This window comes from Dermacentor andersoni, chromosome 8, assembly GCF_023375885.2.
Source record: "Dermacentor andersoni chromosome 8, qqDerAnde1_hic_scaffold, whole genome shotgun sequence".
NCBI lineage: Eukaryota > Metazoa > Arthropoda > Arachnida > Ixodida > Ixodidae > Dermacentor > Dermacentor andersoni.
Window position 1 is genome coordinate 132803052 of NC_092821.1, and position 272270 is coordinate 133075321.

A 272270-nucleotide genomic window follows, 5' to 3' on the forward strand; every position below is an offset into this window, starting at 1 on the left:
TGACGTCTTTAATAGCATAAAACGAAAGGTAAGCCGAATGCTAACCTGCAAGAAGTCCTACGGTGCTTCAGGGAATACGACAGGAACCTCCGCTCAGAGAAGTGCCGATTTGGCGAAGCGGCGGTTACATGTCTAGGCCATAGGGCTCACGCGGCAGGCTCGCACCCTACAAAGAAAAGCATCGAGGCAATTAGGCTGCGCATGATCCCCGGAATGCCATATAACTGCGGTCTTTCTCGGGCATGCTGACGTTCTAAGACAAATTCTTGCCGAATCTGCACAAGCTCCTGAACCGCCTGCACCATCTTCTAGAGAAGACATCAAAATGATCTTGGGGAGGGCGCGAAGATGAGGCATTCCAGATGACTAAAGACGCCTTGTTTTGCGAAGTCCTAGCTCACTTCGACCATCCAAGAGAACCATTTCTGGAATGTGACACTTCACCTTATGGTGTGGGAGCGCCTCTCAATATTGGATAGAGGGAAAGCATCGGCCACTAGAATTTCGACCTCGGATACTTTCTGTCTCGAAAAATAACTACTAAACTTATTTTTGCAAGGTGGCAAAATAAGTTGGCAGAGTGCTTAAAGCCTGCTTCACCTCCGCCGCGGGTCGGCCCAGTATTGAACTATCTATTGCGCAAGCACAACTGACACTTTTGATGGGAGCTAGTACAGGGTTCTTTGGTTGGAAGGGTCACCATGTGTCGCCACCAGCGTTAACGATGTACGCTGATATAAAAATTTTCATAGCTGTACAGGTTCCCTGATCTGGTGAATTGTCGCGGCTTCTTGCCGTATAGTGGCTATGACGTGCACAAAGTCGTGTCTACGATTCCTGGCTGCTTTCCGGAAACACTCAAGCAATTAGGTTCACGTGCAAGTTCAAAGGACACCAAAGAGAAAAAGAAATATTTTGAGCCTCGTCAACAAATTACCATTCCAAAATGCACCCCCCCCCAAAAGAAAAAAATCATTCTGATGTTGCGAGATGAGCCAGAAAAATGGTGAACCAGAAAAATTAAGGCGCAACTGGCGCCGCCTACTCCAAGTTCCCGCACCAAGTCACCGTGACGTCACGGTTCTTGACGCTGCCTGCTGGAGCCTAATTAATATTAACGTGAAACGTGTTTAAAATTGGTCGCAGGGAGTCTCTTGCTAAAATCGCACGGCGAAAACATGTTTAATTATAGCATCATCACTCATTTATATAACACAACCGTACCACAACCGTACCACCCACGCTGCGTAGAGGAAAGAAGCCGTTACTCGATCATGCGTGTGTCGCGCGCAGAGACACATGGCGCTGTCGTCGCGCCACGCATGACGCAATCGGAGCTAAATTTAGCCTCTCGCTGGGCGTTCAGAGAAGGCAACATACGGCAGTACGTTTGTCGATCCGAGCAGCAAAGGTCGCAATGGAGGGAGCTCACTCAGCCAAAATAATCCAAGATCAAACCCTGTGCTCATCAGTAGTTACAAGATTTACAAGTGTGCAATGTTTCGCAGAAATTTCACGCTTACTGCGGGCTATGGCGTTCCCGCGTTCGACACGTAGTGTTCAGAAATGACGTGAAAAAAAAGATCGAGCAGCAAGACAAAGCGATATCTAACCCATTTGACCCCGGCAGAAGGTGTCCGTCTCCCTATAGGGAGCGCATCAGAGCCCCAAGCATCGAGGGCAGCGGGCTGGAGCGCCGCAGAGCAGTCTCTGGCGTTACCAGCAGGGAAGTCATCTTTTCCCTAGTGCCCAACCACCCACTGCAGAAATAAACGGGCCCACTAGGAATAGAGAGCATAGCACGAACGCAAATTAAACTGTAAGACCAACGCTAGCTGTAACATGAGTTAAGCATGCAAGCTTTCTAAAAATGTGGATTGTGTATATAGTAACGTCATTTATACCCTATAGCGCCCGTACATCCTATGCAGCACGCACTAGACGTTTCATGTACCCCGTGCGGTTGCGTCGCTTATACAGTCTACCCTGTTTATTTTATCGGTATGGTCTACACTTCACTGCATTGAGAGTCAGACTGAACTTGGCAAGCTGCAAGAACTTTTAGTGAGCCACAAAAGCCCAAATACAAATACAAATACAAATACAAAAAAGCAATGGCCTGTTTCCGAGACCTCTGAGCTAATGTCAACAAATTATGAATAAAATATTTTCAAATCCCTGCATCGTTTGACGTAATAGTTCTGCGGAAAACCGCAAGGTGGGGAGAAGCCGACGTACTGGGTTTTGGCGGGAAATTAGAAAAGGAGAACGCAAATTGAACTTCGACTATTTTCTCTTCAAGTTTCAGTCCATCAGATTGAAGTTAACGAGAACAGAGTTCTGAAAGTATACGTCATCTATCTAAGCTGATTCAGTGAGAAAGTTGAGTGTCCCTTTCAAGAATGGGGGGCGGTCCCCCATACCCCGCGAATCACGAGACCACGCTGACCAGCCGACACGCGCATTCTAAGGAATGCTAATTTGCACTGAAAATCCCTAGACTGCATAGGCGCACGGCGCTCTCTGAATGACAAAGGGTCCTGGCGACCGAGCGAGTCCAAAGGCCGGTCAAGTTCTCTGAATACGCGGCGTGGCATGCGACTTCGGTATGCTGAAAGGGGAGAAGAAAAAAAAAAATGGAAAAGAAACCTGCTCACTGGACGAGCGCCAAAGGCATATTGGGCCGGTCAAGGTAAGCTGGCACGGCCTCCACGGTCCTTTCGGCTGATGACACAACGTACGGGTGTGCAGATGCGGCTCGCGTGTTGCAATGTGGCCCTTCTGGACGGAGCATCGGCGGCGGACAACATCGGCACTCGAAGCGTGCAGGCCGATTGCCCCCGTGAATGCACTAATATGGCGCGTTCTCAACGACACCCATTTTATTAATTTCGTTAAATGGAGGTCCAAATCATTCAAAACCATGAAAAAGGGCCCCCGAGAAACCTACCACCAGATGCTTCTATAGAATGGGGTTTCCGAGCCGCACCCAAGCGTTGGGGACTGCAAACGTCATTACGGTTCGTCCTCCGTGCTCGCTCTTTGTCCCCCGACAGGCGGGTCTCGTAATCTAGAAGTTTCAGTACCCACGAGATAAATGCGCCGTGACGTCACGATACGCTGGCTCGCACCGTTCCTGCGATCGGTAAGGCTGCCACAACGTTATCACTCTAAGTCGTACGGCTACACGACGCGATCAAAATTTTGCTCGGTGTCACGTGGTCGCGATAACGTCGACAACGCCAGTTCCGGAATTTCGAAACAGTGTCAGATCAAAATATATATGCGTTTTATCAACATACGCATGCTTCCAGATTGCCATCGTTCCACCTGACAGCAAGCCTGTGGTTGAGCTAGTGCGACTTCGAAAATGTGTCGAGCGGTAAATTAGCTGTTTTCATCATGCGCATATCAGAACACATAGCGCAGGAACACACACACACGCAGTAGAGAACCCCCGAGAGCCTATAACCGAGCCAAAATTGTGCAAAGACCATGCAACTTTCACACCTCTTTGCAAAACCAGGACAATCCCTTGAAAAGTGGGCGAGAAGTCTTGAATTTCATTGCTGGAGAGTGGTGTAATGCTACGTGCTTGCAGGCTAGCAAGCCTCCCTACGCATGTCCACATGGGCATCACTTCCTCCCAGTTAGAAAGCATCGCCTAGCAAACTGCACATCTTACGAAGTCGACAGCATTCCTGGCCTGGCTATGCTCCGACACAACTGATACTACTTTCTTTGCCCACAGCAGCGATATTTTTGTGCCTACTGGCTTAATTTAATTGCATGAGGAGATATAGCTAACGTATGTGCCAAGAGAAAACAAGAAAAGGTACTCCAGCAGAACTTTTTGTAGGGCTAGTTGGTGCATGTTACTGAAGTACTAAAGCGCCAAACAGACGACACAAGAAGAGACACGGACGTGTCTCTTCTTCTTGTGTCGCCTGTTTGACGCTTTAGTACTTCAGTAAGAAAAGGTACATTTTAAAATATATAGCATTTGGAACTTGACGCAGGAAAACAGTGGTCAATGTGTGGCTGCTACAGAGAAAGTGAAGCAGCACAGAGGGCATCGAGCTATGACGGGGCAGGCTCTGTCTCAAATGTGAAATCTGAGGTTGTTTGCCAAAAATGTGCAGTCAAGAAACAACCCCTCAGGCCTTTTGTGGAGCACATCAAGCAGGTGTGTGTCCAAGTGGTTCTCAGTAATCCTGGCAGCAAGGACTTGATGCCAAATACAGAGGCAAAAAAGAAAATGCAGGCATTGGCAGCGAAATGTGAAGGAGTCTTTATTATACTCATGACCGTCATGATTTCAGCACCAAGTGCAAGTGTCGTTGAGGTTGCGAAGACATCAGTAAAGCGCAGCGCTTCACTCGCACGAGTAAAGGTCTATAAAAGAAAACGTAACTCGGCGACAAAAACTGCCCAATTTTTGCATGACATGCAATTGCAACAGCAATGCATATGACCACGAGCCAACATTGTGCAACAGCAGCCGAAGAGAAGCCTTGTGCCATTGCCACGTCTGTGTACAGGACACCGTCGATCCATCTAATCAAGTCTTCAGGATGCCACAGGAAATGCACCCACTGGTACCATGTCATGCAAGCTTGCAGAGCAATGATTGAGACAGTGGGGGAGTCGATTGTGTTGCAACAATAAAAATATAAATACTGTACACAATTTATACAGCGCTCTCCTCAAAAAATTGCTAGCGCACGGAACAGTGTCGGAACCAAACAGTTGCCGTATGCGGATCTGCACTGCTGCTGCCTGCTGCACTCCAGAAAGCACACCAGGGCCTTTTTTTTTTGTCTGCGGGCACAACTGTAAACTGAGTTGGGCCAACAAAACAAACACACCTCACGAATTCGCTTGCGGCCACGTCTGCAGACAGCACCATGCAAGTATACACAAATATTGACAGCATAGTGGCAAAACAGCACTCCTTCGTTTGCGCCAGGGTGCAGCTCTTTTGTGCCAGTTGCATCAAATGTTCCAACATTCTTTGGTCGGTGACTCAAGTGTTCCGTTGCAGAGGGCACTGGTATTATATCCACGACTGCAACAGCAGTGATGATTCCACCAAGATCCCCTACAAAACTGTGAATTCAAAGTTCGCAGCCAACAAGACTATGTACAGACACTATAAATGAACAAATAAAAGACAATTCGAGCCGGCACTCAACGGAAGCCAACAGGAGAGTAAAGCCTGCTTACCGCAATGCGCCGACAATTAGGTACATTCTCGGGAAGTCAGTACAATCCTAAATTAAAAAAAAAAAATTAATAAAATACTCATAAAAACTCGCTATGGAGCTCTTCATCAAGACGTATACATAGCCATCTCAAGTTGGTCAACAGGACATAAAACAAAGACAAACAAGCCTAATTAAAAGAAATGTCCCAGTGCTTAGATCACACAATGCAATTAAACTGTACTGAGCACTAAAACATCGTCTTTCCATTCTAATTTGAGGGTGGTCCTTACATGAATTCAGCCATTTTACGGCAGTGCTGTCAAATATTTACAGTTGCTCGTCTTCTTCCATAATGCAGCCAACCACGGTCACAGACGCGACACAGTGTCGATACTCCCCACAAACGAGGTGGCCTGCCTAAACACAATCGGAAGACTTGTGTCAAAGGGCAAGCGCGTGGCGCTTTCTCCGAGGACTTGATTTCGGTGAGGCAAGCAACGCGCTGGCAAGTTGTCTTCTGCCCATGTGTGCTGCGTGTCGAACCCACGGTCTCTCCAACTTGACAAACTACCTGCGTGTCTCGTCAGGTTCTTTTTCCTGGTAGTAGACGACACTGCGATCTGTGTGGAGGTGTACAAGAACATTACCAGTGCATCAACCATGTGACACAGCACTTATAGCAATCTGTCACATAACTCATGTTTGTGCTTACATGGCAGAATAAAATGCACACGAGGTTACCACTCAAACGTCAAACAAGATCACTGGAACCACAGCTTTCATAACGATATCATGAGAAACCAACAAACAAGGACACCAAGGAAAACAGGTGAAATTACTTGTACTTACTAAATAAATTAAAGAAATGATAATTTAATCGCAATGAAAGTGGATGAAAAAATACCTCGCAGTAGGGGGGAACGATCCCACATCTTCGCATTATGTGTGTGATGCGAAGATGTGGGATCGTTCCCCACCTGCGGCAAGTTGTTTTTTCATCCACTTTCATTGCCATTAACTTATCATTTATTTAATTCATTGAGTAAGTACAAGTAATTTCCCCTATGTTTTCCTTGGCGTCCTTGTTTTTGGCTTCTCATGATATGATTAATAAAAATCAGGCCCCTCATTTAACCTCCTCAGCTTCCATAATGGTGTTTTCAGGAAACATTATCATGCAATGAGGCTGTAATGCCTCGCTCTGGCAGATCAAGGTGGCACCTAGATCAACCAGCACAAAAAGGTGATGAAAATGGAAGATGCGTGACTCATGGTGCACGCACAAGCATGACAAAGACTACCGATTGAATTTTGTTAGTTAGTAGGGCTAGTTGTCCTCCTTGTGCCCCCCTGCCACATAATAAAGCAGTCAAGCACCGACAGCCAAAGTGCATAGCACACGAGCCTTGGGCATGCTCAATGATGTTCATGTGATGTCACACAACCTAGATAGCCTACAACCTCTAGTAAGTGTGCAGTTATGGTAAAAGGTAATGAAAACTAAATAGAAATATTTAATCAGATTAGGCCAAACAAGTATTACAGTAAACTGACATTAATTTCACTCCTCTTCATTCTACCCCACCGATGGTCCCGGCGACTGTCCATGTATTTCAATGGACCTAAACTTTCGTTACAATCCTAAAATTGGCCTTTCCCGGACGTTGACCAGGATGACCCCTATTGTGACCCTAATAGCGAATCCTTCAGCATGTCTTGGCAGAGCTTGGGAGACAGTGAATACGTTGAATGTGCGTCATCTTTCATCGATTATCCCTATTTTTGGCCTGCCCCAAGACCATTTAGTAATAATCGCAGTGCACAATGTCTGATTATGGTATTTGCCCCATTCTAACACCCCCTTTTTTTTTGCTTTCCAAGTAAACTGGGCGGAAAATTGCCTGTGTGTTTCAATCGAGCGCAACACAGCTGTATAACGGTGAACCTGACTTTAGGAAATTGTCCACCATTGGACTCTTGCCCATATTTCTTGTTAAAAAGACAGGTTAAAGTTAGGGTTTATATTTTGTTTAGGATATTTAATAACATTTCTGTTAGTTTTCTACTTTGGACACACAGAAAGCGAGAGCACATTTTATTTGGGGGCGTGCTATTAATGGGAAAATACTGCCAATGCCAATAAGTGATGGTTTTGGTATTATTTCGTTCAGGCAGATAATTTGATAAGTTTCATTGGCCCCTTGATAGTCAAATCAATGGAAGTTGACTGTATTTCAAAACTCTATTTTTATTAGTTTCATGGTATTAGGTTAATTATTAGAAGAAAAAATTAAAATCAAGCTCCTACTTTGTGAATCTTGTGCCCAAACCAAAGTGTCAGTAGGTCAGTGTTACATCACTGATTTATTTATATGTTTATTCATATTTGTGTCATAGTGACTAAGTGTCAAGCACTTGGACGTGGCTGAGTTTGGTCTTTGGCTCTTTCAGACTCAAACATAATCCATTTTAACTAATCAAAGATTTTCTCAACCTAAGCAGAAGGCATCAACTTCACCACTTCTTGCTGAGTTGGTTTGCAAATTTTAAGGTGGCTCTTCTTTTTTGAATCTTTTCTAGCTTACCCAGCCTCTCCACAAAGTAGGAGTATTGGCATTGCAGAAGGCTAACTTACCAGTATGCAGATCAATTAATTGACAGCGCTTAAATAATGGCTGAAAAAAGGGTGCATCGGACGGGAACAGGCTGCTGAGATTTTGACAAATTGTCCTTGCTGCCTTCCACACAAGTTTTGGCGATACTGCATCTCCCTCCGATACGACGTGCTAGTTCGAGCAACATCAAGTACCGTGGTATGTGCGATTTACTTGAAATTGCAACGATACATACTTGCGCAATGCACTTCATAGAACCTATGGCAATATATGCTGGAGGTCTTTCTTTTTCTTGCACAGGACATTTACCAATCTATAAGTCGGCAAGCTCCTCCTACCCAGCGCAACTCTGTTTAATCCTCTTAAGACACTGGCGCACTCTTGTCTGTACTGTGCGTACTGGCTTTAACTGTGTGGAACTTATTGTCCACAATTAGTTGTGCATATTCCGTGGGCTGGCCTGTCCATGTCTAGGCGCCGCTAAGCCATTTTTTCTCCAGTGGCTTTTGTTGCTGTGCACAGACGCAATTGGGGAATGCTATACTGTAAGCACCGACGCCACCATCAACATTGAATTTAAGGAAGTGCTCACAATTTCCATCACAGGCTGCCGTGGCTTGTTGAGACTGCTCCAACTGGGTGCACGTGCGCTTCCACACTGCAAGAAACAGAGGCAACAGTGTCTTAGGATTACAAGCTTTGCGAAAACAAGCCAAGCACTTTTTGCGACCTAGCAAACAAGCGCCACTGGACACCAAATTCCCGAGAGGTGGAGCATTCACCTTGTATTTGTGCGTGCATAACAATAACACATGGGCAGGAGTATGTGCCGTATCTGCACGTATACGACACAACTGTGAATATAATGTAGGGACAGGCGGAATGAGGTCTGAAAAGAAGTTTTTATCAAAAGAAATTATAACAAGGTTTTAGTGCAACCTGGCAACATATTGTGTAGCGATTAGTTCCAGCTATCTGCAGCACATCTTGACATCTATTGAAGCAGTTAACCAAACGCTATAAGATTGCCCATTTCACTCCTGCATCATTGCAGTAAGGAAACCAGATTTACTGCCTTTATATGTCTGTCTGCAGGTTGCTAGCCTAGTTTGACGAAATTATTCAGCGACAAAATAAATGGTACCAAAATATACTTATTGCAACAAATATACGTCATCCAGAACACAATTCCCTTAATAAAGCAAACCTATCTAACCGTTGTATGCCTGCTTTTATAACCATTAGGCCACAATTGCACGCATACTTCTATCGTTTCAACGCCAACTACCTCTTCGAGATGATCGTGTTGAGAAGCGGTTGGGTTGTGTGGTGGTTGTGTGGTGTTTTATGGCACATAGGCAACTAAGGCCATTATGCGCCAAGCTCGAGGTATAGGAAAATTTTCCGTATAGTTTTATAAAAATGTAAATAGTCGTCGGTGGTGTTGTGTGCTGAAATAGTTAGAGTTACCTCATGATGGAGTAAGAAAAAGATTGTAACAATGGGTACTGATAAAAACTTTTAAAGGGGGTCGGGTAACCTCAGCGGCCATCCTTGCCAGGGCAAGGATCTCGAGGCTCCTAACCAATCAAATAAAGTCCTCAGCCCTTTTCTCAGAAATGAGAAGTGGCTGAGGTGTATGAGGTGAAGTACTGCGGGATGATTTACATATTTTTAAGAATACCAGCTTCTGTTAAAAATCTAAAAACGCTAGACATATCTACAATTGCATTATCACTCAAGAGCAGTGCGGGGTGAAAAGGGATGCATTGGTTATAAAACGGGGAAAAGCACTTTTTCCGTAGCTTTTCTAGTTTACAGCATGAAATTAAAATGTGATTGACTGTAAGTTCATCTCCGCAAGTGCAAATTGGTTTGTCTTCTTTCTTCAGCAGAAAGTTGTGTGTAATGTGTGTGTGACCTATACGGAGACGGCAGATAATGACTTCCTTGAAACGCTTCTGGTGCACGCATGACTTCCATTCACCTAGAACTGGTTTTATTAATTGTAGCTTGTTATTTAGTTCGTTGTTCCAAGTGGACTGCCATTTTTCTCTTGCATTACTATGTAGTAAGTTCATGCAATCTCTATAGGGCATATTTACATTCTTAATTTGCTTGCCATAAGCTTGAGCAGCGCACAAATCCGCTCTTTCATTGCCTTTTATGCCGACATGACTTGGTACCCAGCAGAGCCTGATGTTTTGGCCTTGAGCTGTGGCTGCTGTAATGCTGTGTATGAGGTCTCCAAGCAGAGGAGCCGTTGCAGCGGGCAGTACATTTAAAATACATAAGACGTGAAGATCCAGAAGGCAATATAAGAGTTGTCACATTGCGTAGCACGGTTGTGCAAGGACACATGTGCATGCGCGCATGCCATTTTCTTTTACACCAAAGATGCAGGAATGACACAAGTTTAGAGCCTTTCATTAACCACTTCACAAAAGCTCTGCTTCACAGATGCCAAATGTGCATTGGATCTGCATAATATTTTTCAAAGCGAAGCTTTCATATCGAGCTCACCAAAGCTTTGCTGACCGTGGTGGTAAAGAGAAGTTTAGCAGACTTAACATAGATACAAAAATAACAAAGGTCAGCAGTTTGAAACAATGACGTGAGAAGAATCTTCAAAACTAACAAACACAAAAACAAACACTACAAAAGGCCCATGTTGCCCAGAAACAAAAACAAAAGTTTGAAGGCCAGTCTAGAAAGAGAAGGCCCACAGGCACAAACAAAAGTTTCAAGAACACACAAGGAAGCTGGTTACAGACGCAAAAAATGGTATACACTACAGTGGCATCACTAATATTTCAGCATGGGCAATGACACATGATTGTTCCTAATTATAACAAAGCATGTCGAACACACTGCCGATGTATTTGGCAATATTTGCGAGTTTAACACGCCTACGAATGAAATGCACGGCAAATTTCTATGTGTATAAAGTGGAAAACTAAGGCAAAGATTACTTAAAGCTCCTAACTAAAGCCTGTTTTTTTTCAATGATGGCTGGCTTCCTTAAGTCAGCTTCGCCGCAATACAGCCATGTTATGCGGTAAAGCGTACAAGAGCAGCAAAGGCTTTCATTGGTTCATATTCGTAATCGGTTCGTATTCGATTGCACAACACAGGCAATATCTGGCTCACTTTCCCTGGAAAACAAAAGGAGCCCATTAGAGTTGGGTAACTATAGTAACCGGACATTGTGAGCTACCATTATTCCTTGAAAAGCTTCCTAGGGCAAACCAAAAATAGGTGTTTCTGGCGGGAGAGGGCCTGTGTTCAATGAATCCCATTCCCCCAAGCTTCGCCAGATAGATGCTTTCACTAAAGGGGTTGTTATTGGGGTCACCATATCGGTCAGAAGTGTGCATGTAGACTGGTCAAGTCCGAATTATTTGGCGAATGCTAATTTTAGGACAAAAATAACAAACGTTTGGGCACGTGGGTGCTGTCCCATGCAGGAATGAACTAACTGAAAAATCGAGTTAATTTGTAGTCAAATTAATGGAAGTCTACTGAATTCAGTTAAATGCGCACGGAACCGCAATAGCAAAGGGTACGTGGTCCTTTGTGGCCATCCACGCAAAGCTGCAGAACCATGCTTTCTACAGATTACAAATGCCGTCCCGCGCACAGGTTAAACTGACAGCAGCATATGTAAATGGAGTTTGACATTTCGGGCGATCAGCCGCAGCAAGTACTGTGAATGCTTACCAAGTTTCTAGGTGGGTGCACAGCTAGGAAAGGTAGAAGCTCGCATGTGGATATAAAGCCTAAAAGCTCCAAACTAATTGCAGAGCACTGCGTAAACTGTAAAGGTTGCATGTTCAATATCTGGTTCAGTTTGGAACGCGCAGTGCTGGTCAGCAGCCAAGGAAAGGTTTCTCCGTCACTTAGGCTATCCTCACGCACTCTCATTGGGCTGCTGCCGTCACCTTCTTGATTCGTTCATCTGTTCGTTCCACGTCTCCTCCCCCACACATTTGTCGCTTTCCCTTGGCGGCGCACCTCGTTGAGAAGCGAGCTTGCTACAGCGCTTGGCTGTGGGATTCTCCCGCAGAAGCCACATTATAACTGGTATTTGTCTATGTGGCTGCACTATAAGTGTGGTGCGTATTATGTGGAGTTCTATGGGAGGGTAAACGGGAGTCAGAAAAGCTGATTTTGCACTATAAGACGTTATGTTATAAGCAGTCTAAGCTGTAGCCGCAATACATAGGATACTAGTGCAGTTTTGCTAAACTGAAAGAAAGCCCCACATGCAGTTTCAACTGATGCAAAAGCCATCTGGTTGGACGAATGACTGGCACCACATAAAACAATACAGAAGATATACTAGATTTAATAATGAATGAGTGCTCTGGAAGAGATGCCCAAAAGCTTGCAACCAAAATTTGTTCACATATGCAACGACATGTCACCTGATGGCAGAAAGGTAGTGCCCAAATCTTGCCCTTCGTCCGTTCACTGACATCGCTACCTTCTTTGTCACTGCCTTGCTCCCACAGTGCACTGTCCTCACTTCTTCACAGCACATTTAAGATGTTGCGCTTTCAGAATGCTCACATTTTCAGCCTCAGCCGTAAGGTCACCTAATGCCACCGCAATCCAGTTCGCTACCCCACCGGAGGAGACATGGTGAAGTAGCCAGACGTCTGAGCTTGCTCAGAACGGTGCTTCGAATGTTCGCGAATTCCTCGCCTTCATCTGTACACCTCATCTGTGTCCAAACAGTAATTCATAGCTTTTCTCACGGCTATTACAGTGAAATCTCGTGACAACAACCATCACATTAACGAACCTTTCAGATTAACCAACTTTTCAGAAATCCCCTGCTGACTTAAGGTTTCAGAGTAAAAATATTTCAGTACTACGAACTTCAGAACACCGAACTTTTCAGAATAACGATTGTTATTCTTTTCTGTGTCATGTTAACAACCTCAGTGCTACGAGCTAATATTCCAAAATTTGGGTATTCTCTTCGGCTGCCGTGTATCCTTCACGGCTACCGAAACAGTAGGCTAGCAGACGACAAGGTGCAGAAAGTGGACATTGTGCCGCACGAGTCCAAACCCGAGAGGAGAGTTAAAAAAAAGAAAAAAAAAAGAGGAGGAGAAGAAGAAGAAAGAATGCGGGAGAGAACTTTTTAAAAATCTATTCCGAAGGCGCATGCTCCGCCCAGGCAAGTGTCAACTAGCAACAGAGGCACGACTCTCTCCTTTTGCCCTTATTTCTGCACACACCTCTTTCTCTCTCGCTTCTTTCTGCGGCTGTATCAGCTACACACGTGGAGAAATGTAACCTCCGTACTCGTGAGGATGCACACCACATGGTCGCACTTTGTACTTTCCGGACGGTGTCGTTTACACTCGCTTGCTCTTTGGAATAGTTCAGGTGTCCACCTCGAGTGAGACAATTGCGGTGTCCACAGCAAGGAATGTGAAAAACAAACAAACAAGAAACATTGCACTTTGGAGGCGACATGGAGCTTCCTTTTTGTCAGTAGTTTTATAGGCGTCTGCATTGCACATATCACTTATTGTATGGTGCTTCGGTAGTGCGTGACGACGGAATCTATGGAAAATAGCAACAGCTCAGGCTGAGAGCCAACAGCGCTTTCATGGATAGCTCAAATGGTGACAACTTATGAATTGATGGGTGGATGGGCGGAACGGTTAATTTGGGGCTTTCACTAGACTTTTCAAAGCAGAGAACAATTTTTGGCGGTCCCACATGATGCACTATATCGAGATTTTGACTGTAATGCTATTAGCATTCTGTGGGAACTTGCCCCTGTTTGCGGTATGTCTGATTGTATCTATGTATCTACCTAGCTATATCTATGTCCGCACCTAACCTTTTGACCGGCAAGTTGGGTCAATGAGTAGCGCACAGACAAATGTGTAGTGTCATGCTGCTGTGCTGTGGGAACCAGGTCCAAAACCAGCCGCTGAACAGCTTATGTCACCGGGTATACACGGCTCATCAATAACTGTTTTTGATGCCAACTTGGGTCACTGGGTGTGTGCGGCATTTTATAATGATCATTAAGAGGAAGCTTTAGCTCGGATGATCCCATCTAAATACATGTAAAAGGAGAATTCATTTTTATCCGCAACCACTGCACCAGATTTGACGAGGCTTGTTGCATTTAAAAGAAAAACTCAAAATCTAGTGACTGTTGGTTTCCCATTTTTGATTTAGATTGTCAATGTTTTATTAAAAATTGGCAAAAATCGAAAATTTTCAGAAAATGAAGCTATTGAGATTACAACTCTCTAACTCAGCAAGGAAAAATGATATAACAATTCTGTGAATTGCATCTGATAGTAAATCTAAAGCGGACAAAATTAATATGTTGCACATGAATATATAAGAATTTAGTAATATGGAAATACATCTTTTGCACAACCCTTGTAAACGACGAATTCACGTAAGATATAAATTGATATACCGAATATGTCCGCTTTAAAAAATCTAATGGATGCCATTTACAGAACCGCGATATTTCTTGTTGATGCAGAGCTATTATGTTGTAAACATCGTGCTTCTATTGTTTTCGAACTTCTGAATTTTTGAAAATTAGTTTACCAAAATTCAGGCCCTAAATTGAAATTCCGCTTCCAACAGTCACTAGAATTTAGCTTTCTCTCTCAAATGCAACAAACTTCATTAAAATTGGTCCAGGGGTTATCTCAGAGAAGCGTTTTTGCGTTTTACATGTATTTGAATCGGCCGTGTCGGAGCTGGGCCCGAGCTAAAGCTTCCTCTTAATATAAACTGCATCTTCAAAGCTATTTGATGGTGACAAGCTTTTGCCACTGTTTTGGCAAATGCTGTCAAACAAAACATTGAATCTGAAAGGCAGTACATGCCATGGGGTACAAACGAGCAGGGTGCTCTCAGGTTTTGATCGCTGTCCATATGCATGGCTCGTGCAAGCTGCAACCATTCATTCTTGGCACCAGCAGATTGCCACTCTGCTTCAAGAATGCAAAAGGCCTCCCGATTCGATACACATTCCACAAGAAAGTGTGGATGACAGATCTTTTCAACCAGTGGTGTTGGGCATGGGATGCCCAACTGGAGAGGCTCTGCCACTGGGTTTGTCTTCTTGTAGACAAGGGCTTACTGCAAGCGGCATTTTAGGATTATGCGAGTAGTCAAAATGAATCCGACCCCAACCTCCACTTGAACGGATCTTTAGATCACAGTTTGAATCCAACAAAACCACAGAACTCCACATTCACATTTTGTCCGAAGACCATGGCAGCAGCAGAATAACCTCCGCATGCTTTGTGGGCCCACGCAGAGGACATTTCATTCGAAATAGCACGGTTGCCCGTGTCTGGGAACACGCATGTCCTGCAAGCTAAAAGTGACTTTAGAAACTAACAGCGTATGTGTGGTGCCATCAGTCAGTGATGCAGTGACTGGAGGGGAAGAGCTGAGAATGAAGGGACATGTAGCAGGCTGCAAGGCGCTGACCCCGCAAGAGACGCGCATACCATCCGACCCACTTATAACGATGCCGGTTTTAACAACATATTGGTTATAACAATGAGAAGGTACTGTGCCGTGAACTTTTGTATGTTTTGCATGGTGAAATAACCTGCATACTACAATGTCCCAATGTCGCATTATCACTTATAGTGATGAAGACTGACCGCTCAGTGTCCGAGCTGAAAGGTAGTGAAATGCAAAATCCTTAAAAAGAAAAAAAGAAAACGAGAAATTCGAGCCGCTGCACGATAGCCCGCTGCTCGAACAGCCGTTGTGCGCTCATTTTCCAGCCTTCTCCGTGCACCTCTCTCCCGTTGCACTTCCGCCCCTACGAACACGAATGGGCTGGGCCCATATCTCTACGCTGTGCCACTCTCCGAAACACGAATGAACCGCGCCAACTGCGCTGCTCACAACATCTTGCTCGCTGTCTCCTCATTCAGCGTAGTTCTGCAAACTGTGTAATCGCCAGTGTTTGTCTTTGTTGGTTACGTTGAAATCGTTCCTGGCCACATGGTTTCTCAGCCTCTTTTGACTCGCCGCCGAAACGGAAGATGACTGACCTGTCCAGTAATAAGGGTCAATGCACGACGTTGCCGGTGAAAAGAAAGCGCACAGCTATAGATTTAGAAACTAAGTGCTTCTAACTGACGAGGTGATCGTCGCAAATGTATTTGCATCGCATAGCAACGCCGATGACAGCAGCGATGATGCGGTAGGGCAGTCTGCCTCAACGTTGTCTTCACAGGAGGCCCGGCCAATGATTTAGTCCTTCCGGGCTTCGTTTTCGCGAGGAACCTTCTGCTGCACAACGTGGAGCACCTGGATACATTGGAGAAGGATGTTGGGAAGGCTGACGGACATAGGGTTTTCTTGTGCAATGCAGTGCGACGTACGTGGCGATCTCACCTCAGCTTCTTCTGTATTTCTCAAGCAGACAGGCTGCTGCGGCAACCTCCTTGCATTTTTTAAAAGGCCCTTTTTGGGGCCACCAAAACACTGCCTCGGCGGTGCTCGCATATCACTTGCCACTCGTGACTCCTCTTTGCAGTTATAGCAGTGCCATTATTTAACACCGACAGCCGCAGCTTGTCACACTTAATCGGAGTGCCCAGGAAGCAGTTAAATAGTGAACACAATCAGCAGCCACATGGAGGAAGGTGGTGGGGAGGGACACTGGCCTCCCCGCCATTATAGTTTTCTCACAACAGCTCTGCCAACCACCTATTTAGATTTTTTCCATGCAACCCGGTTATAACAATGAAATTTTCGTGGCACTTGAATACTGTTATGAGTGGGTTCGACTGTACTCTTTAGGGTGGTCGAGACTGGTTCCAACAGGAAGTCGGTTTCGAAATGCAACAGTCCGTCTGGCTGGTTGCCCACGTTTGAAGACCAGCTGTTGAAGTGGCATATTGTTGGTATTGTAACGGACAGGCGGCCGGGCATGTTCACACACAATTCACAGTAAACTGCACTGATGGCATATTCATGCAGGCTAGTTTTCTACCTTTCTTTTGAATAAAAATGTACAACAAGCCCTTCCGATGCTAGCGAGTCACACAGCAGTCTCGCATCCGGGTGACGTGGGATTTTAGGGTTAGCAGTGCGATCAGTATATCAAAAACCATTCTGTCGTACGAGCAACTTGCAACGTTCGTGAGAAAAAGATCAGTTAACTTTCGTGCATTCAACCTGGCCTTGAAGAAAAGAATGGTAAAGTTTTCGCTTTTCATGATGTCTGGAAACTGTCCGAGACATGCGGAGATCTCAGATAAGCTTCAGATATGCATATTTTAATTTCACATTATTGATATATAAAATTATCATATTTGTGCAAAGTGTACTTAGTTACGCTTTTCAGCAATTCCTGAAACAAGGAATTGCTAGTGAATTCACACAGACACTTTTCATAATCAAGTTTCATAATCCTCTTGGAGTGTTAAAAAAGTGTTGTGTTGAGTAGCAGTGTTACTCCATAGTTCAAAGGGCGAGTCAAATGGAGCAAAATTTTAGAACATCATACCTGCCAACATGGGGACTCTGAAACTTTTACTGTTCTGGTCCACAGCAACGTCAAAAATATCTCTGAACAGCTGCCAGTATAGTCAATAGATGTCTCGGTGCTCGCACTGTGACTGCAGATGGCGTTGTGTGCATTGTTAATCAAGGAATGCATACTAATACCCGTTATTGTTTCATACATACATGGGGCAAGCAAAGTAAGCAAAAGAAAGGCTCGAATTGCCACAACAGTGCCAAAAACAGCTCTGAAGGGCTACAAGTACAGTTACTAGACGTCCTGGCCCTCTTACTGTGATCAGAGAAGGCACCTGCATGCGTGCATAAATAAGGAACACATACTATTTCCCGTGGCAATGGCTTCTTTCTACTCTCAATATGCTTAACCACACACCACAGCTGTAGCGTGGCGAAGCTGACTTAAAAGACCCAGCCATTATGCAACAGACATTAGACCTTTGCACACATGCACTCCTCAATGGATGTCTCGATCTGAAGCGAGCTGTATTAGGCCTACACTAACTACCCACAAATGGCTTGGATTAAAATGTGCCGTCGGCTAGCAACTTAGCGTGGAATGGCGATTACGATGCAGCCTTTTAATTTCCTTTTCTTTTTTAAGTTCCTTCTTAATTTTTTTTCTTACTGTGTGTGTTTGTGGTCAGGTTGGGGCAGTTTTTCGGGAGATTAACAACTTTCCTCATACAATCGGGATGGTTGGTCAGAATTTGGGAATCTCCCCAACAAAGTTGCAGGAGAGTTGGTAGGTATGGAATATATGGCGTTACTATTTGCCTTCTGTATCCTGTTAGGATGCCTTCTGCATCATGTCTTCATCAAAAAGAAAAACAGGATGCTCACTGGTTTGCAGGTAGCCGACGACTTGCTCGTGGTTCTGCGAGGCAACGTCGGGTGCGTCGCCCCTGACACCGCTCTGCGACCGCCGCCCGTTGGCTTGGCTGTAGGGCGGCCGTGAGGCACTGCAGCGAGATGGAGCGAAAAAGAACACTGACACAAGTGGCCAAACAAAAACGAGACATCGATAGAGTTATCCAAGTCCTAACACTTCCGTGTAGCTGGCCTCAGGGGTGGCTTACAAATGCAACTCAACATTGTACCCAAACAAGCGCAGTCAGTGATAAAAGCAGCATTGGCGCAACAAGCTTCAGCAAGTGGAGGAGGCAGTGGTTCACATTACTTCTCCGGGACTCGTGCTAAACTGTGTTGTGTTAAAAATATGCACTATGGCACAACTTCAGTTTTGCAGCAGTGAGGACAATGAACGTGGTGGACTTCTGCTTCATCCCTGGAATAATAAACTTCTGCTTAGTGTTTAGAATAAATGACAAGAAATTGGACCTTCTCATGTACAATGCTAGTATTTCATCTGCCATAGGACTAGCCTTGTCAACAATCACACGTGCTCCTGTGTTCTTACTCGAGCTAAAACTAAAACTGGGGGCGTTCCTGCATGAGCACAAAGGTCGTTACAATTCAGCTATCTGTATGTGGCAAGAAAGATGCATTTAACGGCGCTTATGGTGCACAAACATTATTATCTGAAGTGCTTGCTCACTGGTGCACTATGAGATATCACACTGCAAGGTGTGTCTGAGCCATACATTCACAGCCCCGAGCAACAGACAACTAGTCCGTGCGCAATGCAGCTACAGTGCGTCACTGTGCTTGCTCATCTGACTGGCCCACACAAATGCTAGCTTTTAGAATTTTGCATAGCTCAGAGTGATAGCACGTTAGTTACGACTTGCTGTGGTGGCTCAGTAGATGTGATGGTCGGCTTCTGAGCCAACATTGCAGGTCCAATTCCTGACCTCCGTGGCTAGCTTCTGATGGCAGCAGAATGCAAAAATGCTTGTGCACATTGCTTTGAGTGCATGCGGAAGAAACTCAGGGGGTCAAAATTCATATACAGCTGTTCGCTCTCGGAGCCCCTGCGTTGCTTCGGGAAGTCAAAACCCACCAACCAAATGCCAGGGATGACCTATGCACTATAAGTACGTAAATTATGAAGAGATGTCTTAAGTCTTCTGATATGCTGTACCTACTAACATATGCTCTCACGTTCTGAAGAATACATAAGCTTCTGTGAACTTTCCTTCATCCCATTACGAACAAGGCTTCCGTATGGAAGCCAAAACGTCTTTTAGATGTAATCCTTTTTTAGTACTTCTTTTGGTCAGTGTCCGTCATTTTATTGCTTCATGTTTCATCCCGACCAGACGGGCTTCCGTTGAACCCTTGACTTCATTTCAACATACGCTCTCGTAAACAACCAACCATACTTCCTTTCACACCCCAGCAGGAAATGCTGTGACAGCTACTCACGGAGTGTAATCACAGCAACGGTCACAGTTTGCGGAACTACAATAACTAATTACAACTACAACTTTTGGACAGATGGTTACGTCACGCTGAACTGCAGGCACACGTCTGTGCCTCCAGCATCTGACATACTATGTTTTGGTAGCCAACACAAGTGATGCAGTGTGGCCACTGGTAGCAGGAATGTGCCATTCTACCCATCTGGTGGTAAATAGGTACTTACGTGTGAGGCTTTCCATGTAGTATTTCCGTCTAATTACTGCATCATATTTTGCTACACAAAAGTATGAGACATAATTTTACATTAAATTACTTGGTGCATACCTACAGTTTTCTTCCACATGTGACATACTATTATTTAGCAGTGAGAAAAGTCTTGCTAGCCTACATGTGACAGACCAGGTAATAAAATATGTAAAAATATATAGTGAACTTCTGCAATAGGATATGTATAATTGGTAAAAAGCTGTAATCAACCAGAACAGGGATTATGTCCCCAACCAATCACATTAGGGGATACTTTCAGTTCTGTGTAATGCCTCATTGGCTATTCTTGCTTCTGAGTTAGCCACTCAGTGTTTGTCGAATGTGATTGACTAAAAATACGGCACTGCACCTCATTGTGGTGTTTACTCCTGCCGCTTAGTGACCCAGTGTATGAATCAAGCTGGCCCTACTCCAGTGCGCATCTTTTAGCATTGCGCTCAGTTTAGCTGCATAAAAGCATTTGAATAAACTTACACGGCGCTTCCATGCAAAAGGAGTCATGTAGCAGCGACTCTTACCGTCGCTCTTCACATGGAATGACAGCTAGTGATTTCTGCAGATATCGGAGCAGCTAATTAGAAAAGTAGACACCAAAAACACAGTAGGGCACTCGGCATAACCACACGTCAAACATAACAGTACGTGCTACACCATCTCTTAGCATGGTATCATCAGATACCGTCACAAAGACATACGTCACTGGGCGTAACCAGACGTAACCAACCGCCGATACTAAAGCACCGTTCTGATCTCTCGTCGTCACACAAGGCAGGAAACACCTCTGACCTCATTTCGCAGCGCAAAATACTTCGCGGTCCAAGGCCGGTACTACACAGTTGATCGTACTTCGAGCAGTTACGGAGCTGTAAACAGCGCGAATCACGTTCTAGCAGAACGGGTTTTCCCTCCGAGGAGTCGACCTACTTTTTGGACTTGCAGGGCGAACCATTCAGCGTAAATTTACGGTTGCAAGACAAATAATTGATACGCAAATTCACTGATACGAAATAATAATCTTCAACACTCCAGCATGGAGCGGGAACATGCAAAACATCTTCCGACTGCTTTGGCGAAGATAGCGAAACCATGCAGACGGCAGCAAATCTCCGTACGGTAAACGCATAAGCGAGAGATCGGCTATCACAAAGGGGCTCGCGTTTGGTTACAGCTCGGGATTTTGCGTCATCCGGCGCACGCTGAGCGAGCGTACGTCAACAAAAGCGACACCGACAAGCCGGAGGCGTGACAAGCGATCGGCGACTTTTAGGCCTGACCCCGTGAACCGCGCGAGACGGCGTGCGATGTGTCACGTCGACCGATGAACGCACGCACGCGCGCTGGGTAGAGCCAACGACCGAGGAAAACCCCTCCAATTCTACACATAAAGAGATCGGCCCCTCGCACACTCCGCACCAAGCAAACGCGAGAACTCACCTCATCTCCGCAGGCCGCTGAAAGTTCGTCCGCTGCTGTTGCTGCTGCGGGTCTTGTTGGTTTCCCGCCTTGTACGAAGAGACGCCTGCAAAAGGCGGCAACGCAAACGTGGCGTCGTGAGAGTCGCAATACACGGCCAAGCCCCGAGATGAAACACCGTCGCCTGCTGTTCATTCAACGCCCGTATACCTCCCCAGCAGAACACGGGTGGCGAGATCGCAGCTCACTTTATTTTTTCCTTTCTATTTTTTTGTTTCCCCCCCTTAGCCAGCGCGAAATTCCTCGCACCGAGCACGTTCGCAAACTTGCTCGCCAACGAGGAGGCGAGAAAGACCACATCGTCCGCGTTCCCGAGTTAAAACACCTCACGATCTCGCCTGCTGCAAGGCGGGGAAGAGGACTTACCCGAAGCGCGGCCCCTCAGCAGAGCGACATTGTTCGCGGGAACACCTTTCGAAACGGCGAACATGCTAAAAATGAATAACTTCTTCGCTTGCGCTTCTTGCTCACGGCGATCGACGGACGACGTCCCGATGACTGTTCGTCATTCTTCAACAGAACTATGCGATCGTTGATGAATTCGCCGGGCAACCAGTAGTCTATCGGTAAATAAGCCCTACGGTGGCGTATCGCCCATTCAGCAGACCACTGCCACGGTTTTCTCTTTCTCCTGTCAAAGAAGCACAACAGTTGCAACAGCGGCAGCGTCGGCGGGCATTTCTAAAAGCCACCGCCGATGGGTCGCATTGGCGCTGCGATCGACCAAGTGGCGGCCTACCACCGCCAACAGTGTACAGACACAGAACACGCAGTTTGTACAAAAACACACGTAAAATAGCAATACAAATTTTGTAAAGAAAACGTATCTTAAGAGCAACGCGGAAAGTGGTTACGAACTAAAATTTTGGGAAGCCCAAAATTTTGTCGCTTGACGACGAAGTCGAAACACGGTCGAGACAAGACAGGCACAGTTAACATGGCGGCGCCCAGCAGATCCAAGGAAAGTTACGACGAGGACTTTGATTATCACGGCGACAGGAGAAAAAAACCGTGCCGAGCTTGCTCAGACTTCAAGGCTTGGGCGAAGAGCAAGGGTGGCTCCACTTCCAAAGAAGCGGTAGGTTCTTGCGCGCTATTTGCATACACACCGTGGTATGCAGTCCATGCATCATTTTGCTTAAGGTGATGTAACAATCGATCATTGAGCGTGAAACCATATGACCAAGCTTTAACGCTGAATCCGAATGACCGTTGTCGGCTGCTCAGCCTAGCCTTTGCTTGTACACACGTATGTGTAATACAACTTTTCCAGGAGAACTGCACCATGGTTGCGGAGCGGTCGCTGACACATGCTCCGTGTCGTCTGCTACTAAAATAGTGTTTGAAAGTTGCGAGCACTATGACCAGTGATACGATCATTTCTTCTGGTTACCCCGTGGACGTCTGCCGCTACTTGTAGCTTGAGTAAGCTTGTGCGAAAGACCACGTCTGGGGAGCTTCGGCGGCTTATCGGAGAGTTCGAGATAGACGCGAGTTACAACACCTGTTTCCGAGATAACGAACGAGGTCGCTTACAACGTGCTGTCTGAAAAACCGGACTTACTGCACCGAGGTTGAGCGGGTTGAATGGGCAGATTTTTGACGGGTGTGTGCAAGATGCATGGTTGTATTGATGTGAAATACGTTTTTGTTAAGCATGAGAAGAAAGCGACCAAATAAATCACGATCAATCAATCGGAATGCGGCCGCCGTGGCTGGGATCCAAACCAAGGTCGCGGGATTTATTTCAAATACATTGCGTGCATTGCAATGCATTTTAAATAAATCCTTCGGTGCGTCTTATCAGAGAGAGATAGATACAAACGTATTTATGGAATTCTTACCGTTTACGGCGCGAGCTCTTGTCTGGAGACATTCAACATTGTATTCGTGTACATCTGATACACTCTTATTTTTGCTCCTCTATCTACGCGCTTTCACTGTGGTAATCATGCGTTATCAATTGGTGTAACCGCCCCCGCCCCCCACCCACTTCAGTGTTTATTTACAAGTTGCGATGTCTGTTGAATATTTTTGTTTGTATGATCAGCCGCTAATATTGTATAACATGTCGTGTTTCAATCTGCTATTGTTATTTTATATATTGCGTAACTCCCCTCTACAATGCCTCGGTGCTTGAGCGTATGCCTAATAAATAAATAAATAAATAAATAAACAAATAAATAAATCCGTGGTCGTAGGTTAGTTGGCTTTATAGTATAGGTGGTGGCGTAGTGAAATTTTCGAATTGGATTAGATTTATTTTTCAAGCAAGTCGCTGAACTACTGCTCGACAGCTAATTACGGAGCAGTTCCGCTACATCATCTCGGAATCTTTTTCGAAAAATGTTCGTCGGCATGACCTGTCAGAAGTTCACCATAGTCGTACCAGGCTCATTAGGCGGTGAATTCCACAATGACGCTTCAAACGGCTCAAACAACAAGCGCCCGCACTGGTACTTCGGCGGCGGCCGCTGGCAGAAAAAAAAAAAAAAGAGGGAGAAAAGCGTGCCAGCCATCGAGGCCTCCCACGTGAGCGCAACTACAAATGAAATCGACGAGGGTAGCGATGTGGGCTTGTTGGTCGGTCATCATCGAAAGGTATCTAATGGAAAATGATAAAAAGTTGGCGAGTTGGTACGGTAACATGATCTTGGATTGTAGCGCGAAGGGTATACGGGCCATCCTTCGGGAGTGTCCTGTTGAAGGTTTCATGCTTCCAAAAACTGCTTGAATATCCGGAGGACATCTGCCGGTTCTACTGTACCATGCCACAGTTCTGGCTTTGAAAACTGTTATTGCAATCAAAGAAGCAACATGAGCTTCACTAGAAAGGTTAAAGCGTTCACATTGAAAAGAGCCCTGTGTACAAGGAATGTAATGCAAAAGGATAGAAAGTTGGGCGAGTTGGTACGGTAACATGATCTTGGATTGTAACGCTTGGACTGTGTCCGTGTCCCTTCGCGCTGCAATCCAAGATCACGAAAGGTATCTGGATAGCGCAACAAAACAAGGACACAAGATGCAGGATTCGTCTTCGTTTCTTCCTGCGTCCTTGTTTTGTTGCGCTATACACAGATACCTCTCGATGGCAACTACGAAATGCCGAGCTCCCGTTCTTGATCGATCCGACCCGATCGCAGGGCCCGACGCAAGCGGGAGGTCTGACGGTGCCCGACCGCGAGTGTCCACCCGACCGGTCCGAACTGGGCCGGTGCACGTGGTCACTCCTCCACTCGGTGGCGGCCTACTATCCCAGCAGGCCCAGCGCGGAGCAGCAGCGAGACGCGGACCAGTTCTTCCGGCTGTTCTCCAGGCTCTACCCGTGCAAGGACTGCGCCGAGGACTTCCGCGCAGAGTGAGTCCTTTCGTGTAGGCTATGAGGACAGTGGTGCAATGACGGAAGGGGGAAGGGCTTGTAAAACCTTCCACCCATTTAGAGGTCACCCGATCTAGAGATACCGTATGATAGTATACGCTGAGCTGCAGAGTAGCTCTAAACCGACACTGCGCGATACACACACACACACACACCCTTTTCTGGGAGTTGCCTTTTCGGGGTGAGCACGCGAAAGAGCGTAAATATTAATATATTTACGTTAAGGTAGGGGGACAAATGAGCACTGACCGTGATATTTTCGAACGTTCTTTTTTTGTTTTTGCAATAAGTGAAGGTCCTAGATCTCAGAAAAAAAAATCGCAAGCCTCAGAGCACCGAGAAAGTGCTATAGCTTTTGTACAGCCATGGTTTCGTTTTCCAGGAAGTCACTGTGTCATAACATTCCAACGTTTTGGAACTTGCTGCGGCTCGCTCGATGTAGCAGCATGGCAGACGAGACCGACCGAATCGAGTGTCAAAAAAAAAAAAAAAATAATCACACGCTATTCTGCTTGCACGTGACCACCTTCTGCGCCTTGACACACTAGAAACGAAACCGAAACTGCCTATCGAAGTGAAGGGTCGAAAAATGTGTCTTCTCAGTCAGCGTTTTAAAGGGACACCAAAGAGAAAAATCATTGTTCTGTATTATTAAATTGAGCTCCCACAATGCCCAAACCACCGCGAGGAGACGCTTGGTAAGCCACAAAAGACGCGAAAACGAAAAACAGGTCGCGACGCCTCCTTGGAAATTTTGCGTCAGCTCGCGGTGAGGTCGTGAATACTTTCATCTTCATTTTCTCATCTAATAATGAATGCATTATTTTGAAATTACAGCGCTTTATCAGTCTAAACTGATTTAAGGATGTGAATGAATGACTGAACTTTATTCCCCTTTTGAGAGAGGGGAGGAACCGGGGGAAAGGGGGAGAGAGAGGGAGGTCTAAGTACTCCAGTCCCAGGAGGCGTCCGTCAGGCTAGAAGTCCGTCTACCAGTCGTAGTAGGCCTCCACTACCTCCTCAGCCCACCTCAGGACTTGGTCCTGTAGGGCGGGATCGGAGTTGCGCAGGGCAGTCTCCCATAAGGATGTGAAACGTCGCTCAGCTATTTTAGAAAGAAAAATAATAATATGCTATTCCCACGCACTGTGGGAATCGGTGTAAGGGAAGCTTTCTGTTCTGTGTGCAACGTGGGAGAAGTGTTAAGCATTCAATTGAATTACGGCGATGTACGTGCCAAAACCACAATCGGATTACGAAGCACGCCTTAAGTGGCGGTCTCCGGATTAATTTTAACCCAGTGTTCTTTAAAGTGAACCTAAATCTAAGTGCATTAACGTTTTTTTTTTTTTATTATTTCACTCCCGTCGAAATGTGCATGCCACAAATATACCGCGGCGGGTCCCGAAGTGTTGATTTGACGGATGACCGCTTGCGTAGTGTCGCCTAGACCCTGCGCAAGTTGTCCGCGCTACAAATTTGCGTGGTATTTATTTTTTTCAGAAATAGCAGAAACCTACCGTACCGTACGTTGAACTTTAATTTACCCCCTTCTTCTTCGTGATTTGGGATAGGGAAAGTACGCTCAATTCTGCAGCCCATGTGGGAGCACGGCGCAGCGTAAATTTTATCCCCTTTGCCCCGCAAACGCTGCCTTTCCTTCCCAAGTCACGTCCTAATCCCTCTCCCCCATCCCCTTGTATTGGGAGCGGAGGGTGGCAAGGCTGTTGTTACTCGCTCGTTTCGCGACTGCGTCGGTTCTACCCATTCTGTGCCTCCTCTCCCACATTCTATCTCGCTTCCCTCTGGACTTGCGCACATTTGTAGAAAAGTAAGCGCCTCGATGCCTTTGCTGCGGGTCACGGATGATTACAGCTGTCGAGAGGCTAATGTGGCGACGCGCAGGGAGCTCCAGAGGCCATTGTGCACTTTCGACGCGGTGCAAAGGTCCGAGCGAGATCCTGGACGCGTTTCGACGGGGCCGAAACGCTAAGACACCCGTGCACCTCCCCCTTGGGGTGCACGCTAAAATGAACTCCGGGTGGTCCGAAAATTCATCCGGACTCCCCCACTACGGCATGACTCATAATCACGTCGTGCTTTTGGTGCGTAAAACCCCAGAATTAATTTAGACCCACGCACGGGAAGCATAACTGCGTAATTACGAGAGTCAGTGTACCGCGCAGTAAAGCAATCGCCTTTTGTTAATTTCCACCGCCATATTTATGTACATGACTATTGTTATCTCTGAGCCCTAAGGCCTCAGGAAGCGTGAATGTGCCCGCATCGACACCGGGATGGATACCATCACATTTTAGTATGAGGTGTTCTATTGTTTCTACAGGTTTACCACACACAGTAAATGTGTCTTCTTCGTTAAATTTCTTTTTATAGGTCCGCGGACGACAGAAAAAAGCTGTCGCCCACTCCCTCTAGAGTGTCTCCCCTCTCCCCCTACCAGGAAGGAATGGCGAACACAAAAGCATTCCGAGAAGATGCTCGAAACATGTCCTGTCCTCACAGGGAGTGGCCTTCCCGAGAAGGGCTATTGTTGTACGCCCAAGTGCCTTTGGCCACCTCTAACACCCTCGCACATCAGAGGGTGAAAAGTACTTTGTAGGTGAAAAATACCTTCCACGAACTATGTGCAAGCAACACGTTTGCAAACTACACGTGCACGTGGCGTCAAACTTCCTGCATCAGGAGTTAAGCTTACCTTTCGAGCGACGTGTAAATGAAAAAAAAAAAAAAACAAGAAAACATGAAATTAGAAAGAAGAATGAGGAAATGGAGAAAAACATCAACGAATTGGAAGACACTAAATAAAAATAAAATACGGTAGTGAAGATTGAAATATTGCGAGATACATGCGACTCTGCCGTCCTTAAAAAATAAAAAAAGTTTACGCGCGCTTTGTAGCTATCAAAACGCATTCGGTAAGCAGTTTTGGCACGTAGGTGATATTAAAACTGTCGCAGTCCAAGTTTCCTCCCATTCGGAAGCAAAAAGAAGACACGTTGACTTTTGCGATTGGTGGCGTGGTAATTCGTGAACAGACTTTCGCATCGTGGTTTTATTACGGGGCGCGTACCAGCTGCCTCTGTGTCGCCGAGCGCTTCCGCACTGCCGGCAACGTTTTCAGACCACGTGGTAAAGACCGAACACGTGCACGCGTAATGTTGCATGGTTGAAGTGGCAAGTCTGGTCGCTTCACGTGAAACGAATCGCTTCTACATCTCAGAGCTAAGCAAGTGGTGATTCGTATGACGAGACCTCGGAAAAAAAAAAGTAACAGGGAAGCCTTCAGAAGTGACTTCAACAGGGTGACGTCTCACAGCGCAAATGAAAAACAGAAAAAAAAAGAAAGAAGCTTAACAACCTTATGGCAAAGGGGCGTTTACGGACAGGGCATCATTAATTAGGTATTACTAATTGGGTTATGGAAATTCATCGTGAGTTTTTTTTTGTTCTTAGTTAACCTAGGTAGGACATCAGGCAGTGTAATAGCAAGAGCTTGGTGGCACAACCCACTGCTCCGTTCCAAAAGGGACGCTCATAACATCCATTCATCCATTATTAAACATCGTATAACCGCCGATATTTCGCTTACGTTTCCCTCTCGGAGCTGACTGAAAAAAGGTGGTTACGCTAACGCCGAAAGACCCAGAACGATGGCGTCGAGCAGTTTTTACCGCACTAGCCAAATGTCTGTGGCCCAACGTAGAAGACCTCCAGCCTAGCTTACTGCAGGTCACGTGAACCCCCGAGTGCGCATTCTGATTCGGATGATCTCGAACGACTCTTTCGATCGTCACAACGCGTAGACTTCAAGCGCGAAATCGCGCCCGCGTCGCGTCCAGCTCAGGCGCGAACAGGCGCAACTTTTGCATTTTGCCATAAACTCAAGGCCCGAAGAAGGCAAACAGCGACGATGGGTTGGACAATGTTCTTTTTTTTTTTCGAATACTGGAATAGCTAATAATTACGGTATCAACTGGCCCGCTCTCAAGTCGTGTTTAACTACGCTTTAGTGAGCGACACAGTGTACTGTCCCGCTCCTGAAACCTTATTTGAGATTGCAAGCACAACGCGACACGACAGAAACGCACGGGCAGAGAAGGCGACGACGCAAGCGCTGACCGCGTCCGCGCCACAGGATCGAACTCAGAACGAGAGAGGCAGCAAACGAAGCAATGAACTCACCTCTGCGGCGGGGATAAGGTCGTCGCTGTCCGTACATCGCAGGTCAAGGGCTCGCAGCGGGCGAAGAGACGGCGTGTTTACGGTCCGGCTTCGAGACTCGGCGTATCCCGCAGACGGAGATGGGCTAAAAACTGCGAAATACTTGCGAGCTGCAGTATGAGCTGAGGACAGGCGGGGTCCTTAATAGCGAAGCGGCCACTGTATTCTCCCGGAGAGAGGGGGACAATCGTCACGTGACGCGCCTACAAGCACAAGACCCTTTGCTCAACCTCCCAGCCATTCTCAGCTCACCCTTGCTCCTTCGCCACCTGTAGTCCTTCCCAGCCCCGTGATTATTTACCCTTTGTATAGAAAGTGACGAGGCCGACCGGCTGAGTCACGGTCTCCTCCTTGCCACAACTGTGGATGGAAGAGACGACTACCTTTGTATCTTAGAGGCTAGGAACAGGCTCAAAATTTGACAGGGATGAAGGTGCACACAGGACAACAGCTTCGAGGGCATCGCGAGCCCAAGGGAAAATTAGCGTTTAAAGAAAAAAAAAAAAAAAAGACAGCCAGAAACATGCAGATCTCAGGCACTGCGGGAATCGATGTAAGCGAAGCTTCCTGCGCTGTTTGCTTCGATTGACGACATTAGCGGTGATGTTGACGGCGAATGTTCAATTCCTTCAACGTTGAGTCCAAAACGAGAGTCGTGAATTGCTGTTAAACACTACCTTGCGCGCACCACTGCTCTTTGTCTGCGTAGTACACACATACAGGGCGACGTGCTTGCTTGATGCGTTGTTGTGCGCCATATTTCATAACCTCTGAGAGGGTTGAGCTTATTCATTGCCTCGCATGGCACATCGCATCTAGGCAGAAGTATTAAACTATAATTGAATTATGGGCGGTGCGTGGCAAAACCACAATCAGATTATGAGGCGCGCCGTATAGTGGCGGACTGAAGACTAATTCTGACATCGTGGTGTTCTCTAACGTGTCCCTAAATCTTAGTGCGCGGGCGTTCTCGTTTTTTTTTTTTTTCGCCCTCGTTGAAATGTGGCTGCCGCGGTCAGAATCAAATCTGCGACCTCTAGCAATGCCATAGCCGCAATGCTACCGCGGCGGGCACAGAAGTGTTGATTTGACCGCTTCCGTAGTGTCGCCTGGGCCCTGCGGTGCGCTTTAATTAATGCGGCTCTGCTTCTGCATGCCCCGCGTAATTTATCCGCTTGACATATTTGCGTGGTGTTTATTTTTCACAAATAGCAGGAACTTACTATACCGGACCTTCAACTTAGCTTTTAGAGTTGCCTTCTCACCTCCCCCCCCCCCCCCGTATGGGAACTGCCCCTTCTCTTCCCTCCTCTCTACAGTTCTACCTACGTCCCCTGTCGCCTGTTTGTAGAAAGGGAAGCACTGCAGTTTCTGCAATGCTTTTGAGAGGGGTCACGGATAATTACAGCTGTCAAGGGGATAATGGGGCGAACCCCAGGGAGCTCCAGATGGCATTCGACGCGGTGGGGACCAAACGAGTTTCTCGCTTCGTCGTGCCTCCCTGCCTCGCTCCTGACATGTATACACACGCTGACCCCCCCCCCCCCCCCCCCAAGCAGTATTCCAAACAGAAGCACCAATGGGCTACCTTCAATTACTTGAATGGTCAGGCGGCTCAGCCATCAGAGCTTCCGTGTGAGTTCTGCGAAACACCGAGGCGGGCACTGCTACGAAGACATGCTTTTGCGACGGTCGTTCGAAACGTGACGGTCGTTGTAAATTGCGATTTCAGGGTAATGGAAGACATCGAGGCCCATTTTGGACCACCGACGCTTGAGAAAGGACGTCAAGTTTACCACTACAACCATATATATCGTGTCAAAGAAGTAAACAGCACGGACATCGCAGCGAAGTGCTTAAATACATTATGGAGTTTTAGGTGCCAGAACCACGATCTGATTATGAGGCACGCTGTAGTGAGGTACTCCGTAATAATTTGGACCACCTGGGGTCCTTTAACGCGGGCCTAAATCTAAGTACACGGGTGTTTCGCATTTCACCCCCATCGAAATTGGGCCGCCGTGGCAGGGATTTGATCCCGCAACCTCTTTCTTAGCAGCCCCATAGCCACCAAGCAACCACCGCAGGTTGCGAAGTGTTTCTCACAACAAAGCAAGCATGCTTACGACGTCGAACTCAAAGTTAACAAATCACTATTTTATGCCACTTAAGTGAACAAATACGGCCGTGGATGTTTCTCAACTATAATTTGTATCTTCATTATTTGGACCGTGTCTTGCACTTCACAATTGTGGTTTTGGCGAATTTGCAGGTGGGTGCTTCCGTCTCCGTTGACAAAGTGCCTCGAGCATATTCTGGTATTGTCGTTCGGGCTCCACTGGGAGAGGTCATCACCGCTGAAACATAATAGAGAGCAAGCAGCTGAGACTAAATAGCGCGAAGACTGAACAAATGTGCGCTAGCATGCGCGAGAAGAATGCTAATTTTCGAATACTCGACGTGTGCTGCGGTGCACTCCGACATTAGTTCGGTTGCAACAGAACTGCTTGTTGGCCTAGTTGGTGTTTGCTAAAAGACGTTTTTTTGCCGCGATTGAACACTCACAAACGAAATACACATAAAGACAACACGGGCGCCACTTCCAACTGATAAATCGCTCTATGAATCGGAAACTACACTGTTTGACCGCTGGGTTACGTAGATTTGTGAACAGCCAGCGCATGCGTGTATGTATATATATTCTTGGGTCACAGCCCAAAATAAATCAGTTGGAAGTGCCGCCCGTGTTGTTTTTATGTGTCTTTCTTTTGTGAGTGTTCAATTGCGGCAAAAAACATATCTATTAGTTCGGTTGTGCTAAGCTCGAGAAAACATCGCCATGGATAAGCCCGGTTCCAGCAGTCGCGTCTTGATCTTGGTGCAGACACGAGCTACACGTTGGCTTATTAATGCACTACAAAAAGCACACTGCGTACAAAGATCCAGCAAGGAGCACTTGCTGAAGCTAGATTTGACACGTAGCAACCACCGCGCATTTGTTTTGGAGCGAGACGAGCTAAGCAACTACCTAAGCCAATTTACAACAGCGGGAGTCAGTTCACGCGTTTTTATGCAGTTGTCGCTTTGTTGTGCGTTTTTGCCGATGCCGCTGTTGTTTTTTTTTCTCCTGTTTGCATTTGCGTCTTAGTTCGTTTAGAAGAAATTCGCAAGAGCGACACAAACCGCGACGATCCACTTCAGCCGCCGGGCTGCTTCCGATGGTTTTGAGGGGAAGCGGTACAATTTCATGCCGACATCCCCTGCGCGGTTGTGACAATCCTTGAAGTAGCAGTGTCTGCGCTTGTTCTTTTTGTTCACGCTTCTCACGGAAGAGCTGCAGAGAGACCGCGGTGAATCCACCGGAAAATTGGAAAAGCAGGCTTTCAGGCGGGCCTGAGCGCACCGTGGAAAATGGTTAAATGGCGGTGAGGGCCTGCTCGCAAGTGCTCACCGCTGCTGATAGGTGGCGCTACATCTGCAGGCATAGATGGATGGATGGATGATTGAGGCTCAACCCTTTGAATCGGGCGGCGGCGGCGCGCGCCACCTAGCCTTTAATGGTTCTATATGCATGCATACCTATGTATTTACTCCTTTACTTTTGCGTTGATATTATCCACCAATCAGAGAGTCTCCGTTTATTTATTTCTACCTGTTCAAAGTCTATTCTACTTTCACTGTCTTTAAAACCCAAAGCTTTGAATAGTTCCCCGTTAGATTCAACTGCAGGGTGAAGATGTTTACAAGCAAGTATCAGGTGTTCAGCCGTTTCCTCCTCCTCTCCACACGCCTCGCACACCAAATCTATCTCCTGGTATCTGGCTCGGTACGTTTTAGTCCGCAGTACACCTGTCCTGGCTTCAAACAACAATGAGCTTCCCTTAGAGTTATCGTAAATATTTTCTTTGGCTATTTCTTGCTTAAACGTCCTGTATGTCTCCAATGCCGATTTGGTTTGCATCTCTGTACTCCACATACCCCTCTCTGTCTCCTTAACCTTTTTCTTGACAGATGATTCCTTACTTGTCCCCCCGCTACTGCCCAAGTATTTGCTTGTCAATTTTCTAGTTCGCTTCCTCCACCTCGTGTCAACATTCCTCGTGTATAAGTAACTGAAAACCTTCCTAGCCCACCGAATTTCCCCCATTTTTCTCAATCGCTCCTCAAATGCTATCTTGCTACTAGCCTCTCTGCCCTCGAAAGAAGACCATCCCAGATCCCCCTGCACTCCAAGATTTGGTGTCTTGCCATGTGCTCCCAGAGCGAACCTACCCACACCACGTTGCCTAATTTCCAACTGTTGCCGGGTCTTTGCTCTAATACATAGAACTGCGTTGGCAAAAGTCAGGCCTGGTACCATTACCCCCTTCCATATCCCTCGTACTACCTCGTACCTATTGTAGTTCCACAGTGCCCTACTCTTCATAATCGCTGCACTTCTGTTACCTTTAGTCGTTAGATATTTTTCGTACTCTGTCAGATACTCAATGCCATTATTTATCCACACCCCAAGGTACTTGTATTTATCGACTATCTCCAGCGTGGCCTCCTGTATCTTATGCTCGCCGCAAATGTTATCATTAAATATCATGACTGCTGATTTTTCTTTGCTAAACTTCAAGCCGAATCTGTCTCCTTCTGTACCACATATGTCCATTAATTCCTGCAGATCTTCTGCATTGTCAGCCATTAATACAATATCATCCGCGTACATAGCATCCACGTCCTGGTAATGACTGTTCAATCAATTTTCCTTGTTTGAAAAATGATAGGTTGAAGCCGAGTCCGCTTTGTTGTATTTTGGCTTCTAAACCTTGTAGGTACAGCATAACCATCAGAGGTGACAATGGGCACCCCTGCCTAAGTCCCCGCCGAATCATTACAGGCTCCGAAACCTGCTTTTCCCATTGTATAATCACCCGGTTACCTTTATAGATATCTTTTAAGAAATTGGTTACTCCATCTTGCACTCCTAAAGTTTCCAGAATGCCCCACAAGCCCTCTTGAAGTACACTGTCATAGGCAATCTTCATTGCAAGGTGCCCTCTGCAGCCTTTCCCACGCCTTTTAAGAGGAAGCTTTAGCTCGGGTGTGCCTATCTAAATACACGTAAAAGGAGAATTCGTTTTTCTCAGCAACCACTGCACCAAATTTGCTGAGGTTTATTGCATTTAAAAGAAAAGCTTAAAATCTAGTGACTGTTGGTTTGGAATTTTCGATTTAGGTCCTCAATGTTTTACTAAAAATTGGCAAAAATTTAAAATTCTGAAAGAACGAAATTATAATGTTTACAACTCTGTAACTCAGCAACGAAAAATGATAATACAATTCTGTGAGTTGCATCTGGTAATACATCTAAAGCGGACAAAATTTATGTGTTACACATGAATCTAAAAAAAAGTTAAGTAATATGGAGATACAGCTTTTGCAGAACCCTTGTAAACAACGTAGCAAATTCACGTAAAATATAAAATGACGTACCAAATTTATCCGCTTTGAATGATCTAATGCATGCTGTTTACAGATCCGCAAAATCTGGTCGATGCAGAGCTATGAATTTGTAAACTTCGTGCTTCTACTTATTTCAAACTTTCAAATTTTTGAAAATCTGTTTAACAAGATTCAGGACCTAAATCTATATTCCGCTTCCAACAGTCACTAGAATTTAACTTTGTCTCTCAAATGCAACAAATTTAATTAAAATCGTTGTCCTGAACTATAAACGCTGCGCGGTTCACCCCGAACACGGTCGTTCCGGTCGCCCCGTTGTTTGCAGTACGTGCCTTGTTTCGTGTTGCGGGCAGAGAGGACAGAATTATGTATGCTTTCTGCTGCATTAAAACCGTGCAGCCTTGCTGCGTGCTGGAAGCTGCCACTGTCAAAAGTACTGTCAATTTTCGCCGCTACATGCACTGTATAAATATTTCTGTTTTTAAGCTTATGGCCACAAACATTAATTTAAATGGGAGCGATACACGAACGTAACTTTTGACAGTGTGCTTTAATTTAGATGCGAGAAAGCAATTTGAGGTTTGCGGCGTCGTCTGCTGTTGTACGGTCGCGACGATCAAGCCCCAAGTCACGGGAGCGCACTATGAACTCGTAAGCTCAATCTCCTGATTGGATAATGCAAGCTGCAGGTTCTGGAAACGCCACGTGGTCAAATTTACGAGTCATGCCGCTGTAGCGACCATTCATTCTTGTCCCAGAAGCGACGATGCGGTTTAATCCGCCGTCGTCTGCTTCTTGTGGATTCCAGACGATGCACCCGTGGACGAAAACTGCTTGGATGAACGCTGCAGCCTTGAAATCGGTCTTTGGTTTGGCTTGTCACGCCGGATAGCTTCTAGAATGCTGCGTCGTTTTACGAGCGTATGCGAATCGCGCTCCGGCATAAAGTATCGACTATTATGTCGGGCAGGTCTTTGCCATATATATTGCGGATATATGAGATTAGAAAAACTCGCCAATAACAATAACAGCGCGAGAATCGTTATGACTTTTCTCACTGTCTATAGGTGCCTTCATGTGCATGCTGTGGTACATGATTTCCACTACGCTGGTATAGCTTGCTGTAGTTACGTTTTTTATTTCGATGTTTCTATGCTGCCGCCGTTATCGCATTACCAATGCCGAGACACTCGCACTAAGGCCGCCTCGGTGGCTATGACTGTCTGCTGCATGAGCAAACAGGTTATGGGTGCGATCCCCCTCATCGGTGGCTGCAATCCGTTGGGACCGGAATGCAAAAACATTCTGTTTACCAGGGCTTGGGTGCACATCGAAGAACCCCAGAGGAGTGAAAGCTCACTCGTACAGGCTACGGCATCTGCATGTCATATAACCCCTATGCAGCTTCGGAACATTAAAACCCGTGAATTAAAGCGAATCGAATGGTGCCGAGACATAGGTGGAAGCGTGGGCTCTGATGTTGCACCGGCACACCTTTAAAGGCTCACCGGTGCGACCTTGGAGACCAGTTGGTGATTCGCTTACGCGTACATGCTTGGAAGACATTCGCCAATGCATGCGTCGTTTATTTTTAAGCAGTTGACCATTTGCAAAGTCAGAGCGCCACCTAGCGCGAAAACAGGAAGCTTGTGCCTCGCCGCTTGGTTGGAAAACATCCGGGCTCCAGCCTTGCTTTTGGTACGGCGGCATCGAGTGGCGACGTTGTGTTTGCAGCATAGAGTTTCTTACTATAACACCTAGAGGGTAATCTGGCGCCACCGTCTATGGGAGTTTCTTAAGGGGGCACCGTGCCGTCATGGGAATGACGGGATATGTGTCTGCGAGGCTCGTGTTGGCTGGTGTTGTAAGAGGCTTCGTCTAAAACGTGGATATGGCTACGCAAATAACGCGTTCTCAAAGTAAAATCTTCATAAAATGTTTTCATTCACGCATATTACATCTTTACTCACCCACGATGCATGACCAAGCGAAGAAAAGCAAGAACAGACGACCAACTGTTTCAAAGCGAGCGCGAACTTTGTCGTCTGTCCTCCAACTTTAGCGGCCCGCTGATACTTTTTACGTAACATCTAGTCGTACACACAATAACAAGTTGTCATAGTTGAAGAAAACATGTTTTCACGTAATAATAAAGCTAAAACAGCTTTTCACGTGCTCTTCTAGTAGAAAATGAATCATTGTGACAGACGGAACGGTACTTGCCAAGCGCGTCTTCAAGGTGTCCTGTCTGTACGAGAACGATGCCAATCCGAATCCACAATATACCGGCATTCCCATGCATACCACAGCGCAGCAGCGCCAGATTTCCCTCTAGGTAATGTAGTGAGAAACTCTATGGTTTGCAGAGATTATTTCACGTTTTGTGAAAGCGTCGACGTTCTTCGGCAGTTGCATATGAACTGCCTTAAATATGATTGAAGAGGGCTTCACTTCCTTGCCGTTTTTGCAAATGGGATGGACAGCTGACTTCTCAGAGGGCCGGATAACGAACGAGAATGCGTGGGGTTATCTTCGTGCCAACATTTCGTCCGTTTGTCAGGCACACCACGAATGGGCTTTGAAAGAATAAGGTTAGGTTAAGAACAGAAAACTTTACGCAAACACCGCGGACCCTGCACTTGGCCTCGTACGAGCTACGTACTCGCCATCCATGAAGTCGGGCATCTACGCTGTTACGGCATGGTTCACGAAAGCCATTGGCGACATCGCCAGAGCGCACTGTGAATGTGTGGCCGGGTCAGCACTTTATGCCTGTCGCATTCCCCGAACTCTTAGTTGTTGCACGGAACAGTAGATGCATACACGTGCTAGCTTGCAAATTTGGTATTCATCTCGTGCTTTTTCGCCAAACTGATGTGTTGCATGCTTGTAGTGTACCAAACCGCATCCCAAATTTCACATGCGCTGTATGTACGCGCTAAGTTATTCAGGGTGTTTTTGCGAGCGCTGAGGCCTCAAAGCATACGCCAAGCTATTTTATTATACGTTATATTAGCTTAAGTATGGGCAGCGCGTGCGTTGACAGGCCACTGCCCATCCGCTCACTCGCGAATACTCGTATGAAGGCAGATAGTTTGGCGAATTGGTTCGACGGAAGAGAGCGCAACTTAACTGGCACGTACGGAAGAAAAGAAGACGAGCGCAGACTCACAAATGACACGAGGTACATAGACTGGCTGCGTCTGGCACGTACGGAAGAAAAGAAGACGAGCGCAGACTCACAAATGACACGAGGTACATAGACTGGCTGCGTCTGGCACGTACGGAAGAAAAGAAGACGAGCGCAGACTCACAAATGACACGAGGTACATGGACTGGCCGCGTCTGGTAGTGCCGTTTTTCGCATTGCACTCAATCGTACTCGCATATATGCTCAGATTGACTCAGTGACGCGCGCGAAGAAAAACTGCATTCTTTGCATTTTGCAGCCTCAGCGAGACCTGCCAGCACGTCGCTGGCCTTCTGCTCAGCGTTGCTGAACTGGCGGGAGATGGCGATGGAATGGAAGTCGCCTGCCCGGACCACAGATCCTAAAATGCACTGTTAGCTGACGCGGCGCGCCGTCCAGTTTCAATCGCTTCAGCGCCCTGCCGTCCACAAACGACTTCTCTCCGCATTAACCTTCGCGGGTGGAAATCTGAAGAAATCAGTACTACTAATAATAATAGCTCCATAATAATAGCTCGTGCAGCCGAAAGCGACGCAGTTGGCCGGCATGTCACGCACGAGTTGCGCAGTTTGCTTTCCAACCAAGCAGACGGCGCTCACGAAGCGCCGACTCGGCCGGTTTTGGCGCATGCGCAGTCGTACTCCTGCAAGTGGTCAATTAGTTTAGGGTGCATGTGCAGGTTGATCTTGTGGAATGGAAGTCAGTCAGTGCTCAGCTGCGGGAAAAAAAAAAAATGGAACAACCTGATTACTTAAATCAGGAATATACTCCGTATAAAGTTCGGATTTTCAAACGTATGCTTTCAAATGCAACAAACCTCGTCAAATTAGGTGCGGTGAACAATGAGCAAAACGATTTCTCTATTCTCGTGCGTTTAGATCGGAACTCCTCGCGTGAAGCTCCTGTTAGGGAGTTGTTCTTGTTGTTTTTTTTGCAAAGCGCGCGTTTCGACAAGCGTATATGAAAGACTTTATGGGTAAATATTTAGTCTGGCGCTTCGCTCCACCTGTACCTTAACAGGAGCTATACGCGAGGAGTTCCTACCTAAACGAGAACAGAGAAACAATTTTGCTCATTGTTAACCGCACCTAAATTGACGAGGTTTGTTGCATTTGAAAGCAAACGTTTATATATCCGAGCTTTATGCGGAGCATATTTGTGATTTAAGTCAGCAGTTTTCTTTAATGGTTGAAAATCGCAAGAAAAAGAATAGCTCTAGAATAGGTTTCCAACTCGGTAAGGCAAGAATCAAGACCAATATCACAATCCAGTAAACTGTAATTATTGAGATATATAATGCCTACAAAAAGTATTATACACCGCTCTGAAATATAGCGAATAATTTTTGAGTGGCAGATGCTTCAATACCTTCGTAACCGTTTTAACGATTTCACGTAACTTGTAAACTGTCACATTCGCATCCAAACTTCGCCGATAGATGAGTTCCGTGCTTGTTATGTACACTGTGCGTCAATATGAAAGTTAAACACCACGTTTGCGTTCAATAACGGCGGTAATTTTCCTCGTCCTTATGATGAAATTATAAAATGTCCACGAGACAGGCTCTTCATCATAATAACTACGTGACATACGGAAGAAAGCGAAGCTGGAAACTTGCATGCGTGTTTACAGGGACCATTATTTGAACAGAGATCACATATTCCCTTTCATAGTGGTGCACAACGCATACAGCGCGACGCATGCATCGTGTTGACGTACACATCGTGTTGACGTCCTGAAGTCGATCAACATCCCTAGAAACGCGCCACTAATGGTCGACCTTAATTCGAAACCAGTTCAACCGTGAACGTAGTCTCGTTGAAAGCATCTCGAAGTGTGCGCTTAGCGTAATATGCACTGCAAAGCCTTCGCTGATTGCGAAGCGCTCGTATGCTGTGCGTAGCTCTCCGTGGGTAGTTATACGGGCCCAACGTCAACGGTACCCGTATGAGGGCTTTTGCCAACACACCCTGCCCGCATCTTGTGTCGGTTAAGCCAGGACGAAGTGCATGAGCTTGAGATGCCGTGAGCTAATCAGAACGGCGTATATAACAGCGGTCAGAGCAAATGATTGCGCAGCATCTCCGCAAGTGGCGGCACATATCGTCTGTCACGTCGCCTGCTTCAAGAAGAGGGCACAGATGACGTTTGTTGCTGCGAATAGTGAACAGACGCCATCTGTTTCTGAAAAGAGTGAAGTAGCGGCGTTTGTTGCTGCGAATAGTGAACAGACGCCATTTGTTTTCTGAAAAGAGTGAAGAGGCGGCGTTTGTTGCTGCGAATAGTGAACAGACGCCATCTGTTTCTGAAAAGAGTGAAGAGGCGGCGTTTGTTGCTGCGAATAGTGAACAGACGCCATCTGTTTCTGAGACGAGCGAATAGACGAGGTCTATTTTCTGAGAATAGGGAACAGCCGACACACTGCACAATTGTGCAGCGAGGTCAACGTACTGTTCGGAGTAAAAAATAAATAAATCACGCAGCTCAGCAGAGGTTAACTTGTTGAGTTTGTGCACTTCAGAGTGGCCGTCACTCGAGCGTAAAATACGTGTGCGTGGCGTTCATTTTGTGTTAGTAATTACCCACCGGATAAGCTGCTCCGCAGTATATATATATATATATATATATATATATATATATATATATATATATATATATATATATATATATATATATATATATATATATATATATATATATATAACCCGCCGCGGTTGCTCAGTGGCTATGGTGTTAGGCTGCTGAGCACGAGGTCGCGGGATCGAATCCCGGCCACGGCGGCCGCATTCCGATGGGGGCGAAATGCGAAAGCACCCGTGTGCTTAGATTTAGGTGCACGTTAAAGAACCCCAGGTGGTCGAAATTTCCGGAGTCCTCCACTACGGCGTGCCTCATAATCAGAAAGTGGTTTTGGCACGTAAAACCCCATAATATATATATATATATATATATATATATATATATATATATATATATATATATATATATATATATATATATATATATATATATATAGTTGAAGAAACGAAGGGGCACACTTACGAAAAAATGGCATGTGTAATGGTTTGAATTTTCGGTCGTGGCACGGCCTTCGTCAGAATAAAAACTGGTTTTAAAAGTTGTTTTTTTATTCTGACGCCACGGCCGAAACGTCAAACCATTAAACACACTATTTTTCGCAAGTGTGCTCCTTCGTTTCTTATATATATATATATATATATATATATATATATATATATATATATATATATATATATGTATATATATATATATATATATATATATATATATATATATATATATATATATATATATATATTATGTGTGTGTGTGTGTGAACTCGTAATGGCGCCCCAAGGAACATGTGATCCTGCAAACGGGTACACCGCCTCGCTGCAGGGTATTGAAAAGGAGGCCATTTTGTAGGCGTCCGTGGCAGATATCGCGCAAACCGCTACATTCAAAGAAAATTCGCGACATGCGCCTCGAACGTCTGAACCATCTGCCGCTGATAGCGTTCGTGGCATCTCACATGTTTATTTTATTCGTCGGTTCTGTTCGCACACTCTGCCACGAAGACCGTTCCAAAGCTTCAGCCCCCGGCCCGAACTTTTCTTCACCAGGCTTCAGCCGCCAGGCATCACATCGATTAAATCTCCCGGTTTCCCCTCTTCCAACTCCCGAGCCTTGCATTTCCGTCTGGACGAACACCTTGCTTCCTTCCAGCTTAGGGATGCCTCAAGTGGTCGTCTGGATGTTCGGGGCGTCGGTGGCAAGTGAGGATGCGTGCAAAGGCGCCGAGCGCTCTTGGGGATAAAGCTTCTCGGACTGAAGCACGATCTTGCATGCGAAGGCAGCAGCTCTGTATATATAGCTTTGGTTTGGGCGCTTTCTGCTCGCTCTCCGGCCTGGTTGTGTTGGCGGCTCGCGTCAGGAGATTGCAGCGTTCGGGCCAGAGCGAACGGGGGCTTTCACTCGTTGAACCATTAGCAGATTGGCTCGGTTCGTCGTTTGCTCGGTGTTGGTATAGGGCAAGTAGGGTCAGTCGACAGCGCATCTCGTACGGGTAAGTGGAAAGGTGTCCATCGGTTTTGGAGCGACTTTCCGGAAAGTTCACCTTAGGGGGGGGGGGGGGGGGGGTAGAACTCCCGGCACGCTGGCGCATCTTACTCGCCCCGGCGGTTCCGTGGACACAGCGTTCTACAAATATACTTAAGCAGTGATCACGCAGTTCTTCGGTAGCTCCGCCGTTCGTTAGAAAAGAATGAAACAAACAAAATGAATCAACATGAATACTTGTAAGCACGCAATCCCACAAACAGACAGACAAACAAGCAAACACTAATATACACATTTTATTTATTTATTTATTTATTTATTTATTTATTTATTTATTTGATTCCCCGCCAAGCCCATCCTTCCGTCCGGCGAGAAACAGGGAAAGGTCGCACAGTTGACGGTGGGTTCAAAATGGCCACACGAAGGAGGCGACCGGTGGACGCGTTGGGGCCTGTTCCATGGCCGAGCAGTTCGTACCTGATAAATCGTATACCCGGATAAACCGAATATTAAATCCTGAAGTCGTGCGCTCAAATACACAGCGAAACTATTCGTATTCGAAATTTCCAATTCTCGCGAACCACCGCCCAAGCGGAGGGATGATTTCTCCTGGAACGGGGGCTCCGCGATATGGTGCCGTGCCTGCGGTGAAGACAGTCTCCTGGCTCGACCTGTCTGATGCGCTCGGCGCTCGGGCAATCGTAGCTATGCACGTCCACACGTGTGCCTCTGCCTGCGCACAAGTGATAGTACATGCACTGGCGTACATTTAAAGACGTGGACAGAGGGACAAGTACGGTACGTACAAATACTGAAAATAGATAGGTAGATAGAGAGGTAAACAGATGGAAAGACGGATATATGCGGCTGACTAGCTGATTAGATCGATATATATGGATTGAGAGATATATATCTGCAGGCAGACATAGAAACAGACATATAGATATTTGGATAGACGTGTAGATATATAAAGAGATGTGAAAAGAGATACATATATGATAAACTGATTGATAAGCATAGAGACACACGGATAGATGTGTAGATAGCTAGATAGAGACGCAGACAGCCGTACAGACGGATAGGTATAAGCACAGAGACAGTCAGATAGATATATGCCACACTTCGATGTGGGTGAAATGCAAAAACGCCCGTGTCCCGTGCAGTGGGGGCGCGTTAAAGATCCGCTGGTGGTCAAGATTAATTCGGAGTCCCCCGCTACGGTGTGCCTCATAATCAGATCGTGGTCCTGGCTCGTAAAACCCCATAGTTCAATTCAGATAGATGGAGACAGATAGGTGAATAAATAGACACTACATGGATAAATAGATGGATTGATGTTACGAAGGTAACGTAGGCCGTTTTGGCCGTAACAGTGGCAGACAGCGCTACCATTCCTTTCATCAAGAAAAATTTACACACTTTTTGTCTTTTTTTCGTCCGGCACGGCAGTTGAAATGTATTTCTGGTGTTCTTTGGATAAGTTCGAAGGTAATCGTTCGCATGACTGTCTGATTTTTTTTTTTTTTTGTGACTGGTACGTGACGTAGTTGTAGAAGGCAGCGTGTTTTTTAAATATGCATCGCGCTATACGCATCGTCCTAGATTGCGGGCAATTTGCTTTTCTTTTTTCTTTACACACTGCTTGTAACAGTTCCCTGCGCTTCTTCTCTGCTCTTCGTTTTCTATTTTAGATGCACCAATATGAAAGGGAACACGTAATCAGTATTTAATCAACGACGATCGACTGCCACTTGTTTGACTTCAGTCTTCACTCACTACTAATACGTAGGTCTGCTCTTGAAAAACGCGCACCTCTGTACGTTCATCTTTCCTGTGTATAAAGGAAAAAGAAGAGAACGAAAGGAAAACGAGCAAAATTTGTAGTCTTGCGTCGCAGATCAGATGTTCTACTTTACATTTGTCCTGAGTGTACATTCATCTGCTGTTTGACTTCAGTCTTCACTCACTAATAATAAGTAGCTCTGCTCTTGACATTTCTCCTGACTGCACATTGATCTGCTGTTTGACTTCAGTCTTCGCTCACTACTACTAAGTAGCTCTGCTCTTGAAAAACGCGCACCTCTGTACGATCATCTTCCCTGTGCAAGAGAGAGAGAGAGAGAGAGAAAAAGAAACGAGCAAAATTTGTAGTCTTGCGTCGCAGATCAGGCGTTCTACTTTGCATTTGTCCTGACCGTATACATTCATCTGCGCGCCGCTTTTTTTGCGCGCTGCAGGCTCGCCTCCAGCCCTCCCCGTGTGTCGAGCCGCGCGGAGCTGGCGCAGTGGCTGTGCGAGCAGCACAACGCAGTCAACCGGAAATTGGGCAAGCCCGAGTTCGACTGTTCGCGCGTCGACGAGAGATGGCGCCGCGGTTGGGACGACGGCTCCTGCTCCTGATTGGTCGACGGCGGCGGCTTCGGCGACGACGAACTCCAGCCCTCCCCCCTCTGCATTCCCGCTCGTCGCTCGCGAGGTGTCGACGAACTATATGCCGTCGACGCCTGTTGTAGATAATGAAGGACCCTTCGGCACTGCAGAGTGCAGTGACGTCACTCGCGTAGAATAAAGCTGATACAGCGCTAGTCACCATACGGAGATTGATTAAGAGAAACCTTGCTAGAAGTGTCTGGCCCGTGCTGTCATTGTGTTGCTCGACCGGCATTAGTAATTAACGGTGGTATAATAAGGAGTGTCTCTGTAGTTAGAGTTTCTACAAGGAGACTTGTTTTCGTGAGGGCATTGTTTGACTGCAACGGCTAGTTTAGGTTAGACAAGTCACCTTGTGTCGAAAGATTGTCCCCAGCGACATTGCTTGTCATACACCATTTTTTAAAGTTGGAAGTTTATTTCAGGCAACTAGAAGAAATATACATACAGGGGACCGGCGAAAAGGCAAAAAAGCCTCACAGGACGCCTGCCACCCCCGAAAACCTAAATTCGCCACCAAAGCGGCACAATGCTCGATTTCACAAAAGCTATACAACAGCGCAAAAAAAAAAAACAATAGCCATAAGATCACAAGAAGTAGGCGTGTACAGTAACGCTTTTGTACATAAATGTACGTAAATAAGAATTGGTACATTTAGGTCACAAAAAGCGTACAATTGAAATAAAAAGAAGCATGATAAAATTAATGCAGGAAAATGAATGCAAAAGAATGATTTTCACCACCTCCAAATGACACAAAGTGTAAAAATTCAGCGACGATTACGATACTCCCTAATGCGAAATTTGAGTGCAGCTGTGTACGTGTTTTCATTTCGCAATATATTGGCTAGCGAGGAAAATCTGTCTCGTGCGGCACGTTGCAAACGGAACGAAGTGTGGCGTTACTCTCTCGCTAATCGGGACGCGTGGGCACGATTCACAGCAGCCGCCGCAGACAAACCTCCGCTCATGCAGCGCTTTGTTTCCATACAGACGGCGCGCGCTACTCTGGCGCCATCTCGTAGCCATCGTCGCCGCAACGCCATCGTGCGCGGCACTACGCTTTTTTTCTCACACTTTCGCCATACCTTCCTCCTCCGCTTTCCTCCTCGCGTTCTCTTCGCTGTCGTCGCTTTTTTTTCCTCCCCCGTTGCGCTCCGCGTTTCCTATAATCTTTCTATGTGCTCGTTCGCTCGGTTACGAGGACGCCAAGGGTCGACGTCGATGTTCGCCGCAGGTATTTGCTGCGGCGAACATCGACGGTATTTGCTGCGGAAAAGTATTTGCTGTTTGTCTTTCTATAGCTGCGCTATAGAAAGACAAACAGCAAATACTTTTTTTTGTTACTTAGAGCCTCCATATCCCTGCAAGCCTCTACCTTGTTTGGATAACCAGCATTGGGTGCACTTAGAAGTTTGCAAAGCCCGGCGTTGGTGATAGTGACAAGTTTTCTCCGTACTGATACTTTAATTTGCAATGTTTTGGCGGAGTACTGAGAAATGACAGCTGGTGCAAGCCAATGAAAAGTGTGGTCGTGCTACCACACGCTATAGATCAACTACTTTGTGACGCATTTTGAAAGAAGTTGTTCATAGGGTGCAGTTATATATTTAACCTGAGTGCCACCGCTCGACAGATTGCAACGCTCCCCTGGAGAGTAAACTGTTTGCTTTGTGAAAACGAACTTGACCGCTGTGAGGGATGCTGTTAAATCTTAGCAAGGTTTCGCGACACAGTAACACTAAGCATTAGGTCAGTTTTCAAACGTGCTGGCAACATCGTGATAAATACTGGTTCTGAACAGTAATAGGTAGATTTGATCTAAGAGAACGTGGTCCTGCAAATGGACGACAAGACCTAACTGCGAGAAGTAATAACAGGAATCACTCTGACATTCGTAGCTAAGCCTATATGACTTATCCAAATATGAGTTTAATTATGCCACAAACAAACCGATTGCGGTTCAGCAATTTGGGCGAATCGAATGCGCGTTCACACCTCCGAGGAACTTCCACAAAGACTGGGACGAGAGAGAGAGAGAAGACAGGAAAGGCAGGGAGGTTAACCAGACGCACGTCCGGTTTGCTGCCTTGCACTGGGGGAAGGAGGTACGGGGATGAAGAGAGAGAGAGCATAGTTTCGCGCACAGTTGCAGGTTCGCACCGAGTCTACACACGGTTTCCAAGACCTATCGACTTGAGGTATTCCAACAGCGCTATCATGGCTTTCTGTGCCATCGATACGTAGGCCAGGGTCCAAGGATCTTCATTAACGAAAATGGACTAGAGTCCAGCTGGTTCAGCGCTTTCCGGAGAGCTTCACCCTCGACGTCGTATTGGGGACAGATACATAGTATGTGTTCAATCGTTTCTGTGGTTCCTCAGGAGTCGCGCATGGGCGAATCCTCCATTCCAATGCAGAACGAGTAGGCCATCGTAAATGCCACCACGAGCTAGAGGGCGCGGTATAGTGAGTAGGCTAGGTGAACACATCGTTTTCTTTGAATCCATCGCTACGTGACGTCACTTCTTCGAGCGCCAGGGGCCTTTTGTTATGCGCGAGAAGACGTAAGTGCGCTGGCAGGCCGACCCATGCGCGGGAGTTCGACGACAGGCTCGAGGACCCTGTGCAGTGAATCGGCACATTCGGCCCGGATCCTTCAGAGCTCATCAGAGTGGGAGAGCAGAGCAAGAGCGCGCACCGTTAATCATAGACAAGCGCCGCACGTTCCCAGTTTATTTCTCCTTCATTTTCGTATTAATTGGATAGTTATTTTCTTTTTTTCTCTCGTTCTTTCTGTGTTTTCTTTTCTTTTTCTTTTTGACCGCGAGAACGTGGCTCTTCCTCCCCCTTACGCGTGACCCCTGTCCGCGGCGTCGAGCGCAGCAGGCACTTGCAAGCAGGTCTTATTTCGGTGAGACATAATTAAGCCGGCGCCAGTAATTAAGGAGCGACGGCGAAGTCGGTGCGCGGCCGCCCACGCGAACGCGCGAGGGTGGCGTCCATACGTGCCGCGGTTCGGGTGCAGCGAACCGGACGGCACCGAGGCCGGCTATGGCGGCGTGCGTGGCGAGAGGAGGAGGACGAGGCGGCGGAGGGGGAGGGGCTCTTGGCGCGTTCCCTTCTCTCTCTCTCTCTGTGTGTGAAATACGCATTGTCTTCGTGTATAGCCAGCGCTGCTCTTTGTCTTTTTTTTCGCATACTGTCTAGCTCCTTCTTTCCTTCTATTTGTATATATGCAGTCGAACGCCTTTGTAACAATATAGTCGGGGCCTCCAAGATCATTCCTTGTAAAGGTAACTTCGTTGTAACTGTCGCGCGCCGCACAGCTTACAATAGAACCGGAACAGGATTATTCCTTCGTTATACAAGTTATTTCATTACAGACGAGTTCATTGTAGTAGAGGCGCTCGATGTATCGTCTGTTCGTATCTATCTATCTATCTATCTATCTATCTATCTATCTATCTATCTATCTATCTATCTATCTATCTATCTATCTATCTATCTATCTATCTATCTATCTATCTATCTATCTATCTATCTATCTATCTATCTATCTATGACTCATTTGCGCACATGCCAGATCTTTCGCCACCTGCCCTCCTCAAATTTCTAAGCCATAAATCATTAACATAGTAACGCGTATAGTGCGGCGCGTGTTGCATCGTACTCCCGTATCAACGCGAAAGCGTTAAGAGGAAGCTTTAGCTCGGGCCCAACTCCGACGCGGCCTATTCAAATACATGTAAAAACGCAAAACGTTTTTATGAGATAACCCCTGGACCGATTTTGATGAAATTTGTTGCATTTGAAAGAGAAAGTTAAATTCTAGTGACTGTTGGAAGCGGAATTTCGATTTAAGGCTTGAATTTTTTTAAAACGATTTTCAAATATTTGACCGTTTGAAAAGAATAGAAGCACGAAGTTTACAAATTCATAGCTCTGCATCAAGAACTGATATCGCGGTTCTGTAAACGGCATCCATTAGATCATTCAAAGCGGACAAATTCAATATGTCATTTTACATCTTACGTGAATTTGTTACGTTGGTTACAATGGTTTTGCAAAAGTTGTATTTCTCAATGATTAAATTTTTTTATATTCATGTGTAACATATCAATTTTGTCCGCTTTAGATGTACTATTAGATGCAATTCACAGAATTGTATTATCATTTTTATTGGTTGAGTTACAGAGTTGTAAACTTCATAGTTTCGTTTTTTGAAAATTTTCAATTTTTGGCAATTTTTAATAAAAAATTTACGACCTAACTCAAAAATTCGAAACCAACAGTCACTAGATTTTAAGTTTTTCTTTTAAATGCAGCAAACCCCGTCAAATTTGGTGCAGTGGTTGCCGAGAAAAACGAATTCTCCTTTTACATGTATTTAGATAGGAGCACCCGAGCTAAAGCTTCCTCTCACAGAAAACCCGGCGTCGGACGTCGCTTCGACGAAACAAATTTCGAGCCCAATACCGAACCACGCATACGCAACCCCTCTTCTACCACCGAAGTTGCTCATACCTTGTCTTTTATTCTTGACAAAATTATTCCTCGGAATTTTGAGAACGGCAGCCCACAAAGAAATCTAATGAAAGAAAAACGCCGACAGCACATATCTTTTGTGTTAGCTATTTTCAGACTAAAATATTAAAAGTGCGAAACAATAACAGGAGATGGACCCACGCAAGAGGTCGCGTTTCTACCAGAAAGCTTGTCTTCGTGCATAGCGTTCGCCGCCAGCATTTCCCGGTAAACGCTACGGTTAGATAAGCCGCAGTTACCGGGAAGCATGAAAAGCAGTCAGGGGTCTTTGAATGCTATCGCGCTCCACTCTGAAAGGCGAAGCTTAGGCGTCCTCCAAATTTTTAAAAGGAAGCTTTAGCTCGGGGCCAAATCCGATTTTCCTATTCAAATGCGCATAAAAACGCGGAACTGCTCTCAATAAACAACCACCGAGCCGATTTCAATGAAATTGGCTGCCTTTGAAAGAGTCTGGTGCACGCAAGGTAACGTTTAACATTGAGTCACCACACTCGTGTTAGAATAAACGTTGAAGAAATTAAACATGCGCGCCGCCAACATCACCGCTAATTATCGTCAATGAACGCGAACAGCAGTGAAAGCTTCGCTTACATCGATTCCCATTGCGCGTGGGATCCGCATAATTTTAATGCGAAAGCTTTACTGCCGCGAACTTGCGATTTCGCTGTGGCCATGACGGAGGCACATGATGTCACACCGCGTTCCTCGCCGTTGCGCTCGCCTCCGCTCGCTTCGCCAGCTGCGTCGCATGCCTGATAACATGTCGGAGGATTGAAAAGGAGAGCCCGCGTGCGCCGCAACCACAGTTGAGGCGGCAGTATGGACGGCGACAATTCTGATAAGCAGGAGGAGGCCTGGAATCGACATCGGAACAAGATGAAAAGGAAACGAATCGCCCAGGAAACAGACGAACAGCGCGCCGAACGACTGGCTAAACACCGCAACATAGCTAGACAACCAGACTAACTTGGAGTTGCAGTCAAGATTAACCGAGGCTAGCCATCCTTAGCTTTCGCTATATATGTATATCCTGGCATAGCTGAGCTGAGGCACTGCCAATTTTTTTCAATGGGCGCGTTTTACAATATTGTTTTATCGTTTTTTATTGTGAGTTACAGAGTTGTTAGCTTACACGAGTTTTTTTTTAATTTCACCATATTCAATAATAATTTTAAAGAAAGGTGATGGCCTAAATGAAAAATGTGCATCCTGACCGGACGATTCCCAGAACGATATCTTCATCGCATGTATTTAAATAGGGGCCCCTGAGTTGAAGCTGCCGCCTAAAGATACGTAAACGGCAGGAACCAATCAGCTTACACTGATGAAGTATTCGCTAAAAACTAAATTTCTTTCAAATTCGCTGCGATAGGCTGACTAATGAAAGAGACAATAAAGGTCAGAGTTCAATCTTTTGAATTTCGCGCCGAAATTCCAGCACCGGTACGTCAGTGTGACGTCTCGGACAAATTGGAATTTATCTTTCCCTATTTGGGCCGTTGGTGGCTGGGTTTAAATTCTAGGAGCTTGCCAAGTTCAATCTTTCACCCTTTAGAATACAATGTATAGACTACCTTTACCGATGAAAGCTTGACAAGCCCCTAGCAGAGGCCGCCCAAATCTATGATTTCGCAGCGGCCCGGTACCGGAGCTTCAAGGAGGCATCGCCATCTGTGTTTCGTTTTTTTATGCTGTTTCTGACTTACCAAGCTTCCTCTCGCAAATAGACGAGCCTTTTTTTTGATATTGCAGAAAGATAGTTCATTATCCAACCTCGAATTATTTTTTCCCCACAGTTTTCCTTTACCTATCCCGAAATACCCTTAATTAATATGAAAGAAAACTGCCTTCAAGTCATTTGTTCAACAGGATAAATGATAACCGCCCAAGGGTTGTGAACTGTGCTATTTGGTTTACGTTCTTTAAGGCGAAAAAGGACAACGCATTGTCCTGTCAGTTTCAGCCGTCCAGTCGTGCACGCTGTTTCGCGTTAATGAAGGATAACTCTCCGCGTCGCAACCCACTCGCTCCCCAACGCATACCCATTGGCCGCGCATTTTTGACGGTCTACCGTCTTGTTCGAGAGAGAGAGAGAGAGAGAGCGCAGGAAAGGCAGGGAGGTTAACCAGACGCACGTCCGGTTTACTACCCTGCTCGGGGGAAGGGGTATGGAGATGAAGAGAGAGAGGAGATAGAGAGAGCACAGTATCGCGCACATTTGAAGGTTCGCACGGAGTCTACACACGGTTGCCAAGGCCTGTCGACTTGAGCCATTTCAACGGCGCTTTCGTGGCTTTCTGTGCCATCAGCGTGAAGCCTTCCAGACAGCATTTAACTAGCTGGACTCTGCACTATCTTCGGTACTGAAGATCCTTAGACCATCTTGTTCGGGAGTGTTTTCGTAGGTGTAAGCTCTGAGATGGAGTTTGAAAGCCTCCTTTTCAAATTTTTCGATGAATTTACTGCGGCCTCTCGGCAGCTCCTCCGTAGTAAGTGTGACCAAAAGGAACCAGCGCATATAATGCTCCGTTAAGGATTGCTACAAACGCGAAGGCGATGTCGGTATCAAATTGTATATACCGCTTCCCTTCAAGGCCGTGGGAAGCAACCTGCGGTGGTTGAAGTGGATCGTCGCATGCAGTTTGGCGCGTCAAGTAAGTGTTGCTCTCGCCAATTTCAAACGTCTAAAAAAAATAAGGAACTAGAACGCAGCATCCACAAAAACGCACAATAAAACGAAAACTGCACAAAAACGCGTGAACTGATTCCCACTGTTGTAAATTGGCTTAGATAGTTGTTTATCTCGTCTCGCTCCAAAACAAACGCGCAGTGGTTTTGGAGCTTCGTAATCTAGCTTCGTAAGCGCTCCTTGCTGGAGCTCTGCACGCACTGTGCTTTTTGTTGTGCACTGATAAGCCAACGAGCAGTTTGTTTCTGTGCCAAGATCAAGACGCGACTGCTGGAAGCGGGCTCATTGATGTCGATGTTTTCTCGTGCTTAGAACAACAAGAACTAAGGTTGGAGTGCATCGCAGCACACGTGGAGTGTTTTCAAATTAGCATTTCTCTCGCGCATGCTAGCGCACATTTGTTCAGTCTTCGCGTTGTTTAGTCTCAGCTGATTTCTCACTATTGTGTTTCACCGGTGATGACCTCTCACATTGGAGCCCGAACGACAATACCAGAACATGCTCGAGGCACTTTGTCAACCGAGAAAAAAAGCACCATCGAGACTCATCCGGGTTACCTGCCAACTCGCCAAACCTCTACAGTTGTGAGGTGCAAGGCACGCTCCAAGCAATGGAGCTACAAAGGACAGCTGAAGAACGTTTACGGCCGTATTTGGGCACCTAAGTGGAATAAAATAATGATTTGTAAAGTTACTTTGAGTTCAACGTCGTAAGCACACTTTGTTGACCGCCGTGGCTGCTTAATGGGGTTGGGTTGCACGAGGTCGCGGGATCAAATCCCTGCTACGGCGGCCGCATTTCGATCGGTGCGAAATGCGAAACCACCCTTGTACTTAGATTCAGGTGCACGTTAAAGAACCCCAGGTGGTCCAAATTATTCCGGAGTCCCCTACTACGGCGTGCCTCATAATCAGATCGTGGTTTTGGCACGTAAAACCCCATAATTTAATTAATTTAATTCAGGCACTTCGCTGCGATGTTCGTGCTGTTTAGTTTTTTGACACGCTATACATGGTTGTAGTCGTAAAGCAAAAGTCATTTCTCAAGCGCCCGTGGTTTAAAATTTGCCTCGATGTTTTCGATTGGCTTAAAACCACAATTTAGAGCGACCGGCATGTGTAAAACGAGCGCCGCAAGAGCATGCCTTCGTTGAAGCGGCCACCTCAGTGTTTCGCGGAACTGACACGGTGGCGCTGACGGCTGATCCGATCGCTGCGCCGCCTGACCATTGAAGGTAGTCTATATTATGTCATAAATGCAACAGTTCGCAATAATAACGCATGTGCGCAAAGAAACCTGACGTTCGGGGTCCCCTGTGGGTGCGAGAATATGTTTACCTGGGCCAATAACTCACAGGCGATCTTGATCACGAGCAAGAAAATTTACAGAAAAAAAAGTTCGCACGCGCATACGGCAGGAATTGCCAAATAGTGACCGGTAGCTCACCGCTATTCTCGAAAAGTGTGCAATGAGTGCATTATACCGGTACTAATACATGGGGCACAAACTAGGAGATAATTAACAAAGAAGCTTGGAACAAGTCGAGGGCCGCGCAAAGAGCGATAGAACAAAAAACAAATGTTAGGCGTAACCTTGACAGACAGTGACACAGCGGTGTGGAGTAGCAAGCAAACGTGGGTAGCCGATATTATAATTGACATTCAGAGGAAAGAATTCTGGCAGAACGCATCTTACGTTAATACCATTAGCACTGAAGCCACGTAGCGGCACACCGTACTGCCCCCGCCGAAAAGCGTCATGTATGAGGCGTGTACTGCAGCCTAACTCCTCTCTCTCGCGCTGCCTCTGGACACGCTGCGCCATCTAGCGGTGGCGTTGCGAAGCCCCTGCGTGGCCTCCGAGATCCGTGGCGCGCCGGGGCGTAAAGAAACGCTAGAAAACGCGTGTATGAGGCGTGTACTACACGCTGGTTCCTTCCTCCCCCTTGATGATGATGATTTATTGGCATTTCCTTTGAAACAAGGCGGTGACACACAGAGACCGGGCCTCTTTGAGTTAATCAGATATGCTATACACGCTTTTTATTTTAGCAGTTTTTGTATACATCTGCGTAACTTTTTTTTATTCTCGACACGCTGGGCCATCTAGCGGTACCACCGTGAAGTTTGTGCGTGACCTCAGAGATGCGTCGCGCACCGGTGCGTGCAACGCTAGGAAGCGCGACATATGCAGGGCGTTTCACGTAACTTGAGCCAAACTTTAAAAATGTGCAATATGCCACGTAGCTGGAACCAACCGAGGTGATGTCGCTTGCCATCGCTTGGAGATACTGAGATTATTTTTTTGTGTACCGCCTAATTGCATAATTAGCCTTTATTAATTAATCAACTTCTCAATTATTCTGATTGGATTAAATGTGTAAACGAGGACGAGAAAATTGTAGGACTAGAGAAACTCCCGATACAGCTTTCTGTTGCTCAATACGTGCTACATAAAAGTGTCTTTCCGAGCCTGAAAGCGGCTCGCGAATACACGCAAAGCGCCTCGAGCGGCCAGTCGCGCGGCAATTTTGCGTGTATTCGCGACCTTCTACGTGGTAATCGCACACCTCATCTTTACGTTTTTTTTTAATCATGCAGTCGAATGTAGAGATAAAAAGGAAATAACGAAAAATAAAAGAAGGGAGGATCGGCTTTCGTTTCTAGCACACGAGTGCTCGAATTCAATGGGTGAGATGCGAATGTATTGATGAAAAAAAAAGAGTTAAAGTAACAAAGTACGGTTCATGAAATCGCATATTCGCGTTTCCTCCCTCAAGATAATTACGCCACACCGTTCGTGACTTCATCAAAGTGAAAGCTTTCGAGGTTAATACAGGGGCAAGGAAAAATATCTATTTAATGGTGCACCAGCCGAACGATGTGCGCCGTGCTTCGGTATCGAACTTAAAAAAAAAAAAACGTTTTATGTTTTTTTTAAGTATATCTTTTCTTTCTCTCGGCCCCTTCTCGCCACTCAAGTGCCACCCTGTACCCTTTTACACCCTGGATAAGAACGTGCCTTCTTTTTTTTGTGTGCGAGTGGGCCGGCGCATATTGTAATGGAAAATAGAGGGCGCTACCGTCGCACCCACGTCACGCTCTGTGCGCACGGCCCGACGAAATGTCCGGGCGCCCGTCCACGCATCGCGCGGAAATCGAAGAAACGATGTAGATATAGAAGGCGGTGTCTGGCCGGCATTAATGTCGGCGTTCGATATATAGAGAAAGATTTAAACGAGCTTCGGCGAGAAAGAAACGAATAAAGAAGAAGAAACGCAAAAGCTGTTATTCATTCTGTACTCAAGAGACAGCGCAAGAGATTGGGAGAAGTGGAGTTAAAAAACAAAGCGGGAGAGTTCGAATAAAGTGCGAAGACAGCGAGTGTGGTACAGCTTTTCTTTCTTTCTTTTCTTCAAAACCGAGAAACAACGGGCTTGAGAAGACGTTATATATATATATATATATATATATATATATATATATATATATATATATATATATATATATATATATATATATATATATATATATATATATATATATATATATATATATATATATATATATATATATATATATTTCGCTTTTTCGTCCTTCAACCCGAAGCGAACAAGGCACAGTGAACGTACTGCCCATATCTTTCTTTCATTAAAATTTTATACTTTAAAGGAAAATTTATACTGCTCTGTGTGCTATCCGACGGGCTCTTGCACGGACGCTCTTGAAAGGTAAATTAAGAATGGGAGTGAGCTCAGGCGCAAATTAGGGGAGAATTCAAAATAAAGTTAATACAATGCGATATATATATATAGGAATAGAGGTAAGACGGTGGGTCGTGTCTCGAGCGGGTCATTAATTTGGCGCAGCTTTATTTTACGTCGGCTAGCCAGTACTTGTCTTGACTTTTTTTTTTCTTTTTTTTATCTTGTCTGTTGACGGTTTTCTCCTCCAAAATATCGAAGACGAACACCGCAGCCGGTTAAGGAAGCCCGTCCCCTGTTCCGACCGCGCACTTGAAGATTCGATAAACGAGGTAGGACTCTGGTGAACGAAGCAGTGGAGATAGCACGAATAAATAAATCGAAGAAGAAAAATAAAGAAAGAAAGAGAGAAAAAAAGAAAGGGAGTTCGAGCAAGCCTTTCTGTAGCCTCCTGACTACAGCTCTACGCGGGGTGCCTTTAATAGAGGCGACCATCCGAACGGTAAACAGGAATGCGGACACTCGAGCAAGCAGGTGAAGCTGGCTTGTCGGCGTGCCTGTATGGAGTTGCCGACGTCTTTCGTCCATGTATTGCCATGTTGTAACTTTCTCGTTTATGCTACCGTCGTGAAACGCTTTTCAACCGCACGCACCAACGCGTGCGTTTGTTCAGAGCTTGTTTTGCTTTGTTCAACAAATTGAAAACGGAAGGCAAGGAAGGAAAAGAAAAAAAGATATCCATCAGTTCGCCAAACACTGGTTCCACTTGGCATTAGATTAGGGCCTCCGCAACTACTTCACCAGCCTTCTTGTACCTTTTCTTTCCGAAAGCATTTTCTTTTTTCGAAAATTTTCCGTGTGTTTAGTCTACTGCCAAGCAAACATTTTTCGGGTAATTGAATTTTATCCGAACGACACATTCAGCGGCAGCACGGTTCTTGCGTGGCTCGGTGCAAGGGAATATTATAGCAGAATATTGCTCCACGAACAGGATGGTGCTGTAGGAAGCCCGCACGGTTTCGCGCTGTGGACAAATCGGGGAACTAGTTTAGCATAGCGGTAACTGCGGTCACGGTTAACTATGTCGTTCCTGTTACAATGAGGATCGCGTTGAAACAGAGTATATATACCTTGCGTTTCTGTCGTCTGCTTACGTTCGTGTCGTCTGAGTTCATTTTGCCGTCGTCTGCTTCGCGTCGCTCCTTCAATTTATTCCTCGTGTCATCTGCATTTTAGAGCTTGTCGTCTGCTGCATAGCGGGTTCTGCAAGCGTACAGCCCAAAATGTAGAGATGGGAATACCAAAAAAATTACCAACATTCTTTTAGAACGCAGTTACCAATCTTTGTGACCTCAGATTACCAGCACTCATTCCGACAAATCACAGCACTTCATTGCATTATCACTGGAACAGTTGCTGCGGCTCACCGAAGTGCATGATCTTTTTGACCCAGATGTACAAGGAAACACAAACATTTTCTTAATAGGCAATATATTTTTTACTAATTGAGTTTTTATCCGGAGGGTAACGGTAGGCGCAAATTTTCTTGCGTTGCTGTGGCATCCCTGTTAACGTTCTACACGAACAGTATTGTGCTGAAGGAAGCGCGGCATGGTTTTGGCCGGATTAATTAGGGAGGGGTTTACCGAAACAGTGCGCCACAGCGGATGTGCTTAAATATTTGCTCGCCTCATGTTGAGGATGACGTTAAATAATCTATATAAGTTCGTATCGTCGGCTTCAGGTCGTGTCGTCGTCTGGACTGTGCCGTGTCGTCAGCTGCATCGAGTGTAGTCTGGTACATTTCATGCCGTCTGTGGGTGTGTTCCAATTATATAGCGAGCATTGGAGACAGCCTACGATGACAGCTAAGAAGGCAGCTTAGAGCACGAGTAATAAACTGATCTGGAAATAGTATCTGCGACCTGACACAACCACGCCTCTACCAAGTCAAGAATAAAATAATATAAAGAAAAGAAATGAAATAAGTAAACTTATGAAAAGCATATATCATCGCTGCATTTTAACGATTTTCGTGCGCGAACCTATAAAAAACGCAACATATCTTACAATAAGCCCAGAAGAAAGCGCGACTACGTTATCTTTTGTGTCGACGCTCTTCCCGTCGAGTTTCCGAGCATGCTGCTAAGCCGCCATCTTGTTTTTACAGCAAAGTAGCCTGCAATATAGTTTCTGACTTCGATGCTGTCTTTGCGTAGCTGTCTTTATGTTTTTTTGCAGACTTTTAAAGAATTTCAGCGATACTTAAGATGGCCGCTGTACGCTTCTATAGCTGTCTATTTAGCGATCTAAGACGAGGTTCGAATCACTGCCTATAATGTGTACTGTCTCCTGCAAACGTGTGTGTGTGTGTGTGTGTGTGTGTGTGTGTGTGTGTGTGTGTGTGTGTGTGTGTGTGTGTGTGTGTGTGTGTGCGCGTGCGTGCGCGTGTGTGTGTAACGCACGTGCACACACACTACCGCAGCAGTAGCCTATAGTGGCTATGACGTCGCACTGCTGAGCATCCAGGTCGATGGTTGAATCCCGCGGCCGTGACGGCTGCATTCCGGCGGGGGTGGAATGCAAAAACGCTAGTGTAGCGTACCTGCGGTGCGAGTTAAAAGATCCCAAGGTAGTCCAAGTTAATCCGCGGCCACCCAGCATACGGCGTGCCTCATAATCAGATCGCAGTTTCGGCATGCAAGAACCTCAGAATTTAATTGAATTGTATAACGTACGCACCCGCGCGCAGGAAGAGACGAGACACAATTTCACCCCATCGTAGTCTGACGAAGAAAGGTGACGGCAACAGTTTCGGAAACTCGTCGATCGGTCACTGGAATCCTTCAATGCGGACAGAAACGTAATAAAAGGCGAAAATGCACTTAATACTCGGTATTTTTCTCGCTGCTTTTCATGTCCATGCCATTTCAAGCCTATGCAAATGGGTTGTATTGTTTCGCGTTTTGTTACAAAATGTTGCGTTACTCGACGTTGTGTAATATTCGTCGATTTATTTGAACTATTTGTGCACCACTGACCGTCATCCTGCTGTTTTGCCAACTGTAACAGGGTCGGGACCTCGTCAAGCTGCTCAAGCTTTTAGTCACGTACTCCTCCTTTCCAAAGGAAATAAAGTTGATTGATTGATTGAGTGATTGATTAATTAATTTTGTCTTGGACCACGTTTCATGCTGTAACAAAATGTTGAGCCGAGGATGGAGGCAGAGGGCGTCTTGTATAGGTCGCAATGGTCTGCATTTATAAACCATGCATAGGTAACGCCCACGAGACATATATACATAGGGAGCTCTGCCTCGGCCGTTCGTTTCTCTTATATAGGCTTGCGACCTATATTTCAGTGCCTTCACTTTCTTTCGGGAGCCGTGTGATGCGGTGATGAGGGTGCGCTAATAAATAAAAAGGGTTAGCCATTTATTTGTCTGCTCAGAAAGCGACCGCCAACGAAAGTGCCAACTGCTCAGAAAGTGCCAACGCCGTCACGAGCGACTGGGAGCTGAAGCGGGCACCATGACTGAGGCTGCGTTCGATTGTTTCATCGCTGCCGCAAATACCGCATGGCAGCACTGACAGCCATTCCGTTGCGGCAAGCAAATGCATTCGTAAGAGATACTCCGCGAAGGCGCACATCTGTTGCAGGGAGGGAATTTAGGTAGCGCGTGCTGTTTCATCGCGTGTTCTTCGTCGAGGACAGAATCATTGGGGAGTTTTAAAGATAGCGCGCACGCTATTTGTGCACCCAAATTTTGTGCACCCAAAGCGCCTTATACCCGTTTTGCTTCCTTTTCTATACTTCTTTCTTTGCATTTTTTTTTTTGTAAACGTGGTGGTTTGCGTCTCCAAACTTCGGTGTGCAAAAAATATAAAACTCCCTAAAAAACCCCACATCTGCAGCGGCAGTACAAGTGGACAGAGCTTACGCCTCCGAAAGGCTGTATACAATACAGTTGGCGTTCGCCCTAGAACGCGGCCCAGAACCACACTACTGCACGCGCGCCTACGAGTGAACTTAATGTAAGTACTTTATTTTATTCGCAAAGGGAGGATCAGGGGTCACTGATTGGAGAACAGAACGCACGGGTTCGGTAAAAAGTTGTGCTTGAGAAGACACGGCGGCGTCCGCCGTCTGAGGTCGCTGCGGTCGCAGTAAATCGGAGCCCCCAGGAAGATCCGAAGTCTGGCGATTTCTCATTTTGCTCGATGTCCCTCCAAATTACGGGAAGCCTGACGCAACATGCTATAGAATCAACGTTAATCGAAGGCAGGAACTTTCATTGAAGCGCGTAAATTACACGCCACGAAACGGCTTGGACAGGTGCGTGTACTTGTATTTCATGCCCACGTGCGTCTTCTACGCTATTCTGAACCGAACTCACAGAGACTATAAGAGGGGCGGCACTCCGGAATAACGCGGTGTTGTTCGTGACAGCCGGAGAAAGTCCGCGAGCATTCCAAGCGCACAAGGTTCAAAGGCGCCGTAAAAGGTAATCGCCATTATAGAAACCGCACGCCCGTTTTTGAATAACAAAAGCCGGAACTACATAAAAGGTTTGGGTCGGTCGGTCGCTGGGACCGGACTAACGGGAGGGGGGGCTTCACCTCGGCAGCGAGATTTGCTCTGCGGTACGTGTGAACTTTGCGGCCGGTTTCGGACAGCGCGTTCCATTAATCGGGCGAGCAGGCAAATGCATTTTGCGTCCGACTTCGCCATCGCGGCGATGGTTTGTTGCGGGCGCTTTGTTACAACCCCAGTGTTTCCCACGCGGTCCTTGTGCGTGTCGTAAGCGCCAGCCACCTGCTAGGAGCGGCTGTTCATTACCGCGCACGTCGGTCCGCTATCGCACTGTGTTGGTGCTCCACGGCGGGGACTTGTTCCGTCCTGTGCTTAACAGTCGTGCTCAGCGTGCGGAATCGTGCGTTGTTTCGCAAGCCGCGTTGTCGTATTCGCGCTGTAGGTTGCGCGCGCGTGACGTCGTGCTGAGGCTGTCACTTGCGCGCTTTAGAAAATAGTGCCCAGCTATTAAAGAGACAATGATCAGGAACGCTGAACATTGTTTGATAGATAGATAGATAGATAGATAGATAGATAGATAGATAGATAGATAGATAGATAGATAGATAGATAGATAGATAGATAGATAGATAGATAGATGAGCGACTTATTGAGTGACTGATGGATTGGTTGTTTTATTTATTTTGTTGGGAATGTTTGCAACGAATGCAGTGTGTGGCCAGCCTTTCCACAACGTTGAGCTGTGTATATGAATGAACGATGTTGATAGGTGAATTGAATCGTTCAGCTGCTATCTAACAACATACGAGATGCTGTTTTTTGAACTGGTGAAGTGTCGCTTGAAAACTACACTTGCGTTTGTTTGACGGAGAGAACTTGGATTACCATCGGGGCAAATTAAGGTCGAAATTCCTCGTTTTCAAGTTTCACTCTGAAACTGCACCGTCGGTCTGTAGGTATATGACATCACAAACTTATATATATATATATATATATATATATATATATATATATATATATATATATATATATATATATATATATATATATATATATATATATATTGTTTTCATTTAGGGCGTTTTAGCAATAGGAAACGACATTGAAACTTACTAGTTCACGTATTTCGTCCCTTTCTATAGTCCAGCGTGCAAGCCTTTATTGACGAGCGGTTAATTAGTTTCGAGCAGATGCTGTAAAAATGCATGACGTCACAGCATGGCCTCAAACAAGGTGGCACAGGAACTCGTTGTTCTTGCGTCCATTTTGGATTACCGAGAGCCTGACCTCGCATCGTAAGAGTGACCTAGTTACTGCAGGAACTAATTAACCTCATCTTCGTCTTCACTATCCCCCCAAAGGTGCTAATACTAAAAGTTTTACGGGAAAGTTGCTGGAAAGGGGCCTAACGCTATTGTCTACGTGAGCCACCTGAGTGGGAGTTCCGGCAACTTGGGAAAGTGTCATTAAGTTGGGCCTGAATTGCTTGCACCTTAATGAATTTCATTTCGAACGGTCTTAACTTCTTCGTACCAACACACACGACTAGACTAGTTGGCGATCCCCGGCAGCATGCTTGCGGTAGGGTAGATAATGTGCACCATTAACGTAAACAAAGGAAAGTTAAGTTATCATGCGAGATCATTCAGATCAACACGTGAAGAAGAACTCATCATGGTTCCGAAACAACGGACGAATATAATAGAAAAAAGATGGAATAGGTTGTTTACTTCGTAACGCCATAGCTTCTATACTACGGTGCGATTTTAGTGAGACAGCGCGCAACAATTCTTGTCGCAAGCGCCTCACCTGCTCCGTCCCACTTACCTTTTTTCCGGACTCGACAGAAATTGCGGGAGTGTGCTCGAAAGGCCGTGCAATGCTGTCGACAACATTTTCCTTCGTGACCTATCACCACCGCCTTATTCGCACTCGCCGTGAACAAACAGGGCACTGCTAAGACTCGTTGTTAGGGGCCTCTTGGTGGCAGAGAATCACGCGCGAATTTATCGCGAAACAGACGACGAAGAACAGAGAGAAGCAGACGACTGCCGCGTGTACGCACGTTTTTCGTCTGGCTTCTGTCGTCTGTTCGTTAAGAGTTCGTGTAAGAGCAATCGTCTCGACTTTGTTCTAGGCGAAACATTGCTCACCGTTGTAGCGTGAAGCAGACAAACTAGAGGAAAAAAGAGGACGACGCCGGTAAGATTAAAGATTTGCGTCTGAGTGTGTCTCTCGTTTCGTGCCGTCATCTGCTGAGCAACTAGTGCGAACAGCATGGCGAACAGTGTTTTATAACCACTTCTGTTTGTCGCTCTCCTTGCAGTTGTGCAGTTGGAGCATATTCGCGCTGCTGCACCGAATTAAGTCTGGAGGACAAAGTCTAGTCGCCGTGTTTTACTTTGCAGCTACGTTGCGCGAGAACCGGCCCGAGCGTTCCACAAAGCTTCACTCGCGTGAAGCTCTGGCCCCGCTTTTTTTTCTCTCTCGTCGTATGTGGCACTTGCGCAAGCGTTTTTGCAGCCAGCTTATTAGGGTGGAATCGCGAAAAAGCTCTTTTGTGGGGAACAGTTTGTTTCTTCAGCGACTAAGCGCTCCTCGCAAACGGCCTTTGGGAGTACAGTGCTCTGAGCGAGCGAGCGAGTGAGTGAGTGAGTGAGTGAGTGAGTGAGTGAGTGAGTGAATGAGTGAGTGAGTGAGTGAGTGAGTGAGTGAGTGAGTGAGTGAGTGAGTGAGTGAGTGAGTGAGTGAGTGAGTGAGTGAGTGAGTGAGTGAGTGAGTGAGTGAGCGAGCGAGTGAGTGAGTGAATGTGGGCAAATCAGTGACTGAGTAAACGAGCAAGCCAAAACGATGAACGTATGACTTCGTCAATAGCAGTCCGAGGATGGGAACATTACGAGTGACAAGTGCGCCGTAACAAAGCGATGAGGGGCCATGTGCGAGTGGGTGAATGAGTGGCAGACCGCCTAATTTGTCACTAATTGTACTCGTCAAATTAACGAAGGCAGATGCGACAATGAATGGACGGATGGGCACGGAAGTGACCGATTGCGTTACTTTACGATTTCGTATGGAGTCCTTCATTTGGAAGTTAAATGCACTATTCACTACGTTACAGATCGGCTGAGCTAGGGAACGAGTAGATGGTCTCACTAGTGGAAAAAGGTGAACGGATGAATTTGTACGGCAAGTGAGGGAGTGCACTTCTAGTGATCCCGAGTGAGCGAGCGGACCTGTGCACGTGCGCCTGTTTGAGTCACTCTCGAATAAAACCAATGGCGGGGATGAATATGTGTGAGTGGTGGGTGTGGGTGACTGTGCGCGCTGTTAGGTGACCGATTGTGCAGGTATGAAGGAGTGACTTAGTAACTATCAAGTGAGCGTTATTTAGCGAACAAATAGGTGAAAATGGGACTCGGTGAGGCTTGGGTGAGAGAACCAACAAGCGCTTGAGTAGCGTGTCGACCCGCCTTTCAGCAGACGACGGTACAGTTGCATGCACGCTTGAAGAAAGAAAAAAAGAAAAAGAAAAGAAAGAACAGAACGAGAAGGTCTTCACATCAAACGGTGCACCGTATGTTGTAAGAAACCTCAGGAGTGATAAAAAAAAGTGGGATGGAAGAGGCACTGAGACTACGCGAGCGCTGCGAGTTTCAAATATTGATATACGCTGTACGGTCGCACAGGAGACACAGGAGGCACAGGGTCGCATGGGCATTTTTCCCGAACTGTTTGTCACAATGAAATTTTAAGTGTCAAGTTGCGTCACCGAAGCGGCAAGGTGATGCCGTTTCTCAGCAAGGAGCCCCTTGCGAGTGGTTAGGGTTGCACGAAGGTTCTACGACGCAACCATGTTTCGAAACGTTCCACAACCCTGTCAGTCGCAAATGCTTTCTAAGCGGCTTATTTCGTATGCTCACACCGTTTTGGGAGCTCCGCCAGAAAAGATACGGCCCGGCGCTTGTCGTAAACCCGAAGCATCTTGAATAAAAAATTAACGAGACCGTCTACCAAGTTTGAACGTGCAGGAAAGCCGGCGACGACGCCTTCATTTATTACGGTGCCGAGTTTTGGGGTTCTATCCTGGAGCTTCAATTTACGAAAAAATCCCGCGAAAAAAAGAAACAAAAAATGTATCGATAGCGGTGAGAGACGCATGATGTGCTTTCCGCACGAATTGTAACTTGAACGAAAAAAAAAAAACGAAGTTGAAGGCCGATTTAGCGGTAAATGCGCGAGGAATGCGACCGCAATACGTCGCACCCTTATGAGGTCCCGGATAAATGACGTAAATTGCGTTTACCACTTCGAGAATTGTTGTTTGGGAGCTCACTAGACACACGGTCCAGCCGGTTCGAGGAGCGAAGTGCGACTGACGGCGGTTCGGAGCAGACCATCGTCATGACGTGTGTCTTTATATATATATATATATATATATATATATATATATATATATATATATACTCAAGGTAATATTCAAGGTTATGCACATGATGACGGCAGACGATGCTGAAGAGGATCTATGTAAAAGTGCCACTCCAGTTACTCAATTTATGCTTATGGTAAAGAACATTACAGCTTATGCTTGTAATAACGACTACCAAGGTTTTGCCTAAGATGACTTCAAGATTACATTCAGGAATACCTCAAGCAAGATAACGGCTATGCCGAAGGTGGTCAGGGTTATTATTATGATTAGGGTAGTCAGATTATGCTCAAGGTGAGGTCAACACGGGGCTCAAGAGCATGCGAGCGAAGATTATGCGCCAGATTACATCATTCAAATCTACGCTGAAGAGTCCGCCAATCAAGTTGATGCTCGAGATGACGTCGAGACACGGTGATGTGCAAGGTATAGAGTTTCATAAAACATTTACTAGATATAATTGTGGCGCTAGTGTCCACGGGAGTTACAAGCAGGGCAGTTCAGCGAACATGAGAATGATGGGTGGTACACGGATTCACCTAAGCTTCGCCCTTCTGGCTTTAAATGGCTTCGTTATTTTGCAACATGCTCGTTTTAAGAAAGTACTGCGTTATGAGTAATTACGTCGACATTATTAAAATTGTCCGACGGCAGGATTCGAACACAGCGCCTCTAGCGCAGAAGCCCGATATTGATCATCCTACCTTGGCGGTGATATTGTTATCATTACGCCATGGACGCATGAACAGGCGGAACCGCTGCAATTAGCAGCAATTACGCGTGCATGGTGAGTCTTATTACTCTCTGCGTTAAAGAAACCATAAATTACGTAAAAATGTTTGTCAGTTTGGGACCAGATAAAGCGTAATGAACGGAAGACCCAAGAACGTATCAAGCCCCAAGCGCGAAGATCAGACAAATCGATCTTCGCGCTTGGGGCTTCAGACGTTCTTGGGTCTGTCGTTTCTTACGCTTTATCTTACGTTTATCTTACGTTTATCTTACGCTTTACGTTCCATGGTGGCTGAACGATCGCAGCGTCAGAGTTCCCTCTAGTAATTGTAGGAAACTCTATGGTTCAAGGATACTTCAGTCAAGATCATACGCCGGATGACGTCGGTCAAGTTGATGCTCAAGGCGACGTCAGCCAAGATGGTGCACAAGGCGACGTCAAGAAGACGCTTAGCATCACTTCAGTCAAACTGAAGCTTAACGTGCCGTCGGTAGCGATGACGCCAAGTCAAGATGACGTAGGCGATGCCCACGCAGCCGCAAACCCGTATCCCCGTATCCCCCCGTATTTCCCCGTATCCACAAACGGCCTCCCACACGGACCTGTGCTTGACTCCACGGAATAGAACACATCACTGCCTCCTTAATATCGCTCCAAGCAGATTCCTATACGACGAACAGTTGCTTGGAATGCCTTGCTTCGCTTCACAGCATTAGAAAAGACGCCGAGGGCACCACGTTACCCGATGCTCGCTCAAATTCTCGCCGAGTGTCGTGACACGACTTCGTGATTCGCGTGCAAGTCTCGGAGGCCACGGTCATGAAAGCACACTGACAGCATCAGCCTAGCGGTGGCGCTGCTGTCCACTCTTCCTGCGATTGGAAGAGGCGAACGGAAGATCGGTGGAAGTAGGGAAACGACAAAAGACGGAGACGTACAAAAGCAAAGTTCGCAATAAGGGGTCAGAAAGTTTGGTTGTGGGAGTTCATAGTGTTTTTTTTTTCTTTTTTAACCTAGGTAGGACATTAGGCAGTATAATAGCAAAAGCTTGGTGGCGCAACCCACCGCCCCGTTCCAAGGGGGACGCTCATAAAATCCATCCAGCCATCCTTCCTGTCGAGCGGTGGAAGACAGCAGGGACGGTATTTTGTAGCGATGCCTTTTCCCATTCTATGCTTTTTCCGGCTTTTCGCGCTTGGCCAGTGGTCAGAGCGATGGTCTGCCCACATTACCAACGGGATCAGGCGGCCGGCCCTGTGTGGTGGATGATAAGAATAGCATAGAATAAAACATAAGGCATCGCTACAAAATAGCGGCCCAGGGGAAGAGAAATGCAGCCATAATGAAGCACAGAGCGCTATCGGGATACAATAGGTATGAGGTGCTCCGGGGTAGGTGGAAAGGTGTAATTTATCCAGGACTTACTTTTGGAAATGCGGTTGTTTGCTTAAAATCAGGGGTACAATCAGGACTCGATGGCAACCAAAGGTCAGTGGGACGCCTCGGATTGGGCGCTCACGGGAAGACTACAAATGAAGCTGTGCAGGGTGATGTGGGATGGACTAGTTTTGAAGTGAGAGGAGCTCACATAAATATTAGTTATGAAGAACGACTGGGCAATCTGGAAGAAAGCAGCAAATGGGGCTGAGAGAGTGTTGAGGTATTTGTACAGGAAAAACATTGATTCAAAGCGGAGAAAAATAACTAGGACGCTTACCAGTAAGTATGCAGCCTGTAGGGTGAGCAATACAGCAACAAAGAACGTCAAGCGGAAAGTCATAGAGGCTGAAATAATCTCACGGGAAGCGGCAATGGAAAAGAAATCTGCCACGAGTAACTACTTAAGGAAATCAGGAAAGAAACAATTTATGATAACTCAAAGGGAAGCTCATTACTTTTCGAAGCGAGATCGGGATGCCTTAGAACACGTACCTGTAAAGCGAGATATAAGAAGGAAGAAGAAGCGTGTGCTAGCTGCGGTAAAGCTAGGGAAACGATGAAGCATGTTTTATTAGAACGTGAAGATATCTGCCCAGTGGTCGATTTAGGCACCACTGGCCTCCTTGAAGCCCTTGGATTCAGCGAGAGCAGGGGGAAAGTAAACATGTCCGCAATAGAGATTAATAAGAGGCTATTGGAATACTGGTGGAAGAAAAGTAGGGAAACGACAAAAAACTGAGACGTACAAAAACAAATTTCACAATAGGGGGGGGGGGGGGGGTCAGAAAATTTAGCTATGGGAATTCATCATGTCTTTTTCTTTCTTTTTCTTTCTTTTCTTTTTTCATCTAGGTAGTACCTAGGTAGGAGCTTGGTGGCGCAACGCACCGCCCCGTTTCAAAGGGGACGCTCATAACATCCATCCATCCATCCATCCATCCATCCATCCATCCATCCATCCATCCATCCATCCATCCATCCATCCATCCGTCCGTCCATCCGTCCATCCGTCCGTCCGTCCGTCCGTCCGTCCGTCCATCCATCCATCCATCCATCCATCCATCCATCCATCCATCCATCCATCCATCCATCCATCCATCCATCCATCATCCATCCATCCAGCCATCCATCCATCCTTGCCAAGGCATATTCGATTTGCCCGCCCTATGTAAACGGCCGAGCCACATTTAATAATAATAATAATAATAATAATAATAATAATAATAATAATAATAATAATAATAATAATAATAATAATAATAATAATAATAATAATAATCACCACCTTGCGCTTTGATGGAATGATTATTAGAATGATTATTAGTGGTGGAACGTTCTACAGCACGAGGTATTAGTTTCACCTTTTCATCGCAGGTTTTCTTATTTATCTAGTTCAGAGGTCGCACATTGGCGCCTCGGTTTACTGTCCCCACAAAAGAGAATATGCATGCATAGCAGAAAAATGAAGGAAATGACCACGTCGGGAATCGGAATTTCGAAAGAAATAAAAACTCAATACACTTTGCTACCCTAGTCCGTATGTTTTTACATTTTAGATTTCTTTCTTGCTTTTTGAAAATAAAGGTACAAATCCCACGTCACGAACTTGCTCCGTTTTTTAAGTCAACCGGCCTCGTACGACACTCTCGGCTGAAAGGCCGTGCGTGTTTATTAATAACGTCTTTTCGGCTCTGCGATTCTTTGTATTTTGCAAGCTTCCCCCGCTTTCCATGAGCCCCGATTGGCTGCTTTTCGTATGTCACCCGTGATTATACCACTCCAGCGGTTCCGTGCCAGTAAGTTTGCAGACAAGATTATAAGTTATAACTGACAGGCGGCCGGGCAAGTACGGCGCTTCTGCAATGTGTAGTCAGCTATGGCGCCATAGGAACGACAGGCTGCTATGCGAAGGACTAGGTAAACCTCTACCTAATTATTGCTGCCCTAAATCAGGAACGTGTGCTGAGCAAACGAAAATGAAGGACTCAAATAACGTTTCAAGAGATAATATCGATTCTTTCTATTATTTCTTTTTTCTCGCAGCGGATAGACTACGGTGTAGTACGTAGTCTGTCGTCTGTTTGTTCAGGGGTGTTCGTGGAGTTTCCTTTAATTACGGAATACGCCAACAAATCTGCTTATTTCCTTTCCAAAAATGAAGGACAGGATAGCGGGTGCCTTCGAGGTTGGTTTTGGTTAGAGTTATTGAAACAAACCAGCAGGAAAACTGCTTCCGCGCCCTACGCATGCCAATTCTACCGCATGTTTTTGCGAACACCGAGTAGTTCATAAATATATATATATATATATATATATATATATATATATATATATATATATATATATATATATAGATATATTATGGCAACGGCATAATTTCTACTGCGTCCGTTCGACACGAATTTATGTGACATGACGATTGCTGAATTCTCCGCGCGTACTGCTGAAAGGGCAGAACCTTGGTGAGGACTCGTCGGTGGGGTTCAAATTTCTTTGAATGTGAACTGAACGGGCGTAAGTTAGATAGATAAATAGACATACATACATACATACATACATACATACATACATACATACATACATACATACATATAGATAGATAGATAGATAGATAGATAGATAGATAGATAGATAGATAGATAGATAGATAGATAGATAGATAGATAGATAGATAGATAGATAGATAGATAGATAGATAGATAGATATGCACAGACTGTGACGTGAACTGTGACTAAGTGCTACACATTCAATCGTGGCTTTACCTACGTGTATCTGACGGAGAAGAAATGCCAAATTGTGATCGACCAGGGTCGATCATAAAAATGCTATTACAACGTCGCAGTTTCTACGTAGCGTTAGCCAATAGGAGGAATGCACTGGGGCAATGTGGGCCCATCCCGAAGACGGTGCGGCTTATTGCATTGTCTCAAAGCACTAGCTGTTCCGAGGAAGGAATAGGAACTAGTACGTTACGGACGCGCCGAACGTTTCAAAGAGCTGGTCGGCTTCTTGGCCTTTGGCTTGAGTCGGCTTTGGCCGAGTCGATCTGGGCTTAATGGTTACAGCATTTGGCTGCTGTGCTCGAAGTCACAGGTTCGGTGTCACTGTGCTTCGCGCAATTACAGAGGTCCGAAATGAGAACAAGGAGTCTACCCGTCTACCTATACCTATCCGTGCACCGCGAAGTCCCTGCAATGAGGCAAATAATGCTTTGCATTAATAAAATTATATGAGCTGTATTCTCCTTGCTTAATTGTCGTTGGGGGCAAACGTGCTACATTTTGCGGAATTTCGAAGTCGGCTCGCGCTCGCTGCTCAAGCCATGCTCAATGCCGAGACTGGCCGCACTTTCGACATCATCATCATCATCATCATCATCATCATCATCATCATCATCATCATCAGCCTGGCTACGCCCACTGCAGGGCAAAGGTTTCTCCCATGCATCTACAACTACCCCGGTCACGTGCTAATTGTGGCCACGTTGTCCCTGCAAACTTCTTAATCTCATCCGCCCACCTAACTTTCTTCAGCCCCCTGCTACGCTTCCCTTCTCTTGGAATCCAGTCCGTAACCCTTAATGACCATCGGTTATCTTCCCTCCTCATTACATGCCTTGCCCATGCTCATTTATTTTTATTGATTTCAACTAAGACGTCATTAACTCGCGTTTGTTCCTCACCCAATCTGCTCTCTTCTTATCCATTAACGTTACAACCATCGTTCTTCTTTCCATACCTCGTTGCGTCGTCTTCAATTTAAGTAGAATCCTTTTGGTAAGCCTCCAGGTTTCTGCCCCGTAGGTGAGTACTGGTTTCGACATATCTTTCCGCAGATTTGTGGCGAAATTTGTTGGCAAAATGCACTTGCTGTCCGACCAAGACTCCCGTATTGCAGGGCGATACCACGAAGTACGCCAGCGAGTTTCGTGGTACATTTTGGGGACGAGCCCCCTTTCGAAACTTACGGCAGTCCCAGGGTTCCTGCTAAGCAGACCGGACGTGCGTCTGGTTAACCTCCCTGCCTTTCCTGCCTTCTATTTCTCTCTCTCTCTCTGCGAAGTAGACGGGACCTTATTGCTGCGTCCTGCTCCAAAGATATTAGCTACGAATTAACAATTAAATGTTCTCAATTAGCCGACTGAACATTGCGATCAATTGTATAACGTCCGCCTCTTTATGTAATGCAGCTGATGTGCCTGAATTGCGCTGTGACAAGGATTTTTCATCGTCGTATGAAAAAAAGAAAGAAAGAACGAAAGAAAGGAAGGACGAAATAAATAAAGAAAGATAGAAAGAAGAAAGCAAAGAAATAAAAGAACACTTAGTATATGTAGGTCGTTCTGGTGCATCTTTGGCTCTCATTCTTAGATCGCTCAACCGCTAAGTTTGTCTTCACAAACCACTAAACAATAACACTTAACACTAAGTTCCGTCTGCACTAAACAGAAAATATATCTTAGTTATTATTTTTTATTTTGTCTTTCAGAACTGCTTCAGCACGACAACATACTTGTTTAACTATAGCACAACGCAAAACACGACGGAAGGAAGAAGCAAACGACAACATAAAGCGGTCTGTCTGTCGTCTGTTCTGTGCATCGTCTGCTACGTGTGTCGTCTGTTTATTCCTCCCTGAACTAGCCAACACAAAGTGAACTACACGTCGCCATCAGCTGGTAGCCTCAGTAGAAAGTCTTTCTCTTCTTCTTTTAATCTTTCCGTCCCCTTTTCCCTTTCCCCAGTGTAGGGTAGCCAACCGGGCTCAGTCCTGGTTAACCTCCCTACCTTTCCTTTATCATTTGCTCTTTCTCTCTCTCTCTCTCTCTCAAACGCAAAACTCAACCAAAATATTTTGCCGATCGCCAGACCCCTGTGCTCTTCCGAGTACTTGTTTTCGCAGTAATCTTTCAGCGCCAAGTTATTACTATTTATAGGAACGCTCCGAAGCGAAACGTGAAACTAGATCACACGGTACGGGCTTCATCGCTTGGACAGATTTTGGGGAACAGATTAACCTGTTTATAACTCTCGGCCGTCTTCTGACATACGACCCCCTAGGGCACCGACAAACCCGTCAGCCCTTCTTATTTGCAAGATTATCTTCATCACAAGATTTTCTTTTAAAAATGATTTCCGTATCGGGCCTTCTTCCTGACCGTCGTATTTCTGGGCTACTCCGCTGATTTCTACGCTTGCTGCATGCCATTAGCTCGTCAATGGAATCCCGAACGGCTTCAACGAAGAAAGTATATAAGCAGCTTCAAAAGAGTCGCATGTGTGTTATTCCTTCAATTTTCCCGCTAACCGTACGAATTGATCGTGTTCTTGCAGCCATGATTTTTGTATCAACTCCTTTGCGATTTACTCAATCAGGGCTCCAGGTTGCTGTTATGGTAAGCGTTCCCTCACTCACGAACAAAAAGAATAACAAATTAAGTAGGTTTAGGAGAGAAGCCATAAGCTAAAACGCAGGCGCAGGACTTGCGCAACAAATTCAGGCGCTGAGCCTCGCTCCCTCAAGGGCTGCAGAAGACAGTGCCAGCCTTTCCCTTTTCACCAAGGACCACTTCTCTCTAACAAGTCCTGGTCTCTTTATGTCTAGCGGACTTTTAACCATGCCGGTGGTGGCGTCAACATTCCTGTGGCGCGAATTGTGTGCAGTGCTGGTGGAAGCTACGCGATCTGTGCCGACGTGGTCAGAGGCACCCGCAAGATGAAGTCGCGCCGTGTTTTATCACAGCCTATGCGCCGCGTTACAAGAAGTGATTGAGGATCTAGAACCGGCAGAGGCAGTGAGCAAGGCTTGAAAAATCGATAACTGCAAGGAACTAGCAATCGGAAACAGTCAGGAGCGGAAGCGAGATTTTTCTTATATTACCGTGGCATTTGTTACGCTTGAATTATAACCGCGTTGCGCAAGATGCACAAGCAAAGACAAAAGAGGGCCGGAGAGAGCGCAGATTGCCAACTCTATTTCTAACTTTCATTTTCTTGTTTTCATTGTATTATTGTTTTGTACTTTTTTATTTTTTTGTATTAGTACGATGTATAAGCTGTGACCAACGCCTCCCCCCCCCCCCCCCCCAGATGTAATGCCCTCGTAGTGAGGGCCTTTGGGGGGACCTTGAATAAATAAATAAATAAATAAATAAATAAATAAATAAATAAATAAATAAATAAATAAATAAATAAAGGAATAAATAAATAAATAAATAAATAAATAAATCCTTTATTAGGCAACCTAGTCAGATGCGCCAACCGGATGCGCAAAACCTAGACAATCAAATCGCCGCCACCAACACGAATTGTGCACGCTATCTCAGTGGCGAAAAAAAAAAATGATATGACAGGGAAAGCCTCATCTTCAAGGCCATTTTAAAAGCAGATCAACAGCAAAAGTGAAAAAAAAAGCAGATACACAGTAAAGAAGAAAGACTAATAAAAATAATTAGGAAAAAGCATATGAGAAGTTAACAATAGCTGACGCCAATAAGAACAGAAAAGCAGTTGATGAAAACAACATTACCAAAGGATTGCAAGAAACCTTAAAACTGTGTTGGGCTGCTAAGCACGTGGTCGCGGGATCGAATCCCCGCCACGGCGGCCATATTTCGAAGGTGGCGAAATGCGAAAACACCCGCGTACTTGGATTTAGGTGCACCTTAAAAAACCCCAGGTGGTCCATATTTCTGGAGGGCGCTATCACGGCGTGCCTCATAATCAGATCGTGGTTTTGGCACGTAAAACCCCATAATATATTGAACATTAAATCCCATACATGGCCATCGAGAAAAGCAACTTCCCTGTCTGAGCGTAAAATCGAAGGCTTGCTTACGCACTTGTCCAAATGTTGCTTGATGAATTGCATTATGCAGTGTTCAGTCACCTATGTGCGATGTGTTTTCGTGCGCATATTTTACCAAGTATTTCTTCAAGTAAAAAAAAATAAAATAAAAATAAAGGCAGTCGGCGCCTTTTCAGGCATCACCATCTCTTTAACATCTTGGATTTAGAAGAATAATTACGATTGGTTTTAGAGAAGTATCGAATATGTATGTAAAGTAGGGGATACAAATTTCAAAAAGGAAGGTACCGAGAAAGTAAATGAACTTTATGAGATGACAAGGCGTTCAGCCGCAAACTGATTGGGGACCTGCCGAAGGGACCGATTAATAGAAAAACGAAATAACTTTAAGCCTCATGGTGGCGTACTCCTCCAAATCTGTAATTCCATTTATTGAGCGCCTAAGTAGGAAAAATGAAGGCCCCAAATAGCCAGTCTTTCTTTATTATTATTATTACGTGGGAAAGAAGACGCAGGTGGCGTCTTGCATGACGTGAGTAATTTCACCGAAACTTCGCAGAATTCAATCTTCTTTATGCGGAAGAAGTTAAACAGAATTTCCACAAGACTGAGTGTTTCTTCACTTTAGAACGCAATGCGATGTTTTCCTCTTTAATAAACGATTACGTAGCAAAGTTCTTTTAATAAAAAATCCAGGTGCCGTCGGAATTCATGACGTCACACTGAGCAGGTGCGCGAATCTTAATGCGACGTGACCTCCAGCCATCCACGCTTTTGTGTCTTTTCTGGTTTATACGAAGGGTGAGGCGTACCGACCTGTTTTGGCATTCGAAAAGTGTAATCCAACGATCCGGCTCAGCTAAGAATTTTTATTGCGATAGCAATTAAATGGACACTCCAGGCGCATTTCTGCCATCGCTATCGCCGTCAGGTTCCGTATAAAAAGATTATGGGGCTTTACGTGCCAAAACCAGGATCTGATTATGAGGCACGGCGTAGTGGGGGGCTCCGGGAATTTGCACCACCTGGGGTTCTTTAACGTGCACCTGAATCTAAGTACACGGGTGTTTTCGCATTCCGTCCCCATCGAAATGCGGCCGCCGTTGCCGGGATTCGATCCTGCGACCTCGTGCCCAATAAGAGGTTCCGCATGAAGTCCCAGGGCGATAAAATCGTCGCCGCGCTCCGTGTGCTGCACGTGCGAGTGAAAGCTTACGAGGGTGAGCCGGCGAACGCGGCTCAATCTCGCGAACACAAGGGAGGAAAGCGGGGAGTAAGCGCGCCGTCTTCCGTCGCGCGCAAGGCTCCGGGGGGAGGGTATGGAGGGGGGGAGGTCTACTCCGGGGGGCCCGGGAAGTCCGCTGTATCTTGAAAGCCATCTACGACGGGGACAGAGTGCGCTGTGTTTTCGCGGCTTAATTCGCGTTAATGCGAGAGGCAGCACGAAGGCTAATTCGCTCGCTGCTGCTGCCGCGCTTCCTCACTTCAGTGTTTTGACAGCGAGTTTCCGCGGTCATCGAGTGAGATGGGTTCACGTTTGCTTGTGCGCGGGTGACACATGCTCGTTAGGTTAGTTAGTATGCCTATGTTTACAAGTTTATATGGCTGATAAAGCTACCCTTGCTTTGTATAGCTATATAGCTTACTTCGTATGCCCGCTAATTTGTTATCGCAATCGATGTTTTGCCTTTTAGGCAAAACTGCGACTTTCTTTAAAACCCGTTTGAGAATGTGCTCCCAAGTCTCAAAGACCTTGAGTAGGTTGCGAGGAAATTCAGATTGCTGGTTGTGTCCACGGTCTCTAAATTTCTCCTCTGATGGTCCCATGTATACGCAAGAATGTGATTATATAAACGGCGATCGGTGTCTCGCGACCATGACCGGCAATTTGTAGTGATGCCTCTTTCGATGCTATTCCTTTTTTGCGGTTGTTGAGTTTCTCCAGTGGTAAGAGCGATGCTCCGCCCACGTTATCAATGGAAATGATAAGAGGATAATAAGAGTGAATGGAAGATGAACGGATAAACTAAGGATGATAAGAATGGTATAGAATACAAAGGTGAAAAAAATTGTTCTTATAACAGCCGAAAATGGCGGTGCCCATGAATTGAAAATAAGATAGTCTCTTGAATGTAAGCATTTTTAAGGACTTTTATTTTATTAGAAGATATTAAATTAAGCATATTGTCTATTGTGAAAAACCTTAAGAGGTCTACTTGCTTCCTTTTTTTATATGTTTGCAAGCTTCCAACTGCGTTTCTTGCGGAAAGTCACATATGCGTTATTCAAGTAAGAAATTACGGCCATAAGCCCACGCGCTGCTCATAGAAAATCAGTAGACTTCAAAGATAAAGTTTTAGATTTCCTACAGATGGGCTAAATTTAATTTTGTGAAGCATCCTCTAAAGGTCGTTACAGGAATTGTGACATGTGTTTTTATGGACTTTAGGCGTCTTCAGAATATCTTTTGTTTAGCTGTGATTGAATCTGACGCGTGCATTCTCCAAGAAATGGCACTGTCCCTCCGTCTTCGTGACGTCACTTTCTGGATTATGTTCGTATTAGTTTCCTACAGAACGTCTACACGTTATTACAGTGTATTATTTGCAGGCGCAAGTTGGAATCCGCTAGCGCGAGGTAGGGGTAACTGGGGATCGCTGGGACAGGTCTCGGTCCTGCAGTGGACCCAAAAGCAGGCTGGTGATGATTATAATAATTGAAAGAAAAAGTCATTATACAAATGCTGATGTGGTTAAATCGATTTTCTGTTGGATTCAGTGGGCCTTTTCTTGTATATATGCAATTAAATTGCGTGCGTAACTCGCGAAAAATATGGCTGCGTCTTAGTGACGTCACTTTGTGTATCTCAGTCGCATTTAGTCTGAATGTTTGTACCCCAGTGGTTGTGCGACTCGACGTGATCAGGCTCATCGCGCTTTACTTACTTTTCTAGAATTAACTAACTTAGGTTCACGTTTGTAGCGTCGATACTATTTCTTCCATTTACCATTCTGTAGTTGCGTGACCTTCAGTGGCCTGCCCAGCCGCGTGTGATCTGTACTGTGCGTTCTACTTTATTTTTTTAGATTCGACCTGTTGCTCTTCCTTTCCTCTTTCCTCCCCTCCTTCCTATCTTCCATTTATGTGTTGCTGTCACCTCCTTTCTGAAGAGTAGGCAGGCGTTGTGCCCCTTCCGGTGGCAGTTGCCAGCCTGTTCCTCGCTTTCCGTTTCCTGTTAAATGTATATATGTTTTCAAAACAAATAATAATAATTCCGGGGTTTCATGCACCAAAACCACGATTTGATTGCGAGGCAGCTCGTAGTGTGTGTGTGTGTGTGTAGGGGGTGGCGAGGGGTCCTCCGGATTGATTTTGACCACCAGGGGATCTTTAACGTGCTTACCAATGCACGGAACACGGGCGTTTCTGCCTTTAGCCCCCATCGAAATGCGGCGGCCACCGCGCGGCCTGGATTCGATCCCGCGACCTCGTTCTCGGCAGCGCAACACCACAGCTGCCAAGCCACCGCGGCGGGTACATTTCGAGTCTCTGTGTAGGTCATATAAACGGATGTTTGAGGGGTATACCGTACAAATGTCGTTGTAGAAATTCCAATGTGCTTCTGTTGGCTTTGAGTTTTAGCCTATAACCACATGGCACTTGGAGAACGTACAGCCGTGAGCGTACGTACGCTCCATTCGACCAAGATAATTCATTAGTACTATTCCGGGTTACACGGCTGAGCTAGAAGAATTTGAATCTTTTGGCGTGATACCGCGGTGTTTAGGCCTTTTGATCTCGACTGTACATAAATGGGTAAGTTGAGTAGGGGAAAAATGCATAAGGGGAGGCAAAGTGCAAAAAAAAAAAAGCACCAGGACAAGAGAAGGCAACGAAGACACAGCGTCCTCACTTGTCCTCGTGTTCCTTTTTCTTTTTTGCACTTTGCCTCAAGTTATGCAGTACCAACTAGCCCACCAGTCTGTTCTCGGGAAAAAAAGCAGCTTCAATACACTTTCCGTCAATACGATTTCCATTGAAATTTCATCGCGCTTCATTCGCGAGTTTCGCAAACAATGGGAGCCTCGCCGCGACTCCGTAGCGTGTGGCGTGGCATTTAGCGAGAACGGGACGCGCAACCTCCTTTCCCTCTTCCTTCTCCACGTCGTTGCGGTCGTCCTCGTTATTCGTCGTTTATTTAGTTCCGTCGCCTCCAGGGGCCCGCGTCGTCGTCGGCCAGACGGGAAACACACGGCGTGAGGCCTAATCGCAGATCAGGCGGAGAACGTTCGACGATTCAATTTGGACCGGGCCTCCTCTTTCCCTGTCGGGCCGCGAACGCAATTTGCCTCCGCTGTATGGTGGCCTCCAAATCGCCACTGCCCTTCCTTTCTTCCCCCTGTCGGCGGGAGAAGCCAATCACTGCCGAATTACCGTTCGCTCGCGTAACTACACTGCGCGCGGACCACGACGAATCCACCGCCCGCAGCGCCCCCACCACTGAAGCCTCGTCGGCAGCTTGTCGCGTTCCCCTCCCCACGTGCGCGGGCTTTGAGAGGTGCTCCCCTAATGTTTTACCTACCAGCTTCCAAAGAACAGTTCAGAACGGAAGACAAAAAATATTAAGGAGATAAGAAGTTATGAAAAAAAAAACTAAATGAACTTAACTAAGAAAAACAAAGAGACAGAGAAAAGAAAAAAAAAAGTAGCTTAGGAGGAAGATTAAAGTAAAGATTGTCCAAAGGGAAGGTAATGCGCCGAATGACAGAGAGGAAGCCGTCCCGAGCAGACGGGGCTGCTGTCGAAACTTGCCCCCAGGTGGCGCCACAAGCGTGGCGCTTTAACCAATCGCGGCCCCTTGCGATTTTGATTCTCGCCGTCGACAGCTCGCCTTCTGCTGGCGACGTCCTCTGGGCAAATTTGGCCGCATAATTGGGCCAATGATTGCCTCACTTAGCACCGAGCGTATAAACACAGGAAATGAAAAAAACACCTTAAAGAGAGAAGTTTTCGACGTGAAGAAAGAAAAAAAAAGGGACAATCACGATGTACCTCCTGTTTCGGAACAAATGGTAGCCGAACAGACGTAGAAAGAAAACGCCGGAAGGCCGAAAAATATTGGTAGATATGTGAAATATCAATCTGGAAGGAATTGATAAAAGATAGCACCCTGTAGGGCATAGCTGACACGAGAGGAAAATGTGGACAAGACTTGTCGAGCGCTGGTTCGGACCCGCTTATTTTGTCGTTCCCTGCAGGCTCGAGAAGAGAGGAAGGACCGTGTGATTGCATGCATAGGAGAAAGATCGGTACCTCCAAATCAGGGGATTGTGGTAGTTAACTACATATCAGAGTGCGTCAGCGAACACGACGACGACGACGACTACTACTACTACTACTACTACTACTACTACTACTACTACTACTACTACTACTACTACTACTACTACTACTACTATAACCGCTAAGGCAACATCAATGACTCGGACAACAACCCCAATGACGATCACTCGATGGCGCGTATTTGTCTTCACATGACTGCCGATAGGCGTCTGCGGCGGTCGAATCGGGATATGCATAAACATGCTAACACGCGGTTAATTTTTTATTCAAATATTCACTTGTAAGACGGTGTTAGCTCCTGTGAATAGCGCCGGCTACTTATTTTCTCATAAAGTGAACGCGCAAAAATGCGCAGATCCCACGCACTGTGAGAATCGACGTAGGCGAATCTTTCTGTGCTGTCTGCGTTCATTGGCGGTATTTGGCGTTGATGTCGACGGCATATGGCGATGGTGATATGATGTTGAATGTTACCTTGCCTGCGCCAATTGTATGTTCCCGTAGTACACGAAACACAGAGAGACGCGTCATCCGTTCCTTTACTTTTGAAACATTGCCCAAATGAGCAATGCTTTCTGGCGACGCGCGTTCCTTCTCCCGTGTCATGTTAGGCGAACGAGCGAAGAGGGGCAATTTTAGTCACCTGTTTCCTAACTGCGTCAGTACGGGATCCGGTTGTACCCATTCCCTATATCTATCTATCTATCTATCTATCTATCTATCTATCTATCTATCTATCTATCTATCTATCTATCTATCTATCTATCTATCTATCTATCTATCTATCTATCTATCTATCTATCTATCTATCTATCTATCTATCTATCTATCTATCTATCTAATCTGTCTGTCTGTCTGGCTCTCTTTCTCTCTCTCTCTACTCCTTCTCGGACATCATCCCTACCCCCTTCCTGGACTGTCGTAGCTGTTGCGTGAGCCCGGAGGCAAGCACGGCACCTCCTGCAATGCTTTTGAGGAGGGTCACGCCTAATTACGGTGTCCAGAAGGCATAGTTCTGTCCCCCAGGGCGAGTCAGAGGGCATTGTGGGCCCGCTATGCCGAGACGTCGTTGACGTTGTCTATCTCCTATCCCGCACTCCTGCCGCGACCTGAAAAGTCCCCCACCACAACACGACGCGGCGTGCAAGGCAGCAGCAGCAGCAGCAGCAGTGGAAAAGTCGAAGGAAGAGGCAAAGAAAGCGTCGCTTTAAAAAAAAATAGATGCATAGATACAATTCATACGCCTGAGCTTACGTACCACAACGGCGCACAAAGCTTGCTGGTTGCACTCAAAGCCCAGCAGAGCAAGATAAAGACTATAGGCATAAATTCATCCCCTAACGGCAATGAAGCGATTGTATAAGGTGGGCTACTCCCCAAGAATATTAGTACTGCAGAGAAGCCAGCTTTGCCAAACGCTTCGGACTTGTTGGGTTGGGTCGTCGTCGTGCAACGGTCGCGTCGTTGTCGAGTTTTCGACGAATTCATTGTGGCTGTTGTCGGGTGTGCGGTTGCAGTTTCGTGTGACGCTTAGTGCTTTTACTTGAACGTCTTCTTTTTAATTAAGCGCTGTCAGGAGTCATTGTGGTTCGCGGCTCGCGGTGGTCATTGTTTGGACGACGATGGCGGGGGTCTGTCTGAGCGTGGACGCGCTGGTCCTACCTTTGACAGCAAGCGCCCCACAGACTTTAACAACAACAACAACAACGACGACGACAACAACAACAACAACAACAACAACAACAACAACAACAACAACAACAACAACAACAACAACAACAACAACAACAACAACAACAACAACAACAACAACAACAGTCATAGTTTCTCATAGAAAAGGAATTAGATTAGATCTGGAGAAGGAATCAGACATAGATTAGATGCAGAAAAGGAATTAGACATAGATTAGATCTGGAAAATGAATTAGACATAGATTAGATCTGGAAAAGGAATTAGACGTAGATTAGATCTGGAAAACGAATTAGACATAAATTAGATCCAGAAAAGGAATTAAACATAGATTAGATCTGGAAAAGGAATTCGGCATAGATTAGATCTAGAAAAGCAAGTAGACATGGGTTTGTCTAATACGTTCCCGTAGGTCCAGACGTTCTTGTAAAAAGAGACGGGGGAGAGGGCTCTATAACGAATCCTGGGGGCGTTTACCCGACGGCATACCTAGCATGCCACTCCGGAAAGGTATGATGAAGAATGAAATGATAGGCAGAGTGCCCCGTCACACACGCGCACACACACACACACACACACACACACACACACACACACACACACACACACGCACGCACACACACACGCACACACACGCACACACACGCCGAAAACACTCAACAAAATAAAGCGTTATTTATCGCATTTTATTTTCCTAACTTTCCAAGAAATAGTATTTTCCGAACGCATGGCGTGCAATAAGTTCTTGCGTCTGCGCGTAAATATTGTGCACTGTGGCGTTTATTGCGGAAATGACCAATATGCAAAGACCCAAAGCCACTTGAAATCACAAGGACGAAGTTTAGGCAAACTGCCGCTCAACAAGCCCAACAGATTCTCGTGCTGGTCGAACTACTTCACTCGCAGCCCCCCGTAGACACTCGAGCCAGAGTTTCCCGCAGTGATTTCTTTTTTTCTTTTGTCGGAAACTGTATGCTCGCTGTAACATTGTGTGGTAGCATCGTGGCCCTCTCTATGTGGGCAGTTTATTCCCGCAAACAATGGCATCCAACGTTTCAGCCTTGTGCCGTTGGGACACAGAAAAAAAAAATAAGAAGGGAAAGAGGAATGGAATAACGGCTATCCGGCGGTAATCCATCCAAAGGCAAGTCGCCGCCAAGTACGCCGGCGGCATGGCGCCGCGAACTTGCGGATCCGCCTCCCCCTCCCCCCAACACCTCGCCCCTGTCTCTGCTTGTCGCGCGACGCAGGGTCGATTACGATTCCGGTCGCGCTCGTCGCGGCTCCGTCACACATCTCGCCGTGCCACCGGCGCCGCGGTCGGATCAGGGCCGATGCGAGCCAATTGGCACGGATTGTGTCTGCGTACACCTGTGTGGTGCACGTGGAGAGAGAGAAGGAGAGAGAGAAAGAAAATCCCGGCGCCGCTTTCTCTTTCCTGCTCGCCATGTGCCGCAGAGACACTCGTCGAAACGTGTATCGACTCCCGCTGCGTTCTTCGCGTTTCTTGTGTTTCTTCCTTCGAGTGTGTGTCCTTCGGCGTCGCGAAAGCGACGCACTCGTGCAGAAAACATACGCTCAACCTGCGCGCTGGCTTAAGTGAACGTGAGGTGGTGGTGGTGGAGGGGGGGGGGGGGGATTTATGAGCTTTATAGTCGGAACGTGAGGTGCGGTACATGCACTCCCACGGGATGAAGTCCTTGCGGAGTGTGAGCGAGGCGCCCTTCTCCATTGTGTTTGCGATGGAGGGAGCAGATAAAATGAAAATGAGGGCAGAGAACGTTTGGCTGCCGCTGCTGTAACCGTCGCCTTATGCTCGGCGATTACTCGTCCGACTTGAAGTGGGTAAACACAAACCATTGCTTCCGGGAGCGAGATAAGGAAACTTTCGTGAAGTAAAGAATAGGCAAAAGCGACCGAAGAGTAATAATCATAACAGAAGGAAAATGCGAAGAAGGCTTATATACGATCAAGAATTCAGAAGTATCAGCAGGAGCAGAATCCGCTGACCATAATGAGGTTGACGAAGCAATGTTGATAATAAGGGAGCAGACGACGACAACAAATAGTGTGATAAGAGATGATGATGATGAAAATTGTGATGATGAAGCAGATGACGACAATGAAGAGTATGCTGATGATAATAAAGAAGCAGATGATGGCGGTGGCGATGAGTACAATGAGAATCACGATAAAAGAACAGGTGACGACGAAGCTAATGACGATGGCTATAAATGAGCGGTTGACGATGACGACAAGAAGAAGAATGCCATGATGATGTTGATAAAGAAGCAACATTTAAGTAACAGCAAAAGAAGAAGCAAAGGAAACGCTTTTTTAAGAGAGGTAGGCGAATGAAATAAATTAACTGTTATTTGTTCAATATTTCAAGGTAGACATCTGGGATGGCCTTCTCAGGCTGGGCTAACATCACCAGCTTTCAGTTAAATCCTTTATCTCTTACCTTTCTTCTTTTCGATTAAACGTTGCCGTCCCTGTTCACATGACACATGGAAAACGCAGAAGGACCTTGGTTTCAGCAAACGTTGAACCAATCTCAGTGAAGGTTTGGTTGCGTTTAAAGAAGAAGAAAAAAAAAACGAAAAAAGAAATCAACAATCGTGTGTTGTAGTGATTCGTTGGAGAAGAGTATTGACTTAGTTCCTCGTACGCTTCACGAAAACAAGCGTGAACCACAACGTTTCAAGACTAAAAGAAGAAAAGAAAGGTTCACGTTTAGGATTGTGTAATACTGCTAGAAAAACAGGTGTCGCAATTCTTACGCACTGCGTCTAAGCAGCACTTGAGCGGACAGAGTGGGCACGTTTGTTTACAACTTGCGTGTGTCGCGAAGCTAAAGCTTTTCAAAAGTGAAACTTCTAGTATGCCAGCACATATCAATGCAAAGCGTGCTTTAAATGACGGTATGTCAGGCGCACTTCACAGATTAGCAACTCCCTTTTCTTGTTTGTTTTTTGTTGAGTGTGTGTGCGGAGTCCTTATTTCGCGTATATAGACATTGCGGTCCTTTGTAAGCTACGGCGTCCTCGCTCGATTGACCCTCCAACCTTGGAGCTTCGTCGCGGCCACCCTGGCGTTGTGCTATCTCGGTTTCTACCTGTTACCAACCTCGCAGCGAGTTCGGCGGCCCTCTTTCTCGAGGAGGAGGAGGATTAAAAGGAACGAAGGAAAGGTAGGGAGGTCAACCCTCTCTTGCTCGAGCTCTTCAAAGACGTCGGGGGGTTGCGACATGGCGGGCCAAGGAATGTATGGTAGGTAGCGGCCCGACCTGCCTGTGAAACGTTTTGATCGTTGTGTGAAGCGGAGCGCACTGTACGTGGACTGTTTGTGCGTGAACGCCAGTGAAGGCAAAAGGTGGACGACCCATCTCCTGTCCATGTCTTCTGTAGTGTACTTAGGGGGGCCATGTGGAACACGTCCATTACGTAATCTCAAACGGAGATGAAATTTTGCCGTAATTTCATGTGGGACACTCTCGGTAGGCCCAGAGGATGCATGGCATATGATGCGGTCCTGTTCGCGCGCGTGCTAACTTATTACAGGCTCCTCAGCATCGCTTTAAAGGTACCCTTCCAGCGCTCTGCTAGTCCGGTATACCTGTGGAGCCCTGGGCCGTCCAGCAGGTCCTCGGGGCGCTCGAAAGGCAGGGACCCAGCGAGCCGGCAACGGCGAGCGGAGACCTGCGCCGTGCGACGGCGACTTCGTGGATGACGTAGGCCCTCGTGGGTGCGCGCGAGCGCCCAACTGCAGGTACAAATAGAGTTGGCTCCAATCCAATCCAATCCGGCGCGGAGAACCTCGCATTTATCCCCAAACGTTGCCACCGCCGCGAGGAGGCATTTTCCGAAAACCAGAGTGGCAGAGTGGGAGAACGTAAAATAAACATCGCATCAGATGCCGAGCCAGCGAAAAGCTACCCGTACATATCGCGTACCTGTGGCGCTTCGTCATGAAGTGGAATGCCAGGTTAAAAGTGTGAAATATTTTGGGTCAGGTCGCTAAATATGTGTATAAGGTATGCAAACCGGACACAGCTACGCTCGAACACATGCAATGGGAATGTAACGCCCAACACAAAAACGTGTTGCGTTGGGCCGCCGCTCTGCGCGGCTCCGACCTCGGCGACCAATTCTGGGCCATCCAGCAGGCCCGCGATAGCAGGCGCTGAGACAAGATCTCGACGTCCCGCCGAGGAAGACCTGAGCCCGTGTCGCCAAAAACCTGCCGGACAATTCAATAAACTTATTAGCAAACAACCAATGTCGCGGGATCGGGATCTCATTCGCCAGACCCAGAACGAGTTCACGCCATTGAACAGCTTAAATCCCCAGTTACAAAGAAGGAACTGCTTAGGAATACATCGGTGTATTAAGACAAAGTAGCATACATCGGCTAGCGGCGGCCGATTATAGTCTCTCTCTCTCTCTCTCTCTTCACACTCTTTTAGAAACCCTTGCAAATTTGGCGCAGCCGAAAAATGCCAGAACTCTTTAAATTCAATCTCTGGCTCTTAAAGTAGAATGTAGTCGCTCGTTACCGATAAAAACATTAACTACGTCCGAGCTGGATTTTGTCAAAAAACTACGATGACATGGCTAGCACATGCGGCAACTTCGAGGCGACGTCGCGAGCCATTTTAGCCTCTTTTCTGCCTCACCAGGCCGCATTTCGAGCTAAGAAAGGCGTTGTCTTTGGCATTGCAGAAATATAATTTATTACTACAATTCTTATTAGTACAACTCCCAAACAAAGCAACACTTTGGCAACGAGAGACGCCGTGTGGAGAGTTTTTGTGGCGTTGCGCTGCTAAGCTCGACGTCTCGGGTTCGACCCCTGCCGTGTTTAAAAAGGGGGCGAAATGCAAAAAACCCTCGCGTACTTACATTTAGGTACACTTTAATTGAAGACATCCCCCCAGCCCCCTCATTCCAGGTGGTCTCAAAATAAAACCGGAGTCCACCACCATATTGCCACGTTGTAGTGACAGTGAAGAACCACTGTGGCACAACGCAAGTCAGGAAACTAGCTTGTTCACTGGGTGAAGCTGTGCCTACCTGACCGGCTCTTCTAAACCCACAAAAGCATGCCGCCAACGGCATGCTTTTGACATAACCGGCATAACCCTGAGTGCTCCCTAACCTCTCGCTTCCTCAACACCCACCGTGCCCCTCTTTTCCTTTTCTTGTTTTCCCCCTCTTGGTGTCCCCCCTTTTTTCCCTTTTCCCTCTCCTTTGCTTTATTTTCTTTTCTCCACACTTTCTCACTCTCCCGCTCTTGTCCCCCCCGTCTTGGGAACCACGCTCACAGACGTCAGGCGACAGCGCTAATTACCTCTGAAGTCTCACCCTCTACAACCAGCCGCCACCGACAATAGCAAGTGACGTCACTGTACTAACCCGTTAAAACTAACATGCCGAGGATTACGAGGCCGCCTTTTGACGAAGATAGGTCCTCCTATCAAAATGTTGGCCAGCCTTTCTGAGGCATTTTATCCCTGTTCATAACCTTTATACCACAGTATAGCGAGACAAGTAACATTCTGCAATGTGATAGCGACTTGTCGACAGTCAAAAAAAATCTTATCTACGGATCAGACGCGGCGGCTATTTATACACGACTCAGTCAACCTTCCAGCGCAATTTCTACGATGTACACCACTATTCTCGTAGGCGTGCACAATCTGATTACACAAAGCTCGGCGACACGACAGATAGGACCAGCGATGACGTCAGAGAAACTTCCGTTACGAAAAGGCGCGCCTCGCGCTGTGCGACCACTGTGAACATTTGTCAGCCGATAGGCGGGCAAATCTAGGTGGTCAAAGACAGGTGGAGCTATCTCCGTCACAGATAGGTCCACCCATCGAAACGTAGGCCAGTCTTTCTGAGGCACTTCATCCCCGTTCGTGTAACTTAAATACCACAGAATGTTGCTTCATCTGTCGGCCCCAGTCTTGATATTGTATACGCAACTTGAAACATAGCGAACACATTACATGTACTTTTGACGAATGTCAATTGAGTATCAACACGCGGGTCGTAACACTCGACCGAATATTTGTGATATTCTGCCTGAAGGAACTCATGATGATGATGATGATGAATTCCTTTAACGAGTAACTTTCTGTGTGTGCCGCTATGATAAAGGCATACGCAATTGCTTATATAATAATGACATATTCCCTATGGGAAAGGAATTTCTATCACATTTACTGAAACACCGTGTATAGGACACTTAAAGCGTTGCAACACAGGCGTGCGCGTTTGATCAAAGTAAATATACCACCGGTAAGGGGGCCGCGACACTCGACAGCGAAGCGACGAAATCCCAAGAAAAAAATAAAATAAAAAAACAGCGCACGTCGATCGGGCGAAGCAAAGGGGACGTTTGATGTGTTCCACAACCGAATTCCGTCTGGCTCTCATCAATTTTGCAGTTCGCGAACGCGGTGCCCTATAGACGAACGACGATGGGGCCCCTTCGCTCGCGCTGACAATATTAATGGACGTCAGCTTCGATTCGACGATTTCGATTCTGCTGCGAATTAGGGGCCGACGAATAAGCGCGCGATTCGTTCGCGCAGGACCTCCAAGAGACCGCGAAATTCGTGCCCGTGAATCGGCGCACGCGGGTGATCGCTCAAACGTTGTTCTATCGGAGAGGAACGTGGTGGAAATTGCGATCGATTTATTTTTCTCCCGCATTAAACATTACTTCGTGCGCCATCGCTCATCGTATGAATTGCGACGGAGAATTTCTTTGGCGCGGACCCGCGGCGTGAGCCTAGTCACTGTGGCTTTGCGCTGGTGACGAGCTCGAGGTTGCGGGTTCGAACCAGGCTGCGGCGTCCGCATTCTGATGGGGATCCAAATGCAAAAAGTTGCTCGAGTATACTCCCGCACTGGATGCGACTGAGGAACCCCTAGGGGACAAAAATTAATCCCGGGCTTCCCACCACACGGCGTGCCTCACAGTTAATTCTATCGCGGTTCTGGCACGCATAAAACTCCGGAAATGATAACAAAATTTTTTCGACGCGCAATGACTAAGTTCTTGCGCGACGACACATTTCATTAATCTTTTTTTTTTTAGAAGTTTGTTTCCAGTTCTGAAAACTACCGTCCCTGCCATCTGCAACTTATTTCGCGGTGAAATCCAGGCACTTTGACTATAGATTACTTCAAGGGACACCATAGGAAAATACTAAGCCCAGCTGATTCGACAGCTGATCTGTCTAGAAGTTTATACCACCATTTTCTGGGCTCCAGCCTCTCGGTGCACTCTGACGTCACACCACGCGTCACGTGACAGAGAGGTAACATACTCCGCAACAGGTGGCGCCACTCTTATTTTCCATTTCCATTCCCTTTTTTGCTTATGTAAAAAAAAAAAGCTATGTTCTCGTTACGAGTGACCGATTCGTTATTACAGGAGCTTAGTTTCAACCTAGCTCGACTTAATATTTTCATTCAGCTTCACCTTATGACGGGAATTACGCGTACAACAAATCGCAATGGCCAGTAATGTATGTATGTATGTATGTATGTATGTATGTATGTATGTATGTATGTATGTATGTATGTATGTATGTATGTATGTATGCATGTATGTATGTATGTATGTATGTATGTATGTATGTATGTATGTATGTATGTATGTATGTATGTATGTATGTATGTATGTATGTACTTACGTACGTACGTACGACGTTTCAGCGCTGTTTTAACCTCCGATTCTAATGAGAAAGCCCGCAAATCTCTTCGACGATGTATTACTTCTTCAGCAAGGAAGTTGATCCCCTTTTTACCGTCACACCTGAGCGAAGACGTTAACGCAGGCGACGTTCTTTTTCCTTTATAATTTAACTCGTTCGTACTTCAGCGAAAGCGGGGGTCGGCCCAGCGAACTCTAAACGAAAGACCCAGTTCACATTCAAAGGAGGCAGCGATCGCAATTAGCATTCACCTGAGCGCATCGAAGCGGTCACCAAGGAAAGCTCCCTCAGATCTGGCACGGGCTTTCGGCGGAGAGGAGATAGGGAGGGCTTTGCGAAATTCCCTTCTTAACATGAACCTTCCTCGTCAGTACGAGCGAGGACATTGTGTAAAGGAACCTTTAATTCGAGTTAATTCATTCGCGTGTTGCTCGAGCCGTACAACCTGTTGCTTTTCTTGAAACTCTCTTGGTATTGTACGGGAGATTCTGTGGTGAGAACGCTTGAGACGACACGCCAGTGGCGCTGCTTCCACTTCCATACGCAGTTGTAGCATGCAAGTGCGATCAAAGCGCTCGCGTGTTTCATTTAACAGTGGACGATACTGTATACGTTTAGACGGAGGAAGCGATAGCAGGAGGTAATTTATTACTTATTACTGCTACTCACAAGGTTCCAGGGACTTCCGGCAGAAGGCAGGAGTCACACTAAAATAGAAAATAAAGAAAAGCCCGACAGTGTCGGCGGCGTACACTACTTTACTTTTAGGTCGGAGGTCAATGTTATAAGGCTACTTACGCAGCACCATCGCCGTACCGAGCTCAAAGAAACTGTAGAGCTAAGTTTCAGAAATCTCGAAGCCACTGATATGTAGGTTTTTGTTTGGGATCTAACATCTGCCTTCATCAGCGGGATAAAATCACTATTTCTAAAATAATTGGCTAACCGTTAGTCAGGTAACTCAGCTATTGTTGAAGCGAATTTTCTCACCGAAGACAAAAGAAAATGTTTATTTCGTTCTTCTGAATGGAAAAAGGCAGGTATGAATGAAGGAAAAAAATACCAACGCAGTTATCTTCTGGCTGCAGATCAGATGCTCTTTCTCACTAACTGCCAACAATATCGAGATGTCGTAGGCAGCGCATGGCGCTTCGAACTTCTTATTTCACAATCATAACGGTGCAGATTGCGTCCTCGTAATATTTGAAGACAACTTTTGTGCCATCAAAGGTCGGTGATATACTCCTTAGGCAGCACACTCCGAAAGTTCCGCTCAGAGGCCTACCCTCAGGTTGAGGCCACTGATGGACCCTTGAGAAATATAGGGGAAAGCCACGTTTGATTATCTGCGACACCAGATCGACAGTTTATGTAACTGTGGTTACTAACGCTGATATTTCTGAGATTAGTGTTGCCGTTTGCATTTCTCCATGTCGGAGGTTTGCTGTAAAGGGTTAGGATTCCTACAGGAATAATTGCGCCAGAAAAGGTTAAGAAGTCGAGAGGCCCTTCCTCAAAGCACCCTCTCAAGGACCAGCAACACAGGTGGCTATCGTTCTCAACCGTGCCGAGGGTATAATACGCATAGGTATGTGCAAAACGAGTAGTCTTCCGTTGTGTGGCAGTCTAAACTGAAATAACCATTTCAGAGCAAAGGTCCAGACCTACGAAAACCCCAAAACAAACAAACAAACAAACAAACAAACAAACAAACGAACAGAAGTACGGTCAGAAACCTACGTCTCGTAATACGCCGAGTACAACCGAGTTTTAACCTAATAATCGCGACAGGATGCACCAGACGAGGCCGACGCTCCCCTTGACTGGCGTGTCACTTTGTGGTTACTAGTTATACTGAGTTGCACTAAGAGCACTATCATACCAACCAACGAACACTTAGCTAGCCCAGTTTCTCGCTACACTCGCGATCAGAAACGCGGCTTCGCCTCGTTCCCGATCACGCCGCACCGCGGTGGCGGTCAACATCGCGGCACCTTCTATCGGCCAAAGGGGGGGTCGCCTTCTCCTCAATACTCGAGAAGCGATCGCTCGCCCTTTTCACCGCGCGCGCGCCGCGAGCCTATGTCTTTCTTTCTTTCTTCAGCGAGCCCTTTTCATTTTATTTCACCTCTCACCCACCGTCCTTCGCTCTCTCTCCGCGAGCTAGCGCGCGCGCGCACGCACGCGTACGCAGCGCCTGTAGCGGCCGAACTGGCAGCATCGGCGCGCACACAACATCCCGGCGCAGCGGCCGATACGCCGGGCGAAGTTCGCGCCGCCGGTAACGCGGCAGCAGCAGCAGCAGCTGAGAGAGAGACTCGCCTCCGGGAACACCGTCCAGAGACCCCTACTCCACCGGGTCCCGCGTAGGGCCGGCACGTCGGACTGCCGTCGCGTCTTCAGGGGCCATCGCCGGTCGCCCGTCGACGGAGTCTGCGAGCGACGACGGGTCGCCGAGACCGCCAGCTGTCGCGGTGAGAGAAGACAAGCAGCAGAAGAAGCGCAAGAGGTTTCCTTCGAGTCTCGCGACGCCGGTGATCGGCGCCATGTTGGCCGGGCGGCTGGGCGGATCGATGGCCGGAGACCGGCCGTCGCGTTCGTCGCCGCAGCAGCGGCAGCCCGGGCCGTGCCGGAGCGTGCGACGACGCCGGGCGTGGTTTGCCGTCCCGCGCCGCTGACCGAAGGTGGGGGTGGGGGGCCCTCTCGGTTCGTCGCGATAGCGCAAGGGCTCGCGCCGAAGAGGATGAACGAAACGGCGCTGTGTCGCGCGGCGGCCAACGGCTCGGCCAGTCCGCGGGCCCTGTCCTCGCTCGTGCCGGTCAACTGCAGCGCGCCGGCCACGGTGGCCGAGGAGCCGTTCTTCACCAGCCACCCGGAGTTCGTGGTCGAGTTCTCCAAGCTCCTCTACGGCCTCGTCTGCCTCGTCGGGCTGTGCGGCAACTCGCTGGTCATCTATGTGGTGCTGCGCTTCTCCAAGATGCAGACGGTGACCAACATGTACATCTTCAACCTCGCGCTGGCCGACGAGATGTTCCTGGTCGGGCTGCCCTTCTTCATCGCCACCATGGTGTTCAAGTACTGGCCGTTCGGCGCCGCCATGTGCAAGGTGTACATGACCACCACGTCCATCAACCAGTTCACCTCGAGCCTGCTGCTGACCGTGATGTCGGCGGACCGCTACGTGGCCGTGTGCCACCCGATCTCGTCGCCGCGCTACCGGACGCCGTTCATCGCCAAGTTCGTCTGCCTGACGGCGTGGACAGTGTCCGCGCTGCTCATGGTGCCCGTGTACATGTACGCGAGCGTGGTGGACGCCGGCACCGTCAAGTCCTGCACCATCGTGTGGCCCGAGTCGGGCATGATGAACGGTCAGGCGGCGTTCACGCTCTACTCGTTCACGCTGGGCTTCGCCATCCCGCTGCTGCTGATCCTGTTGTTCTACGTGCTCGTGATCCTGCGCCTGAGTCGCGTCGGGCCGCGGTCGCGGCACCGCGCGAAGCACCGCAAGGTCACCTACCTCGTGCTCACCGTCATCACCGTGTACGTCATCTGCTGGCTGCCGTACTGGGCCGGACAGCTGTACATCAGCTGCCTGGGCGCCGCGCAGGCCACCGCGTTCACGGTCACCGTGTTCCTGCTCAGCCAGCTCCTGTCGTACGCCAACTCGGCCGTCAATCCCATCCTGTACGCCTTCCTCAGCGACAACTTCAAGAAGTCCTTCGCCAAGGCGTTCTCCTGCGCCGCGGTCGCGGCGGCACACGGTTCCGGTCGCGGCCGGGAACAGCCGCAGGAGGACAGTATGTTCCCGCGCTCCTCGGCGGCTCCCGGAGGTGGAGGCACCGGAAACACCCAGACGGGGGCCAGCAAAGTAAGTGCTCCTCTTTCTTTGGTGTCCACTTGGCTCGGGTTTGTGAACTACCCGGGACGTACGTGTCGTTAAGGGACCACGACGGAACCAGGCGGCGTCGCCAGCACACTCACCACAAGATTGACGGACGCGCTATCACCTTATCTTTCCGTATGACTACATGTAGTTATTCCGTTCGTCATAGGAATTAAACGGGCGGTGGAGAATGAGGTCGGGCGCAAAGGCAGACGATTGCCCCCTTCTAATCTTTGGGCTGGCTCCTCCTGCGAGCACGCTGGCTGGGCAGTGAAGGCAGCCGCAAACGACAACTTCAGTACTGTTTAGTAGGACGCTGTAAGGTCTAAGGGTTGGTACTATTCACTCGGAATCGAAATGTACGCGAAATGTGATACAGAATCAAGACGGGACACGTGTACATGCAAGGAGGACGGATAACCTTTAGCGTCCTTTTCCTTTCCGTGTAATTGTAGACAGTAACCTCACTGTCACCCCCTCCCCCCTCTCCGCCCGTTTGATTTCCGTCTGGTTTCTAATCTCTCTTATGTCCCTGGGGTCAGAGCAAGTTGGACTAAGTAATGAAACCGGCAGAGCAAAACACCCCATCGTGGCCGATATGAATCGACTAACTCGGCTCGTTGAACCCGGATAACCTTTAATATTTCATAAATGTCTATGAAACATGACGTTCTAAACATTACACACTTCCTCTAGATATCCAGATTTGTTCAAACAATATTACAGATACGTACCGTGGATATGAATCCCATTCAGATGGTGTTGCTGTAACTTTGCGGAGACATCGCAGTTGGACAGATGGGACCTCTAGTAGATGCTCACTTGAGGCATGCCGATCGAGGTCCGTAGAACATGTAGTGTATATTTGCGGTCGACCCCAGCGAGCTTGCGCGACTGCGTGGTATGTCAGGACCTTTTTCGTAGTGTTTATTATAATAAATGTTACGTTCGCAACAAATCGCTCTGTGGCAGATGCAGCAGATACACCGGGCAGTGTGCTCATTCTTCTAGATCTTCCGCTTGGCACAAGTGACGTAATGAATTAATAACGAAAGGTTTAAAAGCAAATTGTGTCGGGAAATCCCAGAAGTGGGTGTACGCGTACGAGCTGCAGTTACGATGAGTTGAATATCATAAATTGAAAGGCTGAGGCAACATATTTCTGTCATACGGAAACTGGAAAAAATAAAGGCTCTCAGAGGACAACTATTAGTGTGTTAACCAAAAAAAAAAAGAAAAGGTCTCTATGTTAAGTTGTTACAACATAAATTAGAGTTCATATGTCAAAATCTGTAGGCCGCTTTTTCTTCAGTCAAAGCAACCTACTCTGGACGTCTTGAGTTTTTCTCGCAAGAACGTACGCTCCGGTGGCGTCTAGCAGATTTGGGTCTTTGACTTCGACATAACATAGACCCAATTCGTACGTTCCAGAGACATGTGTGGTCTTCTGGGAAACAATGTAGCGCTCTTGCCGAAGTCGCCAGTTGGGGTCGTCTTTAACGGTAGTGCGCGCACGACGATACCTCGGAGATTGCAGTCCTTGATTCTGACACCAACAGCATACCCGTCCCGGGCCACAGGACTTGCTCAAAGTTTGACTTTAACGACTTCATTGCATTCCGGTTTGTACGTCGTCGTCACCTTCCGAGAGCCGACTGTCCATACGTCATTGCAATATTGTCTACTTTTACACGCCGTTCTCGTCGTGGGGAACACGGCGGCCTGCCAGATTGAGTGCGTTCTATCTCTCGTCTCGGTGATTTTCGACGAGGCGTGGAGTCAATCTTCGCTGGGCCGTCCCGTTCTCACGTATACTGAGCACGTATGTAATGAACCATAAGCACGAGACGGCGCCTGTGTGTGCGGGGGGGGGGGGGGGGGGGGTTGCCAACCATCGTGAATTTAGCGGGATGGTCCCGACTTTTGGGTGAGTGTCCCGTGTTCCGACTTGAACCCGTCGGAACGGCCGAATTCCCGCACTTTTGCGTTTTTTGTACTGAATAACAAGAAATACAGCAGATATTTCTATTATAATGCCAGGCAGCTCGTTTGCACATTCTTGTTTCTTTTTTTGCGTGTGCACTGTTGTATTACCACAAACGTAAAGGCGGTTTCACTTTTGTCTTTGCTCTAGTTCTGTTGTAGGCCCTAACCATTCGCAGCATCTCTATTCGCGTCGGCAGCCGTGTTAGTCAGGCGACTATGCTGCACCTCTGGTGTTGTAAATCGCGACACGGTGTAACTAGAAAAATTTGCTTAACTTTGTTTGACGGTACAGATTGGCGGCTGACACTGACAAGATCGGTCGTCACCATCCGCCTATGGTGACCTATGATGACCCATGGATAGAGTAAACAGTCCAAAGTCAACACCAGAGTTTTTAGGTTTATTTCGCGAGAAAACCGGGGGTCGGTCGCCGCGATGACTCCCCCCCCCCCCCAGCCTTCTTTAGGCTTGTGTCTTTATTCGAAAACATTGAATAGCCTGTCGAATAGATACTGCTGTTAGGTTCGGCTTGCGATTTGGAAATTTTGGATAGCTTATCGAAATGTTTTAACTGATTCACACTGACGAGCAGATATGATTTACAAGCAAATTACACGCAAGTAGGCTTTCCGTTCGTCCGCGTCCTGTATATTCACGGAGCTCGTCTACAGCCAGCCAGTGCCGTTAGAGTCAAATATATGCGAAAGGTTCGCTCGGTATAACGACACTGTTACAAGAATTTTCGCGAACTGTTTCATCCTCTGCAACCGCTATTCGATTCTCCATCATTTCATTGTCATCATTAATAGGTTCGTGTACGTTCCCAATTCGAATACTGTAATTTTCAAAGTTTCATGCATTTTGAAGGTACTTACTGTTTCACTGAGATTGATACATCTCTTAATTCTACAGTTTAATATGCCGCTGTGGCTTGACTTTACGTCTTTACTGTACATTTAAAGCTGATTGAGGCGTACACCAAAGCGCAAACTCACCTTGCCCATTATTGACTGATCCTTATCGAAATGCCACGTATGCTCGATATCCATAATCCTATATGATAACATGGGATCCTGCAGAAAAAGCGTATGTTCCCCAATAAACCGATGTGATGATATTGGGGTATCGTACGAACATATGGGTCTTTTCTAATGAAGATTTATTTATTTATTTATTTATTTATTGAGTGAGTGAGTGAGTGAGTGAGTGAGTGAGTGAGTGAGTGAGTGAGTGAGTGAGTGAGTGAGTGAGTGAGTGAGTGAGTGCAACGTCTCAGAATAACAGAGTGCTATTATAAACGATTAATTCAAACCGGCAAGGGCTCTTTAACTAACGTCCACTTGAAACCGAAAGCGGGACCATAGTTTAATAAAGCCGAAGTGGATCAAATTATTGTTAAGTCCCTCCAATGCGCCCTCACTCATAAACCCCGCGTTCTTTTGAGACAATAAACACATACCTATTGAAATATCTTACACGCCTTATAGCTGACGATCCTGTTTGATCATATGGGACTACGCTGGAGGTGGAGGGGGAGGGGTGACATAGGTGTCTTTTATCAGTAAATCAGTCAGTCAATTTCATTTTATGGCGTCACTGCTTTGCGCAAACTGGAATTCTTTTCTATCTCTTCTTATTTTTAACCTTCTGACAAACAGTGACGCTTTTTGTCGCCAGCGGTCGGTAGCGGATGCCGCATTTTCCGCCCGCATCCCATTCAACCACAGAGTTCACTGTCCGTTTGACTGGCGTTTCTGTGCCGAGACTGCGCGCGAATTTCGCATCCCGCGACGGCAAGCGCGAACGACGGCTTGTGTGAACGCGCTCGCAAGGAAGCGTTACTGACGTCACGTCTCGTTGGCTTCGATTTTTTCGCGGAACCGCGCGAACAGTTGTGGAACGCTTGCGCGCAGATCTGTAGGGGAGATGCTACTTTATTTTGACCCCCTTTTTGCTGTGCCTGGCACTCGCGCGAAGAAAACTTCGTTTCTTGACTCGACACAAAGTCGCATAAAAAAAAAAGGGGGGGGGGGGGGGTCGTTACTTGACGCAAGGGGTTGTAACACGACGCGACTGGTCGTAAAGTCGTCTTGTTTCACTTGTCCCAAGAACGCGTGGACATCTCCGTTTTAAGAGAGGAGTAAAGAACGACTTTTTTTGACATCGTGTAGTCGCGTTCTCTCTTGCCCCTGGTTTTTTTCTCTCTTGGAGCGCGTCCTCGACGAAGCTTTTTATCGAAAAGTTGCATTTCGCTGGACTTCGTTTATAAACAATGGCGCGCAGGAGTGCAGTCATATCGGGGCCCTGTATATGAAAAGCCAGGAGGACGCGTTTCGAATCGTCTCCGTTTGTAACGCGAACGACAGTATAAGGAATGGCATCTCTGACGCCATGTTGTTTTTCTCTTTTATATAATAAATGCGTGTGTGGGAGAGGATCGACATAATCAGTGATGTCCACTACTTCTTATTTCTTAGGCAAACAGTACGTAGGAAATATAGGCCGACTAAAACAAGCACACAAACAAATGTCTTCATCATAAACTGTTCCTTAAAAAAACACCAGGGGGAAATATGGCGCTAGTGTGCCCGTGAGCTGCACGTATCGCGGTTCAGGCCGGCATGGGAAGGATGAGTAGGACATGGATTCGTCTAAACTTCGTCCTTCTTGCTTGAAACGGATTGCTGATATCGCAAACTGACAATTTCGAACCAGATTTTGCGCTATAAATGCAACAGTTCGATATGATTATTCGCGTACGCAGAAACTTATTGCCTTCGTGCGTTTATAAAAGTAAAATTGGTAGGAAACTTAGGCGAATGTAGCGTAATAAACAAAACCACTATATAACTCGAAGCCAGAAGCAAGAAGGTGAGACAAATGGCTATAATATAAATACCATTCCCATGGTAGGTGAATGATCGCCGCACCTGGTTTTTGCTTTTAGAAACTTAAGAAGGAATTTCCATGGTCGTCATCACCGTCCATGTTTCAATGCGCCTTATAAAGAAGCATAATAAAGGTTTGTCCTACCGAACTGCAAGTCTTGAATACATTGTCCTCGAGGACAGTTTCGAATTTCGTAGCTATACCGAGACAAGTTTCTTGCCAACATCTTAACAGAGTTCAAAAAGTACGTGGTTCTATGAAAATTCGCACAAGTACAAAAATGGTTCTCGCCAACATTTGACGCGATCCCTGACCTATGTGGCCAGAAACTTAGTACCATACACATTTCGGTTTGTACAGTGCATTACGCGTTCTTCAGTCGGTTCCAAAGAAAAATATTAATTTTGTGCATTGGTGTAGAGGGCACTGCTTTGTTGGGATTCGTCGCATAAGAAATTTATTTGAACCCTTACACTTGTCTATGTACATTGCACTTACTTCAACAATCTTGATTCCGTCATTCACCTTTAAATCATCAAGACCAGCATGCCCAGGCTTGGCTGATACCTCTAGCTCATGTCAAAGTGACGCTCTCTGCTTCAGCATTCTTTTTGAGGCTTTTGTCCCTCCCGATAATATCAATGACTTTGGTACCTTGGGATTATTTATGAGGTAATACCAGGCGCTTTCGCCAGAAGTCAAGCCGGCCCGGCTTCGTCTATATGGGAAGTCGTTCGGATATGTTAAGCAGATGCGCATCCAGATATTTAGTGTTCACGCGATAGCGTGTCTATATGTACGCCCGACGGGGGTGAACGCGTTTCTTACCCTCCAACTTTTCGCAACAGGTGGCGCACACAACGCAAGCAAGGTGTTCCCCGTCGTCTGCTACAATTCTGTGTCGTGACCGGTGGCCATTCGTGTGCCTCGTCGGAATAGAAAGCAATACGTGCTACTCTAACGCCGAGAACACAGAGACGCGCGATGAACACGATTATTTGCTTAGCGTTACGAGCGCGAATACACGATATTGAAGCACGCAATCGTTGCGCGCGAAACGAAAGCAGAAGCGACGCCCGCCGTATGCTAAGTGAGAGAGCAGACGACACGCTGGACGACACCCGAGAACAGACGACGAGCAGACGACAAACTGGAGCAGACAACGAGTATGGGCCGAGGCAAACAAACGACGCCGTCACTTCTCGCGAATAATGTCATCGTGTGCACTATGCACGTGTCGCTGTACAGAAGCGCTATTTCCGAGAAACTTTCGCCCACGTAGATGAGCTCGTCGCGAAGAACTCGCAGAAAGAACAAAAAGAAACTAATCAAGCCACGACGGCTAGGAACCCGGAGTTATACCCGGGCAGAAGTGACATGATGAAATTACCGCGGTACGCGGTTTCGCCGATCAGCCGTTGGTGTCACGTCACGGGGGCGGCTCCAGTTCGTGCCAACTCGATGCAGTGGAGCGAAGGCTGTGTTATTCAAAAACAGCTCTGCAAAGGTTTACGAGACACGCAAGAGGAACACTAACGCGAAAGGCAAAGCGCTTCTAAGAACTCGTTTATTTCACGAAGAAACACGCTGGAAGTGGATGCATGCGCAAGAAGCGCCCACGCTCAGTCCAGAAAAAGAAAAAGCGTATAATGGGCGCGAAGCAATGAATTATAGATAAGCTCAAACGCCTACATAACATATAAGGGCTGCAATTTTAAACACTGCACACGGCGCACTTAATAACAGCCGACTTAAGTACAGTAATCTGCTGTTATGTGGTCATCAAGACGTAGACACGAACTGGCATAACCGGACGCATTCCCTCAGTATAATAAGAAACAGGCGGTCGTGTACTACACGAAAGCGGGCGCACTGCCATGACCATAAAGCAGAATAATGCAACGTGAACGATGAGACATTAGTAACGACAATATGGGGCATGAAATATAAATCACGCGTATGACTTTGTAGCCGAACACTTCGCTTCGACTTGGCGAACCAGAAAGTCCTTGCCCCTATTTTTTTTTTCAGCCAAATTATGGCTGTGAATGCGAAATGAACATATCCAATCCTTGCGATGGACCTTTCTTGGATTGGCCGAGCCTTATCTGCCGGTAGCTCCGCGGCACGGCGCTGCTGTCAGTTGTTGAAGATGGCGGCTGTGCTTCACACGTCCACGGCGTACGAGCAACGAAGTGTGATTCGTTTTCTATGAAGCAAAGGACGAACGCCCATCGAAATACACAGGGAAATACAGCCCATGTAGGGGGGAAAGTGTCTCGCTTTGAGAAGCGTGAGGTAGTAGTGTTGTGAGTTCGCAAAAGACCGTAAAGACTTGCTTATCAATGAGCGGTCCGGAAGGTCGCCTGCGTCGCTGACTACCACAGGAGTATCTCAAATTTAGTGCTGCGGTGGGATGAATGTCTGAACCGGTGTGGTTGGCAAAAGTAGTGTAAGGTGCGTAGAATAGTAAGTATATTTGTAATTACCTGTGTGTACCTTATTTTGGCTAATAAGAAATAGGGGCAAATACTTTCTCATTCGCCCTCGTACTTTTCGGCGCCGACTACGCTGCTTTCCAATAATAAGATTCCAACTAGACCCAACGCTAGGCTTAAGAGGAAGCTTTAGCTCGGGTGCTCCTATCTAAATACACGTAAAAGGAGAATTCATTTTTCTCGGCAACCACTGCACCAAATTTGACAAGGTTTCTTGTATTTAAAAGAAAAACTTAAAATTTAGTGGCTGTTGGTTTCAAATTTTTGACTTGTCAATCATTTATGAAAAACTGGCAAAAATTGAAAATTTTCATAAAGCGAAACTACCAAGATTATAACTCTGTAACTCAACAACGTAAAATGATAATACAATTCAGTTAATTGCATCTAATAGTACATATAAAGCGGACAAAATTGATATGTTACACATGAATATAAAAAAAATTTTAATGATAGGGAAATACACCTTTTGCAAGACCCTTGTAACCAACGTAACAAATTCACATAATATGTAAAATGACATATTGAATTTGTCCGCTTTGAATGAATTAATGGATGCCGTTTGCAGAACCGCGACATCAGTTGTTGATGCAGAGCTATGAATTTGTAAACTTCGTGCTTTTATTTTTTTTAACTGTCAAATATTTGAATATAGTTTTAAGAAAATTCACGCCCTTAATCGAAATTCCGCTTCTAACAGTCACTAGAATTTGACTTTCTCTTTCAAATGCAGCAAATTTCATTAAAATCGGTCCAGGGGTTATCTCATAAAAACGCTTTTGTGTTTTACATGTATTTGAATAGGCTGCGTCGGAGTTGGGTCCGAGCTAAAGCTTCCTGTTAATCAACAAAGGGTATATTGTTTTCTTAGGGAACGAGCGCGAATGTACTATATATTCGAGCACGCAAACGGTGTGCGAGAAGCGAAAGGAGACACTATGCTGGTCATATGCTAAGCGAGCGAGCAGACGACAGGTTTGACGATACACCCGAACAGACGACGACCAGACAACAAGCTGGAGTAGGCAACGAGTAGGTTGAGGCGAACAGACGACACTGTCACCTCGGGCGAATGATGTCAGCCAATTAGAAACGAGAGCCGGCCGCGTGTAAGCCGCGTGTAATAAGAGGGCTCGCGCATTGTACGATACTAATAATTCCATGGCGCTTTGATTCAGTCGGCGTCTCGCATTGGGCGATCAGAGGCGGCGGGCAATGGAGGAGCCCTGCGTATGGTTCTCTGTTCTGATTGACTAACGCGACCCGTAGCTGCCACTTCACTGCACGAAATTAGTGGGGTGAAGTTGACGAAACGGTCAGACGAGGACATGATCGCCGCCCCTTCCTGACACGTTCGTCTCGTGAACGGTTCGACCATTCGCTATGACAACGTGTCCGTGAGCGTTGCGAGCACGTATTTTTGTCGTTAGGCTAGTTTGGGTGGATGTGCAAAAGTGTGACGGGCCAATCGGAAAACGGCTGCGAAAAGCTCTCTGCATTGGACTTGTTAAATTTGTTGTTGCTGTCGCGGAAACCATCTCGTGCGCCCGAATGGACCCTCTCGTTTAACAACGTGCACGCTGACGAAAAAAATAAGTAATAAAAAAAGGCGAGTGTATCGAGAAATGGAATGACAGATGATAGCTGTAAAATTAAGCTACTGAACAGAAATAATGGGGAGAAGGAAAAGGCGGTCAGGTTAACGAGGTTGATGATATTCGGCTTTGGGACTGAAGAAATGGACTTGGACGAAAACTTGTCATACGTCGGATGTGTAGACGAGGCGATTTGTGGTCCGTCTGATGGTAATGTAGAATATACGCAGAGGAAAAAAAAGAACAGTTTTGGAGGCTACATGTACGTCCTGCTTTCTTTTATTGCCAGGGCCAGAAAGGTGAAAGCATTAAGGCAGCGAATGCGAAAAGTGCTCGATCGGCGCTCCCTCGTTACGCTTCAATACTACGATTTGGGAGCCACGGCTCGCCATAAAGTGTCTTTTGTGCTGAATCACGCGTCTCTGACTGTTGTTCACCGCCTCTGCAATCAGAAGGGAGCAGACACCAAGCACTTTCGCAGCACCGATGTTGTGCTCAATCAGGGGCTAGAGATCGCAGCCATACGCGGCGCGAATATATAGCTTGTTATCTGCTGCAAGGCAAACTGAGTGGCGCACGCAGAAGCATCACGCTGCTGAATCTGGCAGCAGAAATATTTTGCGAGAAGTGCGACAAGACGTTGTGCAATGACTGACAGTATCCCGGGGAAAGATATATAGGTATACGGCAGAATGTCAGATGTGTTAACGAGACGTTGTGGATATACCTCGGCTCTGTACAGAAAAAAAAAAAGAAAGGTTGGAACTGTAACGATCTCTGTACTAGTGGCTGCATATTTTCTGACAACGTAACTTCAACCGCCGCCTGGTTTTAGCGCAACGTTCGCGGCGCGTACGCTAGTTCAAATGGCGGCAGCCAAGACGAGCTTCATAGGCTCTTCACCCTGACCGGGTTGCGGGAGGCCGTGCTGATTAGTTCGGACCATCGTGACCAGCTCGGGCCCTCGTGGCCAGCAGCAACTGGTGCGGCGGGCCCGGGAGACAGCAAGAGACGCAGGAGTTCTGGACTGAGGGCGTATCCCCGCACAAGCAGAAATGCAGCTGCTTCTCTCTTTCCTTTTTAAATAAATATTTACGTCACCGCTCGCAAACCATGGTTTGCGAGTGGTGAGGTTAGCTCTAGTGATGTGAGGTTAGCTCTAGTAGTAGCACATAAATACCCAAGAGAAAGTGGATGGGGAAACGGCGCCGCGGTAGATCAGTCGGTTAGAGCACCGCACGCGTAATGCGAAGACGCAGGATCGTTCCCCACCTGCGGCAAGTTGTTTTTTCATCCCCTTTCATTGTCATTAATATATAATTTGTTTAATTCAGTTCGTAAGTAGAAGTAATTATAAGTAACTTCCCCTATGTTGTCCTTGGTGACTTTGTTTGTTGGCTTCTCATTATATATATAATCGGTAAGCATTCACGTATCTGAAGGAAGGCACGCGCACATGGACACAGGTAGAACAAAAATGACAACACAAACGCCGTTTGATGAAAGGGAGAAAAAGAATTATCGTCCATCCGATTGTAGCACGAAGCTATATAACTCACACGGGTTTCTCAGAGAGAAAGTTTCGCAGTTCACGAAGAAATTCGTCCTTGTCCGGTAGATTCGAACCCGTGACCAATGCCTCACCGGAGTGGTTGCTCTTTGTATACCATCTGAGCTAACCAGGAGGCGTAGCAGATCGCACCGCGGGGGCGAATTAATCGGCAACCCGAAGCACTGGCATACGGAATATGGCAACTCAGTCCTGCGAAAGCCCGCAAGGTGGAGGTAAGCTCATGAAAGGAAAAAGAAAAAAGTCACGCACCCGGCACAAACACAGTTTCTATGTTGTTTGTGGCGTTCCATTTGTCTTTTTTCTTTCTTACTATAGAGTCGGCGTTTGCGATGACTGTATTTGGCGCGACGTAGCGGCCTCCCTGCCAGTAGCGAGACAGTTTCGTACACGAACAAGAAGAGAGATAAAATCCCAAAGCGCGTGCCGCATCTAAGCATCGTCCAGTACAGCGTACGGTGGCGCTAGACGAGGGCGGGAAATGGAGGTGACGGGGAATTGGGGAGAGGGGAAGAGGTCGCGCGAGAGAGTGGCTTGCGTATGCACTGGAAGCGTCGAGAAAGCGGGCAACGGTGCTGGTGGGCTTAATTTAGTGTGACACTGTCGGCCGGCCTTTCGCTGCCCCGTTCGTGCAGGTACATAAAGTGTGCCGGACACTGTTCGTAGCTGCAGCTTAGAGTGGGTGTAAACGGCGAAAAGCGCTGAGCGCGGCGGCATAGTACGTGACGCAGTCGCGCCCGTCGCGTTCATTAACGCCACGCGAAAGGACGCTGGTGACGTAGAAGCACGTTTTGCTGTTGTGCGCAATAGGCGGCGAACGCGTGAATTTAAGAGGGAGTGATAGATAGAAAGACAGATTCTTTGTTTTTGTGACCCGTAATGGCGTCGGTGGAGCTCGGAGCCCAGTTTAAATCTTTCCCCTGTTTACACCTATGAGCAGGCATGTCGATGGGCTGTTTGGCGCACGACGATAACTAACGATATGTCAGCGCGAAGCAGACGACCATAAAGGAGTAGACGGAAGTCCTTGTCCTGTTTATTCCCTTGTGGTCGTCTGCTTCGCTGAGAATTATAGTTATTTACCGTCCGTTACACTTCTTTTGAGAGACCAATGTGTACATGAGAACGGCTGAGTTTGATTGCCGTCTTTATAGGTCGTGGCTCGTCAAAGGGCTACCTTGATGTACTATCGCTAGGGGTGGCACAGTCGTGAAGTAAGTAAGACGTAGTCAGCCATACGAAATTATGCGGGGGCAGAGAGAGAGAGAGAGAGAGAGAGAGGGGGGGTGTACGGGAGCAAAATCTGCTTGGCGAAAAACGTCATAAGTAGTGTCTAATGCCAAGCATCCGTGAAGTCCCAGGTTTCGTCACGCAGCCGACTTGATAATGGCACGTGGGTGTTACATTGCACTGACATGCAAGCATGCAGCCAGGCGGGCAGGCAGGTAGTTAGTTACCACAACTTAAGATAAAATGTTTATAGCGCAGAAAAGAGAGGCGAGGACAGAGGCGGCGACACACGCAAGCTCTAACTTTCAACAAATGTTTATTGGGACAGAACGCCGGGAAAAAGCATGCATGGTTTCACATGCATGCTTGCTCACCAACTGCTTAACGAACTGTCTGAAGTCGAACCGAAGAAACTTCACCCCTTCTTTCGAGAAACCCGCAGATGGTTCGCTGACGCATCATGTATCCCGACTGTCAATCATTTCGGCGTGGATAACCTCTCTTACTAGCCTGACTGCATTCTTAGATGTTGCATAAGCTTTTCGAAACTGGTTTACGTCCGCATGTGCTGCTCCGAGTAGTTTATTTGGCACAGCAGAGCTTGTTGGCCAAGCAATTAAGCGCAGATCGGTGGTCGTTGGATCGAACGACGGCGATTGCGTCTGGCCGCTTTTATGCATGGGTCATAAAAATTTCCACACGTACTCGTGACCAAGGACGCATGTTATGGACATGGATGGAATTCCCCTATATATGTTCTCAATTTCGCCATCTTGTGAGTTCCGATTGGTTCACAGGGCCGCCACGGCCTCTCTGATTGGCTCGAACCGCGAGCGTGGAGGAATTCGATAGTGTTCGGGACAAAGCGCTCCGGGTAAATTCCAGAACATACGAGAAACATCTACGAGCGCGCCTGCAAAACGATTGACGGGGCCCCGTCACTCTGATAAGAACGACGACAATAAAAAATCGTGCGTTATCAGCTGATATCGCGAATGCGTCCTCGCGCCACAGCATAAACGCGATTACGAAACCACACCGCAGTGTTGGTAACTGTATTATGGAGATAATAATTATATTTTGACTATAGCTTTGATTTGGCTGCTGCGGTGAAGAGTCATTGATCGGAACGTAAAACGCAAGCCAATGAAATTGTGGCAGAAACCCATCTCGCGATTAATGTCGAAGTTAATGCGATTACCATTAAGGCAATATATAGCGACACAACCTACTGTCATTGCAGACACACGAAGTGACGATCTCGCTGCCAACCACTGTACCAAGTGATGCCACGGTGCAGTATACCTTGTTGTCATCACTGCACTGCAGTTGAATCTCCGTAGAAAAGCTTGCTGTTCCTATGGTATCCTGTATGCAACTTCGCTGCAATGGCTATCCGTCAAGCGGGGGTGCTCGACGCGGCACGGTCTGTTGCTGTGAAAGGGGCGCTCTAGCTCTAATATATCATTCAAGGCTGCATATATCTTGGCACACCCGTTCTTGGGTACCGGCCGAGAATGGGAACGTACCAACGTCACATAAACAGTGACCTAAGTTGTCTGTTCGGGTTTGTGTTGTCTGTTTCTATACTTGGCCAAATAGCAGCCAATAGCAAGTTATCTTTTCGGGCGCTTACCCAGTGCCCGATGTCGTCTGTTCGGCAAGATATCAGCCAGCATACGTGTGTACCTAGTAGATCCAAGCTAGCAGACCGCTAGAGTCATTGGGTGAAAGAGGTGCACATACATATCGCAAACTTACCGAGGTTTGCGACATGAACTATCGTCGCACCGAAAGTCGGTGAAGGCTTTGTTGACCTTGTTGCGTGGCAGTGGCCTATTAGAAAGACTATAATGATCCTATTCCGCCCTTTTTCATTTTCTTTTCACGCTTTTATTTTTGTCACGCTCTGCTTTCCATCTTTAATTGCACTTTCCCTTCCCCTAGTGCAGGGTAGCAAACCGGAGGTTTTAACTTTGGTTAACCTCCCTGCCTTTCTCTCATTTGCATTTCTCTCTCTCTCTACCGACGTTCCCGAGGAACGCTAATCGTATCAAAAGATGAAAAAATTCTCGATTTCTTAAAAGCCGTATCAGGTCTCGCTGTTGCGCCTTTCCGAGCAAAGTAGCCTTGATTCACCCAGAAACACACTAAATAAGCCGTTCAGCATCTCTTAAGAATAGCGACAAATGGAGGCTAGAAATTCAATTTAGCCTATGCCTTTCTCGATGAACGTCACCGCGGAAATTAACCGTGGCTAATAATGTCACTAAAAAAGTCGCTGAAAAGTCGCTATGGCTCCAAAAGAAGGCCCGATTGTCGCTAAAGTGACTAGAACCTCGCTGAATTTAGCGACATTCTCACTAAGTTGCCAACCTTGCCGCACGTCGAAAGCTATTGATCGGGACTGTGAACTCGGGTGCCAATATGACTATAACTTGCGATATCAGAGCATTTCTTACTAAACTACCAAGATGGAACTATGGCGCTGCGATCGCTGAGCCACCGTGGGAATGGTAATTAGTGCATAGACTTGTCTGACCCACTGGCTACTGGATTCAGATGTCCTGGTCTCTTTATCCTACATAAGAAACACCGACGCTTTATCTGCATTTATTGGCTCGAATTTAGAAGCAGCCCTAAACGCACAAGACGATAAAGCTTGGAACATTTAAACCCACAGGGACTGACAAACCATAGTCCATGCTGGCAAAGAACAAGGCATTCTGACGAAGCAGAAGGCACCCAATAAAGGAGAAGGCGTCCTGACGAAGCAGAAGGCACCCTCATGAAGCACGTCCTGACAAAGCGAAAGTGATTAAAACTTAAACATTTAGAGCCAGAAGGACGAAGCTTAGGCGGATTTGCTCACTGATCGTTATTACCATGTTTGAGTAACCGCCGTGTTTGCAGATCGGATAAACACTACATAGCTTCATAGGTACCTCCAGTAATTCGCGCACAAAACTCCGTGCGTCGTGGCATCTTCTGCCATCTTTCTACAGTGCCTTGTTGAGGTCGTTGTGAAATTCATCTGTTTGAGCTGGTTTGGTCACACCGGGAAACGGGGCCTCATCGCTGCCGCTTCCATGAATCGAGAACGTATCCGCGCACAGTCGAAGCGAGTCGCGAAGTGGATACATACCATTTGCGAGAGGCTCCGGTGTCATCCGATAAAGTGAAACCGGATAGTGTCACACTTGCCGGCCCACAAGGCCAAGGCGTCATGCCGACCGCGGTGACACATTACGCGAATTATCCCACTCACACACAGTTACATATAAAAAAATAATAATAACTAATAAGTAGGACCAATGCTACAACAAGTCCATGTAAATGCAGGTCCCTACTGGTTTGACGACAGGCCCATGTTATTAAGGACTCATTCCCAGAAATCAAGGCTGTCCTTTGAAGGCCTATAGAAAGGCCCGATTTCCGTCAGTTAAAACTATATGAAGCCAATGAAAGCATTTAGGAAATAGTTTTTTGTTTATACTAGAAATGCAGAAATGATAAGGTCAAGAGAAATGGAAGTATAGGTGAAAAAACAACTTGTCGCCCGTGGGATCCGAACCCATAACCTCAGAATTAAACACGTGCGATGCTCTACTGCTGAATTACGGCCACGGCTGTTCCCGCGTCCACAAACTTGAGCATTTACGTGAGCGTACAAGATCTATAACCCGGGTCGTGTTAGCCAGTGCCACTTATGGCCATGACCACGCTGTTGACATCCATACTTTTGCGTTCAATATGTGGATGCATTGCTCGGACGAGAATTGGGCGAATAAAGAAAAAAGAAAACAGCAACGAGTAGATGCGAGAGAAATGCCTGAGCATTACGTCGCACCTCTTCGAAGTCCCGGGTCCACGATTTCTATATCGCGTTCGCGACGTTGCAAAGTTGTTCAGGATCTCGGTCGACACACTTTATATATATATATATATATATATATATATATATATATATAGGGGAAATTATAGGGGCAACATAGGGGAAATTACTCATACTTACTAAACGAATTAAAGAGATGATAAATTAATGGCAATGAAAGTGGACGAAAAGACAACTTACCGCGGGTTGGGAACGATCCCGCCACTCTCATCCACTTTCATTACCATTAATTTATCATTTCTTTAAATCATTTTGTAAGTACGAGTACTTCCTCCTATGTTGTCCTTAGTGTCTTTGTTTGTTGGCTTCTTATGATATGAGTTAAAAAAATCGGGCTCCTCGGTTCCCCTCCCCAATATATATATCCCCACACAAGATACACACACTATTTTCCATTTTGACGCTCCTAATGCTAACGCTTGTTGAAAATCGAATGACCTTATTCAGCCCTATCGCCTGTTATCGCGTTCGGTGTCGTCAAGCGCATCACTCCTTTCATAACGAAAATCTTTCTTGGAAGTTTTTCGGCCATTCGTCGCTGACATTCACAATTGTCGTCAATGGTTGACGCACAATCCCCCCACCTCCCCGCTTCAGGCGAATAGTAAATTCCGCATTCTTCTAGAGCCCGACGAAACCCTATCTCACGGTCATTAGTACAGAGGAACAGAGCCCCCATCTATATACCGTGAATAAGCTTCATACCGTGCATTCGTGTGCTGCGCATAAGCTCAATTACTCGTCGACTGATCTATGGGATTACCGCGCCGCAAATCACCGGATGGTGGGAGTTAGGCCGGAAAGGGGAGTCGGTGCCTCGCCGGGATGGGATCGGAAGGCAAGTCGAGCCAAGTCTAGCCAGAAGGCTCGCGTCCGACTTCGACCGACGCCGCACTGCGATATGTAGTGCGCGTCAGAGAGTCCTCTCTAATTAGCGTCTAATCTCATCACCTGCTTAACCACGCGCAACTGCCGCTTCGAAGTATACGGCCGTCTTTGTGCATGGGAGTTTTAGTCCGGTCGATGCGATCGTCGTGCCTTTGGTAGGGAGAAAAAAGTCGGGAGTGCTTGTTACGTGTGTAGACTGTAAGAGTTTCGCACGATAAACGATTTGAGGGCACCGCAGTTGGCTGCTGATCCAAATTAGACTGCAGCGATGGAATGTTGGCGAGGCTTTGGTCAGGTACTGGACATTAAGCAGCGTCATTTTTCTCTTTTCACATTCTTCTTGTCGGATTCTTTGCCCACTCTAAAGCACTGCGGCACAAACCGCTCGGTGTTTATATTTTTCTTTCTCTTTCTTTAGGGAATCGTAAGTGATCCTTAAAAAGTTTTGCGAAATATGAACGGTTGTCACGCTTTTTATATCAGCGTGCCTATATGGCTTTGCTGGGGTGCTTCCCGTGAAGTTAGGGGGTTTACAACCTATTATCTATAAACCAAAATGCGTAAGTCTCTCCATCCGAATGGTCTATAAGTTGTCAGCTCTTGTTACCTTCGAGTTACCCGCGTCGCTGACAGAAGCCACGGCAGGCAGTGAACCTCAACTGTAGGCGATGGGGAACAACACTTTGGACAGTTGACGCGTGGTCTTCAATCGTTGTTCTGCTGCCCGTGATGGAATATCTCTTTAGCCCGAAGTCTCCGAAGATGAGCTTCAAGTCCCCTACCTACCTGAGTGAGAATCGACATAATTTTGATCTTTTTTGTAAAGTGCATTACGGTTCAGCGTCCGTACTCACCAAATGCGCCTAAGCTAGAATCGTTCGTAAGATCAAATACCAGCGAAACGTCATGCTGGTCGTATTAAGGAAGGCGGACGCCCAGCGGTAAGGAGCACTTACAAGCGAGAAGGTTTACAAACTCGTGGTAAGATTTGGTTTGTCTCGAAATTATCACCGCAAAACGAACGGCTGCCTAAACTAACTTTTTTCTTCACGGCGTTCGGAAATTATCACGCTTCAAATTAAAATCGTATAAAGGTTTCGCGGTTCCTTTCCAGTTTACCCAGCGGAATATACGCGAACGGAATAGACGGGCTTTTGTGCGTCACTCTTCAAAGGCAAAACGAAACAATTACTAAACTTGTCGCACTTAAAACAACATCGAAAACAAAAGAGGGTTAACGCCGCGCACCGGCCTGTACGCGCGGCGCCCCCGGCTTTTTTCGACCAGCCTTCAACAGGTGGGTGGGCGCCGATGCGCGAAGACCTTTCCGCAGCGCCCGCCGGGGCAGCAGGTGTCACCGTTGGCAACGCTATAGATCCGTCGTGGTCGCCCACCCTTCTCCTCCTCGCCGCATCCCTGCCCGAGCCCACCCAAACCCTTCCCGCCTCCCCACCGCAGCACACCTCTCTCCCGCCCTCGCATTTCTCAGTAGCGACCGGTAACTGGCGGCCGCCCGAGACAGCTGACCAAAGCCGTTCACCGGCGAACGCCGCGTGTCACCGCGCGCGCCTGTTGTATCTGATTGCTGCAGCTTGGCCGGCCGGTGGGTGTGGGTGGGGAGGGGGGGCGGTGTAGCCTCTCGTACGTGCTGCTGTCGTCGGCGAGGAAAAGCGCACGCTTCTTCACGTTCGTACGACCGGAAAAGGAATCGATCGAACCTTTCGCGAATGCCGCTGCCTGCCTTGGCTTCGCGTGCGAGCCGTTTGTAGCTACGGGGAGCATCTGCTTGTTGCCATATATATATATATATATATATATATATATATATATATATATATATATATATATATATATATATATATATATATACATATATATATATATATATATATATATATATATATATATATATATATATATATATATATATATATATCCTTTTTCGGTGTTCTGGGTGGTCACATTCGACGTGGTCTGTTGGTGTCTCGTCAGTGTAGTGCGTGAGCTGCCCTGCTGCGTCGCCGCTGTCTCCGCTTTTGTCCCACCGTATCACGTCCCTTTGTATAGCCTCTTCTTTCCGGCAACGTCGTCTGCTCCGTTGCTCTTTTCGTCTGCCGCTAGCTTCCTGTTTAGTTGACTTCTGGTTGTCTTCTGCTCCCTTTCATTTTACAGGTGTTAATAAAAACGTTATCAGAGAGAGAAAAAAAAAAGGATGAAGAAAAGAAAAACGTATTTCTTCACAAACTTCACTAATCTTTTTTTTTTTTTTTTGCTTTGCGCCGTGTGCGCGCTTGTCTGTGCTTTGCACGCTTTGTCGCTTGTCCTCTGTTTGTAGCTTTTCTCTCGTCTGGGCCGTTGCTTTCTCCTGCTGCGCCTTCATGTTGAAGCTTTGTTCTGCTTCCTTTTCTTTCCTGATATTTATAAAAACCTCTATATTTTTCTGAACTTTCCTTCTGCGTCATATGCGTGCGCCTATATATGCAATACACACTTTCTCGCTGGTGTTTGGAGCTCTTTAAAGCGCCGTCTAACGAGTTTCAGTTTCATCCTTGCTGGCTTCCTTTTTGATTGCTTGCGTGTGTCTTCAGCATTCACTCTATTACGGGTGTTCTTAAAGAAGTCTTTTCTTTAGCATAGTTCAGTTTTCATTTATCCGGCTTTTATATTTCGTAAAATTCGGGCGTCTTAATTTCGTCTGTTTTGTCGCTGCGCTCGGCCCCTCGCTGTTTGTCCCATCGTCTTCTCTGCTACTGCTCCTTTCCGCACTACCTTCCCGTTTAGTTGACTTCTTTTTGTGTTGTACTTACTTTCTTTCAGTACGTATTTACAATAAAGGCTTTTTATTTTTTCGGTTCATTTTAACTTGCCTCTTCAGCCTTGTGCGTGTATCAGCACTTGTATCCGTTATTCTCCCTGCCGTGTACCTCCGTATATTCCTTCCTCTGTTCTCTTTCCGCTAAGTATTTGTGCCCTTTTGTGCACTTTCCGTTTTTCTCCTTTTGTGTCCAATTTTATGCATCCACGCAAAATAGAAATAAAGAATTTACTCCAATCCAAGCGTCTGCTTTTCCTTCTTGCGCGAGATCGCAAGTTAAGGTAAGTTGCTTAGATTCGAAGCGGATGAAGCAGCATCATAGCGTGTAACAAAAGCTGTATTTAAAGAGATAAGTTCAGTATAAAACATTTTGATGTAATTTAAACTTGCATGTAAGTTATGGTTGGCGAGATGAGGTATTGGTCGCGCTATCTGCGCCTAATTGCAGGCCCCGACTCTCGCAGTCACGTGATGCGGGGTTTTTTGCGCCCCTGCTTGAGCTTATAACAGCTACCTTATAGGCAGCACATGACAAACTGTCACTGAATTCCATCGAGCTTTTCTTTAGTCAAGCCGCATTAAAAAAGGTATTTACATTTAGAGCCCATTTGGTTATTACGACGGCGTAGTGGAGGGCTCCGAATTAATTTCGAACACACGTTTTTTTTTTTTTTTGTTGTTGTAAGCGCACCCACTTGACGGTGACCCGCGTGCTTTCGTACTCTGCCTCCATTGGAATGCGGTCACTGCGTCCACACTCGAACCCGCGGCCTCGTACTGAGCAGCGCAAAGCAGTAGGAACTGACCTATATACAGCCCATTAATTGTTTCCCCATATTAACGGCGCACAAACGATGTGAAAAAAAAATACATGCGACAAGATGGCGTGCATCTTCTACTTCCATTTGTCGGAAGCAAATGGACGCTGGAGTGACTTTAACTGCCCACATTAGATATGAACTCAAGAGGTGGTTTTCCCGTTCTCTTGCACTTGTTCAGCTGAACTCCATTACCGCCTGGCATGTGGTCCGTGTCCCTTACCATAAGGAGGCAATGCTCTTATGACTGGCACGCTTCCTTGTCGTCTGCTTGTTGTCTGCCTACCGTCTGTTCTTTCCGTGGTCCGTTTATTTGTGTGTTCCATGTTTCTTTCTTGTTTCCTTTCTTTTCAACGCACTTCGGGCCTGCATCTGCCGTTTATTTTTTATTTTTCTTCTGTGTACCCGTCTTCTGTGCATATAGGTTCCCGTCTCTCTTTGTAGTCCAACTGCTGCGTCTGCGCCTTTACATGCAGCCAGTCTCCGATTCTTGTTTTTCTTCACCTCTGGCCTTCCGTACCGTTTCTGAATCGTTTATGTTAAGCGCGCCAACTCTGCCAAATCGGTGCTCCTGGGTGTGTGTGTATATGCTCGCGTGTTTATTACGAATTCATCACTGGTATGCTGAAAATGAACAGTTACCGTCTGCTTCGGTGCTTCCAGTGGTGTTGAAAAATAAATAACTACGATGCTGGACTGCAAGTAGGTCCACTTTGAAAAGAGAGGCCGTGTTGTGAAAACTGTAACATGTACAACTTGGGGAATGGTCTGAAAATAGAATGAAGACCAGTCTGCGAGGCTCGTTTGGTGCGCTTCAATTACACATTTACTTGAGTTCAATTTTGCACCCATTGCCAATTTATTCGCCCTCGTTCAGTTTTCACACTAAACCTGCACTCGTTTCCACCGCAATTAAGCTGCTTCAATGTAGCACTCTAGGCTAGGTTAGGTTAGGTTAGGATAGACAAGGTTTTGCTATCGATGCTATCACGTTCGTCTTTTCCTAAATTTGCCTTGTTGCCGTCGCTTCAAAAGCGACTGTAGCGGCTCCTATTTGTAATAAATTGACTCGCCATCCCGGTCCGACGAAAGTGTAGTAAACCGTAATAAACTGCCGTAAATAGTAAATTCATACGTAAACTTTGTCCACTTTAAGTGCTTTAACGAATGCAGTTTACAGAACTGCGACACTTGTTTTCGGGTCAGAGTTGCAGATTTGTTAACTTCCTGCTTCTATTTTTCTTTCTTTTCAAGCTTACTAACATTCGGCAAGTTGCGTAAAACGATCCAGACCCTAAGCCAACATACCGCTTCCTACGGTCGCAGAACGCTGCCTACGGTCAGCGAATTCAAAGGGACAGACAACCGCTCAGAACATGAATCGAGATAACTCCGCTGATGGAAAGATTGCCTATCGTATAGTGGCTAAAACGAGCCATGTTTTTTTCATTAAACCTAGATTTACATTTTTAATACTTCACCAAAAGTTGCGAAAAATGACCTTTGACGTCCCACGCGGCAAAAGCACGAAGGTGCATAAGAGGCCTACCACGTGACCTTGTTTTAGTGTACGCGGCTCCTGTCTTTTTATCAGTATTGAAATGCAGTAACCTTTCTTCTGTTTCTTCAATTTTGCCTAAGTTACAGTGTGCAGATCGTCCTTCATTTATAATGATAAGAAAAGTGGCGCTGCCTTCGCCTTCGTTATCGCTGACTTGGCTTGGCTCGTCTATGGACAGAGTAACGACGACGGGGGCCAACGAGCCACGACGTAGTCGTGTACCTGGGGGAAAAACGCCGTACAAATATAAGAAAGGTCTGTACAGCGCCAATTTATTATAGCAGGTTCTTATATTCAAAAGTAGTTGAAATGGTCAAACTGCAAGTGGTTAACCACAGTTAGATTCACTCCTGTGAAAGCAGAGCGTTCAGTCGCTTTTGAATGTCCACGCGCTTTTAAAAGCAACCACTGCAGCTGTAAACACTAAAACTAGGTCCCTAAATATTGGTTGTCAGTCGCTTTAACTTTCTGTCTCAAGTGCAACAAAGTTCATTAATGTCGGCCACGGGCTCATCTCATAAAAGCATTTCCGCGTTTTACGTGTATTTGATCAGGCGGCATCGAAGTTGGGCCCGAGCTACATCATCCTATTGATAGGTGGTGTCCAAATCCATGCCTCAGCGATAGGTCGTTATAAGTAACAGGAGCCAATCTCGAAGGCCATGCTTTTGCTGACTGCATCTGCCGGAAGCGATCGCAGAGGCAGAAACACGTCATAGGGGCCGCATTTTAAACACCACCTATCGGTTAGGATTGGTATGAATTTCAAAACCGCATTTTCAGCACTCGGCGGGGTAACAAAGTTGATAATTATACTGAAAACACTGAACGCCATACTTCCCTTCGTGGACTCGGCGTACAAACGTCTGCGTGACGTCACATATTTCAACGCATATTCCTTCGAATTTTACTCGTTTCTCCCCGTTTGAGTGGCGATCGATTTGGTGGAAGATGTCTTCGTTTGAGCGCATGCGCTCGCCGGCTGGCCTTATTTGTACGTAAATTTATAATTTCGCTCTTCTCATTAAAAATTGTCAGCGGTCGGTCAGTGCCTGCCCTAAGCGCCTCCTTTTATTTTGCTTAAGTATCTTTCGCGCTGTAAGCCAAGTTAAGCCTAACCGATTCGGCCAGACGTCCACCTTGCTAATGTAAAACGCAGAAGTGAAACGCGCCGTCGCGTTAAATAGAAACGTCGTTGGGTAACGACTCTTCGCTGCTTGAGTGCGTAATTTTCCAAAGGAATGCTTGGTATTGCCGTAATTTTGTTTCCTTTCTTTCTTTCTTTCCTACAGACATCCACCTGTTACTGCCCTTTCTAACATTTACTGTAGCTGTCGCTTCAAGCTCGACTTTTGCCAGCGCGTTTGAACTTTCGTTTCCCTTACCTTGCACATGCCGCTGTTTTCTGGCGTTAGGCCTACTCCAGTTCTTGTTTTGTTATCTTTCTCTCTCTTCTTTTTTTGTCTCGCTCACGGTGCCGTAGTGTGCGATTGCTGCTCGAACCCCATTACAATTCAGAGAGCGATTACACCAGCGCCCCTTCGCTGCTTTCTTTACGCTTTTCTAATTCCTCTTTCGAGAAAACTTCCACGGGCTCGAAAGCATCACATACTTGTGCTCGACACCTGAGCCGTTCGCGAAGCGCAAGCACTTTAATGCCCGATGGGATCTTACGTAACCGTCCAGCAGCTAGCGTTAGACGGAGCTATCCAGCGAAGTGAAATAAAATAACAATGAACAGAGCCGCTGTAATCGTTTCTCGGAAACGCGATGGGGGAGCCGAGCGGCCGAAAGAAATGGCTTCCGTTCCGTACCTGTCGAAAATAAAAAAGTACCTAGCAGTTCTGTTGAACTTTTTGAGACCATTGTATGCGAAAAAAAGAGTAAGGAAATAAATATAGAAAGGAAAAGGGACGGCGAAGTATAAATGAGAATTGAGATTCGGAACTCGGGCTGCCGTCTCGAAACACTTATATATTTGCGGCTTGTTGCGTTTGGCGAAAGTGGCGAGAGAATAAAAGCGACCTACAGCGAAACGTTAGCCGTTCGGAAACAATTTAATCGACGCAAGTCAGTTCCATCTGTCACTCGAGATGTCCGGCGGACGAAAAGTAAACAGACCGATCTGAGTTCAGCGCTGGCTGCGTTTCGGCTGACGGAAGTGGGCTTTTCAGTGCGTCTTTGCTCTCCAGTGCGCGTGTGTGGGGATAATGGCCGGACACGTACTGCTGGGGTTTTTTCATTTTTTTTTTCTTCGATGTCAGCCTTGAAGCTCCGGTTCTTTCCGATCTCCGTTTTCTGTAGTCACAGCAGAACCTGGGTCTCCAGCGATGATTGGAAATCGCGACCACACGCAACCGCTCACTTACAAAGTCCCGAGACGCGGGTCACTTGAAACCATACGCGTGCGAAGGCCATATGCGACCGGTTATTGGCAACCAGTCATGTGCGAACGGTTATGCGCACATAGTGATCTGTAAAGCTCGAACGTAACCGGTCGCGTACAACCAGCCGCGTTCGGCAGGTCATGCGCAACAAGGCGCTTGCGACTGGTCATGTGTGCAACCTGCCACACGCGACCACTCACCTGCCCGCAGCAATCTAAACACTCAATCGTAAATGGTTAATTATAGTCAGTACCGTAGAAACAAGTTATGTGCAGCTGGTCATGGGCAACGATACTTCGGGGACTAGTTGCGTACACGGTAATCCGCAACCGGTCAAGTGTAACTGACGTGCAACCAGTCGCGCGAAATCAGCCACGCCGCCATGTGCAACAAAACGTGCGCGACCGGTCATGCGCTACCGGTTACAGGAAAATAGCGACATGTAACCGGTCACGTGCAACCGGTCACGTGGAGGATTTTCTCAGCGACTGGAATTGGGCAATCGTGCTGCACCTGTTTAATGGAGAGGCATATTTCTGCCAACTTCCTGCCAAAAAATCCGCAACGGAACTTGCGACATAGCTGGCAAACCTCCTAAACATTGTGTTCCTTTACACACCTCTACAAGTGTGTGTTTTACCAGTTCTTTAGGTCGAATCGAATGCGATCGAATAGTGCGAGAATTAAGCGAATAGAACATCGAATACTTTTCGAATAGTGTTCGAATGGTTGGACAGCTGTTTTCACCATAATTACGAAACTATATTCACATCCCAATATATTCAAAATGTTAGCGAGGTTCAGTCACAACATTGCACGTTCTTAAGTGTTAATAATTAAAAGCACAGGTGGAACCATTGGAAGGAAACGAGAAGTTTATGCGATTACTCAGGACTTATTGACGAGTGCGAATTATCTTGGTTTAGCCGGAAAAGTCTGGGTGCCTGAGCTACGTAGCGTGCTGCACTAGAAAACTTCCCATGTTTTATGCCTGCTGTTGCGACTCGAGGTGGCGTTAGGGCAACGAAACCACCAAACCCATCGACGAATTCGTCCAGTTGTTGGAATGAAGAAAAAAGGAGTTTATTTGGCATTAGTTACACGGCGTCATTTACGGAAGCCCACTCCAAGCACGAGCATGTTAAACGTCTGAGTTAGCATCAGGACGGTCGGCCCAACTGTACGAAAAGCCTTCGCTTTTATTCCCATTGTCTTCCCTAGGCGACTCGACTCGGGACTAGGGAAAAACAACTTGCCGCAGGTGGGGAACGATCCGACAACCTTTGCACAATATTCGCGTTGTACGAAGGTTGTGGGACCGTTCCCCCCTGCGGCAAGTTGTTGTTTCATCCACTTTCATTTCCATTAACTTATCGTTTCTTTATTTGCCTTATTAAGCGCAAGTACTTTACCCTACGTTGTGTGTGTGTATTTTTGTGGTATTGTGCAATCGCGGTAGTAGTGACATTCAACAAGACTGAGATTGGCGTACCCGAGTAATTTGGGCTATGGCTGACTGAGTGACTAGACATATAATGAAACGATCTAACAGGCTCGCCGACTGACCTACCGACTGAGTGATTCACTGACTGACTATGCAACTAATCAACGGAACTTACTGGCTGACCGATTAACGAAGTAACCAACTAATGAACGTACCAGCCGACCAATCAACCAACGAACAAGGGAATCAACGATCGAGTCGACAAATACGACAGGAAGAAAACAACGTCCACCCCCGACACAACCCGCGTGGCGAAGCCACCGATTAACACGAAAAGCAGGGAGCACATAAAGTGTGTAAAGGCGCGCAGCATCGCCAGCGCCGAAGAACCTGGGCACCGCGCCGCCTCCTTGCACAGGGGCGTTTTCTCGCACTACCCACGTGCCTCGCAGTGAAGAGCAACGATGGGGGGAAAATATACGTTTCCCCCGAGCAGTTTTCTCCGTGTCTTTGCCGCGGCGATAAAAGCGGGGGCGTCACACGTGGCCCCCGCCGTTTATACCGCGTGCGCGAAGGAGTACCATAGAGACACTCGATAACGCCGAGTGTTCCCGCGGAGAGCCCGCGCTATTGCGGCGCGCAAAAGGGGCCCACGCACTCTCTCGCTCTCTCTCGGTTAGCGTTCCTTGGCGGTGTCCTGCGCGTCAGCTGACAAATGACTCGTTCTTGCGTCGGCGCAAAATCTACCGCTAGGCGGCGGCACCGTCGAGCGCTCCCGGAATGTGCGCGGCCGGTTCGCGCGCGTGCGTTTTTATGTGTGTGGGTGGGTGTGTTTTTGTCGGCAAGTTCGCGCGTTTGTGTGGGTAGGTGCCTGCGTGCTTTGTGGGTAAGTGTGCGCATGTGTGTTTACGGCACTGCGTGGGTCGGTGTGAGTTTTTACGCGTGTTTTGTGAGTTAGTGCGCGTTTGTGCTTTTGTTGGACTGTGTTGGTACAAGCGTGGATGGGTGCGAGTTCCTATGCGTGATTTGTGGGTGAATGCGCGTTTGCGTGTTTTGGGACGTTCTGTGGGTGCCTGTGTGTGTGTGTGCGTCTGTGGGGTTACAAGTGTGGGGTTGCAAGTGTGTGCGTTTGTTTTTGCGCGTAAGAATGCGTCTATGTGTTTATGGAATTTCCGTGGGTACCTGTGGACGTGTGTTTATATGTGTGTTTGTGTGAGCATGTATCGGGCAGCGAGAGTTTTATGTTTCCATGTTCTTGATTTTGTTTGTGTGTTTGAGCTGCATGCGCCTGTAGTAAATTACGTTCTTTTTTTTTTCGAATATACACCGGGGTTATGGGAGGCGGGATGATGGGGCTTCGGAATAATTGCGACCACCTGGCGTTCCTATCAGGCTGCACCTAACTCAGAAGAGGGACACGATGGCTCTCACTTATGTGACCGTTGCAATAGGGAGTCGAACCGATGACCTCGCACTCAGCAGCTTAACTAGTTATAGACTGCCACAGCGGCAGGTCAGGAGGAGAACATTACTTGGTAGAGGGAAAAGTGGTCTGTTCGGGGGCAAAATGCTATATAGGTCGTCTGCCTGCCACTCGAGCCAGGCGACGTAAAAAACAAAAAGAAATACAATTTCGGCTTACCTTATCGTTGCTAAGAAGCAAATCGATCCGGCCTCCAAAAAATGCGGATGAATTTTCGAGAAAGCGATCTACAAGTCTAGCTAACTTGGAATTACTGCCCTTCTCTTTACCGTGTCTTTTAGGGAATCGAAATCGTAATGTCTCGAAAGACAATTGAAAGAAGGAAAAGGAAAAAAAAACACACATTGCTCTATGAAGAAGAAAAAACGGTTAAGTTGGCGTGAATGCAGATAAATAAAAAGGAGGCCCTGACGGGCGCTTCAAGGGAAGGATGGTTTCGCTCCGAACCGAGGGATGAAGCGAAAGCGTTAGGGCGCTGATTTGCAGCGAGAGCCGACTTTCGGTGGCACAATCTCGTTTCTACAGCGCTTGCTTTTTTCGCAATGGTTCGTCCGCGTTAGGTTTAGAATTCCCGATTCTAGTATTTCGCCGTTCACGGCGGCGAGTTGACTTTTAAGAACATCTTTTTTTTCCTCATATTTACTTGTTCTTTCTTTCTTTCTTTCTTTTTTTGAAGTCAAAGCCGTTGTGGAAATTCTTTCGACAACTGTCTTTCGGCGCTTTTTTTTTTTTTGAGCACGCTATCCTTGGCGATCCCCTACCAACATAACCGGTTACGAGGACGGTGCTCAATAGCAATTGAACCCTCTCTCTCTCTGTGCCTAACGAGCTGACATGATTTCTCCGCTGCTTTGAGCGCACAACTGAATTGTAGCCAGCGTCATGAGTGCGCTTTGCGGCATGTAGAGTCGTGCGCTTGAGCGCCAGGTCGCGGGTGCGGTTCCTGGTCGCAGCGGCGTTGCTTGGACGGCATTGAATGCGGTAATGCTCGCGTATCGTATTCTAGGTGGACGCCTAAAGAACCGCGAGTGCTCAAAATTATTCTAAGCTGCCTCCCCCTAAGCCCGCCACTACGGTGTCTCTACTAGTCTGTACGTTGCTTCAAGAAGTTAAATAAAAAATAAATAAATAAATAAATAAATAAATAAATAAATAAATAAATAAATAAATCAAACAATTTCAATTTGCCCGCACTTTCAATTAAGACAGAAAGGCGTAGGACTGGTGCCTTTCCTCGTCTTCGCTCGATTTGTGCGCCTATTTAAAGCTGGCAGCATAACCAAACTAGCCAATCAACACGTTCTCCTTAGATAAATAAATCGGTAGATCGATGAACCAATCAAACGGTCAATCAATGAAACCATTATAATTCATGCGACGCTGGATATTAGCTAAGCTTCAGCTTGAGACTACGTGTTTGTTCTATGCATTGAAGCACGCATTCGCAAAAAAAAAAAAAAATCATACGCTAGGACTATTCGTAAAAAACACACGTTATGTAATTAATCGCGATGTTGGAGACTATCATTAGGGAAGGCGGCTGGCCGATAACAAACAGCCGTTACAGGGGAAAAGTTTTGTGAATCCGACTTCAGGGTTAGTATTCACGAAGCTTTTCCCTCGTGAGCTCTCTTCGCCGTATATATTGTCTGCCTTCGCTAATATATCCAGCACCAAGATTTTTTTCTGACGAACATTTCTAGCGTATGAGGTTATTGTAAACACGGGCCCAGACACACACTCCCCCTCCCCTTTTCCTCTTTCTCACGACCACGGATTCACCAAACACACTTCATTCTTCTTTTTCCTTTTTTTTTCGTTTAAGCTGGAATGTCCAGTCACCAGCTTCTTATGCATCTATATGCGCCGTTTTTCTTTATTTTCATGCATTGCTGCGGCCACTCTCGTCTTTATCCCCCCTCTTCTTCATGACGTGTCTTTTTTTTTTTTTTTTGTTCTTTCGATGTTTTGTGACACACGTGGACACGTCGGTGTGGCATGTCCGCTCACTCGCTTTCCAAAAGTTCCGTGCCTTCGTTATCGCGTCGACCGTTACACGCGCAGCTATAATTATGCCCCTCGACCGGCAATTAACTTCTGCATCAGAGCAGACGATAAGCGTTGCCATGGCGTTAACTTCCGGCCGCATTCTTATTATAATTTCTTTTATAAAGTGTCTGATTCGCGGATTCGGCGCTCCACAGAGTGGCGGTAATCTTAGGGCGCCCCATTTCGGGTTTCTTATTTCTGCAACTCGGGGGGCGCTTAAGCTTCGCGCGATATGAAGAAATAAAGACAGAAGTCGAGGCAAGACAATCCACGAATGAAAGCGTCAAAGGCTTTTCGCAGGGAGCTACATGGGAGCTGGCGGAAGGTCGTTATGAAAAGATGCAAAGGGAAGATGAGGAAAAGAGAAACAGCGTTGAAAAGATGAACCTTCGGACACCGTTATGGCCGAAGCGTAATACCGCAAGAGAAGTGAAAAAAAAAAAATGTTTGCGAGTAATTTTTGCAACTTGGGAAATTATCCACGAAAAATGATAAGCGGCGAGAGGGCGCGTGCGAGCGCATATAGCTTGTTAATGGAAGCGGCTCTTCGTGGATCGTGCTCGACGAATCCGTTGGACATGGAAATTTAAGCTCGCGAAGCATAAAGCGCTGCCGACGGGCGCCGGCGATAGCTCGATGAAGCATCATCAAGAAATTCAGATACTCGTTCATGATTGCCCCGCAAAAAGAAAAAAAAAAGATGTAAGAAGAAAGAATGTTCGCTGCATTGTTATAACGTCGATAAAATAAATAGATTTTGCGTTTGCACGTGTCTCCATCTTCTGTCGTCTGCTTTGTCGTCTGATCTGAGTATCCTCATCTCCGCATGTCGTCTGCTCTGTCATCTGCTCTATCGTCTGTTAGTAGCTCATTTACAGCAGCATCAGTGAGGCAAGTGGACTACCTTCCTGAAGCGTTCAGTATGTGGTGCAGTAAGTCCCCGTGTTTTCCGTACTGCTCTCACGGAAATGATACGGAACGAACGCAGAAGTGTACCCATATCGATTCCGTATATAACGATATATCGAAACGCACTCATTGAACAGATGCGGAAACATTTCACGGCCCTAGTTAGTACGGTCGCTGATTTTGCTGCAGAACGATAGGCGAAACGAAAGAGTAAGATGGCGCAAGAAAAAAGCAGCGAGTCTGACGATGCCTTACTCAAACCAATCGATTACATTACTTAACATGAGTCCGCGAGAAGGAGACGAGCACACAAATCACCGCTCTTGAGCGAACACTTAGCTATTAGTCTCTCTTTCTCTCTCTCAAAGGACACTTGCTACGATGTCGTGTAAAATAAGCATCAATCGCAAATCTCTCTCTCTCTCTCTATATATGTATGTATATATATATATATATATATATATATATATATATATATATATATATAGAGAGAGAGAGAGAGAGAGAGAGAGAGTACCCGCCGTGGTTGCTCAGTGGCTATGGTGTTGGGCTGCTGAGCTCGCGAAGGATCGCGAGCTCAGCTCAGGTCGCGGGATCGAATCCCGGCCACGGCGGCCGCATTTCGATGGGGGCGAAATGCGAAAACACCCGTGTACTTAGATTTAGGTGCACGTTAAAGAACCCCAGGTGGTCGAAATTTCCGGAGTCCTCCACTCCGGCGTGCCTCATAATCAGAAAGTGGTTTTGGCACGTAGAACCCCATAATTAATTCATTAATTAAATTAATATATATATATATATATATATATATATATATATATATATATATATATATATATATATATATATATATATATATATATATATATTAATTTAATTATATATATAATTATATATATATATATATATATATATATATATATATATATATATATATATATATATATATATATATATATATATATATATTAATTTAATTAATGAATTAATTATGGGGTTCTACGTGCCAAAACCACTTTCTGATTATGAGGCACGCCGGAGTGGAGGACTCCGGAAATTTCGACCACCTGGGGTTCTTTAACGTGCACCTAAATCTAAGTACACGGGTGTTTTCGCATTTCGCCCCCATCGAAATGCGGCCGCCGTGGCCGGGATTCGATCCCACGACCTGAGCTGAGCTCGCGATCCTTCGCGAGCTCAGCAGCCCAACACCATAGCCACTGAGCAACCACGGCGGGTACTCTCTCTCTCTCTCTCTCTCTCTCTCTATATATATATATATATATATATATATATATATATATATATATATATAGAGAGAGAGAGAGAGAGAGAGAGAGAGAGAGAGAGAGAGATTTGCGATTGATGCTTATTTTACCCGACATCGTAGCAAGTGTCCTTTCACGTCCGTGCTGCATTTCTCATTGATGCAAGCGCGTCGAAGGCATGTGCTCGTCATTGTATGCGTGTATGTGTGTATTTTCTCATTGTCTCCCGTCATTTCCGTCTATTCGTTCGACAATGAAATATTGTGGAAAAGCCGGACACAAATGTTGCCAACTTTGATAATGTCATCTATTTCTAACAACGTTTTTAATATAGTGAATGCAAAAACACAGTAACTGAGGATTCCTTATCCCACTTCAAAAGTTATCTTCAGTGACCAAAATGCTATCCTGGCCGATATTGTGCGTTTTTAACTTTTTCGTCACAATTTGATCGTATTAAAGATAATTGGAATGACGGTGCTTATTATTTTGTTTTTGATCGCACGCGTTAGCAGTAACTTGCTCTATGCTGATTGTGATTCCCCGGTTTTCTTTTTGTGCATTCTTCATTGTACCACGCTGCTGAAAGTTTGCATCAGATCGCAGTGCTTAAACGAATAAATAAATAAATAAATAAATAAATAAATAAATAAATAACTGTTTAGTCGTGATTTAGCGGTAAATGCCAAATAAATGCATTCGCATCACGTCGCACCTCTTTGAGGTCCCGGATCCACGATTTAAGCACCGCGTTCACCAAATTGCAAAGTGTTGTTCCGGAGCTCACCCGACACACGTTCTGCCTCTCCGACCTTCGACTGACGAAGTGCAACTTACGGTGCTCGTACGAATATAGATTCTAAGCTTTCCCATCCTCTCTCTATTTCTACCACGTGACCGGCTTCCCACATTTCCCACGCATACACTTTTTTCCCCCACTTGCACACTCCTGATGCTAATGCTTTCAAAAAAATGAAAAAGGAAAATACTTCAAGGACTGTCTCCTTGAGAACTCGCTTGAATTTTGTGGAAGTGACAGGAGCCTACAGCAAGGCCTTTCTGGGAAGTTACAGATCCGCTTGCCGACTCGACTCGCGGCCGAGGAGGGGGGGGGGGGGGGGGGGGGGCTCATGAATATCAGTACCCTCGCAAGGCCTCTCTTCTTTCCCGTGTTGCCGTTCGGAGGTCCATCCTCGACGAGGCGACGGATAAAAAGAAAAGAAGAATCCTCGAAACGCAAAGCCCAGGCGGCAGTCTTTAAGCAGCTTCTATGGGGTCCGGAACCAGAGGGGCGATATACGCTTCGGATGCCCCGGTATAGTCGCGGGCCCCGGGCCAAGCACAACACCGGCTCCCGTAGAGTTCGAGTGACTCGGCCACCCTAGACGAACGCGCTCGCGGGCTTGGGCGCGGAGGTTAGAATATACGCGACCTTCGGAGAAGAGCTCGCGCTGCGGTGTGTCGGGTGCTTTGACCGCCGTGACAGCAAGGACCTCTACAGCTACCGCAGTTTACAAACTTCGCTTTCCTTTCGCGAACCGTCCCAGAGATTTTGCTCACCGTGGCTGCTGTCTGCTGCCGCTGGCATTGCTGTCTCACCGAAGAGCCCATACAACACGGCAAAACGCGTGCTTATAACGAATCGACTTATGAAGCCACATTTCTACTTCCCTTTACAGATGTGCCGGTGATGGATTCCATTTTTCGATACGGAATTACGCAATGAAACGACAAACGGTAACTGTGTACCATCACTGCAACAAACGTACGCCGTGAATCTCGTATAATGCCTTTATTAAAGCGATTTTTTTCCCTACGTTTTTCTCCGTGTTGTTTAGGACGTCTGCTTGGTCGGTTCCTCGCCGGACCGGTCCAGGAGGTGGTTGTAAGACGCGGTCGCTTGGGTCACGTGGGTCGCGCGGCAATTTTCCTCCGCATCTCGCCTTCTTGCTGGGTAGTCACGTGATCGTTACGCCGCAAAGCGCAGCTCGGAGCACGAACGGTTACGTATGAGTTACCGCGATGCCAGATGACACAAAACTTCTGCGACGGGAGGAGTGGACGCGAACAGGGTTGCTTGCACGTGCGTGGACATAGGACGAAATTAGTACGCATTACGTCTATCTTTGCATGGCATATAAGTGAATCGTTTCCAGCAGAGAAGTTCGCTCAACGTCGATTCCAAAAAAAAAAAAAAAAATGAAAGAAAGCTCGATAGGTCTGCCGTAATTCTTCTCAATTTTTAGTCCGGCACGAAGCTGACTACCCACTCCCCTTCTTGTCCAACGCAAATACGCTGTGTGCCTGACTCCAATGAACATCTGAACAATGGATTTAGTTGGATAATTAACGTTGAAGAACGAAAAGACGACGATATATTTTAGAGAGCAAACGCGGGGGTTTAATGCTCTATAGATGAGATTCAGAGAAAATAGAAGCGAAGTTGGAGCAGCTCATGCAACGTGTAGAGCCTATCACGGGCGGTGTATTAGATTTATGGAATGTACGCCAAGGGAATTGAGAAACGCAGTGTAGTACGGCGGAAGGATATCGTGCTGAAATGAGATTAGGAAATTCGCCGGAATGTGAGGGAGTTAGCTGTCGCAAGACGAAGGTAGTTGAATAAGCGACAGGAGAGGCCTTCGTTCTGCAGTCGACATGATGCAGGATCATAACGATGATCCAAAAACGTGACCGATGTACATTCACACCGCTTAGCGTACCTTCTTCTTATGGGAAGTCGTTGAGGCGTTGGTTATTCCGACTGCTTCGTCTATACATAATCGTGTATGGGAATGCAGATGAACATGTATCTATACATCCTCATTAGGTGTCTAAGAAAAAGCGCTGAACTTTCTTTCAAAGGAAATGGAGGTTTATTTTTCAGCGCGTTGATGCGCGCCTGAGACGACGCAGGCGGTTCATGAAATGTCAGGATCAGAGATCCATTTCCCACGAACATTCACTTCATAATCCAACACAAACTATCAAATCTCTTTTCTGTGTGTCTCGCCGGATCTCGTTCACGACGCGGCTCCCCATATTCGCCCAAATTCCGTACCAATATTCGTTTGTTCCTTTTCGAGAACAAATGCATAAACATCCGCTGGAGGGCGTCGCAAACTGCAGTCGGTGCGCGAAGCGCTTGCTTTGTGTGAGACCATGAGCTTCCCTGCTGTTAGGTTAGGTTAGGTTAGGTTTGTGTGAGCTTCCCTGCCGTTCTCTTAAAAAAAGTAATGTTTCGTAGACACTCGTTGCAGCTATAAGCAGGCGAAGCAGTCCCAATTATTCCGCCATGATTTATACTACGCAGCTTTTTGATAGGCTGCACTACTGCCAGCCAACCAAATGGACGCTCGCACCATGTATGCGTCGTCTGCTCTTTCGAGAAATGTCAGCAGACGATAGTACAAAATTCATTGAGGAGGAGCGAAGTGCTTCGTGTAATTCCCCATATAGAAAGAACAGACAGACAGACAGACAGACAGACAGACAGACAGACAGACAGACAGACAGACAGACAGACAGACAGACAGAGACAGACAGAGACAGACAGACAGACAGACAGACAGACAGACAGACAGACAGACAGACAGACAGACAGACAGACAGACAGACAGACGGACGGACGGACGGACGGACGGACGGACGGACATGAAAAAAACACTTTGCATGGCTCGCGGGTAACTGCAAAAGACCTCACTGTTTGCACATATGCAAGAAAGAAGTGCTGACAGAGCTGCAAGTACTGCCTTGCTGCTGAATTTACTGACGTTGCTGGATAGACATTTCTTAGTTTCAGCACAGCTACACAGCATTAGTGCGACAAATTTATGCGTGGGTGTTAAAGGCAGATAAGAAAGAAACAAAGGAGTTGTTTAAGCTCTCAACTCCAAGGCAGCCGCGCGGCGGAGCCGAAATCCTAGTTCGCTTCGTATAGCTTCGCTGGAGCGTGATGAAGCAAGCAGTCGCATCCCGAGAACGCGCTAAGCGGAAAAGCTTGTTCATATAGCGCGAATGCCAGCACCGTTGCCCACTCAAGTCCTCTGCAGCGAATTAGCGTCGTGACAGGAGTGCAGAAATTGCCTTCATATCTGCTTACTTTCTTGCACGCCACGTGCGCTGCTTATCGTTTAAGGTAAAAACTCGCACTGGTTCTCGCTCGGGAAGTCTCGAGGCAACGAAACCCCTTAAGCTCATTACCCCAAGTTTCTTCTCTTCGTTTATTGAGACTTCGCAACATCTAAAAGGAGGGATTTGCACTTTACGTTCGAAGGAAAAGTTTCTTCTGGCTCATGCGCGCGAATTGTCGTTTGAGAAATGCGAGAGCATAAGAGAATGAGGCTCCCGCTGGCGTTGCGAACTCGCGCGCGCCTGTGCATATAGCTCCGCACGCTAACTCATTTAACGCCGCCTCTCAGCAAACGTCAATGCCATTCGAGCAGTGGGGGTTTCCAACGGAACTCGGGCTTCGGTTGAGTCGCCGCGACGTTTTATATTGACATCCGCGCACGAGCCCTAAGTGCGCGGCGCGTGTGGACGGATTATTTAATTTGCGAACGTTCGCCGACAGATACGTTTCCCGGTGCCGGACAGTGGAATGCGCATGGAGCGTTGTCGGTCGTCTGCACTTTTCATGCGTTTCGTCTGTTCTTCGCAGAGCACGCCCTTGTCGTCTGCATATAACGCGGCGGTCGCCTGCTCGCCGCGTAGCCGGTCCCGCCGTCTGCTATATAACGCGGTACATTAACCGCAGGCGGTGGCCGCGGCTTGCGCTTCTGTGGCCACCTCGCTGTGTATTTTCTCCGCGCGCGTTTTTTATTTTTTGTTCTTTGTTGCACCAGGCAGCCCAGCTAGGACTGACCTTTCATTTTATAGCGAGGCCCTGTGCGGCCGCCACCGTGTTTGCTCGGCGGGATCGTGTTTCGTGCCAGGAGAATTCGAGATGACCACGCGCAAGCAGTAATAATAAAGAAAGGAAAATAATATGCAGCGAAGGTAAATAAAAGGGTGCGAAGGGCTATGTAGGCAGCGGCGATGATATCTTGCGGTTCCTGCCGTCGTCTGCTGTCGCTTCGCGAGGGCGCCATGTTGGGCAGAAAAGCAGTCGGTCGAAGCCTCGTGCTGTCGTCTGCCGGCGTGGTCAGCCGGGCGACGCGACTAAGCAGACGATTATATTTGCTTTCCCAGTTGCGTGTACTTTTTTTTTGTTCTCCTTGTCGTTGCGATTTCCTACAACATCTGCGGCTTGCTTGCGCTCGCCGCAATGGAAATGGAGCGTTCACGCTCGACCGCTGGCTAAGAACATCAAAGAAAACAAGCGCACGAGCTGCAAGCTGTTTTCTCCTGTTTCTCCATTCCTAACTTCATTCTTTCCTTGTTTATTTGCTTTTCTTGCGCTAGTCCTCGTTCGAGTTTGCCCATGCTTTGCTGGGCCGTCGCTCGTCTTGAGCTTATGTGCGCGCTGTTTGGCAGATCTGGAGGGAAAGGATTATGTAAATACATATGTAAATCTCGGCGAATGGAGAGCTGCAGGGATCCAGACGTTTCTTCGGGTCCGTTCGCGGCTTTGGCTCGGGCTTTGGCACGGATCGGAAGCGGATCCTTGCCGGGGATCTCGATGGATTAGGCCTGACTGCAAATCTCCCTAGACGCGACGTCGACGCCATCTGACTGTTTTGTTTCTGCAGGTCTCCTTGCGGCTTTGCTAGAAGGGAACATTCGATGTGCCGCGCTTCTGGCCGAAGCGGATTGAGCGTGTGCTACAAGTAGGTCCGTTTTTAGAGCTAGGAAGCAGGATAAGCACGTCGGATGGCTGTTGGTTCAAGACTGCACGGCGAGGCACTTATTCTAGCTTTAAAAGCTCGCTTTACGTTGAACAGGGCTGTCTATGTTGAAATCCTAGAATGCCACCGAACGCAGGAATCCTTTAATTATGCAATCACTGCACTTTCTCATGCCTCTGAGGCTTCATATAAAAACTTGCCTTTTATTGTCTGCCGGAGCGTTCAGCAAGATGTGATCAACAGTTCGAAAATGTTTAAATCGCCAGAATTCGCTCTTAGAACCCTTAAACTGCGTAATTAGATAGAAGATTAAAGTGACGAACACATTCTAGAACGATGAGACTGGCAAGAAACTGGGCGTCTTGTATCTAAATTTACTGCGATGCAGACTTATTGTCATTTTCAGCAGTGACTTTACCCACCACGACGAAAGTCATCTGGAGCCATGTCATCTTATGCAAAGTCTTTAGTTTATCAATGCCACGTTTGCACGAAGCGCATTGACGACGCGATACATTTCTTAACGAAACGACATTTAGCGCGTTTTTTCGTCCGTTTGTTTGCTTTAACCGTGCTCAGCAGTTCTAATTGCTAGAATTCTGGGTGCTTGAAAGCTGTATAACTTTTTTTCTTCTGGTTTTTGAAGTATATGCGAAACACTGAAGGCTTCAGCCATGACTGTGTCCCCACCAGTAGCTGTAATTTAATACTTCTTCCTTAAGCACAAGATACCTGATCACATTTGTTGCATTAATATCCTAGTGAGAGCACTCACTGCACATGTGCGCTGGTACAAAAGTTTATGTTCATCCCTAGCAAGAGTATGTGAGTCAGAGTGCTGGAATGTATAAGCTGACATTCACGAGAGATTCTTAGGGAAGAAGTCCACTTAGCCCAAGATTCTTTTCCGTTCTTATACTGGCCTGTAGTTGGCACTTCATGACAACGTTTTCGAGCAAGCGAGGCTTGGGGGGTCCTCCTCTCGGGCTCGTCTTCCTTTTATCTCTGAGTTTGTTTCGCCGCATAACGAGTCTTTCTGCGGAGAAGCCTGCTTGCCGTGTTTATTGAGTGGCTTTTTTGTAGGGCGTCCTCGGTGAGTTGTAGGCGCCATTCACGCTTCGATTATTCATTTCGGTGTGTTGGATAGCACCTTCTGTATTCCAGAGCTTCACACACACACCTTTATTTGCTTTAGTTGTCGGCGTGCACTGCTCCCTCGGTCAGATCGGCCAGAAAGCCCTCGGACTTCGCAGCCTTCGTCACAGCTCCCAGGTTGTTTTGATCATAACTGCGATACATTGCTCTGGTGCCGTGTTTCAGAAGGTGGAAAACATTGGAGCTGTACGACTATCCACATTTCTGAACATAAATATGAAGTAGTTGGCGTGCCGGATCGAAGCGCGATCGATAGCGAAAAGAAACCAATTGGCTTGATAGGATTCGAATACACGTATGGTAAACTTGGTTCAGGCAGAACAGCTAGACATCTGCGACTGGACATCTGCGAAAGCGGCTTCTTTTCTGCAGTGGGCATAATTATTTTTATCATGATTAAGATGATGATGCCGTGCTGAATGTCGATGCCGAAAGAATGACATATGCATTGTTATTACTTCTCTCACAGGGACGGTTTTTTTTATCGTGGCGATTCGGCAGTGGTGTGACACAAACCGTTTGAATTTCTGTCCGTGAGATATGCCTACTTGAACACGATGTATCGTAAATCGACATATATTTTATTAGACTGCTACGAGTTGCGCAGCAAAGTTATATGCCAACTGCCAAAAAAAAAAAAAAAAATCTCACATCGACTCAGTTTGTTAAAGAACGGACTGTAATAGCCGCTACAGTAGTTGCGACAAGGCCGCTAGAAAACACGCACATCTTCAATTAAGCAAACAGATGTTTACCATAGAAGTGTTCACTCACAGAAATATTTCGTACACGTTATTTCGCACTGAGCTGTTTTTTTTTTAGTGTAAATAATTTTTAAGTGACGCAGCATTTCGATGCAATTAGCTTTTAAAGCTCTCAGCGACTATTAACCTGTTTGAAGTTTTGTAGTTAAACACTTGCTTTGCCAGCCTAAACGCACGCGGATTTTGCCAGCTTTTCATCAAACAACCAAACATGGCGCCCTTTGCTTGCAAGTCGTCTGGAGAACTCTCACGACGGTGCATTGTACGGAGGGGGTGTACTACACTTTCGACGTCTACGTGATGTTTCTCTTGGTTCCTTCTGCCCATTAGGAGGACGGTGTCAGACAGTCCACACAGCGTTTCCAACCACTTTGCTGATGTGGTACTAACTACTTAGCGGGCGTTCTTTGCGTGTTTAGGTCATTTTTAGCTTACCTCTCCTTCCTAACGCCAGCCTGTGGTGTCCGCTTGTCGCCTCTCGAGAGAAAGAAAGAAAGAATGAAAGAAAATGACGCCGGCTCTTGATTACACCAGCCCCAAACCGGTGCCTAGTGGTTGCGGTGAATATTTCAGCAGCAAGGACAACAATAAGGAAAGCAGAAAGGAAGAAAAATATTAAACCATTATTGCTCGTCGCCGCAAAGTGTTCCACCATCGTCCCTGTTAATGACAGCGGTGCGCCAAGCCATCAGCAGAAGGGTGCTCGTTGTTTCGTCTGGTACAATGTCCATCTGGAGGGCTCTTGCCCTGCAGTCGACTTTGCTTTTCGGCGTCGTCTGTTCGCGGGCAGACGTCCAGACGAAACTGTCGTCTGCTTTCGGGCTCTTACGAAAATATACATAGGCGCACTTCAAGCACACCGATTACGAAAATCTCCACTAGGAAACCCGGTCATCTCCGGTCACCGAGCGTCGGGCTTTATAAAAATCGCGCGCCCTCTATTATCAAGATAAATAGCGGCATTTCGTGGCACGGATGTCCCAATTTTAGCAAAAAGCTTCTACACGCGCTACAGAGGGAAATATCTAACCTTCACAGGAGATACCATCATGTCGGTTCAACGTACGCAAATCTTTTAGGGCGAAAGCCTTTCTAGGCTCATGGTGCCGTTTGTGTCGGCAGACCTGACCGCTGGAGTGTCCGCCGAAGCGTCATCACCCCATATGAAGACAGATTAAAGAATGAAAAATGATTGATAGTGACAGGTAGTGAACGATTGTGTTATAATACAGATTGGTAGAAGTTAATAATGACTACTAATGGTTTGTAATGACCACTAATGATTCCAAAATGACCAATATGTCTAACGACGAATTGTAACGACTACAACTGATTATAAGTGACTAAAAATGCTCAGTAATGACCAGTAATGGCTAATTATCACTGAAATGACTTGTAATGACTACTGATGACTATGATATAATGACTTGCAATGACTACGAAGTGACCAATGTGTCTAACGACAACTTGTAACGACTACAATTGATTAGAAATGACAAAAATGCTTAGTAATGACCAATAATGACTGAAATAACTTGTAATGACTACTAATGACTATGATATGACCAACATGTCTAACGACGGCTTGTAATGATCACAATTGATTACAAATGACTAAATATGCGAAAAGGCATTTGATTCAGTAGAGATACCAGCAGTCTAAGAGGCATTACGTAATGAAGGAGTACAGAACGCTTACGTAAATACCTTGGAAAATATCTACACAGGTTCTACAGCTACCTTAACTCCACACAAGAAAAGCAGAAAGATACCTATAAAGAAAGGGGTCGGACACGGCGACATAGAAGATAATTCATAGAAGAATAAAAAATGAGTTGGATCGCATACGGCAGACATCATCAGCTCCTGACTGGAAGCTTACCATTATCACTGAAAACGAAAGTGTACAATCAGTGCACTTTACCAGTGCTGACATATGGGGCAGATACTTTGAGATTGACAAAGAAGCTTAAGAACAAGTTAAGGACCGCGCAAAGAGTGATGGAACGAAGATTGCTAGGCATAACGTTAAGAGACAGAAAGAGAGCGGTTTCGATCAGACAGCAAACGGGTCTAGACGATATTCTAGTTGGCATTAAGAGAAAAAATGGCACTGTTCAGGTCAAGTAATATGCACCGGTTAGATAACCATTCGACCATTAGGGTTACAGAATGGGTACCAAGACAAGCGAAACGCAATCGAGGACGGCAGAAGACTAGATGGGGCGATGAAATGAGGAAATTCGCGGGCGCTAGTTGGAATGGGTTGGCGCAGGACAGGGGTAATTGCAGATCGCAGGGAGATGCCTTAGTCCTGCAGTGGACATTAAACAGACTGCTGCTGCTGCTGATGATGATGACGATGATGATAACTAAAATGCTTAGTGGTGAGCAGTAATGACTAAAAGAAAGAACAGAAAGAGAAGAGGCAAAGAGAAAGAGGCTAATGATAAGAGTAGGAAGAGTAGGCTTTCGCCGTTCACCTCTTAAGAGGAAGCTTTAGCTCAGGTGCTCCTATCTAAATACATGTAAAAGGAGAATTCGATTTTTCTCGGCAACCAAGGCGCCAAATTTGACGAGGTTTGTTGCATTTAAAAGAAGAAACTTTAAACCTAGTGACTGTTGTTTTCGCATTTCTGATTTAGGTTGTCAGTTTTTTATTAAAAATGAGCAAAAATCCACAATTTTTAAAAAACGGAACTATCAAGTTTATAACTCTGTAACTCAACAACGAAAAACGATAATACGATACTGTGAAATGCATCAAATAGTACATCTAAAGCGGACAAAATTAATATGTTACACATGAATCTCAAAAAATTTAGTAATATAGAAATACAGCTTTTGAAGGACTCTGGTAAACAACGCAACAAATTCACGAAGATGTAAAATAACATATTGAATTTGTACGCTTCGAATGGTCTAATGGATGCCGTTTACAGATCCACGATGTCTGTTTTTGATGCAGAGCTATGAATTTGTAAACTTCGTCCTTCTATCTTTTTCAAACGGTCGAATATTTGAAAATCATTATAACAAAATTCAGGCCTTAAATCGAAATTCTGATTGCAACAGTCACTAGAATTTAACTTTTTATCTCAAATGCAACAAATTTAATTAAAATCGGTCCAGCGGTTATCACAGAAAAAACGTTTTTGAGTTTTACATGTATTTGAATAGGCCGCGTCGGTGTTGGGCCCGAGCTAAAGCTTCCTCTTAAGAGAGATCTTAAGAGACCCTGTAATCTTTTTACACTTCGCACAGCGAAATTAGCCGGCGGCTTAGAGTTCCGTACATACTTACTTGTAGGCACAGTGCATATCGTTAAACTAGCATGAGAATGATCAAAAGCAACAGGACAGGTTTCGGATTGGCAATTTCTTGATTCGCGGGATGAGCTATGGTTTCGGTTCTTCGGCGTTGCAATTCTTAGCTGCTTCCTCTCAGTGTAACTTTTCATTGTGTCGTAATGTGGCAGTTAAGCGCTGTTGCCACGAAGTTTTGTTCAACCTAAGGTTTTAGGTAGTGCAGTTATGGAGCGCCCCCGTGCAATATCTTAGGTTTGCAATACGAGCAAGTGCGTAATATAAGGTTAAAGAAGCGCTGCGATTACCGCTCGCTGCGAATGATGCAGATCTCGCAACGTTGAGAACCAGCGGGGTGCCTCGGCATGGTCCTTTGAGATCGTATGGCGCCCGCGGTGCGCTAAGATCTCGGAGGCCATGGTCTGGGGATTTTCGTCATATCTGCTAACCATCAGATTGTCGCGTCTGTTTCTTAGCTGTCATTTAAAGGCTTTACCAGCCTTGCAGCTTTGCCAGGATTGGTTTAACAGCCTACACTACTCATTTACAACCAATTCAGGCTAAGTGAAATTTTGCGTCTGTTGGCCTATTGTCAAACGTTGGTATCGATATATCGCTTTGATTTGGCTGCTTAATGAAGACTCAAGTTTACTTTAATGCTGTAAAATTTCCGCAGAATTCTAGCTATCCCAAATTGCTCAAACCTTAGCTTATTTTGAGGAACGCCGGCATTCAATGACACAACATAAACGAACGCGAATTAATCCGACAAGAAACGCGCAACTGATTTCTCAGAAGATGCGCCACCATTTCAGATGGATGTGGGTACAATCTTCATAAATTATGTGACAGTCGTACGACTCCAGTTGAGCACTGGCCTCTAACATCATTGTCGTACAGCGCTGCGTTCCACACGTCACCATTTGGGAGATCCCGGCGGTCTATGTGGCTATTCCCGTATGACGCAAGAAATCCTAGGACACAAATTGAACCACCCTCAGAACGCCAGTTCTTGCAAGCGAGGAGTTGGTATATGACGGGGTTTCGCAACACTGAGTTTCCTTCTTAAAGACAATCAGGGATAGCGTGAACACTCCCCCTTCGCCACTCCTCCCCCTCCTTACACAAACGCACTTTTGGAGTGAACCAGAATGTGCAACAAGGTGGAACTCGACTGCTGTAAATGTGCAGATGAGGCGCGTGAATCGCCCAATTGGTCACCTACAACGACTTCTAGACGGCTCTTTGTTCTGAATTGAGACCCTTTTCTATTTTTCGCTGTCGTCTGCTCGCGAAGCCACTTTCGCGGGTAAAAAATCCAGACGAAAACAGTCGTCTGTTCGCGGCGTTTCAGGCACCGACAGAGCATTTACTGCGTCGCTTTCTAGCGGGAATATAACGTCATTCGCAGCATGAATACTGTGACAACCGTCCACGCGTTTCTTCATTATCGCGTTCACAAAATATTTTTCTTCTTAATTATCTGTCTAGCGCCTAGTCATGAACTGCTCTTTGAATCTATGAGCGTGCAGTTCTCAGGGGAAAGTACGTACTCGCTCTTCAGTTCACAGTGAGCGTGGGGGCATCGATATTGCGGAACTCTTCCACAAAACCATCCGTCGAGGTGTTTGTTAATCCCGCAGCGGCATTAATTATTCATGTCCGACTTCGTCGAAGCTTCGGTGATTTCCTCTGTCGTCTGCATCGGCGAGAGAGAGCCGTGTGCAAAGTATTTACATAGCAGCGGCTTCAGTGGTGACATGGAAAACAGGAAAAAAAGTTCTGGCTCATCGTATCGGCGCGGTGGGACGCGATAGCTTTATGCCTCCGACTAAAGATTGCGCACGGCTCCACTACGCTACGAGCACGTCATGGATAGGTGGATGCATGTGACAGCGAGTATTTCGTCTGCTTTATTGCGTTGACACTAGAGCTTGGAAGCTGCGATTGCTTAAAGGCGTCGCTTCAACTAGGGAGCAGGAGCTCCGCTATTTGAGGCGTCGAACTGGCTGTCAGAGCACAAAAACTCGCAGGAGCAAATATTCGAAACTGGATGAGGCAAGCGTAGGCTGCAGAAAGAATCCGGAGACGACTCAGTACACTGTAATAGAATGCCCAGGTCAGCCGACGTGGTAAGCAAGATAAGTTTAGACTATCAGTGGAAAATAAAATACTCGGAGAAGATTTAGCCGGGGGCGTTACAGGCTTAGGTAACTTTAGTGTAGAGATAGAGCTTTTAGCGTACTGGAAAAAAATGAGGCAGAGACAGGCAAGACGCAAGACTACAGTAGGCTTAGCAAAACTGATTAGCTAAAGCATGCTAAGTGAGTATTTCTCACCGCTCCTTTTCTAAAGCGATGTCATTAGAAAACATTATCATCATAAAGGAAAGGGTGAGGTTGAGAAACTGAACAACACGCTTTAACTTAAGCTTCCCATGTTCGAATACGAGTGAAACGCATGAATCATCTCCTTTAGCTGTTACTTAACAGATATGGATGAAGTTAGTTTATTTAAACAAAAGGGGGGAGCTGAGTGCAAGCGAGTGTTTTCGGAAGAGAAAAGAGAGAGAGAAGGCAAGGAGAGGAAAGACAGGGAGATCAACCTGGCGAGCGTCCGGTTTGCTACCCTAAGCTGGCGATCAGGGAGAGGGGGAATAGAAAGACGAAAGCGGGAGTGAGTGAACACAGTATACGTGCGCGAGGGAGAAGGTTGTACAGCAGAATCATAAATGGTCTCTCGGGCCGGTGCACTTCAAGATATTTAAGGACAAAGGAGCCCAGTCTGCTCACGAAGGCACCCAGACGCTTCCAATATTTTTGGTGAGCACGGACGCTGCTGCCCGCAAAAAGACACAAGTTTTCAAGAGTTCTAAGCTGGACCCCTAGATATAGGAGATGATGATGATGATAATGACGAAGACGACGCTGATGATGATGATTATTATTATTATTATTATTATTGTTATTATTATTATTATTATTATTATTATTATTATTATTATTATTATTATTATTATTATTATTTATTGGCGTTCTATTGAATGAAACGGCGTGGTAACAGATATTCACCTAGCTTGTGTGAGCTAATCAGGTATGCCATACATGCTTTTCAGCATAGCATTTTGTCTATCCCTCCTCAATAATTTGTTTCTATTCCTTAAAACTTCTATATCTAACGTGTACCGCTACCAATGTCTGTAACAGATCCGGTCGTATCAATCTCTTCCTCGCTTTTCTCTCCCACCGATACTGTAAAAATATCTTGCTTATCTCGACTGCTGACTGGTTGACGCTTCCGCCCACTTTAAGTCCCCGCGCTTCTGGAAGCTGTACGTTACTTACGCGTCTCGCTGCGTGAAATAGCTTCGCATTCCTTAAGGATTCCATCGCATTCCATGAGGTGCTGAGATGTCTAAGGATTCCTGATGCAGCAGACACATGATTCATCCTGTTATGAACGTTTGCTCGGGTATGTTGTTGTCCTGGGGCAACCAGCTCTAGCCTCGAATAGCAAGGCACCACCCTCTGTGTTACCGTACAGATCTCCCCTTCTAATTTATTTCTTGCCCCGATTTCTCATGCCTCGATGTCGACACCGCCGTACGGTATCGAGGCACCCTGCCTCGCTAGGGCTTCAACTGCCATCTAGGCTTTCCCACTGCGAAGCAACGTTGAAGTACCGCCTATGGCTGGGAGGGGCGTTTACTTCTATCATAATGGCATGGCTGATAGCCCGACATGCGAATTCTATAGATACGACTAAACCATTCAGCACATGTCTTGTATATGTTTTCAGAAGCCTTTGAGTTAGGTTCTGGATTCCGTCTACAAAAATGACCGAACATCAGAAAGCAGACAGAGAGAGAGAGAGAGGGAAACACACATGCGTAAAGTTTAAACCTCCACCACTCTGCGAGAAAGGAAAATCCTTTTTTACAAAAATCATCGTGCCCACAGTACACTAAGGCTTCCTACACTACTCCGAAGTATTCCACTAACCCCGTAAAGTAGCACATTACGTTGTTCAAGTTCAGATCCCTTAAATGAAGCGCATTGCAAAAGTTCCACTATCTGAATGTTTCGCAGTGTTTACATATTTGCAAGAGAGAGATGCAAATGAGAGAAAAGCAGGGAGGTTAACCAGAGCAAAAACCTCCGGTTTGCTACCCTGCACTAGGGGAAGGAAAAGGGGGAAATAAAGACGGAAAGAAGAGCGTGACAAAACTAAAAGCGTGAAAAAGAAATACGAAAAGGGACAGAATCGGGTCATTATAGTCTTTCTAATAGGCCACTGTCACGTAAAAAGGTCAACAAAGCCTTGACCGACTTTACATATTTGTAGATATGTGTAAAGCTATAGAACAAAACAAGGTTTGATAACGCGAATATACATCATTAGTGCGCATACACGCACACCGCAGCCTTTCGCGCCAAATGCTGCCTATCGCTTCGTTTAATATAATGATGATGATAACTTCGGCAGCACTGCCTCACACTAAAATGTGGTGCTATTATATTTTTAAAGCATAAAGAATTAAAAAAAATATTCCGGAGAACTTGGAGCACTGCATCGAAACGATGCTTCTAACGGTCGGTATGGGTTCGAATTTATGACTTACATGCAGCCACATCTCGTTAAAATTGTTTCAGCGGCTGCTCATAATGGGATCACTTCTGCATTTGCATTTGAATAGGAATCGTAGTTTTCCCATAGCGAACGCTTTCTGTAATGACGCGGGAAACTAAGTGTGGGGCCCTATAATGTAAAACTATTTCAACCTGCTTTTATTCCAATCTCCTGACGTCAGTCAAACATACGTAACTGCTGATGTAAGCATCGGGCGGTGACCCGCAGCGTTGTTTGAACAGCCCAATCAAACGCTCTAAAAGAATCAAAGAACAGAGAGGGTTTCGGTGGGGACGAGCTAGCGCAGCGAACGCGAATAAACAGACGAGGAGGGTGGTGTTGGGCCTAGTCGCCAGTTGGCTTGCGGTGGCTGGCCGAAAATAGCAGCGGATTTCAACGAAAATTTAAAAATGCTACTAGAAGGCATCCTCAGCAAAAAAAATAAATAAAAATAAATAAAGAACAGTTGGCAGTGTGATTATGTATGCGTGCCGAAAGGGTCTGAAAACAACTGTCAAATCGCAATGTCGCATCTAATTAAATCTAATTATCGCAAATCCATTTCTTTCCGGCAGCTCCGAGTAGCCCGTTCCAGATCTATTCGCGAGCAGCCGACTTCTATTCCTTTTGTAACAGGGCAGTCTGCGACTATTCCTTTCCTCGTCCCCCTCCAAAAAAAGAAAGAAAAGAAAAGAAAAACTAGTTTTGTTCGACATATTCATGCATCTTCAATGCCATCACGTCACTTTGGCATCGTGAGTTTGCATGGTTTTGTGACGTCGCGTGACTGATAGGCGAAGTGGGCGCTCGCCCAAAACTCTTGAGCAATAGCGGAGAGCTAATGGCGAAAAAGGCGCAGAATCGGAATGACATATTTTTTTACTTTGTTTGGTCTAATCATGCACGCCATGCATGCCAGATTGGAAATTTTCGCGGTTTTTGTGACGTCGCGTAACAGACCGGTGAAGTGGGGGTGACCCGAAAAAATTTGACCAATCGCGGAGGGTTGATCGCAAGGACGAAATAAAATAGTTTGGAATAGCTGTGAATAGAGTTTGGAATACCAAACGTCATATATGTCTTATGAGTGTGGTTATAAACGCAGTCATGCATTGTTTCGAGAAGCACTTAACGTCGCGCAACGGGTATTACTTAAACGCAGCGTACATATTGCGCCCAAAACAGATTAACATTATTCACTGGTAACGACAATAGATACGTGCATGTTGCACCTCACCACACATTCAGAATGGGTGCTCTGAATCTTTTGTACTTTCTTGCTGGTTGTCGTCGAAAAGCCTTCGTCACATTGTTTCACGTTAGCTTGGCACGTATTTTGTCATCTTCCCTATAACGGTCTTCTCCTGTACTCTCATTTGATGCCGTTCGCATAGACTCATGTTACATTTAAGAAAGGGAAAAAAAGGACGGAGGGGGAAGTGGAAATCGGACTTTTGAAAACCTTTGGTTTTACGTTACCCGCTATTTTTCCAGCTCAAGCAGCTCTTCCGCGAATGCAAAACAGGCATGTTCGTGTTCTGTCCTTAGTTTGTCACATCTCCCACGCAGCCTGTGGCTTGCGCTGCGCGCCCGTTGGATAGCAGACGACGCGTTTGAAATTCCGGCCAAGTACACGGAGTAGACGGCATTTTAGAGCACGCGATGCCTTCATTTTCGCGACCAGAATCCTTTAACTTCACTTTTTTTTTTATGTAGAATTTGACACAGACGAATCAGCGGCAACGCGACCACTTCAGCAAAGGACTGCCGCACGTGTCGTCTGCTAAAGCGATTGCTTTGCAGATTCGAGCCGCGGATGCTATTGGTTCGTCTGCATCGAATTTGTGAAAGCAGAAAAAAAGAGAGCAGACGACGATTCTGGCTAAGTTCGTAAGATTTCTCGCGCATTCGCGGGTCGGGAAAAAGAGGAACGGAAAAAAGCTACGCATGCAATTCCGTGCTTGAAAGTCTTATACGTCTGTACAGCATCCCCTGACATTTCGCGAACAAACAAAATGGGAGAGCATAAAATGCTCAGGAAAAGTAGGTCGCTCTCAGTTTCGGCTCAAAAAGAAGAAAGAAAAAAGTCCCGAAAGAGCCACTATTGGCTGAAGAAGGACAAGGATGATCCAATAAGAAAGAAGCGCGGGTAAGATGGGAGACGAACGCGGCTTGGTAAGTGACATGCAAAAGTAAAGAAGCAGAAGAAGAAACACGAACCATGGTGGTGCTTGAGAAAAGAAAGCGAAATACACGCTTCATCAGGCAGCATCCAAGCAGGGAAGGCCGCTTTGGTTGCAGACAAGAACTAAATCGGATCAAACATCGGATCACTCCGCAGGCTCCAGGGTTATTTCATGTTCTATACTTTCTTCTGCACTGCCTTCTGTAGGATTTATTACTTTTCTTTTTTGTTCTCAATTTCCACATAGTTCTAGTAGGTATATGCGTGCGATTTAGCTCAAACACCGCCCTTTCAGTTCACTGCCAGATCCCCCACCCCCTCTTCTTCCCCGTTTCTTTCTCCGAATGGAGCATTTTAACGGAAAAGAAGAGAGATAAGAAGAACATGAATAAAACAGAATTTTAAGTGAAAACAGGAGCTATGGATTTTCGCTATTCGCTGGCCTTCCCTGTCACCGATCGATATCGTTCACGTTTGTGCCGATACGTCGTCCGCTGCTGCTTCTTCCTCGTCTTCTGCTTTCACGATATCGGGTCGTCTGCGCCTTCGGCGAACGTTTCGTCTGTTCCACGCCTCTTAGTCCGTTTCATGCTCCGTCGTCTGCTCTGCGCCTTCTGCTGGCCGCCGCCTATGCTTGTCCATTCGTCTGCAATCGCGTTCCGCCTCGGTTACAAGCTCGCTTCCTCGTTCCTGGTGAAAGCGTTTGAAAGAGAGTATAAGAACGAGAAGGAGAATGAAGGTTCTTAAGATCCCCTGCGGACGAGGAAAAAAAATTTCTTCAAGTAAAACGGAGTGGCCTGCACAAAAGTGGCCTGGAATTGCCCTACCACGAATTTGTTCCTTCAAAAATTTATCATTATTTTTCCTTCGTAACGGAGCCCGCTTGAACTGTGCGGTCTCGCTCTAGTGTTTTGAGCCGGAAAACACGCGTATTTTGCGCGCATGGCCTGGAGGTATCTCGAAGAAGAAAGCTCGGGTATCTATAGAGCAAGTGAAAAAACTATAAAACATGAAGAGGAAAAAAGTTACCCTTGTATGGGCGAAATCCATTTTGACCAGCTGGGTGATGGAGATTGTTGCTCGCACGAGAAAGCACTACTTGTCCACAAGCACTATGGTATTCGTCTGGGCGCGCAAGAAAAAGAAGAAGACACACACAAACCACACGCGGTACTGAATTCGTCTCTCTGTGATAGTGAATTCATCTATTCTTGAAAAAAAAGCAAGTAAGGACAAGGAAGAAATCCTTGCGTGAATAGATATGGCCTCCACAAGCCTTCGTGTGTGCGCCCGTGCTGGTATAGTGTATACCTTATGTATCGCGTTTATTTAACCTCGTAGCATTGAGGGCAGTGTCAGCAGAATTCCACATGTACATGAAAAATGTGTCCAGGAACAAACATATCCGAAACGCCTGATATTGTTTGTACAAGAAGACGCCCAAGCAGACAAGAAATGCCACCTTACAACCAAACCTGGCTAACCCTCACAAAAATGATAAGAGAAAACAAAAAACAAAAATAAAAGAAGATGAGAGACTCTCGTCACGAAGCGACAGGCAACAGAGATGAAAGTGGCAGTCGGCAGACGGCACCGCATGCCAGAAAAGTGAGCCCTCTTTCTGGAATGTTCTTCCAGCGCATCGCCTGTACTACGCACGCTGTAAGTGTAAAAAAGAACGTTCTGTAAGAGAACAGACGAGCAGGCACGCTCAGAACGAGTGGCCGTCTGTTTACGCAGACAGCACGCGGGTTGCAGACGACGTTAGTGGGAAGCAGACGACGTGCACCATACCGTGGGTTTCGCGTTAGAAATGAGCGCGTGCTAGTACTGGTCGGCGTTAGCGTACGGGCTTGCGAGAGCAATGCAATAACCGGGAAAGGCCGCAGGGCGCGCCGTCAGGCCCAGGCGGAACGTTAGGAATGCGTAACGCAATATATACGTTGAGCTTGTTAGCCATTCTAGACGGTTTTAACCCACTTTCAAGTTACCATTCTGGATACTTTTAAACCTCGACCACATTGCCAAATTCAACTACCCTGGTGTTTTGAGCCAGTGAAAACCGCCCTGTGCCAATCGCCCGTCCTGTGAGCCAGGACACAAACACGCGGTCAGCCCAGTGTCGACGCTAAAGAATAAAAGTTCGAAGTATATGGCTGTTCGACTGATTGGAGGATTATATGTTGATTATACCTCTCTATTCTGTACCTTCATGTTTTTTTTTTTTTTCATCTTCAATATTCAGTCATTTCGTATCTTATATCGTATTCCACGCGCAAGTACGTCGACCTTGTCTTCTTAGCATCCACACTTGATGTTCCATTTCTTTTTTGACCAAATGTCCAAATCAATCGATCATAAAGAAAGTACAGTCTATGGTGCAATATGGCTGATTTTCGAGGACGTACCGTTAATTCTACCGACTCTACGACCAATTCTCGCTTGTTGCCTCTTGCCTTTTTAGGTGCTGCTTGAACGCCCACCGACCAATGGATATAATGCGCTGTAACCGTCGATTTTACGCGCTTATATATGCTTGTCAAAGCCGCTTTTCCTTTTTCTTTTTTCACTACGAATCAAAGCGAAATTTTCGTGAGCATCCTGCTGCCTTCTCAGATATTTCTATTTTAAAAGATTTTTACTTCGTCTGGAAAATATTTAGAGCTAAATGTGTGCTCCAACAACCCGTGAGGCGTTCTTTTGTTCATTTCTGGTGAAATTACATTTTTAGCCGCTTTAATACTTAAAACACTTCAAACTCTCTTAGTGTGTTGTATATAAAACTGCGGTGCCCTCACATAAATATCTCAAAATATATATAATAGTTTTGCGTATATGAGTTAAACAATTGTTCACGTTCCCAAATACTTTTTTCGTACGGAAGCAACCTCTGTCTTTGAACACTAAATTAAATGAAGCTGACGTGGTGAAAAAAAAAAGAAAAAGTAATAAACAGGATCTTTCATTTTTTCATCTTTGAAGAGAGGAGGGTGAAAGGGAGGAGGTAATAGACGTCGTAGTAAACAAACAGGAACGAGGGAAGGAGAGCGAAAACGTCGTGTGCGGTGGCCGCTGTTTAACATGCGGATTTTCTTTAGTTCACCGTTTTTGTTAAGCCTATAACGAAAAAAAATAAGAAAAAACCCCCCAAGTCCAGCTTGCTGTCGGCGTCGTCATGAACCCTTTGCTTTCACCTATAGCAGAGAAGAGCCGTGGTGCTACACCACAGGACAAGTATGAAAGCGTGTAGCTATGCTGTCGAGCGACCAGCTTCACTTTGCCATGCCTTCGGCAAGATGGCGCATGGCGCTTTGCTGCTAGTCGATAGGTGGTGCTTGACGTTCTGAATATCCCCCCTAAGCGATGTTTACGGAACTGTGACAAATTATTTTTTAATGCTGAGTTACAGAGTTGTAAACGTAATCCTTTATTGAACACAAGGTCCTCGCAGCCGACTACGCACGGGTTTTTGCGTATCTGGGATTCGGGTACTTTGTAACGGCTTCCAGGAATAAAACGGCTTTTTCGGCTTCTGGAGCGCCGTAGAGGGTCGCAGACAGTATAGAGAATGTAGATCAGGACGAGTCGAGAAGCGAGAAATAGTCACAGAGTAGGTATGAAGTGACCGGTAGGGACGTAATTAGCGTCAATACAATAAATAAACTTCATTGCACTACACTCCTGTAAAGGGTGCACCGCCGTAGATAGAGGCACAGTGAGGCAAAGCCGCCGGACGGCACACTTTTGGGAAATTGAGCCATTTCCCGCGGTCGAAGCATCGCTCGCACGAAGCAATGGTGTCTGAAAGGCGGCTTCACCGGTAGCCACATGAAGCGTGAATGCTTTGACGAGTAGGGAAAATTAGCGACGTGAGCTTAATTTGTGTAATTGCACGGGATCGCCACACATGGGCTGTTGGTCAAAAAAAAAAAAAAGACAGGACCAGCCGAGTTCCGACGCTAGGGCGACAGGGCCGGCATTATTGTGCGCTAAACACGACATGAATGAGATACGAAATGGGTGAATAGTGAAGATGAAAGAGAGACGGAAAGAGCCAGAATGGAGAGATATGATGAGATCCCAGCTTGGGCACGTAAAATCCCATAATTTACTTATTTGTAACTGTTATTTCATTGTTGACGGAATCCATCCACCGGCTACACGTATCACAGCCGCGACTACGATTACCACCGCAGTTATCGTCATCATCACAATAAATAATTCCCACGCCAACACTATCATATCGTCATTAACACCGCACGAACTGACCCCTGGAGCGACTGATGTCATGTAGCTCAGTTTAGCGACAGATATAATTTTAAAAAAGCTGGCAGGCGGTAAGAAACTCGCTCGCATACAGACCAGACCTTTACGTTACGTATCACGTGTAATCGATTATTGTAATGAATGATACTCTTGTAGTTTTGTAGCTGATCAATTGCATTTTTGTTTACTCGGTAAAGCTCACTGTAATGCGTAGTGAGATCATTCACACCCTTGTTAACCTTTAACTGCGTAAATCGTTGTACCGTGCGTTCAGACAGCAAGACCTGGGCGCTCAGCGTTTCTTTGCTCGTCTTAACCAGATGTAGGCCGACGATTTGAACTCGCCCTTCTATGCATGACTTGCCAGCGATGGCCACGTAAAACGTTAGGGCCAGGAAATCGCATACGAATGAATTTGGCATCTTTTCATTGGCCTTACTGCAGGAGCACCTTGTACGAGCCCACGGCAACAATAAAGCGTTGCGTTTCATAGAGGATTCATACGCGAGCATTAGGGTAACCAGTACTTTCTGTACAGGGTGTTTGTACGTTACTATCAATCTATCAAATCTTTATTTCCAACGACAGTTTTGTGTCTCTGAGGCGAAAAGCGGTAACAAACCGTTTGTGAGTGCCTTAGGGACTGTGTGTACACGGGAATGGTTTCTAAGTCGAGATTTGCAAAAACGAACAGAATTATAATAGTGGAATTATTATATATAATAGCGCGAAAAAAAGAAGTGAGTAGTACATATACAACAAATGCAATCAATGCACACACGCATTCTAGAGTGTTAAGTAGTCCAGTCAAAAAGCTTTAAAGCAAAACGTCTGCACTTGACGCAAATAACAACGATCTCTACGCTTAATATTAATAAACATTCTAATCGTGATATCCCATCATATAAAATGATTAAGCAGGAGTAAGAAAGAAATTCACGCATTTTTCACTCATACACTGCCTTTCTACCTAGAAAGCACAACCAGCGAGTTCCTTAGCGTCGATCTTGGTTTCTTCACAAGAAAACGGGGGAAGGTTGCCGACGAGAACTTTGAAAAGCAAGCTTCGAAACAACGTGCGAAGAGCTCCACAGGACACATTGAAAGAGCCAGGTCACCTTGTTCTATTTACTGTATTTCTGCAATGTTATCACTGGTTGGAAGGAAAATAACGTAAAAATAGTCTATTTCATTTCAGCAATTGCTCAACTAATTTCGTGGGGCAGTAATTAGTCACTTTAATGAATTACTTTCTTTACTGGTGTAATTGTAATCGTAGTCCGCAACTGTAGTTTCTGCAACGTGCAAAACTGTGACACAAATTCAAAAGTGTTGTACTTGGATCTTTCGGAACGAGAACAGGAGTCCTGCGTGTTTTTATCATAGTGAAATCGACAACGCCGGTCAGAACAGATAAAAAATACTGAGAAAAGCGGTCCCTCCTCATAAGGCCGGTATACTTAAGTATACCTATGACTTTCGATTCGCACCCTTGTCGTAGCGGGTTTTTTAGTGTTGGCGCATGCCTTTGTACCTCTCGTTTATGATTATTCTGTATTCAGTTTCGCAGCTTTTCTTTACATTCGACGACGAAACGCAATTCCATACCCGGGTTTTCCATTGGCACGAGCGCATCCTTTGGCTAGCGCTGTGCCCGCAACATTATTCGGCCAGAAGATTTATTTTAAGAAAAGGAAGCGACTCCAACCTTGTTATTGGGAACGGTCTCCCCCCCCCCCCCCCAACAACAAAACCTCGCCCCCCAAAGACCTCCCATCTCTTTTCTATTTCAAGATTTATTGCATTCTCGTGTAATGTGCGTCTCAACGCAGTTTTTCTCTCGTCTCGAATGCCGGGCAACTGGAAAAAATCGCGACATCGCCGCTCGCAACTGTACGCGATGCTACTGAATGTATGGACTTGCGCAACAAAACGGAAGCAAGAGAGAATGCTCAAACATTATTACTTTCTACAAAACATGCGGAAACTAGACTGCGGCAATCCGCGAGTTCCATTTCGAACGTCCATATCGGGCCCGGCTAAAAGCTTCGCACTGCCGTACTCCCCCCCCCCCCCCCCCCCCCCCACACACACACACAGCAGGTGTACTCAGGCCGTGGTCTCACGCAAGTGCGAGCAAGAACGTAGTTCCTGTACTGCTCATGAAAAGACACTGCGCAGCGCAAAACAGACAGAGGCGATGTATACTGTCGGTGACAACATAATAATTCAGTAGGAGTTCCGCCCCTAGAATCGCACCGCATCTGATACTGTGTGCCTCCTCCGCGTTCCAAAACATGGTGCCCCGAGAGACGCTTACATTGAGAGATGTTCGCCTCCGCGATGACGTCACGGAGTTCAGCGAACGTAATTAGTCGGAGTATCTGTGCGAAGTCTTCGAGTTTGACAGCAATGTATTTCCCATTGCATTTTAGTTCGTAGGCGTCTATACATGCCTAAGTGCGTGCGGATGGTCGCGATCTCACGCGAGTGCGCGCAAGAAAGTAGTCCATTTGCTCTCGATGACCACCTAAGAACCTAGTACAGGTATCCGCCCACAGAATCGCACTGCATCTCAACCCCATTCCATCACGCTACAAAAAGTAGTCCTTGAGAGACGCTGATATTGAACGAAGTTCGTTTTCACAATGACGTCAAGAAAATGAGCGAACGTAATTGGTTGGAGCATCTACACAAATTTTCTTTCTTGCACAGCGGGTTACTCGCCACAGCATTTCACCGACTATAAGGCGAAAGGCGTGCTGACGCCTTCGTCTAAGCGAGAGCGCGCAAGAAAAAGTAGTCCCCATACTCTCGGTGACAGTAGAATCTCCGCCCGCGATACTGCACTACATCTGATCCTCTGTGTCTCGGCGCTCCAAAATAGAATTGTCAAGAGCCGCCGACATCGAGAAAGATTCGCCACCTCTTTGACAGCGACCCTACAGGACAAAGCCTGGTAATATACCTACAATAGACAGCCAGAATTCTGAGTAATAAGACAAATTGTAATATCTTTCTCCAAATTTTGGTATTTTCTAAATGCGTGTCGTACTGTTCAAGTTCTGAGGTTGGCAGCTACTTAAAATGTGTCGACTCACTTGACAGCTAATCTATTTTGTCTATCAGCAGACTGCTAAGTTCAACAGTTTTAGGAAGCAATCGAAATTGGATGCGTATACTGCGCAGGACCACAGTAATTCGATATGCGTTCGCTCCCCTGATTGAATAGCGCGTTTCATTAATATTTAGTAAAGCGTACTGCTTCTTTTTGAGGAAACGCGTGGACGTTACTATATTCATAGGCGAGTTCGCGAATAAGTGTTGCCCGTTACCGACATGTCCGAGATGACTCAATCTAGGACCCAGACCGGGCGCCCAAAATAAACACTTAATAGCCTATGCGACTCTACTTTGCTTCACATTTTCTTTTTCTTGTTGGCACAACCTTGTCCGTTTGACTAAGACCTTGCAATCTGTTTATTTTGCACTGCAGGCGCTTCGACGCTCTTTCGAGTTCTTTTTGCGTTGCCTCAAGGAAACTGTTGCTGTCTGTTGCTTTCCTCAAATCTGTGGTGCATACCCACTGTGGGGAATTGGCCAAGAATTCATGGCGGACGCAGAGCACATATACGCTTTGTACTATATACTATATAGGAGCTGGAGAGATGAGGCAATTTCGCGGCGGACTAACATTCATCTTCGTCCAGACGTTGACAGCACGACGCGCCTCCGTACCTTATCACCGCGTCTATATCGCCACAAACGACGCAAACAGAAGCTAGCAGAGCAGCATCGCGCAATCTCGTTTCCTTATAAAAAGAAAAGGGGAGAAAGAGAGAGAGAGAGAGACTCGGCAGGACATTGCCCTGTTTATTCGTCTGGTAGCTATCCTTTTGTGTGCCTTCTGTGGTGGCGTCGTCGTCTTTCTGTTTACGTGCTTTGCTATGCCGTGATCGTCTGGTACTTTTTCTATACGCTCCTGCTTCGTTTTGTCTTCTGTCCGTAACGCTGCTTTTTTTCCCGCCATGAGTGCCACGTGTAACCAATTCGTTTTGCGAACGCTGCGCTGCTGCGGCCTTGTGTCTGTATTGACATTTTTTTGTATGCGGTGATCGTCTGCTGCATTGAGTACGCACTCTATTTTGTTCCTGCATATATGTCGTGCCTTCCCGGACCTTGACACCATGCCTCCATTTCGCTATTTGATGTTTTTGCAGTGTTGCCGGCGTTATGATTTTAGCAAAGAGAATAATGGCTACAAAATGGAATTATATTACGTTTCTGCCCCGCGATATATGATAAGCAAAGTATACCCTATGAGTCACTGTAACAGACACAGTTTCTCAATGTGAGAGGCCTTGTAATATTTTTTTTCTGTCGCAATACGTCTGCAGATTCATAAAAGCTTCGATGTTGGCTACCTTGCGCCTTATTATTACTTTTTTACGCTATATCCTTCTTACTTTTTCGCATAGTTTCGATAGTGTGTGGTAAATGTTCTTGTTTTTTTCACATGAATCACAGCACCCATAGGTTTCTGTGAGGTATAGATAACACATGATCGTCTGCTTATAACGCAGAGCCCAACACAAGTCGTCTGCTCCGAACTTCCGCGGAAACCCCATAAGTGACATCTATAAAAAGGTTTGGGTGGCTAGTACATTGAATGCCACAAGCATTTGTGGGGTCTCTCTCTCTCTCTCTCTCTCTCACACACACACACACACACGCACACACACGCACACGCGCACGCGCACGCACACACACACACACACACACACACACACACACACACACACACACACACACACGCACACACACACACACAAAAGAAAGTCATGTTCCTGAGATGTCGTATATGCGCGGCCTCAAGACGTTGACGTTGGCATTCACTTACAGTCATTTTGGGTACGCGCTGGTGCTTGAGGGGGTACACCAGGGAGTATATGTATAGGAAAGACTATAGATGGGCCGACGACGGCCAATAGCGCAATATGCGTAAAACCCCGAGGCCCCGGGCCAGCAGTCACGGCTCACCCATCGCAGCCGTCGTATAGCGCCGAACATTGCGGTCTCATCCCGGTCATAGGGACCAAAATGCAAAGAGCGCAACAAGAAAACCAGGCAAAAAGAGGTTCGGGAATCGACCCGGGATTGGTTGGGAAAGTGCTCCGGGTCAACTTCGCGGGGACTCCAAATCCCACCAGCGCTCGTGGGTCATCAAACTTTCATAGAAGCCTCGCCGGCGCCAACACGCGTGGCCGAGAGAGGCGAGGCTTAACCGTTTCGATGATGGCGCCCGACGACGGCGGCGAGCAGACGACGCCCCGTGACCGGCCGCCACCTGCAGCGGTGCCGCTATATAGCAGACGACACACTGTGGAGGCGGGCCGTTTATTATCGGTCGATGCCGCGTTTGGTCTCCGGTTATACCCGTGTCACGCCCACTCGATGCTTGACCCGTTATTTACAGTCGGGAAGCCGCGGATTTTGCTTCGCAAACCTAGGCGAAGATGGGCAAGAATGCCGCTTTGAGCTTTCGAAGAACCTGTTTGCTGAGCCCTATAAATCATCACGGATCAAAGAGGGCGCTTGTTGCTATGCGCATTTGGAGTGACCGTAATTTCTATTACGCCATACGATAAACAGTAAGGCACACGTGCAATTTATGAAATAAACGAAGTGAAAGCGTTTAGAATTACATGACTGCTGTATTGAAACAAATATTGCAAACTACTTTTAGTATTGTCAAGTGGCGTCAATTCGCCGCGAACGACAGGAATTAAACATTCCAAGCTAGGAGTGTTTGAAGGCCTCGAAAGAAAGAATGCCAAAGGTAAGCCAAGTAATTCCTCATCTGCCCAGTGCATAGTAGCTAGTGGGCGGGTGACACTGGTGCTGATGCGGCCGGAGCGATAAAGTCGGTGATAAAGCTCTCGTCGATAAATGCCAAGGGCACATATCAAGCGGCCAAGGGTGCGCGCAGGGCCTGAACAGTCGGGCCTTCTATTTGGCGTCTGGGTTGGACCTTCATGTTATGTCCGCTGGTTAGACCTCTTGAGGACTCTGGACTCGGAACAAAAAACAAACAAACAAACGCATAAATAAACAAAGCATTGCTCGAATGCTTCAAGGAACAGCGCTTGAGCTTTTGCTCATTCGCGGATGGATAACAGGAGCATTTTTCTCTCGCATAATCTTGCTTCACCGAACACGAACCGCTTGGGCTGACGTGGTGCGTCCCGTATTCACCCGCTGTCTACATCCCTTATCACGGCTCGGATGCGGAAACTTACTTGACGAACGTTCATCATAATACGGTTTGTTTCTATAAGTAGCTGCGCGATTTCTTTCCATTTTGAGATCGTAAGTTATTGCAGACGACTCTTGACTGAATACCGGATTAGCCACCAGACCTACATAACTTGCCGGCGAAGCAGAAGTGTTGACGAGACACAGCCGACAGCTACTAGGCCTAACCAGCATATCTCGCTGACAACCAGGAAAAAAAAAAGGGGGGGGGGAGTCAAGGTAGAAGGAGGATTAAAAGGGAGAACACTTCTCTATCTCCGCGACTCCGTGGCTCGGGTAAAAACGTTGATCTCGTAACAGCATCAGCTCAGCTCAGCGCCAGTAAAGCCAATATGCAGTACCTATATCCGATGTATGCCGGAAATGTAACAAGTACTCGATGCTTGCTTGTCACGCTTGCGCTTTGACGGAGTGGCTTTGCGTTCTCGTCTGTTTACTTTGTTTGTTTGCTATTCCAAAGAAGTTCCTCCCGTCACAAGGAAGGCGACGTCAGGATTATGCAGCCTGAGGGGACGCTCCACGCACGAAGGCGATTTACATCGACGAAGAGAGAGAGAGAGAGAGAGAAAGAAAGAAAGAAAAAAAACACAAGAAAACAAAAACAGCGAACCGAGCTTTGCCAGAGCCTCCCATGCAATATGCATCGCTTTTCTTGAGTCGTCGCCTTTTCCTGATGCTTACGCTCCACGGTTCTCTAGAAGAGTACAATACTAGGGTAGCTACGAGGTGCGCAGCGCGCGCAAGAAAGTAGTGCCAATGTTTGCAGCGCGTTAACGCTAGTCGAGAAAGTAGTGTTTCGTTGCTTTACTGTGTCCTGGGAGACGTTTCTGTCTTTTAAAGCTTGGTTGATAAGTATATTAGCCTCCCGCCGTCTGGTTAGTCGAGCCGTCTGCCTCTTCTTGACAACGGACGATGAGGTCACATGGCAAGTATCATCTGTTGTTTAGTACAGCGAGCAAATGGAAAAGCAATAACATGCATGCAGCATCCGATCAAAATATGTGTGGTCAAGTTTCTTGTGAAAAAAAAGAAAAGCAGGGAATATGAAAAGAAAGTGTATGATCAATAAGAAATAAATAAATTTTATTTGTTTCGTCCATTCGCGACTGCCTCAGCACAATCCCGCACCTTTCACTTAACGGCCGCCGTATGGCGATGTCGTCTGCCTAACGTTTTCAGCTGCTGGCGACACGGGGATATAGAATCGTTTGCTGTCAACGACAGGGCAGACGACTCAGATGTCATGTGGGGAGAGACGCAGGAAGTAGCCACACTCTTTTCTGATTGGTTGGTGCTGGCTCCGCAACTTAAAAAAGCGCTTCACGACTTCGGCAGAAGCTCGGCTAGGGCACTTGCCGTGTGCAATTGCTGAGCGTCGAAAAATTTCTCTCCAGCGAGAATCGAAGATGCACGGTGCGTTGGCGAGGCTGCAGCGCGCAGCGCAAGGACCTAAAAGTGAGAGCTTATAACTTATAGCCGGGGACCGCGTGCGACGGTCGGGGCTCTTTAATGATGAACGGAGGCAACGGACTGTCGCTTACAGGGAAAGGTGAGAATTGCCAGGGCAGCCATTTGTTGGACGCTATCGCCGGCCTTGGCATTCGGTATAGCAGCCGGACCCGTAAATATTAATTTCTTCCTGTCTAGCTATCGCACCAGGCGCCGAATAAAGGAAATAAAGAAACCTACATTAGGCCAGTGACGGTAGTTTCTTCCCTTTCTTTCTTTCTTTCTTTCTACCTTCGTTTGGTGGAGCGTAGCGACGCCGCTTGAAAATCACGTCGACTGGGGAGAGTTGGTTGTTTAGACGGATTAGACGAATGAATGATAGAGAAGTGGTTCGGTGTGAAAAGGAAAGGTCGGCGCCATCTTCTGCAGCCCTTGATGGAGCAAGGCTCAGCGCCAGTGTGAACGAAGGCCTCGCCGGGCGCATGCGTAGCTTGAAAGCCCTCTCCGAGGATGTCAGCGCCACCTGCCGGTGGCGTCGACGGATGCTAATGTATCGAACGCACCTCTCTGTGTGCGTTAGGCTTTGATACTTCGGCGCACAGTGCTGCGCCCGATGCCGGGGGCTGGAGGCAAATGAGGTGCGAGAAGAAAATGAGATGAGCCTGTCGACGCGTTGCTGTTGTCTCTGCATAATGAGATCGCGTTAGGCCTAACCTATTCCGCCATCGAAGCGCTCTCTAGCGGAAGTCGTCGGTAGCCTCTCTCGCGCTCCTTAGCCCCGATTCATTTATTTGCTCCGCTGTTGTTCGGGCTATCGCCTCCTCACAGAGTGGCAGGCAAAGCGTTTCGTGCTGAAATTCCTCTAGAGGGAATTATGACGCTGCGGTCGTTCGCCTATATACTATATGGGAGTAATGGGTAATACATCCACTTGTGTAATATTCGCGCGTTTGCGACTTAGGACGTTCTTGTGGCGTTATTTTTTACGCTCAAACTGCTCTTATTGACCTAAACGTCCAAGAAATAATTTTTTTTTCCTAAACACATGAAAGCGCCCTATTTGATAACCATAACAGACCAGCGGTTACATCTTTCGCACTACATAACAGGCTCAAGCTGCCAGTTATGTAGTGCCAGTTATGTACCCCATGCACGGAAAACGGAGAAATTGCGTTTCGCGGCTTCTAGTGCACTGAAATTCATTAGATTTGCTGCATGAAAAAGTAAAAGTTGAGGTATAGCGACTACAATAAGTAGATTTTATCAAGGCGTCAATGTTTCTCAGAAAACGACAATTATAAACCGCAAGAAAACAACAAAACACTCATGTCTCAACTCATCCGCAAAAAAGGCGACATCAGAGTTCTCTAGACTGCATCTACTGAGACATCTAAAGTTTACGAAATTGACCTCTTATGCACCGCGCTCTCGAGTATATACCATTAAATTTCGAGTGGAACTTTTGTTAAACCCTCGTAAACATAGTAAGAATTTTACAAACTCATATATTAGCCTTGTGCGCTCTAGATCTAAGAAATGTAATGTGCGAAACTGCGATACGTATTTGTGATACAGAGTTGCGATTTGTAAAGTTGAGTGCTTCAATTTCTTTTCGGCTCTCCATTTTTCAGCAATTTTCTGGAAATACATTGGGGTACTAAATCCAAATCCTACTTTCTGCAGTCGGTATAATGTAGCCTTCTGTCTTAACTGCAACACATTTCATTCAGTTTAGTAGAGTAGTTATTTAATGAGAACATTTCTGCGTTCTACAAGTATTTGGATAGGGAAATCGGAATGGGCCCTGTTACGCTTCTCCTTGTGCAGCAATGAATAAAACAGATTCCAAACGCTTCAGACACGGCGTGCCTAATCATGACGTTCGTCAACATGAAAAGACTTGTCCATCGGGTATGTGCGACGGGATTATGCGCGTAATGTGCAAATCCTACTCCCCTCTGTCCTTTGTCCAGCCCCTCTACGCCAAGGAGTGGTTTCCTTCTCATACCCCTCTGTGTGGACTGACCCGACGTGTCCTGACAAGGCTCACTACCAGGGGGCAGCATAGAATGAGGTTGCCCGGATTGTGGAGGGTATAAGAAAGCCAGCGAGCCGCTACGTGTGGTTGCATCTTTTCTGCCATTGCGTGTAGGCGCACGCACGCTTAACGTCTTGGCGTTTTTTTTTTTTTTTGCCTTGGAGTGTACCGCTCACACGTAATGACGTATTAAAGCTCTGTTATTTGCTCTTACATCACCTAGTCTTTCCTGCCGAACCCTCTCCGACAGTCAACCTGGTTCCAGCTCAAAGCAGACGCTGTTGAAGGTGACAGAACTCCGTCCCCTAACAGCCCCGAAGTATATCTTCTCAATTTCAGCCTAGAATGTTAATTGTCCACCCACGTTCGGTCACTAATCTATGCTGACATCATTGCCTATTTGTTAATGTTACACGTCTAGCATATTTTTCTTCGGAACGTTGGTTGCGCAGTCGCTGCACATTATAATTTACCACTGTCTTCTTGTCTCTTCCTCTAATGACGCAATCAGTGGTTTGAAGAGCTGGTTTAGCATCACACTTGCAATACCGTCCATGTGCAAGCCGGCTTCCCGTATTATGTCCTATACCTCTAGAAATTACAAAGCTTCTCGCACCTTACTGCGTACTTATACACTGTGACTTGCTCAGGAACGAATAGGCACACTCTAATTAAAGCAAAGATAGGCTTGAACGATGCCTCTGAAGTACGTATTTCGTTCTTGCGAACAGACACGGATGCCCTTCTTCGTTGCGTCACGATAAAACCTACGTTTGAGCACCTTGATCCTACTAGATGAACACAACAGACAGTTGCATAAACTTCCATATACCCCCCTCCCCTCACACGTTTAAAGGGAAACAAAGAAGTATGGATAGCGCACCGGAAAAGGAAAGACAGGAAGACGCTTCTGTACCTCATTTTATTGCGATAGCAATTACATGGACACTCCGGCTGAATTTTCGCCGTCGCCGTGATGTTCCGTATAGAGCTCAAGTGCAATTAGTCTCCTATCGTGCACGCTGTATGCCGTGGGTGCGAGGGAAAGCGTGCGAGGTTGAGCCGACAAAGATGCTGACTTGATGTCTTCCCAGGCGCCCAATTTTTTAGGTCAACGGGGTCAAGCATGCGCTAGCGTTAGGTAGGTTGGGGGGGGGGGGGAGAGCGTGTTTGCCAAGGTTGAAGACTAGGCGTGTCTGTATAGCATATTAGAGGTTGTATTGCGCAACATTTTGAGGAGCCGCACAGAATAGAAACACACGCCACAGAGCCCTCTGTGGTGTGCGTTCCTCTTCTGTGTGTCTCGTCAAAATGTTGCGCAATCCAACCTCTAAGATAGCGCGCTAACGTGATGAACCGAGTGTTAAGATGGGGTGGGGGGGGGGGGGGGCAGGTGAGCGTGCGTCTGCTCTACCCCGGCCGTTGCTGCGCATGGCTGTCCTCGCGACTGAGCGCATGCGCGGCCCACGCACCGCATCTTGGAGGTTATCTTCGGCGGGTGGAAACGTTAGTGCGAGCCGAGATGGCTGGTAGTTTTATGTATGCTGTGTTCTTTTTTTTCGCACGTCCAGTGTTCGAGATTGCGTAAGTTTTTGAGACGGGGTGAAGCGAGAGGCAGCACGAAGGCGTTCTCTCCCCGCATCCAGCGCCCCTGAACATCTCGGGGAGTGTTTCACCACGAATACTCGTTGAGGACAGCTCATGTTTGCTAGTGCGCGCGTGACACCGTGGTTGTTAATTCAATTAGTAAGCGAATGTTTACTGTAATTTGTAAAGTCGATAAAACTACGACCATTACTTCACATTACTTTGTGAAGTTTAATAATACCTTGCTATCGCTATCAGCGCTTCGCCTTTGAGACGAAACAGCGACTTTTTCCTTCTTCTTTTCTTGTCTATTTTGTTCACGCTATCCAACAAAAATCCGTCTTTCCTACTCTTTATAAACCTTAACTGATGTGTTTTCTCTTTTGAACTTTGCGTTTTTCTTTAGTACAACACGCTCCCACAGTCTCGGAGTTGAAAGCCAAGACTGACTGTGAATTCGCTCAGACAGACATCCCTGCGTTTCTGTGAATAAATTTTTCTCTCTCTCTCCCGACTCTGCGAATTCAAATGCAGCGCCTAATGCACCTATCCGCTTTATAGGCATGCTTCAGCACCGGAGATTGAACCGGCATTTCTGTTTTTCTTTTGGTACTGTATCTGAATTGAGGTGGGTGAATGAATGGTTGGATGGATGGATAGATGCTATGAGCTTCCCTTTTGAAAGGGGATGGTGGGTTGCGCCACCAAGCTCTTCGGCTACGCGCAAGGGCGCCATCTGGTAGTGGTTTTCCTTCCTTCCCGATTTTTTTCTTCTCTCTCTCTCTCTCTTGCACCTGAAAGGATCGCTAATGATGTGACGTACACGGAAGTATGCTGAAAAAGACCACGTCAGCTATTGTAGGTGGCGATGCGTACGCCTTCGCCTTTAGCCTCATCTAATGGTCTTCCGGGCGCAGAGACTGTGGGACCGGCACAGAGGAGCAGAATGTCCCTAGACGATAATCCTCTTTTCCACTGGCGTTGACGGAGAGCCACAAATGAAGTGGATTAAGGGAATAGGGAAAAAAAGGCGGAACGGAAAGAAGCACACCACAGAAAAAGAGTTTCCAGAAGTTCGGTCGTCTGCTTCAGGGAGGTGCGACGATCTTACGGGGAGTGAATTAAGAAAGAAGTACAAGAAGGGAAACATAATCTCGAGAAGTCTCGTCTTCCACTCAAGAGTGGTGACAGTCTTACGCAGGGTTTGGAATCTGCTGCGGCGGTCTCTCGCAGAGATTGCACTGGTAGACTCGAGGGTTAAGGTGGACGTCGTTGTGAGGGGGGAGGGGAAGGCTGATGCGACGGAGAAGAGGTTGCCCAGAGAACCGTAATTGGGTGCGCTTGCCCCGTGATTCTGCAAGAGCTCGCGGCGCAGGAGGCGGGGGTTCTAAATTAACCTCACCTGTAACGAGCTCTGCCCGTTCTGCGGGCGAAACACAAATGAGATTAAGGACAGGCGGGGTTTTCTTTCTCGACCTCTAGCGGTGAAGCCCTCGCTCGGTCGTCTCGAAGGTGCTTACGCGTATCAACGGATTTGGGACCGTGGCTCTGCGAGCTCCGAGGAGCTACGCCCCTACGCTGCCCAGTGTCGGCAGTGACCTCAAGTAGTTGCACGGGGAAGCTTGTGCCCCCGGAAGTGAGGCTGACCTCAAGTAGGTGCATGGGGAAGCTTGTGGCCCCGGAAGTGAGGCTTACTAAGCTGAAGGGAGCAAAGGCGAAGTTTACCTTCCATCCATCTATACATCCATCAATCTCTCTCTCTCTCTCTAACCTGTATATTGGACAACACAAGGTGCGGTGGCTTTATTTCTTCAGCGTAAACCGAATTTAGGGGTATTACGTGCCAAAACCACGGCTTGATTATGAAGCACGTCGTAGTGGGGACTCTTGTACGATTGTTTACAGCGAAAGCTGTACATGACAAACCTTCCGTATTTTTTTCGGCGTCCGGCAACAAAACGGGTTTATCGGTTTCTATCAAACACATACACAATGTTTTTTATTGTTTGTTTTGTGTGTGATCACGTACGGGTGCAGTGCGGCGGCGCAGATGTCAAAATGCGGAACAGATTAGAACGCTCGCCGTGAAAAATAGCGTCAGGGATATCGCACTATATAAGCACGAGAGGTAACGGCGCTGCCTTATCGATGGGCCGGACGCGTATGGCTCGTACACCTGAAGAACAACATGCGTACGAGGAGCGCCGGAGAGAACAGCAAGAAGAATGTAAACGGCGCCGGCACAACACGACCACCGACGAAGAACGTACCCGCGATGGTGAACGAACGAATGACGACCATTCCACTCTGTGAAGATGGAATGGCAGCGAAAGCACTTTGCTTTTCGTTTGAGAGCTTTGACTGTTGTCAGCTTTTGCTGTCGTTTCATCTTCAAAGAGGGTAATGGTTGCCATTCTTTTTTTTTTACTATCTGGAGTTCTTTAACGCGCACTCAATACACCGTACGCAGCGTTTTTGCGGCAATTCCTTAAAAAAATGCTTAAGGACTTTCCAGAAACACCCGGCATGTTGTATGTACATGTCGCCAAACTCCACTCCGTAACGCCCTATAGACTTGAAGGTATTTTAATTATGTGATTAAGTAATTGATTAATTAATATTTAATTATATAATCTTTCGTGTCCTTTCAACCTCGTTCCACAAAGTTCTCGTACTTGCTGAGGAAGTGTATATGATCGCTATGTTTGGGCACGAGTGAAATGTAAAGCAAATTGCCCCTCTCCTTTTTGTGAAATGGCGAAGGCGCTCCATAAAGGAAATTTCTAAAGGAATTTCCAACACATCATGTTGTTTTGTGAGGGTAACTTAAGAAACCTCTCGCTGCAAGGTACGCATAGCAACGTTTTCTTGTTTTATTTTTCCTTTAACGGAACGTTACTGGGCTTATTTGGTGGCCATGGCACTTACATATGTAAATATTTAATCAAGAAAATAGAAAGAGTGCAAAATTTAGCTTTGCGGTTTATATACCCCTCATACTCGCGTTTTTATAGCGTGTCCGTTCTTCGCGACAGGGCGAAATTGAGAAAACTAGCTCATCGCAGAATTGTATCTCGCATCAAATTTTTATATCAGCTGTACCATGGTCACTACAAAATACCGCGTGAATGTTATTTACCTGAGCCCCCCATGCGGTCTGCTCGTACAAACCAAACCAAAACAATTAAGCAACCATTTAGTAATCTTAACATCCATCAATATTCTCTTTTCCCCATGCAATTTCACTGTGGAATAAATTACCCGAAGAAGTAGTTCACACTAATACAACAGAATCGTTCGTTCAGCTTTCAAATAACCTTTTCTTTGACCTCAAAATTGCCGCAATGAAAGCAGTTGCTTTTGCGTTACGCTTTTCCATTGTTATTTTGTTTATGTATTACACTATTGTATGTTCATGTTTATTTCTGTTACGTATAGTGTTGCAAGGATGTATGTACATGTTCTTGTTGTGTTCTTAATTGCTAATTGACAGTTGTAATTTACGTTGCTGTATGTACCCACTCCTGCTTGGGCCCAAATAGGGCCTGCAGTATTTGTAAATAAATAAAAATAACTGCTGAGCGCCAACAGCAAAGTGGAACATAGTCGCTCACTGCAATGATAGTTCTGCCTGCACCAGCTCCATCTTAGCCCCGAAGTACTACGCATGTGCAAGCGAGGTTTCATCACTTCGAAGTGTAAATGCGAAATCCTAAAGTTGCCTCCGGGAGACGCGCCGGCTTAAAGAGATGACGTCATCTGAGGGCACGGTTGACGTCAGAGAGACACTTATACCATGGAGCTTCGCGTCTGACGCTTCCGCGGTTTCCCTCACTTAACTCCCCTTCCCCAATTCTCGCAAATACGCGTAATAGAGCCGTCATTTAAACGTAATATTCGCTCTCTCTCCTGGCGCCGCCACAGGTTGTCGCTAACTGCTTGCTGCTCACGTGAGCCTTCATCTCCGATATTCGGTGTTATGCGCCCCGTACCGGCCGATATAGAAACGCTCTCTCGTAACCTTTGGGTTTCGCTCGCCATATTTACGACGAAATTTGGGAATCGGGAACGAATGCTCCCACGTGACCCGCGAATTGGGTCATGCGAGTACGTGTACGGAAGCACCCATTTCGGTTTTGAAGTAGCTCGGACGCCGACAACTCAAGTTGTGAGCGCAGTAATCGGTTGTTTATTTAACGTAGAAAGGAAGGAAGTGAAAGACATTCCTGGCTGCCCGCGCTGTAACTGTTTGGCAGTAGCTGCTCACACGTGAACATCGATCAGTATAGAGGCGGAGGGGGAGTGAAGGACAGGCAGAGAGGAAATTCGAAAAAAGAACAGATAGATAACAGGTAGGAAAAAGGCCATGTACATACAGATAAGATATAGGCATATTGCGTCTAAGTATTCAGTCGGCAGAACAGGCCACACGGGGAAATCAGCGAGTCCACATATCGGCCTCTAATGAACGGAACTGCTCACTTCGTGCGTGACATTTTGCCCACATAGGAACGCAAATAAAGTATCGAACGTCCGGTCCACTTAGGCTATACTTGTGACGAGCCTTGCGACTGAAGCGGGCAAAGTGTACACATACCAAAGGAGCAGAGTGCAAGTTTGCCTCAAACCTAAGTATATCTTCGTCTACGCGCTTGCGGAGCACGTTATGCCGATGGCTTTCGAAATGTCCACATTTATGACTCCGAACGAAAGTGGACGAATCCACTCTAATTCTAGTTATATAGATAATGATGACGACGACGATGATGATTATGGTGATGATATCTGTGTTTTACTGGTGCAAGGGCCAGGCACGGCCACATAGCGCCAGGTTATATTGCCTACAGCCGCTCGGCAAATAGCCTGAAACAGGAGGAACGACGCCGCGCAGGGTCATTTCGTGCTGAATAAAGTCGACCTGGCCTCGTTCGAAGCAGAGTATAACGCATGTCGCGTAGCACTGAGACAATTTAAACTCTGCGCTCGAACACCGTATAGCTTTTATCATTCTCGAGCCGTGTCTGTTTCTTTCAGGAGCTTGCTAACGTTAGCTGGGACGCCCAGTATAGAGTAAAGCCTAATGGCATATCTAACAGTGAATGTACAAAATGCAATAGTTATGTATGTATGTATATATGTATTTATGTATGTATGTATGTATGTATGTATGTATGTATGTATGTATGTATGTATGTATGTATGTATGTATGTATGTATGTATGTATGTATGTATGTATGTATGTATGTATGTATGTATGTATGTATGTATGGCTGGTTTCACATCATGATAAGAACACCAATTTCACAGAGATGTGTGTGATCACTTTATCTAGATACCAGCACATCCTTTTTCTTTCTCTAACCCCACTCCTCAGCCTCCCCCCCCCCCCCCCATTCTGTCGCCACTGGGTGCTTTTCCGCGGAGATATTCGTTTATTTGCTTCGTCCTTTCCAGTTGCACGCACACTCGCTTCGGCGGCGCGACATTCCGGCGATCACCGAGCCGGACCTTTACGGAACAGCACCTTCTCAGAAGCGTACGACGCCTGGACGACGTCGTTACGCAGTCTCCCACACGCTCACGCTCCACGCGGCCGCGCCGTACATGACGTCTGCCGTCATCATCGGAACGTGCGCAGCGACGGCGAGCTCGTTAACGACGGACGCAAGAGCGGTCGCGGCAAAAAGGGTCCGAGACCGAATGCGCCCCTAAGAAGAGGAGAGGCCTCCTTGGCGGCCGTTACGATGATTGCGACAACGATAACGGGGCGAACGCGCGGCGGCGGCGGAGAAGCGGTGCCGTCGTCATCGAGCGAACGGCCGGCAATCGAGGGGAGATCCAGCGCGCGAGGGCCAGTAAGCATCCGACCGTTTCGATCAGCCGACAGGAGAGCGCGCGCGGTAATCGCTCTTTTCGGCGCAATTGGTCCGCGGCCTTCTCCCTTTTTCTCCGTCGCTGGTCCTCCCTTCCCATTCACCCTTTCCCCATTTCCCGACATCGCCGAGGCCTTCCGGCCCTTCTCTTCCCTAACGCCGTCCCGGGCAAACTCTTTCTCGCCATTTCCCGCATTCCCTTTCTTTCCCCGGTGTTGTCTACACCTTGTTCCCTAACCGCAAGTCCCTTCCTCCCGGTTTTCTCTATCGAAGCTCGCATCGATGCTGTCTTCTGTGCCTTATCCTCCATTATATTCCCAACCACGCCCTGCATGCGGACTTTTTCCCCTTTTCACAGCGTCCGTCTCTTCACCGCTCAGGCCTCTCCTCGTTTCCTCAACAGCACGTCCCCACCTCCTTGCGTCTCTGAAGCTTGCCTCATCGTCGTGTGCGCCTTCTCTTGTGCCACATTCCTTTGTTCCCCTGCGTGGAGCATGAATCGACGACATCACAACCGCAATCTATGACCGCCTTACCTAGGATTGCGAAGAAGAAAAAAAAACTTCGACATCACGGTGTGTTTACCTCCTTTACCGGCGCTGTTAAATTTGTCAAGAGACAGCAATTTACCATCTCTGACCTCTTGTGCATACTTCCCGTTATGTCCTAGCCCCTCTCTCTTTTTTTTTGATGGCCGATTTCATTCCACGCGCTTGTCCCATTTCTCCTCAACTCGGCGCATCTTCCCTTAAGCTATCTCGGAGCTCCTCGGCCCCTGGACGTGAATCTTCGCTTGTTTCCTATGTACACGTGAAACCTGTTTCCTCATCGGTTCGCACATTCCCACCATACGTGTCGTCTCTATCCCGATCTAAAGGCGTGGTTTTCCCCCGCATGTTTTCCCATATTTCCTGACATCATCCCTACTTCCGTCTGCTCTTCCCGTCTCGAAAGCATGTGTTGTCGTCTGCTTCTCGTATTTTCCGGCATCTTACAGTCATACAGGTCGAGTTCAAAACTTTGTTGTCTTATTTACAAAATGCTGTAGACCTTTCACTATCATTCAAACAAAATAAGCACGATAGCGTGAAAGTGAAAACAAAGAAGAGAAAAACACAATGCAGCAACATGGCTAACGGGATTGTTGGATACATTCATCATTCGTACCTCTCAGCGCGAAGAAAAATAAACAAAAATATAGGTTGATTTCCCATGGTGGAAATAAAGGACAAGCGCTGTGCCTGAGCACAAAACAATATCTTCAGTCAATAAAACAGACAATAATACAAGGTTGCGGAACTCCGCCGCCATTATAAATTTAAGGTAAAGTGCCACCTAGCAGGATGCCACCACTCAGCGAACAGGCATTGTGGGCGCTTGCCTGAACCACTCTTTCCTTCTTTCTTTCTTTAGCAGGTGCCGGAGGTTACGCGTAGGTGGCTCGTGCACAGTGACGTCATGCTTTTTTTTTAAACACGAAATACCATCAATCCTGAAGTAATAAGTTCTGTGGAAACCCGCAAGGTGGAAAGAGGTAATTAATGAAGCGAAAATGAGACATCCACCCAATCGTAGCAATTGCTACAAAGGACACCCATACGGGTTCCTCGGAAGAAAAGCCTCGCGGTTGAAGAAAAATTCGTCCTGGTCCGGGACTCGAACCCAGGACCACCGCCTTTCCGGGGCAGCCGCTCTACCGTCTGAGCTAACCAGGCGGCTAGCAGAAGGCAGGGCGAAGTCGAATTTGTCAACAACTCGAAGCAAAGGCAACAGTTTGACGTAATACTTCTGCGGAAACCCGCAAGGTAGAGAGAATTAATTATTTATGGGAAAATGAGACATCCACCCATTCGTAGCAATTGCTACAAAGGAAACCCATATGGGTTCCTCGAAAGAAAAGACTCGCAGTTGAAGAATAATTCGTCCTGGTCCGGTCTGGTATTGTGCCACCGAATAGACAACTAGGGCCACTGATTATGGGCAATCTGCCAGAATATACAACTTGGGCCACTGAGCACGTGTCGTTAAGCAATCATTCCGAATATACAAGTTGACGAATCGACAATTGCATCACTGATTATGTACCATCGAATAAACAACTGGGTCCACTGATAATGTGCCAATGGGCAATCTGCCACAATACACAACTAGGGCCACTGATTATGGGCAATCTGCCAGAATATACAACTTGGGCCACTGAGCATGTGTCATTAAGCAATCATTCCGAATATACAAGTTGACGAATCGACAATTGCATCACTGATTATGTACCATCGAATAAACAACTGGGTCCACTGATAATGTGCCAATGGGCAATCTGCCACAATAGACAACTTGGGGCACTGATTATGGGCAATCTGCCAGAATATACAACTTGGGCCACTGAGCATGTGTCATTAAGCAATTATTCCGAATATACAAGTTGACGAATCGACAATTGCATCACTGATTATGTACCATCGAATAAACAACTGGGTCCACTGATAATGTGCCAATGGGCAATCTGCCACAATACACAACTTGGGGCACTGATTATGGGCAATCTGCCAGAATATACAACTTGGGGCACTGAGCATGTGTCATTAAGCAATTATTCCGAATATACAAGTTGACGAATCGACAACTGCATCACTGATTATGTACCATCGAATAAACAACTGGGTCCACTGATAATGTGCCAATGGGCAATCTGCCACAATACACAACTTCGGGCACTGAGCATGTGTCATTAAGCAATCATTCCCAATATACAAATTGACGAATCGACGACTTGCGTCACTAATTATATGCCACTGGCTAATCTGCCAGAATATACAACTTGAGCTTCGGAGTATGCGTCATTGGGCAACCTTCCCGAATATACAAGTTACCGAACAGACAACTTGGGCCATCGATTATGTGCCACTAAATAGACAACTTAGGCCAGTGATTATGTGCCGATGGGCAATCTGGCAGAATATACAACTTGTGCCACTGAGTATGTGTCATTAGGAAATCTTCCCGAATATACCAGTTGCCGAATAGACAACTTGGACCATTGATTATGTGCCACTGGCTAATCTGCCAGTATATACAACTTGGGTCACTGAGTATGTACCATCGAATAGACAACTGGGTCCACTGATTATGTGCCACTGGGCTATTTACCAGAATATACAACTTGGGTCACCGAGTATGTGTCACTAGGCAATCTCTCCGAATACACAAGTTGCCGAATAGACAACGAGTCACTGATTACGCGCCACAGGGTAATCTGCCCGCATATACAAGTTTCCGGTTTATGCAACTTGGGTCACTGAGTGTGTGCCACTGGGTAATCCGCCTGAATATCCAACTTTGGCCACTGGCTATGTGCAACAGGCCTTGTGCCATTTGCATAGTTCCGTGCTTCTAGCTTGCGACGCACTATGTTTCGGTCGCGAGCGCGATTGTTGCGCCATGGCCTCTGGTCGCAGAAGCGTGTCACTGCGCTCCTTCGGTGGTACGTACCTTTATATCTCCGGCGCTTCCCACGTACAAGTTGTGTCATATTTTCCTACAGGAGAGTATGAGACTCAATCTTCGATTGAACTGCTTCACGCATACATTTAAATTTTTTCTTTCCTATGTGACGCACTACTTTTTGGTCGCGGATGGGAGCAGTGAGAAACGTATGCCCTTCGCAGCGTATGAACGAAACGTTAGACTTTCACCGCATTACCCCGCGCAAAGGACATACTGAGGACTTAACAGGGTTACAGCTCTCCAGGAACTGCCACCGCTGCTGCCGCCGCCGCTCGAGTTCACGGAGACGCCTATTGGAGGGGACAGCTGATCCGCGGACGCGTAATTGGTGCGCTAGAGATGAGATGCTTCCCCTCCCCCTCCCTTCCCCTTCCACCTCCCCCTTCCAAGCCTGAAGCTCCGTCCGGCCAAAGGCTTGGCTCACGTCCGTCAGGTCCGACATAGGGAGAGCGCGGAAAGGAAAATGGATGCGGCCCTGTTCCAGAGCTCCTCCCCACCACCGCCCCTCTGCCACCCTCCTGCATGTCTTAGCAGGAGCCTGGAGCGACCTATTTGATGAGCTACGCGAGCTGTGCTTTTCGAGAAAGAGCCTGTAAACCCGCCCTCGCGGGGGAAGGTCGCGCGTTGACTCAAGAGAAAGAAAGAAAGAAAGAAAGAAAGAAAGAAAGAAAGAAAGATTACTCTTATGGATTATGTTACCGCGACGTCATCGTCTCTGTAGGTGTACTTTTTCCTGGTTTCGTGTTGACCCGTCTTTCGCTGCGCTGCATAGGCGTCCGCAGGTGCCTCGAAAGAATACATATATGCACGTTCGCGATGGGGCGCTAGTGACGATGCCAGAAAGAACCGCGTTGCTGCCTTTCGCGATGTCGTCGCCACGGGCCTATCGGGTATGTACATATATGTATAGAAGATTCGATTCCCGTCGGCAAAACGACATGGGATGTTGGCAGCCCTGCGGTGCGTGCTCTGATTTCAACACTGAGGGCAGAAACAGCCAGAGAGGGATAGAAAGATAGATAGAAATATAGATAGATACACAGACGGAGGGACGGACGGACACAGAGACAGACAGACAGACAGACAGACAGACAGACAGACAGACAGACAGACAGACAGACAGACAGACAGACAGACAGACAGACAGACATAGATAGATAGATAGATAGATAGATAGATAGATAGATAGATAGATAGATAGATAGATAGATAGATAGATAGATAGATAGATAGATAGATAGATAGATAGATAGATAGATAGATAGATAGATAGATAGATAGATAGATAGATAGATAGATAGATAGATAGATAGATAGATAGATAGATAGATAGATAGATAGATAGATAGATAGATAGATAGATAGATAGATAGATAGATAGATAGATAGATAGATAGATAGATAGATAGATAGATAGATAGATAGATAGATAGATAGATAGATAGATAGATAGATAGATAGATAGATAGATAGATAGATAGATAGATAGATAGATAGATAGATAGATAGATAGATAGATAGATAGATAGATAGATAGATAGATAGATAGATAGATAGATAGATAGATATAGATAGACGGTAACTCTATTATTCAGCAATTCCATCATTGTATGTCTAGACGCTACCTCCTTCGAACGGCGCTGAATTTCTCCACTATATTTTATCGCCTTTGCGCCATATTCTGTAGATGTCTTGGTGATTTACGGTGAACGGTACTGATTCTTTCACAAAGAAGATACGGCGTCGGAATGTGAAATATTCACGCGTTTTATTTTGCCCGCCTTGATTCCTCCTTTTTTGTTGTAGTAGCATTGACCACATTTATACTGCCTTGGATACGTGATATAGAGACGCACTCTGACATTTTATCCCTTTTTGGAGAATGTCATTTCTTTTCTTCCCGCATTTGTTAAGTCGTCCTTTAGCACAAATATTGACATAGCCACACAAGGTCAGAACGAAAGTCGGTCAACGACGCCGCCCTAAAATAGCCGCAATATTTTTTCGCGACGCCGTAGGATTTGGCCGCATCTGATTATGGTCCAATGTATATTGATGAAAGAGTACAAGATCGTGCACGCTGCTTTGCGACTTGCGCAAATACTGAATCACTTGGCGCTTCGGACAGAAGCTTTCTCCAGCCAGAGTACGCTATAAATGCCATGATATTTGCGTCGTCACCCTGACGTCGAAGACACCAGAGTTAGTTTTACGGTACCTTTCCTTCCGCTGATATGCCGTCATTTTTTTCGTGCTGTGCGTTCCAGTTATACGAGACTGAACCCATCAGTATCCCTTCAAAGCTGAAGGAAGCCCCCTATCATTGAGAAGCCGGTCACCATGGATCGCAATCACACCAGCGACGATGCAAATGGGATCGGAATACTATCTTTAAGATGGTGAGCAAAACGAGAACAAGGTGAAATCAGGAGCCAACATTTCGACAAGTGGACTTGTCTTCTTCAAGGCTTCAAGAAGACAAGTCCACTTGTCAAAATTTTGGCGCCTGCTTTCACCTTGATCTCGTTTTGCTCATCGTCTTGAATTTAGATCTCCCGCCTTCCCCGTGTTTTCCCTGGATATCTTTAAGATGATGGCTCTAGAGTTATCTAAAGAGTGGTGGTTGAGGGAAGTGGAAAATCCTTGTGCCCTTCTCGGCTGATTTGCATGGAAGGGGACTTCGAGCAGGACAGCATCCTCTTGGGGGCTACAGCTCGAACCATCATGCCCTGCTCCAGTCCCGCAATCATCATCATCATCATCATCATCATCATCATTATTATTATTATTATTATTATTATCCTCATCGTCATCATCATTCCACTTCTCTCATTTTCTTCCCCGTCTTTCTTTGCCCCCCGACGTGTAGCAGAACAGGTTTGGGCCAGATTTTCGGTATTTTTTTTTTTATTGAACTGTTCTCAGGTGTCACTTTTAGATGGATGGGAACATTTCCAATTCTTGATCGAAACCTCTTTTGAAGGCGAGTCAGCGCGAAAAGCCATCTCACGGAAGCGTCTGGCGCTACGTGAGTTCGATTTATCGGATGCGGATGCGATTTTCGTTCGATGTAACCGTATACTTTGCTACGTGATACTCTCGCCGGAGTTTTACAACGTTCAGAAGCAGGTGCTGCCCAAATTCACGGCCCGGCGTCGGCTCTCTCAGCACAAGAAGCATATCTCGAAGGTGTTGCTTTGAATGGCAGCAGGAGGCGAGGACATTCGCAAAGTTGGAAACACGACTTGACCGCCATGTTTTAACATCGCTTATTGTTCGACACATGGGTCACAATATTATTACAGTTTCGCCATAACGGCGAAGTAAATGAATGCAATAGCAACATGTTAGAATATTATGCGGAGTGTAAGACTCGTAGCTGTAGTGGCAGAGGGGACGGAGGGAAAGAGATAAGTAGAAGGCAGGGAGGTTAACCAGAATAACGTCCGGTTGGCTACCCTACACCGGGGGAATGGGAAAGGGGGAAACCAAAGATAACAGGGAGAGAGAGGAGGGAAGGAAAGAAGGAAATTGCGGTGAGTTCGCTGACGTGTGTGGCCTTACATAAATTGCATTAATAGTCACAGATGGTCGCATAAGCCCGTCGTCCTTAAGAAGCACAAAAGCGCCTTCACCGCTTTACGGGCCGACGGGCGATGGGGGCGGTGTTCCAGAAGCACCTGCACAGAAAGCGGCCGATTGTCCAGTTTTGGAAAGCTTTGGCAAGTATGAATTGAAGTAAACGTAGGCTAAGTAAAAACGAGCTGTTGTGCGAGGGGTCTTCAGCTTGAATCCTGCCATCGGACAATTTCATTTATGTTTATTAATTAAAGCTCAAGTCTTTCTCAGCCACCTTACCACCACTTTTCTGTATCGAGTATGTTTCAAACCTCTTTCCTGTGCCGATCGCGAGGGTAGTGCACAGCCGCGCCAGTAAAAGTACACCATTTCCACGTTTTAGCTCTGTTACTATTCCGCACTTTTAATATATGTCTGAGAAGGATTTTAAGATTTAAGATTTGGTATGAGAAACTTTAGCGGTAGAGTGGTGTGGCAATATAACCCCCATATACCGCATGTCATATAGCATGACATGGCATGTAGCGCACATATACCTAAATACACGCGGAACATCACGGCGACGACGACGGCAAAAATTCGCTTGGGATGTCCATATAATTGCTATCGCAATAAAGGACAGAAGTTTTCGGGGGAAATAGACTAAGTGGTGAACGGTGAGCAAGCTTCAGGCTGAAGCCAAGGTTTTAACAAGGGCCACCGGTCTTGTGTTCTCCAGCTCTTATGAACGCAGAGATCGGCCGTCGCGTATGCAGCGCCTCGGGCAGCCCTGGACAGTCCGGAACGGCAAATCGAAGAGGCGTAACGTTTCAACAAGCGGACTTCTCTTCGCCAGCTATCACGGCCTCCGAGATCCGGCGTCACACGGTTACAACACGCGGCGCCTGATCTCAGAGGACATTTTTGCTGGTAAAAATAAGTCCTTTTCTTGAAACGTTGGCTCCAGCCTAATTCGATTTTAACGAGTTCGATCTAATGGTGTTTGACTGTACTTCCAGCTGGCTCATTTGGAAATGCTCCTTATTTATTCTGCAACCCGCTGCAGTCGTTTGACTTCGGGACCCTCGCCTGCATACTACTGACAACCAGCTATGTATCTTGAAAGAACAATGAACTGAAACTGAAACCCCAGTGCCATGAAGTCATAGGAGTGGGGTGGGTTTACGATCCTAAATGCAATCATGATAACTTTAACCGAGTTCACTCGGAAATACTTCGGCAAAGTTCGGCTATATGGTCTACTTTACGTGGGCTGAAGAGCATCAAAATGGGACGAATAACATTGGCTCCAACATAGTTTAAACAAAAGTGAGAACGTTACCCTGCTTCGCGCAGGGTAGCAAGCGGTACACACGTCAAGTCCTTCCCGCTTCGCTGTATTTCACCCTTTCTCTCTTTCCCGAAACAAAGGGCCTCACAACTGCGCCGAATCTGCATGTGTGACTAGGCGTTCTTGTCTCCAGCGCCGAGAAATATGTAACCCGGCGGCCACAAAGCATCCATCAAGAGCGCTGACGTATTGATTTTCCTAAAACAGAGCGCTCGACTTTCCCTCGACGCTGCGTACGCCTGCACCTCGTGCGTTCTTATGGTTACCCCCCCCCCCCCCCCTCTCCTTCTCCCGAAACTTCCGTTCGCCGCGTCATGCGATGGAAGTGCCCTGTTCCGCGGTCGCAGACCGCAGAGGCGCGCTATCCGGTTTTAACAGCAGCCTCCCGACTGACGCGACGCCCACGGCCTTCTTAATTATATTCCAAACCCCGCTCTCTCTGAAAGCGGGCTCCGGTTTCATTTCCCAACGCGGAGGTGGCGTCCTGCGTGCATGTTTTCTGTGTTTTTGGCTCCTTGTTCACCGGGACCACCACGCGATATCCTCAACCGCCAGCGCTCTGGTTACAGTGTCCTTTCGGAAGCGTAGTAGTGAAGGGGCCTTTAGTGCTTGCGTGCAGTAACGCTGTGTAGTTAAGCCTTCTTCAACCGGGGGCCTTTTCCTGTGTCATTAAAAGTTCCGCCGCGCTTGCTGCCTCCGTAATTTGGCTTCCATCCGCACACATTAAAAAAGGAATCTTGCAGCGGCGGGGCCAAATCCGATTTCGCTGTAGTCTGGAATCTGAAACGTGATTCCCTTATGGTATGAAATGCTATTGTGATCGGTCAACGCGTACCTGAACCAATTTACATGAACTATGTTGCATTTAATCTCGATCTGATTGCCCCCACGAATGAAAAAAAAAAAACACTTGCCGAGCAACTAAAGGTACTTGTATCCATGGTTGGCACGTCAAAAAATAAGGCGTGCACGAATATTATGAATTTCGGAAACAAGTCGGGATAGCCTTTGCTCAGTCGATTTGTATTCGATACGAGAATTCAACCGTTCGAAGTTTTCGGTTATTCGTTCACTTCTAATGTTATAAGGGACAACAGCAGAGTCGACAGGGAGAAACACTGATGCAAGTGCAGGCTCTTACGAATGATTCTGCTTTCACGAGAAGCACATTTGTCGCGCAGATGAAGCAATTCCGGAAAGACCGCACTGGATGAGATGACTTGTGCCCGATAATCTTAAGCCGTTAAGTAAGTATATACAATGTAAAATATGCAAATGCCACGTCGCTGAACATAACCAAGGTAATGTTGTTTGCCGTCGCTTGGAGATGTTGAAGTTATTCTTTGCATGCCGCCTAAATACATAATTAGTATCGACGAATTAATCATCTTCTCAGTTATCACAATTAGATTAAAAGTGTCAATGAGAAAATTGCAGAGCAACATGAAAAACTCCCGATACAGCTTCCTGTTGCTTAATACGTGCTACGTAATATTGTTTATCCGAGCACGAAAGAATCAGGCGAATGCACGCAATACTGCTGCGCGACTGGCCGCTCGAGCCACTTTGCGTGTATTCGCGATCACGGTTATCACGATCTATTAACAAAACTGTCGTCTAGCTGTAACAACCAACGCACCGTTCTATACGGTAAATTCGCATGCACGAAAGTGAGCCCAGTATTTCGCAATGGTGTCAGTTTAACGCCACTGCGCACCAACTTCAGAAACTGTACTCCGTTTTATATAAAGTGTGCAACGCTGTAGAGGCTAACAAGGTTTCTTCAGTAGCTGCTTGCGCAACAAGAAAAAGGATTTTCTTTCTGAACGAGCAATTATGTGACACTCTGCTCAGTCGTAAATCAAGGAAGGTTTAGTCCTTAAAAATGAAAAAAAAAAGCTTGTTATACAGCTGTTAACATTTTTTTTCTTTTCCGGGTTTTTCACAGCAGACTGGCGCGTCTCGCGCGAGCATGTCTGCCCAGGAGACTGATCACAAAACGCGCGGAATGAAACATTTTCATCGCCGAACTTCTTGCGTAGCTTTCAAAGCGTTGCACGCGAAGTATGAACTAGAGTGTACTCCTACTCAGTCCAAGATGGCGGAGCCTATCAGCCTATTAGGGTATCGATGTTGAAGCTCACTATCTGCGCAGACAGGGGCGATGCCACCGCTAGCGTTATTAAAGAGCTCTGTCCGTGACATCCAAGAACTATGTTCGCCACTCGACGGTTCTGTGAGGCGTGACGAAAGTTCGGGGCAGAAGTCGGCGTCCGACAGGCTGGAAACTTTGCTGGTGTGTCGTCTGCTTTTCAGTGGGCTCTGTCTGCTTTCCTGTTGGCTACATCTGCTTTTTCTGTGAGCCCCGTTGCTTTTCCGTAAGATCCGTCTGCTTGTCTACTGGATACGTCTGCTTTTTTCCTTCTTTTTCTTTCTTTGGCTCCGTCTGCTTTCCGGCGAGATCCATCTGCTTTTCTGCTGGCTACATCTCCTTTTCTGTTAACCACGCCTACTGTTTTCTAGGCTCCGCTTGGCTTTGCTTCGCTTTGAAAACAAGAAAAAAGAAAAGAAGGAGACAAAAACCGCTTCTCCTGGCGCCCTCTTGATTGACCCCGAGTTGGGGCAGTGTAGACGTGACGTTTCCAAGGCGCCTGAGGTCGGGAGTCTCGGAGTTGGCGACACGACAGCAGTGACTCCTTCGGGACGGATGATCCTTCTCCCGGACATCGTCACGTCAATGCTTGAAAGGAGAGCTGACGCGACGGGCTTCCTTTAGCATGAGGCGCCGAAGTCCTCCGAGTTCGATTGAGGTCGTTGTACCAGCGCTTCTGCGAGGCGTAAAATGGAAGGTTGTTGGTAACTAGGAGTGCGCAAATATTCGAAACTTTAAGTACTTGATTAATTCGATAGCTTAATTGTGCTGCGACGTAAAGAACGTACAGCCGTTTTAATCTGGAGGGGGGATTTAGGATAGGAATCAAAGAGTTCTGTTACGGATCAAGATTTTTTATTCGATACAGAAACAAAATATTATTATACGTTTCTGCACATTTATACGGTATTCTTCGCAGTGGATATAGGTTTCATTAATTTGCCCCCAAATCTGCCTAAGTACCCTGCCCAGAACACTAATGCGCCAAATGTATGACGCCTTCCTAGTTTCTCGTGGTTTTGCGTCACAATTGTAAGGATATATCATTCGCTTTACTGTCGCCTTGTCATGTTGCTTTTGCTATTGTAACTTCCACCTGCAAGGCAGCGCCTGGATCCTCGCATGTGAACCTCTAGTGACCTTTTCTGACCTGTGCTTCACATATGAGACCAAAGTACCGTCTCTTTAGGAATAAAGAATCTGCAACTCTGTCCGCCCCTTACTTCCCTTACTTAACTTCCCTGTTAACTGTTAACTTCCCTTACTTTTTCGTGTCCTCACAATCTCCATCTCTCTATTTGTCCACATTAAGGCGTCGAAGTTTCCGGAACGCTAGCGAAAATCAACCAGAACTCGAAATGGCCCGCAGAAAACGTTCGATTTTTGTTTCTTCCGCTGATCCCGTACTGCGCTGCCCTACTTTCGGTTTACGCCTGCAGCGCAGACTCTATCCCCAGCTGTTCTCGCGTAGGCGCTATTTCTCGAGAACGGCCGCGGAAGCCGAACGGGCACCGGCAGACTTTCCAGAGAGCGTCGTCTGCTCGTGCCGCTACTCCATCTTCCCCGTCGTCTGCTCCCTCCTCAGTACGTCTGCTGCCTCCTTACAGCAGCACCTTCCGGAGGCGCCCCCCCCCCCCCTTCCCTTTCACCCCTAGCGGTCGAGAGAGGCACTTACCCGATGAGGCCGAGCTCGGCGATTCGCGATCGCTACATCTTAATCAGCGTCAAGTGGCTGGCCGCCCCCCTGTCCGCCCCCTCCGCACAGCGTCGTCCCCTAGCGCACAGAAGCAATGGTGTCCGCTAGGACAAGTAGCAGCAGCAAGAGTTATGTTCTGCTGCTCCACAACTCGCACGTGCCTCGCTCCTTCTCCTTTCTCTACACACCGCTAGGCGTCGCCTCAACCCTTAGCCTCGATCCCTGAATGGAGCCGGTGTGTTGCGAAAGGCAAACAGCGAGAAGGAGATATATGTTTTCCTCCCTCTACACTGCTGCGTTGCAGGCGAAGCTGCTGATTGGCGATGTTGGAACGAGTTGCAGAGGCTTGTTAGGCATCAGGGTGATTCCATGTTCTCTCGTGCGCCGACACGGCCGCTGCGGAAAAAGTAGCAGACCACCTTGCTTGGCTCGTGAACTTTGCCGCATTCGCACACAGCTATGGCCACGCAGTTGTGCTTTCTGGTTGGTCGAGTATCTTCCCGTTCCTGAATAACATCCGAAAGCACGCGGCATGGTGCACCTCGATCTGCTATACTCAGTGCGAAAATGTCGATCGAAACAGGCCGCTGAATGAGTCTGTTGCGTTTCAAACGCTGCGTGCAGAACCGGTCGTATAAAGCAGCCCGATGAATCTATCTTCGTAAGTTGAGGCGGTGAAAGGTCACAGATTCCTGAGTAATGCTTCATTTTAGTGACAACGTATCCAAACTCGAGACGCACAAATGATTTTTTAGGCTTCTCCAAGTAACTGCTGGTGTGCTTACAAACCTGATTTCTTTTCTTTTCTTGGCCTTCCCGCTGCAGTAATAAAAAAATATTATCACAGTTTCGCCATAACGGCGAAGCAATGAATGCAATAGCAACATGTTAGAATATTATGCGGAGTGTAAGACTCGTAGCTGTAGTGGCAGTATGAATTGAAGTAAAGGTAAACTAACTAAAAACGAGGAATTGTGCTAGGGGTCCACTTTTTGAATCCTGCCATCGGACAGTTTCATGTATATTTATTAATTAAAGCCAACGTCTCTTTTAGAGATTTTAACACCACTTTTCCGAATCGGGTATGTTTCAAACCTCTTTCCCGGCCTGCTTTTGGCACGTAAACTTCATAACTTAATATTTTTTTTCTTTCCTGGGCCGATCCCAGATGTAGTACACAGCTGCGCCAATAAAAGGACATAATTTCAAGGTTATAGCTCTGTTATTTCGCATTTTTAATAGATAAGTCTGCGAAGATTTAAGATGAAAGGCACTCGCTGTCGGTATTTTGTTTCATGACATTTGTTGGTGAGCTGCTATTCTCAAAATTCTGAGGAATAATTTTGTCATCATTGTAAGACCTAGCGCGAGCAACTATAGAGATAGAATGGTGTGTCAATATAATCCGCAGGTAGCACGTGCAATATCGCATGGCGTGACATATAGCATACATATGCCCAAATATAAACGGAACCCGATGGCGACGACAAAAATTCGCTTGGAGTTTCCATATATTTGCTATCGCAATAAAAAAAGAACGCTAGTAAGGCGCTTCCGGAAAATATGAATTAATTTGGAACGTTTTGATGCGAAATCATCAAATCACCCATTGAGCGAAAAAGCCGACATCTGTCGTCTGTAGCTGCGAAATGGCGCCTAAATTCTCATTGGCTTCGACGCCACGTCATGTGCGCGCCTCGACGGAGCAGTGCGGGCGAAACCGGGCGAAGCACCTGATTGGTCGTTAGCGTGCCGCGTGTCTAAGGGCAGAGGGCATCGCCGCGACGCCGCGTCACCCTCGCTCTCGCAAGTCGGCGCGCGGTCCGTGTCTCTCTCACCCCCACTGAGCTCAGCTGCTGCGCACGCCTGCCGGTCCTGGTGGCCGCTGCTGCTTCCTCGGTCTCTAGTCGCACAGGACGTCGATGGCATGAGGCGTTGGCAACCGCAGGCTGCTGCTGCTGCTTGCTGGCTCGGGCAGCACGTACGGCTATGGTGCATTACTCGAAGCGCCAAACTCGAAGCACCGCTTAGCGGCCTTTCAAATGGACATTAATGCTTTCGCATGGGTCACAACTCATAAGAAGTGCTTAAGTCTCCTCGGATTTTTTACATCGAAGCTGTTAGCTTCTCGTTGGTCGGCATATTACAGCGCAGCTCTTACGCACCCGCTGCTGCGGCGAGCGTCGGCGTAACCGAGCGAACGAGCACAGTGAAGGGTGAAAGAGCGAACGCGGAGCGCAGTCGCGGATGAATAACGCGAGAAGGAAAGCGGAGGAGGAGGGTATGGCGAAAGCGTGAGAAGAAAAGCGTAGTGCGGCGACGATGGCTGCGAGATGGCGCCAGAGTAGCGCGCGACGTCTGGGAGGCCTGTCTGCGGCGGCTGCTGGGAATCGCGCCCACGCGTCACCTCCGTCACACTGTTTCTCGTGATCTCCAGATTAGCGAAGCAGTCGCGCCATACTTCGCTCCGTTCGCAACGTGCCGCACGAGGCAGATTGTCCGCACCAGCCAATACATTGCGAAATGGAAACACGTATAGAGCTGCGCTCAAATTTCGCATTAGGGAGTGTCGTAATCGTCGGTGAATTTTTTCGTGCCCGGATCCGTGGAAAAAAATGTGGGCCGATCCCGGAGGTATAGCAATATCGGGCTGACGCGCGGCGCAGGTGAAGCAGGCTTCAAGCACTCAGCAATGTGAAGTGAACAGTGCATAAATTCTTTGGAATCACGCATACAACATACAGAACAGCATTCATTGAGAGCCGAAGGAAAGCCGCAGTTTGGTCAGAAAGACGAAGCACCGATGGCGATAGCGAATTAGTATAGACAGCTATACGAAGTAAACGTATTAGTTTCATCAGTCGTGTAAACTTGCAAACATTCGCTTACTAACTAAATTAACAAGCACGGTGTCATGCGCGCACAGGTAAACATGAACACATCTCGCTCGATCACAGCGGAAACTCGCTGTCAAAACGCTGCAGTGAGGAAACGCGGCAGCAGCAGCGGGCGAATTGACCTTCGCTCTGTTTCTCACTGCAACGGGAACGGGAAGCACAGCGCATAGAAAGCTACCGGCACTCCGGGTATTTTGTACACATCGCAGATCGCTTTCAAGTTGAAGCCCGCGCGGTCGCGCCTTTTGTTCACGTCGCAGATTGTTTGCAGGATACGGCGGCCGCGTGGCAGCGCCGTAAGACGCAGCCACGAGCTACCCTCCTTTCCCCCCCCTCGTGTCTAGCGCGCGACGAAAGACGGCGCGCTTTCGCCCCACCTTCCTCTCTCGCGCGCGCGAGTTTGAGTCGCGATCGTGGGATGCCCCTCGCAAGCTTTCACTCGCACATACAGCGTACGGCGCGCGGCGACGATGTTATCGTGTTTGCATGTTATAAGGAACATGACGGCGACGGCAGAAATGCACTTGGAGTGTCCATATAATTGCTATCGCAATAAAACAAGCACAATACAAGCATCCGGACCACACGTTTGATGACTAGCCCACGAGAAATTCGTAAGTGCGTTCTATGCCGCTTCTCGATGCAGGCGTACGTGGCGTAATAGTTTCAATATCGGGCTTCTGTACTAGAGGTGCAGTGTTCGAAACTGCCGTCGAACACGTTTAATTATGTTTATTTATTGCACAGTGCTTTGTTGAAAATGACGAGTTTAGAAAGCCACGAAGCCGTTTGAAGCCAGGAGGACGAAGTTCGGGCAAGTACATGTACTTGCCATAATTCCGAGGTTGGCTGACCCGCCCCGGTTGCAGCTCCCATGGGCAATCCCGTTGCAACACTGCTATACGTAGGCCACGCAGGGCTAGGGCTCCCGAGGAACCAAAGCGATCACTGCCGTTACTCTAAAGTAATAAAACATTTCATACACCCATCAGCAGGTGTAGTGGTACTGCAACAGCTTCGCCGGAAATGCACTTTCGCAAGGCTGGGTTGGCGAGTAAATTTGTTGTTGTTTTCTTCGTACAGCTTTTGCGGTATTATACGGAAGTAATCCGGCAGCGCTGTCATTTCCTCGAGGAAGCAGCGGAAAATGTGTGGAATTACAGAACTACATACGGAAGCGTCTCTGGGGAGCCGCTTCCTTCTGCTCCTCTGGGGAATAAAAGACTCGACAACGTCTGTTTCGTGAAGTATGTGTATAATTAGTAATAATTGAGGCCAAAGCGCTGGATTCACACGGACAAGACAGACGACAGGACGCGCGCTATTAGCTATCAACTAACCAGCAGCCTAGGAGCCATCACTCTTTCTTTTGTTTTTGTTGTTGTTGCATAAAACTGAAATAAGCGAGGAACGCATGGATGAAATAAGAGCAGCGTTTCAATAGCTTAAGATCTAGGCCTATTTAAACATGTGGCAGGCAGTAATCCTCTCATTAGGCAACGGATACAGAAGTTTGAACGGAATTTGTTGCGACTGAAAGAGAATGTAAAATCCAAGTGTTTGTTCTGAGTAATCATTCTTTATCTTCTGGAAGTCTTTTTTCCCAACCGTTCTGAAATTTCAAAGTATATCGGAGTTTACATCTCTGTAACTCCGCACCAAAAGTAGACATAAAAATTCTGCAAACTGCGTCTGTTAGAGTATTTAAACCAAGCACGCGTAACGTATATGACTGTGTGACGTATTCCAGAACGCTAGTATGTTTACTTTAGTTCTTTGAAAGTGTTACTCGCGACCTATTTGTGCACTTCAGAGCAATTAGCGGAGGACAGTGTACGACCCTCCTTCTCGTTACCTCGTTCTCTCTCCTCAATGGTGGTTGCGATTCACAGTGTCAGCAAATAGTGTCAGTTGACGGAACGAAATGTACGGAGTACTCACATGAATCCATGAACTATGCATTGCTGCCCTATTTACGCTTCTTTAGCGCCTATAGAGTCAGACATAAAGGACCTCGATGACTTTAAACTTTCACACCATGCTAGCTAAACACCAAAATGGCGACAGCCATGACGTCAGCATGAATTAACGCCGGCAGCACAAGACTGACGTACTTCGCAGACGCCATATTGTCGTCCTACTCGTAGCGTTCGCAACGCTGGCGGAAGATACTTAGAGATAAGAATGTGATACCAGGCATCTTTCTCGCTGTGCTTTGCTGAACAGCAAACGGCAGCTGATATTACATAATCTAATTCGATGAGGCGTTTATTTGCGGTGGTGAAAGGTAGTCAAACCTGAGGGGACAGCGATAATGCGCATCTTTTCATGACGCCGGCTGCAGGACAAAATGGCAACCGCATCATTACGTAATCTAACTTAAGCTAATCTAATCAGACGTCTGCTTTACTTAAGAGACAAGTTTCGTCTGCTGTGTCGCACACTTTCACTTCCTCGCGATATCTGCAAAGTGTCTGCGAAAGATAGACGCCAGGCTACGACACCATTGCTAACAAACGTGCCGTAGGCGACGATTACGTACTCTCAAGCAACATGAAAAGGCCTATGAAGTTGCAGCGACGCTTCAGGCTGTGGGGTGATTCGAAAGGTGTCAAAACAGAGAAAAACGAAGAAGAAAGAAAAAAAAAGAAACGTCCTACGGTAACGGGGCGTTTTCTTCGACCGAGTAATCGAGTCATCGTCAATCTCGAAGTACCGCATTCAATTGCAACAATAAGAGTGTAACGGCTCGTTGCGCTTCCGATTACGCCATCCATGGATCTGTCCTTAAGCGAATCGAGCCCCTGCGACTGAAACTGCCAGTCCGGAACATGCTGCACCGAACTTCGAGCGCCTATCGCGTTTGTACCCCCCACCCCCACCTCTCTGTTTTGCCTGAAGCTAAGTTCCTCGCATCGATTACGACGTTGATTTTTGCCTTGTTGCGTGCAGTAGCCGCCAACCACCACAGCCTCTATGTGCTCTTGCTAGGAATTGTTTTCACCTGATAGTCATGTGGCCCCTTTGTGCGTATGTTTGTGTGTGTGTGTCTACCACAACGGGTCCGTCGTGTTCAGAGTGGAGGAAATGAAACAGCACTACAAAAGCGCCCGTGTCGAACGTCGATATCTCACCGAGAAAATCAAGTTTAGACAACGCAATGTCATTTGGAGCGTGAGTAAAATTATGGTTGGAAGCAAGTCACTGCTTGCTATCGCTAGGTTAATTAAGGGCCGCTCGCTTAAGCCGTTCATTCGTCTATTGTCTCTGGTGCTGCCACTAGAGAGGTTTCAGGTAATTTATGGTAATGGCACCCGATAAGGAATTACCATCAGTTTAGTTAGGCTCGCTTGCGATAGCGCACTAGGGTGCTTTGTCACGACGGAGCGAGATATTAATCAAGGCTGTTATAGGGCCAAAACAACACATCAATAACTGTTCGCGATGAATGAACCAGATTAGGTAGCACTTGTTGCTGATCTACATGCTGTTGGTATTGGAAGAAATGCCAGAAAAGAGGAAACGCGTCAGACCAGACTTGCCCTGCTGTACACTCTTATATGCAGTCTTTTTGGTGGAAGGTAACTCTTCACAAGAAATAATTATACATCTTTGAGAGCCAATATCGGTCTGTTGGGGCACAACCGTGGCCATATAAAAGACAAACGCCCTAATGTTGAAGTGAAAAATTTATTCGTGCGATATGGCAGCGAATCGAGCTTTTTCGACGACCAATTGCCCCATTAAGGTAATGATTGTTGTACTTGCGCCGCTGAGGTCGAGTCGCTGTCCTAATTTGCGCATGTCAATTCGCTTGGCTTATGCCCACCCGCTGGTTTTTGTCCTGGACAAGATACGATTAAAGATTCCACCCGCGTCATGGCTCGCGTTTCCGAGTGTGATTGGGTTTGCCTTTACAGCGTTAAGGATGTCCTTTAGGAAGTACGAACTATTGGCAGGGTTACAAGACTCGGCTATTAATGACAAATTGAGCTACTTCTCCTCAGAGGTGGCATCGAAAGCTTTGTTTTGGCTATGCGGCTATTTCAGGGCTACATTTTTTTTACGAAACCTTCTAGAGCATCTTTAGTGGTTTATTCAGCGGCTATACCGGGCTTAAAGAAATCGCGGCTTTATGCTTTCTGCGAATATCCGTGGAAGACACTAAGTTGTAGACTTCTTTTTTTTTTTTCTTGCGGAGTATAGAATAATATACCTGGAATCACGTGACAAAACGAAAAGAACGCAAAATTCTGGCTCCTTTTTGGCTACGTAAAACTTTCGCTTGGGGCTATCGTTGGGCTACCACGGATGTCAGGTTTGGCGATCTGTGGTTGGAGAAACCCAGTGACCTGGATCGTGCGTAGGCGCAGCGCGTGTTCCTACAGCTCGACCGCGCTGCACGCAATTTCGCGGGCAATCACTCTGGCTTGCTCGCCGCGCTCCCATCGAGTACCGTCCGTTGATCACCGCATCGATCTTGCGTGTTGCGTGCAGCCGTGCCACTTTGGCTACCGGTGCCTACGTGCCACTTAAACCGCACGCTGCGTTGCACACGGCTGGTTAGAGATTGCCCGAGTTATATACTGTATATCGCTCCGGCGCGGCGCCATTGATCGATCGCGGCGAGCTCTGGCGGAGGCTCTTCGAACGACGGGAATGCAGCAACTCACGATGCCGCCGTCACCGCCGTTGTGTGCATTGTGCCTGTTGAGGGAGAGGGGGACGGAACGATGAGGGAAAGGAGGAGAGCGGACGCAGCGCGCACGGCAATTAGGGGACGCGGCGACGGGAAGTCGGGTGCGAACTTATTAGGCGGATCGGGGTTCAAGTCACGCGAGGAGTTAGTTTGGCGGCGCCGCGTCTTGCCGACCCGCTCGGCGTCACGTTCTTGAAAGGGATCCTCCGAAACATTTCGCGAACGTGGTGAATTAGCCGACTCGCAGAACTGGGCTAGCCGGTTGCCTGCGGGTGACGTATCAGAAGGACAGTGCATTAAGCCGCGGGTGCATACGACTCGAGGTAAATAGAGTGCAACCCTTTGAAATGGCGGATGCAAATGTACGGCGAGGTCGTTAGACGGCTCGCGCTGTTTTCCTGTCCCACGTCGTTCGCTTGTCTGTAAGGCATCGCTTGTGTAGTTAAACTCCACTTGAGGCATAAAACATTTTATGTGATTTTATGTGCCCCCTACGGCCGTGGGCGGACGTTACCGAGAGGAGCGTTTTAAGCAGGACAACAAATAGTGGCGTTTCCACGAGACATCAAGATGTGTAACGACAATTTTTATTTTTGTGTTTGCAATTGGACTCGGCCGCCCAGTATCGTAGAAAAGCCGAGTGTGCTTGCGCATGCTTGTGTAGTGACGTAATAAAAAACACAAATGAACACCAGAACTATTATTTATTTATTTTATTTATTTATTTATTTATTTGTGGATGAATGAAGGAGTTGACTAAATACTGTTAACGACTGACTTGTAGGAGGAGGAGGAGGAGGAGGAGGAGGAGGGCAGGTATGTTAAACACCAGAAATGCGTCTGGTTGGCTATACCCTACTTTGGGGTACTTTGAGGCTGCAGAATCGATGATGGAGACAACAATGGTGGGAAAGTTGGTCTAGCTCTGGCTTGCATTGAAATGCGCGACGGTATTCAAATGCTGTTTCTTTCACCAGGTTGGTGCCCCAACTTTCAGGCCATCGTCGGTTTCGGATGAAATACACGATCGACTGAAGGAAAGTGGCTATCTGGGCGTTTCCTTGCTGCAGAATATTCTGTGCGAGGCGCATATACGAGATGTACGGTGTCCAATAGAAGTATAATACGGAGGGAGGGGGAGGGGGGGCCGTTTGAGTGCACGTTGCGAGGCTGAAATGCTGAAGGGAGGCATTAACTTTGAAGTAAAGCCAACCAGCTGTTATTGCAGATGCCACATGTAAATATATAGCTTTCCGTATACTCGTGCCTACTGGACGTGCAGATATGCTGACACTCGGGTTGGACATTCGTGTGTGACAAATATACGGTGTCCCAGCTAACGTCGGCCAATCTGTTCAAGGAAATAAATATAATAAATGCACGGTGGACGACACCACTGTGAAACCTGCGGCCTTCGGTCGTCGGGCCTCCAACGACCAAAAATTGTAGGTTTTATAATCGTATCTTGCAATGTTTGCTTATCTATTACTGCGATAGCAATTACACGGACACTCGAGGTGCATTTCCGCCGTCGCCGTGATGTTTTGTTTTTGTTGAACAGCTCGACGAATACTAGCCGGGACACACGGTACAGAGCTGTCTGGCCATGCGTAGATTATGTCAGGCAATGATTGAGTTGGGTGACCTTTCGTTTCTTCGATCCTTTTTCCTTCTTCCCTTCGTTACTTTTTTTACACTTTTTAGTAGAAGTCTGTCACCATTTCTTGCGCTGCGGCCGTGCCTTCATCTGTATGATCTTATTTACAGTCGTTGACGAAAGCATGAGCGTCACGGAGGGCAAACGGCTCCCATTGGCTAGGGTCTCTCATGCGTCACAAAAAGGCAAATCAAGATGGCTGCACGAGAAGGCAGATCGAGCGAACGCAAGGACTTGCACGTTTCTTTAACCGGCAGTGAGCGTTTCAGGCGTTTTTGTGCTTTCTTCAGAGTTCCCAATTATAGTTTTTAGTGATTTTCAACCTTAGCAATTTCCAGGTTTCCTTTAAGTATAATAGTTCAAGCCCCCAGCTAACGTTCACCAAGCATTTATACCGAAGCCGAAACGAATGCCATCATTCCATCGAATCATAAGTTTAAACTTTCATTTTATAATCGTGAGATTGCCGTTGTTGTGGTCCTGAATGCACGTGGCGATACCGAAAGTCAGGAATTGGTTAAGAATCAGGGCCCGGTATTCGCGAAAAGTTCTCACGCTAGAATTTGTGCGCAAACGAAAATATTTCAGGCAATCCAGATGCCGGGCATATTGTTATCGAAGGTGGCCAGCCACTGGCAAGCATAGCATCTCACGATCGAAACGCTTTGCGAATTAGGCCCCAGGTGATTAAAAGAAGCGGCTAAAGACTACAATCACCAGCTTTCGTTTGAGAGGGACCTTCTGCCTCACTTTTTTCTTTATTGATATTATATTATATTATTACATTATATTAATGATATAAGGAGATGTTGACGCACAATTTAAGGCGCCGGCTACTCCTTAGCTCTTCAATGGGTCTAGCCTACAACATAACAGGTTCAAGATTACATAACAAATAATCCTTTTCATACAAGCACCAGGACTTGTCAAGCAACGTTTCCACAGTAACAGTATGACGTAATAAATACATGGTACATATAATATACAAGTTAAGTGACTCCACACTTCTGTAGAAGAATGTCTCAACGATACAAATGATACTATGGCCTAATAATACAGTCTCTAGTTAGCGGGTGGTACATACACCGTGTAAATGCATTATCACATATAGTCACAACAGAACAGTCAACATAACATAATCCCAAAAACACATACATTTATACAGCGACACTGAAATGAAGTGAACAACACAAACGTTAATAACGGCCAACAATGCCTCTGTCTTCAAGAAAAGTCTTTAGTTCCTCTAAAGCGCTATTCTGCAAGGCCGCGGTGCCTCACCTTCCGTTGTTTACTCCATCCGTCTTACGGAAAGCAGAAATCGTGCCACCCGGCGCCAACGGCACACCGCGTAAAAAAAACACGAATCCACAGCGAAGCTCTCCCGACCGCATTACGCGCGCGCGTAGAAGCCGCAAACGCAGCAGCTTGCCCCTATCGCGCTCGCTCGAACTTTCCGGCACCGTATAGCATTCTGAATTATTTAACCGCGTTCGCTCGCTTCCGACTCGCTTGTTAGGGCCCACGTTCACCGCGGTAAGCGACGAGCTCTTTGCGGCGAGAGATGGAAACCAAGGGGAGTGTTTTCGCGAACCCGGAGGGGGAAAACGGGGTGGGGGCGGGGTGGGGTCGGCGAAGGCATTCGGTCGATAAATATTATATATATACACACACACATACAAGTAGAGAGACCGCGCGGCCTCTTCCGTCTCGGTGGCACGGCGCAAACAACACTCCTCCGATGATTGTACAGTGCTGGCGGCCCGCTCTTGTCGCGTCCGTCTGGACCACGCAACACCGCGCGGCGCCATCTGGCGGGTGTCCGAGCGGCAACTTCGAAACCTGCGTTTGCTTTCTTTTTTTTTTCTGCTCGACCGACGACGTGTGGTTATCGTCGTGGCTGGCATCGCCGCAGCCGCCGCCGCCAGCTGGCGTTCCAGTCTGCTCACTAGCCTGGTAACAAAACAACAACACCTACCCTTTCGCCCTTTCTCCACTCCCTTCCACAAGTTTACCATTCGGATATGAAGGCCCTTGTTTCTAGCGGTGAACAACATTGAAGCAGCAGCCGGCCTTAATCGACTACCGAACCGCCCCTGGCATGATATATTCGAGGAATGGTTCATCTTGTATATAGGCATCTGTGTAATAAGGATGTGTGCGTGCGCGCGTGTGTGTGTGCGTGCGTGCGGCATTATCGGAGCCAAGCAGCACAGAGATTGGGGCGTTTTGTAGCCGGCCGACAACGCGAGCAATATCGAAGACGATTACGAAAGAAAGACAGATAGGCCTCGAAAGAGTTCTTATAACACACCCATGCTATTTTACGCCTATATATTGGCAGTTCGTACCCTTTCCTCTACTTTTTACTTCAGCGTTCACGTCAGTATGTCGACGAAAATGGAAGCAACTATTGACTGCTTTTCAGCGTGACGGCAGAACGCCTTCGTGGGTGCATCAACCAAAAAACACATAGAAAGTCGTAAGTTTTGCATGGACAATGCACTATCGCAACCCAAATTTGAGCGAAGCAGAGTACGAGATAAAAAGGACGCGACCGTAGAGTTTGCTACAAAAACCACTAGGGCAAAACCTAGCGCTAGTGTCTATGGGAGTTACAAGCATGGCCGTTTGCCAGCACTGAATTGATTGGTTGTTGCTGTTGTTGTTATTCTTGTCACCTACAACTTATGGCACGGATGGATATTGTGTGACATTGATTTGCCTAAACTCGTCTTTTTTTGCTTTAGATGGCTTCGTGGCTTCGCAATTGAATCATTTGCAACCAATGTCGCGATTTAAAAGCGAAAATTCATAATAATTACACATGCGTGCCGATACTAGTTGCTTTGTTGTGTTAGGATAACTATGAGTGCTTGTAAATTTAGAAAGATAATGAGAAACGCCACAAACACTTTTCAAGCCACGAGTACGAACGCTAGACTAATCCGTGTACTAGCCCAACATTTTCATAGTAATTGAATGACGGGCTAATGAGGAGGAACTTCAACTGGTCTTTAGTTCTCATAATCGGGGTTTTAAGGCAGACTCAGACGCAATTTTTCGAGGCCCTCGAGGCAGCAGACTCAAATGAATTGTTCCAGAAAAGAAGACAATTTTTGTAACAAAACTGTGTTTATTGTTGTGTCAAAACCATTCCAAAACCATTCTTATCAAAACAAACTGATGTGTCGTTTGCGTGTGCAATCTTTTTCAACATGTTTGATGATAGTCTGCGCAGTGACGATGTCTTTTGGGCGCCCCCCTGATTAGTGATTGCTGGTTATGTGTTATTCTCTGGTAAATCCCAGTTAAGTTCGGAGATTGTACCTTGCTTTTGTCCAGTTTAAACTAGCGCTCGAAAATTATTTTCCTTAACTACTGCAATCTAGTGGGTCATGTTACCTAGCTTGATTAGCGCAGCTCAAAACAAAACAAGGAATGACAGACGCCTGTCCTCATCTGCTCGTCTTTTCTTTTTTTCTTCTTGTTTTGCTAAGCTGACTAGGAGATTAACTTTGTAGTCTGCTCAAAACGGGCAGCCCAGCGTATTTCGCACCATCTGCTAGACTGAAACGAGTCCTCGAGCACTGTCGCGATTCGTGGCACTATTTTCTTGCGCGCACTCTCGTGGTTGGCATAGCAAGATCTCCCGTGTAGATTTCACAACACTGCACGCTTTTGAGCCCTGACGCGGTCGCGGAATCTGGCTTCAAGCTAAAGAGGGCAAGGGTGTGCGTGTGTGTCTGCGCGTACTCGCCACGTGTGTGCTTAGGAGTAGGGATAGAACCGATCAATAACTGATGACAAAAGGATGGCTCCTCCGCTTCGCGGGCCGGTAAAATGCCGCTGTTACAAGCCGCGCTCTCGTCCCACAAAGAGACAAATAAAGAAGTCGGCCAGACTTTGAGCCGCTTATACTTCCATGGTTGTCTTTAGTTGTGTCTTTCTCTCTCGTCTGCATTTTTATTTCTGTTTTTGTCTCGCTGCAGTCTAGATCTTAACCTAAGGGCCAAGATGTCTTCTGGAGACGCTGTTTCTCGCTTTTGCTTTTTTTTCTTTCGCCGTCGGTCGTCTGGGAGGCTCGGTTTGCCATGAATTATAGAGAGACGCGAAAACCTCGCGGGTTTCGCTACTTACCGCAAGCTTAACTGAGGGAAATGGAGGGACTGCAATGTCTTCGAGACTCGATGAGTTGCGCGGCTTAGTACGAGCTTCCGACGAGAATACGCGAAGAATAAACAACAAGAACATAAAGAAACAGCGGGACGCTCCGTTGAAAGGAAAGTTGTTGCGCGCGGCTTAGCTATAAGGCAGCGTGAAAGGTGGTGGCGGAAGACTTTGCGCATTTACGTCGTCTGTTAGGGAACAGGCACTTAGCCAAGCCACTGTCCGGCAACAAGTCTGCTGATCTACGCCGATCTCAATGGTATAGCCACGTGGCGAAGAAAACTTGGAACGCATTAGTGGAGAGCGCAGGCAACACGGCGCTGGGCTTTTGGAACCAGGAACTAGGCGACAGAACTCAACTACCAATAAGGAGGACGTCTGCACGCCAACGATTGCCGTCTGCACGCTATACGGTCCTTGTCGTCTGCTAGCGCTCGACCTTTTTGTTTATTGCCTTCGGGGCCTGGTTTGCCTCTCAGCCGGAGGTACGTGACAAGAGCGTTCTGCGAAACGGGTTTTATTATTTTGCGCGTTTATATTGTGGTAAGCTGCGGGGGCAGACTAATCGGAAACGAAAGGGCAGGAAACATTAGTACCCCAAGGCACTTTGTGCATTTATCCAGAAGGCCACCTCCAATTTCTCATCGCCCTTTTGTTATCTATTTGTGCATTAAGACACCATTACCCGACACTTCTGTGCGTCACTGGACGAAACCGGAATAAACAACTTTTGCTCCGACAGGTCGCCCTTTCATAGTCACGGGAGTGGAAAATTGTTTTCGCAGACCCGCTGGCAGCAAACGATTTTCGCACCTCAGTTTCTGGCACCACGGGCCAGATTACCGCTCGAGACTTCTCGTGCATGAACTATCTTCGGTTTTCTCGCATTCCCCGTGGGCATCTTTTTACAGTTGCCCAAATAAAAAGAATATAGAAAGAGGGAGACGGCGCTGTTGGACTTCAACTTGCATAGAAATGCCGGAAAGCAAGAGTTCAGGATTGACATCTGGCTGGGACAGCTGGGACATCCTGAAGAGGCGACCTCCCACCATGTCTGTGTCTTCAGAAGAAACCTTACTTCGGGAACCTTTAACAGGAAACTAGGGAACAGAGAAACTGTTCCTCTCGACATGCACTGAACCTATCGTGATGAAATGTGTTGAATTCGAAATAGAACGTTAAAATCTGCTGACTGTTACGAACAGTGTTTCTTTTTTATTTAGGCCATCAATTCTTTTTACAATAAATGCAGAAAATTGAGATATTCAACAAAACGAAGTATCACGTTCGAAAATACATGACTTATATGCAAAAACAATATCGCAATTCCTCAAACCGAATTAATTCAGGAGATTTTGATCAAGTATGTTGTGTGTAAAAAGGTAACGTTCTTGAGCAAAAATTAGTAAAACTTTTGCTTAGGCCAGATATTCCTAAACCAACCTCACTTTTCTAAATAAACGCTTGGTTGAGATTTTATGAGCCAAATTGTCACGTATCATATACGGCGCATTTTGCAATGACGGGCATATTTTGTGATCATGCAAAAGGGTGCTATAATTGCCGAAAATATCAGAACCGTTGAAAACTTGACCCACTGCTTTAAGAAACGGGGTGTATTTCTCACAGCTCCAGCTAGTACAAGTTTCACTAAAATTTGATGATGTCATCATTGATTGACAAATTGGGAGCTTTAGTATCCAGCGGGATGACGGAAACGGAGAGTAAGTCTTGTTGCTATTCTTCCTAGAGTGATTCGTTGCTACTGTCGCTATTAGCGCTTGGAACGTGGATATCTTCATCGGAAACACTGCCAGCATTTTCTTTTTCTTATGTATTCTACCCGAATAATAGTGAAAACAAAATATGTAGCCCGAACAAACATATTATGCCGCCAAGCTTGCTCTTTCTCGAGAAAACAAATATGTGCGCTCCTCCGCAGAACAGTCCATACTGACCTGCTGTACCATATATGCTGCAGCAATTAATCTTTGCCTCACAGAGCCAGCCGAACGTATTTCTTGATCGAAACATCACAAGAGGCTAATAACTGGTAAATAAACATGCTGATACATTTTTCCGCGCTGATTTCAAGTGTAAAAATTATGAAAATAACCTCTGAATTTACGAACTTTCTACACGTTGTGCGACGTGCTGCCTTTGAACATTTCTTTTACAGGAAAAATAACTCAAGAATTAGTTCTGTTGCTACTGTGGCTACGTATTTCATTGCTAGAGGGGTCATAGATACCGGGTGACTATGTGGGATTTTCCTTCTTCGTGATTACGTTATGCTAGAAGTCGTTCTATGCGCGTGATACTCTAAATTTTATTTTAGAAGGTTGTAGAAAGAACGTGGCGCACCAAGTTCACTACTACGCAACTGCGCAATGAAATCGAATATTGCAGTGCTTTGACCTGCATAACTGAGGGCGGCCAAAGTGGATAAAGTCCAACCACTAGGCTCTGAAATATGTATACGATTAACTCGGCAATATGAATTTTGTAAAGCAAGATAACGACTTCACCGAATACCTTTACGTATTGTGTTTCGACGTTTTAGGCGGTCGAATATATACAGTTTGCAAATAGCGATCACCTGTTTATGGCGTGGAGTCGCGAAGTTGTACACGTGGTACTTCAATTTTTTCGAGACCTGTACCCATTTTCGGCAGTTCCTTGCAAAATTCAAGCCTCGTCGAAATCAGTTTAGTCGTTGCGTAACGACATGGCTGCGGCGTTTTAGAAGAGCGTGAATAGTGAAACGGCGTTCTCATCCAGCTAAAACCTCTTTCTTAAGCTTCTTTTATAAGTCTGTAATAATAAACCGGGTCTTTTGTAACGGTGCATTTCATTCGGCATTCCTCTTGTCATATATAGTGCAAGTCGAGCTCCGCATTTTGTAACGATCCATTTCATTTTACATTCCTCTTACCCTTTGTCTTGCCTGTCTTAATGGCAGACGAGGATTCGTACTTCGTAGCGAACCATTTTATTTTGACTTCATTTGATCACTTGTTTTGCAGCTCACCATTACCGACCATGCAGAACCCGTATTTTGTAATGATCCTCTTAGATTTCCATTCTTCTTATTCTCTTACTTCTTCTTTTATATTATTATTATTATTATTATTATTATTATTATTATTATTATTATTATTATTATTATTTCTGCTACATTTGATAGTAAGTGATCATGCAAGGTCCGTACTCTGTAATGGTATATTTCATTTTCCATTCATGTTTTATCATACTTATCGCAACTCATGAGTGACCAAAGCTGGTATTTAGTAAAGATCTACTTTGTTCTCCATTCCTAGGAGCCTGATCCCGGTGATTGAGGTGGCACAACATTGCCGGAATCGGGGACGAATGGCTATGTAACGGGGACGATCGATTGGGTTTTGCGGAACAATGGCGACTAAGGCCAAAAGGTACCAGAAGCAGCGATGAGGTGGTCTTCTCTATAAGGTACCGATAATACAAAAAAGAAGTAAAAGCAATTCGTGTGTAAGGGCACGCAATACATGTAATTGATATATAAAGTGATAGGGAAATATACAGCAAGACATAAGACATAATAATAAAACTGGTATATAAAGGTTCTATATAACCAAGAAGGACGAAATGAACGAAATGGATCGTTACAATAAATGCACGGCGCCTGAACGAACTATATATATAAGTAACGCGGGCACGTGCATTGTCCGGAGTGTGACGTCATATGAACGGGTCAGTTCCGGCGTTTTCTCATTGCGAAGCAATTGCGAGCACGCCCGAGTTTCTTCACGTGTGACGTCACACGACGTCGTTGTCCACTACGCAGCCATCTACGTAGCGCCTGAGCGCTTCCCGACAAAGCCTCGGCCACTTCCATCACGCGTTCAACTGTGTCATAAATTCGGATTTCGAAACCCGCTAATTTATGAGAGTCGGGAAGACGTACGTCCTCTCCACTTTCGTCGTATATGCTATATTTCGGCAATCTCGCAAGACGTATTATGGCATCGGAGGCTTAGAAACAGGGCATGCGGCGGTCGGAGAGACAGACGAGATTTCTGGCTCTCCGTTGACGTTGGAAATATAACGGAAGGCGTTATTTTTTTTAATATGCGACCAGACGACACATTTTATCACCCGGAATGTTGCGAAATTGCCCGTCGATCCAATAAAAGAAATTGCGATAAATCTGGCGGAGACTTCATCTAAGAAATCAGAGAGAGAAAGAGAGAGAGAGAGAGAGAAGGGGGGGGGGGGGGGCAGACGACGAAGTAGACGACGCGACTTTATGGACTGCTGTAAACCCGTCTGCTCAAGCTGGCTTCCTTTATTCTTTTCTTGCTGCGCTTTACATAGTGAACGGTTAACTATGCCAACACTAACTTACGTGCCCTTGTATCCTCGCAAATCAGAACTTCCCTAAAAAGCGCGTTCGGTCGACACATTGTCCCACACTCAGATGAACCAATCGACGACTTGACGCCTGCAGTTACCATCGAAAGTATTTCTCAAGCACTTTGAGTTTATTTGTTTTTGATAATAGGTTGAATATAAGGAAAACGAAGGTACGAATGTTCCGTTTTCTGAATATCGTGCGATAATCCTAGCGCGGATGCGTCAGCATGACGTGATAGATTTCAAAGCGTTTTTTTTTTTCTTTAAGCGCCCATCGTGGGGGCTCTACAAAAACATCATTAAACATGCTATGCTCAGTTCTTGGATCTCTTAGAGTACAATATACAGCCAATTATTAAAGATAAAAATTTAGCTATAGGTCTGAGATAAGGCCGTCGAAATCCATGACGTCACGCCAGGCTGGCGCGTTAACTTCAATGCGGTGTCGCCGCCTGTCTGACCGTCTTGCGTGTTTTCCAGCTTGCTAAGCCTATTCTGACGGCAACGTTACCTTTCCTTGGTATTGTGGAGAGGTATTTCACTGATGCAGTTCAAACAATCGTTCTTCTTAGTCTCTCTTTAAGCTATGTTACGAAAGTAAGCTAATATACTCGGCTGTTCTGCTCAAATGTTTAACACGATTTCTAAAATTTGCCAAGTGATCAAACAGCAAATTCAGACCCGTATCTGCGCAGTATACAAGCCGATATTGCGCTAATGCGAGCACCAGCGATAACGATGTCTGAAGCGGGCGAAACTTATTTATTTATTTATTTATTTATTTATTTACAATTTTCTCACGAGCTCCAAATAGGAGTATTATGTAAGGGGGGGACAGTAAATAATACATGTAGAAAAACGTGAGAAGGAAGAACAATAAAATGAAGAAGAACCATAAATATATACATCACCCAGAAATGTGGCACTAATATGTGAGTAACACTTTTGCGGTGCATGTGCAAATGTAATAATTTTACGTTTATAAGCTGTTAATTATTGCATCTAATTTTTCCGCTTCAAACTCTGCATTAAGTACAGATTGTAGATTTTCCATATCTGTTCTTGTACGATAAAATTTACTTAAGTTACAGTAAGTCAGGCAGGCTGGCCGACACTGCAATCGGTAGCCCTATCAAAACGTTGTGAAGTTGCTTTCGGGCACGTTATTCGTAGTCAATTCCATTATCACCAGAGTTTGTGCCTCCGTCTGACAACTCTCACCTTGACATGAGAGCCTGCGAAATTTGCCGACGTTCGAAAACTTCTGTGAAAAAAAAAAAGGAGATTCCCGAACGAGAACCCTGAATATAGAACATTTCGGCGTGAATTAAGTTTTATTTGTTAAATGCAACGCTTGTCATTCGCACTGCTTCAGCGGTTGCCTGAGTACAGTGTTAGAGGTGTTTTGTACGTATCTGAAAAAAAAACAAGAAAAAGAAAGATCAATGTTGAGGCAGAGCCCCGTTCGATAATAAAAGCGCGAGATTCGCGGGTAAAAAGCCTGTGATTAAGTTCGGGTTGATGCGGTATACGAGTGAGCATACGCAGGCAGCCGCCCGCTTGGAATGGCATCGCTTTTAGCGATACGTTTACCTAGCGCACGCTGGAGTAACGTTGGCGATAAGAGCCTTCGTAGATCCGTGTTCGGCGAAGTACCTCTCGGGGGGGGGGGGGGGGGGGGGGGGGGGGGCAACTGCATGAACGGTGAGTATCGTTTATCGCTAATTCAAGTCAGCTGGTGGAGCCGGGATTGCCTGCATCTTAATGCGCTCGCATTCGTTGCTAGACGCACTCGAACGGGGAAATTTTTTTTCAATGTCGAAAGGGAAGTATATTCCTTGGAATCAATATCGTGAGTGTTCATCGCTAATTCACGTCACTTGGTGGCGTCTTTACAGTATTTTTTTTATTTGAATGTGATAGTATTTTTGCCTGATGTATTCGAGTGGCGAAATGTTTGACTCGAATCCGCGCAGTCCATGAATGTGGACTTCGAATAGCGCATCTAAAGCAGAATGTGCTGTTCCTGTTCTGAAATTACGAGGAAGACATGGGAGAGGGAAGTCAGGGCTCAATATATAAATAAATGTATAAATAAGATATATATATATATATATATATATATTTTTTTTTTTTCTTTGTCAACATAGCAAAAGATTAGCTTATTGCTTTCTTTACACTCTATGCGTCCGTTATTCGGATTACCCTATTCGCCGGAGTGTTTATGCGATATGTTTATGCGATATTTAATGCGATAGCATTAATAAATGCTTTGCTAGCTAGATATATCCGAATAGCGAAATTTTCATTCAATCTGCAATTTAGCGATTCGTTATTCATTTTTATTTCTTCATTTCGTACAAAGGAAATGAAGGGAACAAGGACAAAAAAAGTCCTTCCGTACACGACAGCGTAAAGGGTCTATGCACTTTGGCAAATCCTGACAGGCTGTAAACAGGGTGTCCTAGCTAACGTTGTCAAAGCTGGATAAAAAAGAAAGAAAAAAAGAAGAAAGGCGAATACAATATACGGTCATTGTAACAACGGTGTTCGGTCATGAGTTCTCTTCCACCGCAACCAGGGTAATTTTTGTGTACCAATTACGTGGCCAATTGCGGCAGACGAAGTAAACAAGTTCTTCATTTCTTTTTATTTACAGTATGCTTTATATTGGGAAAGTCCCTATTATAGCGTTCTCAAACGCCTAGTTTAGTTATTTCCAGTGCCACGTGTCCTGCGTAAATATTTTCTTCTAACTTTATACTTTTCGGCTATCTTTATACTTGTATCAGTATATTGTACCGTTACGTACACTTGCAATGGCTACGGTTCTATCAATTTCTTCCTTGCTTTTTTTTTTCGTCGATATTTTAAACGTCCCTCGCTTGTCTCGACTGCTGACCACTTAATCATTCCATATTCTTGGAACCCGAACGCTTCGGCAAGGTATACACTGTAACTTCAGGTATCGCTGAGTGAATACCTTGGCGTTCCATTAAGATGTGCCGAATTGTTTCCATCTTTCTCTCTCTCTTTCTCTCCAGCCTTTTTTTTCTGTTCTTTCTTTACGTATGTTTACTGTCCTCAGAAGGCCAGTTCGGGTCTCAAATAGCAAGGCACTGCCGTTTGCGTTATCGTATAGATTCTTTTTTTTTTTTAGATTTTTCGTCCCGATTTCTTTCGTGTCCTTTTTGGCAAGTCTCTGCATGGTATTTCTTCGTTTCCGTCGTTCGCATCCAATTTACCGTCTCTGTTTCTGTCGCCTTATTTTTTACATGACTCTTGGTGGATTGGTTATGACCCCGCTTCTGGAACGTGGATTCCATTACGAAGTGCCGAGTCGTTCCCGGTTTCTTTGCAGCGCATACATTCCTCCTCATGCGTCGAATATTTGCTCCTGCATGCTTTGTCCTCGGGCCGCCAGCGCCGGCCTCAAAGAGCCAGGCACGGCCATTCGCGATATCATACACATTTCCGCCTCCTGATTTCTTTCTTGCCGTTTTCCCAAATTTCCATGAACCTTTTCTATTTACTTCTTATTTTTTTTTTTTTAAATCTCCGCGGTCCTAACTAAACACTGATCCAGACGCTCCATCTGGTGCATCGCAAAAGTCAAAGAGCTAACCACGTGTCGTCATTCCGTCAAAACTTAGAGGAATATCAACGCAACGGGGAAATAAAAGGCGAATTCTACGTGGGTTATTGATGGATCGATTGACGTACTTATTTATTGCGATGTTTTACTGCCCATGCAGCGCAGGGACTAATGGAAACACTACAGCGAAGGACTCTGGAATAAATTTGGTCAGCTGGGGTTTTCTGTTGAATTGGGCTACATGTCTATATCGGAATACTTTGTAACAGCGCGAAAAGATGGTACGAGATAATACAACCGCATAACACAAACGCACACAAGTCCGCGTATATCTATATTTAAGTTTTATTTGCCCCATCTGCATATATATATATATATATATATATATATATATATATATATATATATATATATATATATATATATATATATATATATATACGAGCTTGTGTGTGTGTGTGTGTGTGTGTCGGAGCAACACCTGCCAGCGCGCACAAGCCATGGCTACAAGCTTCAAGTATCATAGGTTTCTTCTAGGCATCAATTGCATCTGTCCGTCTCTTGACGCAGTGATTATGTCTGTTTATGCATAATCTGCCTATATTCACCCGTCCGTCCGTCCGTCCGTCCGTCCGTCCGTCCGTCCGTCCGTCCGTCCGTCTGTCTGTCTGTCTGTCTGTCTGTCTGTCTGTCTGTCTGTCTGTCTGTCCGTCCGTCCGTCCGTCCGTCTCAACATGTGCGCTCAGCGCATCGACCAGAGAGCAACGTATCCGAACCACAGAGTTTCGCACAATGGTTTGCAGGAAACCGTGCGATCGGAACGACGTTCTTCGTGCCATCAACGCCTGCGCGAGTGAATGATCGTCCGAGGAAGGGTCGTCGGCGTTTTATAGGCGGCGCTGCCTATGAGCGCGCGAACGCGGTCGTCGACACAACCGTGCGCAAATGGCCCACGAGATGCGGCAGCCGAGTACGGCCGGGGGAGGAGAAGGAAGAGGATGAGGGGGGCAAGCGCAAGGGTTGAGTGCTCGGAAAATAACGCGTCTCGCCGCCGTCGTGTCGTCCTCCGGCGCGCAGCGGTTGGCATTTGGCTCGGGGTAAACGTTTTCTCCTCCTCAGCCCCCTCGCTGCTGCTGCACCAAAAAAACAAACATCTGTCGAGTGCAGTCCTGAGATGTTACCCCCACCGCAGCCGAGGAAGTTGCGTGCACTGGGGCGGGCCCGTTACTCGTTCCCGAGAGCGCGGAGAACGGACAGTCGTGGCAAGAGCTACAACGAATCCGAGCTGCCGTTCTTAAACAATATTCCCACAAACATTACTCATTGGTAGATTTTCGTACTAAGTTAGTACAATAAAGTATTAATCTCTTACCAAATATTAGTGGAGGGAAGTGCGACGATAGTGTCTACGAGTGGTGCGAGTATGGATTGCAAACCGATTTCGGCCCTTAAAAGTCTTTAAGGCCGCCCCCCTTTACGCCCGTAAAGGGTGTAAGGATGTGGGTTATAGACCGAAAGCACCCCTTAAGAGTGCAAATTGTTTAATAATGATGGGGGCTGTGCAATCGTGGGTATTGTGGGTACGGTGGACAGTATGTGCATACGTAGATTTGCCTAAACTTCGTAGCTGCTGGCTTCGAACGGCTTTGCGACTTTCCACATTGGTAGTTTTCCACGAGTTTTCGCGTTGTAAATGCAACGATTCGCAGTGATCATGAACGCGAGCGAATACGTTGTCGCCGTGCCGCGTTTAAAAAGCCACGATTTCTACGAGAGCTCGTTACCGTTTCGAAGGCTGCTCCATACTTTAATCTGCAGCCCCATCTGCCACGAATTACGGCCGCCACGTCTTCCTTTCTTTCCTTTTTGGTAGACCTTCTGTAGTTATATATCTTCACGGAAACCTCGGTGCAGATTAGACGGGAACAGAGCTAACTTTTCGATAGCCTCGTAGCGTTAGTATTGAAAAAAAAAAAAAAATCGTTAACCCGGCGCATTCATTTATATTTCTTTTTTCAAATTCGTGCGATACGTACGGTATACGTTTTTAGGGGTAGGTGAGTAGCGCAACGGTGGGACACATTTTAAATAAATTCGAATTTCTTGCGCTAGGCCAAAACTGCGGCATTTCGATAATGTCCCTTTTTTTTTTGGAAATGAACGCATAATCCTGCTAAAATTCAGAAACCACGTTTGCAACCACGGTAACTACGTAACAAGAACGCTTATCACAAATCTGAACGCTGTAAGTATTAGTGTGCTCAAAGCGTATGTATTGCGAGCATTTATTTTATGTACGTCATCTTCCTCATCTGTACATAACCATCGCCATCGCTTCGCATGTTCATTGTCGGCGCGCCACCGCGTGCTTTTGGAATAAAAGCGCCGAGGTAGACCTCTGCTTCTGCATATATATATATATATATATATATATATATATATATATATATATATATATATATATATATATATATATATATATATATATATGCGCCACGTAAGTTGTGTTGAAATAAAAGAAATGCAAGTGCCACGTAGCTGGACAGAACCAAGGTTATGTTGTTTTCCGTCGCTTGGAGCAAGCCAGACAGTTTTCTTTTTATTTCGCTTAATTACATAATTAGTTTTTATTCATTAATCAACCACTAAAATATTATATCCAGAGCAAAAGTGTCAATGAGACAGTTGCAGGACACCCTGAAAGATTCTCGATTCGGCTTTCTGCAGCTCAATACGCGCTACTCAAAAGTTCTCTGTATTTTTTTCCACGCCTGAAAGAAAACTCGAAAAACACAGTCGCGCGGTACTTTTTCCTGTTCCTTCCAGGTGTTGTGTCGTACTCTAGGCTTTCATCCTTCGATATCAAAGTGCAGTCTCAAGAAGAATGCTGAGACAACACCCGAACTTTGCTGCCGAGGTGAGATGGGGCGTAGCAAAAGTCTACAAAACATGCATACAGACATCTATTTTCAAACTTTTTCTGCTGGTTCTCGGACCTGCCGATGTTGCGACGTGTTTGTGATACCGTCTTCGATAACCCTTTCACCTTCTGTGGTGCTCTATATACGTTCTTTGACCAATAGGATTTAGTTGGTAGTCAGCGCTTGTGTTTGCACACTCTTTCCGCTAACCATACACCTGTATTCCCGCACTTCCGTGTTTTGCACAGCATTCACGTCAGGAACTTGGTCAACTCGCCGCGGCATCGCTATCCTAATTCAGTACATTAGCGCCAATTCTTTCTTAAATTTACGTCAAGGTAGCGTTTGCAGCACCTAACTCTAACACACTCCCTCGTGCCTGTCGACCAGAACGGCGTAAAAGGCGGCACACACACACACACACATACATATTATATATATATATATATATATATATATATACATAGCAGACGACGCTTTGAGCTTTATAACTCTGTGCCTGAAATTCCGCAGAAAGTGCCGTCTGCTAGCGGCGTCTGAAGAGCAGACCGTTTCAGTTTTAAATAGCAGAAGACACGGCAGCGTCGTCTGCTGCGAAAGTGAACCGTAAACAGTGAAGTCCCCCTTCCAGATTGAATCACACCGGCGCTTCCTTTGAGAGCACTGCACCATTTTGTCGAGAAAGAGCACGTATGTATGCATATATATACTACGTATAATGTAGATGGCGGGCGCACGGGGCGGAGACGACGGATACGTTTCCTTTGCACACTCTGGCTCACGACGCGTTGCACAGAACAAGTGGTCTATACAAACGAAATGTTTGGGCTACGGATGCCGGTTCGCCTGTCTGTCGTTAAGAATATCGGTTCGTTTATTCACATAGGAGCTCGCTGCAGCAGCACGAGCCACCAGACGTGTTGCAATGACCACAACCCATCGAGCCGCGTTTCCAGTCGCTGATCGTAAATCATTCGGCGCGGTGCACCAACGCTATAGCAAATTCCAATAGATAGCTTGCAGCGCCGCACAACCTACGAAGTGTGCTGACACGATTTATACCGCTCGGAAAGGAATGGTGCCTCGTTCCCGCGGTGCGGTGCTTTTAAAGCGCACATAAATTACCCGAGCAAGCAGTTTTCTCCCTGCCCAAGAGCCAGACGCACCACTTTGTTTTTTATAGTGGTCTTCAGAACTGACCAACTATAATAACCTAACGCCGCGCGATCATGGTTCAAAGCAAGGTGAGTTTGTTACACGTTGTTTCTACAAATAATAGATGCGTGTGGCATTTCACGCTCGTATCATAGAAGCAGCTCACTTGAGATCATTGTCTGCTTGCTCCAACGCTGCTCTTATATGTTGACAGTGGAAGCATCCCGTTTTCTGTAGAGATCGTCGTCTGCTAACGTGAACGTTACACGCTAAGTGAGTTCTAGCACTTCTGGAAGATACAAGCAGTGCGCCTCACGGCGTCGTCTGTTGGCGCGATGCCCAGCAGAAGACGGTGTCAGCGCTACCATGCGCGCTCTGCAAGAAAAAAAAAAAAGAAGAAGAAACTGTGCGCGTCTTCCACTCCATCTTCGTTCTTCATTATTGGTCTACACGGGCACCGGCTCGCACAATACCGCACGTAACTACAAGGCAACGCAGAGTATCTGCGCACAGACGGACACACAAACACAGACGCACCGGTGCCACACGTTGGCGAAAGGCTGCCTAACGCTCGCTCGCAGAATGAGCTTTCTTCGTTGCGCGAGGTATTTTCAGAGCGGTTCTCGTATGTACGTGCGTATGTATACATTTGCCTCGGGAAAGTATATTGCCGACTCAACGCCGTACGGCGTCTTCGCGCGTAGGTTGGGAATTCAGAGGCTCGCAGGCGCCGACGTAATCGATGGCGCGTCGACGGCTCGAGAAACAGATGTGACGTACCCGCGCGCATGCGCTAACGCGCGCCCATCTGTTGACGCGCCTACCGGTATGCGCCCGAGCGTGCGCATACGTTTGTGTTCGTGCGCGTGCGTTTGTATGAGTGGCGTGTGTTTGTGCTCGAGCCCCGTGCTGATGCGTGCGTGGGAATGCGTATCAATCCCTCCTTGTGTAACCGTGCTGGCTTTTGCGTATTGTAATGCACGCTTGCATAATGCGCCTGTAGGCGCGTTCGTTTTCCCAGACCAAATTCGGAAGGTCCTCAAACATTTGTGTGATCCCTTCGTAAAGTGCTCCAAAGTGCGCAAATAACTAATGCAAACGACAAGTTCAGATGTTCGATGTCGCAGTGATTGCTCATGGCTGTCGGTCTGCGCTTAAACATTCCTGCAAATGAAATCTTTATGCTTGCGCACGCATGCATAAAGATAGAGCCTATAGATTGGGGCAGGTAAAACTGTCGTAAGCTGCTTACCTTTGCCGACAGTATTTCGTTTCTTCATTCATATATAATTTCCCTGACGTATACTACATACATACATAGTACGTTGTACGTATTATGTATGTTATATGCAAGCATGCGGAAGTATTGCTAAATAATGCACGGCTTCGTCCAGAAGTCCTTGTACACGCAGGCGGCGTGTGACAGAATCCTCGCTTGCACAACTCACGGATTAAAACATCAAATCTGATGGAATAAATGCTGTGTAGAGTCCAATAAGCTATTTGAATCGCAGTCGAGCAGCACCGCCATCTAGGTGAAACGTTGCTGACATAGACAGATAGAGAAAAATGTCGACATTCAAAATAGTGCAACTCCGGCGGCCGGAATTTTCACAGCGTTTGATTGTCATACGTCGCAGTTTACTTGACTAGGATATATGCTTTTGGTGCAGAATTGTGGAGTTCCAAAAGTAACGACTCATTTTTCTGAATTTACCAATTTTACCTCATTTCTTTGTAAAAAGTTTGAGGTCATAAATGGTGCTTCCAGCAGTCGGTAGAATTTTGCTTTCTATTTTGTATGGAAGGAACTTGATTCAGTCGGTTCAATTGTTTCCGAATAGAATCATTTTTCGTTTCAAGTGGGAACAGAGTAATTAACGTTGGCCTTGAGCAAGGAATCCTTGTCTGTTACATTAACATATTGGACGCCAACGAGAAGTGGAATGCAAACTATGGCAATACAGACTTAGACTGATGAGCTTATGAAAGGGGAATGTTTAGGATATCTTAGGCAGACGCGAGCCAAAGGTGACCTCTGGCACCGTTTGTCCTGCAAGTAGAATTAAGGCTGCTGATCACGAGTATTCGCAGTGCTCGTATCCGACGCAAATTCGCAGACGACACTCCGCAATAAACGCTGAAGACGACGCTGTGCAAATAACTTTGCAGACGACACAGCGCAAGGGTCATGCAGACGACATTTTGCGTCTCCGCCAATCGGTACGCTCCTTTCCAGACGGCTGCGCCTATATTTACCTGTACCGTTGCGCCGGGAGTCCATCTCCTCCCTGGAACTGTGCGTCACACCAGTTTTGCGCGTACATCCCTCACCGCGGCGCCACTGTTGAGCTTCGTGCGCCTCTGGGATCAGTGACAGTGATCGAATTACGGAACGTGGATTCCAGGCAAGCAACCGACGCTACTCCGTCGCAGCGCTGTCAGGAAGGCGCCTCAAGCTCAGTTTTCTGCGTGAGACAAGAAAAAAAAAAACATTCCAAGGCTTCGTTTATTCACCGCTGAAATAAGGCGGCAGGTTAACCCTTTCTTTTTCTTTTTTATTAAAGAAAGAAACAGTTCAGAACGCGAACGGGAGACGATAGTTCAGCGAGGCATTGGCTCGTTTGTTGCCCGTTAGCAAATTGCGAGCTCTTGGCGATGTGCAAAGGTGACTTTCTTTTTATTCTGGTAGACAATATTTCCAATAAATGACACGTCTACTGTAAAACTTAGCAAAACTTTTCTCACTTCTTCGAGTCATTAGTCACCAAACAAATAAAAAAAAAACAAGTTCTTAATAACTCCTTTGTTGCTCATTCACAAATAACAAATATCATGTGTATCAAGAGAATTTAGCTAGGTTACAATATGAGATCAAAGTTACAAAGTTGATTAAGTATTCTAGAGAAGAGCGTTTTCGAATAGAGAAATTTATAATCGAGTCTAATACGAATATTTGAAGCAAGACATGCCGCTCGTTAGTGAACTTATTTACGATAGGAAATGAAACTTTACGAAAGCGCAAGAACAATAATAATAATAAGTGTTATATATTTATAGAAGGTGGTCAAATTAAGACATTTTGAAATCGAATATGAATGTTCGAAAAATACCGGCTTTAATAATGTGTTCAAATACTTCAAATTCTAGGAAACGAAGCACTGTGAGCGAAGGCGGCAAATGATTACTTCCTATTTCACAACTTTCAACACTACTGGTAGTTCATTTAACAGGGCAGCTTGCGAGTGATTGTAAGCTTCAAGTGAGCTCGTAATTGTAAGCTTGTAAACTTGTAACTTCGTAAGTGAGCGAGGACTTAGAAGTAATCACATTTACTAGTTGCCTATAAAGTTCATTCTACAATGTAGTCTAATGTAGCCGAAGCTATTTGAAGAAATCGAATATGCAGTGCTCGAAGCGATAACTTCGACGCGAAACAGAAATATTCAATTTAGATTCAAAATTTTCAACATTCTTTTAATTCCTGCTTTATTTCCCCTTTCAAAATTTTCTCCATAGCGAATAAAACACAGTGCCAGCTTTCCAGACGGTAAAAAGACGTGAAAGCGTTTGAAACGACAGCATTCGCTGTCGTCCGCGACATCATACGGTGTAGACTTGGTGAACGGTCAGTACTTGTTGCGCGAATTGCGTTTGTTGTGATATGCAATACGCTTACTGGAACTTTTTTATTAACAATTGGTGAAATTCTTTCTTGAGGACTAGCCGACATCCCTCACGATGCGAAGCTCTCCTGCACACATACATTGTAATAAAAAGAATCCTTCATAGGTGCATGCCAATCTAACAACTCGTACATCAAAGACAGCGAAGCTACATAATACTGACCCAGCGCACTTATATCTGCCAAGTACACGCACACATAGAAACTACATAAACAGGCGCCCGTGTATTCTATGTGTGCGTGTACGTGTGAGATGTAAGAGCGCTGCTTCAGTATCATGCCTCACCAACTAGCCCATCGGTACCTTTTAAGCAAGCTGCACAAGTTCTCACGTTCCGGCCTGTCTGGTGGCTCACGGCCTTGCTCGTTCAATCGCAACTGCTGCAATTACGGATTAGTAGCTAGGATCATGAAAACAGTGGACTAGTGTATTCCAACATCCTCCGCGTTGGAAACGACAGAATAATGGAGGTTACGTGTCGAAGAGCAAAGCAACTGCAGCTTCGGCAAAAGTCACTTCTGTTCTCCCATTTCAAACAAAAATTATGGAGTAAAGGTTCGAGGAATTTACCGACCATTACGACCTACCTAATGCGAAATTTAAGCGGAGCCGTACAAGTGTTTTCCTTTCGCCGTATATTGGCTGGCGCGGACAATCGGTCTCGCGCGGCACGTTGCAAACGGAGCGAAGTGTGGCGCGACTGCCTTGTTAATCGGGAGATCGCGAGAGGCAGCGCGTGGGTGACGCGTGGGCGCGATTCACAGCAACCGCCGCAAACAGACTTCCGCTCATGCAGCGCTTTGTTTTCATATATGGTATCGGTGGCGCCATCGGTGAACAGATGACGCGCGCTACTCTGGCGCCATCTCGTAGCCATCGTAGCCGCAAAGCCCATCTTGCGCGGCACTACGCATTTATTCTCATGCTTTCGCCATACCCTCCTGCTCCGCTTTCCTCCTCGCGCTCTCTTCGCTGCCACCGGCTTTCATCAGCGCTCGGCGTTTGCTCTTTCATCCTTCGCTGTGCTCGTTCGCTCGGTTAAGACGACGCCGAGGGACGACGCCGACGTTCGCCGCGGGAACGGGCGCCTAGGAGGTGCGCTCTAAAAAAAAGCGCGCATATAAATTGCTGCCTATTCAAATTAGATATACGCAAGGTAACGTTTATTTTATAATCATTGATCATTACGTTTCAAGACAAATTCGGCGCTCCGACACACGCCACGCTGCATTTACATTTCATATCGACCACGCCGTCGCACGCCATCCTTGACAGCCGTGCGAAAACCATTGCAGAGTTCCCCTTAACAACACAGCATTAAAGAAAAAGGGCGTGAGCAGCTTATTCGAAGTAGCATGCACAACTAGGGTCCGCGGTCGCATTTGGTCATCTGTCCCCAGGATCGGTGGCCAGTGCCATCAACTTTGTTTGCTTTAAGCGCCTGCACATCCTTCCCGAGACGCGCAGTTGGACCAGGATCAGCGCATAGGGACAGGGAGCCGGAGCGAAAACCCCTCGAAAGCTGCTTACAGGGCGACTAAAACCCGCCACGCCCGGCCAGCTTACTAGCTCGATCCCGCGTTGCCTATACAACACCATCAGCAAAGCGCAGGAAAGCTTGTTCTGCACTCTTCTTAAAGCTGGCGGTGAGGCTGTACTTGTATACATCAAATGGACTGGTGGAACACTCAACGGAGTTTTATAGCTATGTTGTAGACTAACTTGCGTCTGCACTTCAATGTACTGCAACTGTTCGCAGCCAGGCTGCGGCCTACGACAGGCGAGACACGCGAAGCCAGATCCATTCGTGCTTCCGCTGAGGATTGCACGCAGTCTTTCGGCATCCGTCCGTCCGTCCGTCCGTCCGTCCGTCCGTCCGTCCGTATCTATCTATCTATCTATCTATCTATCTATCTATCTATCTATCTATCTATCTATCTATCTATCTATCTGTCTGTCTGTCTGTCTGTCTGTCTGTCTGTCTGTCTGTCTGTCTGTCTGTCTGTCTGTCTGTCTGTCTGTCTGTCTGTCTGTCTGTCTGTCTGTCCGTCTGTCCGTCTGTCCGTCCGTCCGTCCGTCCGTCCGTCCGTTATTACAGCGAAGCTGTTAAGGGTTTGTCCGTGTGTAGAAAAAAATCCCGGAGATAGTATAGTGCCGGGCCGACCCGCGGCGGAGGTGACACAAGCGTTAAGCTCCCCCCTTACGTGGGCCGATACCGAAGATAGTGCAATGCCGGGCCGACCTGCGGTTGGGCTGCACTTCGCCATTAAGGGGACCACATACGCAGCTTCGCTAGTCATCCTTCTTCACAGAGTGGAAGGGCGCTCAATTTTCTATCTGTTCATTCATTCATTCATTCATTCATTCATTCATTCATTCATCCTACCATTGCGCCAAAACTACCTGCAGTTTATTTTTTTCTTGCGTTGCAGATGGTTGCAATGACAGACCATCTAAGTGTGTCGTTAAGGTTTTTTTTTTTCGCTAACAGATTACTTTTCGTGCATCAGACATTCAGCTTTTAGGAAGGACGGGCGATTCAGTTACGCAGTTCCAAAGTGAGGCCTATACTCAACTGTTCGATACGAAAGTACGGCTTTGTCTGATGCAAAAAAACTGCAATTTCGACAAAAGACACTTTTGCGCTCCCATTTCTAAGCAGACGACGCTGCGGAACCATGCCGCGTGAGGTGATCACAGTCTTCAGTCTGCAATGTCGAAGACAAAAGAGGTTACCGTCTGGTACATCCACCAAATGAAAACCCACACTGTTTTCTGCCTCGCCACTGCTGTGCGTACCTCAGAACGCACCGTGATCCATACAATGCCTTGCGCACTGTTTTATTGAAGTGTTTCGCTATAGATCTGCGAGCTTCAAGAGAGAGAGAGAGAGGGAGAGAGAGAAGAAAACCGAAGATTCGAGGGATAGCAATGGCGACTTCAAAAAGGAAAAACGAAGAGCGCGAGGAGGAAGGAGTGGGAGGGGGCAAGCGAGTGGCGTGGCTTAACGTCTTACGCGTTTTCTCTCCCAAGGCATTCCTTCGGTTTCTCTGCTTCCTACTTTGTTTTCGTCGTCTTTACGCTGCAGGCGTCACCGGCGTTACATCGAGCGATCGAGAAATTGATCCCAGCCCCGGTTCTTTGATTCGGGGCCGAGGCACGTTCAAAGCGATTCCCCGGGCGCAGTTGCGAAGATAAATAGAATACGAGACGATAGGGGCGGGAAGCACTGCCGACGGAGCGCGTCACTGCGTGAGTGTGTATACGTGTGCTTGCGTGCGAGCGAGCGGAGCCTTTCCTTAGTCAATAGCCAGCACGAATCAGGCATCTTCAATCTGTACACACTCGCCCCCCCCCCCCCCCCCCACTCCCCACGCCCCTCCCCCTTCATTCCTTCACTCCCCACCTTCTATGTCTCTGTCTTTCATCTAGGGGCATCGCCGAAGCGCACACGCGGGCCTTCAAAAGCGCCTTGAAAGCGCACCAAGTTTTACAGTGGGCAACGGTGTGGGCGGAGATTCAATATGGCGCCATGAAAAGAAAAAAAACAGACGCGCGTCGTCTGCTCGGCGGCGCGGGAAAAATAACGGAAGGGCCGTAATGAAAGATGCGACGGGCGAAGCGCCGCTAGCGGCTGAGGGCGCCGAACCGTCCGCCGTGTTGCCTATGTGTACGCGTATATACCGTACCATAGTTTTCGTTCAACGAACGGCGTCTTTTGCAGACGTACGTGTTTAGTTTTGTCTCGATATGTCTTCCTTCCGTTCAACGTGCGCTCCTAGGCTTATTTCCCCCCCCCCTTTTTTTTTATCAGAGGAAAAGCCCTTCATCTTCGCGAAAAGGTCATGGCGGTCATTAAGTTTCATCTGCTCTGCCCCGAAACGCCGCAGAGATGAGAGGTCATCGTCGTCTGCTAGTAATGTACGTCGACGTCTGCTCCGCATTGTTTTTCTCTTTTGTGCTTTTTGAATTACGATGCTCTGCGGTAAACTTTCGGTGGAACGTACGGGCGGCGTGTGGCAATTCAAATGGAGTTCTTTCTATTTTAGTTCATAATTTTTGAGGGGATGATGTGGAGGGAGGCGGTCTTGCTGACAAACGTTCTGCCGCCATTACTGAAGAGCGAGCTTCGCCAAGACCCCGCAGCTAATTTTCTTGCCCAAACAAGCGAAAAGGCTACGCAGAGCGGTTCTCATTATAGCAAAACTGCTGTGCCCGCATGGGCGATTTTTTTTTTTTTTTCGTTCGGGAGGAAAGCGTAGTGCTCTAGTGAGCGACGAATGTTACCAATTTGCATTTAAAATATTGTCTAAACTAATTGCCTAATATTTCAGGAATGCAAGCTCTTCCACTGCATTGCTCGAAGCTTCCTATGTACACGACTGAAACCAGTATGAAAATTTTGGAAGCTGTATAGTTAAAAAATTTGACAAGCAAAATAACATTATTGGGCGTCGAGTTTGGAATGTCGGTTGGGAGTATTTCGCAAATATTTTTCTATTTACGAAAATAATTGTTTTGCGAGATCTCAGTTTCTTTTTTTTTTCTTGTGCTTCAAATGATTTAACCGTTTCCGGCTTTCATATTTCCTTCCGCTGTTCACCGTAACAATAAAACAAATAAGAATGTATGCGCTGACTGTAACATCGCTGTTGGCAATGAACGTATACATTATACAGAGATTTGTCTTATCAGTGCTGATCAAACTATGTCGCAATAATCATCTGAACCTGCTCCTTGTTAGTTTGCAACCGTCCATCTGTCGTGCACAAAAGATTTGTTGCTTCACTGGCATTGCGTTCAAGTCCATCTTTGTCTTTTCCAACCCGTAGGATGTCGTTTTTTTTTTTAACTTTGTTACAGTGATACAACGTATGCCATCAGGTTCTCTCGTGCATTCTAGATGTGCTCCCTGCCATAGCTATATGAATTGAGCTTTCATCATAACATCTACACGCATCGCTTCCGTGTTACGCGGGGTAGGAGCCGGCGCCCCACCCAATTAAGGCTATGAAATCTACATACACTAGTGTTAGTAAAAGAAAGAAAGAAAACGACTTTATTTCTAATGCAACGGAGTCCGTGCGTGTCGGTCTTTCGGAAGATCTAACGAGAACATTCCAGCGTTCCACGTTCATTTGCATACGAGAATAGCCCCTTAAGCCCCCCACTCCCCCCCCCCCCCGCCCCGCCACCCCGAAAAAGAAAGCCGTTTCTTGGCATTAACCAGAATGATAATAGCGAACGAAGCAGCCGAAGAAGCACTACAGATTTAAGGAGCGCGTTCGAAATCGTGTCGTTGCTCGAGGCGACGTCGTAAACGACCCGCTTGTTTCGCAGGCGATTTTAACAGCGAGCAAATTAACGGGCCATAAGGGCCGATGGCGCCGCCTACCGAATTTCATCGGTTACAAGCGTCATGCGCAGGTGCTTTTAAAGCGAAGCCTTCGGTAGGCGAATCCTCCCGGAATTTGATGACCGTGGCTGCTGCTGCTGCTCTCTCAGCTCGTACACGTACAGGGGAGCGTTCGTAATAACACATCCGCTTATACGTATGTAGCCCTATCTCTACTACCTCACAGATGTGCCGGTGGTAACCTCGGTTATACGCGAAGTGTTCTTCAGTGATACAAGAAGCGGTGCCTTAATATCCACAACGCAACGAAATGTATATGCATTCTTGTAAAACAAAATATCATGAGCCATTCCACTTAGCGAAGGTGAATGACCAGCGAAGCTATTTAGAACACGACGCAGAGGTGACACAGAATTTTGAACAAAGGTACGAAATCATTTACCGTGACTTTTTATATACATCCTCGTGGACGACGTGACCGCCTGCAAGGGAGAACGAAGGGAAAAGAAAGCCGACACGCAAGCGCTTGGAACGCCGACAAAGAAAGGACGGTGCCAACGTAGACATGGGCGACGGGGGTCAAAGTGTAGTATCTGTTCGTATAAGCTTAAAAGCTGATACGGGTTCTATTCGGACGCGAGATGTTACACTTAGGTTTGCAAGTTGGCGGAGTGCTTGAAGTCTGCTTCACCTCCGCCGCGGGTCTGCCCACTATTGCACTATATGCGTGATCGGCCCACGCTTTTTGCACGCGCAGCACAATATTGCACGGAACCCTAGCCATGAGCAGCTTCGCTGTAAAAAAGTCGCAGTCGTTACTACCCAGTTGTCACACTATTTACTACCTCGGCATAACTACAGTTTGAAAGGGCAGAGTTACTAACCTTACTGGCTAAACGAGGTAGGCGCTATTACTAATGGGTCTTAGCTACCAATTTCAAGCGTGGTTAACGCCACCGGACACAAAGTTTCGAGCCTATAAAGCATATATCGGAGCCACCCTGGAATACGCCAGATTGGGCAGCTCAGACCCATTAGTAAGTGACTACCTTGTCTAGTCAAAATCCGAGGACACATAAGCACGTCTTATGAGTTGTGAACGCGAAAACATTAACGTCCGATGGAACGGCGCCGAGCGGTCCACCGAGTTTTGCGCTGAGAGTTCTATACCGTAGCGGTACGTGCTAACGGAGCCAGCAAGCAGCAGCAGCAGCAGCATGCGGCGCCAAAGCCGCATGCCACCGTCACGGCGATGGCCTTTCCCCTCACGCAACATCTGGCGTGCTAGTGCCACAGTAGGTGTTCCTTCTCGTCCACTCCGCCTGCTCCGTCGAGGCGCAGCTTGTGACGTGGCGTCGCAGCCAACGGCAGCGCGAGTTTAGGTGCCGTTTCTCTGCTACAGATGACAGACGCCGGCTTTTCCGCTCAATGTGGCCATTTCACGCTCTCGATCTGTGACCTGGTTTTGTCGCGGAAATTCTGTCCACCAAGCGCAGAGACCACCTGTACAAGAAGATCATAGCTAGCATGCGGTTTTCATTTTTTTTTTTTTCAGTTCCTGTTCGTTTAACTTTGAAAACCCCGTAAATATGTGCCTGTGTTTCTCTTTGTTCTTCAGCTTTTTTTAATTATTATTGTTTCTTTTATGGTCCGGAGGACTTTCATGGCCCAAGGATCCGGTGAAATATAGTCAAACAATTTTGTCGCCAGCACTGACAAGCTTTTAAATAGTTTCCCACTTTTTATCTCCGGTTCAACAAGACTTTCTCGAGACTTCTTTAAATAGAGCCATCAGCCGCAGCCTCCTGTGTTAGGTCGCTTTTCATTCAGAAACAAAATTTGCTTTCTTTTTTTCTTTTGACGGCGTTCTCCACTTACCTGATTAGACTAGCTCGCCACATGTATTCGCGTAATGACCGCTTGTTGTTCCTCAAAACGTGCTGAAGAAGAAGGGGTTAAAGTCCTTCCAGACTCGCGTATTTTCCGGAGTGGAACGGGAACCTGCAGAATCGCCAAAGTAATTTGGCGCAGAAGCTCACTAACTCAACCCTCCTTTAAGCTTTCGTTCGTTGTGGCCACTTTCTCCGCCGTCGCTTCGTTTCTCTTCTTTCTTCTTGTATTTGTTCGTTTTCTCGCATTTCTGTTTTCATCATTTTAGCCGTCTCTTTCTTCTTCTTCGCATTCTTGTATTTCTACTTGCTTTTGTATTCTTCTATTCATGATAACCATCTTCTCCTCCTTCTACTTCTTTTTCTGGATTCTGCTTCAATTCATCATCGTCCTCTTCCTCATATTCGTCTCTGTTTCTTTCTTGTGTTCTTTGTCGTCGTTTCCATCTGCTCCCTCTCTGTCGTTATTGGCATTAAAAATGTGTCGTAACCCAGTCCAACCCACACGTCGCTGGGGAGAGGGCCTACTGTGGACAATGCCGAACTCCGCCATGTTGTCGAATTCGACGCCTTATCATCTCTGATTGGCTCGAGGGACGGCTACGCCTTCCCTATTGGCTCGAAACACCAACATGGCGGGTTTCAACAACATACCGGCATGTGACAACGCTCAGAACAGCGACCCGAGCAGTGGGATCTGCGACAGCCTCTACAGGGGGTGCGTGTTAAAATCGGTGAAGCCTGTTATCATCGAGAGCATTGCACGTTTCGTTTCTCACAGTGAAAATCGGTACCATGTACTTGTTACAACCCTACTCCCTTGCTACATTTTACTTAAGCTGATTTATCTTTAATTTAGTACAAAATGTAATTCTCAACAGCGTTATATCATGTTCTCATTTCACTTGTTTTCTTGCATTAGTACATGTTAATAATTCTACATCTGTGCTGCATTTGTTTTACCCTAATATGTATTGCCCTTTTTAATTAGAACAGGAGGCCCCCTACAGCCTTGAGCTTTGGGACCTCCTTCTGTATATTTTGTTGCTGTGTGTGTGTGTTTTTTTTGTTTTTTTTTTAGTGAATGAGTAAAATTTTCTTCTTCTGTTAAAATCGAGAGCGCTTTATAATGGAGCAAATACGGTATTTGATAACTATTGCTGAATGGGCAAAATGGCGCATCATATTCTGGTTTTGCTTTAGCGCAACTCAGTTTGAGTATGAAGGAACAGGGACAGGTGCCAGGATGAGCGCTAACTTAAAACTCAGAGTTGGAGTTAGCGCTATCCTGTCACCTGTCCCCGTTCCTTCATACTCAAACTGAGATGCGCTAGAGCAAAACAAGAATGAGGATGAACAGAACAGGATAGCGCTAACTTCAGACTCAGAGTTGGAAGTTAGCGCTATCCTGTCACCTGTCCCTGTTCCTTAATACTCAAATTGAGATGCGCTAAAGCTAGACAAGAATGTATTAGACGAACAGAACGAAATAGCATTTTCTACACCGGCGTGTACAATATCTCGTGTTCCCTGAACGATAGCGCGTAGAGTTAAATGAGCTTTCGCGACATTGTTTACGTGGTATTACGGGACTGAGTACTTCGCGGCTAAGGTTCACCGATCCTTGGCATTCTAAACGGCGGAACGATTGACGGCACACACTTTCCAGGCCAACAGCTCCTGTACCAACAGCGCAACCATAACAACCACCACCAGCGCGACCACGTAACTTTCGTATTACGCCTAGACAGTGTACGCACTGTACCGTTCACACCGATTCGCTATGTGGCCAGTCTCGAAGGTGCTATTTCTCATTCCACATGATTACAACTCCGCTTCGCTCGCTCAATCATTCATCCATCCACGCATTCTTCGGTCTCCTGCGCGCATTCGAATAGGAGTGTACGCGAGCGCGTGTACGGGCTGATCCATTGTTAATGCAAATGCGGCGCGGAGAGCCGCCGGAACCCAGCGCGATGCCGGATGCCAAAGCCTTTCACCTGCGAGTCGCAGAAGCTTGCTTCGCTGTAGGGCAGGCCAGCTGCAGTGTGCAGCAACTCTTCGGAGCAAAGCGCGCTCGCTTTGCGTCGAAGCCAGCTTTGGGCATTCGCTGTGTTTGTTTCTTGCGTCGACTGCTTTGTCTCTCTGCAATTAAGAGGCGGACTCCCGTGCAAACCTGTAATAATAGGAAGCTTTAGCTCGGGTGCTCATATCTAAATACATGTAAACAGAGAATTCATTTTTCTCGGCAACCACTGCACCAAATTTGACGAGGTTTCTTGCATATAAAATAAGAACTTAAAATCTAGTGACTGTTGGTTTCGAATCTTTTATTTGTGTCGTCAATTTTTTATTAAAATTGGCAAAAATCGAAAATTTTCAAGAAACGGAACTAATAATTTTACAACTCTGTAAGTGAGCAACGAAAAATGATAACACAATTCTGTGAATTGCATATAATAGTACATCTAAAGCGGACAAAATTGATATGTTACGCACGAATCTAAAAAAATTTAGTAATATGGAAATACAGCTTTTGCGGAACCCTTGTAAACAACGTAACAAATTCACGTAAGATATAAAATGACTTATCGAATTTGTCCGCTTTCAATGATCTAATGGATGCCGTTTACAGAACCGCGATATCTGTTTTTAATTGAGAGCTATGAATTTATAAACTTCGTCCGTCTATATTTTTCTAACTTACGAATTTTTGAATATCTTTTTAACAAAATTCAGGACCTAAATCGAAATTCCGCTTCCAACAGTCACTAGGATTTAACTTTCTCTCTCAAATGCATGACATTTCATTAAAATTGGCCCAGGAGTTATCTCAGAAAAGCGTTTTTGCGTTTTACATGTATTTGAATAGGCCGCGTCGGAGTTGGGCCCGAGCTAAAGCTTCCTCTTAAGGAGGCCTCGCAATCCGGAAACTATCACCAGACAGCATAAACTAGACAGCATCAAGAGAAAGCTTGCATCGTTTATATGGAAACGGCATTCGCCTTCATCCGTTCGAAAACGATGTACACCCTCCCACTTCTTTAACAATAACGCGCGAGCATCGACGGTAAGGCGTGTCCGCGGCCTTGTAGTGGCCAGGGACGGCGGGATTGGCAACTTTACGTGAGGTCGTGCAATGCGAACTCTAATTCGAATGTGTATACTGCTGCACTGTTCGCTTCAGGAGTGCCCCTCACCGCTGCAAGGCCATTGAGATGTCGTGTGGTCGGCGCTCGCGCGTTATTGTTAAAAAAGTGGGAGGGTGTACACCTTGGTGTACGCGACTTGTTTTTGCCAGTTCTGTGTAATAACTGAGAGAAAAAGAAGCGCTGACGTTTGACTTGGGCCGAGTTGAACTCTCTGCTTGCTCGTAGTTCCGAAGTAAATTCACTTTAATATTTTTCTGTGTTACTACGCGTGTACACTTTATTAAACCCATCACCATGTCAGAAGGGACGTTCGACGGGCTACGTTCCGTCAGCAGTGTTGAAGGAGTGCTGTTTTTGTTTTAATTCTTCTTATTGCCTCCAGCCAATGATTAACTTGCGTGTGGGCTTTGGGCAGGTGATTCAATTCTTATGGGGAACAAACGCGACATGAATGAGCGCACACTAAAGTGAGATGTAATCTCCGCATAAATATTAGGACTTGTAAATAAAGTAACAAGAAAGCAACATACCGCCGTGACTTTCTTTCGATAGTCTCCAGCATCTTGGAATAATATTTTATGACTGACACATTTTTTATAGTGATCCTGTGCTTCCGGTTGTCGAATAATTCGCCCTCGCTATGCGACCTGTTAGCCCCTCCGTAAGCTCAGATGATGGAGCGACCAGCCTGGAAAGGCCATGGCCCGGGATCCGATCTCCGGACCCGTAGTGGTGGTCCTTCGTAGCTTCGTTCTACAAGTCGGGAACGACGATTTTTTTTTCTCCTTTCATGAGCCTTGCTTCACCTTGCTCCGCAGAATGGATTTCCCGGTTATCAACAATTTATCATAATTCATGACTCAGGGCTATAGAAATGTGAAGCATCGTGACAGGCGTCTGGGGCTTGGCTAACGTTCTCCGTCTCTCTCATTAAAATCTCCGTCTCTCATTGTACTGTTCAACGGATGAAGCGCCTGACGCGCTACCTAGGAAAATAGAATGTTCGGGAAGTGGGACAGAGATGGATTCTCCTAATGAGAGCTGGATATATTAGTGTAGCGAAATGCCTGGCGCGCTACTCCAGATGACTAGGGTAAAATATTACATGTGGTTCATAAACTTTCGTGGGAATACGTAGCTAGGGATCAGGGAACGAAAGAGATGGGCCAATTCCGATTCCTCAGTTGAAGTACATGCGACAAACGGAACTGTTCTCATTAAAAACACTCTGTAGCTCGGAATCAGTTGAATAAACACATGGGAGTAGAGAAATCGTTTTTCCCATTGATCCGATTTTAATGAGACTCGTTGCACGTAAAGGATAAACCTGAAACATATGTCCAACGATGGCCGATGGCTCGAGTGTAAGAACCACGCGTCACCCCAACATGAATTAATTTACGTAGTTCATAGGTTATCCACAGATATCAATAACTCCGCCTTATAGACACCCTTTTGGCAATAGAACGAGTGCTGTAGCCAAAGGCACCATTAGGCCCTTATTCCCTGATCTACGGTGGTTCGCAGACTGCAAAATACGCTGCATTTGGGGAGTACTTGAAGACGAGGCTAGAAAAAATTGAACGATACAAGCCCCACAAGCTGGCTTTATAAACTCTATAGTATTAATCGGAGAACGTCAAAACGTTAGCTCCAACAATTTCATGGAAGTCCTTCAGTTCCTTCAAGCGAAAAGTTCTTCAAATATCATGAAAATTTCTGACGTCATTTGGTTATAACAGAACAACGTGTAGGAATAGAAATAGTACATACTTAAGAAAAATCTCACATAAGCTAACTACGTGTAGTGCTACATATATCGAAGAAAAATTAATCAGAAACGTTACCACTTCGCCCAACGACCAAACAAGCAATATACGCGGTAAATATCTCAAAGACAGAATGCCACATAGTTCTACACCTAGCATGAATGATAATGCGTCTACGATTTCTCCTACACAGGCTCGCATGAAAGACAAAAGAAAGCAAAAGATGTTATACTTTGTCTGCTTGTTTGTTAACTAACAACTTGCCCACACATTTTCTTCTGTTTCTAATGCTCTTTTCAGTTTACGGTACGTTGTCTTGGTAAACCAAGTAAGAGCACGCTAAACGCATTACAAACAACCTGACTACAGGTCCACCTTCCCATATAAAAAGATAGCATAGAGCGATAAATCGAACATTTTCCGACAGAAAAAGCTAAGATACGGCTGCAGAAGAAGATACCGTGTGTGTACACTGTACCAATATAAACGTGCAGCAGTCAACTCCTGTGGCCAGACTACACTGAAGCAGCGTGCTCTGCCGATTGCCGTGTATTCTTTGTGTGTCTTCGCCGTGTCCGTGTCAGTGCGCTGCTTCACCAGGAAGGCGTGACGATTAATCACCAACTAGCCCAACTTTCCACGTTAGTGCCCTGGCTTGTTGCGCGGTCCTTAAGGCGGCTTCTCCTATGCGCTTCCGTGCAGTGCGGCGACGACGACGGCAGCAGCCGGCGCTCGTCCGAGGGCGGCGGCGGAGGAGGGCGCCGGAGGCGGCGTCGCAGGCGGCGCCTCCTGTCGGCCGGACCATGCTGCAGCGAGAGGCCCACGAGCACGACGACGGCGGGCGCCGCGGCGATGCTGCTCAACGAGCCGTCGACTAACAACACGGTGGCCGGCGCGAGGAACGCCAACGGCGCCGGCCAGGGGGCGTCCGGAGCAGGGAGCATCCTGCTGGAACAGGTGCGAAGCTGTGCCACCTGCCTAGGGCTTTGAACTGAGAAAGACGATCGGGGTGGATAGGTAGACGTGAGACAGACAGACAGACAGACAGACAGACAGACAGACACAGACAGACAGATAGATAGATAGATAGATAGATAGATAGATAGATAGATAGATAGATAGATAGATAGATAGATAGATAGATAGATAGATAGATAGATAAGAGACGACCACACAGCCAGATAGATAGATAGATAGATAGATAGATAGATAGATAGATAGATAGATAGATAGATAGATAGATAGATAGATAGATAGATAGATAGATAGATAGATATGATCTATCTGTTTATTCTGTTTGTCTCATGAGCACCTAAACATCCATCTGTCTCACTCATTTTAATATCCATCTTTCTCTCTCCATCTGTCAATCGATGTGTGTCTCTATCTGTCTCATGCATGTGTTTTATTGCGATAGCAATCATAGGAACCCCAGGCGCATTTCTGCCGTGGCTATCGCATCGCCGTGATGTCCCGTATAAAGACCAAGGGCAGAACATGCGTGCGTGTTGAAGGGCAGTGAAAGCGTGCGAGGATGAGCTGACGATAGTCTGGCTCAATCACACGCGCGCAAGGGAGGAAAGCGGGAAGGAAGCGCGCCGTCTTCCGTCACGCGCAAGGCACACAGGGAGGAGAGGGAGCATTGTACCATCTTAACACGTCGTTTAAAGCAATATTAAGTTTCGAAACAAGGTTGCTGACAGAAATGCCAGAGTCAAAGATAGTTGTTTAATCTGCATAGAGTTTAGTTAAGAGAAAGCAGAGAATTAGGTAGGTCGTTAACATATATTGAAAACAAGAGTGGGCTAATTATGGATCCCTGTGGTACGCCAATGTTTGCGATCATCAGTTAGAAAGACCAACATTAATTCTTACTATTTGTGTTCTACTTTTGAAAATTTTGTATTAAAGTTAAAGCAGGACCTGTTATTCCGACAGATTCAAGTTTGAAGGATATAACGCGGTGGCTGATTTTATCGAAGGCTTTAGTCAAATGCCCGAATACTGATCCAGCACACATGCCGTTATCGATTGCCATCTTTAAATGTTGAGTTAGGGCGATGAGACCAAGTTCGGTTGAATAGCCCTTGCGGAAGGCGAATTGGAATGGTGAAATAATACTAAATTTAGATTGGTAATTATTTAGGCGCTTTTCTGCCACACGTTCAATAACTTTGCTGAGAAAGGGTAGAATGATTATCGGTCTTTAATCAGTAATCAAGGCACAGTCACCATTTTTAAATACTGGATTAATTCTACCTTGTTTTATTTCTTGTGGGAAAGTTCCAGTTTTAAACATTACGTTAATAATAATTGCGAGAACGTTTGAGATTACGTGTGCTATTAGCTTGATCTGATTTCAATGCATATTACCAAGACCCGCTTAATTTTTGTATAATATCTTCTATTTCCTGTGGTTTGGTTGGAATATCAGACGGACTTGCCGTTGTGTTTGAAGAGGCTGTAGTGAAGCCCGAACCTACGGCGAGGCCTTAATGGATGACGGCGCTGGGGACAGGATGTTGGTCTTGTGGACAAAGCACTCGACTCCGTCAGCATAAGCGTATTGCGGCTAAAAGCGTCCTCGCGCTTTCTCGTCTATATTGTCGACGTAACCTTCGGCAGCGCACATGCGTGACTTAGCTCCTTGCAACGTTGCTGAATGTGTTCACTCGAGTGCGGTTTGTGCGTACCTGCTCGATAGTTGCACAAGATGGTTGCATGGGAACCGTTGTGGCGTCTACCTAGCTGGCGCCTCGGTTCCTTTAATTTTTCGGGTGATATCGTCTTGCGAGATGCTGAGTCACCCCGGCCTTTGCTAATCTGTACCGAAACACTTTTGCTTCCAGGGTGAACAAGGAGCCGAGCACCTGCTACTGGGTCCGCTGGTCGACGTGCCCCACTAAGACGAGATCCCGACCCCATCCGTCCCCTTTCACTTGAAAGTCACGAATCGGCGCACCATCACGTGACTCGTGGCTGAGAAACGCGCCCACTCCTTCAAGAAGAGCGACACCTCAACTCCTACAACTCGACGTTGGCGTCACACACAAAACAAAAAACCAATCCTCGCCTCCAAGCTGCCGCGAGGCGACCATGTCGTGTCGACCCGAAACGATGGACCCTCGCCTCCTCTCTCGACCCGACACGCTGCTCAAACACAGACGGAGAGCTCAACGCGACCACGACAGCGACCAAGCAAAACTGAAACACGCCTGCGCAGTACACGGAGACCGCACTTGCGCGAAGAAATGGCGAACAACTGTCGCTTTGGAACTTTCTTTTTTGTGTGTGTGTTTGTACAGAACGGCGCCTTGGCTTCTTGAGTCGACACGCCGGTTAGGCCTATAGCTGTGTAGCGCCGCGGCAGACGACGGCGTTGAAGCGGCGTCCGAAAACCACGTGATCTGTGAAGTGACGACCCCACTCAGCGACCGGAGTGTCTTCGACGCGCCAAATTGGGCTCAGGGTTTCGTGAATCGTAAGACAGTGCTGCGTTGTTTTTTTTTCGTTTTTTTTTATCAGCATGCAACGCAGCGTGGTCCCCTTCCGAACAGTGGGTGCCGTGTCCCCGTGTACCTCAGGACGGGTCACGAGCAGACTACGGTGGACGGCCCACGGTGTACAAGCAAGAGGCAATCGCCTTCAACGCAGCTACACCCTTTTCTTTCTCGGATGTGTCTATATATGGCTCGAAGGCTAGTGTCTTTCAGCTTTGAGGCCGTGGTTAAGACGACGGGGCTGCGACCCACCGTCGCGCCCTGCAAGCTCACGAGCATCGCGCGTGCTACTGTAGACAGACCTGAGCGATATAGGCTTTCTTTACTTGTCTTGGAGAGCAGCGATGCGTATACCTGAGACAAAACTGCGCCAATCCACTTCTTCGACGACTTCCGCCGCGACGATCGCAATCTCGTAGCTTTCTTTTTCTTTCTGTTTCGCGATTCGCGAGGAAAGCAACGTTGGTCCACAGTATTACTTACACATGCCTCGGGCTTTCCTCTCTAGCAGAATGCCGCGTCGTTGTAGCGTTTGCCGCTTTTCTCTTTTTTTTTTTTACGCCTGTTCACTTTCCACGACGACAAAACTTGCAGATTCTCTGTACATAGTTGACACCGTTTTTACTCGCACTACGCGTTGTTCTTTTGTACATAACCCTGTACTGGCTTTCTCTCTTTTCTTTCTTTTTCTTTTTTTGGTCTCGTAACTCTCCTTCGCGGTACGAGCGCTGTCCTTACCTGAACCACGGCCTTTTTTTTTTTTTTTTATCCAGCGGCCGTGACTGGACGATCGCGCGTGATGTCTGTTCTACGCGGAAACGGAAGGTCCTTCAGAGTTCTCCGCCACCCCACCACCCCACCACCCCACCACCCCACGACGCGATATACAGCCGTTTGTCCGTGGCGTTCCGTTTCGTATTTTTCTCTTTTTTCTTTCCGGTGAGATGTGCGTCACAGTGCATGTGTTTGTGTGTCCCGAAATGTGTTGTCGACTCCTGAGAAATCTCTTAATCACGGTCTCAAAGTCTCGCCGACAAGTCGTGAGGACGACGCTGGCAGTCGTACGTATACGCTGAAGGAACTGAGGCGTCGTCACAGCAGTCGGGTCGCCATTGTTGCGGCCATTTTGGTGCCACTTGCTTTTCTCTTTCTCTCTCTCTATCTATCTATATCTCTCGCTCTCGCTTTTGAACCAAAGACCAATCTGCGCGGTTCACGCGTTGGTACGCCGTAGAAGGCGCTTCGTAACAAAAAACACGTGATAGTGGGTGTGGCTATTCCTTCTAGAATTGTGATCGTGTGTGAACAGTTTTCGCCATTGGGGCACCTGAGAGTTGTTATCGCTCTTTTTTTTTTTTGCTTCTCCTTCTTCTTTGTATGTGTGTGTGTGTGTGAGTCCTTTTCAGTCTCTGCACCAAGCCACTGCGACAGGTTGATTCGTCGTATTCGTGCGGAAAGTGTCGCAACCGCATTGTTCCGCTTATTTCGTTGCTCGGAGTTTCTCTCTCTCTCTCTCTTCTTTTTTTTTACGTCTGATTGCGAGTGTGACTGCCCGTTACGTGCCCGTTAAATGTGCGACCGTGTCCTCTCGTTGAAAACGTGTGTGTCGCCTGTAGAACGACATGCACGTTGGGGATTGGCCCCTCGGCACATTTGCGCCCAAGAGCGGGGCAGGCGTTCGAGTGTGTTGACGTTGCCCGTGTTTTTTTTTTTTTTTACTTTCCTTGTTGTCAGTCGAACGGGTACGTACGCAAACACACACACAGACACACACGTACAAACACACACACACACACACACACACACACACATACACATATGTATATCACGGTTTCAAAGCCTCGTCGACAAATCGGGAGGACGACGCTGGAAGTCGCACGGGCCAACGGCTTAAAAAGAACTGAGGCGTTGTCACAGCAGCCAGGTCGCCATTGTCGCGGCCATCTTACACTCAACACTGAACGTTTCATGTTCTACCTCCCATTCAGTGATGTGGGAAGAAAAGAAACAGCTGTTTTTCCTTCCCCCTACTTCTTCTTCTAGCGCTGCTACTGTACCACAATTGTCTTCGGCGATTCTAGCGAACGCCAGAACGCCCCGTCAAGACGCCGTGAATGAGCTAGCCGAGCGAGCGTGTCTGTGTGTGTGTGCGGCACGCGCGGTGCGTCCCCGGCGTCACGTGGTGCGTCCCTAGTGTCACGTGGTGCGTCCCTAGTGTCACGTGGTGCGTCCCTAGTGTCACGTGGTGCTTCGAGAGAGAGCGTGTCTCGCGCGTCTTGTTCCTCGCGTACCGTGCGCCCTTGCAAGAAAAAAAGAAAGTGGCATCTTTTACTTTTAAAAAAAGAGTAGATTAAATGAAACAGAAACTCAACAGAAAGACAACTGATTTTCTTTTATGCTAACTTCTGTCAGGGCGTGCAAGTGTCACCGTATTTCTCCCATACCTAATGGTTTCGATGCTAGCAATTGTATTATTTCATCAGTACTCTGGCACAATTACTGTACCCGCTGGCACACACTGATAGTCGCAGGAGCTGCGGTTTTAGAAATGAAGGTGTTGCACCTCTACAGTGGAGAAGACAGGTGCAATTCGTTGTCAGGCTGTAGAACGGAGAGTCGTTTCACGTTTCGCAGGCCGCGCTTGAGCTAAAGCTCGTGTCAACGACAATGAATTTACACAGTCCGTAGACTTTTCCATCGACTTCGAGGAAGGTTTACTTCACCATCTTATAACACTCGTTCTTTTGGTGACACAAAATATTCAGGGTGTCGCGAAAGTCATTAGCAAGCTCATCTTATATTGCGCCGCTGTGAATACGAAGCGACAGAGCATCACGTCGTCGGCACCCGACGAGTCGATGACACTGATTATTATTATTATTATTATTATTATTATTATTATTATTATTATTATTATTATTATTATTATTATTATTTTGTGCAGTAGTCGTTATGCCGAGGACACTCGTTCGGCGTTGATGCCGATGGCGACCAGACCACGGAAAGAACGTAAAACGGAGATCGTCGCAAAGTTTGAGTGCAATCACAGTCCCGTGCGCGACTTGTGTTTCGTTGTAAGTCCATTACAAAATGGAGCCCGAACCTGGTCAATCAACATGTCCGCGACACAAAGTTAGCATTTTCTTTAACGCCACTATCATCGTACCAACAAACAGGTTACGCGTATTGTGATAGTGCGAAGGAGGCCACAGATCTTGTAGACATGCCCGTCGAGTTAGAGACCACAGTTAATATAGCACTTTCTTCACGCTGAGCTCTCTCACGGTGTCATAGTCTACGACACGCTGCGAGACTTATAACTGTTACTCAGGGCACGAGCTACGATTAGCGTTAAACGTGCCCCAGGAGTGTGCGAGTCTCTTTGCGCGAGCCGTAAGAAATTGACGGACAGGGTATAATCACGTATACCGTGGCATCCGAGATTATGGACGCCCTGTCCTGTCCGATCTCGGATGCCGTGCTTGTTTACACTGAAGGCGAGCGAGCCTCGCCTTATGCATATTATACCTGCATACTTTACAATCGCACTTTTATCCCTACGTAGGCGCTCGTCCATGGTGCTTGGCTAAACAGGGTTTCGCGCCTCCTGTAGGTATCGCTCTTTCAGACAAAGTCTGCACCTCGTTAAAACAGTCACGCCTTGCGACGTACAACTCGTTATAACGCATGATACCCAAGAGCGTCTTCATCATCATTCTACCGATAGCTTGATTACGGCGCGCTACACACTGAACAGGTGCTTTAACTTTACTATTAGCTTTCCTCACATATATGTAATGGTGTTCCGCTAAATCTTATCGTATCGGATAACCTCATTTGCATGGCAGTAATTCGGGCGTGTTGCACGTGATAACTCGATAACATTAACACACGCTCGTGTCTCCCTTTGGGGACCCCTCGCCGTTGATTTACGAAGCACAAACTGAGGTGATGAAGCTATCACCTATTCAAACTGAGGTGATAAAGAGATTATATTGTAGAGCGAGTCTACAAGTGTTAAGCCAATTCGCAGTCAGTTCGACGAGGCTCGAAAAGCGAAATTTACGTGTTAAACGGTATGGGTCCGCACGTCTAGTCCAGCAGGTGAAGTCGACTTGGAGTCTAGCTGACAAGACCCGTAAAGCAAAAGAAAAACTCCAGCTAAACGGGTCGAATTCACACAGGCAGTCCAATATGTCAGCTCTGTCCTGCAAATGCTCGAAAAAAAAAAAACTCAACTCGCAAACGTTGCAATCCACAGAGGGAGTCGAAGAGGTTAAATCCGAGTCGAAGCCGACTCGGAGTCAAGTCGCATCGAAGTCAATGCGACATGGCCAGGCTTCAGTTCAAGCCGATAACAGCGCATCTCGACAAAAATCTCCCAGAGTTCGGCAACGCACGGCGTGTCCCACAGCAGTTATTTTGCCAATCACCAGAAAGTAGTTCCGAGTTCCTACGGAATTACTGCCTCGTACGTTCCACAAGACTGCGAGCTACTGTTGTGTAGATGTATGGACTCTCGCTTAAGACAAGCCCCTCCTCCTCAAGGTGCTATAAATGTGTCATCCGATGCCGGCTCTCTCTCGAAGCACCACGTCCTGCTTATCTCTATTTTTTTTCTGTGTTGTGCCTGATAGTGCGGTGCATTAACTACACCGCAACGTCGTGTCCTGGTCATGACTGCGCAAGGCGACTGTACCGAATCGCACATCAAGGAACTTTCAGAAAAACAACAACAACAACAGATGAGTCATGAGGTGCCAAAGGCGTGTACATTTAATCGAGGTATTAATAGGAAGCGTTAGCTCGGGGCCCTACTCCCATTTTTTCTCGATTCGCTTGCACGTGAAACGCAGGAATGCTCTCGACAGACAGCTAACGAACCGATTTCAATGAAATTTACTTCATTTAGGAGCTAAAGCTGAATTATCAGGACGATCTATAGCAAGTGGAACTTTGATTTAGAGACGGATATAAAGCGTGTGGATAATTTGTGAAAACGACTTGCCCAAAACTCGCGCAAACGAAGTTACGGTTCCAAGTTACGACTCGTATATGTGGACGAAAAACATTTGTCGGCTTCTGACGTAACAGTGAATGTGGTTTACGGAACTGGGATACTTGTTTTCGTAGCGGAGTGCTGGAAATAGATATTAGAAGCCGGAATGTCTTCCTTTTCTATGTTCAAAATTTGTTTCAGTATTATTCTAAATACGACGTCTACTTTCATAGGTTACTATTACGAATTTTTCTTTTTTTTTTTCATTTTAGTACAATAAATTTCACTCGAATCTCTTCAGCGGTTCCCTAATCAATATTTCTGCTTTTGCCATGTCCTTTAACGGTCAAATGGGACTTGGGGTTGAGCTAAATAAGAGACTAGGTTTATGACGCGTATGTTTATCTCTTGACTATTATTGAAGTAATAAATATGACAAATTATATGTTACAATAGTTATCAACCTCGAGGCCAAGTGACCATGTTGATTTCATGGCCGCTTATTGATGCCACAAAACAAAAACTGCGGCATTTTGCCCAAATTTTCACCAATAGGGTGTCGATATGTCGCACACAAATACACAGAAGTTATATCCAGGCCATACTATATACCTCATTCCGAAAGAAATATTTCGATTGATTGTCTGTAAGTGCACTCGTGTTGCTTCGGACAAAATAATCGTCCAATAACGCATGTGAAAAATCTCATAATGCACCATTCGAATGAATTTTACGCTGATTTTCAAAAAAATAAACTAGGAACAACATCGCGAGCATCTCGAAACGCTGCAGCAGAAGAAGAAGCTGAACTGCTCACGAATCACTGTTCGCTGTTTAATGCGCCTCCCTCACTCCCTGTCCCCCCTTGAACAACTGGCTACTTAAACGACAAAGTTTATCCCAACAGGCCAGGTTTAAGATCAGTTCCCGTGTTGGTCAGAATCCCTCGGCGATCAACCGAAACTGACCATACCTAAAATTGCGTTCTATAAGGTTTGCAGTTACTGCCATCAATTTATACTCGCATAAATTTAAAAATCTTATTCTCGCTCGCTTAACTGCGGAAACGCTTGCTCATGTGGGGAAGAAAATGGAGGGTCCCGTCCCGAATACGCGCACTTCAAGAAAAAAGGGAGTCCTGAGAACTCCTTTCGTGGGTTCATCTGTACGTCTCACATTTAACACTATTTCCAAAACTTTGCACACTTCGCTGTTGAGCACAGTCATTCCACTGATGCGAGTTCATCGTGTTTGGCTCAGACCGAGTAAAGAGACTCCCTAAGAGAGTTTAGAACTACGGAAAAAAGAGTTAACGTTACACACTAAGAAGGAGTCACACTCACTTCATTTCTACTATCTTCCACTAAGCATGAAAATAAGCGGGATAATAGCAATGGGAGAATAACATACCCGCCTTCTGTTCCTGTATCAGCGTGATCTTCACATGAGTATCTTACGCCGAAGTCCAGTGGCCACGAACTTAGCGCGTACCAAGTCATCTTGTCGTATTTACCAACATAAAAAAAGGTGTTGTTTTTCTTTCTTTCTTTTTTTTTCTTATATAGGCGGCATCCTCATGACTCGTCTGACTACGATGGCTTAGCTCCCAGAATATTTTTGCCGCGTAGTATGCCCGGAAAGTGTGTCGTGACAACAGTGAGAGAAGTGTCGATGTCACATGTGTGTGTTTTTTGTATGAACAGAGCTAAGAAATCGGCTTGGCTCGACTTTCAGCCATCCGGTGTGCGTGACCGAAGCGCTTCGTCTGTTGCTGTTACGCGCACGAAGGTGGGACAAATAGCCATTGCGCACTTCCTCCGAGATCATCGACGGGCTCTCTGGAGATCTCGGAGCCTACGTTTTTGAGAGAAGTAATATAACGGAAATTAGCAAACGGGAGGGGGAAAGAATAAAATGGAAAGGTACCAACGGCCCGACAGTAGCGTAAAGCTGTAAAGGAAACATTGCAGAGAAGAGATTGCAGTTGAAGCTCAATTATTCCTGCTCCTGTAATGGAACCCATCACCATTGCCTTACCGAGGTACTCGCCGTGCTAACCAACCTAACCCCGATGCTAGCGGACAACCGTGCAAACATGAGTTAATCGACAGCACTTTCTTTGTGCTTCGGCAACCCGCATTAGTTTTATTTGCAGCTTCTTGTGTTGTTTTCTTTTTTTTCCTTTTTTCCTCCTTCGTGACCACCGTTGGTGCACCTTTACTCCGCTTCAGACATGAGGTGCAAGGCTGTGGACGCTGTGCAAGAAGTTCGGTAGCAAAAATGTATCACTCCGCGCGTTCTCTCAGTGCTTCGCTTTGAGCCAGGGAGGTATTCTGCTGACGCGAGCATGCATGTGAGGTTGCCGTGACGGGCTGCAAATAAAAAAGCCCAGAAGGAAAACGAGGAAAAGCCAATTGATCTGAAACAACACTATAGCAGCCGTAAACCACAGTTTGTTTGTAATGTTTAAAACTTTCTTTTTTCATTCGATAACGAGCCTATGCACGAACAGTTTAGCACAGCTGCGTTCAAAAAGCGTCGAACTATTTTTAAGTGCGAACGCGGGCACTGCAAAAAAGCCTCCCTAGCCTCCACAACTTCGCAACTGATGTCTGAAACGGAGTAATATAGCTTTCTTTATTTCGCAACAACCGTTACAGTGTATGCGTACAACATTTAGCGTCCCTGAATATCAAAGACACTCTAACCAAGGAGGCTTTAAAGTCAAACCTGAGAGAGACACGTTCAAAAGTCAGTGAGATCCCTTGATGAGCAATGAGTATTCCCAGGTACAGCGCTTAGATAAATATGAGGTTTAAATTATACACAGCGTGTGGAACACATTTCTACAATTTAATTTTCGCGCCTGGAAGAGCTACCGATGTGCAGCTAATAATTGCTGGTCAGGTTAGGTGAAAATATCCGCAGGCTATTCTTCGATACGTACAAGTATACCAAGCATGCATTCATTCTTCAGAGCTGTCCAAGCAAATAGCTAAATTTTGACACGGAACTAATAGCTGTTCCACTGTGACTGATGTTATCCGGCGTCTAGCTTACGTAGCAGTCGGGTGCTTTTGCTTCTGTTTGTGTTGATTATCGGCGAGGGTCGTTTCCAAAAAAAAAAAACATATTATTGACAAACGAAAGGAGAGGCGTTGATGAATTATCGTCTGGATTGCACTTTCTTGTGCGTAATAGTAGCAGACGACGCAGTATGAGAAGGAAAGACTGTGAAATGTGTATCACCTGTCATTTATGTCACAAAGCAGAGCGAAAAGAGTTTGTGCCGTGCAAGTCGCAGCACCTGCACTCGTTGGTCAATTGTCAGCGTATATATAGATGGGAATGTTGTCGCGGGAGTTGGAAATGTTGCAGTGTGATGTGTTTTTTTTTTTTTTTTACGGACATCGTTTCGTTGTAACCACCGTCTGATAACTACGTTGTTCGCGAAACATTTTCGGCTCAAACTCACGCTTCTGCATTTGCAGACGGCGAAAGATTGGATTGCTGTTTGTCGTAAAATCCTCAGTGGGAGGGAGCCAGTAAGTGCGGTTTACGAAAGCTAAAACGCTTCCATTTGGATAAAGCAACTCCGAATATAGCCTGCGAGATTCAGGCAGTGCGTAACGGCGTACGCGGTCTCGAAGGCCATGTCCGGCAAATATGGGAGGAAACATTCTCAAATGGGATGAACACTCACAAACCACTTCGCCGGCCCTTTAAAGTGATTTTGGGATAACCCGGATCCATCGCCGTTAAGCAGTGACCGTTGAACCTTAGAACCAAGCGGAGTTGTGACGAAGAAAGTTACACAAACGAAAAGTCTATAGTTCGTGTTCGGACTGACCAGTTTTGTCATCGTGTATGAATTCCAAATGTTGCTCGCGGTTATGTTTGTGTGGTGAACATTTAGCGTAGCTTTTGTTTTGATCTGAGCGCTGTTGAGCCATGGTCTGAACGACAAAAAGAGAGATGTTTATCAAAATTGTTCAGATCAGTGGTTCACAAATAGCTCAACATAATTTTCGCGCGCTCTGGTGGGCGTAGTTGCGTAAGTGCGTGCAGAGAAGAAAAAAAATATATCTCGCCATACAAGCGTTTCACCCTCGAATCAGCGTACAAAATAGTAGCTGGTTGTGTCGAAGATCTCACCAGGGCTCTTTAATTATGCCTCTGCTTAACCAGGTGCCGCGGTTAAAAACTGCAGTAAACACTGGCCCAACAATCAGGAGCTAACGAAGTTTAGCGTTCCTTGTTGGCTGTAAAACGAAAAAAGCGCTTTCTTCATTTTGCACTACTTCTATGCGTGACTTTTTTTTTTTCAATGGAGTAACATTGCTGAAAAGAGTACTTTTCAAACCGGAGTTTCGCAATCGGTGTTATCAAAGAGCTCTGGATCTGACGGGCTGATGTTCGCGACCCAATCCTTCGACACGAGCCAAGCCAAGGCGACAGGCAAGCCAAGGAGGACCACGTTGCAGACGACAATTCGCAACGGCCGTCTGCTCAAAGCCTGGAAACTGTCGACTCAGCTAAGACACTTCGTGCTTTCTCTCTCTGGAGTTCTCGAGCCGCGCTCAAACTGCAGACTTGCGCGCACATGTCTGGCGGTGAAGTGGCTTCTGCGCACATCCTGCGACGCCCTCGAAGTCGTTAACTGAGTCGGCAGTTTCGAAGCTTCCGGAAACGGCCTTTCAGGGCCCGCCATTGGTGCTGCCTCATTTTTTTGTGGGGGTTGTGTGTACGTGCGTGCGTGCGTGCTTGCATGTGTGTGTGCGCGCGCGTGTTAGTGCGTGCGTGCATGTGTCTGTGTTTGAAACGGGAAAGGGCTCCATGTGTGGGTGGGCTTCCCCGTTGCATTTAATTATTCTATTTGTATACTTACAATCCGCGCTCTTTGTTAGACACGCAGGCAAGAAAGTGGGAGGCTCAAAGCGCTGCTCCAACGAGGGCCGTCTGCTTCCGCGCTTTTATTTGTTCATCTATTTGCGGAACTTTCGCTATGCTCTCCATTAACAAGTACGCTCACCAGACGATCGCCTGAGTCGTCTGCTGTGAGTCCTAAGTCGTCTCCTGCAAGCCCTAAGCCGTCTGCTGTGATTTCTAAGTCGTCTGTCAATAAGTACTATCGGCCATTTTCTTATATTCCGAGGTCGTCTGTTGGCAGTCTTTTTTTACCCTTTTCGTCTCACTTTTTGCTTTTGCATGATATCCAGAGCACACGTACTCTTGGTGACGGGCATATTGTACAGGTAACGGTTCGAACAATCTTACCCTGGAGCAGTTTCTCATTGCATTGTATCAGGTTTCAAACGTTGGGTACAAACAGAAGTTTGCTTCTCGACGTTTGCGTCACCTAAGAAAAAATAAAATATACAGTAGTTATAGGAATTTTAGGGAAAAAAGAAGTCAAAATACCACTCTATAGCTGGCTCTTTGTATTAGTAATCGCACAATTTTCCTTAGACGCGAACAAAGTGAACATGTATAGAGCAGGATGGAAATGCTTATTACGACAACCATAGGTCACGTTAAATTTTTTTGCACCGCATTTGCGTTGAACCTGTCTCGATAAAATAAGAAATCGCAACATGAACGGTTAGTGCGCTTTTCGTACGTGGAGTGTTTTCTGTAACGCCGCTGGTTCGTCGAGTATTTAAAGTAATGAAATGCGTCAAGTCTTTAACGTGGGCGTTGCAGTAAGGTCTTCAACTCTACTAGTACGAAATCCTGGTGCCTATCCGAGCACCACTTTCGCTAAAAGACCAGAAATCTTGCAGCCCCAAAAGCTTACATGCATATGTATAACAGCGCCAAAAAACACGGACAAGGGAGGACACAGGGCGAGCGCATCCAGCTAGCTCGCACCCAAACCCTTCTGAAACTTGCATCGTTATCTCTCCAGTACACATACGGAGCCTTATAAAGGAAGGTATCTGGGCGGCTCGCAAAAGAAAATATTATTTTTAGACTAAACACAAGATGTAGAGGAATAACGAAATGGTATCTTCAGTGTTTTGTTGCCTGATAGTAAATGCGAATGCTATCTCCGTCTTGGACAAATTAAATTTTAATAGGGTCTAATGCTGGTGCAGTTGTCAAGCGCGAAACTAAGACCACGTAATTAATGACGTACAGGTAGCGTTACATAGATGATACGGCTAGCCAAAATCATTCCTCGCAAATGTCTTCGTTAACAGTGAGCAGATCATTGGTGATCTTTATAAAGAAAACTCAACATGCGTTGCGATAATAAGCACCGCGTGTAAGTTACAGAAAGAAGTGTAACATTGCGAAATTTTTACTCCTTTATATAGCGGTGTTTGGTTTATCTATGCTGGACATTTTCCTGTTTTTCTCGCAGAAAAAAAAAAGCACTGGTGCACAAAACTTGGGAATTTCGTTACAAGTCCCCGTCCGCCACCGATGTTGTTTTTCATTAAAGTCAATTTACGGCCACTCACAACAACTCCACATTTATCAGCGCTAAACTATTCGGCGGCACTTTCTGCCGATCCGATGTAGTGCACTAAAAGATATCAACCCTTGCGCTAACACAGGTGTTGGCATGAAACTTCTGATTCGCCTTTGTTATAAGAAGCAATATTAAAGCAGTAACTTCGATAGATGACATCAAGTGCCCTAATTTGCTACATGCGATTACTGCGTTGCCATTTATGGCAGTAAATTTCCGCTTCAATCGCGAAAGTCGCGGAATACGCCCTGCCGTCAAAACTGGCTCGAGGAAAACGCATTCGGTGACTAAGCGAGCTTCTGAATGCACTAGCGACGCGCCAGTTCCAAATTGTCACCGCAGTCTTCAGCCGCGGACGTCACAAAGGTCCGCTGACGTCACAAAAGTCCGCTGACGTCACAAAAGTCCGCTGACGTCATGCTGATCTCTGCAGAACTCCGTTGGGTGGAACTGAAGTTTATCAAGCGCTCTGCGGCATTCATTTAGTTAACGATCTGCGCAGTATCGTTTATCATATCGCTTCGCAGCATTCGCCCATTTTGTATGGGAATTCACGAAAACAGACACCGACGAATGCGCACATCTCGGCCTTAAAGTTTATCGCCGGTCAAGCCTAAACATGAGTGGGGACGCATGACAGTGAAGTGCACACTAAGTGATTGCCGGCTGTGATCTGATATCCATTTCGTCTGCTTCGTTAGCAGCCACGACCAGAATACTTCGCCACGTTCACGCCTGATCACAAAAATAGGAACTCGCAGGATGGCTCTTAGACGTGCAATTCGAGCGTCGTTCTGTTTTGCGAAAAAAATTTTGCACTACATATAATGTTTGAGTATGCATTCCCCGTGTACTAGCGGGACACTTCAAACCTTGATGTTAGTCAGGCCTGCTGCAACAACTTACGCCAAAACAATCACTGGCTTCGACACGCGGTCTCAACTCGGCGTTTTATACCACGATTACGGCTGTGCAATATGCCTGTTGCAGCATGCAGTACTCAAACAGAGCGTATAACTTTCGTACCAGACTCCTTTAATAAAGCTTTATTTAATAAAGCATTACATATTAAAGTATTAAGCAACTCTGTTTGTTATAAACCCGCGCAGCAGACGGCCCTCGGATAGCCTTGTCCCACTTAGCGAGCCTGCGTGACGGAACAGCCAGCTGGTACAAGCTCTACTTGAGAACTCTGTACATGAGCACACAAACCCATGTTATTATACAGCCCCTCGCTGCTTGCTCAGGGGACACGGTGCATTCGTTTCGATGTCGGTTAATAAAGATTACTGTCTGTCTTTCGCCGCCGAGTCTCTGTGTCGCCTTCGTTCACAACGACTACGACCTCCGTAAACATGGCGTCCATACCGCGCCCGCCTACGCTCCCCGCTCCCATCCCCAGCGACGACTTCCTCAGAGTGACGAAAACATATCTCGAAGGCCATGCTTTTGGCGCACTGCACGCGTAGGAGTCTACGTCATGGCCGCCTGGTTTTGAACGCCACACATTCGCAAACGGCTCTCGACTGAAAGCTCTTCCCCGAGTATTTATGATGATGGTGATGTTAAAACCTATTTCAAACGAATTGGCGCATGCCAACGATCTTGTTCTTTATTAATTTCTGTCGCACTGAAATATTGAAAAATTTTATGTTCTAGTATTCAGCGTAGAAAGTCCGCTTTTTATAACGTGTTGTCCGTTCGTTTGCGACACCGATCTCCCGTCCACCTTTTACTACCCTTCACGGCAGTTTCATTTATGTCTCTCCTGCTGTCCTCAAAGCCTAATGCATGGGTTAAGCCTACTGCTTCCACGTGTGCCCCATACAGTGGACCCGTTGCACCGCCACTCTACGGAAGAAGACATCGGTCTTGAATAACGCTCCTCGCTGAATGCTACGATGAGGAGTTGCTTGGGGAGGTGCACCTTCACTGCACTGCATTCGAGTATATAGACACTGAGATCGACTCGTTACAAAATTTTCTTTTCAGGAGAAGCCGTGCAGAGTTATTGAAGCGCAAAAAAACAACGTTACTTGCAACCGAGAGGGGGCCCTACTGTCCAACTTCTTGCTGTCCAATCTCTTTACAATGCTGATCGAGGGAACCACAGAACGGGTTCGGACCAAGCACGCGCTTACAGGGTAATGTCTATCATACTGACGCAGTGCATCGAGGTTTTAATAGCTCTAAATAGAGCGTTATGGATAGCATTCCTAGATGTTAAGGAAACTTGCGACAACATAGATAGGGTATTGCTGTCTGATATTCTCAAGCACAATTTCGCGGAGCTGTTGACGGATGGAGAAAAGCGAGTACAAACCGTATTGAAAGTCCGCGAATTTAACCAACTTCTCCAAATACACCGACGACTGAAGCAAGGGTGACCTCCGTCTACATTGTGGTTCACGCGTTATGCTAGGGCTGTAGAAAGAGGAATGAAAAGCATCGAATTAAGTTTTCATCTATCTTACAGCGGTAATGGACAAAGGGTGCAACAGAAGTTTCCTAGGCTGATGTATGCGAACGACATAGCGCTACTAGTGGACAATGCAAGGGATATACAGAGACCTGCGGATATAAATGGCAATGTAGCGACAAATGTAGCCTTAAGCTTAGCACAGAGAAATCGGGAACTATGTTCGTTATCTAAAAGACGAGTAATTAATTGCGTGTTACCGATTCGACAGGAATTTATACCCATAGTCAAGCCATATAAGTGCCTGAGTGTATACATAAACGAAGGCGAGACCTACTGGAACGTCCACCAAGATAATATAAAAAGAAGGGGAAGCGTAATGCAGCAATAATGAAACATAGAGCACCTTGGAACTACAATGAATGCGAGGCGATGCGAAGAAGTTGGAAAAGTGTAATGGTGCCAGCGATAACGTTCGTAAATGCAATTTTGTGCTATCCCGTGTGTAAGGAGGACGTCTTGCATAGGAGCCGCGATGTGGTGACCGTCTGGGACGGGTGGGGATGACACTAAGTCAACGTAAGTCAGTGCCGAAGGTGGAACTAAGGCGACTGGGGTGTGGTTCAGCAGGATCCAGAACAGGCAGGTCAAGGCGGAGGAGAGTACTGGCGGAACAATCGATGAGAGCAGAATGTGCGGACAGGAAGTCTAAGCCGAGGATGATGTCGTGGGGACAGTGGGCGATGACTGTGAATAGCACGATAGTGGAGCGATCGGCGAAGGAGACGCGGGCGGCACACATACCAATTATGGGGGCTGTTCCGCCATCGGCGACACGGACAACAGGCGTCGTGGCGGGCGTGATTATTTTCTTCAGCCGGATACGAAGGTGAGCGCTCATTATCGACAAATGCGCCCCAGTGTCGATAAGAGCAGACACGGAAACACCGTGGACTTGCACGTCAAGAAGGCTCAGATGAGTGAGCAACGTCAGTAGAGAATTTGGCGGCGTAGGGAGCAATGCCGCGTCACTTCAAGGTGCTGCATCGTCTAGTTTTCTGGCTGGGAGCGGCGTCCGAAGGGAGTCGGCGAATAGGAGCGACGGGGCTGGGGAGAGCGAGAGTGTCGTCGTTGGGGCGAAGGCGAACGAGAATAGGGGCGGTTCGGCGTAGGAGAATCAGTGATGGCATTGTCGGAGCTTGTGGCATAGGGACGAGAAGGGCCACCTGGGGGGCGAGAGTAGGCAGTATAAGTAGACCGGGTCGGAGAACTCCAGCGACGGCGACAGTGCCGAGAAATGTGCCCGATTCGATGGCAGTGAAAACAAATGGGATTGTCAGCAGTGCGCCATTCAGATGGGTTGTAGAAACGTGGTGGGTAAGAAGATGCGGGACGGGGCGGAATCTAAGAAGCCGGGCGAGTATCAGGGCGATGGGCCGAGCAGATGGTGTGAAGACCCATGTTTTCGAACTCCTCCTGGCAGACAACTGCCTGGATCAGGGAAACCATGACTGCAAGTGCGTTGGTGGGGCTGGAGTCGAAGGCAGCCGGATAGGCGGCCTCGATCTCACGCTGGACAATCCTTGTAACATCGCCAGTGTTGTTGGGACGAGGAGCGTTGGCACTGGGAGATAGATGTCGCTGGGGTGTTGGTCAGACGGGCAAACTGCTGGTCAACACGTCGGCTTTTAGCGAGTTCCAGGCGGCGGCACTCTTTTATAACTGCATCCACCGTCGCCACGTTGAAAACGAGCAAGTTGAAGGCGTCATCGGCAATGCCTTTGAGGATGTGGGAAACCTTGTCTGACTCAGTCATGTGTGCGTCAACTTTGCGGCACAGAGCCAAGACGTCCTGAACGTACGTGATATAGGGCTCTGTTGACGTCTGCACACGGCCGGAAAGCGCCTTCTGCGCGGCAAGTTGGTGACCGTAGGGGTTGCCGAACAAGTCTCGGAGCTTTTGCTTAAGCGAATCCCAACTGGTGAGCTCATCTTCGTGCGTCCGAAACCAAACTCGAGGTGTGCCACCGAGGTAAAAGACTACGTTGGCGAGCATGATAGTAGGGTCCCACCGGTTATTGCGGCTGACGTGTTCGTACAGGCTGATCCAGCCCTCGATGTCTTCCCCATCTTTGCCCGAGAATACGCCAGGATCACGGGGAGCGGGGAGAGCGATGTAGGTCGTCGAAGTGGCAGCAGGTGTCGGAGCCAGCGGAGTCGAGTTGTCGTCGCCGGGAGCCATGAAGGAAGGCTCGACGTACCGTCCACTGCGAAGCTCCGTGACGAGGTACAGGAAACGTCCACCTCCACCAGATATGTTACGTAGGAAGACACAGACGAAAATCTATATACAAGTATATTTACAGGGAAATACGCCGCACTTGGCCAAGAGGCAACAGCCCGCGCTAGCCTCTAATCGTCGTCGACGTCGTCTTCACACTGCTCGCCTCTTCGTGATCGCATATACTGTTCCGTAGCAATATCATAAGGGGTGCCATGGCCGCTGGAATCCTGCGGCCGTGGTGGTGCATATCCAGTAACCCAAGTAGGTCCGATGGTTGGTTTCGAACCCTGTTACCTCAGCACAGGAGCCCGATGCGCTAACCAATCGAACACCGACTACTCAGTGACCCAGCTAGGCGGGAGAACTGTCAGGTACAGACATACAGAGACAGATACCTAGACCCCGGAAAGTGCACGAAGTACCCAAAGAATGCTAACGCAATAAAACGCAGTTATGCTCGTGCCTCACACTGAGAGAAGCAAGCTGTTGTATAGATATAGGCTGCTTACGCAGTCTATCGGCAAGTAATAGTGCAGATAAACGAGGAAAGAAGCGATGTCATATCTTTTATGAAGGCCAACATATTCAATACCATTATGGAGAAATCCTTCTCATAAATTCTTTTTTAAGTTTGTTAGAGTAAGGACGAAGTTACTATGTAACTGTACTTGCACTAACTGTGACTCCGTGCAGCACCACCGTATAATATTGACGTGAGGGTCTTGTCTTTACGGCTACGAATGCGGGAAAAGCATTATTCGCTTGCGCCACTTGCGACGGCAGTGCCTCCGCACGTTCGTGACGTCACGCTCCGCTACTTGTCTACTCGTCCGCGACCCTGAGGAAGCGCGATTCGCCTGTGGTTACTTAAAACAATGACGGTACGTATCATCATTGTGACGTCACGCCCTGCAACTCGTCCATTCGCCTACACCAGAGGACTCAATTGTTGGGCTAATTGATCTTGTACTGCCGATGAGGAAAAGAAATTAGCGCAAAAAAGAGAAAGAAAAGACGACGGACACTTTCTTTTCTCCTCGCGTGTGCGTCGCCCTTTCCTTACGCAAATTTCTTTCCTAGTCAGTATTCGCTAACACGACCGCGGAGAAGCTCGCGTTTTTCCTGCACTAACGCGAACTGTAGCGGCATCGTCACCGCGTTGTCGTAGAATCACGCTTTTGAGAGAGAGAGAGAGAGAGAGAGAGAGAGAGAGGGGGAGGGAGGGAGGGAGGGAGGGAGGGAGAGGTGGAGGAGGAGGAGGAGGAGGAGGAGGAGGAGGAGGAAAGGCAGGGAGGTCAACTAGACGAGCGTACGGTTTGCTGCCCTACAATGGGGGCAAGGGAAAGGGGAAAAGAGGAAGGAAGTGAGCACTGTCAAAGCTCAATTGCCCATTCGCCTATAGTCTCCATTCTGCGTGGGAAAGAGAAGCAGGGGAAGCGCTTGATCTGACGATGGAATAACTTGCGCAGCGTTGGATGGATGGATGTTATGAGCGTCCCCTTTGGAACGGGGCGGTGGGTTGCACCACCGAGCTCTTGCTATTATACTGCCTAATGTCCTACCTAAGTTAAAAAAGAAAAGAAAAACCCTATGAAATCCCACAACCAAATTTTCTGATCCCCTATTGCGAACTGTGCTTTTGTACGTCTCCATATTGTGTCGTTTCCCTACATTTCTTCCACCAATCTTCCTGTCGCCTCTTACTAATCCCCTGTTGCGGACGTCTTTACTTTTCCACTGCTCTCGCTGAATCCAAGGGCTTCAAGGAGGCCAGTGGTGCCTAAATCGACCGCTGGGCAGACGCCTTCACATTCTAATAAATTATGCTCCATCGCTACCCTATAGCTTTACCGCAGCAAGCACGTGCTTCTTCTTTCTTTTTATATCTCGCTCTATAGGTGCGTGTTCTAAGGCATCCCGACCTCGCTTCGAAAAGTAATGAGCTTCCCTTTGAGTTATCGTAAATTGTTTCATTCCTGATTTCTTCCGTTCCTTGCCCGAGGCAGCGCCACCTGCAGGCCATACGCGCGGGCCACGTTCTAACACTGCCTCGGGTCACGGTTCGCTGGGGCAGCCCGTGCACTGCACTCCCCCCCCCCCTCCCCCGTCGCAATCTGTCAATCCGTGCCGTCCGAACGAGCTTTGTGCGTGCGAGTGCGACATTGCCCGAATAAGAAAAGAAACCGGGCGCGACCGAGACTGTAGGCGGGGTTCTGTCGGAAAGAGTGATGGCCCTTCTGGATTTTCGTTAAAGTTACGTGTTGTGCAAAGCGCGATCGACGCCGGCTGCAGGAGCAGGATCGTGTCGCAAGCACGCGTCTAACGGCGGCGCTTACACGTGTCGAGCGCTTCGCGGGGCACGCGACGTGCGAAGGACGTCGAGCGGATAAACGGTGTTCCATGCACCGACGTCTACAGCGCCTCTCTCTCTCTCTCTCTCTCTCTCTCTCTCTCTCTCTCTCTCTCTCTCTCTCTCTCTCTCTCTCTCTCTCTCTCTCTCTCTATTTCTCTCTCCCTTTTTAATTGAATAGCTTTATTTGTCTCTTTCGCCCGTTTTCTTTTGTGGTCCATGTTCGGGCTTTTACCGGCGATACAAAGGCACCGAAGCAAAGCGTGTTGCTGGGCCCGTTCGCGCCGAACGCCTGCTACACGGTGTTTCACGTACGTAACTTGAACCGAGGATGCAAAAAAAAAAAAAAGGAGAAAGTGGTTAACCACAGCTGTATTTATGACAGCAGCAACTGATTTAAGACCGTGCAATTAATACACCTGACTTTCTGTACACCGTTCGGTTTATTTCTGTTGACGTGCTGTATTTATTATGCGCCTTGTCTCCCAGTACTCGTGGGTGCAGACCTTGTCAAGCCTGATAGATGGCTTTTCTGTCTGCACCTACGAAGTGTCTTTGATACTGAAATGTTTTATTGATTGACTGATTGATTGATTGATTGATTGATTGACTGATTGATTGATTGATTGATTGATTGATTGATTGATTGATTGATTGATTGATTGATTGATTGATTGATTGATTGATTGATTGATTGATTGATTGATTGATTGATTGATTGATGAAACAAACGACATATGGGTTATGGTGATGTGGCAATCTTTAGAGCATGTCTTTTTATATTTCACTTAATTAGTTCATTAACTAAGCGCACGGTTGAGAGCGCTGCAACACGATAGCACACGAGGACAGTCACGTGGTTTCATTACAAATTTCGAGGGCCTTCTCCAAAAGCCAGAAAAAAGAATCACCCCACAGCACGTACTTGCCAGAGAAAATTGTGCCAGTCGTTTCTGGACCCCCTCTACAACGTAAGGAAGCGCACTTGGCCCTGAATTGATTAAAAATTTTCAATAATCGATCTCAGTTAATTGACTAATTAAGCGAAATACATTAAAGAAAAAACATTTCGAGGACCGCCACATGACGGCATACCATTTGCCGTTGATTTCACCCAGATGCGGCTAACCACTTTCTTTTTTTAAAATCCTCGGTTCGGGTTACGTGAAACACCCGGTATATCTCTTCAAAGCGCACTTTCATGTCGCTCGAAAGCGCTGGGTCGTCTGAAAATTTGCGTATTGCAGGATGGTGGAGTGTGCTCGGTCTGCGCTACTGTTACAGATGTTATTACTAGTTAAGGGCACTCTTTTCCGTGCAATTCCGCAATAAAACATCTGAGGCTACCCAAATAACCTCACTGCACCAAACGCACTCCTCCGTGCGCATGGCTCATTTAACAGGGCAACAGCATCCGGTTATTCGTTCACATTGGCGATCATCACCCATGGTTATGTGCACCTTCTCTCTCTCTCTCTCTCTATTTTTTTTTCAATGAATGCGTAGGAATAGTTGACCCATTCCAGGCACATGGCGGTTAGATAGATAGGTTAGTTTGTCTGTTGTCAGGTTAGTTGTGTAGATAGGTGTCTCGCGTAATTTCGGGCCTCTTTAATAAAACGAACGTGCGACCGATGCTAGGATGGAAACTTTTTTTTGCCTTCGAGCACAGCAGCCCGGTGTTGTAAACATTAGGCTACGATCGCTTTTTTTTTTATTGCTATTACGCAAGACTGCTTCTTTCGTGACAGCTATAGCGAATTGACGCGTTGTGTTAGACGGCACCACCTTCGTTATTGGCCCACATTCCCCCCCCCCCCTCCCCCAGTTCTCTTCCTCGTAGCAGATAACGCTACCTAGTAACAGTACGACATTGGAGAGATTTAGATTAAGGGATGCAAGCTGCTTGCGTCCCCTTATCTAAAACTCTCTATTACTTCGCCTTCACGACAGACCCAAGTCCAACATGTTTCAACGTTCCTCAGCCGGTGTACAAAAACCATCGTCGTTCTAACATAAACCGCATCACATATATGTAGGTTCGTGCAATATTATAACACTTGGTCGGTTAACGCTTAGTCGTGCAAGAAAGAATATTCGCTTGCGCCACGACGTGGGCTGCGCTGTATAACGCCACATTTTTAAAAACAGAAAAACTTGAAATGCGCGTCATTTCGTTTAACTCGTGCGTTCGTGCGTTTGCGTGCGTTTGTGTCTATACGTAACAGGATGGAAAAGTCAGGCGAGTTGTTGATGCATTTTGTAACGACCGTGCAAAAAAAGACAAGACACATATGGATTGTCCCGTGGCATTCCCTGTCTTTGTGCCGTGTCACTTTTTTTTTTTTGCGCTGTTACAAAACACCCGTGCGTGCGAGAACGTGAGTACACTTCAAGGAAGTGAGCTGACACAGGAATTGCCAGTGTCGTCTGTTTTCATTCTTTCGCCGTTGGTCGAGTCGACCGAGCTGTAGCACTCGGTAACACACTGAGCGTAATTGCAGGCTTCTGTTGCACGAAATACTTGTCCGACATTTTTCAAGCATTTCTGTACGAGTATTTTTCAAGCATACTGTACATTTTTCTTTTCTTTTTTCGCCCTGGAAACTGACGCGCCACTCTCAATTCAGTATACAGCCAAGCTACGATGTCTTCCCGTCCACCTGATTTGCGTAGCGCAGTAAAGGCGATCCGAGCAGTCCACTTTCTCGCGTCGCTTCCCTTCAATCGAAATCCGCGCGCACTTAGAGAGAGAGCTCGTTAAAAAGGCCCGCACGCGTGATGCACGCGTGGCGCTCCTCGAAATGTTTTCTGCGTCCGGTAACGATTTCGTGGCCAGCGAAAGTCCACCGCACGTGACCAGCAAGCTCTCTCCTGCGGCAACACGCACGCACCCACAAAACGCAGGCGCACAACCACACGCGCGTGCGCGTTCACAGTCGCTGACGGCGCAGAATTGCGCACGAAGCCACTAGCCAAGCCGAAGCGACAATGACAAAGCTGCAGTCCGGTTGATATTTACGAGTGGTCTCATTAACCCTACAATGATCAACGTTTGATTTCTTTATTTTCTTTTTTCGCTATATAAGCAGACTTCGATATACCAGAACACTTAGTTATAGCGGCAGAAACTTACCGCATATATAGCTTGCAAGATCACTTTTGACAAGCTGGAGCGGTCCTTGTTTACTGATGCTTCAGCAAACCAGTTACCCATTGATTACTCTACTAATTATGTTTTTCACTAAAGTAACATTCCGTTCACGTTGTTCTACAAATGTATTCTGCGTGGCCACGTGTAAAGCAGAAAAATATTTATTTTTTTAGTTCTGGCCTTGGGCAATGAATAAGGCCATGAACGATTGTTCATTATTCTGTGATGACGAACTGTGCTGGGACATCAGAGGTGTAATGTACGTAAGCGACTCGCAATTGGCCCACAAAATATGCATAAGTTGTGACGTGTTCGTGGCTAAAACGCGAAAGCAGCGCAGGAAAAATAAAGGCGGGCACAGAGGCAGAATAAATGGGCCAGACTATCGCTGCACCGTCAAGGGAAAGTCTATTGAAGTGACGCGGGATCAATGCGCAAAAAAAAGGGGGGAGGGGAGGCGGGCGGGGGAGGGGGGCATGTCATATCGCTCACCACTCGACGCGAGCTCCGTGCAACGGGCGCAAAAACGAGAAAGAAAACAGCGCAAAAAAAAGCAGAAAATGCACGAGGGTCGACATACTATCGCACAGATTGCGGGTTATATTTCTTTACCCAAAGAGAGCGACCGACGGACCGCTAATGGAAAGCCATCGCGTCGAAAAGGCGCCGGATAGCGCCTTTTGGGTGTAGTAATACATATTATCACGGCAGTAAGCAAGGTGGCATTATATGGGTTCTTGCGAGTCGCCTGCTCTTTTTTTCTTTTTTTCTTTTTTGAGGGGCAAGCTTTCTTTGCCTATGCGTCGGCCACAAGCATATACAAGAGCTTGTTGAACTGTTAATGGGCCGATCTATTGTCCGCCTTATAAATGTGGCCTTGAACCTCCGTGAAGGGAATTAACTTTCACTTTTTTGTTTTTGTTCGGGCCTCCCACCATTCGTACCGGAAAATAAAGAAATTCAAATTGAAATCGCCTTCGTCTGCATAAACAGTCAATACAGAGTCATATATATTTATAATCTATAAGTTTATTTACCTAAAGATGTATGACTTTCGTCGGTGGCAGCTGCTGACAGCTCATGCTACTGGTTGTTTTATTTCTTTTTTTCTATTACGAAAGCAATTATGTGGGCACTGCAAGCGAATTCGTGCTGTCGCCGTCGCCGTGAGGTTCCGCATATATTTCGGTATATGTATGCTATAGGCCGCGTGCACCGCCTATAGAGGCGCCACTAATAGCCACCTAGCGGGCGCTTCCAACAATACGCGTGGGAGCAGTAGCAGACGACAACGCTTTGCAGCAAGGGTGACTGAAGTTCGCGGCTGCGATTCGTCCTTGGTTCGGGCGCCAGACTGCTTCTTCTGCGGTGACAGCTGTAGGGAAGACGCAGACCTCTGTGGGAGCGGGTATGAACAAGATGTTACCGGTGTTTGGGGCAACATGGTCCACATACGCGCCAGGTGCGTCCCGCAGACAAACGCCATGAAGACCATTTACATGAAGTGGAGCTCATGTAAACTAGCCGACAAATTTTGTTGACTAATGCGATGTCTCGACCGTTTTTTTTTTCTTTAATTCTACCCTTGCCGCAATGCTGCTTCTGTACCTCAATAATAAGCACCCGTCGTTAGTGCAGACTTAGATAACAAATCCGCACGGTGCGATGTCTGCATATACCGTTGTGATTTTTCTGCCGATGAATACATGTGACGCCGCCGAATAAGTGTAGTGAAAGTCGCCTGAAGTAGAATAATTGCGAATTTATTGATAGAAACGCGTACACTATAGTCAACGAAGCCACCAAACGCACGGGTTAATAAAAGCGCGTGTTAGCGCTGTACCGCCGATGAACTGCCGTTCGCGCTGCAGTTTTTGCAATATTAAATTCCCTAGGGGAGCTGCTTGGAAACGTACAAAGCTATAGTGTGACTAACATTGCAGTACTTTTTTTAAATGTTACTAGAGAGAATGGCCACATGGTATATTTAAAGGCAGAGCAGCGCCAGTCAAATTAGATACAGCGCTGGCGGCAAGGCCGGGTTTAGTCCTATGCGGCGTAAGCATAATAAGAAATAATTCAGCTGAGTGCAAAATTCACTTGCAAGAAGCGACTACGTTGTGAAACAAACAAATCACTCGGCGTGTTAAGTCTGCTCAGACAGCATCAAGGTATGATGACGTGACGCGAACTACTCAGCGAAAAATGGATCAGCGAAAAATAGAACAAAAATACCATATGCAGTAACTATTAGCAATTCTCGCCCTGAGCTACCTATTTTCTAAACACATTTCCCAAAAAACCACAATATCTAAGGTGCCCTCGGGCGAAATGAATAAAGCTGTTAAAGAAGCACTTGCTTGGTGTCATTCCGATAAGACACAGCGTGATTTATACCCTTTACAAACGAGGCAGGGTGAAAACCTCGCAGCTCAAAAGAATCAGGAGTTATGCATGAAGCAACTAGCAACAGTTAAACATGGGCGAAGCCACGCATAAAATAAATGTAAAAACATGAAGTGCGCGACAGCTGGTGCGAGGATTTACCGGGCCACATAAAACTAACAATTTCAGTTCTTGCAAACTTCTGTAGCTCTAACATGCAAAACAATGCGCTCATGCAGTCGTGCTGCCTAGCTAGCCCAACGCGGTAAAGAAGCGGAAAACAATATAAGCGGCAAACGGCATTCCGAACTTTAGCGAAATGCCTTTGAACCGCAGGTTGCACTGCAGACGAACTTCGTCGCTTACCCGTCTAACTACAATTGAGTAAAAAAATAATAATAAAAAAGAAACACCGAAGCGACAAAGGAAAGGATGAGAACAAGAAATTTCGCGCCGAAGCTACGATCCATTGCCACCGTTGCTCCTGCTGATGAGGCTTTGCGGGGAATAATTAGAACCGTATCACCGGCACGTTTTCGCCGGTATTTGAGCCCCCCCACTCTGCAACAATTCTTCTTCGACATTCTTCGGAAGCTTTGGCCATCCCACACATGCGAAGGGTGTTGCTTATTTTGCTCTGAAAACACAAATAAGACGGAGAAGCACTATCAGCGACGCAACAAACTACGGCGTGCTACGGCGCGCGGCTCGCTCCTCTCCCATGCGTTCTGCGCAAGGCCGCCACCAGTGGCGCGGCCATCGGCGTGCACGCCGCGTATATGCCACGCCCTGCTATATTACACGTGGTCTATGCGGGTTATATATTACCACACCATTCTATCACTAAGGTTGTGCATACGAGGTTTTAAGTTCTTGACAACATTATTCCTCAGAATTTTGAGAATGGCAACCCACAAGCAGATGTCATGAAACAAAACACCGACAGCTTATGTCTTTCATCCTAAATGTTCTCGGACTCTAATATTGCAAGTGCGAAACAATAACTAAGCTCAAACCTTAAAGGTATGCGATTTCATTGGTGCGGCTGTGCACTACCTTCGGAATCGGGCTACGAAGGAGGTTTGAAACATACGCGATGCGGAAAAGTGGCGGTAAATTCGCTAAGAAAGACGTTGGCTTTAATTAATAACTAAATTAACAAGCATGGTGTCACGCAAGCACAAGCAAACATGAACATATCTAACTCGATGACCGCGGAAATTCACCCGCCGCGATGGCTTAGCAGCCGCGGTGTTGCGCTGCCAATCACGAGGTCGCGGGATCGAACCCCGGCCGCGCCGGCCGCATTTCGATGGGGGCGAAATGCAAAAACGCTTGCGTCCAGTGCATTCGGGGCGCATTAAAGAACCCCTGGTGGTCCAAATCACTCCGAAGTCCCCCACTACAGCATGCTTCTAAACCAAATCGTGGTTTCGGCACGTAACAACCGCAGAGTCCATTCATTCACCGCGGAAATTCACTGTCAGAACGCTGGAGTGAGGAGGCGTGGCAGCAGCAGCGAGCGAATCGACTTTCGTCCTGCTTCTCGCATCAAAGCGAACTAAGCCGCAAAAACACAGCGCGCGGCGGACTCTGTCCCCGTCGCAGATGGCTTCCAAGATACAGCCGCTCGGAGCAGAACGCCCTCCCCCTTCCCTGCTGTCCCCCAGGAGCATCGCGCGCGACGGAAGACGGCGCGCTTTCCGCCCTTGCGTACGTGAGATTGAGCCGCGATGTTCAGCTCACCCTCGCACGTCTTCACTCGCACATGCCGCATACGACGGCAGGCGATGATTTTATCGCCCTTGGACTTTGTACGGAACCTCACGGCGACGGCGACGGCAGATATGCGCCTGGCGTGTCCATATAATTGCTGTCGCGATAAAAACATAAATGAAATTGTCTGATGAGAGGATTCAAACAGAGGAGCCCTAGCACAGCAGCTCGATCTTACTTAGCTTACGTTCACTCCTATTCATACTGCCACTACAGTCACGAGCCTTGCGCTTCGTGCAAGATTCTAACATGTTGCTGTCGCATTCATTGCTTTCCCCGTATGGCAAAACTGTGAGTTATTATCACGAGCAATTCCTCTTTCCTTGTTTTCATGTGGTATTTGTGACTCTCTCCTTGTTCAAAGGAGATAAAAACGCCTTGTGAAATGACGTCGATGGCTTGCCAAAAATGATAAAAACACAAACGTCCAACTGACACATTTTTTTTTACAGTGCATGCATCATCAATGTCATGTAGGACTAGACAAACACCTCCGGCACCTATGAAAGAATGCCTCTCTCCCTCTCTCTCACACACACACTCTCTCTCTCTCTCTTTTTTTTTCTCTCTGTGTGTCTGTGTGTGTGTGTGCGTGTATCTCAATTATTTTTGCGAAAGAACGCACCATCCCTGTACAATAAATCGATATTTCAGTATCCCGTAATTATGATGACTAAATAGAAGATCCGCAAAGCATTATATACTACCGTAACCTTAAGTTTCTTTCAATGAAGAAGTCCACATGAAATTATGCAAGCGTCGCGCAGTTATCGACAGCGAGTCACAACTCTCGACCGAAACGGGACATACACCTCCGTAGACTCTGCACGCCCTAAAGCGAAGCGAACTTCACTGAGGTGGTCTTCCCAACGCTGCACCGTACTGAGTGGGCTACTCTGCACCGCGACTAAAGCAGGCGCCTGTGCCCGCCGCTTCAAATCGGCCGCCGGTGGTTATTTTTTCGCCGAAAAGAGGAAGTTGGCTTCGCCTCCTAACACCCAGCCGGGATCTCCCGCTGGGAGGTGATTAATTGCGTCGCAGAGAAGACAAAGAAGAAAAGAAAGAGGGAACTGCGCCATGCTCTCGGTCCACTTCGCCGACAAAGAATATCGATTTCCGCCGGCTATAGCTTAGTTTTGCAACCGGGGGAAGCATGCTTGATGAGGACAGCGAAAAAAAAAAAGCCCAAGTGAGTTGCTGAGGGTGGACACGGTGCGGGTAAGCGTTGCGCCAGAACTGTCTTTCATTAGCGGCCGGACTGAGACGGAGAAGTCTCCCGTAGCGTAACGCCAGTATATAGTGTGGAGGACGGTACGTACAACAGTCTTGCGTATACATTTATATAGATGAGCGCGTCCCAGGAATCGGCCTGGCTCTTTCCGAAACCGGCGAGCCGCCACGTCTAGACGGCCGACTAGACTCGGGAGAGGAACCACGCAAGGTCACCCGGTATACCGAGACTCCAGACTTCACAGTCGTGTTCCTCTTGATTATTTATCTATGTCTTTCTTTATTGGACGGTTAATCTTAATCGGCGAACTGCTTATTGTTACACAATCACTCCATAAAAAAAAGAAACTCGTACGGCACCCACGCGCTGTGGGCATCGGTGTACAGCAGCAACGCTTTTATGAGCCGCCAAGTGGAAACGGTCCGTCACTATTTCATTAGTCCGCGATATATGCTCAGCGATTGAAACGCGATGCGCCGAGGGGCCGAATATACAGCGACGATGCGTCGCAGAGCCTTTCGCCTTTCCTGTGGTGCAGAAATGCATCCGCTCGGCGGTCCGGCGAACACGGAATTAAATCCTGGGGGTCCTTACGCGCCAAAACCACCATACGATTACGCGGCACGCCATACAGCGAAGTATTCCGTGAATGTAATACTGACCGCCTTAAGTTCTTTCACGTGCACCTAAACCTAAGTACGCGGGTGTTTTCATTTCTCTCTCTATCTCTTTCTCTCTCTCTATCGCTCTCTTTCTTCTTCTTCTTCCTTCTTTTTTTTTGCGTTTCGTCCTATGATATGTGGCTGCCGCGGCCGGGACCGAAACCGCGACTGCGAGCTCAGCGGCGCTATGCCTTAGCTACTGCTATCCCGCGATGGGATTCTATTCGGCGGGTTCAAGGCCTTACTTGAGTTATTATTAAGGTTCCCGCGGTCTACGGGGCTTAACGATAGACTTTAAGACGCTGCCCACTATACCGCTCTATACCGTACGCGCTTTTTTAGTGCTCGTCTCGCTTTCTATCTCCCCCTTGCACTCTCTTTCTCTTTTTCTCCCCCTTAACCCTTCCCCCGTGCAGGGTAGCCAACCGGAACTACCTCTGGTTAACCTCCCTGCCTTCCTCTGTATGCTCTCTCTCTCTCTCCCTCTCTATTCAGTGGGACAGCCTACGAAGACGACCCGCCAAAGGGCGGGGACATACACCCACAAAGGAAAATCACACACTCAAGGGTGGATTGGATGTCAAAACACACCTCCCCCCCCCCCCTTTCTTTTTTGCACCCTTACTTTCCTTGACAAGTTTCGAAAATGGATGCATTCGTTATCGGAACACCCTTAGTACTCCTTTTCATTAATTTTAGTGCACTAAAAGAGTGTTTTTGTTCAAAACGTGCACCTTGCAGGAATTTAAGGGTGCTCGGGCACTTCAACGTTTCGAGCAAGTAGAAAGCCACGAGTGCGTATTTTTCCAGCGCTTCGCGCCAACACGTATGCTTCTAGCATGTCGTATGGTCACAGTAGGCTGTGGTCGACCAGTAGGTCAGTAGTCAATGCCAGTAGGTCAGTCAATCAGTAGGTCAACCTGCTACTTCATTCACACGGCGCCTTCGGTGGTGGAGCGAAAAGACACAGCTTTTTCTCTCACTTCCTACCCTGCCTTTCGGTTTTTACCGCTGCATTCATATATGTTCTTTCAGCTCGGTGTCATTTTACGGATTTCATTTATTTATCGATACTGTAGGTCTTCTGCAGACCCATGGAGGTAGCGGGCATACATCACGGGCATCTAATAAGATACAAGTTCCCAGAAAAACAGAAGAACAGCAACAATAGGAGGAAGACCGGAACACTTTTTCGATAGCAAGTTCATCAATAGTATATTACCTATACACTGTTACACTTCGCGTACGCGATAAAAAGAAATCTACTACTAGAAACCGCATGCTACACATGAGAAAATAGATGCACAAACAAAAACAGTAGAATACAACACTACAAGATAATTTCTGCACTTTTACGTCAGCTGCCAATCGTCGGCAAATCATAGCGCGCCAGCCAATCGTAGTCCTTCAGGCGTACGTTTTTTCTGGCGTAACATTGAGATCGGCTTCTCCGCGCTAAGCCTCGCGCTCTTTCATGTCAAGTCGGTTGGAACGAACATTCGCAGATACGTGCGGATCACTAATTCATTAATTGAATTATGTAATGTGTATAATGTGTATTGCCAATAAGTACGCGACGTTTATCGTGGAGGTGGCGTGGCCCGGTCGCACAGTGGAAAGATACGCTCACTTAGCCCTCTTCTCTCCTTACTGCCTTTCACGTCTTAGTGCTATAGCTGCGCTTAAATTGCTTCACCTCGGTGCTAATTCACAGACAATCTGAAGCAATCTGAGGAATTACAGTAAAACTTCATTTAAGCCTATAGTTGGTATATAATTCTGAACTTAAACTTACGGCGCAAACACCTAAGACGGACTACAAAAGGAAGATACGACACACACAGCGCCAGTATGTGTCGTATCTTCCTTTTGTGGTCCGCCTTAGGTGTTTGCGCAGTGAGTTTACGTTCACCATTTGAGAAGCGTGGCGCCTGGTCACCAGAAAAGCCATAGAGACGCAGTCGCACTCTTAAGAGCGCCGCGTTATTCCCTGTAACTACGTATAGGCGAAGTGGTCGAGAGGTAACATTTTCGACTCGCGAACTCTACATGTCCGCAGCTTGAATTCAGGCTGCGCGGGTTCTTTTTTTCCTTCGTTTCGTTTTCTATAGACGTCTCAGAAAACAGTCCGGGATTACTTCGGCGGACGCCCGAAAGACCAGGGTAGTTACGTATTAAATTATATAGCTGCAAAAATAAACTATAGTGTGCATTTGGCAAAATACACATTGTGAGAAAGGGTGCAATCCCAAAAATTCCCCCTTTCATATGGGCGTATTAGTACGCCTATACACCATTCTTTCTGGGTGTAAGGGCGTGGGTCAGGAAAACACCCTTAAGGGTGCAATTTTTCCTTAGTGTGTAGGCAAAGAAAGCTTCGTTTTGAAATGGCTCCATTCGCATTCAAAAGACTAATGCACCGTCGAGGACACTTGAAATGCGAGAAAGGGCTCACTGTAACATGCGTTCTTCCGTTACTGATTTCGGTAATACACAGTAAAATAATTGACACTCTTCAAAGAGAATAAGGATGTAGATCGGTTTTAACTAACCCCTTTACGAAAGAATGGTGTAACTGTGTGAGTTATGGACCGAGTTACACGCTATTTTATTTTTCACTTTTAAGGGTGCCAAATTACTTTGAAGTGAACGAGTGATAGCGGCAAGATTGCAGCTTGTACGCCTGCACAATGTTCTTGGCGACCAAATCAATACAGCGGTGGCAGGTCGTGCCCTCGATGCTATTACTTGCGAAGGGTGTTCTGCTTTTTAAGATCTTATTCGCGTTTCATCTGTTTTCGGTAGCATAACGTGTATTTAATACTCTAAAGATAGCTTCTGGAACATCGTAAAGCATTTAAGCACAGAGACACCATGCGAACGAAAGAAGTACTGGTAAATGCGCAACCTTTCAGAGACTAAGAGCTCGTACTATAGTATTTAACTCATCATATTCAAATATCCGAGAGTATACCGCACTTCTAATGGATCGCGTTCACTCCAACTGGACCCGAGCAGAGCAACACGGCCGGCAACCACCTATTGCAAAGCGTTCCCAAAGAAGGCAATAACTTGGGAGATTAATCAGTGCCTGCCCAATCCGAAAATGCAATACGCCAGCGCTTAGCTAACTTTTGCAGTACATTCATTTGAAGACTGTCACAGTTACCGAGCGACGTCACATGACGGCGCACCAGTAACCACATAAAACGGATGATAATTTTCGGCCGAAGATATGTCCACTTATCGGAAGGTTGTCTGAAACACTTTAGCACGGCTGTTCGACTTCGTTTTATTCGAAGTGCATTTCCCCTGTTACGGCATCACTCGGAATCACTTGACTCGGAATCAGTGAATTTCGGTATAGATAAAAAAACATAAGCGATTATCAATCCTCAATTTCACATGTCCACATGCGCTGCCGAATAAGCTCGAACCGAATTGTTCGGAAAGCATTTAGTAACTGTCTGTTTGCAAACAGGCCGGACGTTTTCACTAATAATAAGTTTATAACGTCGTGAGTGGCTGGCACCTGCACTTGCGAACAGTCCTGGCGAAATAACTTCATTATGTTTAACAGGCCCTCTTTACCTTCACGACAACGTTCTAAACTGTGCTTTTAAACAAAGATGATGTCACAAGGCGTGTGTCACACTCGGCTTCAGGTTCAGGCCACGTACGGTGAGTCAGGCATCCGTCTTTGACCCTGTAATGCCCAACGTATCCTACATGCGACGTTGAATTCGACGCTTCAAAATGATGCCGTATAAGCGCAGCAAGCCTAGCACGAAGACTATAGTTTCGTTTTCCATACGATGCAGTAAAGTTTCGCCTCTGGGCAGGTTAACAAACCAATCGTTGATTAATTTATCACCATACTAGGTGGTTACAACTCAAATAACATTTTATCGATTTCGTTTTCAAATGCGTTCTCGATAGCCAGAAATACAGGTGAACAGATAATCTAACTTTTTTTTTTGGATCCGGAACTGTGTTCGGGCGCCGCACGGTCACCTGCGCCAATTTTGATGTCGCTTTTCAATGAACGCAGCGACAAACTCCCGGCGTGGAATGTCGCAACAAACTCGTTTACTAATACCTGTCCTCAAGCACGTGCCGGAGATTGCTCATGTTTCGCTAACGAGCAGCGGTAATTAGCAGTGTCGCCAGCTTAGAGGAATGACGCTCATTAGCGATGACCGCCGTGCCCTTTCACGCAAATGCGCCGCTCTGAGAAGCGACAGGAAATCGAGGCTCGCCGTTCCGCTAGCTAGCTTACTAAATTTGTCCGTTACGTCCAGTTTGCGACACAGTCCGTCGGTGGAACCTGCCCTCCCTCTGGAAAATGCCTTGCAGAACAAGCTTTCTTTTCTTTCTTTCTTTCTTGGAGCCCACGCGTGACCTGTAGTTATCGTAACTATACATGCTTGGCCGAGACCGCAAACGTGCCTTTTAGTTTATTTCGTTTTATCATTTTATTGTCTTCAGTGAACGCGCAGATAATGTTACAGAAGGGATTGGGTTAAGCTGCGTTACCCAAAAGGCGAAAAGGCAAAGAATATATACGAGTTACCTGCATAAGTATACATATATACGACGTGAAAAAAAAACGTACAAAATACACAGAATAATCAGACTGCCCATTAGTACGGTTCTTGCCAGAAAGTAATTTGCGTATAAGTTACTCAGTAAAAGCTCCATTATTAATACTTTCAGCGCTTTTAAAAAAGAACGTGATAGAGAATAGCACGGGAAAAACCCGAAAATGTTGCTATATTGTTGTCTAAGCCTTCGGTTTCTTTCGGTATTATCAGACTATCGTTACAGTAAGTATGCTTTAATATTATTAGTAGCATTTCTGCTTCGCGTAGCTTAGTTCTGTGTGCTCTAGTTGAAGTCGGTATAATAAAATTTCATGTCAGCATAATCACAGATTTTCTTGCTAGTAAGCTTTCAGGAATCACTGCAATCCTTTATTCCTTAAACTACCTTCCTCGTTCTATTAAATACTTCATATCAATTACCTTTTCCTGAGCCATTTAAACTACTGCTGTCCTATCTGGGACAAATATCTGGGACTAATATCAACAGATTTTACATCCTGCAAAATAAAGTTCTTCCGAGTTATTTGCAAAAAAAATATGATTTTCCTTCAGCGTCTTTATTTCACGAACTTAAGACGCCGAAAGTAGCATTAAAGTAGCGTTTTAACGCCATAGCGTTAAGGGCTCCTGGTCGCATAAAATCCGACGTCGGTGTCCGGCGAAAAAAATGTCCAGCCCAAGTAGGAACCACGCATATATACTAAACCCCTCTTCTACGACCAAAGTTGCTCAGACCTTGTCTTTCATTCATTACAAAGTTATTCCACAGAATTTTGAGAACAGCAGCCCACAAACAAATGTAATGAAAAAAAGAACACGACAGCGCATATCTTTTATGTTAGCTCTACTCAGACTGAAAAATATTAAAAGTGCGAAACAATAACAGGAGATTCGACCGACGCAAGAGGCCGCGTTTCTACCAGAAAGCTCGCCCACGTGTATAGCGTTCGCCGCCAGCGTTTCTCGGTAAACTTTACGGTTACATAAGCTGCAGTTGCCGGGAAGCATGAAAAGCAGTCAGGGATCTTTGAAAGCTATGGTGTTCTACTCTAAAAGGCGAAACCTAAGCGTCCTCAAAAATTTTGTACTTGCGTGAAGAAATGAGCAGACAGTAAGCCTAAACTACATCACTTGCATGGCTCAACTACAGCAAAACGAAGCTCCTTACAATACAAGAAATCTAGAGTTTGGCGCGTGCCATAATCACGCACTAACTACGTATCGCAAACGTTGCGCTCCAGGCAACCTCGGTTACTAAATGACCTTATTGGTATTCAAATTGATACTGTGTCTTGTTCGACTCTTGATAGTCTTGCTTTCTTGCTCCCCCATGTGAGTTTTATGCTATTATCCAAGGTTGAGCAGTGCACTGACATGTACGTTTTCTTCGTTCTTTTCTTTATGCATCTTATCTGTCTGTTTGTTTTTTTCTCGTCTGGGATGTTTATGCATAGTATATAGTAGTGCTTGAATTGCGAGCAGTTAGAAAAACTGTTTCCGCTCTGGTGCTGCTTTTGTTCTCGGATATTTGGGGCTGATCAAGCTGCCACGAGCAGCTTTCTTTCCCACTTTCCCTCCGCAATTAATAATGTATCTTGTTTTGTGGAAGTAAATTATACATACATACATACATACATACATACATACATACATGCATGCATACATGCATGCATACATACATACATACATGCGTACATACATACATACATGCATACATACATACATACATACATACATACATACATACATACATACATACATACATACATACATACATACATACATACATACATACATACATACATACATACATACATACATACGTGCATGCATGCATATACACACATACACACACACACACGCACACACACTGATCCCACCAAGAAAAGAATGAAAGAACACTAGTTATATCCTCTAGGTATTACTTCTCAAAGCACCGTTCTCCGTGTATTGCCTTCTAGCTAGCCGCAAAAGGCTGCGCTGTGATCCCTCATACCAACGATCCCAACCCACGTCGGGGATCAGGCCGCAACCACGAAAAAAAATGGACTCTCTTCCCAGACACGACGCGTAATGCGGAACCTGCCCGGGAGAAATGAAGTTGCCATGGAAGGGGGGGGGGGGGGGGGGTAGCGTAAGAGCAGGCGGTCGCCCACGGCTCAGCCTAATTAGAAATGCAGATTAAAGCTCCATGCGGCCTGCGCAGGGGCCGTGAGATTGAGACCTGTGTTTTCCGCGTAGATGCACTTTCTCCTGGGCTGGTGCATCGCGATGTGCACATTGAAAATCGCAAAGGATACATTGTTTGTTTAGTTCTCTTTAAGCGGGTTCATCATATTCGCGAAACAAAAGGGTGCCCCTTTTCTCTTCCTTTCTTTTTTTTGAAATTTTACGCATCGCCGCTTCAATACAAGACGTACGAACAGCGTACACGATTCTTTATCGTCTGCAAAACAAACATTAAGTTATGACTAGGGTTTGCTTGTTTTTTTCTTTTTTGGTTGGTTGGACGCGGTATTCTTTCGGCGTGTTCCAACAGCACAGCAGAGAAGGTAGGGCTTCAACTTGGTTACAAGGTCCACAAAGATTCGGGCCTTGTATTCTCATCTACGGCAATCGACTATCGCGTGGTTACTTAGGTTCTTATAGACCTTTTCATCGGGCGAGGAGGAAAGGGCGCGCGGCAAGCCTTTCCTCTTTTTGCATGTATCGGTTTTAATTCAACGAAGAGAACCGGTTTCTCCGTATTACCAGCATGAAATGGTAAATCTGCTCACTATCCGATCACGGCGTATACGGACCAAAACATAAGAGCGCATGCTCGTCTACGGCCAACCTAAGGCAACTACGAAACATCTTAGTGGCAGGCGCGATCAAACATTTGTGATACACCGGCATCTTTCTCACGCATTTCAAGTCAAGTAGGCTTGAAATCAGTATATATATGTCTACGCCAACCTCCTGCATGAGGCCGATGGCGCGGCTCAACACAGAGATCACTACGGTTGGGGGACCAGCACGATACATATAAGGCTATCTGCTTCGGCATTGCCTTTTTGCTCTGTAAAGCCATAATGTCCGAGAGGGATCGCATAAAAAGTATGCCATGGCTATTTTTGAGGACAAAATTTCCGTAATACGTGTGAGTGCGTCGTAGAGAACGGAACGAACACAACCGAAAAATAAAATCGGTTATCATCATATATTTCGCGTAAAAGATAGAGAAAACGGGCTAACACCGTAGTACGACGTCGCATAGTCGCACCGCACAATATTTACAGATCTATAAACTTTGATGCCGCATGCTTAAACCATGCGCTATATAGAACAAATATATCCATAATCCATTAACTACCACTGCTTAGGATGCTCGCGCAGTTCGTTAGCGGTCGCTTTGCTGGACAAGTATAGCTCACACTCTGAGGTATGCTGTTATTACTAACCAAAACTATTTAATTCATGGGTGGAAACCTCATCGACCGAACCAAGTAATCACGTAATGTAATCTGCAGCTAACAGTTTGAACGCTTGTGAAAGTATGACAGCACAGCTCCTGTCGCTGCAGGACGGTACCCACGCTGTTACGATCGCCGCGTATCTTTCATTGCTCCTAAACCGCAGCTTAAAACTAAAGGATAAGACTGCAATAAGGTCACATTAGTGAAGTGAACATTAGGAAATACACAATTGATCTCCGAGGCTGATTGTAGGCTCAAATATGCGCGCACACATCGCGCTGCGTGCTCCATCCGCCTCAATGCCGGCAGAAAGTCCGGCCATGACGACTTAAACCACTTCAGCACGTCTCACACAACCGTTTTCCACGAAGAAGACGCCACGTCATACTAAATAGACCGCACGAGCGCAAAAACAAACGCCAAAAACCACTGCCGAACGTATACCTGCCATGCAAAACGGAGCGCTCGCCCAAGCCAGCATGCCGACTGCCCATAGATGGCGCCACTGCGATGCAATATGGTGGCGCCCAAGAAAAAACGGTCTATAGATGCGACTATTTTTAAAGCGAACCTTTCCTCCCCTCTTTCTTTCCCACTGCTGCTGTCTGGCAGACGGCGTCGGGGGCTGGTTCAGAGCGCGTGTATTAATTAATCCGGAGTCCCCCTCCCCCCACACCCCCGCCCAATACAATGTGCCTCCTAATCAAATCGCACTTTCGGCACGTAAACCTCCCAGAAATCGATTCATAGGTGCTCGCTCAAAATGCGACGTGGTGTGTTTTGTTTTACTTTCCGCCCTCTGTATTTTAACCCCCGCCCCGCCCCCCTTATTTTTTTTTTCACGCGGCAGGGCGGAGTGTCACTTTTAGGAGACAATTTCTTGCCTGCTTGTCTCTCAGCATGCTTATGTGCGTTATTTATAGTGTACGATATGGCACAATTGATAATAATAACCATTAATAAATCAATCAAGTCATTGATTTACCGTGCCCAAGAACAACCCTAAGGTGGGAGTGTTGACACAGGCGCAGATTAAGCACCTAAAAAACAAAACATGCACACAATGAATAAAAAGAACAATTGTGAAAAGAACAGTGTACATAACACAGCGCAAGGTAAAACACAAAAGAAAGAGGAGAAAGGCAGTTGAGCAAAGTGAATAATAATAATAATAATAATAATAATAATAATAATAATAATAATAATAATAATAATAATAATAATCACAGAGAAAGATCTCGCAATTAACTTCAATCAATGTCCGCTTGCTTACAAGAGGTAAAGAAAACGTTGTGTATGACTTCGTGCTGACCGGCCCCGCTGCAATTCGCACAAATCAAGGATTACCGACGTTAAAGCCGAACCACCGCGCATAACGATAAGCTTATGCCGCGAGCGGATCACTGAGGTGCTCGGGTATGCGGGTGCGCCATGGATCGAGGCTCCTAATTTTTTTTTTCCTCACTATTACCAGGAACGTGGCTTAGCTATTGCGTACGTGCGTAAGTGATTCCTCCTTATTTATATGCAATAAATGCAATAAAACTTGGCGTCATTGCAGGAGGAGGAGGAGGAGGATATTTTAAAGAGCGTGTCTCTAGCCTGGTACTCCTCACTGGGGAAAGGTTAAGTGGGAAATACAGGGAAAGGTAGGTGTCGGGTGTTTATGTTATGGTACAATGAGCTACTACATACACGTTGTCCAATATGCGGATGCGCACTGTAGACGCAATGCACGTAAGAGGAAGCTTGTCCACAAAGAAAAAAAAATATATTGCACAAACACATTTCGCATTGTCTGCACGTCTCACAGGTTCTAGAGGCCATCGTCTAAACCAGTCTCACGTAGAAAGCTCGAGAGTGACATTATGGCACGTTGGGCACGGTCAACTCTTCTGCACGTGCCTAAAATCTTTTCTTCCAGTAGGTGTATCGCTGTAGGTTCGGACTCGGAGGACCCTGATTTGATAGCCAAGAGTGCTTCTTCTTGTGCATTTACAGCGCGACAGTAGTCCTTATAAGCTCGTTATTCCTTCAAAATGCAGGCTGTTGCTCGTAAAACCTCACAAACCCCGCAACCAACCTAAAAGACAGCAATAGCCTAAGTAGGCACTAAGACCCCATGCTGCGCATTTATCATATTGACTTATTTGCCTCATTACAGTACATATCAAGTATTGGCTATACACAACCATCAGAAGGCTGATAGACGGTCTATACAGGTCGTATATGGACAATAGCCCGTCGAAAGTGTGAGACCACAGAATGAGGCATATCAACAGTCTAGGCCCACGACAGTCATAAGCCCACTGTCGTTGGCCTATGACTGCTATAATTTCATAGAGGCCGTTGAGTCTGTTGACGTTCCGTAAAAAGTTAATATACTTATCGCCTTACTATCTTTGTCGACACGTGTCTGTAGGATGTTATGTAGACTATGAAATGCAAGCGTTTATAGACTATGCAGGGCAAGAGAGCGATGCCTTCAATGAAAACAAGTTGGATTACTCTTCGGCAAAATGAAAAAGAAAGCTGTTGAAATAGCAGCCATAGGCCCACGACAGTCTACGAACAAAAAACCACAGTGTACGAACAATTTGCAAGTACAACCTGTAGACATTGCAGATCACCGTCTCCGCAGGCTTGCTATCCGCCCGCTCACAACTGCTTACACAGCAGCTGAATCCCACAACAGCAACCGGCAGCACATGAGCAATTCTCGCGTAAAAAAGAAAGCAAAAGTTGCCCAGCTCCAACGCGAGTTCTCGGAACGGCAGAGCAACTGTCGACCCCCTCCCCCCGCCCTCCCCCTTGACTCGGCAAGGAAGGTCACACGCTCGCTTTGTCTTCCCAGCGACCGAGCCGACTTCCCTAATTCCTTTATTTTTTTCCCCGCTCCCTCGCTTTAACCACAATCCCGGGGCTGGCGGCGGGGGGATTCCCCTGAGATACGATGTCGAGTTCTTAAACACACTTCGCAAAGTCCCGACCCCCACCCCCTTCCAGTGTCTTTCTTGCACGACGCACCCCGCAGTCTTCTCGACCTCCTTTCTCTCTGTCTCGTTTCGAAATTTCCTCACCGCCGTCTCTCTTATCTTATCCAACTCTTGTTTAAATAAAGTGGGTCGGCGCGGAGGGAACCGTCAAGCAGCGTAGGACGAAAAAAAAGAAAGACAAAACGCAATCTTCTCGTCTCCCGTCGTGCGCCGTTGTACGGAAAGAACGAAAGTAGCACAGAACAAAAGGAACACGAGAAGCGAGAAAATCAACTGAGCAATGCCGGTGGAGGCTGCGAAATGGAAGAAGGCTTACGTTTTGTATAATTTATTCCGTGCAGTACAGTGAAATGCTCGTCGGTGCTTCGAAGCGGGCGAGCCCCCGATACGATTCCTGGGACACCGCACACGGTCATCGGTGCCAGCGGGACGCTACCTGTATCGTCCTGTTTTGTCTGGATTTCTTGTGTGTATGTTGTCCAGTTTTCATCGAAAGCTTCCTTTGACTGCCGATAGCCATTTTGTAGATCGCGAACGGATCTTCGCATAACGCCTTCCTTCGGTCGGTGGGGGTCTCTACGAAATAGCGCAGAATCGAAAAAAAAGAGAGAAAACAACTTATCTGCTGGCTCGGAGATAAGAATCGCCATTGCATTCTCCCTCTGACTTGGGAAAACTGAGTGGGGCGCCAGGTTGTTACCTGGTTGAAATGCAGATGTTGCAGCTTATCGGTGCGCAAAATTTTAGGCTCTTGCGTTAATTATGGCTTTCGCAGAAAACTACTTACGTCACCGCTCGTAAGCGTTATACACACCGGTAGTAAAACAGCACCAGAGAGCACAAGGGACCAGACGACGAAGAACCACACGTACACAGGGTCGTTCACATGTCATTCTTCTTCGTCTGGTCCCTTGTGTTCTCTGGCGCTGTTTTACGGCCGGTACAAACAAACTAGCCCAAAAGTACGTCTCGACCAGTTATACAAACGTCATGCGCATGTTTTCCTCGAGTCTGGGAAGAACGCAAGCTGACACTTAGTTTAAATTTCCAATAAATATAAGGCGGGAAGGGGGGGGGGGGGATGGGGGGGTTCTATTGAAGCGTGTATTGACACGGTCAATACACGCGGTCAACATTCTGTGGCAATGAATAGAAAGCTACCGGGACGGAGTTTCTGCACATGACCTACTGCGTCAAGCATTCTGGCAGCGTTTGACCGCGCTGTTGGTTTTTTGGACGATACACAGAATCACTATAGCTAGCTTCTACCGTGCGACAGTTTCACATTTGTGCAAGCGCGCAACCGAAATGGAGAGATATACCTCTACTTTACTGCTCAGTATTGTATTTTGTTTTATTTGCCGTTGTAAGAAAGATGTTTAAGTTTTCACTTACCCCTCTTAACCTAACGCGGATGAGAATGCGGGACTTATTTCAGGGGCGCCCTTACTTGTGCTGCTTTGACTCCGTAGCCTGCGTTCTGTACCGCAGCAAATTTTCCACGATAATACAGCGAGCAGACGACGGAACGCAACCGATCAGCACAAGCCTTACTGATCTTGTTGTTTCCAGTCGACTTGGGTATTTAGTGTTTTAGGTTGGACACCCGTATTTGCTTAAGAAGCAAATACCGTTTTTCTTTCAAACCCCGTATCCGCAATGAAACGACGCAGCTTCCACAATACTCTTATCGCCCATCTCCTCTGCTCCATTTGCCTTCATGCACGCCGCCGCGTCGTCTGCTCAGTCTCCGACACGGCTCGCAGCTTTCACTGCAAAGCGGTGTTGTTGTGCAACGAAGCGTCGTAATCCTGGTACTAAACAACGCAAAATGATGGCATAGCACCGTTCTTTCGAAATCCGCCTCCCAAGTGCCGCATAGGCTCGTCTTGTAGCTGCGCACTTTAACTTCGAACAAGGGGTACTAAATGAGTCCAAGAGTTCTCAAAGTAAAGAGGTCTAGAAGATGTTATCGGGAAGTTCTAAAAAGAAAAATTTTAGGTTCATCCGCGCATTAATTAGAAATCGGGAGTCTTAGCAGAGGAAATGAGGATATTCCTTTTAGAAGAAGATAAAGAAAACCTAGCTACTGTACTTCTTATTGGCTGTAGACCCAATGGGTAGTGAGAGTAGATGAAATAAATAAATAATAAAAATAATCATATGTAGCAAGCCTTTGTCATGGCAATACATCTATAGGTTTTACAGCGAAGCTGTATATGTAGGGTTCCTTGCATTTTTGTTCTCCGTGAACAAAACTATCACCATCAATGGATCATACCCCGTAAGTATCCATGGTCCCGTAAGCAAGCAAAAAATTCAATGGCTCATAGCCCCGTAAGGCAGAGGCTACAAGCACTCAGCAAATTGGAGCGAACAGTACTTTAATTCTTTCTAATCACACATACAACATACAGAACAGCATATCGATAACTGTCACCATCAATGGCTCATACCCCCGTGAGCAGTGGCTCATACCCCGGTGAGCAATGCCTCATACCCCCGTAAGCAAGCAAAAAAAATGCAATGATTCATAGTCCCGTAAGGTTCATGGCTACTCACTTTGCGAGAATTAGCTGCGATGACACTACCCCTGTTGTCGTTGTCACTGATTTCAATGTGGATGTGTCGGTACCGAAAAGGGAGCAGTTTATGCGTTCTGTGTTGCATACATATCCCTTGCGATGCCACACCGATCAGGCCCAACCAACCACCCAGCGGCGTACGCGCATCGATTTGACATTATCAAAGAATGCGATTGCAGTTGCGAGTGAAATAATGGCCACCCATCAAGACAATAAATGAGTCTGCGTATCTTTTGTCACGATGACCACCCATGAAGACAATAAATGAGCTCGTACCTTTGTTCAAAATGGTCGTGTGCTAAACAGTTTCGCTGGTCAACCACCCTCACAGAGTGAAATGGCTCACGTTTTTTTGTTTGTTTGTTTGGCTTTCTTACAGTTCTGTTTACTTCATCCTGGATTAGTCTGCATGGTAGTATCGTGTTAACGCAAACAGATAAATATTCGCGATGAAATCTTTTGCTAAACTAACAGCTTCGCCTTTTGTCCTTGCAATAATCGTTGACAAATTTCTTGCGCAAGAACTTGAAAGAGAAAGGAAACAGTGTTTCTGGGCGTCTATTCCTCGACTTTGTGCGGTAAGTGACGTCATGCGCTAGATTTCCCAATGCTGCGGGGTATTAGTACAAAGGAAACGCCGGTGGGTCTTTGAGGGGGCCCCGAGAATTCCGAAACCGCGGCTGCGTAGTCTCGTTGTACCCTTTCGAAAACTGGAACCGCCGAGCGCTCGGGGAACTCCAGGGCTCGCCGTTTAAACGTACTCTCGGAGTTATATATCAGTTTGTGTGTGGGGGAGCGGAGTCATCACCATTTCCACGTGTTCGCCACGCCGTGTTTGATCGCCGCCTTGCTTACCTAGCAACGTCAGGGTAATAGCAATAGAGTGACGTCTACTCGATCCCTATACCGGACAACCTCACAGAGACATCGGTCGTTCGACGTCTACTGGACGTCTGCCATACGACGTCGCCGCGACGTGGGCCGTTCAATGCCGCATAGACGTCGACCGCTCTGAGAAAGGTTTATGTTGGCTCAGATGTGGCAAACCAGCTTCCACAAAGCTCTTTCTGGCTTTTTTTTCTCTAGTCTGATAGGCAGTTCGAGGTACCATTAAGAAAGCCTTACAACGGGTATAGATGGGCAGCTGAGCTTGCGCTGAAGCAATTACGTATATAAAGTGTGGAATACATTAATACTGCGCTGAGTGAAAAATTTGCAGGATTGAGATGAGAGGCAATGCCGACAGGATAGACGTTCAAATTTTCCGCTCAGCTCAATGATCGCAATGCGCCACGAACTAGCCCAACAGTCCACCGTCATAAACCATAATAGATAATAATAATAAACCATAATAATAAACCAGGAACAGATTTCACTCTTACAAGGGCCGAGAGCTTGACACAACCACTTCCTAGAAAAATAAAAGCAATGGACTAATAAATTTGAGTTTGCTGCCCACCGAATGTTGCTGCCCGACGAATGTACATACGTGTACGCATGCGTGTGCGTACATGCAGATACAGCCTTTATCAAAAGAAAGGAAGCCATCACGAGCACGTGTTCCTGTTTCTGGCTGCGTCGTGCTGGACCCGTGGGACAGCTAACACTACAAAGCTTTGGGTGGTCAGTACAAGGGTTGGAATCCTTCTGCATAGTTTCCGAGCGACAGGAATGCTACTGGAGTCCGACTAGCATTGCTGTAGTCAGCTGTTGTCATACACTCAGTACAATGACTGCACTTATGACCTGTTGTACTTATGAAAAACGCCGCCGGGAGAAATAGAGAGAAAAATGTGAAAATTTTTGTCGGCGTACTGATGACCGTGTACAGTCTGCTCTGCATTACGGAGAAAGGCCTTAGCAGAAGAAGGGCGACGGTAAACGAATGTAAAGAAAACCTATGGGAAAAAAAACGCAACAATAGTATTCGCAAGGAGAATGGGAGTAGTTAAGGCATTTCTATCGGACCACATTAGCATAAGGCTCTTGAGTATTAACTTCTTAGTTAATACTCAAGAGCCTTATGCTAATGTGGTTCGAGAGAGAGAGAGAAAGAGAAAGCAAGGAGACGAAATGCAGGGAGGTTGCAACCAGACGAGCGCCAGGCCTACACTAGGGGTAAGAGAAAGGGGAAATAGAAACAAGGAAAGACGAAGAGAGTGAATACTGAGTGAGCATTAACTAAGTTCGGCCTAAACTAAGACTGATGAGGACAAAGCGCTGCCAAGCCTTTGATCTCAAATACTGTTAAGGCAACCAGACGGCAGTCAAAGGCGGCAGAAAAAAAAATTGGGTGGGATGATAGAACCGGCTAGTCTGCAGGCGCAACTGGGAATCGGCTAGCGCGAGACAGGGTCAGTTGGAGATCGCTGGCAGCTATAGGGGCCTTCGTCCTGCAATGGGGAGCAAAAAAAAAAAAAAAAAAAAAACACGACTTGATTCGGCGCTCATAACAAGTTCGTTCCTCGCGATACGCCGGACGCTACGATGTTCCACATTCCGTGCGAACTTATTCAGAAACACAAATTTGATATAGTTCGTTCTAGAAAAGCGATAAACCAGCGACGAATACCGGCATAGATTCCGGAGCAGTGCGGCATTCGGGGAAACGAAAACACGGACCAACCTTCCCTCGAATAGCTTCGCCTACGAGAATTTTTTTAAATATAATCCTCGCGAAATGTGCCCGCCGCCTGATCATTAAGGGCGCAGAAATATGCCCGTGAGTAAGTCGGATTCAGAGCTCGGCCGTTCTGTCGAGCTGGGTCTAGAAATTAAAAAAAAAAGACTGCGAACTGCTTCCTTTCAAGTCGAAACCTAATTCATCATCTCCGCTTTTCTAAGAAAAAAAAGTCACCGTTTTAGATATTCATGCAGATATATTATGCGACGACGTTGCAGGGTGAGGTGGGCTTCGCCGCGCACGATATAAGACGACTACGCAGACGGGTAGCCAAAGACGAAAAAAAGAGAAAGAATGAAGGTACAATATGTTTAACAAGACTTAACACAGCTGCGACTCCTCCTATAGGGTCGCTCTCTCCAAAAAATACACTAAGCCTCATCATGGGAGACTTAGCAAGCGAAAAAAGCCGCAATAACGAAACACGGCTGCCGACGCGCCGCCTTGAACTTCCCGCAGCCAGCCTGCTGTGACGTCACAGGTTTTGACGGCGCACGCCGGGCTCTGGGTAATATTTCATCGGTAAAGACGGGCTACATTATACTCTCAAGGAGCCAAATAAAGCTACAAGTGCCATCAAATGTTTCCCGCTCTGAGGCGACAGTATTGTGTCGCCTCTGGCTCGGGGTGGCATTCGCGAAGGCCTACTCATTCCGCATTGGAAGGAGGGATACGCCCATGTGCGACTCTTCGTGCGGAACCACAGAAACGGTCGAACACATCCTATGTATCAGTCCGCAACACGACGCCGAGCGCGAAGTTCTCCGGACAGCACTGAACCGGCTGGACTCAAGACCATTTTCGGTAATGAAGATCCTTGGACCCTGGCCGTACGCGTCGATGGCACGGAAAGCCACGAAAGCGCCCTTGAAATATCTCAAGTCGACCAGGTCTGGAAAACCGTGTATAGCCTCGGTTCGTACCTTCGACTGTGCGCCAAGCTGCGATCTCTCTCTCTCTCTCTCTCTCTCTCTCTCTCTCTCTCTCTCTCTCTCTCTCTCTCTCTCCTCTTTTCATCCCCAAACTGCCTTCACCCAGTGCAGGTTAGCAAACCGGACGTGCGTCTGGTTAACCTTCCTGCCTTCTCTCTCTCTCTCTCTCCCTTGTAGACCCGATTTCACAAGCTTCAACAACTTCTACCGTGCCCCGATAGCGCAAATACGAGAAAACACTTTGAAATCTGTTGCGCCCCACTGGATGTACCGGCGCTGGGCGCGTGGTTGTAAAATTAAAAATTTGAAGAAGAACGGTCTGGCTTTCATTTCTTTCTTCTTGTAGTCAAACTCCTGCTTCGAAATTAACCAAAGTAGAGTTTTGCAGAGAGTACTTCTTCACTTTCAAAATGAGTTATTGTCAATCTTTCGTGTCCTTTTAAATACAGGGTCCTGCGCCTCGGTGCGACCAATCACCTGGCGAACGCTTCCAGGGCTCCCAAGACGTAGAGTGTAGTCTTCCACTTGGCGTGTGCTGCATGATTTCACGCGGGTGCCAGTACAACCACCCGTTTCCTCGGTGAGCAGCAGTATATCCTACTGTGACCCCAATACAGCTCGATGACATAATCGCTTATTAAGTCGGCGCACATTGCTGACTGCTGTGTTAATCACGATCATATGGAACCTACAGACAATGAAGCCAAGGAAAACATACGCTGAATTATTCCTTTTCTTTTTTTTTAATTGAAATGTAGTATTAAGCCCTAAAGTAAAGCGTAATGAAACTGGGGGAAAAAAATAAACAACTTGCCGACATAGGTGGGATCCAAACCCACGTCTTCGCGTTACACGTACGATGATCTTCTTTATTGGGCTACCGCAGCGCCGTTCTCCCATCTACTCCCTCGAGTTTTACACGCGTAGTAGATCTAGCCCTAGGAGCGTTAGCCAACGCCACAACTTACGGCCAATGACAACGGATGTCAAGAACATTCCTTTTACCTGCAGGCAGAAGGAATGTTGCCTGAATGTTGTTGTGAATGCTGCCTGCAGATAAGAAAGGACATTCTACATCTTCCGCCACCTAAGGTGCAAGGAGTCTCAAGGAGAATGAAACTTGTGCGCGCACGGAAATTAGCGTCAAATTTCCCTTCTGTCGTTGCCATTTGTCGGGCGTGTTGGTAAACTGACTTGGAAAGCGTATTTAGCGGCAGCGAAAAAGGACAGAAGGGAGCATTGTGGTGTCGTCTGCCTTCTGTCCTTCTTCGCTGGCGCTAATACGCTTTCCTATTCCTCTTTTTTTTTTGTGTGTGTGTCGTTCGTAAGAAACTTTGGTGTGCACGGCGTCCTCACAGTTCGGCGCGTCGTGGTGCGAAACGTAACAGCGTGTTCCGCCTCTCCCGGCATGTTCGCATCTGGTGGAATTCCCGAAGATAGGCTAGCTTCGCCAACGTACCCTTGCGGAAACACGACTGTGTACGACGCGCCCGCCTCTCTCTGGAACGCAGGAGTTCCCGCGTTCCTCGATTGCTTTCCTTCCTGCAGCCTCGGGCGGGCACGGGAGAATCCCGCAGTTCGCCCGAGAATCCCGCATTTCGCCTCTTTACCATCCGGTCCAATGACGACCGAAACCCGCGGTGACAATGTAGACAGAAGCAGTTCAATATGTCGACGATGAGCAGAAAAAAAAAAGAGTTTCACTTCGAATTGAACGAATACGTCGAGTTGACTCAAGATAGAGAAGGGAGAGGGGGGGGGACAATCTTTCTCTGCCTTCGGAGTGAGGGAACAAAAACCATTGAAAGCCATGAGCCTCTCGCTCGCTGATGAGATCTCACGTGCGACCGGTTTGTTCGGAATAAATCCCCACCGCGGAGCTGTAGATTTCTGGTTTACTCGTTTCACATATATGTTTTATTTTGTCCGTATTCAAGGCCAGTGGTGCGTGCCCAAAGGCAAACGCGGTCGCCGGAACTTTGTTCGAGCACAAATGTCTCAAAAGCAGTAATACGTGCTCTCGTGCGCGCTGGAATGCGGGAAACGTTATGCTCTGCAGACCGGCGAAGTGAAGGAACGTTGCTTTTGAAATGAGGGCACTCGGTGAATTTCGGGAAATCGTAAAGGAGATACATCGCAACCGTGTTGCAAGAAAGTAAAGCATGCGGTGCACTTTAAAAAGTTGTAGTTTCGCCTTTCCGGCGGAACTGCGACTCAAGCTCGAGCTAGAACCCCTATCCTGCCTTTGAGACCGTTATTCTTACACACATCTGACTGTTATACATGCACATGTCAACCGGTTAAATACGCACCATCTGTTAAGCATCTTGGGTTGCCTTTTGCCTGTGTTCTTCTGTGGAACTCGCACTTGTCACGCCTCTGTAACAGGTTGCGCGCGGTCTCCTGTGTATTATTCAATATGCGATGTCTTATGCCAATCTGCGCGCGAAAAATAATCGTGCATGCTTTAGTCTACAGTGTACTACGTTATGGCTCGACTATATATGGTCACTGGACCCTTAGACGGAGCTCAAGAATTAATACCCCTGCCACATAAGCACAGGAAATGACATTAACTGGCTAATGCCTTAAACTTTAATGTCATTTGCGGGGTGCCACACGGACATGCTTAATGGCATTGAAGCTTAATGCCATTCGCGACGTAGTGCCTTTCCGTAACTCACTTGGCCATCAAATGCGTACGCTCGTTCCCAGTGTCTCCACATTCTGCCGTGGCTAAACGAACTATTAGTGAATATCAATTAATATATTCTTCACTTTCTTTAAGAAATAGCTCTTTCTCGCGGCGTAATGGGTTCTTACGATTATTACAACTCACTTGGCCGTCGTGTGCGTACTCCCGTTTACAATGTCCCCGCCGTAGCCGTGGTGACCCCATTCTCACGATATTAAGCAAGCTTGTAGATAAAAACAAATAATATATTCTTCACTTTTTTAAAAGGAGCTCTTTATTTTCGTAGAGATCAGCAGGCGATCTTGCCGCTACTCAGGGCTAGAGTACTAATCGTGAGCGCGTTAGCCAGATGCTGTTCGATTGCACGGCGGCGGCTCCTTGCCTTCTTGGCCTCATACTGAAGCCTTCGAATTTCTCGACGATGCTTGACTCGAAGAAGCACATACGCCAGAACAAACTGGAGCACACGGTCAAATTCATCAGGATCGCTGCTTGAGAGCTTTGAAGCTGTGAGCGCTAGCTATTTTTCCAATTTCAATGCTTTGGCTAAGCTATGGATTGGCCGTGGAGCTAGCTTTGGCTTCAAACAGTTTTGCGGCTGGGTGCAACAACGACATTCCTGAAGTAAACTACATACAATACGCCGACTAATGTTTCTCATGCCATTTCTCAAACATCTGCTCCCTAGATAACTGCTTTTCATTGTATTACGATTGGCACGCCAACTTTACCGTTTCACTGCAGCTATCGCCATCGCAACGCTTAATGTCATTAAGCATGCGCGTGTAGCAGCGATCGAAATATAATGGCATTAAGAAACTTAAGGTCTTAAACTTTTAATGGCATTACCCTCGCCCGCGTGGCACAGGTATAACTCAATTTTACATTCACTGTTGTCAATAATGGCATACGATTTGTGTCCAAGGAAAGATACTGATGTCTTCAAGTTGTTGAATTTGCCAAACTTCACTTCCCTGATTGAAAATACATTTTTACTTGGTGAGTGACCGTAATTTTTGTTTTATTAGCTGCTAATAACTATGAGTGTTTACTGAAACTTGTACGGGGGGAGGGGGAAGGGGGAGGGGGAAGGGGGAGGGGAAGGGGGAGGGGAAAGGGGGTACTGCTGCAGGGAAACGCGCACTTGCGCGCAGGGTACTCTCAGTCTCGGTCACTCTCCTATCCTTTTCGCCTTTCTTTCATTCCGTATATTGTGTTTCACCGTATTCAACCATGCTTCACCTTACGGCCGAAAATTCTGCTCTTCTAAAATACTCTGGTGTCACCGACTACAGTATCGTGGCCGTTTCGGTGAGAGATGAGTTCTAGAAACCAGCTGTAGATCGAGTCTTTGAATCGCTTAGACAACAATGAAAGTCCTTCTCTGCCTACGAACAATTAGTAACTGCACCGGCGCAGACCATGCCACGTCTGCAATAATCCATGACGTCACAGAGAGCTGCTACACGACCTATAAATGTGACGTCGGCGCACGTCTTTCGTTAGTGCACCTGTTTTTTGCTTACTAGGCCTCCTACCACGGTAAGAACTTGGACGCTTTGCCGCTGCTGAGGCGTAATTTGATCACGCAGCGCAACCTTATTACTCCTCTCTGACATCCCTTCGAAGTTCACTTCAACCAACTTTGGTGCAACATCAACTCCCCTTTGATAACGCCCACCTTCGTAAGGCAAGATTTTCAGCGTGGCTGACAGATAAGGGTTCGTGTACCAGAAGTCTCCCGATTAGCCTGAGACCACTCAATATTCTTTTTTCCTTATCAGTCCGGTGAACTTGTCAACGACAATTCTGTCTAAAAGCTACTTTGGTTCAGGATTACTGTAGCGTTCAGCCTAAAGTCACAAACATCAGGCGAGGGAGAGCAACAGCCATGTGTGTTGTTGCCTATAGCTGACGTCACATTTGTAAAATTAGGCTGGACACTACAGCATAACGGTGAACTTGCGTCTTAGCAGATATATCACCTTACCCTTTTTTTTAAGGCAAAGCTTTCATTGCCTATTAAGCGAGCTCGAAACCACTGTTTCAATGCTGACCTCAATAGTAGTGCCAGTACGACCACCTATGTTGCGCGTAAATAAGGAACAAATAACAAAATAAAACATGCACGTAAAATGTCGCCTAACAGGTATCTCTCATGCACCCGACTTCTTGATGTAATAGCGCATCATATTGATCGGCTTTTTTGAACTTCCTTTTTATATGGCCTGCCCCCCCCCCCCCCCCCCCTCTTCTTGGGCTATACTGCGTATGCACCTGTTCCTGGCCGCTCAGTCTCATGCGATGTTGCACCGTGACACAAGACGTACAGAACACTTAAATGCACTTAGGCATCTGTACTACCACACAAGAGATGTATTGCATACGTGTAGCTCTTCTTTCTGCATACACATATACAGACCATGTTATTCTTCCACCATCAAGAATCAAATATCGCCGACGTCTCACAGTGTGTGACGTCTCACTAACTAACTGGTTGTTGCGTTTCGGCATAGCTTGTGAACCGTGTAGTGCACACACTATGGAAATTACAGTTGACACATGTGCGGTGCATAAAACGTTGCATCAGATTTATTATACGTTACCTACAAAGAAAATGAATACAATTGTTACGTATGACACTTTGTAGTATATATAGCACTTAACTGAACACTCCATGTTAGCTTCTCTTCACACAGAATCCAACATGAGCGTTCGACCTGTACTTTCTTTTTCTTCTGCGTTTTCATATTCCTCTGGCATTGAAAAAGCCGCAGACGGCCTGTGAGAATGAACTGAGAAGTGCTTTAAAATTTTCAACAGACAAATTCGTGTTGGTTTCGTTGTTTGAATGAACGAAAAATTCGCGTGTCAGTTTGCAAGCGTTTCGTACACGCCAAGATTCTGACCAGGGCTATCCCATGTCTCACCAAGACAAACTGTTGTCGTTCAGTATTTCTCTACACAGCAAAGGGAAGGTGACAACAAGTCAGCCGAAAATCAATACGATGTAAATCAAAACTTTCTGGAACGTGCGAGGGACGCTGTTTCTTCGCAAATGAGCTTACAAGCACTCCTGAGGAGAGAGATGCAAACACCGGCTCTATAAGACTCGAGAATCCCTTGTCTCGCCTTGTCGATCATACGACTTTCAAGGTAGTTTCTGATAGAGACAATGGAGTTGCAACGGTGTTTTACATGCCAGCAGTGTATTCTGGCTTCCCTGATCGATTAGCTTGTCATTCATGCCTGTCCACAACTTCGCTATCAAGCAGCCATATTTCGGTATACCACAGACAGCTCGTACACCAAGGGTTTAACGGAGAGTAAACAGAAGTAAATAGCGGATCTAAGGATGCGGGCGTGGTGCACTAAACGCACCAAACAATTTACATTCCGCTAATACGCTGTGTAGCCGGCAATAACACTAAATTCCAATTAGTGTACACAAGCCGTCAACATTTGCGATTTCTATAACACTCCAGAAAAAGTATTCTTCTATAGAAACCTACACAAGCTGAATTTATTAATTCATTGACTCATCCACTTGTATGCGGTCTCGTTGAAATTAAGCCCAACGGGCCAGGAATCGAGCCCTTTACCAACTTCTTCCAACAGCAACAAAAGCGAACAAATTATAAATTAACGAACCGGTACAGAAACACAACGTTTTCGCTCGTTTGCATGTCGTCTGCTTGTCGTCTGGATCGTGTTTACACCGTATACAGTGCACGATTCCCTCACGAAAGTCGTTTGTAGAAGCTTTGTAATCTTCCCGTTAAATTACTCTTGCCTTTAATGTAACGTCAGTCGAGATTCTATAGAATGCCGCGCAAGAGTTCTGTCACGCCTCCGTTCCAACCGACTCGAGCCACCCATTGCCTCGCAAAAAATTCTGTCGAAGCTCATTAGATGCTGAAAAACGCTTCAGTAAGTCAACAAAACCTCAGACAACAGACCCTAAATAAGTTATTGTATTTGCATTTGGTCCCATCAGGTTTCAGTCACTGGGGCCAGGAATTGAATCCGCCGCCGCGTGCTGCAGCAACGAAAGTGAACGCAATCGAAATGAACATTGTAGTAAATGAAAACTGTGAATGTCGTCTGCTTGTCGTCTGCATCGCGGTCGCACCAAAAACAGCGCATGCTTCCCCAACGGAACTGGTTCATAGGAGCTTTGTTGTCTTCTCATTAATTACTGTCGCTTTCAATACAACTTCTGTCGAGAAGCAATGGAATGCCATGCGCGAGTTTTTGCAAGGATTCTAGTGCAACCGACCTTTGCTTCAAAACATTTCTGTCGGAGGCCCTTACATTTTCAAAATGGTTTCGTGGAGAGTCAACAGATACACCGCACAATTTCACGTAAAGCTCGCGCTTCCCTCCTGCACCGCTTGATTAGATCGCAATGGAAGCTCGCAAACCCGTGTCAACCCTCCAACCTCGTTTGAAAATTCTTTCCGGCCACTTTGCGCTGTCATTTCTGGTATATACAGCGGTTCGAGCTCTTGTGGCGAAAGGCGCACACTCTGTTTACCGGAAGGTAAAACTGATTACGATCCGGCTTTCCGTTCTGCGTAGGCGCCCGCCAAACGCTGTAGCATGCAACGGTAAGAAAGAGGCCCCGAACTAAATTGAAGAGAACGCCCACAATGCAATTTTGAGCGAGGCTTCAAGTTTGGGGGGTATTTTCTCAATTCGTCCTGATGCAGTCAGTCTCCTACTTTATTTATTTATTTATTTATTTATTTATTTATTTATTGTGTTTTTGTTGGTTTCTTAGGTTAATTTGCTTGTTTGTTTCCTGGCGTTCGGGAACAGCACAAATGCAAGACGCAGGACACAGATTAGCGAGGACAGCGCTTGTCGTTGTCGTGCCTTTCCGTATCCTGCGTCATGCATTTGCGTTATAAACATGCGTCATGGAAATCCACCACCTTGCCTAATCCGTCACGCTTTCTTTCTTGTTTGTTTCTTTGTTTGTTTGTTTGTTTGTTTGTTTTAAGTGATCCCTATTTGACGGCTAGAAGTTAGCTGGGAAGAAGAATAGATGAATCAGGGATGACGTCTGTTGCTACAGGAGGAAAGGCGTCTGCTGGAACGAGCCTGATAGTGTCAGAT

General features: G+C 46.6%; 3 protein-coding genes and 1 non-coding gene across 5 annotated transcripts; 3 read left to right on the top strand and 1 right to left on the bottom strand.

Annotated features, from left to right (window-relative positions):
- Nucleotides 1-4272: 4272 nt before the first annotated feature.
- On the bottom strand, nucleotides 4273-229816 carry LOC126525711 (uncharacterized). Of its 2 annotated transcripts, XM_055067805.1 has the most exons (6): nucleotides 229735-229816; nucleotides 202366-202574; nucleotides 21398-21482; nucleotides 18215-18333; nucleotides 8415-8480; nucleotides 4273-5827 (listed from the first exon to the last, which is right to left on the bottom strand). In XM_055067805.1, the coding sequence occupies exons 2-6, from the start codon at nucleotides 202388-202390 to the stop codon at nucleotides 5775-5777; spliced, it is 348 nt and encodes a 115-aa protein (XP_054923780.1). In that variant the 5' UTR covers nucleotides 202391-202574; nucleotides 229735-229816; the 3' UTR covers nucleotides 4273-5774. The 2 variants fall into 2 exon arrangements, with proteins under 2 accessions (XP_054923780.1, XP_050029582.1); XM_050173625.3 differs by lacking the exons at nucleotides 202366-202574; nucleotides 229735-229816 and adding an exon at nucleotides 21803-22116.
- Alr (Evr1_Alr domain-containing protein Alr) lies at nucleotides 22364-44342 on the top strand. Its single transcript, XM_050173624.3, has 3 exons — nucleotides 22364-22514; nucleotides 24580-24794; nucleotides 43995-44342. The coding sequence occupies exons 1-3, from the start codon at nucleotides 22374-22376 to the stop codon at nucleotides 44155-44157; spliced, it is 519 nt and encodes a 172-aa protein (XP_050029581.1). The 5' UTR covers nucleotides 22364-22373; the 3' UTR covers nucleotides 44158-44342.
- On the top strand, nucleotides 90056-232240 carry LOC126525715 (somatostatin receptor type 2-like). Its single transcript, XM_050173632.2, has 3 exons — nucleotides 90056-91703; nucleotides 216661-216915; nucleotides 218808-232240. The coding sequence occupies exons 1-3, from the start codon at nucleotides 90579-90581 to the stop codon at nucleotides 218862-218864; spliced, it is 1437 nt and encodes a 478-aa protein (XP_050029589.1). The 5' UTR covers nucleotides 90056-90578; the 3' UTR covers nucleotides 218865-232240.
- LOC126526088 (U2 spliceosomal RNA) lies at nucleotides 209710-209893 on the top strand. Its single transcript, XR_007598449.1, has one exon. It is a non-coding gene; the product is annotated as a U2 spliceosomal RNA (small nuclear RNA).
- Nucleotides 232241-272270: the final 40030 nt, after the last annotated feature.

What these genes read in the sequence shown, in the direction of transcription:
- LOC126525715 (XM_050173632.2), top strand. Translation starts at nt 90,579, where the DNA reads ATGAACGAAACGGCGCTGTGTCGCGCGGCGGCCAACGGCTCGGCCAGT. An exon ending in CCCAGACGGGGGCCAGCAAA is followed by an intron (nt 91,704 to 216,660) that starts GTAAGTGCTCCT and finishes GCTTCCGTGCAG; the next exon opens with TGCGGCGACGACGACGGCAG. An exon ending in GGAGCATCCTGCTGGAACAG is followed by an intron (nt 216,916 to 218,807) that starts GTGCGAAGCTGT and finishes TTTTGCTTCCAG; the next exon opens with GGTGAACAAGGAGCCGAGCA.
- Alr (XM_050173624.3), top strand. Translation starts at nt 22,374, where the DNA reads ATGGCGGCGCCCAGCAGATCCAAGGAAAGTTACGACGAGGACTTTGAT. An exon ending in GCTCCACTTCCAAAGAAGCG is followed by an intron (nt 22,515 to 24,579) that starts GTAGGTTCTTGC and finishes ACCCGATCGCAG; the next exon opens with GGCCCGACGCAAGCGGGAGG. An exon ending in GCCGAGGACTTCCGCGCAGA is followed by an intron (nt 24,795 to 43,994) that starts GTGAGTCCTTTC and finishes TGCGCGCTGCAG; the next exon opens with GCTCGCCTCCAGCCCTCCCC.
- LOC126525711 (XM_050173625.3), bottom strand. Translation starts at nt 21,866, where the DNA reads ATGTTCGCCGTTTCGAAAGGTGTTCCCGCGAACAATGTCGCTCTGCTG. An exon ending in GCTGAGGGGCCGCGCTTCGG is followed by an intron (nt 21,483 to 21,802) that starts GTAAGTCCTCTT and finishes CGCCTTTTGCAG; the next exon opens with GCGTCTCTTCGTACAAGGCG. An exon ending in CAGCGGCCTGCGGAGATGAG is followed by an intron (nt 18,334 to 21,397) that starts GTGAGTTCTCGC and finishes ATCTCGCTGCAG; the next exon opens with TGCCTCACGGCCGCCCTACA.